We start from the raw sequence: 239,777 nt of genomic DNA on the forward strand, positions 1-239,777 counted from the left end.
TCCTTAGATCCCCACCACTAAGCTCAATAGCAGGTTATGATGGGTTAGACTTCTGTAAGTCTTTCAAAAATTAATTTTCATCTCAACTAAGAATAGTTAAACAAGTTGTTGGCTTATTTTACTCTGGCACACAGCAGAAACACTTGAGTTACTACCCTTACCTGTTCTTAGGCAACCACCAAGAAATTCTGAAAGGCCAGTTAAAATATGATATCTGGGTGGGCAATGGTGGCTCAGTGGCAGGGTTCTCGCCTGTCATGCCGGAGACCCGGGTTCGATTCCCAATGCCTGCTCATGCCAAAAAAAAAAAAAATATATATATATATATGATACCTTCTCTGAATTTAATAAACCTCACAGATGCCTTCAGTCAATTTTTAAAAATGACTGTGGGTGTCAAAAAGGACCAGGATTAATAAAGCTCAGTGAGGTCCAGCAAGGTTCAGGCTACAGCTCAATTGCACAGCACAAAAAGGACATACTATACTTATTTTTCTCAAAATTGTTATAAGGGAATGGAGTGTTTGGAAAGGAGAGGGAAAATGTGAGTGTATGTTTTCCAAAATGATAAAAAAAAAAAAAAAGGACTCAGTGTATTGTTACAGCTCTGTAGCAGTTCAAAGAAGACAGTGCAAAAGTCTGTTTGCTCTAGCAATCCATCAACCAGAAATCTTTATTAACTGACCCTCTCACGTGACTGCAATATGGCACTAATAGATGTTTGAAAATGGTGACCCTGAGATACTGCAAAATCCTAAACAACTTTGTGAAACAAGAGAAAAAAGATTAAACGAAGCATGATTCATTTTGTGACAAGTATATTTTGTGTATTCTAATTTTTTGAAAACTGACAATATTTTTGTCACCTGTGGCATGTGACGATTTATACGTGATTTAATAACTTTCTACCCATCATAATGTTAGAACAATACATCGCCCGATTACGTTGGTCTCGGAATTTAATAAATATTCCTTTCCTGTAAACATGCTGCCAGCCCGTTGCTTGGTTCCATTTCCCACATCCTATTTTTTATGGCTGAGCAGGATTTCACGTTAGGCCCAAACTTGACCCTTATGGTGTTCCACTATTTTTCTTCTTTCCTGAAAAAAAGGGGGTTTACTGGGCCTTAGGAAACACTTAACCAGCCTTGAAGAAGTTTCACTCTTTTGTTTCATACGCTGGCTAAGATGTTTGGGGTGGGTGCTCTCTTTGTCATAACAGAAAACAAGGAGGGACATGTGCCTGGGTAGAATTTTAAAAATAATCACATCTCTGGGGAGGCAAGGTCTTTAGAGAGCAGGGCAGGCTACAATTGAGTGGTGTGGAGCACTTGGGTTAACTAGAACAGAAACTGATACTGCCAGGACCGCCCCAGGGACGCCAGAGACACAAAGCAGAACTGATTGTGCCCACAGGGCCCTGGATCACTCACCCACATTGGAGTTTCTCCCGCCTTTTCTAATTACCTTCCCATTCCTTTCACTCCCCTTCTCAGCCGGGCTGCTCACGGTTCTGCATACCACAGGGGTCAGACACAAATAAAATCCATACATGGGCTCCATTCTCGGATCACAGAATTTTGTTAATAACTCAGACTGGAGATGGCCCCAGCTCCCACCTCCCTTCCCCACCAGGAAAGATTTTGCTTGTAAACACCAGTCACTTAGTAACACCCTCAATCCGTTGCCTTTGGGCTATTCTTCATTACCGACTAACCTTAAACTAAATTCATCTTCACAGGCCTCCCCTCAGAAGAGAGGAAATTCCACAGCTCTGATGTGATGTGAAACGTGATCTGCACACCCCAGCACTCTTTCTCACTCTCCCGAGCTAGTTCCCAAACTGGGTTTTCCTGGCCTTTCTAGGCGCTGCCTTCTCCAGCCCCCCTCGTTACCCCCCATTTCTTTGCCTCTCTATTTTATACACTGTAACCTGATAGGCTGGAAATGCAGCTTCTTTCATCTTCCATTTCCCACATCCTGAAAGTCTGGAGAGAAGGAGCCCACCCAGATAAAAGAATTCCAAATATGTGCATACCCCTCCCCCTTTAACTCCATTCACAAAGCAGATTACAAATGGTCGGAGGCTCCAGGGAGGCCTTCCTCCCACCCCCACCCCCACACCCCAAAGAGTTTACTCATTCCACGGCTTTACCCCACTTTGGCACAAAAACCTAAGTCCCGCATGCCGAGAACCAAAAATTAACTTTTCCCTGGACTCCGAACCTAAGATAGGTTTTCAAACTTTACCCTGACTGGGACTGCAATGGTTAGGAGAATCTGTTTAACATTCATCTTTCCCTTCTTTAGCATTTCTAGATAAGAGGGCTCGAGGAAAATATGTCATTGGATCAGGGGACAAAGATAAATGTACCGTTTTGTTTCAAGGAGACTCACTCATGACTTTGGGAAAGATCACAGACTGTTCAAACCCAGAGTAGTTTCTTTCCAAATAAATTGTTTCAAAGCCAGAGTAAAAGATGCTTTATTTGAGGGCGATGGGGAGAGAAAGGATATGGATGTGGATGGGAGTGTTTATGTGGTCAAAATAGTCACATCTATTTTATTCTTCACTACCTGGAAATTAGTGATTACAAACATTCCCCTGGGTGAGCTCTTAGTCTCCCTGGCCTGAGTTCTATCTCTGAAAGGGAAACAGAGGACAGGGATAGGCTCTTTGACCTCAATCTCAAAGGTTAGGAAGTATTCCCGAAGGAGCCGTTTTCATTAAGGATGATTAACTATCTTATCTGTCCTTCGAGGAGGGTGTGAAAGCTGTTTTGAATCTGTACCAGCTCTGGGATAATCGGCTCTGTGGGTTTACTAACCACTGTGTGAAACAATTTCTGAATCAAGGACTGCTTTCCAGTTCGGATATTAGGGAGTTTATTTAATAGATTATTAATCCATATTGTCTTTGCAACTCTGGACAGTTAACTGCCTTCCTCAATGCACTAGCATTTGACCAAAAATAGATAAAATTCTGGGCTCATGTTAGTGCATTGGGTCATGCATCCAGTAGGCCTAGTTATTGCCCAAGAAGTCTTATGGAATTCAAGAAGAATTCGAGAGGCCAGACCTGGAAGATGTAGTAATGACGATAAGAAATAACAGACTGTAGCAGAGCAGCCACATGGAACTTTTCAGATCAGTCCTATGCTGCTGAGGAGAAATCTGTACTGTAGCTCAGCTCCAAGATTGCTCCATGTTTTGTAACCACCATGTAAGTACAGCTTGTTGCTGGTATCCCAAGGCTAGCAGGCTCCTACATAGGTTCAGCATCATTAAACAACAGCAGCATAAAGTGATGTAATCAAAGCCTGCAAATACTGAGCAAGTATTAATTTCTCTGGGCCTCAGTTTCCTTTTGTGTAAAATAGTAAGCGTGTCCTAACCCTTGATATTCAAAGTGTGATCAACAGTCCAGCAGCGTGGGCATCACCTGGGAGATAGCTAGGAACACAGAATCTCAGCCCCACTCCAACATGCTAATCAGAATCTGTGTTTTAACAAGTTCCCCTGGTGATTCGTGTGCACATTACAATTTGAGAGGCTTAGGCCGAGAGTCAGGATCTAAAAGTTCCTCTTTATAGTTCTGAAATAGATCTCATACACTCATTTCCGAGGAAGTTTTTCTTCTCGGATGAATGGTTTTCCTTTCTCATGCCTCCAATCTTGGCACACACTGTTTCCTCTACCAAGAAGTCCAGATTTTAGTAGCCATTGGATTCAAGAGAGGAACTCGTTTAAAATGCAGATTCTCAAGTCCCATCAAGAAAAACATTGAGTAACACTGGAGTGGGCGGTGCACAGTCGCTTGAGGAGCAGAATGCTTCACCGCTCTCCCGGGTTCGATTCCTGGCCATACATGCCTCCTTCCTCAAAAAAAGAAGAATGGGGTGGGACCCGATCCCACAAACTCCCCCAGGAGAGCCTACACTACTATGGTTCCCAGTTTGTATTTTCTTCCTCAATTTTTTATTATGGAAAATTTCCAACATACAAAAAATAGACAAAATAGTAATAAAAAGCCCTCAAGTTTCAACACCCGACTTCAACAGCTATCAATTGAAGGCCAATTTATTCCACTCAGATTACATTTTTGACAAACTTTTGCTTCTAGACTCTCAGAATCTTCCTGGTTCCCTTCACCTAATTCCTTCTAGTCCTTAAGGCTGTTTGTTCTCCTTGAGGGCAAGGGTTGACTGTGTTTGAATCCCCAGCACCTAAAAACTATGCCTGATGCAAATGGGCACCCAGTAAATGTCTCATGAAATAATAAATTAACAAGAACATTAAAGTAAAACTAATTATCATCTGCCTGGATGGTTTAAGCTGGAGGTAGATGGAATTAGCTGATCTCTGGAGGTTATTTTTTAAATTCTTTGCCTGAGATTCCTTTTACAATTAGAGAAATGAAGGCATCAAATGCATCTTACTGAGTAGAAGAATTAGAAAAAAGGCTCCAGACGTCCCAATTTACACCGGCTTCCTTCTGGTCTTAACATCTTATAAATCTCATAAAAGATTTGGGGGATGAGTAGAAGAGTAAGTAAGAAAATATTTCTAGGGAATGGAGGGTATCATCTCGTGGCCTTCGTTTTATTCTTTAACCCGGTAATAGATCTCATAAAGCTTCTATGGTATTCAGAATATTCTGGTACATGGTAAGGTCTTCGCACAGTTGTGAAAGGAATTAAAGTTTTCTAAGTTGACAGAGTGCTGAAATCCCAAAGGCACAGTCCTGCCCTTTTCACCTATTTGCTAATTATAATAGCTAAATCTTAGTACACGATGGGTATGCTAAATAATACGAGGGAGAGTATGGGAAGGCAGAACTGAAGCTTAGAAAAGAACTCTGCAGTTCTAAAACTCAGCACAACAATCAGGGGATAAAGCGGTAATTAGGCCTGATTATTATGCAAGGCAGTCCTGGTTAAATTGGAATGTAGCCGGAGACGAAAGGCAGGATGGAGAGTTTGCTATGCTGGAGACATGCTTTGATGTCTGCAGGGAAGGTTGTGTTTCATTCAACTATCCAACCAACCAAAAAAATGTTGCCAGAGCAATAGGAAACCTTCTAAAATGCAGCATACAGCAAGCAGAATTGGAGAGCAAGCGGCTGGAACTGAGGTCTCCTTTTGAATGTGTGTGTGTGTGTGTGTGTGTGTACATGCACGTGTGTGCATGTTTATATGCCCCATTTCTCAGATTTACTGCCCCAGCCTCTTGGATCTGTCAGAAGACAGGAAAAGAGAGAAGAAAGAACACACCAACTATTAACTCACCATCCTTGGTTTAGCAGATTCTTAGACAAGGAAGAATGTGTCTAAGCTCGGACAGACTTTTTTTTTGCTATGTGAAGAAAGCAAAAGAAATAGAGGTGCATTACTCTGTGTGTCCCTGAAAGGCCCAGAACTACAATAACAGATGCTGATGGAGCCGTCTGCGGCTGCCAGGTACCACAGCTTTTATACCAACTGATATAGGATGAAGAAGAAAATGAGCCAAGAAAGTAGTTTAATATCCCAGAGAAACACAAAATAGGTAGCAAGTAGCATTTTTGCGCTTTTTATTGTTTAATTGCTTCAAACACATTATGGGAAACGCAAGGAATTTCTTTTGTGTGCTTACCTTAACTCTCAACCGTTTAGTGATGTTCCCTATTCTAATATTTTTTTTCTAATATTGTTTTTATATCAGAGGTAACTACTAGCTATTTGCACTCCTCAAACCAACCCAAAACTTTCATTTCTATGCAAGGGATTTTTCAGTGCAACTGGTTTTGGGAGACAATCATCTACCTCCTAAAATCAGTGTCAGAAAAACAATAGGTTTGTATTAAGATGCCATTTGTTATTTTACCTATTCAAAGGGTGTTTAGTACATACACCATAGGAAATGGGATCTGCAGTCCTTACTTAGCTGTTAAGAAAGTTCATGAAAACATATAAATCTTACATGGGATATCAAATGTCATTTCTATCCCTTAAGGATGACCAAAGACCCACTCTGCTATACCATCCAGGCAAATATTTTCTTTTCTTTCATTTCTTTTTTCTTTTTTTAAACAAAAGGATTGAAGTAAGGTCTTGATCAGATTATCCAGAAGGGCTTAAAAAAGTATTTATTATATATCCAACATACCATTCCTGGGTTTATTTCAACTTTTCCCCTCTGTATTTGCCATTGACCATCTACAGAATCTGCTATTTTTGCTGTGATTTCTTCTTGTTATCCTGATTTACTATTAAGACCTATATAAAATAATAATGGCATATATTTGCCATAAAGGAAAGAATCCATGGAATAACTGTAGATGCAAACCTTCTGTTCTATTGCATCTACCACTATTGACATTTCTACCATATTTCAGAAATTGTGAGAGTGAAGAATGATGCTTTTATGTAATAGGCTGTTCCTTTTTTCCCAGTGTCACTTGATTTAGGAGAAACTATACTTAATCCCTTCTGTAAAATTCCCTGAAATTACTCTTATAGTGTGTGACACGAATTTAGAATAAATAAATTGCACAAGACTTAAAATACCATTTTGGCTATCTTATTTGGTATAATCTTTGAAAATGAATTGTGGAGTTTTGTTTTTCCTGAGCTTTAAAAACAAGCGGAGATGAGGAAAAGAATCTTAGCAGCTGTGCATTTTTTAAATAATAAGAAAATAGCATTTCCCAGAATTTCCAGTAAAACCCGTAAGATTTAGGCAGTTCATTTCTAAACTATGTGTGGGATGCTGGGAGTTCCCTGGCTTTTCCAGGCAATCCCACCCCCTCCCCCCAAAAAAATCTCCCCACACACAAAAAAGAAAAAACAAAAGCAGATGGGCTGCATCTGAACGAATCAAACTCCCCAGGGGCCAGAGCTCTCTGCTCTAAATGCTAATAGAGTGAGTAATCAGAAACCTTCATTTGGTAAATTATTTATCTTATCTCTGGAACTCAGTAAAGCATCGAGGAGTGCAACTTCTGTAGAAGATGCTGTTGGTCAAGCACTCCAGCTGGAATTTGTACTTTTACTAGAAAAGGGAAAAGTTCAGAGACCAGTGCGTCTCATGAAGCAATCTTTTTTTTTTTTATTAATGACCAAAGGCAAAGCCAAGGAAAACTGACTTCACAGTTCCACAGAACAGGTCTGGTTCATGTTTTGTCTAATGGCCCTTACGTTCCAACAGTATTAGGGTAATGGCAAAGCAAACCAACAGACAATAAGGATCCCTGAAGAGTTGAGAATAGATTTCCGCACTCCCCATCTCCACACTTCCCTTGCAAAGGATTGCTGGAATAACTGGCAGCAGTGATTCTGCAGTTTGAGTGTCCTGCATCAGAATCACCAGGAGGTTTGTTAAAACAGAGATTGCTGTGGCACACCCCCAGAGTTTCTGTATCTATAGACTTCCTGGGGTGGGGCCTGATAATTTGCATTTTAAACAAATTCCTGATAAATGCTGATGTTCTTGTTCAGGGACCACACTTTAAGAACAATGGAGGATGGGGTCTTTCTACAAACTGGTTTGGTTTTTATAGGATTGGGACACCCACGCTGAGGATAGGGGACTGATATTTGAAAGTTTAAGGGCTTTGACTGAGATTTTTTTTTTTTTTATTAATTAAAAATTTTTTTAAATATGACAAGAAAGAAACACAAACATTCTTAACATATGATCATTCCATTCTACATATATAATCTGTACTTCACAATATCATCACATAGTTGCATATTCATTATTATGATCATTTCTTAGAACATTTGCATCAGTTCAGAAAAAGAAATAAAAAGACAACAGAAAAAAATTCATATGTACCATACCCCTTACCCCTCCCTTTCATTGATCACTAGCATTTTTGACTGGGATTTTGACGATGGAGTTAGTCCTAGTAGTTAATCATATCACTTTCACCTATTTTAAAAGATATATTTATTCAACAAGGCAGTTCCATAACTAACCTTATACTTATAAACTTACAGCACACGCACTTGTTTTCTGTCCCTCACAGTCCTAACACTTTTGAATTCAATAGAATTAAGCAAATTTTTTAAAAAGTCTTCATTTTAATAAAATATGGGTGTGTGAGTCGCATTCACATTTATATACTCAAACTAAAATTTTCATTTTGCCTCTGCACGTCTTCATCAGTTTGCCCACATTATGAACTTAACTTTGATTGAACTGTGAAATAAGAGGAACCAAAATGGTTTCTTTCCCTTTGCTGCTTCTTTCTTTCAACAACAAATATTTTTGGTGTGCATATAGTATATATGTACACCATTTTTAAAAAATCTAAGAGGAATTGGGACCAAATAACTACAAACCACATGAGTTCAAGGAATTCCCTACCAAGTGTGGCAATGAGGGAACACTTTTACAGACAGGGGCGTGGGAGTTGGACTTGTTTAAAATCCTTCCATGATGGTTGATGGAAAAGCTTTGGTAAATGGATGATTTTAGTGATAGTGATGCAATGTTCTGCTGAAATTCAACACCACTGAAATGTATGTTTGAAAGTGGTTAAAATGGCAAATTGAATGTTGTATATATGTTAACATAATAACAATTAAAAAATCCTTCCGTGGCTTCTATCACCTTTCAGAGTAAATTCACACTTCTCAGAATGGCACCCATAGCTCTTTATGATTGCCTAAAGTTACCAGCTCAGTTGGATTGCTCTTCCCTCCCTTTTCACTCCAGGGGCCACACAGCAACAAGCCAAAAACCGTGTGATAATATTAATTTCAGATGTAACAACAATTGGCAATTAGTCTTCCACCAAGCACCCACCGCGTTCTCAAATGGAGAGTCTTTTGGAGAGGGCTTTGCAGGGAGTCGGGCGGTAACAGGGCATGGTGACTGGGAAGCATCTGCCTCATGACCCTTTGGACTTTCTCAGTTCAGTGAGTGTTCTTTTGTGTACATAATAAATTTCACTATCTTTACTTTGTATGTTTTTTGTGATAGCAGAGACCCAACTGGAAAATGCTGTTTTTCTTCAACCTCACAACAAAGTAACACTTTCCGAAACTCTGTTTTGTGCTAACAGAATTTTTGGACCCTTACTCTGGTATGATGAGCTTTTTGCCTCTGGATCTCTGCACATGCTGTTCTTCCTTCCCGATATTTGAGTTTCTCTATACTGTCCTTGGACTGGTTGATTCCTCTATTCCTATTCATGTTTTGAGACACACAACAAGTGCTACCTCCTCTCTGAAACTTTCCCTGGCCTGGAGACCAGACTGAGAGGGTGACTTTTTGCATACTTTGTCCTATTTCTGTAGAATAAGGGTTAGATTGTGTGAGAGATATTCATTAAATGTTTGTGGAGAAATGAGCCAAAATGGAGAGGCAGCGTATAAGCAAAGAGAGGTGGGAAACGCCAGACTCACTCTGGGGACTGCAAGTTGTATCCTGCTCATATCCTCTCTTCACACTCAAAGGAAGAGAAAGACATGTCTTTAAGAGCAGAAGACAGAAGAAGAAGAGCTAGACAGTTTCCTTCTCTGTAAAAACTGGAATAATGACAGTACCTGCCTCATGGAGTAGTTGGGGATGGGAGAATGTGTTATAAGGCACTTAGCACTTTGCTTGACACAATAAGGACTCAATAAATGTTAGCTATGATTTTCTATTTTAGATTAATTCCATGCTTTTGTGAGTCAAATGGTTTTTGTGGGGGTCAAATCACCTGTGAAAAGGTCTCTAGATGGGATCAAACCTAATACTCAAATTTAGAACAAAATTCTCTGAAAGTGTAGGATGTACTTAATAAAATTGTATAGAGAAAGCTCTGGGGGGCAAACAGAGCCCAAAAAGAAAAGAAAAGAAAAAAATCCATGCCCTTTTAAATTTCTTCTTCATCTTTTGAAATTTAAACCCCCCACCAAGACAGTTGACCTAAGCAGGCAGTCAAGCCCCTAGTTCATTACCTTCGACCCAATATAAAATAAAGCCCTCCTGCTCTAAACCAGCCCCTATAAGATGGACATACCCTGGTCCAATCAGTAGAAGTCAAACTAATTTCCCTTCTACATCTATAAAAATCCTTTGCCATCACTGAAACCAAAAGCTATTTCAGCTTTGGTTTCTTTTGCTGCTGCAAAACTTTGGCATCTGGAATAAAATACCATAATCTGCATACTCAACTCTGATTTATCCTTCACATACTTGAGGGAATTTCCATGCTGTTGACCAGTCTAACAGTTGAGTAGTGTTGAATGAGATCTCCTGGGACTGAGGCCACCACAAAGATGGGGTGGTGGGGTGGTGAGGGTGTACAAGCTCTGACTTAATGCCAAAAGAGCTTCATGAAGAGCAGTAGCTTTGTTTTGCATTCTCCAGAGGGCACAATTAAGAACGAATGAAGACCCCAACCAAAACCATTCCAGCCAATCTGAAGAACACACAGGGAAATATATAGGATTCTACAAAGGTTCCATGCACTAGGGTAACTTTCCAGAAAGTTACAACCTGTGGATGGGTCCCTGGACCAGATAAGTCCTGAAACCTCAAGAGCCTAGACTCTCCAGTATATCAGATAGTTCCACCTCCGTACCCCATATTACTGACAGCCCCTTCTAATATGAAAAAGTTAGATTGGCCATAGCTCAAAAGAGTGGGCTACCCCTTAAGAGTGGGCTAGAAAGATCAAAGGTGATGATGGACTTATACAGAGAAGGTAGGGTTTAACAAACGAGTTTGATTGTTGAATCATTATATTGTTATTTCTTTTGGTCTCCAGTACCTTAGAGCAACTAGAAGTAAAAACCTAAAATTATAGAATTATAACCCATACCAAACTCTGAAATCTGTTCTACAAGCAGTGTGGCAAAATTTTGAAATTTATTGCTTTTTTGTATGTATGTTATTTTTCACAAAAAAAAAAAGAAGAAAAAAGTTGATTGTGATGATAAAAAAATATTTATTCCTTCTAGCTTCTTATGTTCCAGAGGAGCAGAAGGAAAACTCTGGAATCTGTCCTGGAATTATTTATTGAAGAGTGCTTTGAAAACTAGTGCTTTTTTTCTTTCTTGCTTTGTGTATATGTTATATTGTACAATAAAAAAAGTTAAAAAACAAAACAAAACAAATGAAGTGAAGAAACAGTGATAGAGATTGTAGTTTCAACATTAAAAAGATTCCTAACAAATACAACTGTTATGGAACAGGCTGTGAGGTAATAAACTCCTTTTTATTAGAGAAAATTGGGATCTGGACCATCAAAAAAGATGCTCTAAGATTCTCAGCTTTAAGATTCTCAATTTCGAAATATGAAAGGCTGATAGGCACCTGTTTCAACCATGACCTTGGGAGTTCAAAGAGTTGGCTTCTAATCCCAGATTTGCCATTTGACTGTAGAGCAAGTCACTTAATCTATTTCTGGCTCAGTTTCCTTGTCTGAAATGGGGATAACCCCTTCTTTTCTCAGTGTCAGAGGACTGGATCCTTTAATATATGTAAAGTACTTAACATGGTGTCTAATGCGTAGCTAACTCCTGACAAAAGGCAGCTATTTTTATTATCAGGTTCAATGTTCTGTTTATTCTGAATAAATTCTTATCCTTGTCTAGGATCTCATCACCTGTGAAGAAATGTGTGTTACCCGTCCCTTCTCACTGTTCGCAGCCCCAGCTCATTCATTTTAGTTCATCTAGGCACTAACCATTTGGCCACCCAGAGAGGTTTCGAAGTACCTAAAACTTTTGTATTGTTTTCAGAGTTCATTTTGCAGCAAATCATAGGGGCCTTAACTGATAGTTTTTTATTTGAATTGTATTTCATCTGTTCTACACAATTCTAAATAGAGAAGGGTCTCCCTTAAGCCTAGGGAATGTATGCTTATTGGGAGGGTTCCAGAGTAAATGCCCTTTTCCTTTAAGTGACATAAATAGCCTAGGCTCTGCTAGGAAGAGAACAGACCTGTTTCCTCTAGTGCCTCCTGAGTACTGATAACTAGATGCCAAGGAGCTGGCCAGATCATGTGAGATAGACAGCTGTCTACATAGTGTAATTTGAGGGGTTTGAGGAAATCCCCCTGCTTAAAATATCTTCCTCCAATGGCCCTGATAAATGCCTGAAAAGTATTACTTACTCTTCAGAGTAAGATGCTGCTAAAATGCAATTGTTATCCAGGAGACTCATATTCAGTCATTAGTATTTAATACCTCAGTTGAATTTATCAGATCAGTTGGCTGAGTAGACGGTCCCAAAGATAAGCAGGCACAAGACAAGTTTTAAAGAACAAAGCTGATCCTAAAGGGTCAGAAGAGTGGGGAACTGCACCACTCAGGTGAGGGGCTAAGAGGATGATCAGAACAGTTTAGGAGCAGCTAGGAGTGTCTGGCCAAAGGCAAGAGAAGGGAGATGTAGAATGTGGGTTGGAGAGATTCTGAAGACAATTGTAGGACTTCCCTATTTCTAATATTACACAAGGAAGACATTTTTTTTAAATAAGTTTTTTCCTTTGGGCTATTTACTTGGGTTATTTCCCCAAAATGGAATTCCAAGGCCAAAATTAAAGCTTTGGTTTCCTGTCAAGATGCTATGGAGAGGGGGCAGTGTGACGGTGGCTCAGTGGCAGAATTCTCACCTGCCATGCCAGAGTCCCAGGTTTAATTTCCGGCACCTGCCCATGCAAAAAAAAAATTGCTATGGAGCCATTGCTATGTGTGAATATACTTGGATTGAAATGTCCTCATATAATTTGTATAGCCATCCTTGAAGAAGGCCATTCTTCTTTCATTCAACCAAAAGTTCTTGAGCCCATTATTTCAGATGCCATATCAGGCTCTTTCCCAGACAAGCCAATTATTCCTACTTTTATACAATATAATTAGTAATCAATCTGAGATAAGTCAACTATTCTTGGGTGTTATACTATATCCCTGAAACACTTACTTTTATTTTTTGCCTGACATTCTTATCTTGATTTTTATTCCATTTGACCCTTCATTTCATTTCTCTGGGAAAATATGTAATTCATCTTTTATGTAGTCTTTTAAAAAGTTACTATATGTTTGTGGAACTAAATCAAGCATTACAGTAAAATTTCTCTGTAATCTCATCTCCCAGATAGAATCAATATAAATAATTTGGCTAATCATTTTTAAGTCACCATATATCGAGTGTCTATGATATACATGCCAATTATTGAAGTACATTTCAGAGGGAACTATTATTAGCCCAAATTACAGATGGGGAAACTGAGCCTTTAGATAAGTTAAGATTACACAACTCCTAAATTGTGAGTCAAGATTCAAATCCAACTCTGACTCCAAAACCTGTACTCATGTTTAGCATGAAAGAATAATTTCTTAAATAAACCTTTTAATCATAAGGCTTAGATGGGAGTTCTGGTACTTTGGAGCCAGAGTTTTGTAAAACTTCTTACAAAATGAACCTAGAAGTGATAAACATTACATGAAGAGTGTTGGATAAAAGGATGCCATAGTCATCTGCCTGATACTCCTATAGTTCAGTATCAGAAAATGTATTGAACATTCATGCTTAAGGCTTGGTCGCTGCCTTCAAGGAGCTCACAGTCTCTCTGGAGAGCCATTTAGATAGACCATGAAAATCTCAAACTAAAGCAAACATCAGAGTCACCTTAAGGACATAGTCAAACAGAGATCACTGTGCCCCACCCCCAGAGTTTCTAATTCAGATCTGAAGTGGGCCTAAGAATTTACATTTCTAACAAATTCCCAGGTGCTGCTGGGCTGGAACCACACACTTTCGGAACTACTGAGCTAGACATATTAAGATCAGGTGTGCAGTGTATGATTGAGGTGGCACAGGTGCACTGAGAGCACTGAGGAGGGGCCATTTTCTGTTTTCATGTTAAAGCAGCTGAGGAGACAACTGGGAAAGTCCCTTTGCATTTAAAATTCCCCAGGAACGTTATAGCATTTAAACCTTGACCTTGTAAACATATTACAGTAAGAAACATGCATTGCCTATACCATTAATTTGCCACTTGACAAATCCTACCTTTCATTATTAATTATATCCACATAACAGAATAGAAATGGTACAGCAACCTTGCTCTGAAAATGCTATGGCACTTTGGCATGTGGAACTTTCCCTTCTCTGATAATTCAGTTTTAGTCATCTTTAAATTGAAGAGATTAGATAAGATGATCTTTAAGTTTCCTTCCATCTCTAAATCTTTATGATTCTTTATCTCTTGTCAGGGTAAAAAGATCCTTGAGGAAGAACTAGGACCATGTCTTCTGCTTCTATGTATCTCTGTGGTACTTAGAACAGGACTTGGAACGTAGTAACTGTCCAGCAAATGCTTATTGATTCATAGGCTGAATCAGTCAATATCACTACAAGACACAGAGATTCCTGTTTCATGGCTATAAAGATTGCAGTTTCCCGTCACCTTAAGGCTAATCCTTACCCCACATGTTGAGAGCCATTCCTCTTTACTACCACTCACCCACACTGCTAACTTTTAACTTTGTTCTAATCCTCATTCATTTCTCTTGGGCACAATATTGAAGGAAATTATCCACTGACCCTATTGTCTTTCCATTCATTACCTTGCTTCCTGATTTTATTTAATCTGGCTCTTGGCCCTTCTGTGCTCTGAGTGTGACCTCTAACACACAAAGAGTGACCCCATACATTGTCCATCTTTAAAAATTAGCATATGCCCCATGAATTAGAGGCCTCTTATCTATGGATCTTGAGCAAGTTATTCAACTTCCTAACTATAATAATAATAAAGAAGATTAAAGAAAATGTATAAATATTTGTGCCATATAATATATACATATACAACATATTTTATATAAAAGTATATATGTCCTATATATGGCATATAAAATAATTAATTAGGGTGGTGCTTGGCCTATAGTAAATGCCCAACTAATATATATTTAAAATACTTTAAAACTATTTCTACCTCTCCAAGCCCTTGGCTTGGGAATTTGGCAATCTTAATTTATTAAAGTGCTTTTCTGAAAAAGGCAAAAATTTGCTTTGAAATCTGTATTTTTTTTAAAAAGTGCAAACAACCATCTGTCTCTTCATTATTATATATAATAAAAGTGACAGAGGTCGAGATTGAGGCAGGCGAAATTCACAGAATCACAGATGTGTTTTCATTTGGGTTTAATTTAATGCAATTTATAAAGTATCTGTTTAGCACTTTCCGAAGGAAGCTGTACGGTCTTTAAAAATTTACAGTATGGCCTCGGGGCTTGAAGAGCTTCTAGTCTCATGGGGGGGAATGTGGGGAATTAGGAAACTAGGGTCCTTTCTTGGTGGGCACTCAGTTAATGCTTGCTGTGGTTAAAGATGATGCTGTGGCAGGAAAACACTTAGATAACAAAAGAATATGATTGTATTAGATTACTAGCACAAATAATAATTGCTGTGAATTTAAATACTATTGGCTGTGATGGCCAGGGAAAGCTGCAAGTCCAAATGGCCTGGAGTTGGTCTGAAAGGACAGACTGAATTGGGGGATGTGTAAGTACTTTGGGGAAAGTATGCAATTTATGTTGTCTTTATGGTTCTGCACCAGAGGACTGGCTATTTGCCAGCACAACTCCTGTTTGTAAAAATGATATCAGAAATAACTCTGATGACTGCCAATGATAAATTTGACGCTTACATTTAGTAAGTGGGTTGTCTCGCTAATAAAGTAGAGTCACGGAACACAGAGGCAAGCTTAAGCTATCCAGAGAAAAGTAACATAATTTCTACAAAGTAAACCTCACAGCTCACGAGTTCTCCAGCATTTACTAAGAAGATAAATAAGCTTGTGGATAAGAGGACATCAGTGAACAAGACTGTACTTACATAATCAGAGTCTTTGACAAAGTTACACATTAAAGACTAGAAAAAATGATTCCATCCTGTAGTATGGATGGTCTAGATTTGACTGTAGTGAACTGTCATGTTTGTTTTAGCAGCACCAGAAAAGAGAACTAAGGCAGAGTTGGAAAAGAGGAAGTATATATAGAAAACATAAATTTCTTCAAATTACTGAGTAAATTTTATCCAGTTGTGTTAATTTATGTTGTCTGTGTTGTCATTTGGATCTTGAATACCCTATGTTCACCACAGTGTAATTTAATATCCCTAAAGTATCAGCTTCAAAAGATGATTCGAATAGAGAATCTTCTTAATTTCTTCTTCGATAAAGACTGAATTAAATACTATCATCTTTTTCATGTCTTTCTTTTGCCTTTTGAATCATATCAGGAGGTCCTACTGATTCTCCCTCTGGCTTTCTGCTTTTGAGTTATTTAAAGAATTTTCAAGTTATTCATTTCACATGTATTTGGGAAACCCAAAGAACATAACATAAAGCACCTTTTGCTTCAATTTCTGACTTTATTCACCCTATTCCCTCTTGCTCCTTTCTATCTATTCAAATCTTACTCATTCTTGAAGGTCCATCTTGAGCTCTACATCCTCCATGGAGCATCCCCTGACCTCTTCCACATCCTCTGAAGTCTGAGGCCCTTGTGGATGATACCTCAGTTAGCACTTCATCATAGAAGACCTTGTTAGAGCTCTTAGACTCCTCTTGTGTTCCTTGGAATAGCAGAATGGCAATGGCACGGTGGGTGGAAGGTGGCTGTGCCACTAATTAGCTATGTAGACTTAGGCAAGTTACTTCTTGTTTCTTCATCTCTAAACAGGTGAAGATAGTAAAATTGTCCATATTATAGGATTTATATAAGGATCCAGATAAAGTGCTTAGAATGATGCCTAGCACATCATTGGTACAGCGTATTTTGCCCTTTGCACCCAACCCATTTTCAGTACTCAGCCTTGTGTACAACAAAAAGATGATGGCTCCTGCCCTCAGTGTGTTTATAAACTAGTTGTAGAGACAAAAAAAAAACGCAGAAAAATTATAACAAGGCAGCTTATTATTAAATGACATATGAGTTATATAAAAAAAGGAATGTTTTCATGGCCATTTTTGAAGTTCCTAGCATACTGTTCCATGAAATCTTTTGGGGCTAAATTTTTTCTTTTACCTAGGTGCATTTGTGACCTTTTCAAATATCACATCAGCAATTTTATAGTACTTTTTAAAAGATGGCAGACAATCTCCTCACCAACTCCAGACATCTCTCTCTCTCATTTACACATACAAGATGGCCCCTTTTCTTTGTCAGGTAAGTACACAGGGTTTTTGTTCACGTGCCTGATCTTTTTTATCTGTGGCATAATTTTTCCAGTTTTCTAAAAAGGCATTTTAAAGCAGCATCCAGGCTTCCTGTAGCTTTTATGCTTTCTAAGCTACACCTTTTTTTATGTTTTTACCTATCTAGCAATTCTGAGAAACTATAAAACCTTTGTGTATATTGCCTTCAATAAATATTATTTATACTCATATTGTGAGCACTGAATGTGTAAAATTCCAAAAATAAATTTAGGTTGCTTACATTTCCTTAAAAAAACAAAACAAAAGATGAATTTAAACATACTTCACTAAAAAATTAAAACCCTTGCCTTCTCCAGTCTTGGTGAGGAAACGGAAAACTGGCCAAAGAGATTTACAAACTTGAAATAAATGTCACATCTTATCAAGGACAAGAGTCAATTCTATCTTGACTCCATGGATTCTCTGACAATCCTAAAGTTGGGGCACCCTGGATTTCCCTGCTGTCTATCACTACCACAATCGTTAAAACTTAAAAAAGAAGCTTTATGGCAGTCTTTTTTAGACTGTCTCACATTTTACAGTTTACAGTGGAAATTCACATGCATTTCACACATGAAATATATGTGATATTTTAATTTTCCTAAATAATTCTACAACTTCTGAGGTAACTAGATAAATCTTAAGGTATAGAAAAAAGTGGGTTGCAATTGACTTTCCACAATAAACACTGAGAGATTAAAAAATAATGAAAGTGAATTTTTCAAAGTTAAAATTTAAAACTTTAAAAAATATACTAATTCTTGTTTTTCTTTTAGGAGAGAAATAAGTAAAAGCAGACTCAAATTATTGCCACTGGATTCATTGCAAATAGAGAAAAACCTAGACAATTCTAATTCTGTAAGTACCTGGTCCAGACTCAGAGGAATTAAAAAAAAAAAGTGTATAGGCATCCCTTTCAAATTTACTTCTTTTAAACCTCTGTGTATTATAGAAATTGGTGAAGTCATTCCATTGACTTGAATAAATCCCTATCAGGTAAAATATGGAAACCTCCTAAGGATTAATTTAGACATTGTTAAAATTAACATTAACAAATTCTCCCCTTTCCTAAGAATTGTTAGCATAATTATGGCCTTCATCTTTCCCCAAACATTTATCATTAAATATTAGGGTGATTTTTCTGATTATTTGATGAATTATTTGAGACAGCACAGCTAACTGTTGTTTTTATTATTAAAACTATTTTGATGACTCAAAATATCAATTTCCTACCCACTTTTAAAAAATATTTTATATTGTGAAATATAACATACATACAAAAAAGCAATAAATTTTGAAGGATATTGTAACAAGTAGTTATAGAACAGATTTCAGAGTTTGGTAGGAGTTACTGTTCCATGATACCAAGTTTTTCCTTCTACCTACTCCAAGACACAGGAGACTAAAAGATATATCAATATGATTCAGCAATCATACTAATTTGTTAAATCCTGTCTTCTCTGTTATACATCTTCCTTCTCTTTTGATTCTTCTCCCAATCTTTAGGGGTCTTTCGCTATGTTCATTCTAACTTTTTCATGTTGGAAAGGGGTGTCAATAATATGGGATGGAGTGATGGAACTAGTTGATGTTCTTGGAGAGGCTGGCCCCTTTGGATTTCAGGACTTATCTGGCCTAGGAACCATCTTAGGATGGATGGAGGTTGTAGGTTTCTGGAAAGTAATCCTAGCATGTGAAACTTTTGCAGAATCTTGGATAGAGCCCTAGGTATTCTTTAGGGTTAACTGGAATAGTTTTGGTTGGGGGTTGACAAATTGTCCCCATTCACTGTTTTCTTTTTTTTTTTTACATGGGCAAGCACCGGGAATCGAACCCGGGTCCTCTGGCATCGCAGGCAAGCATTCCTGCCTGCCGAGACACCGTGGCCCGCCCCCCATCCACTTTTAATGTACAACATACCTGAATATTTAATAATTATCTGTAAAAGCAGTTTTAAGTAAATAAAAGCTCTTTGCCAAGCAAGGTCCATCTTTTGTAATTTCCAGCCGTGAAGTACCCACCATATAAAGCAGACATTAAATGTTAATCACTTTAACTCCAACTGATTAAATATTTAGCCCTACAAAGATCTAAAGTAAGTGAAAAAGTAAGGTTGAATTTGATTTACCGTGCACCACTATTTTGAATCACATGCTCTCCTAAGATGTTTAAAATCAAAATATTTATCCAGCATTTCACCTTTTAGCCCTTCAAGTTGCAAGACCACCCCCCAAGTTCTTCCTTTTCCAGCATCACTGTTATAATCATAATCCATATTGTTGTCACATGGATTGGATTTATTTGTTTACTCTGTGCTGGGCTATGTACTTTACACGCAGAATTTTATTTGCTACTTACAGCAGTCCTATGAGGTAGGTGTTATTACTATCACCATTCAGATTCTAAACCTTAGAAAGGATAAGTAACTTGACCAATGCCACATAATTAGTAGGTGACAGATCCCAGATTTGAAATCAGGCAAACAGTTTAATCCCCTTGTCCCTAACCTCTATTTTATTTTGTCTAAGCCTGTTTAAGGCACTTAAATTTGGCAAGTGGACTGTAATCAGGACATTTTTCCCTGGGACCCATTATGAATGAAAAGTTTTGTGGTTGGCTCCTTCCCTCAAGAAATGTCGTATAAAGAAGTATGCCTTCAAGGTCCTTACAAGGTAGGCTAACTGAAGGCATAAATAGTGGATGTTAATTAACAAAAACAGATCAGAAGAAAGGGGGAGAACTCAACTTCCCCAAGTGGAGAATTCTTGATATTGTCATAAGTAGTGGGGACAACCAAAGCAATAGGCGAAGCCTTCAGTCTGGGGGTTTGTTCATATGAAATTTAACCCTGCAAAGGATAGGCTAAGCCTACTTAAAATTAGGTCTAAGAGTCCCCCAAGATTATATGTAGAATGGAATGATATGTTAATGTTTTTGTTTGTTGTTAATTTTTTAATTAATAAAAAAATTATCATTTTGAAAAAAAAAAAAGTCACCCCCAAGACAACCTCTTTTGTTGCTCAGATGTGGCCTCTCTCTCTCAGTCAACACGACAAGCAAACTCACTGTCCCCCCCACCCCAACATGAGACGTGACTCCCAGGAGTGTGGACCTTCCTGGCAACATGGGAGAGAAATCCTAGAATGAGCTGGGACTCAGCACCAAGGGATTAAGAAAAGCTTCTTGACCAAAAGGGGGAAGAGAGAAATGAGACAAAATAAAGTGTCAATGGCTGAGAGATTCCATACAGAGGTTATCCTGGAGGTTATTCTTACGCATTATATAGATATCACCTTTTCAGTTAAGTTGTAATGGAGAGGCTGGAGGGAACTGCCTGAAAATGTAGACCTGTGTTCTAATAGCCATGTTTCTTGAAGATGATTGTATAATGTACAGTTTTCGCAATGTGACTGTGTGATTGTGAAAACCTTGTGTTTGATGCTCCTTTTATTTACCTAATTGATATATGAGTAAAACATATGGATTAAAAATAAATAAATAGGGGGAGCAAATGCTAGTGATCAATGAAAGGGAGGGATAAGGGGTGTGTATGAATTTTTTTCTGTTGTCTTTTATTTCTTTTTCTGAATTGATGCAAATGTTCTAAGAAATGATCATGATGATGAATATACAACTATGTGATGATATTGTGAGTTATTGATTATATATCAAGAATGGAATGATCATATGGTAAGAATGTTTGTCTTTGCATATTGTTATGCTGAATAAAAAAAAAACAGATCAGAAGAAAACAAAGGATTGTCAGTGAAGCTTGGAGTTTGTTCAATGGTCTGCAGTGGAACTACAACTGATTTGAATAGTGGAAAGTCTTTGAATAAAAAAGAGAAGAGCCAGGGTGCACGGGTGGTTCAGGGATAGAATGCTCGCCTTCCATGTGGGAGACCCGAGTTTGATTCCCAGATCATGCATCTAAAAAAAATGAGGGGAGTCAGAAACAAAAAAACACAATGGTATGGTCACCTTCAGAGAATGCTTATAAGAAAACAGGAGTCTAGATTGTAAGCTTTTAGAGCAGATACATTAAGTCCGGAGTGGTGATTATTATTTCTGGATTTTGAGAGGCTGTTTTATATATATCACCTGATATTTAGAGATAAGAATGAAGCCTAACAGGTTAAAGTAATTCATAACATAGGGGTAAGGAGGACTATCGATATTTTAGAACCACACATATTCTTTGTGGTAGTTAGGTTCAGGTGTCAACTTGGCCAGGTGAAGGTGCCTAGTTCTGTTGCTGTGAACATGAGCCAATGGCAATTGAACCTCATCAGTTGCTCATTACATCTGCAGTCAGCTAAGAGATTTGCCTGCTGTAATGAATGATGTTTGACTTAATTGGCTGGTGCTTAAATGAGAGAGCTCAACGTAGTATAGCCCAAGCAGAGTATAACATATCTCATCTCAGCACTCACAGCTCAGTCCAGGCCTTTGGAGATACAGAAAGAAATCACCCCAGGGAAGTTGTTGGAACCCAAAGGCCTGAAGAGAAGGCCAGGAGAGATTGCCCTGTGCCTTCCCATGAAAGAAAGAACCTCAGTCGAAAGTTAGCTGCCTTTCCTCTGAAGAACTATACATTAACTAAATAAATCCCCTTTTATTGAAAGCCAATTCATTTCTGGTATGTTGCATTCCAGTAGTTAGCAAACTACAACACTCTTTGAGACCCATGGAAGAAAGGTTTATTAGATCTGGAACTGAAATTCTGGAATTGAATTTTTTGTAGTGCATAATCTAATTCAACCTATCTATATAGCTCTTTTTTTTATTTTTAAATTTTTTTAAACATTTGTTCCCCCATTATTTATTTTTATTTCATATGTTCTACTCGTCTGTTGACAAGGTAGATAAAAGGAGCATCAGACACAAGGTTTTCACAATCACACAGTCACTTTGTGAAAGCAATATCATTATACAATCATCTTCAAGATACATGGCTACTGGAACACAGCTCTACATTTTCAGGCAGTTCCCTCCAGCCTCTCCATTACATCTTGATATATAGCTCTTTTGAACAACTGAAACGCAGGAAGCACAGAATAAGAAAGAGTTCCTTTAATTCTGTATAGATTATTGTAATGCCTGGGAACATCCTAATATATATCAAGCAGATAATCAAAAAGTATTGGCAAAGTCCCCTGAGGGATGGGAGAAAGAATATGGAACTATTAAACCTTACCATCAGTGAATCTCCTGATACTTTGTCAAATTTCAGGGAAACCCAAACCAATAGGCCAAGCCCTTGATCATGAGGCTTACTCTTGTGAAGCTTATGTAGGTAGGGGAGAAACTTAGACTATAAGCATGCCTAAGAGTTATTTCTGGAGCACCTCTGTTGTTGCTAAAATGTGGCCTCAGTCTCTGTAAGCCCAACTCTGCAAGTGAAATCATTGCCCTTTCCCTTACGTGGGACATAGGGATGAAAGTCTCCCTGGCAACATGGGAGATGAGTCCCAGGGATGAATCCAGACCTGGCACTGTGGGATCAACAATTCCTTCCTGACCAAAAGGGGGAAGAGAAGTGTAATTAATAAAGTTATCAGTGGCAGAGAGAGTTCAAGTAGAGTTGAGAGGCTACTCTGGAGGTTGCTATTACGCAAGCTTCCGGTAGACCTTATTAACTATCATAACCTGCCAACCCCCAACCAGGACCATTCCAGCCAATCCTAAAGAACATCTAGGGCAATATAAGATTCCACAAGGGTTCCATGCACTAGAATAACTTTCCAGAAACCTACAACCTCTAGATGGGTCCCTGGTCCAGCTAAGTCCTGACACCTAGCCCAGCCTCTCCAGAACATCAGCTAGTTCCATCGCCCTACCCCATATTAGTGACAGACTCTTCCAATATCAAAAATTTAGAATTGCCATAGCCCAAACACCCCTAAAGAGAGGGATGGAAAGATCAAAGGTGATGGTGGAGTTATACAGGGAAGATAGGATTTAACAAATGAATGTGAATGCTGAATCATTAAATTGATATCTCTTTTAGTCTCCAGGATTTTAGAGTAGCTAGAAGCAAACAATTAAAATTGTGAAATTGCAACCCATGTCAAAGTCTGAAATATGTTCTACAACTAATTGTGGTGCTGTGTTTTGAAATTTATAGTTTCTTTGTATATATGTTATTGATTACAAAAGAAGGGGAAAAAAGTCGAAAGTGATGATAAAAAAAGATATTTAAGCCCTCTAGCCTCCTATATTCTGGAGCAGCTAGAAGGAAAAATCTGAGAGGATCATATGGTAGCCCATGACAAACTCTGGAATCTGTCCTGTAACCACTTGTTGAAGAGTGCTTTGAAAACTATGGCTTTTTTATTTCTTTGCTTTGTATATATGTTATACTATACAATAAAAAAATTTAAAAGAGGGGAGGCACTCCGAGAAGAGGGTGATGACCTCAACAAAGGCAGAAAATGTGGAAAGTGGTAGAAAAGTGGGAATAACTGGGAATGGACATTTGGCTAGAAGGGAAGATTTGAGAAAGGAATCAGAGGGTAGAGGGGATGCGGGTGGAGAGCGCAAACATTTGCTGATTACCTACTCAGTGTCAAGGACAGTTTTAGACCCTGAAAGGAGAAAGCTTTGAATACTCAGGAGTCAAATGTGGGTCATTTCTGCTCCTCCCTTCACTATTGTATGACCCTGTGTCATCCTAGTTATGTACCATTTTCCGGTCTGTAAAAAAGGAATAATTCCTGTTCCCTTGGGTTTTCTGCTAGTCATCAAAAATGAATGAGTTAGGCCACAGTACACGAAAAGGAAAATACGTAATATTTTGTAAGATAAATTTATAACAGTTGTTAAATATCTGGCGTCTTTATAAAACAAGCACTGTAGAAAACTTTTAATGCGACATTTAAGTTATTAATACAACAGCTATTTAGATCTTCAAACATCCATTTTCCTTTAAATGGTATGAACTTGGAAAACATAAAAATGGAACATAGGTAGCTTTCAATTACGTAGTTCACTACAATTCAATCTATGGGTTACATGCATTTTAATTTATTCATGCCACACGTCGTTATTAACTCCACATGAAGTTTGAAAGGACAAAGTATGAATCGGTCAGCTTGCCGTGTTATTTCCACGGGGGGAATGCGTCAGGGGGATTTCCCTTGAGACAGCAAGACTGGAGTCAGCCAATAATTGCTGGTATTGCCTGAGTGTTAATAATAGGCTGATGAAAAGGTGAATTCGTCGTGAAAACGCTGATTAAGTCAAGCGCACCCTCCCACCCTCCTTGCGATCAGGCATTTTCGTCTTCCTCCCGCCCTCACAGAAGGGGCTGTGACCGCATCTGGCATCATAATACTAACATTCGTGTCGTGCTTTCCTATTTACTTTCACACACATCATCACTCCTCAGGAATCAGGATTCACTGGTACCTTTCCGCATTTTAAAAATAAAGGTCTGCTTGAGAAATACTGGCTGATCTTTTAACCGGCAGTAACAACCAAGATCTGTAAACCCCGCCGGAATTAGCAGCCTTCTCCCCCAGTTTAGTTCCAGGCCCGAGACACCTCCACTCCGAGAAACCGCCGTGACTCACATCTTGCAAATCTTCGCCCCCTCCGCGCCCCCCAACACACCCAACCCCCCCGAGGAGCCCCAACCCGAGCCACAGCATTGTCATCCCGCCCGACAGGAGTTGGAGGTCTCGGGTCTGAGTCACACAGAAAGACCACCCTCGTCGGCATCCCCACACAGTCCCTCGCCGCCTGGCGTGCCGGCTGCCCGGCCTCCCCGCTTGACACACCAACGCCCTTCATCTCCGCGCAACTTGTTATGCTCCAGCTAGAGCCCTTGACCCAAAAACCTCCGAGAATCGCAGAGCGGCAGAGCCGGCCTCGGGCGGCCTTTGATGGCTTTGTTATTGTTTGGGTTTGAATCGATACGCCCCTCCCCATCCTTCCTCCCCCGCGGCCCGGCACCCAGCTCCCGCCTCCCCTCACGCCTCGCGCCCCTCCCCCTCCATTTTGGCGCCTTTTCCTTCCCGCCACGTCGTGGCGGCGTAGAGACCATTCTGACCGTGCGAGTGGGGCGGGGCGGGGGCGGGGCGCGTCGTGTTATGCAGATCAGCTGGCCTCTGGTTGGCTGGAGATGCGCCGGCAGGGGCGGGGCCGGGGCGCGGCGACGGAGCGCGCGGGGCTGGGGCCGAGGGGCGTTACCGGGTCCCGCCACTTCCCCACCCCCTCTCCTCCCTCCGCCGGCCGGGCAGCCCTGCTCCCTGTCTCGGCCTCCCGGAGAGGCCCCGCCCCATCCCCGCCCGCCCGCGCGCCCCCCCGCCGGCGCGCTCCGCCCCTTTACTCCTGGCGGCGGGGCGAGCCGGGCGTCTGCTGCAGCGGCCGCGGTGGCTGAGGAGGCCCAAGAGGACTCGGCGGCAGCGGCGGTGGTGGCGGCGGGACCGGCAGCAGCAGCAGCAGCAGCAGCAGCAACGAGACCCCTGCCCCGCGGCGCAGAGAGCGCTGCCCCCCGAGCCTCCGGAGCCGCCCTCCGCGAAGCCTGACCCCGCCGACGCGCCCGCCTGCCGCCAGCCCCGGCAGCGCCCCCAGTCGTCCTCCGACTCGCCCTCGGCCTTCCGCGCCAGCCGCAGCCGCAACGACAGCCGCAGCCGCAGCCCCATCCCCAGCAGTAGGCACAACTACCGGTACAACCCCAGCCCCAGCTCCTCCTGCTGCGCCTCCAGGCACGGTCCCTACGCGGAAGCCCTGAAGGTTGGGATGCTCTTGTCCAAAATTAACTCGCTTGCCCACCTGCGCGCCGCGCCCTGCAACGACCTGCACGCCACCAAGCTGGCGCCCGGTGAGTGCCCCCCCGTCCCGGACCCGGGGATGGTAGGGTGGGGGTCTGAGGCGCGCGGGCCGACACTGAGTCCCCTGTGCTTTCCTCTCGTAGGCAAGGAGAAGGAACCCCTGGAGTCGCAATACCAGGTGGGCCCGCTACTGGGCAGCGGCGGCTTCGGCTCTGTCTACTCCGGCATTCGTGTCGCGGACAACTTGCCGGTGAGGGGGCGCCCCGCCGTGGGGGGTGGGGCGTGCGGGAGGCGCACCGGCTTTCTCCCTGGCGAGAAGACCTAATCGGGACTTTTCTTGGGGGCTTCCAGGTAGCCATCAAGCACGTGGAGAAGGACCGAATTTCCGACTGGGGAGAACTGGTAAGTGTCCAGGATGGTGCGACCCCCGGGAGGGGAGGGGTGGGATGGGGGGACGGCCCCCACTCATCCGCCCCTAACGGACCCCCATCTCCCCTGCAGCCCAATGGCACCCGAGTGCCCATGGAAGTGGTCCTGCTGAAGAAGGTGAGCTCAGGCTTCCCCGGCGTCATTAGGCTTCTGGACTGGTTCGAGAGGCCTGACAGTTTCGTCCTGGTCCTGGAGAGGCCCGAGCCGGTGCAAGACCTCTTCGACTTTATCACGGAAAGGGGGGCTCTGCAGGAGGAGCTGGCCCGCAGCTTCTTCTGGCAGGTGCTCGAGGCCGTGCGGCACTGCCACAACTGTGGGGTGCTCCACCGCGACATCAAGGACGAGAACATCCTCATCGACCTCAATCGCGGCGAGCTCAAGCTCATCGACTTCGGGTCGGGGGCGCTGCTCAAGGACACGGTCTACACGGACTTTGATGGTGAGCTGGGCCCCCGGGAGGGAGTGGCCCAGGTGACTCGGCCGAGCCTAGGGGCCTCCGCCAGCCTCCCCCCCTCCCGCTTGGGCTCTTTGTAAAGGTCATTGGGCAGTCTGGCTTGATGCTAGCAGGGGTGGGGCGGAGGAGAGCTTCCCAGCGTAGTAAGGCCGGGATTTCAAGCCAAGTGAACCTGTAATATTTCTGGCATGATTTTATTTTTTTTTTAAGTGGAGTTCACTGGCTTCCCAGCTTTCCCAATGAATACGAGGTTACGGGCAACCGGCTGTAGCCCAGATTTTTGAAGTATGACCTAGTTTCCCCGCCAGTAAAAGGATGGGAGGGGAGAGGGAGGGGAGAGCCGGAGAGAGGAAAATCGATGCCGGTTTTTGTTTTGTTTTGTTTTAAAAGGAAGTAAGTTTTCTGTATGGTAGTTTTTAGAGCTGCACTTCCCCCTCCCTCCCCCTTTCATCCAGGCTGGGATAAGGAATACAAACAGTAGTTCCACTAAATAATTAATTTTGTCGAATTTTTTTTCCGAAGGATGGGGTGGTTGTGGTATTAGGGAGTCGGTAATGAATGTTGTGAAATAAGATCTGTTGCTGGTTTGAAAATTAGTTGGGTGTCTCCGCAGAGAATGAAAACCTACCCTAGGGAGGGGCTTAGAGCGGGTTCTTTAAGAAAAGAAGGAATGAAGAGCTTTGAGATCAAAGCAAAGGAGGTTGGGTCATCCTCTGAGCAGCTTAACCTAACAAACGACGGCCTTTCAAAACTTGAGACTCGGGCTTGTGGCTTGTGTTTATTTGCCCTTGGAGGACGCTGGGTTGGGCTGCATTTTTTGTATTTAACAGTTATGGCTGGCTGGGTCCTCCCATGTTTTTTCTTGGAGTCTTCGCTGCCCCCTGGTGGGCACCAGCGGGATGGACCTTTTTTTTTTTTTTTTACAACCCAAAGTTTGTAAACAGGAATCACGTGGTCTGAAACCAGCCTTGCAGCTCGGCCTACCTTTCCAGTTTGGGGAAGAAAGGGTGTGGGTGTCTGCCTCTGCCTACTCAGAGGGTGGGGAAGAAGGCCTCCCAGAGGACACCCTGTGTTGTGCAAGTGTCCTCGCCTGGGTCACATCTGATAGGAGAACCTCTCCCAGGCTCCTGGGCAACATTTAATATAGTTTGAGGATAATCTGTGGCATGCTTACCTTGATTATGCAGACATTCATTCACTCACCCCTTTGTGGGTGGTCCGATCACATACAGCCTTCAGGATTTGGGTCTGCAGCAAGCCCTCTATGTTTCTTGGAGCAGCTTATAAAGAGTTTCAGTTTATGTTTGGGGCTGGGAGAAAGATGGGTAATGCTTTGGGTTGGAGAGGTGCCATAAGCCAGTCATCCACTCTCCATTTAGCCAAGGAAAGATAAAATGGAGCTTACCCAATTCCTGAGGAAAGGCTTTTTTTTTCATGGGCAAATGGTTGGTCTACAAAAAAGGGGCCAGTGCTTTTTTGTTAAAGAGTGGTTCAGCATACCATGCAGTTGCTTTGTGTTTATTTTTGCTAAAAGCATATTTTCCCTCCTTATTCCCCTGGCTTGCAGGGACCCGAGTGTATAGTCCTCCAGAGTGGATCCGCTATCACCGCTACCATGGCAGATCGGCAGCCGTCTGGTCCCTGGGGATCCTGCTGTACGATATGGTCTGTGGAGATATTCCTTTTGAGCATGATGAGGAGATCATCAGGGGACAAGTATTCTTCAGGCAGAGGGTCTCTTCAGGTAACTTCCAGGAGTCCCCCTTGTTGAGAAGCCCAGAGAATCACAAACTTGTGTACTCCCTGGGTACAGTCCTTCAGTTTCGGAGCGCTTCACTGGGTACACTGTGACCTTTGGGTTAGCAGAATCCTAGGCCAGTGATTTATACTTGAGCTGGCCCCAGAAATCATTTGGCTTGCTTCCAAGCTTTCCTCGGGAGACCAGAGGAAGAGCATGTGTGCAAATGCTTTCTCTGAGTTTATCGTCTTTTTAAGGTTCCAGCAGCAACCTAATTCCTTAATTCCCTGTTTTGGCCAGAAAGCTAAAAGTTGAGGGTGCTTTTCAGTTTTCTCCCTTAAGGCAGTACCTCTCTAAATATTGTGAGTCCAGTGACCTCATTGTGGGTGGTGTTTATGTTTGCAAGTTAGTAGGTGAGTTGAATCACCTCTTCATGCTTAGTGGTGTCTCATCAAAATCCTTGTCATCATCCTTCCTATTTCTGATGAGTGGGTGTTGTGGGAAAGGCCCCAGCTATTGAAGTTTGAAAACCACAGGTTTAAGAGGGGAGCCATGGTTTAGCTGAGAGCAGACTAGAAGATCCAAATGTTAGTTTAATACATTCCCATTGGAGAGCACCCAGCACATGGCTGATGTCCTGGAAAGTGTGTGACTTTCTTGGGGCCCCAGACTGGTGGGCCCCAGGAAGCAAATTGGGAATGCCTCTTCACTTCAAGACATAGTTGAGTCATTCATAACCTCTGCCTGTCCTGCTTTCTGCAGAGTGTCAGCATCTCATTAGATGGTGTTTGGCCCTGAGACCATCAGATCGGCCATCCTTCGAAGAAATCCAGAACCACCCATGGATGCAAGATGTCCTTCTGCCCCAAGAAACTGCTGAGATCCATCTCCACAGCCTGTCACCAGAGCCCAGCAAATAGCAGCTTTTTTCTGGCAGGTTCTCCTCTCCCTGTCAGTTGCTTGAAGGAGAGGAGGCTTCTGTCTCCAGCTTCCTAAGTACCAGTGATACTTCTCACCATGCAGGACAGTGCTTGATACAGGAACAACATTTACAACTCATTCCAGACCCCAGGCCCCTGGAGGCTACCTCCTGACACGGGGGTGGGGGGAAGGGGCTCCACTCCAGGCGTCCTAGGCCTCAACTCCCATAGATGCCCTCTCCTTCTCATAGGTGTCCAGCCTTGCTGGGTTTCTACAAAATCCCGGGGGTGGGGGGTGGGGGGGGGTCAGAGCCCTGTCATGGAACTGTTCCCTTTATCATGAGTTCTGCTGAATGCCGTGATGTGTCGGGTAGGGGGTAAACAGGTTGGGATGGGATAGGACTACGCACCATTAAGTCCCTGTCACCTCTTCCGACTCTTCTGAGTGCCTTCTGTGGGGACTCCGGCTGTGCTGGGAGAAATACTTGAACTTGCCTCTTTTACCTGCTGCTTCTCCAAAAATCTGCCTGGGTTTGGTTCCCTCTTTCTCTCCCCCGCCCTCACTCCCTTCCCCATTCCTTATATGAAAGGTGCCATGGAAGAGGCTACAGGGCCAAATGCTGAGCCACCTGCCCTTTTTCTGCCTCCTTTAGTAAAACTCCAAGTGAACTGGTCTTCCTTTTTGGTTTTTACTTAACTGTTTCAAAGCCAAGACCTCACACACAAATGCACAAACAATGCAAATCAACAGAAAAACTGTAAATGTGTGTACAGTTGGCATGGTAGTGTACAAAGAATTGTAGTTGATCTGATTTTTCTTCATTTTGCCTTTAAATTATTTTAACTTTTTGTTGTTGTTGTTGAAAGATGCGCATTCTAACCTGGAGGTCAATGTTATGTATTTATTTATTTATTTATTTGGTACCCTTCCTGCTCCAAGCTTCCACGGCTGCTGCCCTAGTTTTCTTTCCTCCTTTCCTCCTCTGATTTGGGGACCTTTTGGGGAGGGCTGCGGCGCTTGCTCTGTTCATGGGGTGACGGGACTCAGGCAGGACAGCAGCTGCAGCTGCCTGACTGCTGTGGGCCCCCTCGCCCACTTACCCAAGTGGGTCTGGGTTCTGTGGGTGATGGGGGAAGGGCGTTGCTGACTTGTGTATAGAGAGTAGAGATGAAAAGCAGTTCTGGGTGGTGTGCCTTCCAGATCCTCTCTGGGGCTGTTTTGAGCAGCATGTAGCCTGCTGGTTTTATGAGTGAAATACTGTACAGGGGAATAAAAGAGATCTTATTTTTTTTTTTATACTTGGCATTTTTTGAATAAAAACCTTTTGTCTTAAAATTGTGGCTTTTAAGTGTTGTCCATGCAGAGTTGTGCTAGCATGCATCTTTTGAACTTCTGGTAAATGCCCAAACCCCTGTGTTTGGAGGAGAAAGGGAATATTCTGCTCAAATCTGATTTCCTTCAACAGGGACCCTGGGAGGTTACCTTTCCAAAACGAGGGTATGGGGGGTTCGGCCAATATAGTGTGGATGAGATTTTTCGTGAGAGGCCCAATGAAATCTCCACTTCTATTCCTGACCAAATTCTAGAGCTTTGCTGTTTTAACATAGGGTTATTTAGTTTCTTAGTTGTACTAGCTACATTTCAAGTGTTCAATAACCTCTTGTGGCTAGTACCTCATCCAACAGTACAGATAGAACATTTCCATCATTGCAGAAAGTTCTATTGGGCAGTACTTCCCTTCAGATATCAAACATACTCTTACTAACCAAGTTTTTAAAAATTCTCACTAGTAAAATGTACCCTCGATTGAAAAACTTGCTGAAAAACTTACCTGTATTATTTTCATCAGCTCCTGATTCAAGTTATCTTCATTTTGTCATTTGTAATAGTAGAGGGATGGAAATGTGTTTTCATTTAAAAGTCAGGGCCGGGTGGGCCATGGTGGCTCAGCAGGCACAGTTCTCACCTGCCATGCTGGAGACCCAGGTTCAACTCCTGGTGCCTGCCCATGCAAAAAATAAGTAAAAGTCAGAGCTTTCCCCACTTCAGTGTGCTTGACAAAGTATACTGACAGTAAGTGAAATGTCATCTCTGCCATTTTCTTTTTTTTTTTTAACTTTTTTTATTTCTGCCATTTTCTTAAGCTTGTGCTTGGATAATTTGTTTTCAGTTTGCAATTTTGTAAGAATGGGTTTGATTTAAACTGGATGATAAAACTCATGAATCCACTTGACACATATGGTTTGAATATGTCCTGATATGCTGAAAACACAGGAGCATGTGCCACTGTTAATTTTGTGTATTAAGTATTAGTAAATCTTGGTATCTTGTATCTTTACAAACATCAACAGTTCAATATTCTTCCCTTCCTGTGCATTATCTTCTCTCTCCTTCGGTGCGTGCCCAGCCTTTTGTCACTAACCCAGATCCCCTTGTCAAGTTGCTTGAGGGTCCTGGCTACAATACTTTTCGTTTACTAGGTTGAGTTCTGAGGTTTGTCTACCCTTCGACTTGGACTAGATCCCACACCCTAGCTTAGCCCCATGTGGCTGTGGAGGAGGAAGGAAGGATTTCTTGGTTCTGTGGGGCTTTCTGAGGTTCCCCTTTTCTTTGTCACCTCCCCCCATTTCCATCCTCTTCAGTCTGAGGATTGCATGTCCTTTCCAGTAAATTGATACTGGAACAATTAAAAGTTGCTCCAAGCTAATAATGAAATCTGGCAAAGCCTCAACTTTCTCCCTTGAGGTGAATTTCTTGTAGTTTCCCCATCCTCTGTTGACACTCATAGGGTGCTGGAAGAATGTGCCTCTGAAGAAATATTTATTATACTCCTATTGGGTGCAAGGTATTAGGGAGTGTAGGGGAAGGGTGAAAAAAGTAAGCCTGTTTTCAAAGGCAATTTAAAATCTAGTGTGGAAGGGGAGTCAGATAACTAATAGGGCAGCATGAGATCAATGCCTTGGTCACGGGAATACAGAGGAGGGGGCGGGGAGCAGTGGTTAGGAGACTTGGGCATTAGATTCTACCCCTAAGTTATGCCTTCTGAGATAAGACTAATCTCTAAATAGGGATACTACTTGATAGCGTTGTCAGGAGGATTGAATTGAACAATGGATGTACATGCAAACAAACACTGTCTCTTTCCTTTGGAGGCATATATAGCTAAAGTTCAGCATGAGAAATTCTCAGCAATAGTCTTCGTTACCTCTGGGGAAGGAAGGAAGGTTTTGATTTGGGCTGCATATCTGCAAAAAATCCTTGATAAATAAACTTCATAAACTGGATGAGTAAGATATTAGTATTCTTTAGAGCTCTTGGTCTGTCAATATTTCGTGATAAGTTTTTTTTAAGTAATGAACTTTTATGGGCTTATATAGGAGGCAGCAGATGGAGTTATTACTGCCTTTGACAGAGGTAATCTGGAAGGCTTCAGAGAGGAGGCAGTGTTTCAGCTAGACTTTAAGGATAAATCTGTTTGTTCACCTGTAAAGTGAGACACTGAACAGGCAAGAAATCCAGAGGGGCTAATTTTTTTTTCTCCACTAGACCAGGAGTCAGTACACTATGGTCAGCTAATCAGATCTGGCCCACTGCCTGTTTTTGTACAGCCTGTGAGCTAAGACTGGATTTTACATTTTTCAATGGTTGAGAACAGATTAAATGAATAATATTTCATGACATATGAAGTTCAAATTTGAATGACCATAAATAAAGTTTATATGGCACATGGCCACGCTCATTCATTTATGTAGTGTCTAAGGCTGCTTCTGTGCCATAATGCAGAGTTGAATAGTACAACAGAGACTAGATGGCCAACAAAAGTTGAAAGTATCATCTGGCCCTTTATAGAAAAAGCTTACTAACACCTGATCTAGGCCGTGGTCTCATTGATTCATCCCCATTTTTTCAAACACTTAGCCTAGAGGCAGGCACACAGTAGGCCCTCAGTAGTAATAGCTAACATTTATTCAGCACCTATTAGGAGCCTAGCACCACTGCAGGCTTTGCATGGTTTAACTTATTTAACCTTACAGCTCTCTATAAGGTAGGCACTATTCCCATTTTATAGGTGGGGAAACTGAGGTGCAGAACAGTTCAGTGTCTCATCTCAAAGGTCACACACCAAAGGAGTGATTAGGTCAGGATTTGGACTCGGGCAGTCCATGCTCACTAGCACTCTGTTATGCAGCTGCTATTTGATAGACATTTGTGTGGCTTCATCATCTCAGGGTCCTTTTAGGGCCAGGGATCTGGAAGTGAGAGCAGTTTTCCAGACTCCAGAGAGAGTAAGGTAAGTGGTTGTTCTGGATTGTGGAAATATTCACTGTTGGGGTCCTGTGAGCTACTACTCTTCACTTGGTCCCGGAAGGGTTGGAGGCGGTAAAGGGAGGAGAAAGGGGAGGGGTGGGGAGGTTAGGGGTAGGGCGGGGCACATTTCTTGTAAATGTTGCTCAGCTCCTTCAACTGCTTCTCTGGTTCTTGGAAACCCTCACCACAGAAGACCTATCAAAAACAGTGTTCAAGCAGATATGGCCTCATCCCCCAGTTCATTTCCTGCCCAGCCTTGCGCTACTAACCCCGATTGCCAAGAACAAGGTTGCAATGACCCCTCAACATAGCTGTGGGAGGAAGTACAAAAATAAGCAGAACTAAGGTCAAGCTGAGATGACAGTCTTTATTTATTATTTTACTTATTATAACGGGACATCCGATATGCAGAACTGAATTAATCATAACCCTTGTTTCATGATATAGTCTCATCCTTGGTCCAAGCATGGTGTCCAGTTATTTTATTATATTGGACGGCAAATCTACCCCTGAACTTGAGAATCAGAACATTAACAAAGATGTCCATCTATATGATCCTCTCTTAGTCCGTCTCCTGCTTTCCCCCAGATGAAACCCACTATCTTAAATTTTGTGTTTAGCAATCTCTTAAAAAAAGTTTGCATTTTATATGCACGTGCCCCTAAATTATGTAGTGTTTAGTTTTAGTTCTTGAGCTTTAAAAAAGGTGTCCCGTGTGGAATTCCCATATGAACTGGCAATTCCACTCTGAGGTGTATACTCCTGTTCCACCAGGGGCTCAAACAGATGCTCACGCACCAATGCCCACAGGAGCATTATTTACGATAGCCCAAAGGCGGAAACAACCCAAGTGTCCATTGACAGATGAGTGCATAAAGTAAACGTGGTTTATATGTGCAATGGAATATTATACAGCCATAAAAAGGAATGAAGTGCTAATATATACTACAATGTGGATGAATCTTGAAAACATGCTAAGTGAAATAAGCCAGACACAAAGGACAAACACTGTATGGATTCACTTATATGAAGTATCTAGAATAAGCAAATTCACAGAAACAGAAAGTAGATTAAAGGATACCAGGAGCTGTGGGGGGGGGGGGATGGGGAGTTATTGCTTAAAGGTTACAGAGTTTCTGTTTCAGACAGCAAAAATGTTTTGATAATGGATACTGTGATGGTAGCACAACATTTTAAATGCCACTGAGTTGTACACTTAAAAATGATTAAAATGACAAATTTTATGTTATATATATCGTTACAAAAATTTTTAAGAATTTTAAAAAGGGGATCACATGTATATGTGATACAGAACTTCTTTTCACTCAATGTTATAAAGATGTGTGTGGTAGCACGTAGCTGTAGATCGTCTTCACTCTAGAATATTCCACAGGCTGGGCAGGCATTTGGTTTGTGGCCAGTGGAGCCCAGTCTTTAAGTGACCCCTGGCTTCAAATGCGTGGGAGATCAGCACACACAGGGCAGTTCCACAGGTAGCCCTGCCCAATACCCAAGGGTGAAAGCCAGGAGGCAATGACCATATAACCATTTCATTATCCACAGAGCACCTACTATGCACCCGGCTGGACACACTGAGAAATCCTCTTTCATATGTGAATAGACAATGGGGCTTTCCTCATCTGTCCCCTCCGGGGTTCAAAATGATACCAGAAAATAGACAGGTAAAGAGGTGATGTTGCCTGGGCTCCCAGAGAGATCTATAGATATGGCAGTGTCTGTGGTGTGAAGGCTGGAGCATGATAGAGTGAATATGTTTGTGAGTCTGTGTTTGGTGTGTGCCCCTGTACATATACACTCTTTCTTGGAGATACTAACTAGTTCAGCCCATCCGGATTAAACAGTCTGTATTTCTTCACTCCCTGGTCTGGCTGCCTCCTTTTTCTCCCTCAGCCCTGATTCTCTCCTTTGCCCATCCTCCAATGCAGACCCCTCGCGTCCCATAACCACCCACCCAATTCTCTTCATTCCTCTTCTCCTTCTCCAGATGGCCCATCCCAATGGAACTTTGAGATCTCCTTACTGACCTTCCTGAAAACTTCCTAAAACTGTTGACCCCTCCCTCCTCCTCCAAACTCCTTCCTGGTTTTATAACCCCTGATTTGCCTTGGACTTACTTCTCTGACACTTGGGCCCAGTTTCCTCTCCCTCTCTTTGCCCTCACAAGCTGGGTGTTTTATCCTTTCCTCACCCCCCAAACCCTGTGTCTATCCGGATTCAAAGTAGGGAACGTGAAGAAGCGTGAAAAAGCGTGAAAACAGAGCTACTGACAAAGGTGGGGGGTAAAGTTCCAGGACACCACAAGGGGGCAGTGCTGTGCCTGGGGCTAGCAACAACAGGAGCATGACCGCTCAGACCTGGAGGGCGAGAGGAGGGGGCCGGGAGTGGAACCGAGAGTCATCGAGGACTTCTGCTTGACAAGAACCGTGACCTTCACTAGAGAGAAGCAGCTGGCCTTGGTGGGGAAGGAGGGAGAGCCAGAGCAATAAATACCCTACGCCTCTCTTCCCACCCTTGGCTCTCCTACCAGCGCCTTCCATTGGCTGAACCCAACCGGAAGCCGAAGGCGGGGGAGTCTGCATTTGCGCCCGGGTAGGTGATCTTTTCCGGGTCAGAGCGGATGGTGAAGGCCGCGAGGTGGTGGGGGAGGCAAACGGAGGGCGTCTTGCAGAGTTTCTACGTTAAGACGCCGGCCTCTACATTAGGTGACCATCTTTTCCATGATGATTCCCCAAACTCCAGGGCAGACCTCTCTCCTGGCCTAGGGAGCCATTGCCTTCCAGATACCACCTCCCAGTGTCTCCCAGGAACTCAGGAGCTGAGTATCACTTGGGTGTCTGGCGGAAAAGGATTGAGACACCCCCAACTCCTGAATGCCATCTTGTCCCAGCTCACGTCTCAGACTCACTCACGAAGTTCCTGAGAAAAAGATGCCCATATATCTTCCATTTGAAAATAGTTTTCTTTCCCTTGCAATGGTTTTCGTTCCCCTGCTTATAGAAATGATACCTGCTATTTGGTCTGGAACTGAAATTTTCTGTAGGGCATAATCTAATTCAACCTATCTGTATAGCTCATTTGAACAACTGAAACATAGGGAGCACAGGATAAGAAACAGGTCCTTTAATCCTGTATAGATTATTGTAATGCCTGAAACACCCTAGAGTATATTAAGCAGAAAATCAAAAAGTATTGGCAAAGCCCCTTGAGGGAGGGGAGAAAGAATATGGAGCTATTAAACTTTACCATCTGGGAATCCCCTGATACTGTAATGATACCCAAATTAATAGGCCAAGTCCTCGATCACCAGCCTTGCTGTTGTGAAGTTTATGTAGGTAGGTGAGAAGCTTAGAGGCATTATAGGCATGCCTTAGAGTTACTTCAGGAGGACCTCTTTTGTTGCTCAGATGCAGCCTCAGTCTTTCTAAGCCTAACTCTGTAAGTGAAATCATTGCCCTCCCCATTAGGTGGGACGTGACATCCAGGGGTGAAAGTCTCCCTGGTGACATGGGAGATGACTCCCAGGGATGAATCCAGACCTGGCACTATAGGATCAACAACTCCTTCCTGACCAAAGGGGGAAGAGAAGTGTAATTAATAAAGTATCAGTGACAGAGAGAGAGTTCAAATAGAGTCGAGAGACTACTCTGGAGATTGCTCTTACACAAGCTTCAGGTAGACCTTGCTACCTATCATACCCTGCCAACTCCCAACCAAAACTATTCCAGCCAATCCTAAAAAACGCTTAAGGCAATATATAAGATTCCACAAGGGTTCCATGCACTAGAGTAACTTTCCAGAAACCTACAACCTCCAGATGGGTCCCTGATCCAGGTAAATCCTGACACCTAGCCCAGCCTTTCCAGAACATCAGCTAGTTCCATTGCCCTGCCCCATATTAGTGACAGACCCTTCCAATATCAAAAATTTAGAATTGCCATAGCCCAAACACCCCTAAAGAGAGGGATGGAAAGATCAAAGGTGATGGTGGAGTTATACAGGGAAGATAGGATTTAACAAATGAATGTGAATGCTGAATCATTAAATTGATATCTCTTTTAGTCTCCAGGATTTCAGAGCAGCTAGAAGTAAACACCTAAAATTGTGAAACTGTGACCCATGTCAAACTCTGAAGTATGTTGTACAACTAATTGTGGTGCTGTGCTTTGAAATTTATAGCTTTTTTGTATATATGTTATTTTTCACAAAAAAGAAGGAAAAAAGTCAATTGTGATGATAAAAAAAATATTTAAGCCTTCTAGCCTTCTATATTTTGGAGCAGCTAGAAGAAAAATATGAGAGGATCATATAGTAGCCCATGACAAACTCTGGGATCTGTGCTGTAACTGCTTTTCGAGAGTGCTTTGAAAGCTATTGCTTTTTATTTCTTTGCTTTGTATATATTTTATACTATACAATAAAAAAGTAAAGAAAAACCACAATAACAGCAAAAAAATGATGCATGAATTTTTGTAAAAATAAAGGTAAAAGTGAGTTAAAGTTATGTGATATACTATATACTTTTAGCATGTCTATAGTTTTTACATTATGTATGTATATAATTTTATTAAAAAGAGCCCATATCTTTGGCAACCTGTTTCCCCCCCCATTTAAAAAATGTGCTATTGAAATATTTCATTTCAAGAACTATGGATAAACAATCATTTTGATATGGCCATAACATGGATATACATAATTAATTTTGGCAATTTCCAATTTTCCACCATTATATATGAAATTCTGTTGCTAGATAGGACTTTTGGTGAGGATTAATTGTTGCCTATACCAAAACCTGCTATCCTTTTCTTCTTCACGAATAGAACCACTCATTTTTAACTAGTCACATGGTCTTCCTTAAGAATAAAGACTAAATTCCCTAGATTCTCTTACAGCTAACTGTGGTCACGTGATAAAGTTATAACCCATAAAGTGTAAGCAGAAATGTGGGGCAGATTCCAGGAAAATTCTTAAAAGACATCCGGTGTGCCCCCTTTACCTCTAAAGCTAATAAGGAGCTATTATGAGAAGGGAAATGGGGATTGGGGGTGGAAGGGGTGGCTTGGGGAAGATGCCAGATAGACAAAAAGAAAAATCTCCCTCAGGCCACTACATTCATCCAAGCCCTCATCACCATCACTTTGTGTTGTGACAAGCTTTTAATATTTCACCAGAAAAATGCTTTTTCCATTTAAATTAGTGATTAAAAAAATGAAAATGTGTATTATCTTTAAGTATACTTTCATAGTATCTTGATGATCTGGCTCTATTCCTCCATGACACATCTCTAATTTTATAATACAATTCAGGTAGAAAGTAAGTTTTGAGATTAAGCCAGTTTGCCTTTATCTACATCAATACATGGGAAAATTATACAGTAATAAGGATAATCTAAAGTGAGAGAGTTTAAAAAATAAATTTTGTGGCCAATAAGCATATGGAAAGATGATCAATACCATTAGCCATTAGGGAAATATAAATCAAAACCACAATGAGACATCACTTCATACCCACTAGAATGGCTATTATTAAAAAAAAGCCAAAAGGTGAAAATAACCCAAATGTTAGTCAGTAGATGAATGAGTGAACACACATTTGGTTTATACACACAGTGAAAAAGAGAAGTCTGACACATGCTACAACATGAATGAATCACAAAAGCATTATATTGAGTGAAATACTGCAGACACCAAAGGACAGATATTGTGTGATTTCACTGATATGAAATAACTATAATATGCAAATTCATAGAGCCAGAAGTAGATTACTGGTCAGCAGGAGCTTGGAGGTGGGGAATGAAGAGTTAATGCTTAATGGGAGCAGAGTTTTGGTTTGAGGTGATGGAAAAGTTTTGGTAATGGGATGATAGCACAACATTGTGAATGAATTAATACCACTGAATTGTATACTTAGGAAAAAAGTATATGTGGCTCTGGAATGTATTTCCTAATCTAATTTCACTGATGGGGAAAATAAGGGAATGGATATATATACACTTTTTTTTTTCAACTCAAGAAGCATTGGATTTAATAGCACATGGTCTAAAAGAAGAGTCTGGCTGCCAGAAAAATTACTGACACTTTCATATTGAACAGCAGTATATATATATGTGTATATACTTTTTTCTTTTATATATATATTTGTGTATATACTTTTATTCTTTTTAAATATAATTTTAAATCAACTTAAAAAATTTTTTTTTTTGCTGCAAAAAGCTTTATTGTTCACACTTGGTTCAAGGCTTGTTAGAGGGTGGCAGGGCAGCTGGTTAAAGAGACACTCCTGGCTGGAGGGAGGGGCTCAGGCAGAAGCCTGGATGCCAGGGGACTGCAGAGGGGCGCCCCATAAAGGCCTCTGGGCTCTGGAGGCTCCTAGTCGTCATGCTTGAGGGTGAGCCTTTCAAAGAGATATTTGCCCAGCCTGGCCTGCGGGCTGGCCAGCCTGCGGAGGTTGGTCAGGTGGTCGCCCATCTTCTTGATGAGTTTCACCTCCTCATCTAGGAAATGGTTCTCCAGGAAGTCACAGAGATGAGGGTCCGAGTTGGCAGAACCCAGGGCATGCAGTTCCAAAAGGGCCTGGTTCAGGCTCTTCTCGAGAACCAGGGCAGTTTCCATGGCATCCAGGGTCGTGCCCCACTCATCTTGGGACGGCTTCTGCACGTCCTGGAAAAGCGCTCGGCCGCTGCGCTGGTTTTGCATCTTCAAGAGATGCTCGGCCCCCTAGCGCTTTTCCTTAGCCAACTCGCGGAAGAAGTGGTCCACGCCCTTCAAGGCCACATCGTCACGGTTGAAATAGAAGCCCAGAGAGAGGTAGGTGTAGGAGGCCCGCAGATACCGGTTGACCAGGCGGTTTACAGAGGCCTCCACATCGGCGGTATAATTCTGGCGGATCTGGGAGCTCATGGTTGGTCGACAATGAGGAGCTAACCACAAAAAACCTGTTAGCTGGTCCCAGAGGCAGGGGCTGGCCCAGAAGTTGGTCCCAGAGGTTGCAGCGGGAGAGGCAGTTGGAGGGTGGTCGAGGCCAGAGAGGTGGGGGCAGAGTGCCCGGGTCTGTTCCGTTCAAACACTGTTGAAGCAAGAGACAGATCCGCGGGACCGCCAGGCGTGCTGCCTTAAATCAACTTTATTGAGGGATAATACACAAACAATAAATAGCCTCTATTTTGAGTGCATGGCTTGATGTGTTTTGACAAATACATGCACCCATGTAACCACTACCATAATAATCAAGATACAGAATATTTCCCACACCACCCTCCCCTAAAAACTCCCTTGACCCTTTCTAGCCAATCTCCCCAACCCACCCATACCAGCCCCAGGCAACCAGTGATCTATTTTATGTCACTGTAGATTAGTTTTGCCTTTTCTAGACTTTTATTTAAATGATGTCATACAACACATGTTCTTTTGTGGGAACGAGCATTTTATTGGATGCCTAGCATGTGACAATCACTTTACAAGTGTATAATCATTTCCCTGTTAGAGATGAGAAAACCACAACTCAGACATTTTATTTTACCAAGCTCATATAGCTAGTAAAATGGCTGAGTGGAATTCTAAGTGTTTCTGTCGCCAAACTTGGGGTCTTTCCTTGCACACTACCTTGCTGCTTGGTTTTATAGAGACACTAAAAGATAGATACTTTGGGGGCAGATGTAAGGTCAAGGCTTACAGCTTGTAAAAGGGCAAGAGTAAAGCATATGGAGCAACCTGAAGCCAGATAAGAGTGTACACAATTAAATGTTAAATAAAAATGTTACCAAGCACTGAGAACCTGTCGTCTGCCTCATACAGATACAAATAGCTACTGGAGGCTTCAGAAAAGGTCAGCTAAGGTGTCATGGTAGGCTTGTAACGGGACAGGATTTATCTATTGCCTCAGGCATTCATTTCAGACCAAATCGTGAAGCTGGGTTGGGAAAATTTGATTCAGAGAGGGGCAGGTCTCGGGTCTTCTTCCTTCCTGTCTGGTCAAACCGATGTTGGAATCTGAGATTTAGAAAATGGTAATTTAATAAGGTAAACACAGGCTTAGTCCTTAAAACTCCAAACCATAGCACTAGGGAGCACTAAGGAGTTTAAGGACAAGTACAAAGAAGAACAGACAGTTCTCCAATTTATAAGGGGCCATGTTTCAAAAGTTTGTTTGTGTATCAGTTGTTTGAAATTCAACACATCTCATAGAAGCCACATTGCAAATGGCGAATGGCGGTTGGGCTCTCAGATCCAACCTCAGATGCTGAGCTAACACATGGAATGGCTGAAGTACTATACAACTGCTCTGAAAACAATACTGTGGCAATTCTAGAACTCAGACAAAAGAATGAATTGTGGACTCATAGATATCTTGAGCTGTTGTCTAGACCTCTTTCCTACCCAGTGCAGGAAATCAGCTCCACCAATGTCCGTCAGCAGGCATTCTACCTTAGCCGAGTCCATTCTCTTTGATAGTTAGAAAATTCTTCCCTGTTGCAAGTTGAAGTTTGTCTTCTGCTCCCTTCTCTCTATTGGTTCTAGTTCCACTGTCTGAGTCTCCATGCATCTGACTTGCCATGTGACAAGCCTTCAGATAGTTAGGCCTCCTGCTTATTCTCCTGAAGTACCTTCACTCCCAACCAAAAGGTCTCCCTTCCCTGAACTATTTGATATGTGATCTGATTCCCAGACCCCCTCACTCAGGGGTGTGTCAGCGTCAGCTCACTCGCAAGCATCGACTGTTAAATATTCAGGAATTTTATGAGCTGCTTGACATCACATCGGCAGGGATATTTATACTATGGTAATCAGCAAAGGCTACAAATTAGGGTTTTCTCTTTTTTTCCCCCTGGAAACCCAGTTATTAAACACTTACCAGCATACCTCTTCCTTCACCATCAATTTTGAGGTAGTTTGTCTTTAAAACAGTGTACCCATAATCTACCCCAGTGTTCCAGACATAGTTTAAACAGAAGAGGTATAGTGGGTCTATAATCCCCCACTTACTTTTTAAAAAAAATTGTAGCAAAATATATATACAATGTAATTAAATTTCCCATTTTAACTACTTTCAAGCATAAAATTGAGCAGTTTTAATTACATTGACAATTTTATGCTACTGTCACCAACGTCTATTCCCAAAACTTTTCCATTACCTAAAATGGAAACTCTATACCCATTAAGCGTTGGCCTTAAATTCTCTCTCCATCTTACCCCTCACCTCACCCCTGAAACTGGTGATCTATTTTCTGTCTCTATGAATTTGCATATTCTAATGATTTCATATAAGCTAAATCATGCGACATCTATGCTTTTGTGTCTGTATTATTTCACTCCTCAACATGATGTCTTCTAGGCTCACCCGTGTGGTGGTATGTCCATTCCTTTTAATGACTGATTAATATTCCAATGTATGCATAGACCCATTCATCTGGCAATGAGCACTTGGGTTGGTTCCACCTTTTTGTTATTGTGAATAATGCTGCTATGAACATTGGTGTATATGTATCGGTTTGAGTCTCTGCTTTCAATACTTTGAGGTACATGTCTAACTAACAGTGGAATTGTCAGCTCATACAGTAATTGTGTTTAACCTTTTGAGAAACCTCCAAACTGTTTTCCACAACAGCTGCACTATTCATTTTACATGTAGTATATGAAAGTATGCTAGCAGGGTATGAGAGTTCCAATTTCTCCACATCCTCATCAACACTTTATTTACCATTTTTCTTTTGTTATCAGACATTCTAGTATTTGTGAAGTGGTATTTCACTGTTTTGACTTGCATTTCCCTAATGACTAATGATGTTGAGACTTTTTTCATGTGCTTATTGGCCTTTTGTGTATCATCTTTGGAAAAATATCTATTAAAAATGTTTTTGGCCCATTTTTCCAATTGGTTGTCTTTTTGTTGTTGAGTTGTAGGACTTCTTTACAGATTCTGGCTATTAAACCCTTATTAGATATATGATTTCCAAATATTGTCTCCCACACTATAGCTTGTCTTCTCACTTTCTTGATAATGTCCTTTGATGCACAAAAGTTTTAAATTTTGATGTGGTACGATTTTCTATTTTTTTTCCTTTTGTTCCTTGTGCTTTTACAGCTGTATCTAAGAATCTATCACCAAATCTAAGGTCCTGAAGATTTTCCCCTATGTTTTCTTCCATGTTTAGGTCACTGATCCCCTTACTGACCCATTCTTTTTTTTTTTAATATGGAAATTCTTTTTTTATTAATTAAAAATTTTTTTAAATACCAAAAAAACCAAAACAAACGTAAACATTCATAATTTTTAATCATTCTGTTCTACATATATAATCAGTAATTCACAATATCAACACATAGTTGCATATTCATCATCATGATTATTTCTTGGAACATTTGCATCTATTCAGAAAAAGAAATAAAAAGAAAACAGAAAAAAATTCATACATACCATACTGCCCCCCCACCGATCACCAGCATTTCACTCTAAATTTATTTTAACATTTGTTCCCGCTATTATTCATCTTTATTCCATGTGTTTTACCAGTCTGTTGATAAGGTAGATAAAAGGAGCATCAGACACAAGGTTTTCACAATCACACAGTCACACTGTGAAAGCTATATCGTTATACAATCATCTTCAAGAAACATGGCTACTGGAACACAGCTCTACATTTTCAGGCAGTTCCCTCCAGTCTCTCTATTACATCTTGAATAACAAGGTGATATCTACTTAATGGTAAGAATAACCTCCAGGATAACCTCTCAACTCTGTTTAGAATCTCTCAGTCATTGACACTTTGTCTCATTTCACTCTTCCCCCTTTTGGTCAAGAAGGTTTTCTCAATCCCTTGATGCTGAGTCTCAGCTCATTCTAGGATTTCTGTCCCACGTTGCCAGGAAGGTCCACACCCATGGGAGTCGTGTCCCATGTAGACAGGGGGAGGGTGGTGAGTTTGCTTATTGTGTTGGCTGGAGAGAGAGGCCACATCTGAGCAACAGAAGAGGTTCTCTTCGGGGTGACTCTTAGGCCTAATTTTAAGTACACTTGACCTATCCTTCGTGGGGTTAGGTTTCATATGAACAAACCCCAAGACTGGGGGCTCAGCCTATAGCCTTGGTTGTCTACACTGCCTGTGAGAATATCAAGAGTTCAACTTGGGAGGTTGAATTTTCCCCTTCTCACCATTTCCCGAAGGGGACTTTGCAAATACTTTTTTATTCACTGTTCAAATCACTCTGTACTTACTCATTCTTGACAGTCATTTCTATTGAGTTAATCAATCCAAATCCTCTGATCTTTTCTACATGAACTTTTCAGTGTATGCTTTTATAGTTGATTTTTTAAAATCTAAGAACAGTTTGGGGCTTGATATTTCTCTCATGATAGTCTCTCTTACTATTTAGACCTTGTCCTTCCGGCATATTTACTATTCAGGTACTGAATATTATTCCAACACATTTACATATTCAGATACTGAATTACCCAATACATAAGCTCTTCTTCCCACTTTAATGTCATCTGCAGACTCGACAAGCTTGTCTTCTATATTTCCTACTTATTTAGGGGTTCTTAATATGGGACCCAGTGAGTCAGGAGTCTCCTAAAATATATACAAAGTTTTGTATGTGCATTTGTTGGGATCAGTATACATAACTTTCATTAGATTCTTAAATGGGTGTGTAGCCCATAGAAGTGTAAGACCTTCTCGTCTGTGACATTGACAAAATGTGAACAGGACAGAACTAAGTAGAGACAATGATACCTAAATAATCAAATAATAATAAATAGTTTTCAATGTACTTTGAATACTAATGCTTAGTAGCAAAGCGAGTTTAATGAATAAGTAGGTGTGACACAGGTGGATGCTGCAGGGGGATTAGGATACTTTAAAGTTATTAGAAATGGAACCTCCAGATGCTTATTACATCTAATGATACCTTATCCAAAACCTTAAAGTTTGGATATATGGTTTTCCTCTTCCTTGACAAAGGCATATTGTAGCAGTGCTCTTGAGCAGGGTGTAATTAGGGTATCTTTTGGTTTACAAAAAGAATAAAAAGAAGAGGAAAGTAGTATTTAAGATCTGAAGTGGAATTAACTAAATGAGGACCTCAAAAAGGCTGAGGTAAAGGGAAAGCCTGGGGAAATTCCCATGTGTTCTATTAGGTAAGGAGAAGTTGAGCTCAGAACATTGCTGGACCCACAGGATGCAAACCTTGACCCAGGCCAGTGCACATGCTAACTGCAGGCATGGGAGACTCTGATGGGAGGGGAGGGGAAGCAGGGCGTAAACAGGTTCCCATGGAGACCACATGGGAGTCAAAGGGATCTTCTAGCTTATTGTTCCCATAAATCCATTATTTGACCATACACCCTGATTTTTTACTACTGTATATAGGATTATTCAGCTTCATGTGTCTGTCATTCTTGGGACAACAAGGAAAATATGAATATACACTGGATATTAGATGATATAATGGAATTATTGTTATTTTTCTTAGTCTATTTTTAGATGTGTGAAATATTTAAGGGTGAAATATCTTGATTCTAAAACTTTATTTCAAATGTAAGAAAAAGTATGTGTGTGTGTGTGTGTATATATATATATACAGAGACAGGTAAAGTAAATGTGACAAATTGTTAGCCATGCTTGAATCTGAGTGGAGGGTATATGGGTGTTCATTTTACTATTTTTCAACTTTTCTGTGTGCATGAAATTTTTCATAATAAAATGCCGCAGGAATTTTTGAAAAAAAATTCAAGTGCCTGTCCCTTCAATAAATATATTTCCCTTGAACTTGGCAAGGATTGGATTTAGTAATCAGGAAACATTATTGACACACTTGAGAAAAAAGGGGCCACAAACTAGCCACGTAACCAGACATCTGTCAGGGCTGAGAAAATGGCAGAAAAGCCAGCCAGCCAACTTCAGCACTTGAACAGCTGGCAGAAACCTATGCCAAATACTTTCTAGAACATGGTAAGGAATATCTGGGACCACATCAAAGAGAGAAGAGGGTGGATCAGGCACAGAAGGTGCCACTAAATATTATTATGATATGGATGAATTGGAGTCCTTGGTAACAAAGGAGCATTTTTAAAACTTTTTTTTTTTTTGCACTTAACCTTTCTTTGATTAAATGCTTTATTTCTTTGGGGAATCATGAGGTGGCAAGATATGCAGTCTTCTCCTCATTTGATAGATGTTGAAGATGACAAGGCTATTGACTGGAATAGACAAGACTAGAACCAGGACTTTAACTTCCCTTTCTAGGACTTGTCCACTGCAAGCGGGGCTTTAGTTTCAGTTACCACAAAGTGTAGCTATTCAAGCCTACCCAATAGCCACTGAGTTCTGAAACTTTCATATTTCTGGTCATCTAGATACTCAGGTAAGGAGGCCATAGTGTTCGTCCAATCATTCATTTATATCAGTATGGACTCATGAGTATTTATTTTATTCTATGGGGTTTAATCCAATTCTATTGCTATCTATTTTGTTGCTCAAAAATCCAGGGTTTGGCTATTGGGAGTTCTTTCAGGTTGGTTCTTTCAACAAGGCCCCGTTCTTTCTTTTTTTTTTGTATGCTGTATGGCGGAGTCACATTTCATTATTTTTCCATGTGAGTATCCTGTTATTGCAACACCACTTGTTGAATCTTTTTTGTTTGTTTTGCTTGTTTGCTTGTTTTTGGGGAAATGCATAGACCGGGAATCGAACCCGAATCTCTTGCATGGCAAGTGAGGATTCTACCACTGAACTACCCGTGCACCCCTTGCCCCCATTCGTTTTTACTGGCACCACATTTTCTGGCACCACAAGATGCTCTGGGCTCATCATGTGTTTTCCCTGTCCAGCCCTAGAACATATCACTTCTCCAAGGAAGCCTGATTCCTTTTATTGGAGAATGGTATTTAGAAACCAAGTCTGAGCTCTGGGTGTGCTCATTGCTACTAAGTGTCATTGCTTCTATGCCCTCTGTGTGGCTACAGCTGGGAAATATATGTATTATTTAATAACTCAGGCACACACGCAAATCTGCATGTATTTGTGTATCTGTTTTTAGCTTTTTATTTTTAAATACTTTCAAATTCACAGAATAGTTACAAAAATCGTACAAATCCCAAAAAGAAAACTCCATGTTTTACCCACCTCAAGATATCCAGATCCATCAATTTTAATATTTTTCCACATTTGCCATGTCATTCTATCTGTCTGTCTGTCTATCTATCTATCTATCTATGTCTCCATCTATCTGTGTCTCCATCTATTTTCTGAACACGTGTATGTAGGTTGTATATATCATGCTCTTTGAACCCTTAATCCTTTCAAATACATTTCCTAGAACAAGGATATTCACTTCTGTAACCACCTTAAGTGCAGTTATCAAGTTCAAGAAATCTAACATTGAAATAAAGCTTATAGTCTATAATCCAAAAATTTTTATAGGTCCCAATAATGTCCCTTGAACCTTTTCTCTTCCCTTGCTAGATCCTATCCAGGATTACGTATTGTCTTTAGTTGTCATTGTCTCTTAAGTTGCTCTTTTCTTTTGTTTTTGCAATTGTGGGTCTGTGTCTATTTTTTTTTTTTTTTTTTTTTTTTTTTTTTTTTAAAGGAAAGACAGAGAGAAGGAAGGAAGGGAGGAAGAAAGGGAAACATCTTTTAAACATTTTCTTGTTTTATTGTATTTTGTTTCTCCGTTTTTCGTTACATGGGCTAGGGCCGGGAATCGAACCGAGGTCCTCCGGCATAGCAGGCAAGCACTTTGCCCGCTGAGCCACCGCGGCCCTGTGTCTATTTTTGATACTGGTTATCAAGAAAGTAATTTCTATACCTTTATATCCTTGGATATAGTAGGTTTATAATAAATACTGCTGAATTGAATTGAATTAATTGGAAAGTTAGGAGAACAAAGGGATAGGTGAGAGCAAAGATGAATGAATCTTTGCCAACTGGTGACACTGAAGGGGTCCATTCTTGGATTTAGAGACCAGGGTTTCGGGACCAGCTTTTACATCTTACCAGCCCCAGAGCCTTGAATCAGTTACTTGCCCTCGATGGGCCTAAGATTCCTCATCTGTGACGTAAAGGGTTAAGTGATCCTTAATGTTCTTCCAGCTTGGGAACACAAAGCTGATTACATCTCAAACACCATTCACTTGCTTAAAACACCTTTAAAGGACAAGCAGTGTGATGGGTTGGGACCTAGAAAAGTATGTTCTTAAGGTAATCATTCATGTGGGTAGGACCTTTTGTTTGGATTATTTCAGTTGATGCACACCCCAGGGGGGCCTTAATCCTTTTACTGGAGTCCTTTATAAAGGGTGAAATGCAGAGAAAGCCCCACCGAAGTAAAGGCGACAGAATCTAAAAGAGAGAAACATACAGAAGCTCAGAAAGGTAGCTACTGAAGACAGAGGCTGGAAGCAATGAAACCTGGGAGAGAAGGGAGAGACAAGCAGACATGCCATGGGCCTTCCCGTGTGACAGAGGAGCTGAGGATGCCAGGGCCTGTCTGCAGAGTCCAAGTACCATCCTGCTGATGCCTTGATTTGGACATTCTCACTCAGAGCTGTAAACTTGTAAGTGAATAAATCCCCATTGTAAAAGCCAACCCATTTCTGGCATACTGCGTTTTGTCAGCTTAAGCAAACTAAAACAGGCAGTTTCCTAGTTTATTCTTATTATTTTTTTTACCACCATCCATATTGATAAAATGCAATTTACAGTATGGTCTCATGTATGTGTGTACACATATACATATGTGTATGTATACACACATATGTATATGTGTATTTAGGACTGGTTTGAGATAATGTAACAGCGATGCAACTGTGCCTTAAATAAGATAGAAGTTAACTTCTCTTTCACTTGAGTTTCACTTCTTTTTACAGTCTAGTGGTGGGCAAGTCTGTGCCCTAACCCTCTGTTCTAGTTTGCTAGCTGTGGAATGCAACACACCAGAGATGGCTGGCTTTCAATAAAAGGGGGTTTATTTAGTTAGCGGATACTTCTTCAGAGGAAAGGCAGCTAACTTTCAACAGAGGTTCTTTCTTATGTGGGAAGGCACAGGGCGATCTCTGCTGGTCTTCTCCCCAGGCCTCTGAATTCCAACAACTTTCCCCGGGGTGATTCCTTTCTGCATCTGCAAAGGCCTGGGTTGAGCTGTGAGTGCTGAGATGAGGTATGCTGAGCTGCTTGGGCTGTGCTACATTGCGCTCTCTCATTTAAGCACCTGCCAATTAAATCAAACATCATCATTGCAGCAGGCACGCCTCCTGGCTGACTGCAGATGTAATCAACAACAGATGAGGTTCACTTACCACTGGCTCATGTCCACAGCAATAGAACTAGGCACCTTCACCTAGCCAAGTTGACGACTGAATCTAACTACCACACCTTCTTAACACACAGCTTTTGACTCTGGGCCCAAGGTGACTGGTCCAGTTCCTACCATCACATCTTGCATCCTAGCTAGTGGGAAGAGGGAAAGGCACAAAGGAGTACATAACCATTCCTTTCAAGAGCATGACCCTGAAGTGGCACACACCACTTCTGCTCACATCCATAGCAAGAATTTTGTTATATGGCCATACCTGGCTTCAAAGGAGGCTGGAAAATGTAGTCTCGAGTTGGGCAGACATGTGCCAACACTCGAGGGGTCTGTTATTAAAATGAAGAAGTGGAGAATAGATTGAAGCTTACAGTCTGCCACAATACTTAAAATTGAAATAACTTTCCCACAAAATAGTACTTAACCTTAATACAAGAGATATACTTTGATATTTTCTATTTGACTCTAGTCTATTCCATTCTAATTCCTTTCCATTTTTTAAAAAAGTGCTGATCTTGACCTGCTAAACTGACTTCACAATGCTGCATTTTGAAACATACTTTTCCGGAACAAAGACTAAACCCCTCAGCACAGCACCAAAGTGTCTTCAAGATACGGCTGTCACTCCATATTACTGTCTTCCCTGGCTGCTGCCCACTAGCCCTACACATCATCCCTTTCACACCTCCTTGTCTTTCCACTTGATGTTCCCTCCATCTGGATGCCTCTGTCCCTCCCTCTGATGCTCACTTCAGCCACCCACCCATCAGACTGGCAAATCGTCTTGTCTCCCAAAGCCCAACCTGTGTGTCACCTCCTCTAAGAAGCCTCTTCTCACCTGCAAGTTTCCTGCAAAGACTTGACCCACCTCTTTGTGCCATCTCTGAATCCTTATTATGCCATATCATAGTGAATGTACTCAGCTGTTAGCTGCCCCTCTATCCCGTGAGCCCCTCAAGAGCAGCAAATCAGGTCTCATTCATCTTTGTGTCACCTGCACCTTTCTCAAAGCCCAGCACAAGGTGCAGCTCCAATGTCTGTTGCTGAATTGATCAGAAAATGGGAGATTCCTCTCAGAGGCGGGCGGCTTGCCCTGAATCCCATAGGCTGAAGTGCTTCCTCAGCTTAGCTCTCACAAGTCTTTCCTTGAGTCTTACATGCTGCCTGGATGTGCTGACCTGCAAGGGCTCTGAAACCAGGCTGCCTGGGTTCAAACCCCAGTGCTGCCGCTTCACGTGTGACTCTGGGAAAGTGACTTAATCTTCCCGTGCCTCAGTTTCCTTATCTGTAAAATGGAAGAAAACAATATGACTGACCTCAGAGCATTGCTGTGAGAATTAAATGAGTTCATTGATGTAAAGCATTTGGAGCAATAGCGAGTAAACGCTCAATCAGCATTAGTTATGGCGTGTCTACGTATTTCTTTCCACTAAACTATGAGCACCTTGGAGGAAAGCTTTACTGCTCTCAGTGCTTTTTTTATTAGACCTTTTTTTTTCAAACTTTTTTTATTAATTAAAAAAAATTAACAAACAAAACATTAAGATATCATTCCGTTCTACATATACAATCAGTAATTCTTAATATCATCACACAGTTGCATATTCATCATTTCTTAGAACATTTGCATTGATTTAGAAAAAGAAATAAAAAGACAACAGAAAAAGAAATAAAATGATAATAGAGAAAAAACAGATTATACATACCATACCCCTTACCCCTTGCTTTCATTTACCACTAGCATTTCAAACTAAATTTATTTTAACATTTGTTTCCCCTATTATTTATTTTTATTCCATATGTTCTACTCTTCTGTTGAATAGTAGCTAAAAGGAGCATCAGACACAAGGTTTTCACATTCACAGATAGACCTTTTTTTAAATTGTTAAATAGAACGTATATACAAAGCAAAGAAGGAAAAAAGCAATGATTTTCAAAGCACACTTCAACAGGTAGTTACAGAACAGATCCCAGAGTTTGTCATGGGTTGCCATTCCACCATCTCAGATTTTTTCCTTCTAGCTGCTCCAAAACACTGGAGGCTAGAAGGAATATTAATATAGTGATTCAGCAGCCATACACATTTGTTAAATCCCATTCCCTCTGTTATACCTCCTCCTTCTCCTTTCATCCTTCTCCCAGTCTATAAGGATCTTTGGTCAGTGCCCATCTGACTTTTTCATTTTCTCAGGACTTTTTGTGCAGGCTTTGCTCATAGTGGAGCTCAATAAAGGTTGACTTTAATTGGCAGGTCAGCAAAAGACTGTCCTTCTTAACCACAGCTACAAGAGGGACCCTAGAAATCAAGACCAGTATCACTTCCACACCTAGCTAGCCTGCAGGAACTATAATAAAGGGGGTCACCCAACAGCTAGCAATGTATAACCCACTTGAGAAAACCAAGCCTGCCACATCTACTCAAATCTGAGCAATTCAACAAGCATGGCAAACAAAGGGAAATTTGTGGACTTGCTTATTAAGACTGCTGTGTTGGCCAAGTTGAAGCACGCTGAGGTGAGGGGAAATGCTTTGTTATGAGTTGGGAGCTGGCTCTGCCCTGGGTAACAGAGGGTAGGGTGAAATGGAAAATTTTCTGGGTAATGGTGGGGTCTTCAGGGGTGAGAGCTGGAGCCACCCAGACCCCATAGAACTCAGGGACTGCTCCAGATATTTGAAGAAAAATGGGATTGAATTGGTTCCTCAAACCCTTTGGATGGACAGGAGAGGCCTTGTGCCCGGTGTTTGGGGAATGACCTCTGGAGTAACTCCGCTGAGCTGGCCACCAGGAGAGCTGCTGCCACTGCTCCCCTCAGGAAGGTGGGGATCAGGAAGCTGCCACAGGAGCTGCTGATTTCCAGAACACATCACCATAGCAGCAACCCAAGGGTCAGGAAGCCACAGCTGCATGCAAAGAAAGTGACTGGACACTGGGACACGGCTGCAGAGAAACAGGGTGTCTCCATGACCTTTTGCACCAGCAGCAAAGTCAAAGGCAGAGGGAAGATAGCCTCAGGCTCACTTCTGCCTCCCCAAGTTCACAGTCCATGTTCAGCCTCCAGGACTGTAGCTGCAAGGGATTCTGGAACATTTGGCTTTAGCTTTCCCTTTAGAGGCACAGGAAGGTACAGCGAGGAGATAAAATGGATGTTGGATCGGCGAACCTGCCATTTGGTCACAGCCTCACTCATGTGCTCCGGCCACTGGCCTGCTGACTGTTCTTTGAACACCAAATTTGTTCCACCTCAGGACCTTTGGACTTGCTGTTCCCTCGGCTTGGAATGCCCTTCCCACAGGTCTCAGTCCTGTCAAAGATCACCTCCATGGAGAGACATTCCTTGTCCAAAGGCTCCATGGAGAGACATTCCTTGTCCTGACTGACTCATTGGGTCTTAGGCCTGTTCCTGATCTAATCACTCACAAAGGGATGGAATTATTAAGACTGGCTTGTCTTACCTATTATATTTTCTTCAAAGCACTTATCACTAGCTGCAATTACATATATATTAATTTCATGATGGCAAGAATTTTATCTGTTTGTTTCACCCTTGTAGCTCTAAAATCTAGAATAGGGCCTGGTGTGGAGTATGTGCTCAATAAACATATATTGAATGAACCACTGAGAAATAGAGACAACATAACACTTTGGACTTAACTCTCTTACCTGGTGTGGTAGTTAGGTTCAGGTGTCAACTTAGCCAGGTGAAGGTGCCTAGTTCTGTTGCTGTGGACATGAGCTAATGGTACGTGAAGCTCATCTGTTGCTCATTTCATCTGCAGTCGGCTAGGAGGCGTGCCTGCTGCAATGAGTGATGTTTGATTTAATTGGCTGGTGCTTAAATGAGAGAGCGCAATGTAGCACAGCCCAAGCAACTCAGCATACCTCATCTCAGCACTATGCGCTCAGCCCAGGCCTTTGGAGATGCAGAAAGGAATCACCCTGGGGAAAGTTGCTGGAACCCAGAGGCCTGGCGAAAAGGCCAGCAGAGATCGCCCTGTGCCTTCCCGTGTAAGAAAGAACCTCACTTGAAAGTTAGCTGCCTTTCCTCTGAAGAACTATGCACTTTTAACTAAATAAATCCCCTTTTATTAAAAGCCAATCCATTTCTGGTGTGCTGCATTCTGGCAGCTAGCAAACTAGAACACCTGGTATATCATATAATATTGTGATTATTTCCTTACGTATCCCCTTCTTTTTTAAAATATTTTTATTGACAAACCTTAATAAACAAATATACAAACATTCTCTACATGGTATACAATCAATGGCTCACAATATCATCACATAGTTGTGTATTCATCATCATGAACATTTGCATCACTCCAGCAAAAGAAAGAAAAAAGAAAAAACTCATACATAGCATAACCTTTTCCCTCCCTCTCATTGACCACTAGTATTTCAATCTATTCAATTTATTTTAACCTTTGTTTCCCCTATTGTTTGTTTATTTTTTATCCTTTTTTTTTTTGCTCATCTGTCCATACCATAGGTAAAAAGAACATCAGAAACAATGTTTTTACAATCACACAGTCACATTGAAAAACCATATCATTATGCAATCATCTTCAAGAAACAAAGCTACTGGAACACAGCTCTACAGTTTCAGGTGCTTCCCTCTAGCCACTCTAATACACCATAAACTAAAAAGGGGATATCTATATAATGCATAAGAATAACCTCCAGGATAATCTCTCAACTCTATCTCTCAGCTACTGATACTTTATCTTGTCTCATTTCTCTCTTCCCTCTTTTGGTCAAGAAGGTTTTCTCAAGTCCTTCATGCCAAGTCCCATCTCATCCCAGGATTTCTGTCCCACGTTGCCAGGGAGGTTTACAATCCTGGGAGTCATGTCCCACATAGGAGGGAGGGCAGTGAATTCACTTGCCATGTCGGCGTAGAGAGAGGGGCCACATCTGAGTAACAAAAGAGGTTCTCTGGGAATGACTCCTAGGTCTAGTTTTAACTAGGTTTACCCTGTCCTTTGCAGGGATAAGTTTCATAGGGGCGAACCCCAAGATCTAGGGCTCAGCCTATTAATTTGCTTGTCCCTACTGCTTGCGAGAATATCAGAAATTCTTCAAATGGGAAAGTTGAATATTTCCCCCTTTCTTCCCATTTCCCCAAGGGGATTTCACAAATACTTCTTTATTCACTGTCTAAATCACTCTGGGATTACATGCCCCTTTCTTGATTCAGAGGCAAGGCTGCCGCCTGTTTTTGTTTTAATTTTTGCCTTGCTTCTTAGCCCATGCCTGGCGTGTGGCTGCCATGCATTTTGAGGAATGAATGTGTTCTAGGGTGGCTGACAGTGGGGAACGGTGTCAGTTATTGCATAAAAGTAATTAATTGCTAAATGAAATAAAATTAATCAAACCAGAAAATAGAAGAGATCCTCCTTGGAAGCTTGAGTCAGAGACAGGCAGGGTTGGACTGTGGTCAGGGGGCAGGCAGGCAGCTCGGCCTGTGCGGAGAGGAAGGTGCAGGGAGCTGGGAAAACCCTGGAATAAGAGCTGCAAATTATCTCTTTGCATGACTGATAGAACCTCTGGTCGCTGGGGCACTTTCTATAACTACTTTCTCCCAATCCCTGTGAAAAGGATCTTTTATTTCCCCTAAAACTGTTGGAGAAGCAGGCCAGCTTCAAGTTCCGTTCTCCATCACAACATCCATAAAATGCATCTTGTCCATATCACCTTGTTGGGGTGAGAGAAAATCCCCTTCAGACAGGAAGCATCTCTGATTTGTACTTCTGGGCCACATTTCTGAAGAGCAAAGCCTGCGCTAGTAGGAGGCCGAAGGAGATTTTGGAAGAACACAAAGAATGAAAACACCTTCGACCTTTTTATGGCTTTAACACATGTTATTTCTGACAGCCACCAAATAATTATTTAACTCCATCTCTTACACATATACACACACACACACAATACACACACGCACATGGAAACAAACAAGCACACACATACACAAACATGCACACATGAAGCCTGTTGTTTATGAAACAAAATGAATATGGTCAGAAGGCATTTTCCAAACTTACTTCCCAGGAAAGAAAAGCATTATTTACAGGAAAAAAAACGAAGTTAAGCATTTAAACAAGCACCTGTTTTACTACAAATGGTGAGAGAACAAAAGGGAAAGAAGCACTTCACTGTGTGAAGGTCTGTCTGGACAGGCAGGCGCTTGGCCTTCTCCACGGCAGCCTTGTCCAGGCCTGGACCTCGGGGGCCTTCATGACATTTGTTGGGTGGACAAATTGGTGGGAAAAAAGGCAGAGCATTAGGCCACGGGAAGAGACCAACAGCCAGAAGTTTCCAAAAAAAAGCAACTGGACAGCTTCAAAGGCCAACAATAATAGCTATTGATGTGGGGAGTGTCAGGGGAAAGGAAGCAAGGGGAATGGAGTTGAAAGGCCATGAGGAAAACAGAAGTAAAACCTATGAAGAATTTACAGATTTTGAAACCACTGGGGAGAAGCCAACATGGAGTGAAGTCTGTCTTCCATGGCTGTTAGAAGAAACCTGGGATTACAGGTGTGTAGCAGTTAGGTGGGCAAGATGCTCGGAAGGAGTCAGTAGCTGTACACCTAAGAGCAAGAGCCTTCCTGGAGAGGCCAGTAAAGTCTGCGAGAAGTCAGAGGCCCTCTTCTCTCTGGGGAAGTTCTGGGCTGGCTTGCTTCCTCTTGACACAATCATCCTCTGCACAGACCCCCTTCTTTCACCCTCAGACAGAAATGACTGATAGTAGCTGAACGCTTTACTCTCCCAGACGTATCTGCACCTCTACCGGTTCCCACCCTCGCATCTCCTCTCCTCCCTTCTCAGGGCTAAATCACATTCTTCTAGGATTTGGCTTAAATGTTTCCTCCTCCAGGAAGACTTCCCTGAATGGCTATTTTCTAAGAATGAGTCAGGGACTCCTCCTGTGGCCCCCAGTTCTTCCCCCAACACCTATCATTCCAGGAGCAAATGGCCCGAGTGACCCAGCCCTTCACCAGGCTGGGACTCCCTTGGCTGGCATATAGGCTGTGTCTTGCTTCCCGTGGTGTCCTCCAATTCCTAGCTCAGGGTCTATGACACAGTAGACATTCAATAAACACTGGGAAGGAAGGGAAGCCAGAGGATCATAAACTGGGGGTGTCTCAGGAAGGCTTGCTTCAGGCTTGGTGAGATGGAGCTGAGAGATGAGGTTGTATTTCTAGTATCAGCAACTGTTGCAAGGGAAAAGAATGGGGAAGGAAGAAAAGGACAAGAATGCTGAAATCTTATTTTTCTGTGGATATTTTCCCAGAAGTGAGTGAAAGAACAAATAATTAGGAAGAGGAGGCCAAGAGAGCTAGTCCAAGGCAGTAAGAATTTGGCCCTCAGCAGCCAGACACCTTGTCCACCAATTGGCAAACCAGGAACAATGAGCCATTCTATTCTTTTTTTTTTTCTACTTCTTTAAGTTCTCATTTTTTTTTGTTGTTTGTCTTTTTCATTCTTTTTTTAACTTTTTAATTGTGAAATATAACATACATACAAAAAAGCAATTAAATTTCCGAGTATATATTTTAAATTAATTAATGTATTTATTAATTTAAAAAATTAACAAATGAACTAAAACATTAACATATGATCCTTCCGTTGTACATATATAATCAGTAATTCACAATATCACCACATAGTTGCATATTCATCATTTCTTAGAACATTTGCATCAGTTCAGAAAAAAAAATAAAAAGACAACAGAAAAAGAAATAAAACGAAAACAGAAAAAAAAAAGATTACACATATCATACCCCTTATCCCTCACTTTCATTGATCACTAGCATTTCAAACTAAATTTATTTTAACATTTGTTCCCTCTATTATTTATTTTTATTCCATATGTTCTACTCGTCTGTTGACAAGGTAGATAAAAGGAGCATCAGACACAAGGTTTTCACAATCACACAGTCACATTGTGAAGCTATATCATTATTCAATCATCCTCAAGAAACATGGCTACTGGAACACAGCCCTACATTTTCAGGCACTTCCCTCCAGCCTCTCCATTACATCTAAATTTCCAAGTACATTTTAACAATTAGTTACAGAACAGATTTTAAAGTTTGGTGTGGGTTATAGTTCTGCAATTTTTAATTTTTTCTTCTATCTGCTCCAAGACACTGGAGACCAAGAGAAATATCAACATAATGATTCAGCAGTCATACTCATTTGTTAAATCCCATCTTCTCTGTTATACTCCTCCTTCTCTTTCAATAACATATACACATGAAAGCAATACATTTCAAGGTACATCACAACTATTAGTTGTAGAACAGATTTCAGAGTTTGGTATGGGTTACAATCCCATAACTTTAGGTTTTTATTTCTAGCTGCTTCTAAGGTCCTGGAGACTAAAAGAAATATCAGTATAATGATTCAGTAATCATACTCATTTCTTAAACCCAAACTTCTCTGTATAACTCCACTATCACCTTTGAACTTTCTCCCCCTCTTTAGGGGTATTTGGGCTGTGCCCATTCTAACTTTTTCATGTGGGAAGAGGTTATCAGTAATATTGGATGGGGGAAGGAACTAGTTGATGTTCTGGAAGGGTTGGCCTCTCTGCATTTCAGGACTTATCTGGTCCAGGGACCCATCGGGAGGTTGTAGATTTTGGAGAGTTACCCTAGTGCATGGAATCTTTGCAGAATCTTATATAATGCCCTAGATATTCTTTAGGATTGGCAGGAATAGTTTTGGTTGGTAGTTATGGTAAGTAGGAATGTCTAACTGAAGCTTGAGTAAGAGTGACCGCCAGTGTAGACTCTCGATTCTATTTGAACTCTTTCAGTCACTGATACCTTATTTTTTACACTTCTTTCCCCCCTTTTGAGCCATTCTATTCTACAGAAGGTCTGTGTCTATTCAATTCACAAATATCGATTGAGCACCTCCTATGTGCTGGGCATCATTCTAGGTGCTGGGAAAACAGCAATGAAGAAAACACATTTTGTGATTGGGGGAGGTAACTATATCTCTGATAAGCCAGATGATAATATGCATTATTGAAACAATAAAGCAGGGTAAGGGGCATACCGGGGAATGGAGAAGGGAGAGGCTGTTTTGCATGGGTTGGTAGAGAAGTCCTCTCTGGGAAGACCACTTCTGAGCAGAGACCAGTAGGAAGTAAGAGAGGAAATCAGTGGATATCTGGAGAAACAGCAAGTTACCCCAGAGTGGAGAAAGAGCAAGTGCAAAGGCCCTGAGGCCAAAGTGTATCTAATTGGAAACGCAAGGAGGCCGGTGTGGCTGGGCAAAGTAGTAAGAAAGGAAATCTGAGCAATGACAGGGAATGGGATCACCTAGTCCCTCGTGTGCTGTGATAAGGACTTGGGACCTTTGCTCTGAGTGTGGTGGGGAGCTCTGACAGGTTATGAGCAGAGCAGTGAAGAAGGGATATGACCTGATTTAGGTTTCAACAGATCCCTCTGGCTGTTGGGCGGAGTATAGGCAGTAGAGGGAAGGAGGGTGTCGTAGGAGAGACCAGTTAGGAGGCTGCTATTGAAGCAGATGGTGATGGCTCAGACCAGGCGGCAGAGGTGATGAGGAGCGATTGGATTCTGGCTCTATCTTGAAATTGGAGCTCATAGGCTTTGCTAATAGGATAAAGGGAAAGAGAGGACCCAAGGATGACTCCTGGGTTTCTGGCTTGAACAACTGGAAGGATGGAGGTGGGAAAGACTGGGGGTCAGGGCAGGACTTATGACATGGATGTAGAGATGTTAAGTGCAGTTGCTACCTTTTGCCGTGTAGCAAGGTACTCCAAACCTTAGCAGTTAAAAATGACACACATTTATCATCGCAGTTTCTGTGGGTCAGAAATCCAGGCACAGCTTACGTGGGTGCTTGGACTTGAGGCTGCAATCAAGGTGTGGCCTGGGCTGCAGCGGCCTTGCCTTGGGGAGATCTGCTTCCCAGCTCATTCAGGTGGCTGTTGGCACGAGTCAGGTCCTCGTGGGCTGTTGCCTGGAGACATTGGTTCCCTGCCATGTGAGCCCTCCACTGGGCAGCTGGCAGTGGCGGCGTCCCTTGGTGCGAGGGAGGGAGAGCCTGGGAGTGTGAGAATGTGCGAGCAGCACTGGCCAGAGCCTTTTTGCTAACCTAACCTTGGAAGTGACATCCCATCACTTTTGCCTTGTTCTGTTTGTCAGGTGAGGCACGCTAGGTTCTCCTGCATTCAAGGGCGTGAGGATCAGCAGGCGGATCTGGTGGAAACCAGGTTAGAGGCCGCCGACCACATCAAGTTAGCAATTAGAGGAACAAAGCCAGAGTTCGAGGGGGAAATCCAGGCTGGAGATACAAATACAGGGGTTAAAGCTGAGGGTCTGGATGAGATGGGATGGGAGTGGGTGGGAGAGAAGAGAAGGAGATCAAGGCCTGGGTCCAGGGGCACTCCAGTTTGGAGGCCATGAAGATGAGATGTAGGTGGGAAAGGGAGAGAGCCCTGGCTGGCTCTGGTGGCCCACAGAGCAGGAGAGAAACCTGTGTGTGGGAGAGGGAGGGGTCAGCTCATCAAAAGCTACTGACAGGTCAGTGAGAACCGACCCCTCCAACGCGCAGTGTGGAGGCCACTGGTGACCTTGACAAGTGACCTTGACAGGAGCAGTCACAGTGGAGCAGTGGGGGTGAAAGCCTGACCGCAATGGGCTCTAGAGAGAATGGGCGGTGAGGAGGCAGGCAATGCTTTGGGGAGTATACCTTGTATCTGAGTGTCTTAAGCTTTCCCTCACCAGGTAACTCTTAGGTGAGCTGATTCTTGGAAGCTGCTTCTCCCTTCACCTCTTTAGCTCGCAAGTCTCCTGTCCCCACAGCTTTCACCCCACCATCCTCCCCAGCATCCACACCGGCGTGTGACATCTACTACCCATTTCATTTGTTGTTTCTGGTGTGGAGTCACAACCAGACAAGGCACACCACGTGTGAGGAGCGTGGGTACACACCCTATGACTCCCCTATCACCAGCTTGAAGCTCTCTAGTCCCAAATCAGCCACCTCCAGAAGATCTGGCAGAGAAGGCAAACAGCGCTCATAAACAAAGCCTGTCCCTGGCTGCCATCTTGTGGTCATTCTGGGAACTGGCCAGGATCCAAATCTGTCCCTCCCAGGGTGGTGGAAAAATTTAGTGGGTTGTCAGACTAGATCCTGGCACTTCGTAAGTACTCGATTAAAAGTGAACTACTGTCATTATGCTCATGGTTTGGAGGGGTGTGGCCAAAGCAAAAAGTGTCCCTTTAACTTCACTTTCAACATTTTTGAGGAAAAAAGAACATCCTAAAAGGGGTTCCTCGTTTTATCTCGATAAAAGTTAAGAGAGCTTCAGGGAGCCAAGTAGTGCTTTCATGAATGAAGTCAGATGATCTATATTCAAGTCCTGCTCTTGGTACTAAGTGACCTCGATCACGTCACTTAACCCTCCCGAACCTCAGTTGCATCTAATGTACAATGGGAACATGAGGATTAAAACCACTGAAGGTAATGTGACTGTGTGGTTGTGAAAACCTTGTGTCTGATGCTCCTTTTATCCACCTTATGAACAGACGAGTAAAACATATGGATTAAAAATAAATAAATAAATGGAGGAACAAATGTTAAAATAAATTTAGTAGATTGAAATGCTAGTGATCAATGAAAGGGAGGGGTAGGGGTATGGTATGTACGAATTTTTTTCTGTTGTCTTTATTTCTTTTTTCTGAATGGATGCAAATGTTCTAATAAATGATCATGATGAATATACAACTATGTTATGATATTGTGAGTTATTTGATAATTGTGAGTTATTGATTATATAACAAGAATGGAATGATCATATGGTAAGAATGTTTGTGTTTGTATGTGGTTATATTTCATAAATAAAAAAACAAAACAAAACACAAAACAACCCACCCAAGGTGGTGAATGTAAAGAGCTCTCTGGGGGCTCCGTTAGTTAACAGTCATGGCACACAAGCTATCAATGTTAGGGTGTATTGATGTGAAATGGTGGTTCTCAATTGGGGACAATTCTGCCCCCCAGGGGCCACTTAGCAGACATTTTTGATTGTCGTAACTGGAGAAGAGGGCACATCTAGTGGAAAGTGGCCAGTCGATGCTGCTAATCACCCTGCAGCCCCCACGATAGCCCCCACACTACAGAGAGTTCTCCAGCTCAGGATCTCAATAGAGTTAAAAAGTCCTGAAATGGAAAACCTTTTTCGCCATTTCATTATGAAACAACACAAGGAATTGCTTTCTGAAAAGTATTAGGGAATGCATAGGCTTGGAAAGGGATTCTTTCTGTGGTTACCAGCAGGATGGAAATGAGACTCCAGATGACTGTGCTTTCCAAAATGCTAGCCAGGAGCCCAGATAACATGTGGCTGTTGAAACTGAAATTGAAATGAACTGATGTGGAATAAAATTTAAAATTTGGTTCCTGGGTCACAATAGCCATATTCCACATGCTCAACAGCCATATGTAGCTAGTGGAAGTGTAGACATAGAGCATTTCCATCAACATGGAAAGTTCTCTTGGACAGCACTGCTCCAAAAGGACTGAGTAGACTCTTTCATCTGTGGGGCCCTCCACAAGAGAAAAATTAGATACCGAGGGCTGTGCAGAGAGGAGGGGGACATGAGAGACAAAAACTGCACCAACCCGATTGATAAGTAAGCATATAGACAGTCTATCATTAGATGCTAAAACAAGTCACACGCATGCACAGTAATTTCTCCATGCAGTCCCCAGCCCAATCCCCACCCCCAGAAGCACTCAGTGCAGAAAACTCAAGAACTTGAAAAAACAAGCATCATCAACAGAAGGCTGGCAGGGAAAGGAGGTCTCCGTGGTTGGGGAGCGCTGTCCTCTCTCTCTCTCTCCTTCCTGGCGTGGTTCAGTTGCGCTTGCGGTACCATGTCCCCAGCCTGACGGGGGACCAGGAGTCGACTGTACTGATGGAGCTGCGTGTTTGGTGAGCTGGCTTGCCTGAGATCTTGCGATCTTTGTAAAGACAGTAGGCATGCTTAGTGACGGAGGGCAGGCCGCAGAAGTGCAGGAGCATGCGGGAGACCTGGAAGATCAAGTTCAGGTAACTCAGCTCCTTGAACTGCTCTTTGGTGGCCCTGCTGATGAGCAGGACCATGGTAAAGCTGATGACCTCATAGGTGAAGAGCCACATGGCGTAGATCACCAGCCCCAGGTAGATGTTCATGTGGATGCAATAGAGCAGGAAGCAGCTGACCGAGATGGTGGTAACAGAAAGGCAGCTGCTGAGCTCCTTCCTGTAGGCCATGAGCCAGAAGACCAGCCCGGGCTTTATGTCGCTGTAGATATTGAACCGGTCCTCCTCGTAGCCAAAGAACGTAATCTGGTTCAGGTCAAAGATGAGGAATTGGATGGTGTTGAGGACAGAGAAGATGCCCACCATGAAGGAGTACATTCTAGCATTCATCTCCTGCAGGGAAGAAAACCGTGAGGATACATGACAAGATGGCAGAGCTAGCCCTAGACAAAGAACTGGAGCTCTCATAGATGGCTGATGGGAATGTAAAATATTGCAGCCTCCCGGGGAAAGAGCTTGGCAGTATCTTAAAAAATTTTAAATGGTAATTGTCTACGATAAACGAAAGTGTGTGACCATACAAAGACTTAGAAGCCAATGTTTATGGTGTTCCTATCATATTCGCCAAAAACCACAGACCTCCCAGATGTCCTTCAGTGGGTGGATGGATAAACTGTGGCACGTCCATGCCGTGGAATGCTACTCACCAATAAAAAAGGACAAACTCAAATACTGTATGGTCTCACTGATATGAACTGACATTAGTGAATAAGCTTGAAATATTTCGTTGGTAACAGAGACCATCAGGAGATAGAAATAGGGTAAGATATTGGGTGACTGGAGCTGAAGGGATACAGACTGTGCAACAGGACTGGATACAAAAACTCAGAAATGGACAGCACAATACTACCTAACTGTAATGTAATTACGTTAAAACACTGAATGAAGCTTCATGTGAGAGTGATAGAGGGAGGAGGGCTGGGGACATACATGAAATCAGAAAGAAAGATAGATATTAAAGATTGAGATGGTATAATCTAGGAATGCCTAGAGTGTATAATGATAGTGACTAAATGTTCAAATTTTTAAAATGTTTTTGCATGAGGAAGAACAAAGGAATGCCATTAGTGCAGGGTGCTGAAAATAGATGGTAATTAATATTTTAAAATGTCACCTTATGTGTGAGACTAAAGCAAAAAATGCTTATTTGGTACAAAATTTATATTTTGACTGCTGCATTTCCTAATATAACATGTAGATAGTTTGATTGAACACCATATGTACTTGGAATCTCAGGGAAGACATGAGATTTTTTTTTTAACTTTTTTTATTAATTAAAACAAATCAACAAACAAAACATTTAGAAATCATTCCATTCTACATATATAATCAGTAATTCTTAATATCATCACATAGTTACATATTCATCATTTCTTAGTACATTTGCATTGATTTAGAAAGAGATAAAAAGACAACAGAAAAAGAAATAAAATGATAATAGAGAAAAAAAACTATACGTACCATACCCCTTACCCCTTGCTTTCATTTACCACTATTTCAAACTGAATTTATTTTAACATTTGTTCCCCCTATTATTTATTTTTATTCCATATGTTCTACTCTTCTGTTGATGTAGTAGCTAAAAGGAGCATCAGACATAAGGTTTTCACATTCACAGAGTCTCATTGTGAAAGCTACGTCATTGTTCAGTCATCATCAAGAAACATGGCTACTGGATCACAGCTCTACATTTTCAGGCAGTTCCCTCCAGCCTCTCCACTACATCTTGAACAACAAGATGATATCTACTTAATTCATAAGAATAACCTCCAGGATAACCTCTCAACTGTTTGGAATCTCTCAGCCATTGACACTTAAGACATGAGATTTTGTTGGTTTGTCCAGAGTGATCCCCGATGAATCCCAGAATGATTCCATCAGTGACTGGAAAAGTATTTGCAAAGCCCCCTTCAGGGAGTGGTGAGAACGGGGAGAAATTCAACTTCCCCAAGTTGAATTCTTGATATTCTCACAAGCAGTGTGGACAACCAAAGCTATAGGCTGAGCCCCTAGTCTTGGGGTTTGCTCAATGAAATTTAACCCCAAAAAGGATAGGTCAAGTCTACTTAAAATTTAGGCGGAAGAGTCACCCCCAAGAGACCCTCTTTTGTTCTCAGCTCCAGCCAACACAACAAGCAGTCTCACCGCCCTTCCCCTCTCTACGTGGGACATGACTCCCAGGGGTGTGGACATTCCTGGCAATGTGGACAGAGATCCTAGAGTGAGCTGAGACTCAGCATCAAGGGATTGAGAAAAATTCTCGACCAAAAGGGGAAAGAGTGAAATGAGACAAAGTGTCAATGGCTGAGAGATTCCAAACAGAGTCGAGAGGTTATCCTGGAGGTTATTCTTACGCATTAAGTAGATATCATCTTGTTTTTCAAGATGTAGTGGAGAGGCTGGAGGGAACTGCCTGAAAATGTAGAGCTGTGTTCCAGTAGCCATGTTTCTTGATGATGATTGAATAATGACATAGCTTTCACAATGTGACTGTGTGATTGTGAAAACCTTGTGTCTGATGCTCCTTTTATCTACCTTGTCAACAAATGAGTAGAACATATGGAATAAAAATAAATAATAGGGGGAACAAATGTTAAAATAAATTTAGTTTGAAATGCTAGTGATCAATGAAAGTGAGGGGTAAGGGGTATGGTAGGTATAATCTTTTATTTTCTTTTCTGTATTTGTTTTATTTCTTTTTCTGAATTAATCCAAATGTTCCAAGAAATGATGAATATGCAACTAAGTGATGATATTGTGAATTACTGATTATATATGTTGATGTTTTATTTGGTTTGTTAATTTTTTTAATTAATAAATAAATTTTTTTTAAAAAAGGACAAACTGAGAAAAGCTTCCTCCGAGAAGACTCTGGCCACCATCCTTGCCTCCTTTTCCCCCTCCCTCCGCCACACCACCAATGTAATAGCGCTTCCAGATTGCCGTAAAAAATGGCCTCCAATAAAATTACATGGCAAAAGAATGAGAAAGAAGCAGAAAGGAAGGAGTAGAAAAGTTGAAAAAGCAGAGCCTAAAGAATTTGTGGTACAAAAAGTACTGGATTACTGTGAAGTGGATGGGAAGGTGTTTCCTGAAGTGGAAAGGCATTATAGATACTGACAATACTTGGGAGCCTGAAGAAATTTTAGATTGCCCAGAGCTGACTGAAACATTTCTTAATTTCCCAAAAGCCCGTAAAGAAAAATGTGGTGCAAAAAGAAAGTACCTGACAGTGAATCTGTAGACAGCAAACCAAAGAAGAAAAGAGCGGCACTGTCAAACCAAGAGGCTTTGCTAGAGGTCTGGTTCCTGAATGCATATTTGTTGCTACAGAGAGCAGTGGAGAATTACTGTTCCCATGAAATGGAAAGATTCAGATGAGGTGGACTTAGTGTTGGCAAAAGAGGCAAAGAAGAAGTGTCCTCTAATTGTAATTAGTTTTTTTTTTAACTTGAATTATGTACTTTTTTTATTAATTAAAAAAAATTAACTAACACAACATTTAGAAATCATTCCATTCTACATATGCAATCAGTAATTCTTAATATCATCACATAGATGTATGATCATCATTTCTTAGTACATTTGCATCGATTTAGGAAAAGAACTAGCAAAACAACAGAAAAAGATATAGAATGATAATATAGAGAAAAAATTAAAAATAATAATAAAAATAAAAAATAGAAAAAATATATAAAAAAGAAAAAAAACAAAAAACCCAAACAAACAAACAAACAAACAAAAAAACTATAGCTCAGATGCAGTTTCATTCAGTGTTTTAACATAATTACATTACAATTAGGTAGTATTGTGCTGTCCATTTTTTAGTTTTTGTATCTAGTCCTGTTGCACAGTCTGTATCCCTTCAGCTCCAATTACCCATTATCTTACCCTGTTTCTAACTCCTGATGGTCTCTGTTACCAATGACATATTCCAAGTTTATTCTCGAATGTCCGTTCACATCAGTGGGACCATACAGTATTTGTCTTTTAGTTTTTGGCTAGACTCACTCAGCATAATGTTCTCTAGGTCCATCCATGTTATTACATGCTTCATAAGTTTATCCTGTCTTAAAGCTGCATAATATTCCATCGTATGTATATACCACAGTTTGTTTAGCCACTCGTCTGTTGATGGACATTTTGGCTGTTTCCATCTCTTTGCAATTGCAAATAATGCTGCTATAAACATTGGTGTGCAAATGTCCTTTTGTGTCTTTGCCCTTAAGTCCTTTGAGTAGATGCCTAGCAATGGTATTGCTGGGTCGTATGGCAGTTCTATATTCAGCTTTTTGAGGAACCACCAAACTGCCTTCCACAGTGGTTGCACCATTTGACATTCCCACCAACAGTGGATAAGTATGCCTCTTTCTCTGCATCCTCTCCAGCACTTGTCATTTTCTGTTTTGTTGATAATGGCCATTCTGGTGGGTGTGAGATGATATCTCATTGTGGTTTTGATTTGCATTTCTCTAATGGCCAGGGACATTGAGCATCTCTTCATGTGCCTTTTGGCCATTTGTATTTCCTCTTCTGAGAGGTGTCTGTTCAAGTCTTTTTCCCATTTTGTAATTGGGTTGGCTGTCTTTTTGTTGTTGAGTGTAATTAGTTTTTATGAAGAGAGACTACCTTGGCATTCTTGTCCAAAAGATGCCCAATAATTGCTTGCACTGCTTCTTATGTATAATTATATTAAATATATTTACACATATTATATAATTATATATAAAAATATACATTATATATATAATCTTGGTGTCTTGGTTTTTTTATTCATTAGTGTGCAGACTAACTATATTCTAATGGAATCAAGTTTGATGTATTTGTTAGGAAGATGCAGTATTGGGGGAGTTGTTAGGTTTTTTGGGGGGGGGGTTGTTTTTTGTTGTGTTTTTTCAATTTTTTTTGCATCAATATCACTGGTTACTTTGAACAAATAAAAAGCTTTCTGTAATTTCTTCGTTTATCAGGAAAAGAACATTTGATACCGTGTGTATTAGTTAGGGTTCTCTAGAGAAACAGAATCAACAGGAAACACTGGCAAGTATAAAATTTATAAAAGTGTCTCACATGACCACGGGAGCACAGAGTTCAAAGTCTGCAGGGCAGGCTGTGAAGTCGAAGATTCCGATGGAGGGTCTGGACGAACTCCACAGGAGAGGCTCACCAGCCGAAGAAGGAAGAGAGCCAGTCTCTTCTGAATCCTCCTTAAAAGGCTTCCAGTGATTAGATTAAGCATCGCTCATCGCCGAAGACATGCCCCTTGGCTGATTACAAATGGAATCAGCTGTGGATGCAGCTGACATGATCATGATCTAATTCTATGAAATGTCCTCATTGCAACAGACAGGCCAGCACTTGCCCAACCAGACAAACAGGTACCACCACTTGGCCAAGCTGACACATGAACCTGACCATGACACCATGGTTTATGATTTTCTCTGCATTAGAGAGCAACTTTTCCATATGTGGGGAAAATTTTCCATAATCATTACTGAATCAGAACTTGTATTTAACCTATATATTCCTAACAACCATTCTGACCATTCTGGGTTTTGTTTAATTGCGTGTATGTGTGTAGTTATAAATATATATGTGAGGTTTATTTTTTATTATTATTATTTTTTACATTCACCCAAAACAAAACAGCATTTCACAATCTTAGATAAGTCCATGGTGCTTCTGGGATGCCATATTTTGAGCAACCAAGAAATCACTTCAGGTTAAATTGAAATTTTTCCTGAAGTCATAGCCTTCAAATCAGATAGTTGATTCAGTAATTAATTGGGTTATTTAAATACAATTTAAATTACACAATTCAAAGATGCTAGATTAAAATCCATGTCTATATCTACAGTCATATAAATGCAAAATATTTGCAAAACTCTGAGAGGAAAATCTACCACAAACACTGATCTCCCCAACCGGATAAGAAATCAAGGTTGATGCTCTTTTGTCTTCATTAGCTAGGTAAGGCTGAGTTAAATGGGCATTTAAAGGTTCCTTCAAGAGAGCCATTCCTTCATGGAAAGTTGAAATCCCTGTGCTGTATTGACTAAAAGGTTATGATTCATGGGAACCTAATTAGATGGTTAGAGATGTTGCAGGTTAGGGCCTGTGGCACAAATGGATAAACAGAGGTTTGTAATCTAAACTATTAACCTGCGTGTTTTTTCTTTACCTCAACACATTTCTTATATGTAGGTTCAGTCTTCTCACTATTTAAGTTACTTGTTCAGCAGAAGCCAGGAAAAACAATAACTTCATAGCAATCAGAATGTTCTCCAACTGTATATTTTTACTTTATTGTAAACACTGATGAACAGTGATAAATAAACAGTTTTATTTTCCTTTTTTTAAAAAGTGAACTATTGAGAGAGCAAATGACATGGAGAAGTCTCAAAAAGCATTAAACTGAATTAAAGAAGCCAGATAAAAAATAGAGTATATGCTGTATGATTCCATTTATATAGAATTCTAGAAAATGCAAACTAAGTTATAGGGACACAAAGTAAATCAGTGCCTGGTGATGGGAGTGGGTGACTGGAGGGGCAGGTAACAGAAGTAATGAGGAAACTCTTAGGGGTGAGATGTATAGGTGCTCATTAACTTGATTGGGGTGATGGTTTCATGGGTATAGACATATGTCAAAACTTATCAAATTATACACTTTTAAAATGTGCAGTTCATGGGGGTGCGAGGATAGTTTAGTGGTAGAATTCTTGCCTGCCATGAGGAAGACCCAGGTTTGATTCCCGGCCCATGCACTTCCCAAAAACAAACAAACAAAAATTCAACAAATCGTGCTGCAATAATGGGATATTCATGTGGAAAAAGAATGAAATGTGACCCCCGCCATATGGCATACAAAAAAATGTGCAGTTCATTGTATGTCTGTTATATATTTCAATAAAGCTATTAAACAACAACAACAAAAAGCCCTCAACATAATGTCTAATGTTTGTAGTGGAAGTTTTCTCAGTTGTCTTCTGTCCCAACTTAAAGTGCTTCTGATAGTTTCAGGACCTAAACAAACAGGGAAGTTTGTTGATCTTTGATAGAGAGTAATCATGTGCTGTCTTATATGGTTTGCTTAGTGATTCACAAACAGTAATTCAGTTCCTACCATTAAACTATAAAATCCTTAAGGTCAAGCCTCACATCTTATGCTTTTCTTGTATTCTCCAACAGTATCCAGCCCAGTGAAAGAAAAGTTTAGCAAATACCTTTTGATAAATCAAGTGCCTTTTGTTTTCCTTGACAAACCAGGGGAAAGGAACTCAAGACAGAAATTGAAAAATGATTTTTCTGTATTTTTATTCTTTTTCTTATTTGGAATAAAGCACAGAGAATATAGGAGGAAAAATCATGGCATGAACCCACCCTAAAGCACAAACAGTATCCTTTGAGTTACTGAAATCTGAAATATAAATACAAATTTACCTATCCCAGGGTTAAATTAGAGAACTGAAGGTTGAATGCTACTGAGGACATACAAGATGAAGGATTGCCATATCGTGGTTCAGTTGCATTCCATTCTCTCACCCTCTTCATTTGCACAATAAGGAGGTATTGGCCAGAAAAGGAAGAAGGAATTCAAGGAAGGCTTGATAACTAACAATATCCTTTAACTTAAACACCCTAAACAAGCAAGCTGTTCTGTTGTGGTTAGAACCATAATTTCTCTGCACATTCCCCAGAAAGGGTGGCAGTAGGGTCTCTACCTATTGAACTGTTCAGGAAAAGTAAAAGAAAGAAATGGAAATGAAGCTACCATGAGACCCTGGAAGACCTACCTCTTGGGGGTGGGGTGGGGAGAACAAAGAAAAGGGCCGATGTTACTCATTATAGCGGTGGGAAAAGCTGGTTATCTTTGATTTCCGCCGCGGGAACTCTCCACTGCCCATAGAATTGCGTCTGTTGAAGGCAAGTAAATTGCTCTGGCTTTGATTTTTGTAGATCCTGTGAGCATAGGTGATGACAAAGAACAGCCAGAAACAGTGCACGAGAACACGGGTCACCAAGCCAAACCAGCGTATCACCCTGACCTCCACAATGGTGGAGTTGGTGTCAGTGAGGGCTTGGAAGATCATGCTTAAAATTTCAAAGAGAGGGATCCAGATGGCATAGAGCAACAGGCCCCTGTATTTCTGGGTGTACACTGAGTACAGGAGGGAGATGCTGACAATGATGGTGATTGTAGACGAAAAGATGAGAAGTTTCGAAATCCAGCAGCTGTTGTACAGAATCATCTTGTATTTTATGGTAGAGTTTTGGGGGCTGATCTTGGTGCAACTGCTATTCTTTATGTTCTTTTCCTCAAAGATGACGTACAGGTTGGTGGAAATGATGCTAAAGACCGCAGCCAATACGCTGCCCATCTTGGCGGTCAACCCACACCACTGCTGCTGTCTCATGCTGAGACCTCCTGTGGAGACAAACAGCATGAGGGGGCCTTAGGGCTCCTTGTGAGGTCAGGAATTAGTAAGGGTCAGGGAGACAAGAAAGAGAAAGATGGAAACCAGGAAACAACCTTGGGAAGACAGAAGACTGCTTAAAATTGATGGGGGGGGAGGGGACGAGGGCAGCTACGGTCTGGGGCTAATGGCTGTGAGTGGATACAATAGAGCAGTGGTTCTCAGATCTGGCCATCCCATTGGTATCACTGAAAGAACCTATACCCAGCCTCCACCTCAGACCAATTAGATTTTTCAGAACTTTCTAGTGATTTTAATACGTGGCTAGTTTTTGTTTGTTTGTTTTAATTTATTTATTAATTAAAAAATAAAGAAACAAAACAACATACATAATCAGTAATTCACAATATCATCACTTAGTTGCATATTCATCATTTCTTAGAACATTTGCATTAATTCAGAAGAAGAAATAAACAGACAATAGAAAAAGAAATAAAATGAACGCAGGAAAGAAAAAAAAAGATTATACGTATTCTACCTCTTACCCCTCGCTTTCATTGATCACCAGCATTTCAAACTAAATTTATTTTAGCATTTGTTCCCCCTATTATTTATTTTTATTCCATATGTTTTACTCCTCTGTTGATAAGGTAGATAAAAGGAGCATCAGACACAAGGTTTCACAATCACACAGTCACATTGTGAAAGCTATATCATTATACAATCATCCTCAAGAAACATAGCTACTGGAACACAGCTCTACATTTTCAGGCAGTTCCCTCCAGCCTCTCCATTACATTTTGAGTAACGAGATGATCGTGGCTAGTGTTTGAGAACACTGAGGTCATTTAAATGGTAGTTTAAATTCTGCTCTTACTCCTCCTAAATATTGCCTTGTGTAAACACAGCTGACTCCAAGTGGTGGAAATTGGCTGCACTTGCCCAGATCTTGAGTGCAGGTACCGCAAGGAGGTGGAGGAGGTGGGGGAGGGGGGGGGTGGAGCACAGAATTGCTTCCAGGTGGGAAATAGGAGACAGAGTCTACAGGAGTGCAGGAACCAGGAGAAGTCAGCAAGCTTGGAAGCCAGTTCTGCCCAGAGGGCATTTGCAGACCTTGGCAAACTTGATTTTCATGCTAACAACCCTGCAGGATTAGAAGGAATGAAATAACAGCCTGGGGATCACCAAGGTGATGAGTCAACTTTGAGGCCTTCTCTCTTTTAATTATGGCCCTCCAGAAGGCTATGATTTTAGGGCAAAGGTGAAACAGAAGGAAACCTGTCCCCACATCTTTTTTCCTATAGACTCTAAGGAAAGCTGACTTGGTACCATGCTGAGCAGATGGGAGAAAACTCCCCTTCAGACACTGAAATCATAGCTGGTCTTTTTGTGTATTTGTAGCCTAAGTCACAAGTATAAAAAATAAACTTTCCAGTCACGAGTCTAGCTTAAAGTGGGCCTGAACTGGAGTGTCCCTAAAAGCCTAGCAGAAGCAAATTCATATCTTCTCTGGAGGAGTGCACCTTTAAGCTGGTCGTCAGGGCATTACCCACAGTAATTTGTTTTCAGGAAAAATATCAAAGAAGGCATTGTGAGAAAAAGCAGAAAAAACAGATGGAAGAAACAGAACTGTAAAATCACCAGATTATAAAACAACTATGATTACTACATTTAAAGACATAAAAGATAGGATGAAAATATATGTAGAAATAGGAAAGCCTAGAAAATAACCCATTGAAATGTAATATGGTGCAGCTGCTGGGGAAGACAATTTGGCAGTTCTTCAGGAATCTAAATATAGAATTACCACATGACCTGACAAACCCACTACTAGGTATATACCAAAAAATAAAAAATTGAAAGGAGGGACTCAAACAAATATTTGCACATTGCACCTTCATAGTGACATTATTCACAATTGCCAAAAGGTGAAGCAGCCAAAGTGTCTATGAACTATTGAATGGATAAACAAAATGTGGTATATACATATGATTGAATATTATTCAGTTGTAAGAAGAAATGAAGTCCTGAAGCACGTGACAACATGGATGAAACTTGAGGACGTTACTGAATGAAATAAGCCAGATACAAAAGGACAAATATTGTATGATCTCACTGATAGGAACTAACTATAATAAGCAAACTCTCTGAGTAAGAATCTAGAATATAGGTTACCAGAGGACAGATTGGGGGTAGAAAATAGGGAGCTGATGCTTAATTTGTACAGAATTTCTATTTAAGTTGATTGTAAAGGTTCAGAAATGGATGGTGATGATGGCAGCACATTATCATGAGTGTAATTAACAGCAATAAATTATGTATGTGGACATGGTCGAAAGGGGAAGTTTTGGGTCATATATGTTGCTAGAATGAAAGTTAGATGATAAATCATGGGACTGTATAACACAGTGAACTCTGTTGTGGATGATGGGCTGGGATAAATAATACAAGTATAAGAATGTTCTTTCATGAATTATAGTAAATGTACAACACTAATACAAGGTGTTATTAACAGTATGATACTGGGGAAAATATACCTATTTAAATTATGGAATATAGTTAATAGTATTATTTTAATATTCTTTCATCAACTGTAACAAAGGTATCATGCAAATGCAAAGTATCAACAATAGAGGGTTATATGGGAATGCTGTATTTTTTGCATAACTTTTCTGCAAAACAATAACTTCTCTAATTAAAATAATAATAAAAATACGTACATACAACTGTTCACACAGAAAAAAAACGAATCTGCTTTGAGCCAGAAATTAATGGAATTGAAGAAAAATTTTCAAAATGGTCACATACAGAACAAAAAAAGGCTGACCTAAGGAGGAATGCTCAGAGGTGGCCTAATTACTGAGAATTGCAAAGGATGAGCTGCAAACTCTCTCAAACGTCTCCTCATGTTCCTCTTTCCTTGGGGTCAAAGTCTTTTGGACCCAGCAGTAATCAGATAATAGCAATCTGCCTCTCTGGAATTATAATAGAGATCCTTAGGTTAAGAAATCTGGTCACAAGTTTTGGTAATGGATGTGGTGATGGTAGTAGAACACTGAGAATGTATTTAACACCATGAATTGTAAATATTTGAAAGTGGTCAAAATGGGAGACTATATGTTGTATATATGTTACTACAATAAAAATAAAAACAAAACATAGAACCATATAACACAAATAGTGAACCCTAAAGTATACTATGCACGCCGGTTTAAAAGTATTGTGTACCTGAGAAAAGCCATGCTTTAATTCTGATTCAATCTCACGGAGGCAGAAACTTTTGATTGTATTATCTCCACAGAGATGTGACACACCCAGTTTTGGGTGTGACCTTTAGAGTAGATGGAGCTATGACTCCACCCATTCCAGGTGGGTCTTGATTAGTTTACTGGAATCCTTTAAAAGAGGAAAGATTTTGGAGTTGGAAACCACAGAGCCAACAGAAACTTCAGAGCAGAGCTGACACAGATGCCAACACTTGGAGAACAGAGACACAGATGTTTGGAGATGCTTGGAACCCAGTAGATGTTGCCATGCGGTTTCCCATGACATGTTAAGTAAGCCATGGAGAGAGCCAAGGGAAGCCAAGAGATGAAAGCCAGCCCTGGAGAAGCAAAGTGAGGAACACTCACAGGTACAGAGGCTGAAAGCAACAGAGCCCAGGAGCAAGGGACCAGCAGATGCCAGCCAAGTGACTTGATTTCCCAGCTGACAGAGGTGTTCCAGACACATCGGCCTTTCTTTGATCAAGGTTTTTTCTGGATGCCTTAGTTTGGACATTTTCATAGGCTTAGAACAGTAAATTTGTAACTTAATAAATTCACTTTAGAAAAGCTAACTCATTTCTGGTATACTGCATTCTGGCAGCATTTAGCAAACCAAAAACATCCCTCCTCTGTCCAGAATGGCTGCTTGTTTAACACTGAGTCAAAGTGCAAGTCTTTACAATGAACAATATGGACAAGAAATTAAAAAACATGAAGGATATAATAATATGGTCTGAATACACTTAATCAAAGCTCCTACATTAGAGAATGGGGCAGTATATTTGAAGAGATAAAAGCTGCGGGTAGGCACAACTGAAAAATGATACCAATCCACTAACTAATTTTTAATAGGATAAATAAAAGGAAATCTACACCTAGATGCATGATAGTGAAACTTTTGAATGCCAAATACTAAAAGAATCTCTTTCTTTAAAAAAAAATTTTATTTATTTATTAAATTAAAAAGAATTAACAACAAATGAACAAAAACACTCTAAACATATGATCATTCCATTCTAACATATATAATCAGTAATTCACAATATCATCACATAGTTGCATAAAAGAATATCTCTTTTTAAAAAACATTTTTAGTGTGCAATATAACATATATACAAAAAAGCAATAATTTTCAAAGTGCATTAAAAATTTTTTTAATTGTGAAATATAACATATGTCATGGTCAGGTTCATGTGTCAACTTGGCCAAGTGGTGGTACGTGTTTGTCTGGTTGGGCAAGTGCTGGCCTGTCTGTTGTGATGAGGACATTTCATAGAATTAGATCATGATCATGTCAACTGCATTCACAGCTGATTCCATTTGCAATCAGTCAAAGGGAGTGTCTTCTGCAATGAGTGATGTTTAATCTAATCACCGAAAGCCTTTTAAGGAGGATTCAGAAGAGACGGTCTCTCTTCCTGCTTCAGTTGGCAAGCCTCTCCTGTGGTGTTCATCCAGACCTACCATCAGAATCATCAGCTTCACAGCCTGCCCTGCTAATTTTGGACTCCAGGTTCCCACGGTCACATGAGACACTTTTATAAATTTTATATTTGTGAGTGTTTCCTGTCAAGTCTGTTTCTCCAGAGAACCCTAACTAATACAACTTATTTACAAAAAAGCAATGAATTTCCAAGTACATTTTAACAAGTAGTTATGGAACAGATTTCAAAGTTTGGTATGGGTTACCATTCCACATTTTCAGCTGCTCCAAAAGACTGGAAGCTAAAAGAAATATCATCATAAAAAAAAAAATAAAAATAAAGGGCAGGCCACAGTGGCTCAGCATGCAAGAATGCTTGCCTGCCATGCCAGAGGACCCGGGTTCGATTCCCAGTGCCTGCCCATATACATTAAAAAAAAAAAAAATTAAAAAATTAAAAAAAAAAGAAATATCATTACAATGATTCAGTAGTCATACCCATTTTTTAAATCCTATCTTCTCTGTTATAACTCCTTCTTCTTTGATCTTTCTCCCAATCTATAGGGGTCTTTGAGCTATGCCCATTCTAACTCTTTCACGTTGAAAAGGGGTGTCAACAATATAGAATAGATAGTTAGTTCAGTGGTAGAATGCTTGCCTGCCATGGGTTTGATTCCCGGCCCATGCACTAAAAATAAAGAAACAGTATAGAATAGAGGGATGGAATTAGTTGATATTCTTGCAGAGGCTGGACCCTCTGGGTTTCAGGACATATTTGGTCTAAGAACCCTCCAGAAGTTATAGGTTTCAGGAAAGTATAAACTTAGTACATGAAACTTTTTCAGAGTCTCAAGTTAGAGCCCTACGTGTTCTTTAGGGTTAATGGAAATGATGTCAGTTGGGGCATGGCAAACCATGACAATTAGCAATATCTAGCTGAAGCTTTCATAAGAGTAGTCTCTAGAATAGCTTCGACTCAATTTGAACTCTCTTGGCCATTAATACCTTATTTTGTTGCATTTCATTCCCCCCTTTTAGTCTGGCAGGAATTGTTGATCCCACAGTGTCAGGCCAGACTCAACCCTGGGAATCATGTCCCCCCTTGTTAGGGAGACTTTCACTAAAAGAATATTTTAAAAGCAGGCAAGGGAAAAAGATTACAGTCAAAAGAGTAACATTTAGACTTCTAAAGTGTGACAGTTAGGTTCATGTGTTAAATTGGTTAGGGCATCATGTCCAGTTGTTTGGTCAAGCAAGCAGTAGCCTGATTGTTATTGTGAGAGTATTTCATGAATTTATATCATTACTCAGTTGATTGCATTTATGGCTTATTACATCTACTATCAATAAAGGCCTTCAGCAATGAGAGAAATCTCATCCAATTAGTTGAAGGCCTTAATGGGAAAACTGACGATTTCACCAGTCAAAAAGAAGAATTTCTATGTCTACTTCAGCAAACTAGTTTCTCCAAGAGAATTCATCAAATATTCATTGGATTCCCAGCTTGTGGCCTGTCCATTAGAATTCAGATCTGCTATCGCCCCATTGCTCTAGAGTATGTGCCCCAGAGATCGCAGAGAGCCCAGGTTCTGCCTGAAGGTTTGGAGAGGGTAAAGCCAAGATAAAGGTGGTCTCCCCAATGTCCCTCAATGTTGCAACCAACACCCCAGCATTTGCAAAGAGCAGGGCCACTGCACAGGCCCTTGGAAGGGGTGGGACTGCCGTTTTCTAAAGGCCCAATGATAAATGACTCTCACGCTTTGAGAGTTTGAGAACCAATGGCGTTTGCCCTGCAGGTTTTTGGAACTGTTTGGGCCTGGTGACTTCTGTGTTCTTTCCAATTTCTCCCTATGGAAATGGAAACATGTTCTAGTTTGCAAGCTGCCAGAATTAGATACACCAGAAATGGATGGCTTTTAAAAAGGGAAATTTAATAAGTTGCAAGTTTACATGGTCTAAGGCCATGAAAATGTCCAAATTAAAGCAAGACTATAGAAATGTCCAATCGAAGGCATCCAAGAACAGATACCTTGGTTCAAGAAGACTGATGACGTTCAAGGTTTTTCTCTCAACTAGAAAGGCGCATGGCAAATATGGCAACATCTACTGGCTTTCTCTCCAAGCTTCTCATTTCATGAAGCTCCCCTGGGGATGTTTTCCTTCTCCATCTCTAAAGGTCTCTGGCTGCGTGGGCCCTAAAGCCTTTTCCATAATGGTTCCCTCTTAAAGGTCTCCAGTAAGCAACCCCACCTTGAATGGGTGGAGACACATCTCCATGGAAATGTGGAAATGAAATGAGGATTAAAGGACATGGCTTCTCTGGGGTATATAACAGATTCAAACTGGTGCAAATATATGGATATATGACTGTCCCTCCTTTGTATATTAGCAGCAGATAACTTGTCTGCATTTTACAGGTCCAGAGCCAGAGGAGAATTTTGCCTTAGGATAGACTATGCCTGTAGCTGACTTTGATGAGATTTTCTACTGTTTCTGACTTTGTATTGTTACTGAAATGGTTTAAGGCTTTGTGATGTTGTAATAGAATGAATGTATTTTGTATATGGAAAAAAATATGTCTTTTTCTTGGGGTCCAGAGGGTGGAATGTGCCAGTTTGAAACTGTTGTATACCCCAGAAAAGTTATGTTCTTTAATATTATTGGGTGGGATCTTTTTGACAAAGTTGTTTCCATGGAGATGTGACTCACCCAGTTGTGGGTGGGACCTTTTGATTAGGTGGTTTCCACAGAGAAGTGTCTCCACCCATTCAAAGTGGTTTACTTACTGGAGTCCTTTAAGAGGGAACCATTTTGGGAAAAAGCTTCCAAGCCCACACAGCCAGAGATCTTTGGAGATATGGAAGGAAAACTCCTCCGGAGAAGCCTTACGAAATGAGAAGCCAGGAGAGAAAGTTTTTAGCTGTCGCCATGTGCCTTCCCAGATGACAGAGGTGTCCAAAAGTGAAAGACTGTAGCAGATGCCAGCCATGTGCCTTCTCAGCTGACGAGGTGTTCCAGATGGCATCAGCCTTTCCTGAGTGAAGGTGACCTCTTGTTGGTACCTTAATTTGAACATTTTCACAGCCTTAGAACTTATTCCAACATAATAAATTCCTCTTTTAAAAGCTGTTTCATTTCTGGTATATTGCATTCTGGCAGCATTAGCAAAGTAATGCTGTCTACCTGTCTACCTATCATATTGGTTGTTGTCTCTGGAGAACCCTGACTAATACATAAAGGAAATCCAAATCCAGTGAAATTTTATTTGCAATGTGCTGAAAGAAAATAGCTGTCAATCAAGGACTCTATAACAGATAAAATATGTTTCAAAATTTAGAGCATACAGTATGATAATCTTGTCACAAAATTTAAAAACAATTAAAAGTAATTAATTTTATTGCTTGGCCATATATATACATGTATAATCAGATTGAACTTTATTTTAAAAATCAGGGAATTTGTAAACACAATATTTGGGATAGTGGGTACCTCTGAAGGGGAGGAGTCAGGGATAGGAAAGGGGCATAGAGATAAATGTGAGTTATTGTTCATCTTCAAAATACTGGGTTGAATGAGGGATTCAGAAGTGAATGAGGAATTCAGAAGTGTTTTGTAATATTAAACAAAAATGCCCCAATTAGCCAAAACCATCCTGAAAAGAATAAAAAGTTTAAGGACTCACACTTTCCTATTTCAACAATTATTACAGAACTACAATAATCAAAACAGTTGTGGTACTGGCACAAAGACACATATATACCAATGGAATAGAACTGAGAGTTCAAAAATGAGCCCATTCATCTATGGCCAACTGTTTTTTGACAAGAGTGCCAACTCTACTCTATGGGGAAAGAAGAATCTCTTCAACAATCATGCTGGGGAAACTGGATATCCACATACAAAAGAATGGATATAGACCCCTATCTCATACCATATACAAAAATGCATCAAGACCTAAATATAACAGCTAAAATCATAAAACTCCTAGAAGAAAACATAGGGGAATATCTTCAGGACCTTTGTATTAGACATTGGATTACTAGACTTTATATCAAAAGCACAAACAACAAAAGAAAAAAACAGATGAATTGTTCCTCATCAAAATTAAAAACTTTTGTGCATCAAAGGCCATTATGAAGAAAGTGAAAAGACAAGCTACATATAGAATGGGAGAAAATATTTGGAAACTATACACTTGAAAAGGGCTTAATATCAGAATCTCTAAAGAATTCCTGAGTCAACAACCAAAAGGCCAACAACCCAAATAAAATATGAGCCAGGAATTTGAGTAGACATTTCTCCAAAGAATATATATACAAATGGCCACTAACCACATGGAAAGATGCTCAACATCATAAGTCATTAAGGAAATTGTGGTAGTTAGATTCAGGTGTCAGCTTGGTTAGGTGAAGGTGCCTAGTTCTATCACTGTGGACATGAGTCAATGGCTCATCAATGGATTTCTGTCCCACGTTGCCAGGAAGGTCCACACCCCTGGGAGTCATGTCCCATGTAGAGAGGGGAAGGGCAGTGAGTTTGCTTGTCATATTGGCTGAGAGAGAGAGGCCACATCTGAGCAACAAAAGATGTTCTATGGTGGTGACTCTTGGGCCTAATTTTAAGTAAGCTTAGCCTATCCTTTGCAGGGTTAAGTTTCATATGAACAAACCCCAAGATTGGGGGCTCAGCCTATTGCTTTGGTTGTCCCCACTGCTTGTGAGAATATCAGGAATTCTCCACTTGGAGAAATTGAATTTTCCCCCTATCTCGCCATTCCCCCAAGAGGACTTTGCAAATACTTTTTTTATTCACTGTTCAAATCACTCTGGGATTTATCAGGACATCACCCTGGACAAACCTACAAGATCTCATGCCCTACTCAAGGTTCCGTATACTTGTGGTGTTCAATTAAACTGTCCATATAAGTTATATTAGGAGATGCACTAGTCAAAATAAAAATTTTTTACCAAATAAACATTTTTTGCTTTAGTCTCACACATAAGTTAAGGTTTTAAAATATGAATGACCATCTATTTTCAACACCCTGCAATATTAACATTCTTTTGTTCTTCCTCATGCACAAACATTTTTAAATTTGTGCATTTAGTCACTATCATTGTATACTCCAGGCATTCCTAGGTTATACCATCTCAATCTTTATTGTCTATCTTTCCTTCTGATTTCATTTGTGCCCCCAGCCTCCAGCCTTTATCCAAACCTCTCTCTTTATAAGGATATCATTCACTGGATTTAGGACCCACCCTAATCCATTTTAACTTGTTTACATCTGCAAAATCCCTATTTCCTAACAAGGTCACATTTACAGGTTCTGGGTAGACATGAATTTGTGGGGAGTGGGGAGGGGTGACACTATTCAAATCACTGCAACTCATAATAATCATCTTAATGGCCACCAGTGAGGACACAGAGAAATGTTAAGCAATTTTGCTTAAACTGTGCATTTCATTAGTGCATTTGAACTCGCATCTATTTGGTTCTAAACCAATCTCAACACTCAACCCACTTACACCTTATTTGCCCAAGAGATTTGTGAGCTCACTGAGCCCAGAAACTCCATTCATCCTAAAGCTCACAACAAAAGGCCTTGACTAGAGCAGATCCTTTATGAATATTGGCTACCCTTGCCACTGTTAGCTGGGCAGTCACGTGGCTGGCATCTTCTGGTCCTTTGCTCCTGGGCTCCATTGCTTTCAGCCTCTGTTCCTGTGGTGGTTCCTGACTTCAGTACTCTTAGGGCCGTCAAGTTCCTCTTGCTTTCCTTTTCTCCCTCTCCTAGCTTTTCTTCTTTCTCCTCTTCCTTCTCTTTTTTTTCCTATACTGCAAGTGTGTACTTTTGATTGTTCTAAGAGAAGACAATGATCTTTAACCTAGGAAAGCAGAACAGACCAGAAAATGGAGGGAGCAAAAGCTTTCAACATGGTCATTGTGCTGGTTTGAAATTATGTACCCAGAAAAGCCATGTTGTAATCCTGACTCAATCTTGTGGAGGCAGTTGTTTCTTTTAATCCTAATTCAATACTGTAGTGCATTAACCTTTGATTAAGTTATCTCCATGGAGCTGTGACACAACCAATTGTGGATATGACATTTTGATTACATGGAGATATTACTCTACCCATTCCAGGTTTGATTAGTTTAGTGGAATGCTTTAAAAGAGGAAATATTTTGGAGAAAGACAGAAATGACAGAAGCCTCAGAGCTGACAGAAACCTCATAGCAGAGATGAGACAGTTGCAGACATGTGGAGAACAGACACAGATATTTGAAGATGCTTGGAGCCCGGCAGACTTTGCCATGAGATGGTAAGCAAGCCAGAACGTGGAGAGAGCTAAAGGAAGCCAAGAGATGAAAGCCAGCCCTGGAGAAGCAAAGTCAGGAAACGCCACAGGAACAGAGGCTGAAAGCAATGGAGCCCAGGAGCAAGGGACCAGAAGATGCCAGCCACGTGACTGCCCAGCTAACAGAGGTGTTTCTGATCCATCAGCCTTTCTTGAATGAAGGTAACCTCTTGTTGGTGCCTTAATTTGGACACTTTTACTTCCTTAGAACTGTAAACTTGTAAGGTATTAAATTCCCCCTTTTTAAAGCCCTTCCAGTCTGGTATATCACATTCTGGCAGCTTGCAAACTAAGTCAGTAATTAAACTTATTTTGTTTGAACAAGACAATCTTTTAAAGGAATTTGAATTAAAATGTTCTCAGGCTACTTTCCTGTTAAAATAACTTTACAAATATACTACACACACATACACACACATGTACACTTTTGAGGATTATACTGAGATGCAATAAAACTATATAAAAAGGACTGTAAAGGAATGATGACCTCAGGATTCTGGATGATGGTCACCTTAAGTCAGGCAGGGGAGGCAGTGAAATGGGTTGGTGGACCATACAGTCAGATGTGAATTACTGACAAGTCTTAGTTTTTATTTTGGATGGAGGATTGAGTGTGTCTATTATCTTATTAAAAGTGACTGATATTTGAAAAGTAAGTAAAGAAAGCCATGCATGAACCAACAAGGAATATGTCATGAACCAAGGATTATGATTAATTTAATTGTAAGCATATGAGGTACAGTTTAAAATACTAAAATAAAACCAGGATAATAACAGCATTTACCTCATAAAGTTGCTGTGAGGATTAAATGAGTTAATATATTTCAAAACTCAGAACAGTAACTGGCACATAGTTAGCACTGTATTTGTAAGTATTTTTACTATAATAATTTTTACTTTCTGTCAAGGGTAACTTACTATTTATTATGAATGTAAAACAACTATTTATTTAGCTGTGTTGTAGCAGACACCATTAGCTTCTTCTCCAATATTCATTTCTTCCATTTTGGCTAACAAAAGTCTGCTTTCTTTTAGGATGGCAACAAACCTAGATCCAGGCAAAATATTTGCTCTCCTAGCACCTTTCTATCAAGGGTGTCCATGGGACACAGTTAGCAAATGAAATCAAGTCAAAAGTTCTAGAAGGGCTTCAGCTTTTCCTGATTAAAGAGGATGATATGGCTGTCACCTTTACTTCTTCCCTTTCTTTATCTTGAATGAGGTTGTGAAGCCTGGAGCCCAGGCAGCCATCTTATTACTGCAAAGGCATGAAGATAAAGGCAAATATGCTAGGATTTCAACAATGGAAGAGAGAAAGAGTCTTATTTTACTTTTTGCATTTCATTGCTTACCTATGAGGTTGAGCATTCCTCTAAGTACTGATATGTGATTTAAAAAACTATGCCTACTTTCTTCCACAGAGCCTTCCTTTTGGACACCTTCCCTGTTGACTGTGCTGGAGTCCACTTCACCCAATCTGGCATTGAGGAGTCTCAGCCCCATCTCAGAGATCCAGCCAGAGGGAGAGGAAGGGGTGCATCCTCCAGTAGGCACCCAAACTCACCTTCCCCACCCCATGATGACTCACATTGTCCGAGAAAAGTCTTGCAGTTCAGTTCCTAAGAGCCTGGTGCTTTCACACTGAAAATGGAGCTTTGTCCCCATAGGATCCACCAGGGAGGCCACTCAACTCTTGGATATCTTTTCCATTTGCAAGCATATTTATTTGGAGAAAACAAAAAATCCACAGCTCAAAGGATGGGGATTTTACATCTCAAGACATCTCCCGGGGGGAAGAGAGTAGAGAAATGGGAAAGAACAGTGTTGGATACAACTCTTTGGAAGAAGAGTAGACATAAAGAGGGCAAACTCTCTTACTGAGGGTTTGAACCATCAAACTGCCTTCCAGAGTAGTTGTACCATTTTACATTCCCACCAACTAGAAGTTCCTGGTTTCAAGAAGAAGCACACTTTTGCTGAGGTACATGGAATTTATCATGAAAGTAAAATGACTTCCTACATGATGAGAGAATTTTTTTTGGAAACCACATACCTGGTAATGGATTAACATCCAGAATATATAAAGAAATCCCTCAGCTTACAAGAAGAGGATAAACAACTCAAGTAAAAAGGGACAAAAGATTTTGACAGACATCTCTATAAAGAAAATACACTAATGGCCAGAGAACACATGTTAAGATGCTCAATATCACTTGCTGTCAAGAATATCCAGTCTTCAAATCAGATATGCTTTTCCCCTTGGAGTAAAGAGAGGAACTCTAGAGAAGGAATTGAATTTTTCCAATATTCCAATACTGGAAATTTGAATTTTTGTAATATCTCCAATATTAGAATTCAGGTCAACTCTAAGAATGTGTGCTTAATGACAAGGAGGAGCAAGAAAAGTGGTTTAAAATAGAAGAAATGCTATCTGTCAACATAACTGCAGGAAAGACACGTTGACCATCACATCATTGGTAATCTTCTTCCAAATAGAATCTGGTAATGGAAAAACTAGGAATTCTTTATAATCATTTAAATGTAACTAAGTTGGATTTCAGTGCTAATACAGAAAAGTTATGTAATGGTGTGAATTCAGGCACAAATTAACTGAATTCAGAAGTATAGCCTGTGATTTTATAAAAAGAAATTGCATAAACATGGCTCATATCCTCAATTTTGTAGCATCATAAAGTCTTCAAAATTGGTGACATACCTCTGTATTTGTGATGTTATAAAAAGAAGATCCCTGTGGATGCAGAATAACATCTTAAGTATCTAACAAGGATAAAATTTTAATTGGAAGCTGTCAATGAATTATTTGTCTAGAAGTAATAGTTATATGAATGCATTTTTATGGATAAACCTTTTGTGGTCTCTCCTCTACTTCAGAGGCAGAGTTCCTATATTAAGGAGACAGGCATTACATATAGTGAATTGCCAGATGATTTTACTCACACATCTAGAGTGAATCAACAGGTCTTAACACCTCGTAGAAAGAAACCATACCACAACAATCTCATTGGAAAAGCCTTCAGTGGCCATTCATCTGCTAGTAAACAAAAGCAAATATACACTAGAAATAAATCATCTGAATGTCATCAAATTAGTAAATCTTTTATTCAAAAATATGGCCTTACACATTACAATGAATCTGACACTGGAGAGAAACCATATGAATGCCGTGTATGTAGAAAGCCTTCACTCTGTATTCTTCCAAAAGACAACATGAGAGAACTCAAACTGGGGAGAAAAGATATGAATTCCACATATGTGAAAAAGCCATCATCCATTGTTCTATGTTTGGTCAATGTTTGAGAGGAGTCACACTGAAGAGAAACCATATGAATGCCATCTATGTGGGAAAGTCTTCCCTCATTTTTGTCAACTTTGAGCACATGAGATAACTCACACTGGAGAGAAACTGCATGAATGCCATCTTTGTAGGAAAACTTTCTCTTGACCTGACACAACATATAAGAACTCACACTGGAGAGAAACCATTATGAATGCCATCAATGTGTGAAAGCCTTCTTTCCTGAGTCATCATGAGAGAACTCACACAGGAGAGAAACGATACAAATGCCATATTTGTAGGAAAGCCTTTGCTCAATGTTCTGCCTTCAGACAACATGACAGAATTCACAGTGGAGAGTGACCCTTTGAATATCACCTTGGATAAAGCCTTCACTTATCCTTTTACCTTTAAAAGCATGAGAAAATTTACTCTGTAGAGATACCATAAGAATATCCTCTATGTGCAGAAACCTTAGTTTATTTATGTAATCTTAGACAACATGACAGAAACAAAACTGGAGAGTAACCCTCTGAATGCCATATTTATGGAAGCTTTCAGTCACCATTTTGAACTTAGATGACATGAAATAATGCAAAATAAAAATATTTTGTATTTGGAAGAGAAAAAAAATTATGACTAGCCTTTTTTACTTTCGGCACTTGGGGTGGACTACATGCGCTCCTTTTTCCCTCCGCTGCTGCAGTTCCCAGATAGAGCCGTCCCCACGGGTTTTGGAGACCTGAAAAGCACAGCTAGCCTCCAGGTGCTCAACGATTACTTGGTGGACAAGAGCTACATCAAGGGATATGTGCCATCACAAGCAGATGTGGCAGTATGTGAAGCAGTCTCCAGTCCCCCACCTGCTGCTGACTTGGATCAGGCCTTACATTGGTATAATCACATCAAGTCTTATGAAAAGGAAAAAGCCAGCCTGCCAGGAGCGAAAAAAGCTTTGGGTAAGTATGGGCCTGTGAATGTGGAAGACACCACTGGAAGTGTAAGTGCAGATAGTAAAGATGATAATGACATTGAACTTTTTGGGTCCGATGAGGAAGAGGAAAGTGAAGCTAAGCAGCTATGAGAAGAATGCCTTACCCGGTGTGAGTCAAAGAAAGCCAAAAAAACTTGCCCTTGTTGTCAAGTCTTCCATTTAACTAGATGTGAAACCAAGGGATGATGAGACAGATAATGGCCAAATTAGAGGAATGGATCAGAAGTATTCAAGCAGATGGCTTGGTCTGGGGCTCTTTTAATTCCATATCCCACTAGTGCCAGTGGGATATGGAATTTAAAAACTTCAGATTCAGTGTGTGGTTGAAGATGATAAAGTTGGAACAGATATGCTGGAGGAGCAGATAACTGCTTTTGAGGATCATGTGCAGTCCATGGATGCTACTGCTTTCAACAAGATCTAAGGTTCATCCTAGATCACTGCACTTAAATAAGAGTTTGAAAAACAAACAAATAAATTATGCCTAGATGTATCTTTTACTAAGCAGAAAATAAAAATTCAAAGTGATAAGAAAGCACCGAAGCATAATTTAATTAGTAGCATCTTTCTCTCAGTGGCACTTAAACTACTGATGCATTTTACAGTTGATGGCATCTTAGATTTACTCAATTATGGTAAGAAACTTCTATTTTCAGTTTTTCTCACAACTTGATTTATGAACCCAGCAGAGTTGCTGCCAGTTCCCTTCAGCTGAATGTATCCCATCTTTGGGTCAGGGGAGGAAAATAGCAATAGCAATGAATAGCACATTATAAGGTTTTACAGCCTAAGAAACCTATATTACTTAACGCATTTGACTTCATAGAACAGAGACTTAACAGTAGTTTAAATATATACATTTATTTTCTTTTTATAACAATAAGTCTGGCAGAGGCAGTCCAGCACTTGGGCGGTGGCCTCTGGGGAGTACATTTAGGTGCCTCTGAAGGCAGGAGACAGAAAACTGCTGTCTTTTTGTCTTTATTTTAAAATTTAAGCCTTTAAGTATATTTGACTTCCCCCCCAAACTATTATATTAGTTATCTGTAACTACAAAAAATTGCCTGAAACCTTAGCAGCTTATGTTAAACATTTATTATCTCACGTTTTCTGTAGAGTCAGGGATCAGGGAGTGGTGTAGCTGAGAGGTTCTAGCTTGGGGTGGCCCATGAAGTGCAGCTGCGCTGCTGTATGGGACTGCAGTCATCCGAGGCTCTGAGGGGGAAGGGGATGCTGTTCCAAGTTCATTCTCCAAGTGGCTGGAGGGAAGCCTTAGTTCCTTGCCCAATGTTGGCCAGAGACTTCAGTTCCTCACATTGTGTGTGTGCCCTTCCACAGGTTGCCCGAGTGTCCTCACAACATGCCACCTGGCTTCCCCCAGAGCAAGAGAGTCGAGCGAGAGGGCGAATGAGAGTGACCAAAACGAAAGCTATAGTGTCTTTTATAACCCTAATCTCAGAAGTGACATCCATAGCTTCAGCCATATTTGATAGGTCACATAGACCAACCCTCGTGCAACGTAGGAGGAGACTACGCAAGGGTGTAGATACCAGGAGGCAGGGATGCTTGAGGGCTAACTTGGAGATTGGCTAACACAATTTGTGTGTGTGTATGTGTGTGCACGTGCACACCTGTGCCTATATATTTACATATTGAATTAATAAGGTTAATTTAAGCAAGAAAATAACTTGAAAACACTAGATAAAACCAAAACATCAAATGGTTGTTACTAATTCAGTCTTCCACCAAAAATATATGTGCATACCTGTTTTAGCACATATTTGGGTATTATTTTAAAATTTCTTATTTCATTTACCTTTAACTTATATAGTAAGTGAAAAATGATATTTAAAATTTGTATTTTATTGATTGCTCCTGAGGTTGAATGTTTTTAAAGTATTTGTTTTATTTCCTTTGTTACAAGTTTTTTACAAATACATTCTTGTATTTGGTGTTTGTGACTTTTTTCTTCCAATTTGTATAAGCTTCTTATATATTATAAGGGTACACTCTTTTTTATTTACATTATTCAATGAACATTTTTTATTATGAAATATGGCATATATACAAAAAAGAAATACATTTTAAAGCCCATTGCAACAAGTAGTTATAGAACAGATTTCAGAATTTGGTTTGGGTTACAGTTCAACAATTTTAGGTTTTTCCTTCTAGCTACTCCAAGACACTCAAGAATAAAAGAAATATCCATATAATGATTCAGCAGTCATACTCATTTGTTAAATCCTATCTTCTCTTTTATAACTCCTCCTTCTCCTTTGTTCCTGCTCCCAATCTTTAGGGTATTTGGGCTCTGCCATTCGAACATTTTCATGTTGGAAAGGGGTGTTGATAATAAGGGTTAGTGGGGTGGAGCTAGTTGATGTTCTTGGAGAGGCTGGCCCCTCTGGGTTTCAGGACTTATCTGGCCTAGGAACCCATCTGGGGATTGTAGGTTTCTGGAAAGTAATTATAGTGCGTGAAACTTTTGTAGAATCTCAGACAGAGCCCTAGATGTTCTTTAGGATTAACAGGAATGGTTTTGGTTGGGGTTTAGCAAACCGTGATAATTAGCAATATCGAGCTAAAGCTTGTGTAACAGTAGCCTCCAGAATAGCCTCTCGACTCCATTTAAACTCTATTAGCCACTGAAACCTTACTTTGTTACATTTCTTTTCCCCCTTTTGGTCAGGAAGGCATTGTCAAACCCACTATGCCAGGGCCAGGCTCATCCCTGGGAGTCATCTTCCATTCCGCCAGGGAGACTGTCACCCCTGGATGTCATGTCCCACAAAGAGGGGGAGGGTATTGATTTTCCTTGCAGAGTTGGACTTAGAGAGAGGCAACATTTAAGCAACAAGAGAGGTTCTGGAAGTAACTCTTAGGCATAACTTAGGTCCTCCACCACAAAAACAAACCTCAAGATCAAGGGCTTGGCTTATTGACTTGGGAGTCCCTAATATTTAAGACAGTATCAGAGGTTTCTGCAGTGGTAAAGCTTAGTAGTTCTATATTTCTTCTCTTGTCCCTCAAGGACTTGGCCAATACTATTTTTTTTTAATTGAGAAATCCTCACTCACATTTTTCCAACCATATTATACACTCAGTGGCTCACAATATCATCACATAGTTGTGTATTTATCACCACGATCATTTATGGAACATTTGCATCACCCCAGAAAAAGAAATAAAGAGAGAGTGTGGCTGTCTAGGTGGTGGAAGTGTTGATACTTTGAACTCCCCAATGGCAGAGATCCTGAGAGGTGGCAGAACCTTAAAAAGGTGAACATATGTTGTACCTGGGGGTGGAGGCTGGACTCCAAATATTATGACCTCCTCTTACCCCCTTTCCCTTGACTTTGTGCACCACAATATGAATTTGCACAGAACCCAACATTCTCATGCAAGAAGTAGCTCTCTTCTTTATTTTTCTAAACAATATTGTGATGGTTAGGTTTATGTGGTTCAACTTGGCCAGGTGATGGTGCCCAGTTGTCTGGTCAAGCAAGCATTGGCCTAACCATTACTTGGAGGACATTTGATGGACCTACGTCATCAATCAGTTGATTGCATCTATGGCTGATTACATCTATGATCAACTAAGGGGAGTGTCTTCACAATGAGTGATGTTTAATCCAATCAGTTGAAGGATTTTAAGGGAAAAGTGACAACTTCCACAGTCAGAAGAAAGAACTTTTGCCTTTACTTCAGCCAGCCACCCTCTCCAGGGGAATTCATCAGAGATCTTTATCAGAATTGCCAGCTTGCAGCTTGCAGCCTGCCCTACAAAATTTGGACTCGTGTATCCCCACATTTGTGTGAGGGACTTTTATAAAATCCCACATATACAGATATCTCTTGTTGGTTCTGATTCTCTAGAGAACCCTGACTAATACAAATATAAAGTCTGACTCAGCCCCTATCTTCAAGAGGTTTTGGAGAAATTCTATTTCCATCAGTTTTTTTTTTTTCACTTTTTCTCCTTTCCCACTCTTGCCACGGTCACATAGAACCCCTGGGTCACCCAATCTTGGAACCATAGGTAAGGGCTCTGGACTTCAGACCAGTGTGGTCACTTTGAGGTACTCATGGTCACTTTGAGGTACTTGATGTCCAAGCCTCATATTCCCACTGCTCACAGTCTCAAAGGCTGGGGCTTAGAAATCATTCCCAGCCAGGGGTCGATGTAGCTGACCTATCAGATGCCCTGCTACCCCATGATGCTGGGAGAGCGTCCACACAGAATCTCCCACTTCTCCATTCCCCCAAGGGTAGAGAAATACTACTTCTTGTAGGCACCTGGGAACTTTCCCTTCTTCAGTTTTTCAAACCAATACCACCTACCAACCTACATAATTCTAGATTTCTGTCTTCAAGTACCTAGATTCTCCGAAACAAAAGTCTTTTTTACTCTTTGTATGGGGAAGGGACAGACCTCTTGAACCTATAAAGAGGAAATGCCGGTTATGCTTTGATGGTGAATTAGCGAACAAGCAGGGAAACTATCCCAGTTCTGACAATACAACACACCGCTGCTTACAAAGTCATCACAATCTGACTCCTATCCACCTTTCCAGGTGCATCTCAGAGCATTCCTTCTCATGTATATAATACTCTCACTTTCTAAACTATCTTTTCTGCCCTTTTCCACCTGGCTCATCCCTATCTATCTTTCAGGATCATTTAGCGCTTTAAAAAGTTGTTAGGGCTCTAGGTTAGCACCTGTAATTCTTTTGGTCTTTCTTTTGTGGCCATAAGCTGATTGCCACAATGTCTTGAACCAATATCCCAAACAGGGGTGTGTCACTGAGCTCTCTTCCTCTTTCAGAGGAAGCAAAACATTTCCCAGAACCCTCCAGAAGTCTTCCCTTAATGGTCAGTTCTGAGTAACATGGCCACCATATTGCAGGGGAGGTTGGGATAGGAAGTTTCTGGCAAAGCTGAATGGGATTGCCTTATTTGGTTTACAAAAATCATAATTTATACTAGGATTGGGAATATAGTTGCCACATCCCACCCAAAAAAAAGTCACCTTAGTAAAATGAATAAGGAAGGGAATGCATAATAAAGTCTACCACAGAGATTTCCTTCCATAAATTATTCCTTTTTCATTGACATGGCAGAGGCTACTATTATCTATTTGCTCCTTCTTGCATAGTGACAGAATATTCAGACATACACATTTGGCCAGAATAAAGTTAGCATTTCTCAGTCTCTCTTGGAGTTAGATTTGGCCATGTGACCAGTTTCTGAGAATGAGATGGAAGGAGCAGGTATTAAGAATGGTCATGTTCTCCCTTTCCACCATCCTAATGGCTGAAATGTGAATGTGGTGGTGAGCCATCTGGAACCAACTGGACAATGACAAGATGGAGCAGCAAGAGAGAAGGAGCCAAGGCCCCTGAAGATTTCACAGTGCAGAAATGCCACAGCAGTTTAGTCTTTCACATGAGACACTGTGACCTATATTTTGTTTAAAGCACTGTTTTGTGTTTCTTGCAGATACAGTTATATACAAACAAAATCAACTGCCTTCAATTTTCTGCCTATAGCCATGATAAAGTTTCTCCCGCCTCAAATAATCTCTTCTTAACCCTCTGTTTCTAATTTACATTCAGCCTTTCTCCATGTTTAGAGTAAGCAACAGATGCCAACAATTGGTTGATTTAAGCAGTTAAGGCATAGATCATGGACTTATGGAGAAGGCTGGAGAACATGTCTATCAGTTATCTATTGCCACAACGATACCACAAAACAAATAACCACAAAACCTCAGTAGCAGAGACTAAGGCGGCATGACAGCTAAATGAAATGTAGGCTTCTAAATTGGATCCTGGACTCAAAAAAGATTATTTGTAGGACAACTGGTAAAATTCAATCAAGGTCATTAGATCAATTAATAGTATTATATCAATGTTAACTCCTGGTTTGGATACTTATATTTTAGTTATATAAGATGTTATTAGGGAAACTTGGGTGAAGGATACAATTTTGGTAACTTCCTGGTAAGTCTAAAATTTCAAGATAAAAATTGAAATAAAAACACATACAAAAAAACCTCAGTGGCATAAAAGAATGAACATATATTTAGTGCAAAATCTGTGGGATTGGTTCAACTGTTCTGGGGCTGGCTTGGCCAAATTTAACTGGATTAATTAAAATGTCTGGGTCAACTGTGGGTTGGCCAGGCAGCTCTGAGGATTTTGGCTGAGCTGATTCATATGTCTAAGGCCTTACTGGCTGTTGGCTAATCTAGGATGGCCTCACCTGGAAAAACTCAAGGAGACTTGGCTTAGTTCCACATGGTTTTACTTTGTAAGCTGCCAGAATGCGATATATCAGAACTAGAACAGCTTTTAAAAAGGGAAATTTAGTAAGTTACAAGTTTACAGTTCTAAGCCTATAAAAATGTCCAAACTAAGACATCCAGTAAAAGATACCTTAATTCAAGAAAGGTTGATGGGACCAGAACAGCTCTGTCAGCTGGCAAGTCACATGCTGGTATCTGCAGTTTCCTTTCTCCTGGACTCTGTTGCTTTCAGCCTCTGTTTCTGTGGAGTTCCTCACTTTGCTTCTCCGGGGCTGGTCTTCATCTCATGGCTTCTTTTGGCTCTCTCCAGTTCTGGCTTGCTTAACACCTCATGGCAAAGTCTCCTGGGCTCCAAGCAACTCCAAATATCCATGTCTCTGTTCACCACATGTCCACAACTGTGTCAAGGAGAATGACTTGGCTTACTTCCTAGTCCCTGTCTCCCCCATTTGTGCACTCCTCAGGGCTCCAGGCTTCCATGTTAGGCTATTTGCACCAGGCGGATGATCTCTGGTTCTCCGGTTCTCAGTTCCTCAGCTTCTGCAAGCAGGGCCATCCTATGTGGTGCAGAAGACTCTCCCAGGTCACTTACACCCTGGAATCACCATCTCAGGTGATTCCCCATCTCTTCTCTAGCCGTTCCTTGGAGCAGGGTTGAACTCGATCTATCCTATTCCATTATCTTCCCAGAACTCCACTGCTGAGTTTCTTGAAAGAATTTGCCAGCTTGCTTTTCTCTTGTACTTCTCCACTTCCCTCCTGTAGTTGCCAGCTATTGCTACAATAATGATGTAAAATCGAGTGGCTTACAACCACAATAATTTCTTTTTCTTATCACGGGTCTGCAGTTGGCTGGGTGGCTTTATTTCAGGTTGACTTCAGGCTTCAGTCTGGCCTTTTGTCTGCTTGACTATCTCTTATCTTCCTTGGACAGGCTGCTCTCCAGTGCTGCAAGTTCTTCTCATGGTGAATGGCATGAGTGCAAGAGTGTAAATCTCTGATACATCTTAAGGCATACTGTATCTTTTACCCATATTCCATTAGCCAAAAGAAGTCTAGCAGGGAAATAAACTCCATTTGCTCTTGTATACTACAATGTCACATGGTAAGAGTGTCGGAGAACTGAGAACAAATAATTCAATCTACCAGAATCTTCATCTGGCTTTTGACCTTGCAGTGCCATTAGGGTCAACAATAGCCCCACAGTCGCCAACCCAACACATGTTTCTCAGAGGATGGAAAGGCGGGCAGGGGTCAGATCATGTAGGATCTTTTAGGCCATGCTTAGGAGTTTGGATTTCACTCTAAGTATAGCAGAGCCATTTAATGGTTTTAAGTGTAACTAAAGTTATCTTCTGCAAAGAAAATCTGGTCATTGCAGGTCCCTGATTAAACTTTCAATGACTGTCTGCGCTGGTTTGAAGCTGTTATGTACCTCAGAAAAGGCCATGTTCTTTTTTTTTAGTTTATTTTTTTAATTGTGAAATATAACATGTATACCAAAAAAAGCAATAAATTTCAAAGTACATTGTAACAAGCAATTATAAAACAGATTTCAGAGTTTGGTATGGGTTACAGTTCAACAATTTTAGATTTTTCCTTCTAGTTGCTCCCAAACACTGGAGACTAAAAGATATATCAGTATAATGATTCAGCAGTCATATTCATTTGTTAAATCCTGTCTTCTCTTTTATAACTCCTTCTCCTTTGATCCTACTCCCAATCTTTAGGGGTATTTGGGCTCTGCCATTCTAACTTTTTCATGTTGGAAATGGGTGCTGATACTATGGGATAGGTGGACAAAATTAGTTGATGTTCTTGGAGACGCTGGCCCCTCTGGGATTTAGGGTTTATCTGGCCTAGGAACCCATCTGGAGGCTGTAGTTTTTCTGGACAGTTTCATAGTGTGTGAAACTTTTGTAGAATCTCAGATAGAGCCCTAGGCCTTCTTTAGAGCTAAAAAGGGATTTATTTCATTAGTTCTTCAGAGGAAAGGCAGCTAACTTTCAACCGAAGTTCTTTCTTACATGGGAAAGCACAGGGTGATCTCTGCTGGCCTTCTCCCCAGGCCTCTGGGTTCCAACAACTTTCCCTGGGGTGATTCCTTTCTGCATCTCCAAAGGCCTGGGCTGAGCTGCGAGTGCTGAGATAAGGTATGCTGAGCTGCTTGGGCTGTACTACTTTAAGCTCTCTCATTTAAGCTTCCAGACAATTAAATCAAATGTCATTCATTGCAGCAGGCACACCTCCTTGCCAACTGCAGATGTAATCAGCAACAGATGAGGTTCACATGCTATTGGCTCATGTCCACAACAATAGAACTAGGCACCTTCACCTAGCCAAGTTGACACCTGAACCTAACTACCACGATCCTTTTTATTGGAGACCTTTATGAGGATAAAGGCAGAAAAAGCCCAGAGAGGTTATATAGAAAAGCCCTAGAGTAGATAAAAGATGACCTGCAGAAGCTCAAAGAGAAGGGCATTGGATCCAGAAGCTGAAAGCAATGAAACCCAGGAGTAAAGGGCCAGCAGACGCCTGGAACGTGCCTTACTATCTGACAGAGGAACCCCAGATATTGGTGGCCTTTCTCGGGTATGGTCCTGATGATGTCTTAATTTGGACATTTTCATGGTCTGAGAACTGTAAATTTATAAGCTAAGAAATCCCCATTGTAAAAGCCAACCCATATCTGGTGTATTATATTTTGGCAGCTTTAGCAAACAGAAATACTGTCCCATCGCTTGGAAAAAAAGTGCAATCCTCATATGGCATTAGAAGCCTTCCATGAGAAGGAAGGCTTGCCCCAATTTCTCCTGTCAGTGCACTCCACTATTTGCATACTTTGTTCCTACAATATATAGCTACTTATGATTTATTTTAGTTTGGGTTCTTTGAGAAGCTGTTGCTGAGACAAGGATTCGAGTTTATTTGGGAGTTGATAGAAACACCAGTGGGAAAAAGGTAGAAAAGATACAGGGAAGAAAAGTAGGATGTGCTATCAAGCCAATTACCACAGGAGCTTAAACCTGTAAAAAACAAAAAACCACAAAACTCTGGGATACCTACACCTCAGAACTATCCCACATCAGGGGTGAGGGTGCTGTTTTTTTTCTACACAAGCTCCAGAGTCATTGCTGAAGGGCTGCTCTAGAAGGTGTTAATTCCTAGGCACTTCCAGTATGCATGAATTTGTGCAGAAAGCAGTGCATATGGAGTTGGGGGGAAGAGCTTTCAAGCAAAGAGATGTACTGAACACAGTGAATGGTTGAGAGATCTGAGTGAAGCACCGCCAACATCTCCTACATGGTTTCTCAAATGTGAATTCACTTGAGGAAACTCCATAATTCCATATATGTTACTCATTCTGCCTAGGATGTTTTCCCTCCCTGTCTACCTGGTAAAATCCTACTCATTCTTCTAGAGCTTGTTCAGCTTCCCAAGCAGAGCAGACCATGCTACACCATGTGCTTTCTTAGGACATAGTACACATCTCTATCTTTATCACTTGTCACATTGCTTTACTTCCTAGCCTTTCTCCCCTGTGAGACTCTGCATTTGTAGAGGGCAGGGACTTGTACACAACTTTTAATATAGTTTTGTGCCTGATATATGGTAGATGGTCAATAAAAACTAGCTGGAAGAACAGATTAATTTCTATGTATAGAGTCTGGCAATAATCTGGTGCAGTGCTGCATCAAAATAAGGCCAACCATAGGCAAAATCATCCTTTTTCACCTCTACCGAAGTCCCTTCATTCATTCACTCAATACCCTCCTTTTTAAAAAATTTTTTTAAATTAATTTTTAAATTAAAAAAAAAATTACAGGAAAGAAACACAAACATTCTTAATATGTGATCATTCCATTCTACACATATAATCAGTAATTCACAATATCATCATATAGTTGCATATTCATCATCATGATCATTTCTTAGAACATTTGCATCAATTCAGAAAAAGAAATAAAAAGACAACAGAAAAATAAAACAAAAACAGAAAAAAAAATTATACATACCATACCCCTTACCCCTCCCTTTCATTGATCACTAGCATTTCAAAACTAAATTTATTTTAACATTTGTTCCCCCTGTTATTTATTTTTATTCCATATCTTCTACTCATCTGTTGACAAGGTAGATAAAAGGAACATCAGACACAAGATTTTCACAATCACACAGTCATATTGTGAAAGCTATATCATTATACAATCATCATCAAGCAATATGGCTACTGGAACACAGCTCTATATTTTCAGGCAGTTCCCTCCAGCCTCTCCACTTCCTCTTGGATAACAAGGTGATATCTACTTAATGCGTAAGAATAATGTTCTAGTTTGCTAGCTGCCGGAATGTAATACACTAGAAACGGAACGGCTTTTAAAAGGGGGAATTTAATGAGTTGCTAGTTTACAGTTCTAAGGCCGAGAAAATGTCCCAATTACAACAAGTCTATAGAAATGTCCAATCAAAGGGATCCAGGGAAAGATACCTTGGTTCAAGAAGGCCGATGAAGTTCAGGGTCTCTCTCTCAAGTGAGAAGGCACATGGCAAACACAGTCAGGGCTTCTCTCTTGGCTGGAAGGGCACATGGCGAATACGGCATCTTCTGCTAGCTTCCTCTCCTGGCTTCCGGTTTCATGAAGCTCCCCGGGAGGCGTTTTCCTTCTTCATCTCCAAAGGTCACTGGCTGGTGGACTCTTTGCTTCGTGGTGCTGCAGCATTCTCTGCTCTCTCTGAATCTCTCATTCTCCAAAATATTTCCTCTTTTATAGGACTCCAATAAACCAATCAAGACCCACCCAAATGGGTGGAGACATGTCATCCCCTAATCCAGTTTAACAACCATTCTTGACTAAATCACATCTCCAGTGAGATGATCTCATTACAGTTTCAAACATACAGTATTGAATAGAGATTATTCTACCTTTATGAAATGGGATTTATATTAAAACATGGCTTTTCTTAGGGGAGCATACTTCCTTTCAAACCAGCACAAATAACATCCAGGATAACCCCTCGACTCTGTTTGGAATCTCTCAGCCATTGACACTTTGTCCTCATTTCATCTTCCCCCTTTTGGTCGAGAGGGTTTTCTCAATCCCTTGATGCTGGGTCTCAGCTCATTCTAGAGTTTTTCTCAATCCCTTGATGCTAAGTCCCAGCTCATTCTAGGATTTCTGTGCCACGTTGCCAGGAAGGTTCACACCCCTGGGAGTCATGTCCCACGTAGACAGGGAGAGGGCGGTGAGTTTGCTTGTTGTGTTGCCATATCTGAGCAACAAAAGAGGTTCTCTTGGGGTGACTCTTAGGCCTAATTTTAAGTTGCTCTAGGGAAATTTTGCACACAATAATGTATAAAAGAATGTTAACTGCAGCACCGTTCAAAATAAATAACTGGCAATGACAATTGAGGGACATTCACGTAGTAGAACACTATGTAGCAGTTAAAGTGAATAAACTAGAGCTCCATGTATTAGCAAAGTGTTAAGTGAAAAAAGCCAGTTGCTGAAGCATACATACAGTGTGAAGCTATTTATAGTTTCAAATGTGAAAAACATGTTGTTTATGGAAACTTGCATATATAACATGTCTACCACATGCATGGGACTGCTAATATATAACTCAACAGAGTGTTTACTGGAGAGAGGGAAGGGAACGGGATCAGGAAGGGAAAAAATGGAGATTATAATTGTATCTTAACGTTTTTTGTTTTTCAGTCTGGATTATGGGTATATGTGTATATATTATTTGCCTTTTATTGTTTATTGCAGGGATTGGCAAATTGCCAGCTGTGGGTAAAATCTGGTGCACCATCTGTCTTTATATGGGCCATGAGCTAAGAATGGTCTTTACATTTTAAAATTGTTGAAAAAAAATGGACAGAAGAGCAATATTTTGTGATGTGAAAATTATATGAAATTCAAATTTCAATGTCCATAAATGCCATTTTATTGCAACACGGCCATGCTCATTCATTAACCTATTGTCTATGGTTGTTTTTATGCTACAATGGCAGAGTTAAGGACTTGCAACAGAGATTGCATATCCTGCAGAATCTAAAATATTTACTATCTGGCCCTTTATAAACAAGCTTGCCAACCCCTGGTTCATTGCATAACTGATATATTTCACAATAATAAAAACTATGGCAGTATTAAAGAAAATCTCCAGAAGAAAAAGATCTATAATTCTACCATCTAACAAAAATTGCTTAATTTCCCATGTTTCTTCCAGTCTTTGACCATACATTTCAATGTATTTTTATTGAAATCAAGCAATGGTATTTTGCATTCTGCAGTCTCCTCTCTTTACATCACACTATAATCCTTTTCCACGTGCTACGTAGCTTTCAACATTTTTAAATATAATTATTAGAGAAGTTGAAGGTTTGAAGAAAAAAATCATGCATAAAATAGAGTTCCCATATACACCTTGCATTAGTGTGCTCCATTTGTTACAATTCATTATTTCAACACTTTTTCATGGCACAATATGCTCATCAAATTTATAAACCACATACCATAATTTGTATAACCACAACCTCATGTTTAAATCTTAATATTATATTCCCCCCCCCACATACACACTATTTATTATTGGTTATAAGGTGCAGAACTTCTTTATGCACAGAGCTTTCCCCCCTCCTTTTGACTTAATATAATAAATTCCTAAGAACAAAGTACCTAATCTTTCTTTCACCCACATCCCAAGCTCTAATCACTCTGTCTTCCCTTCTTTATTTCAGTAAATTCTTGCTTCTTCAGATTTTCGTATATCCCTTTGCCTTCTCCAATATGACTGATTTCTTTCATTTGGCTTTTTCTAGTTGGTTAGATACCAAAAAAGCTCTCTTATCCTTAAATCCCAGCTTGATCTCACCATTCCTTTGTTGGTGCAACATTCTACAGTGCATTATGAGGGCTGTTTCTTGCCTAATTTCTTAACCCTTCCTGTCATCACAGTGTCTACATCCTTCCACTTCATTCTTTTACTGAGGTTAAAGTCCACCAGCACTCTTTGTTATTAAGTCTAAAGGCTTTTATTCTCTCTTATTATTTTCCTCACGGAGCATCTGCTCTGAAATGACCTCTCTACTGTTCTTCAGGCTGTTCTCTTTCTTTTCCTGCATGTCCCATCTCTTACATAAAACTTTCCCTAAGCGTTGGGAAATACGACCTCTTTTTAGTACAAACCCTGCACAGTTCATTCCCTTAACTCCACTTTGCTCCATTCTAAGTTGTTTAATTCTTATTATGAATGAAGATGAGGTTAAGGAGAGTCCTTGACTTGGTTTCAAAATAATTAAACACTTCAGACAAATTCAAAGATCACAGAGCTATTAAGAGAAGATCTACAAAGTGAGGGCCACAGTTCAGCAGCATGAGTGTCATCTGGGAATTCTGGAGAAATGCAGAATTGTAGGCTCCAGCCAAGACCTACTGAATTAGAACTAGACTTTTAATAAGGTCCCAGGTGATCTGTATGTACATTAAATTATGAGAAGCATTGGTCTAGTGAACATATATGTCTGCCACTAAGAACCTCCATCAAGGGAGTGCAAGTGTGGTTCAGTGGTAGAATTCTTGCCCGCCATGCGGGAGACCCAGATTTGATTTCTGGCTTATGCAGTGCTCCCCCACCCCCCACCCCCCCAAATCAACAAATGGTGCTGCAATAATGGGACATTCACACTGAAAAAGGAATGAAATGTGACCCCCACCACACAGCATACAAAAAAAAAAATCTTCCATCAAAAAGGCTCCAAGGACACCTTGGGAACATTAAACCAGTAATTTTCACCTCTAGCTGGGCAATGTTTGGTGTGAATTTGGCTGCAGGAGATGGAGACAGACAACAAACAAATAATCTTTGATATACAGTGTAGATTTGAGTCCTGGGTAGGTAGGTGGTCTCCTTCTTATATCACTCCAGTATATTCTTCTGAAGCTGCAAAAGAGTTTGAAGAAGATTGTGTTTCCCAAGAGAGGAAGATGGTTCTTCAACCAAAGGTTTACTCAAGCTTATAGGATCTTTGGTAAAATGGACACGTCCTATTAGGCGACATGCTTTCTCTAACAATTCCCAACCAAAAATGTGTACGGACAATGTGCTGCTTTGAAAGGATGTATGGCCCCTAGAAAAGCCATGTTTTAATCTAAATCCCATTTTGTAAAGGCAGAATAGTCCCTATTCAATACTGTATGTTTGAAACTGTAATCAGATCATCTCCCTGGAGATGTGATTAAATCAGGAGTGCTTGTTAAACTGGATTAGGTAACGACATGTCTCCACCCATTGGGTGGGTCTTGACTGGTTTACTGGAGTCCTATAATAGAGGAAATATTTCGGAGAATGAGAGATTTGGAGAGAGCAGAGAATGCTGCAGCACCACGAAGCAGAGAGTCAACAAGCCAGCAACCTTTGGAGATGAAGAAGGAAAATGTCTCCCGGGGAGCTTCATGTAAACGGAAGCCAGGAGAGAAAGTTAGCATGACGCCGTGTTTGCCATGTGCCCTTCCAGCTGAGAGAAAAACCTTGACTGTGTTCGTCATGTGCCTTCTCACTTGAGAGAGAAACCCTGAACTTCATCAGCCTTCTTGAACCAAGGTATCTCTCCCTGGATGCCTTAGATTGGACATTTCTATAGACTTATTTTAATTGGGACATTTTCCCGGCCTTAGAACTGTAAACCAGCAACTTATTAAATTCCCCTTTTAAAAGCCATTCCATTTCTGGTATATTGCATTCCGGCAGATAGCAAACTAGAACAGATGTAGAAAACAGAGTAAGAATAACAGAGCTTCTTTGTGTTGAACAATATTAATAGCATCCCTTGGGAATCAGTGTTATTTAACATTTCATAAATGATTAAGAAAAAGAAATACTTTGAGACATAGGCACACAAATTATATTCTGCTTTCTGCCTAGTGAAATGTCAAGTCAATAGGGACATCTTCTGGGACATTTCTAATGCAATGTGAGGATGCTGGAAAGTGGCAAGTGTCTTGCCATGTGGACAAGTGTAAGGCAGTGTACGTAAGAAAAGACAATTCAGATGATATATTTAATGTTATGAACTCTGAACTGCCAGGTACCACCAAGGAAAGGAATCTAGAAGTCGCCGTAGATTATTCCACCAGGACATTAACTCTTCTAAAGTCCAAAAATGCCAGCAAAGTTTCTGGATGTCCAGAATAAAGAGATAACATCAGCTTCAACAAAAATCCACCCATTTGGGGGCTCACTGTGCAGTGCTGGCCACGGCATCCTAAGAAAAAGAGCCATAGAAAGGCGGCTAAAGTGATTTAAAAGACAGAGGTGGTTTTGTTTAATGGATTTAAGGCCCATAAAGGTGCTAGTTGAGAGAAGATAAGATGAAAGTCTGTAAAAGCATGAACGATTCAGGAGACTAAAAATAGCCCTTTTCATACAAACCCATAATTCTAAAATTAGGGGTCAAAAGAAGCTTGGCATTGGGGATAAAGTCTATGTAGAAAGTGGCCATTGAAAACATATAAAAGAAGGTCCTTCTTTAGACAGGAGGTCGTTAAGTATACTCCAATACATACTCCAAAAACTACTCTGGACCTCCCTTCATCATGTAAATATTCCCATGGTATACAACCAGGGAAACTCAAAAAAAAGCAAAACCACCAAGAAGACATTCAAAAGATTCAAAATGATAATATTAAATCTTATTCTAAGTCAAAATCAGATTGAAAATAAATTCAAGGGTGAATGATTTATACTAGACTAAAAGGGAAATTAAGGATGTTTGGGGTTACATCCTTATTCTTTGTGATTTACACTATAGAGGGATACTATGTCCTCTTAAGAAATAGTATGTGGTAGTCTGAATTGGATGGATAAAATAAGAACATTCCCTAAACACTGTTTTTTAGTATCTAGATTCTCATAGTCAGAAAATCAGAATTATTGATTGAAACAGGGATTAAATCATTCGAATTTCATCTACAACAAATTCCTTTCACAGTGCAATTAACAGAGGCCAGGGTGACTGATAAAATAACCGTTACTCACGTGTAGAACAGTTAACTCAGTTATTGGATCCGTACTGACTCTACTTTACAGATAAATAAGCGGGATCCAAACAGAACCTGGAAGGGGAAGATAATAATCACAGTGTTACTGAGTCGGGAGATGTTAAAAATGGGCCATAATCAACACATGAGTCCTTGACTTTTAGGTCGAAGATTTTTTATATGTATACATACATACAGATCACGCTCTCTCTTAAAAACATATATATATATAAGACTCAGAAACACGAGAGACCTAATTTCTCCCTAAGAAAACGGAACCCTTCATCTTTCTCATAGGTCCCTTTCTTTACCTGCTTCTCCTCCCTTCCCGGAGGTAGCAACTTTCAGCCCCGCCTTCTTGCCTGTTCACGCTCCGCCTTCCCCGTCCACCTGTATGCCCGGCTCATGACGTGGCCGATCGCCTTCAGGGGCATGCAGGATTCGGGCTCCCGATTGGTCCGTGCGTCCACGGCCTCTGCAGCCCACCAATGGCAGCGGCGCTGGGTGGAGGGGCGCCCACATCCAAGATGGCGCTCCCTGGCGCTGGGTGCGGGTGACCGGCGGCGGGGAAGCGGCCTGGGTTGGCCCTCCGGTTGCCGGGTCTGGGGGCGTCTGGCCGGGTCCCCCAGCTAGGCCCGCCTACAGCGCTTTCCCCGGGCTGGAGCCATGGCCGCCGAGAACAGCAAGCAGTTTTGGAAGAGGAGCGCCAAGCTGCCGGGGAGGTGAGCCCAGGACCCTGAAACGGAGAGGGGATTGGATCAAACCTCTCCAGATGCTAAGCCCTAAATCCCGCGGGCCTGGGGCGCCCCCGAGCCGGGAAGGCTGGCTGGGGAAACCCGCTCTAGGGGGGCGGGGGCTGCCGGGGGGAGGCAGGTCTGCTGTCAGGCAGAGGAGTTGGGAAACGGCTGAGTGTGGGGGCAGACAGGGGTCTTGGGGCGGAGGTCTCCAAGGGGGTGCCTGCCCTCAGAGCAGACCGGGTGTAAGGGGAAGTGGAGTTTGATGAATAGCCAGTGTCGGCCCTGGGTTCGGATGACCATCCCAGGGCTGCTTCCCACTTTGAACAGAATTCCCTTCCGGGGGTCGTCACCTTGCACAGGTGGTTGCTTGCGTTGAGGATAGCCCCTTCCCTTATTCTCCCAGTTCCACACGTTTGAATCTTTCTCCTGGACTCGTAAAAGGTTCTGGTAGGAGCTCGGGCTGCCTGTAAGGGACAAAAAAAGTGAGGAAAATCCTCCAACCCGACCGTACTTTATCTCAAGTCGGCCCTTTTCCATTAGGAATTATTACAAGGTGACCCTAGAATCGGGGCTTTTTTTTTTTTCCCGGCATTTTTCAGGTTTTTGTCCATTGCCTACAGACCACCCTCCTCCCTGCGTGGTAATATTCGTGTGCAAACGTACTAATTCTGAATTCTTTCATTCCTCAGTTTAGTTGGAGAGCAGACCTTCTAAACTACTTTTTTTCGAATTTGTGCCTTTTTAACGAGAGAAATGAGGGCCAGTGATGACTATGTAGCAGTCTGATTTTATTAGGATCTTGTTAGACCTATAGCGAATAGGATGGGAATCAACTTTTAGTAATACATTATTAAAATAATGCAAAGATAACTTCGGATTGTAATGCTGTGGAATTACAGTGTTAATATTAGTGCTAAAGACTTTTGATGTTTTTAGATAAGCACCACTTCCTGCCAACTGATTCCTTTTCCTTCCTGATCTGGTGAGCTCTCCAGTTGTGCTAACTTCTGTTCTCTGGGGTTTTCCATAGTAAGATCATTAAAATTTGACATCCTCAGATAGTAATCAGAATTAAAGGGAAAACTGTTAAATCAGGAAGGAGTATATGAGCTTTGGACATGGCATGGTCTTTTGTGCCTACTGACTGCTGGTTGCTATTAATGATCTTTTGTTTTCCACACTTCCTCTTTTGGACTATAGGAACAGTCAACTTTTTGAAAGCACTGCTTTTGTGAGATAGAAAGAAGAGTCTTTATTAAATTTCTTCAAGTTTCTGACTTCTTTTTTCACTTTAAAGAGGAATGTAGAGGAATAGAGTAGACCATTTGATTTAAAAAAGACCTCGTCTCTTATTTACCTGTGCCACCAAGGACAAATACTTAATTTCTCTAGACCTCGGTTTTCTTATCTGTGACATGAGGATAACAGTAACTTCCTCAGAGTTATTGTGAAGACTAAATGAAATACTGTATTTGTAAAGAATCTAGGAGAGAGTTTATATAGCATATTACAGTTGCTTAATAAATAGTAATTATTAAAATTGCTGTTACTGTTAGAGCAAGTAAACTTAAAAGCTTGTTTCTCAAGTTCTTACCCTAGTATTAGGGTTTATTGTTTATTCTTAAGGTATTAAATTGTTGCCACACTTCATAAGATTTTTTGATGCCTTGTTTGTTGAAGAGAAACATTGTTCAGGTCTGAGCTTTTAGCAGGGAAGCCCCAGACACCCCTGTTTATGGTAGACAATTAAGGTTCTTTTAGATAGAAAGGTGCTTTGATTTAAGAACTTTACATCTGTACTCTTTCAGTTTTAGTGAAAAAAACCTTTCTCCTGTGTGGAGAAATGAAACAAATGGCTGTATGCTAAGATCATGACACTCTAGAAGTGAGACTAGTTTACTCTGCAGATTGAAAGGTAAAAAATCAAAGTGATGGCAGGGTACTTCAGAAAGTTTCAGAAACTTTCAGTTTCTTTGATCAGGATCTAGAGACCTTAATGACAACAATAGGAATTTTATTTAGTTAAAATAACCTAGGTTCAAAATTAATTAAATGCCTCGTTTTTTCATTGAGAAATATTTACACACATACAGTCTAACCATATTATACAATCAAGGGCTCACGATATCATATAATTGTGTATTCTTCACCATGATCATATTTAGAACATTTGCATCACTCCAGAAAAAGAAATAAAAAGGAGAAAAAAAGAACTCATCTCACAGCCCTTACTCCTCCGTCTCATTGACAACTAATATATTTTGATCTACCCAATTTTTACCCTTTATCCCCCCTATTATTTATATATTTTTTATCCTTATTCTTTTACTCATCTGTCCATATCCTGGATAAAGGGAGCATCAGACACAAAGTTTTCACAATCACATGGTCACGTTGTAAATGCTATATAGTTATACAGTCTTCAAGAAACAGGGCTACTGGAACACAGCTCAGCAGTTTCAGGTCCTTCTAGCCACTCCAGTTCACCATAAACTACAACAGAATATCTATATAATGTATAAGAATAACCTCCAGGATAACCTCCTGACTCTGTTTGAAATAAATGCTCTTTTATTAAAAAAAAAATAACAGTTTTAATAGGATGAAATTCACATACCATAAAACCCTTTTACAGTGTACAATTCATTGCTTTTTTAAGGGTATTCATAGTGCTGGGCATCCATCACCACTAATTTCAAAACATTTCCATCACCGCAGAAAGAAATGCATGCCTCTTAGCAGTCACTTCCCATTACTCCTTCCTTCCAGCACCTGGTAACCACTAATCTATTTTCTGTTTCTATGGATTTGCCTATTCTGTCCATTTTATATAAATTTAATAATTCAATATGTGGCCTTTGTGACTGGCTTCATTTCCTAAGCTTAATACTTTTAAGGTTCATCCATGTTTTAGCATGTATAATACTTCATTTCTTCTGTAGTTGAATAATATTTCGTTGTATGGATATACTACATTTTGTTTATCCATTCATCAGTTGATGGGCATTTGGATTATTTCCATTTTTTGGCTATTATGAATACATGAAATTCATGTACAGAATTTTTGTGGATATATTTTTTTCTACTTTTTAGTGTATATACCTTGGAGTAGAATTTGCTGGGTCATATCATAACTCTAAGGAATTAAATATTTTTTTAAGTTCTTAGTTATGTACAAGAGCCCAAGGTACTTATTATGTAAAATAGTCTTTGTATAGATGCCTAAGGAGATGGAAAGCATATATACCATCGTGGTTAAGAATTACATCTCCCAACTCTGACTGTATGGGTTCAGGTCCCAGCTCTGTCCCTTTCTAGCTGGTGTGACTTTGGGCAAGGTACTTAACCTCTTTGTGCTCAGTTTCCTTATCCATAAAATGGGGACAATCAGTATATTCCATAAGGCTGTTAGAAGGATAAAATGAGATAATGCATAGCAAATACTTAGGAGGTACTCAATACTATTGATTATTATTATGATAACAGTAATTATGATTTATTATTGTACTTCCAATTTTTATGTTATTTTCCCCCTTGCTTTGGTTTCTGAAACTGAAATTGGGTGGAAAAAAAACCACCACCCATTGTGTTAATTAGGCAGAGAGTTTATGGAGGCACTGTGAAGCCTAGTGCTGGGCAGAGGTGGCCATCAGGTGTTCATTAGTGATGAGGAGTATGATTCTGAACAGTGGTTCTCAAACGTTAGCGCTCATGAGTCACCTGGAGGACTTGTGAAAACATAGATTTCCAGATCTCACTCAAGAGTGTCTGATTCAGTAGGTCTGGGGTGTGGTTCAAGAAGTTGAGTTTCTAACAAGGTACCCAAATGGTGCTGGTGTTGCTAGCCTGGGGGCTGCACTTTGAGAATCACTGAAAAAAAAAAAATCCCTAACTTAGATGGAAGGAAACCTGGCTTCCAATGCTAGGGGCCTTTGTCATATGGATGTTGACCCGTTAATGCATCGCCATTTGGCTGTCTTATAGGCATCTCAAACTTATCATGTCCAAACAGAAGTCTTGGTATCCAAGTATGTCCACCCTGGCAAAGCTGCTCTTGTCATCTCTCACTTAATGGTCCCCCCATTCACCAAGTTCCTCAAGCCCCAAATCCTAATGTCTGATTGTTCTTATTTCCTTACTGTCACATCCAGTTCATCAGCAGGTCTTGTTGGCTTATCAAAACAAAATATATTCCAAATCTGAGTAGTTTCGCTTTCAGTTCTACCCCCTGGGGATCAAACTTGAGCCTTCTCTTGCCTGGACTACTCCTGTAGCTTTCTGAATGGCCTTCCTCTTTCTCTTCTTGCCCCTTTATGGGCCTCTTTTTTTTGTTAGAATAAAATCCAAAGTGACAGAGATTTCCAGGCCCTTCATAGTTAGAAATATCAGTCAAGTTAAGGGCATTCACCTTTATCCTAAGAGCAGTGGGATATTACTAGAAGGTTGATGATAGTAGTGGGGAGGGGGTGATCCAATCAGATTTGAGATTTGTATTTATAAACATATCATTACATTTGTCCTGAAGAGAATGGTTTGGAGGAGTATTTCTCAACAAAGATGGGGAATGGGATCAAATAGTTGGATTTGGGGCAGGCTAATTCTGGACTTTAACATCCCTGGCCCCTGCCCACTAAATGCTAGGAATGCCTACCACTTCAGGGACAAACAACTTCACTCCATTGCTCCCCCAGCCCCCAATTCCACATTTCCAAACATTCTAACCGTACCTCTCAACTTCCCAGTGGGGAGCACAGTGAGTGTAGGTGGCCAGTTAGGAGACTTCTGCAATCAGTAGTGGGAAATGTGATGATGTCTTAGACTGCGGCAGTGGCAGTGGAAATGGAGAGTAGTGGTCTAGTTTGAGAAGATCAACATGACTTGGTAAATCAAGGGAGAAAGTGCCATGGAGGTGTCACTCCCAGGTTTTTGGGTTAGGTGGTCAGGTAGTTGCGATGTATCTTGAGAGAAAAAGCCAAGTTTTAGGGCAAAGTAACTTAAACGCAATTGAAAGCTTCTCATTTTATGCACTTTCAAGTATAGAGTTCAGTGGTGTTAATTTCAGTCACAGATGATGTCTTCATCATCATCTCCCATTGCCAAAACTTTTCCATTACCCCAAACAGAAACTCCATACCAATTAAGCATTAACTCCCATTCTGCATCTCCAGCTTCAGGCAACCTGAATTCTAGTTCTGGCTTTATGAATTTGCATATTTTACTTACTTCATCTAAAAGAAATTATGCAATATTTATCCTTTTGTGTCCGGCTTATTACACCCAACATGATGTCTTCAAGTTTCACCCATTTTGAAACATGAATTGGAACTTTCTTTTTTATAACCAAATAATATTCCATTTTACGTATATACCACATGTCATTTATCCATTCATCTATTGATAGAAACGAGTTTCTCCCACCTTTTGACAATTGTGAATAATGCCACTGTGAATATTGGTATGCAGATATCTGTTTGAGTCCCTGCTTTCAGTTCTTTTGGGTATATACCTGGAAGTGGAATTGCTTGGTTGTATGGTCATTCTATATTTAACTTTCTGAGGAACTGTCAAACTGTTTTCCCCTACAGTTTTTTTCCCATTCCTTCTGGAAAGGGTCTCTGTCCTTTTGAAACAAAGAAGTTTATTATTAAAGTTAAGGAAATCTTACCTCCATTTAAATGTCTAATTGCTTGAATTACTTAAGAGTTCATTGATTTTTAACTAAAACTTTCTCTGTTATTTGGTCATTTTTCATAATATTAATGAATCTGATAGTAGACTTAGTGTACTGTTCCCAGGTATGTTACAACCTATTTATGGCTTAGAAATACTTTAGTAATAAAATAAGTGAGTATAAGATACTAAATTATCAGTAAGACAGCATAGATTCCCAGTTCTGGAGGACTTTCATTGATTGTATGAACCTAAATCAGTTGCCAACATGTTTGGCTTTGAGTTGGATAGCTCTATTCCTATATTTGCTTTAGCTTCTTTTTCAGCACTGAACAAACACCTGCTGATTTTTCCCTACTTTGGTAGTTTTTGCACTGTTCTAACTATGTAAGGCAGCTAAGCCAATACATTCTGTGATGTTGGTTTTATTAAGGAAAATTACTTGGAGGTTTACTGGGATTTACTCCCTTTGGTCTCAGTTGCAACACATCCTGTGGCATTTCTTTTCTGTTCATATATGTATATCTGAGTTGCAGTGTATTTGCCTTAAATTTTTAGGTCTAGCTAGAGAAGGGTTGGCTTAAGCAGAGGCATGGATTTTGTAGAGTTCCAATCCTCATTCAGTAAGTATTGTTAAGCACTTGCTGGTATGTTTTGAGTTCTGCCAGATGGTGAGGGAACCATAGGGAAAAGACATGGCAAGACCACTGCCTTCTAGAAGCTGAAAATCTTGTTGGCACCATGGCTTCTCCTGGGTGAGGAAGCTGTGTATTGTTGACTTTCCAGTTTTCCCACTAAACATATGTTACATTCTGCATCTTCTGTATATTCTATACAAGATGTAGAATGATATGTACAATATGCCATCTTTTATGTAATGTTTTAAAAAAAAGCCCTGTGTTTATGGATCCATGAATATATACTAAAAGTAAAAAGACAGAAGGAAGGAGTCATACTAACTTCAGGATAATGGTTATCTCTTTGGGAGGAAGAGGAATGGGACTGAGAGGCTGCAACTGGTAGTTCAATGGTCTTTCTAGCACTTTATTTTCTTAAAAGAGTGACAAATGTTAACATCTGTTGAGTCAGAGTGATGGGTTCATGGATGCTTGCTATATATATACATATATTTTATTTATTTATTAATTAAAAAATTAAGAAACAAAATAAAACATCAGTATACATATTAGTAATTCACAATATCATCACTTAGTTGCATATTCATCATTTCTTAGAACATTTGCATTAATTCAGAAAAAGAAATAAAAAGACAATAGAAAAAGTAATAAAACGAACACAGGAAAGAAAGAAAGAAAAAAAAAGATTATACCTACCATACCCCTTACCCCTCACTTTCATTGATCACTAGCATTTCAAACTAAATTTATTTTAGCATTTGTTCCCCCTATTATTTATTTTTATTCCATATGTTCTACTCCTTTGTTGACAAGGTAGATAAAAGGAGCATCAGACACAAAGTTTTCAGTCACACAGTCACATTGTGACAGCTGTATCATTATTCAGTCATCCTCAAGAAACATGGCTACTGGATGTTTCTTGATGATGATTGAACAATGATATAGCTTTCACAATGAGACTCTGTGAATGTGAAAACCTTGTGTCTGATGCTCCTTTTAGCTACTATATCAACAGAAGAGTAGAACATATGGAATAAAAATAAATAATAGGGGGAACAAATGCTAAAATAAATTTAGTTTGAAATGCTAGTGATCAATGAAAGTGAGGGGTAAGGGGTATGGTAGGTATAATCTTTTTTTTCTTTCTTTCTTTCCTGTGTTCGTTTTATTACTTTTTCTATTGTTTTTTTATTTCTTTTTCTAAATGAATGCAAATGTTCTAAGGAATGATGAATATGCAACTATGTGATGATATTAAGAATTACTGATTGTGTATGTAGAATGGAATGATATCTTAATGTTGTTTGTTAATTTTTTTTAATTAATAAAAAAAGTTTAAAAAAAAAAAGAAACATGGCTACTGGAACACAGCTCTACATTTTCAGGCAGTTCCCTCCAGCCTCTCCATTACATCTTGAATAACAAGATGATATCTACTTGATGCATAAGAGTAACCTCCAGGATAACCTTTCGACTCTGTTTGGAATCTCTCAGCCATTGATACTTTGTCTCATTTCCCTCTTCCCCCTTTTGGTGGAGAAGGTTTTCTCAATCCCTTGATGCTAAGTCTCAGCTTATTCTAGGGTTTTTCTCGATCCCTTGATGGTGAGTCTCAGCTTATTACAAGATCTCTGTCCCACGTTACCAGGAAGGTCCACATCCCTGGGAGTCATGCCCCATGTAGAGAGGGGAAGGGTGGTGAGACTGCTCGTTGTGTTGGCTGGAGAGAGAGGCCACATCTGAGCAACAAAAGAGGCTCTCTTGGGGGTGACTCTTAGGCCTAAATTTTAAGTAGACTTGACCTATCCTTTTTGGAGTTAAGTTTCAAATGGACAAACCCCAAGACTGGGGGCTCAGCCTATAGCTTTGGTTGTCCACGCTGCTTGTGAGAATATCAAGAATTCAACTGGGGGAAGTTGAATTTCTCCCCATTCTCACCATTCCCCAAAGGGGGCTTTGCAAATACTTTTCCACTCACTGATCGAATCACTCTGGGATTCATTGGGGCATCACTCTGGACAAACCAGCAAAATCTCATGTCCTACCTGAGATTCCAAGTGCTTATGACATTCAATCAAACTATCTACATAAGTCATATTAGGAAACGCACTAGTCAAAATATAAATTTTGTAACAAACATTTTTTGCTTTAGTCTCACACGTAAGGTGACATTTTAACGTATTAATTACCATCTATTTTCAGCACCCTGTAATAATGACATTCCTTTATTCTTCCTCATGATGCTTGCTATATTATTCTCTGTACTTTTGTGTTTGAAAATGTTAATAAAAATGCTTTTTATTTCCCAAATCCAAATATTACAAAGCTATAGTAATCAAAACAATATGTGTTCTAGTTTGCTGGCTGCCAGAATGCATTATACCAGAAACAAAATGGCTTTTAAAAAGGGGAATTTAATAAGTTACTAGTTTACAGTTCTAAGGCTGAGAAAATGTCCCAATTAAAACAAGTCTATAAAAACATTCAATTTAAGGCATCTGGGGAAAGATACCTTGGTTCAGGAAGGCCAGTGACATTCAATGTTTGTCTCTCAGCTGGAAGGACGTGGCGAACATGGCAGTGCCTTCTGGCTTTCTCGTGGCTCTATCAAAAAGGGACTCTCTCCAAAATGTTTCCTCTTTTAAAGGATTCCAGTAAGCAGCTCCATCTTCAATGGGTGGAGACACACCTCCATGGAAATCATCTAATCAAAAGTTACCACCCACAGTTGGGTGGGTCACATCTCCATGGAAACAATCAAATTCTCCCACCCAGCAATATTGAATGAGGGTTAAAGGACATGGCTTTTCTGGGGTCCGCCACAGATTCAAACTGGCACAGGATAGAAATATACACTAATGAAATAGAATTGAGATTTCAGAAATAAACCCGTCTATCTATAGGGCAATTGAATTTCAGCAAGGATGCCAGGTCAACTCAATGTGGAAAGAAGAGTCTTTTCAACAAGTGGTCCTGTGAAATGTGAATCTTCACATGCAAAAGAATGAAATTGGACCACTGCCTCAGACCATGTACAACCACCAACTCAGAATGCTTCAAGACCTAAATATAAGCACTAAAACCTTACAACTCCTAGAAGAAAACAAAGGGAAAATCTTCAGGACCTTGTGTTTGGCAACAGATTCTTAGATATTGCACCAAAAGCACAAGAAACAAAAGCAAAAATAGATAATTTGGACTTGAAAACTTTTGTGTGTCAAAGGCCGTTGTCAAGAAAGTAAAAAGACCGTTTACAGAATGGGAGAAAATGATTGCAAAACATAATCTGATAAGGATTTACTATCTAGAATGTATAAAGAAGTCCTGCAACTCAACATCAAAAAGAAAGACAATTCAATTAAGAAAATAGGCAAAGGGCTTTAATAGACATTTCTCCAAAGAAGTTATACAAATGGGCAATATGCACATGAAAAGATGGTTAACATCATTAGCCATTAGGGACATGCAAATCAAAACTCCAGTGATGTACCACTTCACACATACACACTAGAATGGCTGTTATTTAAAAAACGGAAAATAAATGTTGTGGAGAAAATACTGAAGTATGGAAAAATTGGAACTCTAGTGCCTTGTTGGCGAGAATGTAAAATGGTACAGCCACTATGGAAAACAGTTTGATGGTTCATCAGAAAATCAAAGATAGAACCACCGCATGACCCAGCCATCCTCTTGGTATATACCCAAACGAATTGAAAGCAGGAACTTGAACAGATATTTGTATGCCAGTAATCATAGTAGTATCATTCACAGTAGCCAAAAGTGGAAACAACACATGTCCATCAGCAGATGAATGAATAAACAAAATGTAATATATACAAATGATGGAATATTATTCAGCTATAGAAAAGAATTAAGTTCCTTTTAACATAGATGAACCTTGAAGGCATTGTGTGAGTATAATAAACCAGACACAAAAAGACAAATATTGCATGAACTCGCTTATATGAGATACCTAGAAAAGGCAAATTCATAGAGACATATAGTAGATTATAGGTTACCAAGGACCAGGAGATGAAGGAAATAGGGAGTTACCGCTGAATATGTGCAGAGTTGCTCTTTGGGGTGATGGAAAAGTTTGAGTAATGGATGTTGGTGATGATAGCATAATATTGGGAATGTAATTAATACCACCAAATTGTAGGCTTGAAAGTGGTTAAAATGGAGAATTTTGAGTGATGCATATTACCAAAAAAAAAAAAAAGTAATTTCCTGAAACGAAGGTTATATGCAAAATTATCGTATGTTTTGTTTCCTGGTTACTGAAACTAATACCACACGATGGGTTGGCTTAACAACAGGAATTTTTTGGCTTACGGTTTCAGAGGCTAGGTTTGCTTCCTCCTGAAGTTGGTATCTTCTGACAATCTTTGGGGTTCCTTGGCTTTTCTGTCACATGGCAATGTACATGATGGTATCTTCTTTCTCTTCTCTTCTGAGTTCCATTGCCTTCCAGCTTCTGGCTACTCCCTGTGGCTTTTTCTTTGTGTCCAATTTCCTTTGCTTATGTGGACTTAAGCCATATTGGATTAAGGCCTACTCATTTAGTTTGGGCATACGTTAACTAATATAACATTTATGAATGGGTTCCCACCCACAGGATCAGAGATTGAGACTTGAAATTGCTTTTGTCAGGGACATGATTCATTCCCAACAACCTGGCAGTCCCACTTACAGGTATGTACCCAAAATAATTGAAAGCAGTAACTTGAACAGATATTTGAACATCAGAGTTCATTGCAGCATTATTCACGATGACCAAAAGGTAGAAACAGCCCAGTGTCCAACAGGTGAATGCATAAACAAAATGTATATATATCCAATAGAATATTATTTGACCATAGATAGGAATGAGTTTTTTTTTTGTTTGTTTGTTTGTTTTTGCATGGGCAGGCACCAGGAATCGAACGTAGGTCTCCAGCATGGCAGGTGAGAATTCTGCCACTGAGCTGCCGTTGCCCGCCCAGGAATGAGTTTCTGATACATGCTACAACATGGATGAACCTTGAAGACATCTTGTTGAATTACATAAGCCAGACAGAAAAAGGACAAATATATGACTTCATATATGAAATTGCTAGAATATACATACGCAAGTTCTTAGAGACAGAAAGTAGATTACAGGGGTTGAGGTGTGGATATTGGGGTTTAATACTTAAAGGATACAGAATTTCTGTTTTGGGTGATGAAAAAGTATTAGTAACTAATGGTGGTGGTGATAGCAAATAGTGTAAATATAATTAATGCCACTGAATTGTACCCTTAAAATTGGCTTGAAGGGCAAATATTTTGTTATATATATGTTGCCACAATAAAAATAAAAAGCTTTTTACACTATGTGTGCCAGTTTGAAAGTATTATGTATCTCAGAAAAGCTGTGTTTTAATCTTGATCTAATTTTGTGGGAGCAGCTGTCTCTTTTAATCCTGATCCAAAGCTGTAGATTGGAAATTTTTTATTAGATAATCTCCAGGGAGATGTGACACAGCCACTTGTGGGTGTGACCTTTGATTAGGTGGAGATGTGACTTTACCCATTACAGGTGGGCCTTCATTAGCTTACAGGAGTCCTTTAAAAGAAGAAACATTTTGGAGAGAGCAGAGCCAATGGAGAGAGAGCTGACACAGATCCCGACACTTGGAGAACAGAGACACAGATGTTTGGAGATGCTTGGAGCCTAGCAGACGTTGACATGACATATTAAGCAAGCCAGAACTAGGAAAGAGCCAAGGGAAGTCAAGAGATGAAAGCTAGCTCCAGAGAAGCAAAGTGAGGAACTCCACAGGAATAGAGGCTGAGAGCAATGAAGCCCAGGAACAATGGACCGGCAAATGCCAGCACATACTTCCCAGCTGACGGAGCTGTTCTGTAACCATCAACCTTCCTCAAATTAAGATATCCTTCCCTGGATGCCTTAATTGGGGCATTTTTATAGGCTTGAAACTGTAAACTTGTAATTTATTAAATTCCCCTTTTTAAAAGCCATTTCAGTTTTAGTATATCACATTCTGGCAGCTTAACAAATTAAAACACTGTGTAAAAGCAATGTGTTTTTTACTTTGTGTTGGAGAAATCAGACATACAGCCATGAAATTAAAAAGTAATATTTAAAGTAACATTTATGGTTTGGAAGCAGAGCAAGAGCAAATATATACAGTATGACAACATTTAGGTAAAGTTTAAAAATATGAGCAGAACAAGGTTAGATATTGTTTAGGAATGCATACATAGAAAATAAAAACATAAAAACAAGAAGAATGCCAGAATTAATAGAGTGGTTTCCTAGAAAGGAGGGTGCAGTATCCTGGGGATTTTAATGCCATAATATATTATGCCTTAAACTGAATGGTGACCACCTATCTGTGTTTGCGTTATATTATGCTTTCCATTACATATCTAAAATATAAAAAAAGTAAGCCCTGATTATGTGTTTTAGGGCATCAGAGAGGGTAGGGGTTAGTGAATGCTTGGGGTAGGGTCAGGAAAAGTCTCTAAGAGAGTGTAAAATTTGATGAGAATGCTGAGGATGAATATGATTTTGAAATGAGATGTGGATGAGCCTTTGAAGTAGGGAAAAGAGTCCAATTTAGTAATGAGGGTATGTTTGGAGGGCAGAGTGGACACCAGCCTACCCCAGAGTTGGGTTTGGGTCCGGGCAGAGTACGAGTAGTGCAGGCTCGTAGGTGAATTATAAATGCCTGGAAATTGAGCACCTTCATCTTTGGGCTATTTGAGCCTATCTTTATTTAATCTCTGGGATTATTTTGGTTTTCCCTCCTTTTCTAACTTTTTGCCTGTGTTTAGTGAGGTACAGTAAACTGATTCATTATACAAAGCGTTCCTGGTACGGATACATCACAGTTTAGTTCAAGGATGTGTTAATACATTCAGTTTGGGCTCAGATAACGTTTACTGATAAAATTCATTGTTTATCTTTTTTTTTTTTATTAACGGAAAGAAAAAAAAGAAATTAACACAACATTTAGAAATCATACCATTCTACATATGCACTCAGTAATTCTTAACATCATCACATAGATGCATGATCATCGTTTCTTAGTACATTTGCATCGGTTTAGAGGAACTAGCAACACAACAGAAAAAGATATAGAATGTTAATATAGAGAAAAGAAATAAAAGTAGTAATAATAGTAAAAAAAAAAAAAAACCCTATAGCTCAGATGCAGCTTCATTCAGTGTTTTAACATGATTACTTTACAATTAGGTATTATTGTGCTGTCCATTTTTGAGCTTTTGTATCTAGTCCTGTTGCACAGTCTGTATCCCTTCAGCTTCAATTATCCATTATCTTACCCTGTTTCTAACTCCTGCTGGACTCTGTTACCAATGACATATTTCAAGTTTATTCTCGAATGTCCGTTCACATCAGTGGGACCATACAGTATTTGTCCTTTAGTTTTTGGCTGGACTCACTCAGCATAATATTCTCTAGGTCCATCCATGTTATTACATGCTTCATAAGTTTATCTTGTCTTAAAGCTGCATAATATTCCATCGTATGTATATACCACAGTTTGTTTAGCCACTTGTCTGTTGATGGACATTTTGGCTGTTTCCATCTCTTTGCAATTGTAAATAACGCTGCTATAAACATTGGTGTGCAAATGTCCATTTGTGTCTTTGCCCTTAAGTCCTTTGAGTAGATACCTAGCAATGGTATTGCTGGGTCATATGGCAATTCTATATTCAGCTTTTTGAGGAACCGCCAAACTGCCTTACACAGTGGTTGCACCATTTGACATTCCCACCAACAGTGGCTAAGTGTGCCTCTTTCTCCGCATCCTCTCCAGCACTTGTCATTTTTTGTTTTGTTGATAATGGCCATTCTGGTGGGTGTGAGATGATATCTCATTGTGGTTTTGATTTGCATTTCTCTAATGGCCAGGGACATTGAGCATCTCTTCATGTGCCTCTTGGCCATCCGTATTTCCTCTTCTGGTAGGTGTCTGTTCAAGTCTTTTTCCCATTTTGTAATTGGATTGGCTGTCTTTTTGTTGTTGAGTTGAACAATCTCTTTATAAATTCTGGATACTAGACCTTTATCTGATATGTCATTTCCAAATATTATCTCCCATTGTGTAGGCTGTCTTTCTACTTTCTTGATGAAGTTCTTTGATGCACAAAAGTGTTTAATTTTGAGGAGCTCCCATTTATTTCTTTCTTTCTTCAGTGCTCTTGCTTTAGGTTTAAGGTCCATAAAACCGCCTCCAGTTGTAAGATTCATAAGATATCTCCCTACATTTTCCTATAACTGTTTTATGGTCTTAGACCTAATGTTTAGATCTTTGATCCATTTTGAGTTAACTTTTGTATAAGGTGTGAGATACGGGTCTTCTTTCATTCTTTTACATATGGATATCCAGTTCTCTAGGCACCATTTATTGAAGAGACTGCTCTGTCCCAGGTGAGTTGGCTTGACTGCCTTATCAAAGATCAAATGTCCATAGATGAGAGGGTCTATATCTGAGCACTCTATTCGATTCCGTTGGTCGATATATCTATCTTTATGCCAATACCATGCTGTTTTGACCACTGTGGCTTCATAATATGCCTTAAAGTCCGACATCGCGAGACCTCCAGCTTCGTTTTTTTTCCTCAAGATGTTTTTAGCAATTTGGAGCAACCTGCCCTTCCAGATAAATTTGCTTATTGGTTTTTCTAATTCTGAAAAATAAGTTGTTGGGATTTTGATTGGTATTGCATTGAATCTGTAGATCAGTTTAGGTAGGATTGACATCTTAATTATATTTAGTCTTCCAATCCATGAACACGGTATGCCCTTCCATCTATTTAGGTCTTCTGTGATTTATTTTAGCAGTTTTTTGTAGTTTTCTTTATATAGGTTTTTTGTCTCTTTGGTTAAATTTATTCCTAGGTATTTTATTCTTTTAGTTGCAATTGTAAATGGGATTCGTTTCTTGATTTCCCCTCAACTTGTTCATTACTAGTGTATAGAAAAGCTACAGATTTTTGAATGTTGATCTTGTAGCCTGCTACTTTGCTGTACTCATTTATTAGCTCTAGTAATTTTGTTGTGGATTTTTCCGGGTTTTCGACGTATAGTATCATATCGTCTGCAAACAGTGATAGTTTTACTTCTTCCTTTCCCATTTTGATGCCTTGTATTTCTTTTTCTTGTCTAATTGCTTTGGCTAGAACGTCCAACACAATGTTGAATAATAGTGGTGATAGTGGACATCCTTGTCTTGTTCCTGATCTTAGGGGGAAAGTTTTCAATTTTTCCCCATTGAGGATGATATTAGCTGTGGGTTTTTCATATATTCCCTCTATCATTTTAAGGAAGTTCCCTTGTATTCCTATCTTTTGAAGTGTTTTCAACAGGAAAGGATGTTGAATCTTGTCAAATGCCTTCTCTGCATCAATTGAAATGATCATGTGATTTTTCTGCTTTGATTTGTTGATGTGGTGTATTACATTAATTGATTTTCTTATGTTGAACCATCCTTGCATGCCTGGGATGAATCCTACTTGGTCATGATGTATAATTCTTTTAATGTGTTGTTGGATACGATTTGCTAGAATTTTATTGAGGATTTTTGCATCTATATTCATTAGAGAGATTGGCCTGTAGTTTTCTTTTTTTGTAATATCTTTGCCTGGTTTTGGTATGAGGGTGATGTTGGCTTCATAGAATGAATTAGGTAGTTTTCCCTCCACTTCGATTATTTTGAAGAGTTTGAGGAGAGTTGGTACTAATTCTTTCTGGAATGTTTGATAGAATTCACATGTGAAGCCATCTGGTCCTGGACTTTTCTTTTTAGGGAGCTTTTGAATGACTAATTCAATCTCTTTACTTGTGATTGGTTTGTTGAGGTCATCTATTTCTTCTTGAGTCAAAGTTGGTTGTTCATGTCTTTCCAGGAACCCGTCCATTTCATCTAAATTGTTGTATTTATTAGCGTAAAGTTGTTCATAGTATCCTGTTATTACCTCCTTTATTTCTGTGAGATCAGTAGTTATGTCTCCTCTTCCATTTCTGATCTTATTTATTTGCATCCTCTCTCTTCTTCTTTTTGTCAGTCTTGCTAAGGGCCCATCAATCTTATTGATTTTCTCATAGAACCAACTTCTGGTCTTATTGATTTTCTCTATTGTTTTCATGTTTTCAATTTCATTTATTTCTGCTCTAATCTTTGTTATTTCTTTCCTTTTGCTTGCTTTGGGATTAGTTTGCTGTTTTTTCTCCAGTTCTTCCAAGTGGACAGTTAATTCCTGCATTTTTGCCTTTTCTTCTTTTCTGATAAAGGCATTTAGGGCAATAAATTTCCCTCTTAGCACTGCCTTTGCTGCGTCCCATAAGTTTTGATATGTTGTGTTTTCGTTTTCATTCACCTCGAGGTATTTACTAATTTCTCTTGCAATTTCTTCTTTGACCCACTTGTTGTTTAAGAGTGTGTTGTTGAGCCTCCATGTATTTGTGAATTTTCTGGCACTCCGCCTATTATTGATTTCCAACTTCATTCCTTTATGATCCGAGAAAGTTTTGTGTATGATTTCAATCTTTTTAAATTTGTTAAGACTTGCTTTGTGACCCAGCATATGGTCTATCTTTGAGAATGATCCATGAGCACTTGAGAAAAAGGTGTATCCTGCTGTTGTGGGATGTAATGTCCTATAAATGTCTGTTAAGTCTAGCTCATTTATAGTAATATTCAGATTCTCTATTTCTTTATTGATCCTCTGTCTAGATGTTCTGTCCATTGATGAGAGTGGTGAATTGAAGTCTCCAACTATTATGGTATATGTGTCTATTTCCCTTTTCAGTGTTTGCAGTGTATTCCTCACGTATTTTGGGGCATTCTGGTTCAGTGCATAAATATTTATGATTGTTATTTCTTCTTGTTTAATTGTTCCTTTTATTAGTATATAGTGTCCTTCTTTGTCTCTTTTAACTGTTTTACATTTGAAGTCTAATTTGTTGGATATTAGTATAGCCACTCCTGCTCTTTTCTGGTTGTTATTTGCATGAAATATCTTTTCCCAACCTTTCACTTTCAACCTATGTTTATCTTTGGGTCTAAGATGTGTTTCCTGTAGACAGCATATAGAAGGATCCTGTTTTTTAATCCATTCTTCCAATCTATGTCTTTTGATTGGGGAATTCAGTTCATTAACATTTAGAGTTATTACTGTTTGGATAATATTTTCCTCTACCATTTTGCCTTTTGTATTATATATATCATATCTGACTTTCCTTCTTTCTACACTCTTCTCCATGTCTCTCTCTTCGGTCTTTTTGTATCTGACTCTAGTGCTCCCTTTAGTATTTCTTGCAGAGCTGGTCTCTTGGTCACAAATTCTCTCAGTGACTTTTTGTCTGAGAATGTTTTAATTTCTCCCTCATTTTTGAAGGACAATTTTGCTGGATATAGGAGTCTTGGTTGGCAGTTTTTCTCTTTTAGTAACATAAATATATCATCCCACTGTCTTCTAGCTTCCATGGTTTCTGCTGAGAAATCTATACATAGTCTTATTGGGTTTCCCTTGTATGTGATGGATTGCTTCTCTCTCACTGCTTTCAAGATCCTCTCTTTCTCTTCGACCTCTGACATTCTAACTAGTAAGTGTCTTGGAGAACGCCTATTTGGGTCTAATCTCTTTGGCGTGCGCTGCCCTTCTTGGATCTGTAATTTTAGGTCTTTCATAAGAGTTGGGAAATTTTCAGTGATAATTTCTTCCATTAGTTTTTCTCCTCCTTTTCCCTTCTCTTCTCCTTCTGGGACACCCACAACACGTATATTTGTGCGATTCACATTGTCCTTGAGTTCCCTGATACCCTGTTCAAATTTTTCCATTCTTTTCCCTATAGTTTCTGTTTCTTTTTGGAATTCAGATGTTGCATCCTCCAAATCACTAATTCTATCTTCTGTCTCTTTAAATCTATCATTGTAGGTATCCATTGTTTTTTCCATCTTTTCTACTTTGTCCTTCACTCCCATAAGTTATGTGATTTGTTTTTTCAGTTTTTCTATTTCTTCTTTTTGATCAGCCCATGTCTTCTTCATGTGCTCCCTCAATTTATCGATTTCGTTTTTGAAGAGGTTTTCCATTTCTGTTCGTATATTCAGCATTAGTTGTTTCAGCTCCTGTATCTCATTTGAACTATTGGTTTGTTCCTTTGACTGGGCCATATTTTCAATTTTCTGAGCGTGATCTGTTATCTTCTGCTGGCGTCTGGGCATTTAGTCAGATTTCCCTGGGTGTTGGTCCCCACAGGTTGAAAGATTTTTCTGTGAGATCTCTGGGTTCTGTTTTTCTTATCCTGCCCAGTAGGTGACGCTCGTGGCACACGTTTGTCTACAGGTTCCACCAGTGAAAGTTGCTGGGGGTCCTTTAACTCTGGAAAACTCTCGCCGTAGGGGAGGTTCGGCAGCCGAAGCGTCTTGGAAGAGTGCCAGCCGGCCCGCGGGTCCGAACGTGGGGAGGGTTGCCGGCCGCCGCAGCACGGGAGAGCGCCCGACCGAATTTCCTAGTCGGCCCGGGGCGCCAAGTGTGGCGGGAGGGCGCCAGCTGTCTCAGCCCAGGAGAGTGCACTGTTCCCAGCCGGACCGGGGAGTCACGTGTTTGGAAGGGACCCCCTGGTCACTGTTCTCCGCAGTCTGTGGATTTCCGACCCAACTCTCTCAGTTGGTCCGGGGGGCCTCACGTGGTGGGGGTGCCAGCCGCCACGGCCCAAGGGGACCGCCTGCCCAATTCTGCCAGCTGGCCTGGGAAGGAGGAAGGGAGGGATTCCGGCCACTTGCCGTCCCGCCCGGGAAAGCCCGCGCCCCTCGGTGATCTCACCGGAGCTGCTTCTCCCAGACAGTCAGCCGTTCCAGGATGGGGTACGCCGTCCCTTTGATCTCCGTCGTGGCTCCGGGAGCTGCTCTGTATTGTCTCCACTCCCCCAGTAACTGTTCTGGAGGAGGAAAGGTGAGAGTGGCAAGGCTGTCGAGGCCGGTGGCGGAGGAGCCGGTGAAGGCGGAAGAGGGCACGGTGGTGGTTGGAGAGCCGCCGGAGCAGGAGGGGGAAGAGGGCTCATTGTTTATCTTGACCTTTCTGCTGTGCGTACACATTAGGCTGTCTTTAAAAAAATAGTCTAACAGCAATTTTTTTTTTTTGTATGCTGTGTGGTGGGGGTCACATTTCATTCTTTTTCCGTTATTGCAGCACCATTTGTTGAATTTTTTTGTTGGGGGGGTGGTGGAGGGGAGTGCAGGGGCCGGGGATCTAATCCTGGTCTCCTTCATGGTAGGTGGAATTCTACCACTGAACTGCTCTGCATCCTGACAGCGATTTTAAGATCCTTTTTCTGGATGGTAATTAATGGCCTCTGACCCTTGAACCTGCACAGTTAGGTGTGTTTTTTCTTGCAGGGAGTACTTTGTCCACTCTCATAGTTTTCTCTCAGTCACTTAACCAAGCCCAGTGAGATCTTCCTGCAGAGTTTATCACTCTGATCTTTATGTTTTACTAAGGAGAGTACTTACAGACTCGGAGAGTTCAAGTGTACTCATCTTAGAGTACTTACAAGCAATAAAATACAAACCAATAGCCCTTTTGGTTCTTTATTTTTGCATTTTAATTTTTGTTTTGTCTAAGCTCCTCCTCTCACTGAACCACTTTCCCTTTTCCCTTCAACTCTTCTTATTTTTTTCTCCCACTGCCTGGGAAAACCCTTTAAGCAAATTAAAGCAGTATTGTGTGCTTTCCAGAGTTTGTATTTCAGTGGCAGCCTATGTAATGGTTTGTTTATAGGTTGCTTCATAGTTTCTAGAGAAGTTTAGGGAATAACCAGCTAAAAACAGCTAAAAAGGTAGAAGCACTATCCAACTGAAGATCGTCTATGAGAATATTCACCCAGAAATCTCAGTAGAAATCATTGTGAAAATGAATTGACTGCATTTTTATTTAAAAGCATCATTAGGTTCACATCTGTTATGGCAAACAAAGTACTTGATAAACTTGTTCTCTTTTCCAAGCATTGGGTAAGGATTAAATTACAAAAATGAGAGGGAAGTTGAAAACTAACATTTCTTGAACTCTGTATGTGAGGTTGTGTTGTGTTTCCATATCTACCTAGCTACCTGCTTTTTACCATTAAATGCACATTACCGCCCACTAGAAATTGTGCTAAAGGGCTTTTTACACATTCTCCCTTTAAATCTCCTGACTGCCTTATGATTGTTTAATTTTTTAAAAAGTTGATATGTGTATATGGTACCAAATCCGAAAGGTACTAAAAGATGGCAGTGAAAACTGTCTCCCTGCCCCGCTTTCCTCCAGTCATCTGGTTGCTCTTCCTGGAGGCAAACCACTGCTACTGGTGTCGTGATGCTTTTTCAGAGGTATTCTATGAATATAGACTGCTAATTATATATAAATATGCTTATGTATTTTAAAGAGTTTTATAAAAATGTTGGTATTTTATGTATACAATTTGGTACATTTGTTCAATTAATGTCTTAGTGTTCAGTTCATCTCAGTGGATATACAATTGCTCCATTCTTTTGAACAGATTTACTATGATATATTTATCTAGTCTGCTGTTGATAGTAGTCCTTTTTCTTTTAATAGGTAAATTGAGCCCCATTTACTAAAGTAATTTACTAAATTTACTGATGTGTTTGATCTTTCACTCTTTCTTTTAAAATTTTATTTCACTATATAGCCTGTGTTTGCTTTGGGGAGGAGTATGTGTGTGTATATTCTGACAGTTTGGGAGATTTAAGTTTTTATTCCAGTGATCACATTTGTAAGTGTAACTTTTTTCTTCAGAGAATGTCTGTGGACTACCTGCAGTGAGCAATAATGAAATTAGTAGTTACATTTCCTGCCCCCTTTTATCCCACTTGATTTTAGGTGATTATATTATTTTTCTTAATTTTCCTTTATATCTTTAATCATACTTACCACTCTATTTCTTGAGTTTCAGCTTTAAATATCTTTTGACCTTTCTCAGTAAAAGGTGAGGGAATCATCATATTTCTTTTTTTCACTTTTTTATCCTTCACATTTCAATATTACCTGTTAGATCATTTTTATGTTCTCTTCTGCAAACAGAAATCCTCAAATTTGAGACTTAATCCTAACTTAAATCGGTTAAATCCTCTCACCAGTACTTTTCCATGGCTTCTCCATTTATCTCTTATTTGGTTGAAGTTTGTCCTCTAGTGGTTAGTTCAGGATGGAATCAAGAAACCATATTCCCCGAGTTCTTACATGTTAAAAATGTTTTTTCTATCACTTGAAAAGCAGTTTGGCTTGAAATATAATTACTGTCAGTTCACTTCTTTAAAATTGTGATATATTACATTTAAAAAAGTGTGTAGTAGTATGAATTGATGAATAATCATAAAGTGAACTCTTCTATAACTACCACCAAAGCCAACAGCACTCCAGAAACCTCAATCCCCTTGTGCCCCTTCTCTGTCATACCTCCCCCTCACCCAGGTGACACCATCCTTTTGTGTTAATCACTTCCTTCCTTTCTTTATAATGTTACACTAGATATGCATCCATAAATAATAGAAAACATTTTAGCTTGTTTTTGACATGTATATATAGAATCATTATTTACTCTTTATACTTTGCTTCTTTAGTGCAACATGACGTTTGTGAAATTCAGCCATACTTTTACTTGCAGCACCATTCACTTATTTATATTGCTCTGACATGTTGCATATATATATAATGCAAACATGATTTAGTTTATTTCTCTATTTGCTGTTGATGGACATTTTACATTGTTTCTAAACTGGGGCTAATAGAAATCATGATGCTAGGAATAATTTTTATACATGTCTCCTGAAAAATATTGGTATTTATTTCTCTTAAGATATATACTTGACAGTGAAAATATTGTGACTTAGGGTATGTATATTTCATTCTTCCTAGATATAGCCAAACTGTTTTCCAAAGTGATTACCCTTTTACCAGCAGTGTGTGAGAATTTCTTGGGTCACTCTTTCCTTGAGGATTTTGTATGTGTAGCTTCACTGTCTTCTAGCCCAATGATCATTTGAGATAGGTGATATTCCCATTTTACAGATAAGAAAACAGGCCCAAAGTGGTCAAGTAATTTGACGCAAGGTTTCAGTAGTATTGGATTCTAGAGCTGACATTTGAACTCTGTTCTTTCCATGATTTTTCCTTACTCCTTTATTCTAGATAGGACTTCCTGACAATCAGGTATGTAAGGCACTGAAACTTCACCAGGGAAATGAACATTCTCAAAGATTTTTTCTGTTTAAAGAATAGATTGGATATAGTTCTTTTTGCAGATGGATTGGATATAGTTCTTTTTGGAGGTAACCTACTTCTCATAGTCCCTAATTTTGTGATATTGGGGTGCTGTCCAAACATACTTAGTTTCCTGGCAATTTATTTCTTTTTTTTCCTCTTGCTTTTAGCATCCAGCCTGTGTATGGAGCACAGCACCCTCCTCTGGACCCTCAGCTCACCAAAAAGTAAGTCGACATTTTTCCCTTCATGTGTGTACTTCTTTCATTCTCCCCACTCCCTTCTCTGGTGTACATAAAGTTTGGTGCTGGGTTCTCTGTTCTGAGCGAAAGGTCTTTGTTAAATAAACATGGTTCCTGAAACTGGCTTATTGATAACCCTCTTTTAGAAGATCTGTTCTTTGTGGCTCATTTCTTCCGAATATAGGAAGATCTGCCACCTTCTTTCACAATGAGAACTAGGGCAAATAGAATATAAATGTAGGGCTGATATTCTTCATGTCTTCTTTCTCTTTGACATCCTCAAGGAAACCCAGGGATACTGGAGATTTAAAAGGTCCCTGGTGGCTGTTTCTCCAATAAAACTCAAATTATTTTCAAAATATGAGACCCTGGTTAAATCTCTAGATGTCTGGGTGTGCCTTCATACCCCAGTGTTTTGTTTATTGTTTCTTTATTTCACAGCCCATCACTCAGCCATATGAATTTAAATGAGTTAGAAAGTGGGTCTCCTTCTCAGATTCTCTAAGAATTTTGGCCTATTTCTTTGGGCACACTTAATCTTAGGATACTTGTTTTTAGGAAAGCTATAGTTTGTAGTGAATGATGAATGATTTGGAAGTCATAGGAGACATGTTTTTCCTCTTCCTGGGATCTGTATAATAGTATCCGTACTTTCTTCACAGTCAAAGAATTTAGAGTACCTAGAAAAATGCTGTGTTATATATGCGTTACTAATTTTAATGTTTCTTATAACTTAGATGATTCTGTGGCGAACTTATTGTAATTCTTCCAATTCTTTCTTTTTGTGATTTGGCTAGTATGTAGAAGGTACAGCCCTCTGAATTACTATGGAAGCACGACAGAAAAGTAATTCTTTTCTGTAAGATGCCCAATTTGTATGTTGGAAACTACTCAAGTACAAGCTCCTGAGGGTAGGAACTTTATTTTGCTCACCATTATACCCTTAGAACCTAGAAGAGTATGGCATTTTGGAGTGAAGGAATTAAACTATCTCATTTACTCAGACAATGGGCTTTTTTGTAAAAATGTTTCTCAGTTTCCACCCGTGTACCAGCTCTTCTATTTAAGGTGCAACATATTTTCTGTGATATTTATATGATCTTTCCATTAAATTTAATGAATTCTACCATTTCCTTGGTTTTATCAAGAACGGACTATCTGGTTTGTTGGCCAAATACTATTGATTACCATATAACAGTCTTTACTGTCCCTGCTTCTTCTTTGCTTAAGAACCATAATTTTATTCCAATATTAACCATGTAGCAGTGCACTTATGGCAAGTACCAAGATTGGTTTTAGCTTTTTATAATAATTTCTTGGTAATCCCAGTGACTGGTCTAGAGTAGATTCATGACCTGGTTCTAGCCAGTGGGATATAAAATAAAGTCTTCTGAGGGGGGTTTTCAGAAAGATTTCTTTTTTGATCAGAAAGAGATCACTTTGTGATGGAAGCCTCTTTTTGCCTTCACTCACATGTTTCCTGCTTTTGAATGTGTTTGTATGAAATGAGGTGCTAAAAGTGTAGCAGCTAACTCATAACCCTGCAGGAAAGGCCAAGAGAATTGCAGACACATCAGCCCATGCCCTGAAATCATGGTCTTCACCATTTAAACATCATAGTTGAGTATTTTCTTACTTGTAGCCAAAAGTATTCCTTTCATAACCAGGATCTGTTGATTGGCAGTAGAATCATTACAGCACAATTCATGATAGCCTTTCTTTGGGGGGGTGGGGAGATGCCTGGTCCAGGAATCGAACCTGGGTCTCCCACATGAAAGGCGAGCATTCTACCACTGAACCGCTCATGATAGCCTTTGATAAACACATGGCTAACTTACAAATCTGTCTATCAATCTGTTCATGTTGGTATGATCCATAGACACCAAGGTACCATTTTATATTTGGGTCAGGGTCGCCATGACTTTTCTGCACCTATCATCAACTGAGTTTTCCCTTATACTGTATTTAGGACAGGTTTTAGGGAATATGGCAATATCCCAAACTGCCTAAACAAACTTTATAGACTTTACTTTTCTTATCTATTAATGATATAAAGCCATCATCAATTTCACTGATCATTCAGCAGAATTGCAATCATACTTTCAATAGATTTAGGCACTTTGCTTTGTAATTTGGGAGAATATAATTATCACTGACATTAATTGCTTTCCTTTTTCATGTATCTGGTGGTTTAGCATTAATACTCTGCAACATGGGACAGCGTCTAGATCTGCACCAGTCTGTTTTACATTTCCTAATTGTCGCTATGAAACATTTATTGCCCTTATTTTAGTACCTTTGTTGGGACATTTTTATTACTTCCCCTGCTTCGTGATTACCGTTCTACTCAGACCATCATTAATTACTGTGTAGTTAATCTGTTTCACAGTGGAAGCCTTTACATAGGGTCTTCAATCGTCTAAACTGCATGAGCACAGTAAGTCATTCCCCATCCATGTATGTTGACTTCAATTTGCTAAATTATCACCATTAGTGATAATATTTCCTGCAGTAAATTTTATTGCTTGAGATAAAACTAGTCTTACTGTGCAATAGCCCCATTAGTCACTTGATGGTATAAGAAGCTTCTAAATTTATTGTTTTCTGAATTGATACCAAAGTATGATAAATCCTAATTCTGGTGGATTTATTTGAATGTTGCTAAATTTCTCCACTTGCTTCACAGCCCTTACCAGTGTCAAACATTTTTCTAAATAAATTTGCATCGTATTTGTATTAAGTGGAACTGATAGATCAGTAAAACAGTATATAGTAATATAGAATTATCAAATTGCGGGATAGTTACTCTTTTATGTTCCTAGCCAGTACAAAAAAGAGTAGCCAGTATTCTTTTTCAAAATATCCTCAGGTGTTTGTGTTGCCATTTTTACTGTTCACCAAACAACTAAAGTCCTTTCTCAGATGCGTCATTTATTATGTTTTTGAGAATTTTTAGTGTCACTTGCACTTCTTGAATCCCTTTTTCTTTGCCACTTACAACTTCATAATTCAGGGTATATTATTTAATCTCCCCAGCCCTTGGTATCCTCATCTATAAAATAGAGATAACAAGACTCACCTTTCAGAGTGGTTATTGTAAGGATTAATTGAGGTATCTGTGAAAGTGCTTTCTACACTATAATTTGGCATACAATTGTAAGGAGGTGTGGTGAGGATGTCTATCAGATGTCAGTTTTGCTATAACTTTGATATAGATCTGTTTAAAGGAGACTGGTTAAATTTCAAGCCACACTGTGGCATTCTTGTACCATGAATTAGGTATGAATTAGTTGGAACCATGTTGAAATGAGGCAGCCTACAAATTGAAGGCACCTTTGGCCAGAATTACCTAGATTAATTTTTGACTGTGATTACTGGAGTTAAAAAGAAGAGAGATATTTCTCTTCCAAGGACCACATCCCTAGATGTGGCTTCTTCCCATGATGGTTACCAAAATCTGACACACAAAGTGCATTGTGAGTAGACAGGAAGTTTTTCCTACAAGGTGAGAGAGCTTGGGGCTATCAGTCATGTATATTTGGGGAAAGTTATAGCTGTGTTTTCTTGTCATCTCCCCTCCCACGTTACAGATCCGTCTAGAGTCTTCTTTTTAACCAGTTTTATAGCTGTAGGGCACGCAGTCTCTAGAGTCTGGTAGACTTGGATTTAAGCCCTGACACAACCGCCTGCTCAGGGTTTGAACTTGGCCAAATGATCTAACCTCAGTAAGCCTCAATTTCCTCATCTCTAAGTGGGAATAATAACAGTACTTACTTTGTAGGCTTGTTAATCAGCATTACATGAGAAAATGTACATATATGTAAAAGTTAGCATGGGATCTGGCCCCTAGTAAGTAGTCAATAAATGTTAGCTATTACATAGTATGTATGAATTCATATATCTCATCTAGACAGCACGAAATTAACTAACATGGGAATGCTTTAAAGCCTTAAATCTTCCTGCCATTGTCCCTTGTCTATAGATTTTTATGCTTTCATTCAGCGATAATCCAAAGTACCTTTTCACTCATCCTCTCCTCTTCCATTTTTGTGGGTAGTCTCACTAACCTCATTCTGTCTTGAGACCCTCGTTCTCTTCTAGATGATGCCAACCTCTTCTTCCATGAAGGCCTCTTTCCTCAGGACAGAGCCAACTTTTTAAATTAGTTGGTGATGTTTTGAATTTTGTGGAGCAGGTGTCCGTAAAATAATTTCTGGCAGCTTCAAAATGGTCTGCATTGACTCTCATGTCTTTCTGTCACAGGGAATGACAGCCTTTCCTCCCTTCTTTCCTCTTCATTGTGTTGGAATGTGTCTCCATCCAATTTCTATTTGGCAAAAATCTCTTCATTTGAGTAAATTCCAAGTCTTAATCTACCTCAGTTCTGTTGAATCTTCCTTTGCTTCAAAAATGAAATATTTCAAATGCCTAAACAGGTATAAACAAAAATATAACAAACCTGGAATTTAGAGATAAGAATGAAGCCCATAAGGTGGGGTTAAAGTAATTCAGAACACAGGGCTAAGGAAGACAGTGTCTATATTTTAGAACTACACCTCCTCTTTGAGACCAAAGGAAGAAAGTTTTATTTTGTCTGGAACCTAAATTTTCTGTGTCACATAATCTGACTTGACCTGTCTGGATAGCTCATTTGAATAGTTGAAACACAAGGAGCCCAGAATAAGAATGAGGGTCTCTAATTCTGTATAGCTTAATGTAATGCCTAGATATATCCTCGAATATATTAAACAGATAATCAAAAAGTATTGGCAAAGTTCGTTGAGGGATGGGAGAAAAAATATGGAACTAGTAAACTTTACCATCAGAAAATCCCCTGATACTGTGTCAAACATTAGGGACACCCAAATCAATAGGACAAGCCCTTGACCTTGAGGCTTGTGTGAAGCTTATGTAGGTAGTAGAGAAGCTTAGCCTACCTATAGGCATACCTTAGAGCTACTTCTGGAGGCCCTCTTTTATTGCTCAGATGTAACTTCGCTTTCTCTAAGCCCAACTTTGTAAGTGAAATCATTGCCCTCCCCTCTACGTGGGACATGACACCTAGTGGTGAAAGTCTCCCTGGCGGAGTGGGAACTGACTCCTAGGGATGAGTTTGGCCCTGGCGCTGTGGGACCAACAATTCCACCCTGCCCAAAGGGAGGAAAGAAATGTAACTAATAAACTATCAGTGGCAGAAAGAATTCAAATATAGTTGAGAGACTACTTGGAAGGTCACTCTTACTAAAGTTTCAGTTAGACATTGCTACCTATCATAATTTGCCAAACCCCGACCAAAACCATTTCAGCCAACCCTAAAGAACACCTAGAGCAATATATAAGATTCTACAAAGATTCCATGCACTAAGGTAACTTTCCAGAAACCTAAAACCTCCAGATGGGTCCCTGGACCAGATAAGTCCTGAAACCTAGAGGGCCCAACCTCTCCAGAACATCAGCTAGTTCATCTCCCTACCCCATTTTATTGACAGCCCCTTCCAACATGAAAAAGTTAGATGACTATAACCCAAATACCCCTACAGAGTGTGATAGAAAGATCAAAGGGAATGGGGCAAAGGAGAAGGTCGAGTTTAACAAACGAATATAATTGCTAAGTCATTAAATTGATATTTCTTTTAGTCTCCAGTATCTTAGAGCAGCTAGAAGTAAAAACCTATAATTGGGGAATTGTAACTCATACCAAACTCTAAAATTTGTTCTACAACTAATTGTTGTGTTGTGCTTTGAAATTTATTGCTTTTTTGTACATGTCATTTTTCACAAAAAAGAAATAAAAAATCGATTGTGATGATTATATATATATATAAACAGACACCCATGTACCCACCACTCAATAGCTGCGCCTCCTTCATTTGAACGGAAACCTCAATGTCTGTTAGAACCTATGGCCCATCTTTTGCCTATAGTATTTTTATCCGGCTGGGATGTGCCAATACTTCACCAGTGTTTGACCGTCAGCATCCAGTCAACTGTTTGGCCTGAGTTAAAGTTCACCATCTCAATTTGATGGTTTATTTAAAGAATTCTGAAAACATCAAGGAGCTATTTAGAAACATCAACCAGTAAAAAACAAAAACAAAAAACAGTAGTTAACCTTGGAATCCAAAGAGTAAACTAACTACTTGATGTTGCTCCACTGGATTCATCATCTACAATCTTGAGTACCCGTGGCCTCCAAGGAGAAGAGAAAAAAAAATAGCCCCTTATTCCTGTGCAGTATTTTGTAGATGATAGATCTTTCTTATATATGTCTGCCCATTTGTTCTCAACAGCAAAACTTCTGAGGTGGATACTATATGGAGTAGGTCCCCGATCCCTTTTGGCAGAGGAGAAGCGGTCTTAGTGGATGAGTCCAGCACGTGCAGCATCTGCATGTCTGCAGATGAGTAATTTGCCTTCTATCCTGTAGATGGATGTTTGACATAGGCAGATATTTGTAGTGTGGCCACAGTTTTATTTTCTTTGATTTGGGCTGTTGTTCATTTCTGATTGTTCATTCAGTAGGTCTCTGAGTACACTCATTTTGGGGATTCACAAAGCCAACAAAACACTTTCAAAAACAACTTTTTCCACTGATTAATAAAATATGCTCATTGTAGAACATTTGAATAATTCAGAAACATAAAAATGAAATTAAATATCACCTATAATTCCAAAGTCCAGAGATAAGCTTTTTAATTTTGTTTTATTTCTTTTCTATATATATATACATTAAAAAAAATCATAAGTGTACAATATTGGGTCTTGTTTTCACTTATTTTACTGAGATTATTTTCTCATGTTATTAAATAGCCTTCAAAAGTATGGTTTTCTTTATCTTTCAAGTTTATTTTAATATTTAATCTTTCCAACAACCCTCTGAGTTTAAATTTGATGACAAATTTTTTAAAGCAGGAAAAGGAGAAATTAGATTTCTAGTAGGACCTTCTAGCTGGTAAAGGTGGGAGACTTTCACTTCCTTGTAAGCTGTTTTCTGGATCCAGGATGTTGGCTTAGCTTGTGGGGGCAGGGATGACTGTGCTTTCTAGCCCTAGACAAATTGGGAGATGAAGATATGCACCCATCTTCATGTGTTATTGACTAGGAGTAAGAAAATAGCACTCTGATATCTTTGAGAATGCTTCCGAGGTTTTAGGAACAATCATAGGATTGGGGATTACTTTAAATCTGCAAAGGTACCTTCAGAGGTCAGAATCAGCTGCCCTTTGTTTCCACTGACTACTGGCCCAACAACAGGATGGAAGGAAATCAGATATATAGAGGAACTTCCCTATTGTTTGGGGCTGATAGGAGAATCTTGCCTTCTGTAGGTGATTGTATAGTTAATGCATTCTTTCATCACCATGGTCAGCAGGAGAGGGAGGTGAATGGTAGTGGTGGTAGAGAGGAGGGGTGGTGGTGGTTATGGGGTAGTTCTAGTTAGAAGAGCTTGAGATTTTTGAGGGAGAGGAAGAAATTTGCCAAGTGGTCACTTGGGGGTGGGTCTATATTTGAGCTCCAGCCTGGGGTGAAGTTAGAGACATAAATCACACCTCCCAACTGCCCATTTCAGCTTTGAGTTCAGTTCCCAGCCAAAAAAACAGCTAGCCTACCAGACGAGTGAGTACAGGGCTGGGGGAGGGGACAAGGAGCAAGAAGCAGAATGCTGGGAATGGAAATCAGCTGGAATGAGAGTCTGGTCTCAGCAGGATCAGGGCAGGTAGAGCAAGGAGCCCAGGGATCTCAACAGAACTGGTCTGTGGATCTCTCATCACACTTGGGACACACCCACAGAAAAACATGATTTTTTTAATGGCAGAATAACGTTCCATCTGGTGGCTGAACCATAATTTATTGAATTATTTCCAATTTCTAGATATTTAGATTGCTTGCAGTTTTTTGTCTTTTTTTTTTTTTTTTTTACATGCCAGGCTCTGGGAATTGAACTTGGGCCTCTGGCATGGCAAGCGAGAATTCTACCACTGAGCCACTGTTGCATCGCCCCGCTTGTAGTTTTTAGCCAAAATAATAACACCATTATAAGCCATTTTAGATAGTCTTTGCCTGCATCTGTGAATATTTTCATGTGGTTAGAGATTATGAACCATTTTAAGGCTCACAATGTGTATGTTGTCTGATTATTTTTCAGAGGGGTTATACAGCATACAGCCCACCAGCAGTGTAAGACAGCTGGTCTTGCTATATAACCTGGTCAGCACTGAAGCCTATAAGTTTTTAAATATTTGCTAATTTAATGAGTGAAAAATGGCATCTCGTTTCCATCATATTTGAACTGCTACATCCTTGTAATCTAGTGTTTTCTTGTATTTTGTGTGATTTTTTCCCCCTAAACTCTGTGTGAGATTAGTGTTTCAAAATAATGCCTCAGTGATATCTTAACCCTTTTTTTGTTCGTAATAATAGGACATTCTGATGAGCTGTATGAATTATCAGACTGTATTTATCAATGTTAATAATAGCTATCTTAAAAGGTAACAATAACCGTCTCTTATATTACAATAAATATTGGACCTATCTACAGATTGGGGTCAGGTTAGCAGGCCAAGCACCTCTACCCAAGGGGTAGAAACATCTCCTGGAGACCGGGCCTTCAGCACTTCCTCTTGTCAGAGCCTTGTTTTCACTCTAGAGTTGCTGTGCCTTTTTGAGAGAAACAATGAGGCATTTTAATGATTTTTACCCCTTTGCATTTCAGTTCCCAAGTACTGTAAACTTACACAAGGCTATACTGTCTGCTTCCCTATTTGGGCTATGAGAAATGCTAGATAAGACTGAGTTAGAAATGCCCAAACCAGATAGTTCTCTGGAACCAGAATAAGGGTCCTCAGACCCTAAGTGTGAGTGGGGCTTGAGACAGTAAGAGAAAAAGTTCAGGGAAGTAGGAATAGCCTATGTGATACTTAGAGCTAGGCCCTCTGTCTTCAGTGGGTTAATCTAGGTTTCCCAAATTTCAATCATGTACCATTTTCATGATTTTTTTGCCGTATTATTTACTAATATTTACCAAATTTTATTTGCTCAAATTGATTTATCTTAAAAGTAATACAGCATATATCATGCTATAAAATGGAAAACCAAAATTTGCCATGAATAGAAAGTAACCTTAAAAATAAACACAGTTATAGTCAAGAGGCTACTCCGGAGGTCACTTTTACACAAGCTTCAGTTACACATTATTACCTGTCATAGCTTGCCAAACCCCAACCAAAACCATTCCAGACAATCCTGAAGAACACCTAGGGCAATGTATAAGATTCTACAAAGGTTCCATGTACTAGGGTAACTTTCCAAAATCTACAGCCTCCAGATGGGTCCCTGGACCAGATAAGACCTGGCCAGCCTCTCCAGAATATCAACTAGTTCTATCCCCCTATCCCATATTATCGATAGTCCCTTCTAACATGAAAAAGTTAGAATAGGCATAGCCCAAATACCCCTAAAGAGTGGGGGAAAAAGATCAAAGGTCATAGTGGAGTTATACTGAAAAGGTAGGGTTTAACAAACAAGTATGATTGCTAAATCATTATATTGATATTTCTTTTAGTCTCCAGTATCTTAGAGCAGCTAGAAGTAAAAACTCCAAATTATGGAACTTTAACCCATACCAAACTCCGAAATCTGTTCTACAACTAATTGTTGTGTTGTGTTTTGAAATTTATTGCTTTTTTGTATATGTTATTTTTCACAAAAAAAGAAAAAAGCACATACCAAAACAAAACAAAAACTTAAAAACCCACAGTGAGAAACAAAACAATCTTATTAAATTCTAAGCCATGGCCTACTGCTTCCAAATAAGTAGATCTTGAGGCCGATCTCACTTTGTTAAAAAAAAAATAGTCTTAACAACAGAGTAACATCAAACTCAATTTTTCCCTCTTTTCCTCAAAGCTAGCAGAAGGGATAGAATAACAGAATGAAAAGGCAAACACATTTTTCACTTTGGGACATAATATTTAGTTCTTCATATGTGGGCTACCTGAAATTATCTCCTGTCCTACCAACAGTGTATGTCCTACTCTAAGTCATAGATTAGGTTATGTTGCCATAACAAATTAACCCTGAAATCTTAGTGGATTCACAAGGGTTTGTTCTTGTTCATGCTACATGTCCAAAATAGGGTAGAGTGGGGTTAGAGGGCCAACTCTGCTTCACATAATCCCTAAGTGACCCAGGTTGAGGAAGTTTCCACCTCTGAACTTTGCCCGTAATCATGGCAAAAGAGAGTTTATAAATAAGTCATTCCTACTCTTTTATTACACTTTAACCTGGAAGTGGTTATTTCACTTCTCTTCTCAGCCCACTGGCCAAAACTGGTCATGCGGTCTTGCCTGACTACATAGGGAGCTGGGAAATATAGATGAACACATGGAATATTCAGTGAACATTGCTGTCTTTGCTAGGTAGGACTGGTCTAGATGCATGTAGTTGAGGAATAGATGTGGGTGTTTTTGTTGGAAGAAGGTAATGATTATGTATGGGGTTGTTTGTAATATTAATTACAAATTAATGTTTATATGTTAATTAATATTAGGCAAGTAAAGGTGGTCTATGTGTCAGACCATTCCTTGGTAATGGTGTCTCCTTTCTCAAAGCTTCATTAAAGAACGGTCAAAAGTCAATGCAGTTCCATTGAAGAATAAGAAGGCCTCCAGTTTTCATGAGTTTGCTCGGAATACCAGTGATGCTTGGGACATTGGTGATGATGAGGAAGAGGACTTTTCCTCACCTTCTTTTCAAACTCTGAACTCAAAGGTTGCTTTGGCAACCGCAGCCCAGGTCCTGGAAAACCACAGCAAGCTGAGAGTGAAACCAGAGCGGTCCCAGTCAACAACATCTGAAATTCCTGCCAGCTACAAGGTCATAAAGTCTAGCAGTGATGCCCAGCTGTCCAGAAACTCCAGTAAGTCTGTCCTACTTTCCTCTATAGCCTCGGCCTTCTTAGTAGAGAACATTGTAAATAAAAAAAGATTTTTCTTTGGGGAATAACTCAGATCTTCTGGGTGAAAAATAAGTAAGTTCAAGCCTGAGGTATGACCTTGGTGAGCCTAACCAGTCACAAGATGTAGTTGCCCCTTCCCACCTTAACCGCTGCTTAGCCCTGATATCTGGGTCTTCTCTTCCTGACACTCAAATGTTGCCTGCCATCCTCTTCCTTTTCTTCTCACAAAATGTTTGTGGTTTAATTGCTTCACATTGCATTAAGCCTGATCAGGTTTAAGAATTGAAAGTTAAGTAGTTAAAGTTGTTTGTGGCCGAATTTCACAAATGTTTGGCACTGTTAATTGGCTTCCTCTGCCCTGGGGAACAGCCACTAACATAAAGTTATCTTTTTCCTGCTCCTGAGAGTCTGACATGTAACAAGTGCCTGATCTGTGCCTGAAGGGTCTGGGTTATAGCTCCTTGACCTCCAGGTGTGCCTATCAGGTTGGGTGGGATGGGAAGAGATGCTGAGTCTGTTTCTTTTCAGGGAACTGTTCTCAGTATTTGGTTGGGGTGATGGTTTTATATGTTTGGAGATTCTTAGTATACTCTTTTAAGTATCCTTTGCTACATTTAATGATACCTTAAGGGGTTTTATGAAAGTCATTTATTCTGAACTGAGGAATGCCATCATTCTAATGAAAGTTTAAAAAGCTGACTGGTAAAGGGTGAAAAGAAGGTAAAAGAATGTCAGAGTCCTGGTGTGTGTCCTGACTCATGTTCTAAAGAGAACTTCTTTTACAGTTTCAGAGTAAGTATGAGGTCGTGCAATTAGGCTGTGAGTCATTTAGAATCATTGCATAGTCAACTTTACATTGCTGATTCCCCTAGCTTTTGAACCTTCATTGCCATTCCCAGACACATTCAATGTTGATTGACCAGGTGGCCACTGCTGAGGCTGTGGAAAGTGTCTAGGTACCTCACTGACGGTCTCCAGGTGTTTCCAATGTGAGGAAGTGCCCTCCATGATCCCTCATTAGTCAACCCTGTGCAACTAGGACCTCCCAGAAGATTCCTCTTATTTGGCTCTCTCTTCTGAGCCTGGCTCTGTTAATAACCGATATTGGAGATACACATCTGTCTCAGCTTTGCTGTGTGTGGTCTGTATTGTCTAGGCACCTTTTATACTAGGCAACCCAGCCAAGCACTTCATGGCAGTTGTTTCTGTAAACCTTCTAGTTGTGCTGGTTGATTAGTGTTCACTGTTTACTTCTTGTTGTGACTACTTTTTAAGGCCCAGATAACGTAAAAAATATGAAACAGTCATGAAAGGACAGACAAAATTGAAAAGTAAGTTTTGTTTGGAGTAATAGAATAAACAAGCATTTTAGAGTCAGACAAGTAAGACATACTCTCATTGCCATTTACTTAATCTTTCTGAGACAAAATTTCCTCATCTGTAAAATAGTAATAAATTCCTACCATGTGTTGTAAGGATCAAATGAAACAAGTGATGGCACAATGTCTTATAAATAGTAAGCACTCAATAAATGTTAGTCTTATACTGCTCATCTCTCTTACCCACCATTCGGTTTAGAAATGTCTGAATCCAGACAGAGAGAGATCAGCTTGAGTCTTTGTTTCTGTCATTTCAGTCAAATCCCGGTAGAATTAAAAGCTGCTTCATTTTTTGAAGAAACATAGGCACACAGAACAACTGCAGCCACCCAAAGTGGAATTGCCTTAGGTCAGAGTTTCACTCCCAGGGTGCAGTACACATTGGTGGGCCAAGAACAGGTTAGAAGTGAACCAGGAATATCGACCCTTTTAGCCCTTGGGTTAGCCGAGTGGGGCCTGGAACTACTGAAAAATGGTCATCTCCTTTTATTGCAGTTTAATTTACAGTGTTATCATTTTTTATGTGATCTTTGACATGGGAAGGGAGGCACTACCTTAGACTACATTGCCACTGACCTCACTATTAGATACCAGGAAAAGTTCTAGGTTGGGGTAGAAAAAAAGCATTTGATTTTCCTCAGCAGTTGCCAAAAAGGTTTTCAAAGCTTCTACAGCATGTGGGGTCTCTTAGCACATAAAGTGCCTTGGTATATGTGACAAAAAGGCAGCTTATCCTTTGGGCAGACAAGGGATGCGCAGGCTGGTTCTCACCCCTTGCCTCTCAGCTGGGCACCTTCACAATGTAAAATCCACACAGACCCAGCACTGAACAGTTACGTTTAAGGTGTCTCAGAATCTCTGCTCTTCATACACCCATGGTATGTCTTTCAATTATCTCAGGTGATACATGCCTGAGGAACCCTCTCCACAAACAGCAGTCACTCCCTCTCCGACCCATCATCCCCCTTGTTGCCCGAATCTCGGACCAGAATGCTTCTGGGGCTCCCCCGATGACTGTCCGGGAAAAAACCCGCCTAGAAAAATTCCGTCAGCTTCTCTCCAGCCACAACACTGACTTAGGTGAGTCCTTGTGAGCCTCACTCTTGGTGACTGTAATTCTTAGAGACCTGGAGGCTATTGCTCTTTATTCTTGCTTCTTTTACTTTTCCAGCATCTCCTGATCTGATGCCCATTGCAGTGACATGCAGGTATTAAGTCAGAAGTTTGTTACTAGAGATTAGGGACCAAATTAGGTGGGACTGATTTCTGTGGCCTGTAGACCATAATACAACTATTCTGGCTTTGGTCTCCTTCCCCTCAATGTAATTCTTACTGAAATCCACACCTCCTGGTGTTTATATTCCTATTTAACTTTAATCTCTAAGATGATGGGATCACTGCTGCAGAGCTGTGTCCTTGGCACTTTGCTGCTTAGGGCTGTTGTTTTGGCTTTTTCCCTGAGCTTGTCAGTAGCAGGGTGATGGTGATGGTGGTGGTGGTGGTGGTGGTTCTCTTGTCTTTCCTAAATGATGGGAGGCTTCAGGTGGTGCTATTGAGATTTATTTTAGGACTTTTTGTGGGAAAAGCTAATCCAGTGAGGTTGTAATCTGTTTGCAGATGAACTGAGGAAGTATAGCTGGCCAGGAGTTCCCAGGGAGGTTCGTCCTGTAACCTGGAGACTCCTGTCGGTGAGTTCTACCCACTGTGTAGAGAAGTGTGAGCCTCATACAACTCTTCTAGCCTGTTGAGGTCAGTCTGGTCACATTTGTCACACTCCATAGACTTCTCTGATCCTACTGAATGTGACAAAACTATGGACTGCCGTCCTAATTCTGTGCATAAAAAACATTCTTGAGAGTTTGTTCCCACACATACAGAATGAGAATATATTCTTATTCCCACACATGTAGAAGAGCACAAAGTTGGCTCCTATAATCACGATCTCACTTTCTCAATGTAGAGAAGGGAGAATATAGTGAGTCAGGGTGACCCCAACTCTTGGTCAGGCAAGCTCCTGCATTCCTGTGCTTCAGTTTTTTTCAGTAGGAATCACTAATGTAGTTGAAACTCATTTTGAAGCTGTGAAGAGTTGATAAATGGGACTGTAGTAGTCTCACATTCACTCAGTACAGAGCATTGTAATAGGGGCTCTTGGATTTCCTGAACCTATAAAATTCATCCATTTATTTATCTACTATTTATTAAGGGCCTGCTATTGGCTGGGCATGGTGCCAGGTGCTGTGAGGGTATAAAAAAAAATTACGCCACAATCCCTACTCTCCAGGCATCCCAGCATGGAATGTATTATGTAAATGTCAGCAAAAGGGAGGAAATCTTCTCCTGATTGCCTCCTCCACCCCTGATCTTGCAGCCATTTACTCTTTGCTTTTTGAAGTTGCTTTGGTAGGAACAGAAATGGAACAGTAAGAATTGAGAGTGTGATTTACACCAGGGATAAGAATGAAAGTTGACCGGGAGCTTTAGCTAGGAGGGAGTCTGCTGCCAGACATTCTCTGAGTGTTGTAACTACTATGTCGCAGATTCCTTTCAGCTTCGTAAACTGGTAATTCTGAATGTTACAGTGGCATAGTAACTGGCACCAATTTACTTGGCCCATCGCTGAACTGCACTGGAGAGGTTACGGGAATCCTGTGATTCTCAGAATTGTAGCCCTGCACACATGCAGCCGTTTGAGACTACAACTTGTCCAGCTCCCTCCTACTGACTTACATTCCCGGCTCAGCTGTGCCATCTCTGGGAGCTCGGGAGTGCTCACCAGCAGTACAAGCTCCCAGCACAGTGCACGGCCAAAGGTGTGTGTAAATGACCCTGGGAAAGCTGGCCTTTTTTCATCTGTCTGCATGTGGATCTCATTGAAGGAGAAGTAGGCAGACATTAGGTGGCCAAAACCAAAAACGGATTTACCCTTGTTCTCCTGGGAGTTTTCTTTCCATTCTTTTGATAGTTTCCAAGTCACTGCTAAGACTAAAATAAAAATTCATCCAACCAGTGTCTGTTCCCATCTGACTGGCAGTCCTGTCTATAGGGCTATCTCCCGGCAAACACTGAGAGGAGGAAGTTGACCCTGCAGCGGAAGCGGGAGGAATATTTTGGCTTCATTGAGCAGTATTATGACTCTCGAAATGAGGAGCATCATCAGGATACCTACAGACAGGTACAGTCATCACCTGCTGCCTCTTCTTTCTTTCCTTAGTAGTCATAATCTCCAGATACATATTCTGGTAATATTATCAATATACAGGTTTTCTAACTCTTTTGACCAAGGCATACTGGTTGGGAATTAAATTTTTTCCCTGACGTGCTTCTCCTCTTACCATTAAGCAGCTCCAGTTTTAGCCATTTTAAATAAATAGTTTTTTTTTTTTTTCCACTGGTCAAATGGCAGTGCTTCTCAAAATTTTATGTGCATGCAAATCACTTAGGATCTTGATAAAATCCCACCTAGGGATTATGTTAAAATGCAGATTCTGGTTCAGTAGGTCTGAGTGAGGCCTACACTCTGACAAGCTACCAGGTAATATCGATGCTGCTGGCTTACAGACCACACATGGAGTAATGAATATTGTAGGACATGGAGTGCTTTGAAAATTATTGCTTTTTTCTTTCTTTCCTTTGTATATATGTTATATTATACAATAAAAAAAGTTAAAAAAAATTGCAGGACATGAGATGAAAGATAAGATCACTCACGAATGGTCCATTTCCTTTAGATTGTGACACCCATGTGTCCTCTGGTAGCTGCAGTGCCTGTTCAGCAGGAGCTGTAGCCATCAGCAGCCTTGGCAGGGAGTTTTTCTTCATCATTCATAGTGGTCCCTACAGCCAGAGGAGAGATCTCTGGCAGCATTATACACTGAGGAAGGAGAAGAGTAAGTAGTCTGTGATTGCAGAAGGCGAAAAAGACTGGGGCATCAGCTGCAGCTGTCTGTAACTGGGGTATGTTATTTTCAGCCCCATGAACTGAAGTAGCCTCTGCTGCCACTGACACAGTCCTTATTAGACCAGGCATTGGGAAATCCCTGAAGGCCTCTCTCCTGAGGCCAAAACCAAGCATGCATAGTTCTAGTGGCAGTGACCTCTCTGATAACAGAAGAACTTTTGGCTCCAGTTATTGAACACCGATTCTGCTTTGCTCTCCCCCACTCCTTGCATGTCCTGACTCCAGAAGCAAGTCTTTCCCTGATATGCTATCCTGGCACATTTTTGTGGCTATCAGAGTTCTGTAGTTCTTGGGCGCTGTTAATAAGTAATATTCTAAAAGAAGGGTACACATTTTAACTGTACCTGTTAAATAAATGCCAGCCCAGAGTGAAACATAAATTCTAGAGCAATAAGAAAAACCAGTTGTTTTTTTACTTAAGGGGAATTTTACTTATTTAGGGGAATTTTTCTCACTGTTCTGTAAGCTGTGAAAACATATTCCAGATGGACAGGTAGGTTTAAGTAGACTACTTTTTGTGTCAGTTATTTCTTTCTACAGATATATTGTGCTCTAACTCTTGATCTACTCCCTTAATTCCCAGTGTTTTAAGAAAATAACTTCTCAAAATTACTTGTCAAAAGAACAAATTGGCATGTATGTTTCTGGACATGATTTCTCTTTTTCAGATTCACATTGACATTCCAAGGACAAATCCTCTTATTCCATTGTTCCAGCAACCACTTGTACAGGAGGTGAGGGACGTATTTCACATTCTCTGGCCCCTCTTCCCCCATATCTCTGTAGTACCTGGTCTCCATGGGTGAATGCTGTCATGGGCAGGTCTATAATTAATCATGATAGTACCTTATGTTCATGTAGAGATTTGACCTTTTTATAGCACTTTCTTGTGCATTCTCATTTGATCTTTATAACAAACCTGTATTCTGAGGAGGGCTTGAAGGGGTTAAGGGACTTGCCCAGAATCTTGAGGCTAGTTGGCAACAGAGTGAAGACTAGAACCCACATCTTAGAATTGCTCTTCTTCTGTTTGTTCTACTTTATCAAGTTGGAAGTAGTGATACTTTGAAACCTAAGGAGTTAGCAAAGCACAAGGAAGGTCTCAGTGAAACTAGCTCTTCTTCAGTGACAAACCTTTGTCAGGTTCAGAGGTCCTGGGAGGGTGGTAGAGGGAGAGCCAAAACCCACAGATGGCAGTTCTTCCCATTCCTATGGCAAAGCCTGTCAGCTTTTCTCTCACCTTCTTCCTGATGACCTTGGTGCACTGTTATACCCTGAGTTTGAGGGTTTGATTCTGTTGAGTATTGCTTTTTAATGGTTTATAATGTGTAAGTCTTGTGACTGGTAGAAGAGATACAGGAAAAACCTCCAGTAGTGGAACTTGGATGCAAATATTTCATAGTATAGCTAACTATACCATGATTTTGAGGATTTGATTCTGTTTGATATTGCTTTTTAATTGTTTATAATGTATAGGTCTTGTGATCAGAATTGAATCTATACACTCATTGAAATTAAGAATTTTCTTTGCAGCTTAACAGTAGAACAGTGGATACAAGAGTTCTTTGAATTGAGCTTTCAGTTATCCTCGTAATAGAGAGGGACAGTGGTAGAAATGATTAAAATGATTTTCAATTGACTTTGAATTATAGTTGTAATTTTGTTTAAATACAGGTATCTCTACAAGGGGGAATACCTCAAAGACTTACCAATAACATAAGGGAACTTTTTAGGGTGACTCCATTATTTTACCTACAAGATTCAGCTTGGAAGGAGCAAAAACCTGTTCAGGTCTCACTGTATCTCCCATCCAGTTTCTCCTGGCTCAGTTGTGCTTATTCTTCATTTTAACTTGGAGATGTTCAGATAGTTATCTTTTACCTATTGATATTTAATCTAAGTTTGGAGATGAGAAAAGTGGTTTGTTTAAAATACTCCTCTTAGAGTAGAACCTGAATGCAAAGAAGAAAACTCAAAATATATTCCTTCCAATTTTTCTTGAATCACCTTTCTATCTATCAGACTGTCGTCAGTTTACACAGAGTAAAAATGCTAGCCAAAGAGAAGAGAACAAAATAACTTTGAACATTGTTAGGCTGGCTCTGCAAACCTCAGACATATGAGAACTAACTGTATGAAATCAGAATTACCCACACCAGTAAAAGAGGTATAGGAAAAACCTCCAGGGATTATTCCATCCACACCTCTCTGCAAGACAGGATTATCCCAGATTTTCTATAGTGAATATTCTATGGTCGTCAGGCTTAGTACTCCTAAATTCCCATCTCTCTGGCATCTCCACTCATGCATTGTCCTACCCTTACTAGAGAGGGATTATTGCAGGGCTCCTGATTCTGAACAGCTGGCTTGAGATCTTCTTAAATAAGGCAAGTATGGCTTGAACTACAATTTTAAGGATGGGAAGAGGGGTAATTCAGCAATGAAGAGTATAGAGTATTGGGCCTGACACAAATGAGAATGTCATGCCCTTCCCTGAGCCACAGAACACAAGTGGGTAAGTCTAATGGAGGCAAAAAGGCAAGCCTCACTTCTAGATGGGGATTTCTTCTTAATGCCTACAAGGGCAGGAGTATTGATAGTGGAAGTGTTTGTTCAGTTTTGTGTGCCAGCTAGGAGGCAGATTCAGATACAGGGTCTGGGACACATCCTTTATGGTGTCACTAGGTTGTCTACTCCTCGCCATATTAGCTAACTAACTCCAAAACTATGTAACCATATCCTTTTTATTGGTCTCTCTGGGAGGTATTTTCCCCCTTTGAACTTGACCTCTGAGGGGACCTCCTCAGTCTGACCCTAGAGCTGTCTAGGTGGGACTGTGCAGAATCCATGTGCTTTAGAAGCTCTCTGATCTCCTATCCTCCCTGCATGTATTTGCCATTCCCTCTGCCATCCCTCTCGTGTGGTTCACAGAGATGTGAGGTATCCCAGCCAAAGCCAGTTTCAAGATTCTGTCTGTCCTAGGAGTTGTACTCATGAGGATGACGCCAAAGAACAAGTGTTTTCAGATTGAAAGAAGATATATTTTACCCCAGACACTTTCCCATGGGGGCCCTGGCTGATCTCTCTTTTCTCAAATTCTCAGCTGTAGGAGTCCACAGGATTCGGTTTATTTGATTTCCTATCCCCAGCCAGTGTCTGGGTTGCATCCTGATCAATGAAGTGACTCACTGTTCCTAGTCAAGAGAACTAAATCTCTCCCTTCATAGATGGTCCTTCTCAGCAGGGAGAGGCTGGAGGGTGGTAGAGAAGGCATTTCCTCTCTAAATCCTGCAGTGACCAAAAAAAATTTAAGAGGAGGTTATCAGAACTAAGATGTTTTGATATTTTACTCTTGAAAATAGAAAAATAGAATGCACAAAATGAGAGTGTGGTGGCCTGGATGAATGGCATCTATAGCAAATGTTTTCTCAGCCATTTGTGTTGCTGTCCTTTTCTTATCCCAATTTTATGTCAGAGTGGTCAGATACTGAAAAAAATAAATAAAGGGCAAGAATTATTTGCCCCTACTTGAAAACAGCTAGTGCCTTAGAAACTGTACATTTACAAACTTGATTTTTTTTTAAAGTGTCTAAAAATTTCTAAAAATTTTGCACCAACCCTGAGATAAATTATAAAGTGATTGAAGAGGAGTATAGCCCCATGATTTAACACGTCTTCTTTCTTTCTCATTTTTCTAGATCTTCGAAAGAATTCTATTTATTTGGGCCATCCGACACCCTGCCAGTGGGTATGTCCAGGGAATTAATGACCTGGTCACTCCGTTCTTTGTCGTCTTCCTCTCAGAATATGTGGGTAAGATGCATGAGTACCAAATTGAACAAGCTATTGCTCGTTCTTATCTGTGATATGTTTGTTTTCTTCTTCCAAGAGTGCAGCTAGTAGGCACCTTGCTGAAAAAGAGATAGTGGCTTTGGAACACACAGTTAAACCTGTTTTAACAGCATTAGCAGCCTGTAATTTCTCTCTTGAGATGGTCACAGGTCTCGCCTAAAGAGACCTGCTTTGTCATAAGAATGACCAAATTGACATTATTTATGTTCTGCTATTTTTTAAAAATTTTTATTAATAAAACCAATCAACATACATCAACACCTAATTGTATATTCATCATCATGAACTTTTCTTAGAACATTTGCATCAATTTAGAAAAAGAAATAAAAAGACCACAGAAAAAAATTAATACATACCATACCCCTTTCTCCTCCCTTTCATTGATCACTAGCATTTTAGTCTGCTAAAATTATTTTTCCCCTATTATTTATTTATTTTTAACCCATATGTTTTACTCATCTGTCCATAAGGTAGATAAAAGAGGCATCAGACACAAGGTTTTCACAGTCACACAGTCACATTGTGAAAACTGTATCATTATACAATCATCTTTAAGAAACATGGCTACTGGAACACAGCTCTACGTTTTCAAGCAGTTCCCTCCAGCCTCTCTGTTACGCCTTAACTAAAAAGGTGATATCTATTTAATGTGTAAGAATAACCTCCAGAATAACCTCTTGACTCTGTTTGAAATCTCTCAGCCATTGACACTTTATTTTGTCTCATTTCTCTCTTCCCCCTTTCAGTTGAGAAGATTTTCTCAACCCCTTGGTGCTGAGTTCCAGCTTATTCTAGTATTTCTGTCCCACGTTGCCAGGAAGGGCCACACCCCTGGGAGTCATGTCCCACGTAGAGAGGGGGGAGGGCAGTGAGTTTGCTTGTCATGTTGGCTGAGAGAGAGAGGCCACATCTGAGCAGCAAAAGAGGTTCTCTTGAGAGTGACTCTTAGGCCTAATTTTAAGTAGGCTTAGCCTATCCTTTGCAGGGTTAAATTTCACATGAACAAACCCCAAGATTGGGGGCTCAGCCAATTGCTTTGGTTGTCTCCACTACTTGTGAAATATCAAGAATTCTCTACTTGGAGAAGTTGAATTTTCCCCCTTTCTTACCATTCCCTAAGGGGACTTTGCAAATACTTTTTTATTCACTGTTCAAATCCTTCTGGGATTTATCGAGGCATCACTCTGGACAAACCTACAAAATCTCATGTCCTACTCAAGGTTCCATGTACTTATGGTGTTCAGTTAAGCTGTCCACATAAGTTATATTAGGAAATGCACTAGTCAGAATAAAAGTTTTGTACCAAATAAACATGTTTTGCTTTAGTCTCACACATAAGGTAAAGTTTTAAAATATTAATTACCGTCTATTTTCAACACCCTGCATTATTGACATTCCTTTGTTCTTCCTCATGCAGAACATTTTTTAATTTGTGCATTTAGTCACTCATTATACACTCCAGGCATTCCTAGATTATACCATCTCAGTCTTTATCGTATATCTTTCCTTCTGATTTCATTTGTGCCTCCAGCTCTCCTCTCTCTGTCATTCTCACATTCAGTTTCATTCAATGTTCTAACATTATTGTATTACAATTAGGTAGTATTGTACTATCCATTTCTGAATTTTTACAATCAGTCCCGTTGCACAGTCTGTATCCCTTCAGTTTCAATTACCCAATATCTACCCTAGTTCTATCTCCTGATAACTTCTGTTCTTAACTGAAGTTATCCAAGTTCATTCATTAATGTTAGTTCATATCAGTGAAACCATACGGTATTGGTCCTTTGTTTCTGGCTAATCTCACTCAGCATAATGTCTTTAATGTCTATCCATGTTGCTACATACTTCATAACTTTATTCTGTCTTACAGTTACATAATATTCCATCATGTGTATATACCACAGCTTGTTTAGCCACTTGTCTGTTGATGGACATTTGGGCTGTTTCCATCTCTTGGCAATTATAAATAATGCTGCTATAAACATTGGTGTGCAAATGTCTGTTTGTGACCTTGCCCTCATGTCCTCTGAGTAGATACCTAGCAATGGTATTGCCAGGTCACATGGCAATTCTATATTTAGCTTTTTGAGGAACCACCAAACTGCCTTCCACAGCAGTTGTACCATTTGACATTCCCACCAACAATGGATAAGTGTGCCTCTTTCTCCACATCTTCTCCAGCATTTGTCATTTTCTGTTTTATTGATAATGGCCATTCTGGAGGGTGTGAGATAATATCTTATTGTGGTTTTGATTTGCATTTCCCTAATGGCCAGGAAAGGTGGGCATCTCTTCGTGTGCCCTTTGGCCATTTGTGTTTCCTCTTCTGAGAAGTGTCTGTTCAAGTCTTTTTCCCACTTTGTAATTGGGTTGGCTGTCTTTTTGTTGTTGAGTTAAACAATCTCTTTATATATTCTGGATACTATAACTTTATCTGATATATCATTTCCAAATATTGTTTCCCATTGTGTAGGCTATCTTTTTACTTTCTTGACAAAGTTCTTTGATGCACAAAAGTGTTTAATTTTGAGGAGTTCCCATTTCTTTCCTTCTTCAGTGCTCTTGCTTTGGGTGGAAGGTCTAGGAAACCGCCTCCTAGTATAAGATTTATAAGATATTTCCCTACATTTTCTTCTAACAGTTTTATGGTCTTAGATCAGATCTAATGTGTAGGTCTTTGATCCATTTTATTTATTTATTTATTTATTTATAATGCACAACCAATATAAACACAAACATTCTTATCATATGATCATTGCATTCTTGTTATATAATGCAACTAACTCACACTGTCATCACATAGTTGTATATTCATCATCATGATCCTTTCTTAGAACATCTGCATCAATTCAGAAAAAGCAATAAAAAGAAAACAGGAAAAAATTCCTACATTCATGCTCCTTACCCCTCCCCTTCACCGATCACCAGCATTTCAATCTACTGAATTTATTTTAACATTTGTTCACCCTATTATTTATTTATTGTTAATCCATGTGTTTTACTTGTCTGTTAATAAGGTAGACAAAAGAAGCATCAGTCACAAGGCTCTCACAACCACACAGGCACACTGCAACAACATTTCATTGTACAATTATCTTCAAGAAACTTGGTCACTGGAGCACAGCTCCACATTTTCAGGCAATTCCCTCTAGCCTCTCCATTACACCTTAACTAAACAAGTGATACCTATTTAATGCGTAAGAATAACCTCCAGGATCCCCTCTCGACTGTTTGGAATCTCTCAGCCATTGATGCTTTATTTTGTCTCATTTCGCTCCCACCTCCTTTTTTTTTTTTTTTACTTCAGGGGTGCATGTCATCTATATATATTTTTGAGGATGTATTTATTTTTCTTTTTAATTAATTTATTATTTATTTATGATACATAACTACATATAAACACAAACATTCTTATCATATGATCATTCCGTTCTTGTTATGTAATCAGTAACTCACACTATCATCACATACTTGTATTTTTATCATCATGATCATTTCTTAGAACATCTGCATCAATTCAGAAAAATCAATAAAAAGAAAACAGAAAAAAATTCATACATACCATACCCCTTACCCCTCCCCTTTACTGATCACCAGCATTTCAATCTATTAAATTTATTTTAACATTTGTTCCCTCTATTATTTATTTATTTTCAATCCATATGTTTTATTTGTCCGTCTATAAGGTGGACAAAGGAGCATCAGACACAAGGCTCTCACAACCACACTGCAACAGCCGTATCATCATACGATTATCTTCAAGAAACATGTCCACCAGAGCACAGCTCCACATTTTCAGGCTGTTCCCTTCAGCCTCTCCATTACACCTTAACTAAACAGGTGATATCTATTTAATGCGTAAGAATAACCTCCAGGATAACCTCTCAACTCTGTTTGGAATCTCTCAGCCACTGGCACTTTCTTTTGTCTCATTTCGCTATTCCCCCTTTTGATCAAGAAGATTTTCTCAATCCTTTGATGCTGAGTTCCAGCTAATTTTAGGATTTCTGTCCCACGTTGCCAGGAAGGTCCACACCCCTGGGAGTCATTTGCCACATAGAGAGTGGGAGGGCAGTGAGTTTGCTCGCTGTGTTGGCCGAGAGAGAGAGGCCACATGTGAGCAACAAAAGAGGTTCTCTTGGGGGGTGATTCTTAGGCCTAATTTTAAGTAAGCTTAGCCTATCCTTTGCAGGATTTAGTTTCATATGAACAAATCCCAAGATTGGAGGCTCCGCATATTGCTTTGGCTGCCCCCACTGCTTGTGAGAATATCTCTTTGATCCGTTTTGAGTTAATTTTTATATAGTGTGTGGGATGTGGATCCTCTTTCATTCTTTTGCATGTGGATATCCAGTTCTCTAGGCACCATTTTTTGAAGAGACTGTTCTTTCCCACGTGAGTTGTCTTGACTGCCTTATCAAAGATCAATTGTCCATAGATGAGAGGGTCTGTATCTGAACACTTCATTCAATTCCATTGGTCAGTATAACTATCTTTATGCCAGTACAATCCTGTTTTGACCACTATAGCTTTGTAATACGCCTTAAAGTCAGGTAGCGTGAGACCTCTGACTTTATTTTTCTTTGTCAGGATACTTTTAGCTAATCAGGGCACCCTGCCCTTCCAGATAAATTTGGTTATTGGATTTCCTATTTCTGAAAAGTAAGTTTTTAGTGTTTTAATTGGTATTGCATTGAATCTGTAAATCAGTTTAGGTAGAATTGACATCTTAACTATATTTAGTCTTCCAATCCATGACATGGTAGTCCCTTCCATTTATTTAGGACTTCTGTGATTTCTTTTAATATTTTCTTACAGTTTTTTCTGTATAGGTTTTTTGTCTCTTTAGTTAAATTTATTCCTAAATATTTTATTCTTTTGGTTGCAGTTGTAAATGGAATCTTTTTCTTGATTTCCCCCTCAGATTGTTCATCACTAGTGTGTAGAAACACACAGATTTTTGAGTGTTGATCTTGTAACCAGCCACTTTGCTATACTCATTTATTCACTCTAGAAGTTTTGCTGTGGATTTTTCGGGGTTTTCAACATCATATCACGTGAATTTTGCATATCATATCATATACAAACAGTGAGTGTTTTACTTCTTCCTCTCCAGTTTTGATGCCTTGTATTTCTTTTTCTGTCTAATTGCTCTGGCTAGAACTTCCAACACATAACACATAACAATGGTGATAATGGACATCCTTGTCTTGTTCCTCATCTTAGGGGGAAAGTTTTCAGTTTTTCTCCATTGAGGATGATGTTAGCTGTGGATTTTTCATATATTCCCTTTATCCTGTTGAAGAAGTTCCCTTCTGTTCCTATCCTTTGAAGTGTTTTCAGCAGGAAAGGATGTTGAATTTTGTCAAATGCCTTTTCTGCATCAATCAAGATGATTATGTGGTTTTTCTGCTTTGATTTGTTGATATGGTGTATTACATTAATTACATCCTTGCATACCTGGGATGAATCCTACTTGGTCATGATGTATAATTCTTTTAATGTGTTGCTGGATTCGATTTGCTAGAATTTTGTTGAGGATTTTTGCATCTATATTCATTAGAGAGATTGGTCTGTAGTTTTCTTTTTTTGTAATATCTTTGTCTGTATGAGGGTGATGTTGGCTTCATAGAATGAGTTAGGTAGCTTTCCTCCTCTTCAGTTTTCTTGATGAGTATCAGCAGGATTGTTACTAATTCTTTCTTGAATGCGTGATAGAATTCAGATGTGAAGCCGTCTGATCCTGGTCTTCTCTTTTTGGGGAGCTATTTAATGACTGATTCAATTTCTTTACTTGTGATTGGTTTGTTGAGGTCGTCTGTTTCTTCTAGAGTCAATGTTGGTTGTTCATGCTTCTCTAGGAAGTTGTCCATTTCATCTACATTGTCTAGTTTATTAGCATAAAGTTGTTCATAGTATCCTCTCATTACTTCCTTCATTTCTAGGGTCAGTGGTTATGTCTCCTCTTCCATTTCTGATTTTATTCATTTGCATCCTCTCTCTTCTTCTATTTGTCAGTTTTGCTAAGGGTTTATCAATCTTATTGATTTTCTCTTAGAACCAACTTCTGGTTTTCTCGATTTTCTTGATTGTTTTCATGTTCTCAAGTTCATTTATTTATGCTCTAAACTTTGTTATTTCTTTGCTTTTGCTTGCTTTGGGGTTAGTTTGCTGTTCCTTGTCTAGTTCTTCCAAGTGGACAGTTAATTCCTTGATTTTTGTTTTCTTTTTTGATATAGGCATTTAGGGCAATAAATTTCCCTCTGAGTACTGCCTTTGCTGCATCCCATAAATTTTGATATGTCATATTTTCATTTTCATTTGCATCGAGATATTTACTGATTTCTGTTGTAATTTCTTCCTTGACCCACTGGTTATTTAAGAGTGTATTGTTGAGCCTCCACATATTTGTGAATTTTCTGGCACTCTGCCTATTATTGATTTCCAACTTCATTCCTTTATGATCTGAGAAAGTGTTTTGTATGATTTCAATCTTTTAAAATTTCTTGAGACTTGCTTTGTGACCCAGCATATGGTCTGTCCTTGAGAATGACCCATGAGCACTTGAAAAAAGGTGTATCCTGCTGTTGTGGGGTGTAATGTTCTATAAATGTCTGTTAAGTCTAGCTCATTTATTGTATTATTCAAATTCTCTGTTTCTTTATAGATCCTCTGTCTAGATGTTCTGTCCATTGACGAGAGTGGGGAATTGAAGTTTCCAAGTATTATGGTAGATGTGTCTATTTCTCTTTTCAGTGTTTGCCTCATGTATTTTGGAGCATTCTGGCTTGGTGCATAAATATTTATGATTGTTATGTCTTCTTCTTGAATTGTTCCTTTTATTAATACATAGTGTCCTTCTTTGTCTCTTTTAACTGTTTTACATTTAAAGTCTAATTTGTTGGATATTAGTATAGCTACTTGTGCTCTTTTTTGATTGTTATTTGCATGAGATATCTTTTTCCAACCTTTCACTTCCAACCTGTGTTTATCCTTGGGTCTAAGATGCGTTCGTGTAGGCAGCATATAGATAGGTCCTGTTTTCTAATCCATTCTGCCAGTCTGTGTCTTTTGTTTGGGGAGTTTAATCCATTAACATTTAGTGTTATTACTGTACAGGCAGTACTTCGTTTTGCCTTTTGGATTTTAGATGTTATATCTAATTTTCTTTCTTTTTGCCTTTACTGACAATCTTCATTTCTCGGCCTTAGAGCTGTAAACTAGCAACTTATTAAATTCCCCTTTTTAAAAGCCATTTGTTTCTGATATATTGCATTCTGGCAGCTAGCAAACTAGAACAGAAGCATAAAAATTAAGCTCTTCTTGAGGACTTTTTTCATTTCCCACCTCCCCACCCCTGTGCTAACAGGTCAGCTTTTTTTTTTCTTTTCTTTTGAAGTCAATTTATTTTTTTTAACTTTTTTTATTAATTAAAAAAATTAACAAACAAAACATTAAGATATCATTCCATTCTACATATACAATCAGTAATTCTTAATATCATCACATAGTTGCATATTCATCATTTCTTAGAACAGTTGCATCGCTTTAGAAAAAGAAATAAAAAGACAACAGAAAAAGAAATAAAACAATAATAGAGAAAAAAAGATTATACATAACTATACCCCTTACCCCTCGCTTTCATTTACCACTAGCATTTCAAACTAAATTTATTTTAACATTTGTTCCCCCTATTATATATTTTTATTCCATATGTTCTACTCTTATGTTGATATAGTAGCTAAAAGGGGCATCAGACACAAGGTTTTCACATTCACAGAGTCCCATTGTGAAAGCTATATCATTGTTCAATCATCATCAAGAAACATGGCTACTGGAACACAGCTCTACATTTTCAGGCAGTTCCCTCCAGCCTCTCCGCTACATCTTGAACAACAACGTGATATCTACTTAATGCATAAGAATAACCTCCAGGATAACCTCTCCACTCTGTTTGGAATCTCTCAGCCATTGACACTTAGTCTCATTTCACTCTTCCCCCTTTGGTTGAGAAGGTTCTCTCAATCCCTTGATGTTAATTCTCAGCTCATTCTAGGGTTTTTCTCAGTCCCTTGATGCTGAGTCTCAGCTCATTCCAGGATCTCTGTCCCACGTTGCCAGGAAGGCCCACACCCCTGGGAGTCATGTCCCATGCAGAGAGGGGAAGGGTGGTGAGACTGCTCGTTGTGTTGGCTGGAGAGAGAGGCCACATCTGAGCAACGAAAGAGGCTCTTTTGGGGTTGACTCTTATGCCTAAATTTTAAGTAGACTTGACCTACCCTTTGTGGGGTTAAGTTTCATATGAACAAACCCCAAGACTTGGGGCTCAGCCTATAGCTTTGGTTGTCCACACTGCTTGTGAGAATATCAAGAATTCAACTTGGGGAAGTTGAATTTCTCCCCACTCTCACCATTCCCCAAAGGGGGTTTGCAAATACTTTTCCAGTCACTGATCAAATCACTCTGGAATTTATCGGGGCATCACTCTGGACAAACCAACAAAATTTCATGTCCTACCTGAGATTCCAAGTGCTTATGACATTCAATCAAACTATCTACATGAGTTATATTAGGAAATGCTCTAACCAAAATATAAATTTGTAACAAATAAACATTTTTTGCTTTTGTCTCACACATAAGGTGACATTTTAAAGTATTAATTATCATCTATTTTCAGCACCCTGCAATAATGACATTCCTTTGTTCTTCCTCATGCAAAAAACATTTTTAAAATTTGTACGTTGTACATTTCACTATTATACACTCTAGGCATTCCTAGATTATACCATCTCGATCTTTAACACCTATCTTTCTTTCTGATTTCATTTATGTCCCCAGCCCTCCTCCCTCTATCATTCTCACATGTAGCTTCATTCAGTGTTTTAACATAATTACATTACAGTTAGGTAGTATTGTGCTGTCCATTTCTGAGTTTTTGTATCCTGTCCTGTTGCACAGTCTGTATCCCTTCAGCTCCAGTTACCCAATATCTTACCCTATTTCTATCTCCTGTTGGTCTCTGTTGCCAATGACATATTCCAAGTTTATTCACTAATGTCAGTTCATATCAGTGAGACCATACAGTATTTGTCCTTTAGTTTTTAGCTAGTCTCACTCAACATAATGTTCTCAAGGTCCATCCATGTTGTTACATACTTCATGAGTTTATTCTGTCTTAAAGCTGCATAATATTCCATCATATGTATACACCACAGTTTGTTTAGCTACTCATCTGTTGATGGACATTTTGGCTATTTCCATCTCCTTGCAATTGTAAATAATGCTGCTATAAACATTGGTGTGCAAATGTCCGTTTGTGTCTTTGCCCTTAAGTCCTTTGAGTAGATTCCCAGCAATGGTATTACTGGGTCATATGGCAATCCTATATTCAGCTTTTTGAGGAACCATCAAACTGCCTTCCACAGTGGTTGCACCATTTGACATTCCCACCAACAGTGAATAAGTGTGCCTCTTTCTCCACATCCTCTCCAGCACTTGTCATTTTCTGTTTTGTTGATAATGGCCATTCTGGTGGGTGTGAGATGATATCTCATTGTGGTTTTGATTTGCATTTCTCTAATGGCCAGGGACATTGAGCATCTCTTCATGTGCCTTTTGGCCATTTGTATTTCCTCTTCTGAGAAGTGTCTGTTCAAGTCTTTTCCCCATTTTGTAATTGGATTGACTGTCTTTTTGTTGTTGAGTTGAACAATCTCTTTATAAATTCTGGATACTAGACCTTTATCTGATGTGTCATTTCCAAATATTGTCTCCCATTGTGTAGGCTGTCTTTTCACTTTCTTGATGAAGTTCTTTGATGCACAGAAGTGTTTAATTTTGAGGAGCTCCCATTTATTTATTTCTTTCTTCAGTGCTCTTGCTTTAGGAGTAAGGTTCATAAAACCGCCTCCAGTTATAAGCTTCATAAGATATCTCCCTATATTTTCCTCTAACCATTTTATGGTCTTAGACCTAATGTTTAGATCTTTGATCCATTTTGAGTTAACTTTTGTATAGGGTGTGAGATACGGGTCCTCTTTCATTCTTTTGCATATGGATATCCAGTTCTCTAGGCACCTTTTATTGAAGAGACTGTTCTGTCCCAGGTGAGTTGGCTTGACTGCCTTATCAAAGATCAGATGTCCATAGATGAGAGGGTCTATATCTGAGCACTCTACTCGATTCCATTGGTCGATATATCTATCTTTATGCCAATACCATGCTGTTTTGACCACTGTGGCTTCATAATATGCCTTAAAGTCAGGCAGCGTGAGACCTCCAGCTTCATTTTTTTCCCTCAAGATACTTTTAGCAATTCGGGGCACCCTGCCTTCCAGATAAATTTGCTTATTGGTTTTTCTATTTCTGAAAAGTAAGTTGTTGGGATTTTGATTGGTATTGCGTTGAATCTGTAAATCAATTTATATGAACTGACATCTTAACTATATTTAGTCTTCCAATCTATGAACACTGTATGCCCTTCCATCTATTTAGGTTTTCTGTGATTTCTTTTAACAGTTTCTTGTAGTTTTCTTTGTATAGGTCTTTTGTCTCTTTAGTTAAATTTATTCCTAAGTACTTTATTCTTTTAGTTGCAGTTGTAAATGGAATTTGTTTCTTGAGTTCCCCCTCAGATTGTTCATTACTAGTGTATAGAAACACTACAGATTTTTGAATGTTGATCTTGTAACCTGCCACTTTGCTGTACTCGTTTATTAGCTCTAGTAGTTTTGCTGTGAATTTTTCAGGGTTTTCGATGCATAGTGTCATATCATCTGCAAACAGTGATAGTTTTACTTTTTCCTTTCCAATTTTGATGCCTTGTATTTCTTTTTCTTGTCTAATTGCTCTGGCTAGAACCTCCAACACAATGTTGAATAACAGTGGTGATAGTGGACATCCTTGTCTTGTTCCTGATCTTAGGGGGAAAGTTTTCAGCTTTTCCCCATTGAGGATGGTATTAGCTATGAGTTTTTCATATATTCCCTTTATCATTTTAAGGAAGTTCCCTTGTATTCCTATCCTTTGAAGTGTTTTCAACAGGAAAGGATGTTGAATCTTGTCAAATGCCTGCTCTGCATCAATTGAGATGATCATGTGATTTTTCTGCTTTGATTTGTTGATATGGTGTATTACATTAATTGATTTTCTTATGTTGAACCATCCTTGCATACCTGGGATGAATCCTACTTGGTCATGATGTATAATTCTTTTAATGTGTTGCTGGATTCGATTTGCTAGAATTTTGTTGATGATTTTTGCATCTATATTCATTAGAGAGATTGGTCTGTAGTTTTCTTTTTTTGTAATATCTTTGTCTGGTTTGGGTATGAGGGTGATGTTGACTTCATAGAATGAATTAGGTAGCTTTCCCTCCACTTCGATTTTTGAAGAGTTTGAGCAGAGTTGGTACTAATTCTTTCTGGAATGTTTAATAAAATTCACATGTGAAGCCATCTGGTCCTGGACTTTTCTTTTGGGGAAGCTTTTTAATGACTGATTCAATTTCTTTACTTGTGATGGGTTTTTTGAGGTCATCTATTTCTTCTTGAGTCAAAGTTGGTTGTTCATGCCTTTCTAGGAAGTTGTCCATTTCATCTACATCGTTGTATTTATTAGCATAAAGTTGTTCATAGTATCCTGTTATTACCTCCTTTATTTCTGTGAGGTCAGTGGTTATGTCTCCTCTTCCATTTCTGATCTTATTTATTTGCATCCTCTCTCTTCTTCTTTTTGTCAATCTTGCTAAGGGTCCATCAATCTTATTGATTTTCTCATAAAACCAACTTCTGGTTTTATTGATTTCCTCAATCGTTTTCATGTTCTCAATTTCATTTATTTCTGCTCTAATCTTTGTTATCTCTTTGCTTTTGCTTGCTTTGGGGTTAGTTTGCTGTTCTTTCTCCAGTTCTTCCAAGTGGACAGTTAATTCCTCCATGTTTTCCCTTTCTTCTTTTTGATATAGGCATTTAGGGCAATAAATTTCCCTCTTAGCACTGCCTTTGCTGCTTCCCATAAGTTTTGATATGTTGTGTTTTCATTTTCAGTTGCCTCGAGATATTTACCGATTTCTCTTGTAATTTCTTCCTTGACCCACTGGTTATTTAAGAGTGTGTTGTTGAGCCTCCACGTATTTGTGAATTTTCTGGCACTCTGCCTATTATTGATTTGTAACTTCATTCCCTTATGATCTGAGAAAGTGTTGTGTATGATTTCAATCTTTTTAAATTTGTTGAGACTTACTTTGTGACCCAGCATATGGTCTGTCTTTGAGAATGATCCATGAGCACTTGAGAATAAGGTGTATCCTGCTGTTGTGGGGTGTAATGTCCTATAAATGTCTGTTAAGTCTAGCTCATTTATTGTATTATTCAAATTCTCTGTTTCTTTATAGATCCTCTGTCTAGATGTTCTGTCCATTGATGAGAGTGGGGAATTGAAGTCTCCAACTATTATGGTAGATGTGTCTATTTCCCTTTTCAGTGTTTGCAGTGTTTGCCTCATGTATTTTGGGGCATTCTGGTTCAGTGCATAAATATTTATGATTGTTATGTCTTCATGTTGAATTGTTCCTTTTATTAATACATAGTATCCTTCTTTGTCTCTTTTAACTGTTTTACATTTAAAGTCTAATTTGTTGGATATTAGTATAGCTACTCATGCTCTTTTCTGGTTGTTATTTGCATGAAATCTCTTTTCCCAACCTTTCACTTTCAACCTATGTTTATCTTTGGGTCTAAGATGTGTTTCCTGTAGACAGCATATAGAAGGATCCTGTTTTTTAATCCATTCTTCCAGTCTATGTCTTTTGATTGGGGAGTTCAATCCATTAACATTTAGTGTTATTACTGTTTGGGTAGTACTTTCCTCTACCATTTTGCCTTTTTTATTTTATATGTCATATCTAATTTTTCTTCTTTCTACGCTCTTCTCCACACCTCTCTCTTCTGTATTTTCATATCTGTCTCTAGTGCTCCCTTTAGTATTTCTTGCAGAGCTGGTCTCTTGGTCACAAATTCTCTCAGTGACTTTTTGTCTGAAAATGTTTTAATTTCTCCCTCATTTTTGTAGGACAGTTTTGCTGGATATGGAATTCTTGGTTGGCAGTTTTTCTCTTTTAGTAATTTAAATATATCATCCCACTATCTTCTCTCCTCCATGGTTTCTACTGAGAAATCTACACATAGTTTTATTGGGTTTCCCTTGTATTTGATGGATTGCTTTTCTCTTGCTGCTTTCAAAATCCTCTCTTTCTCTTTGACCTCTGACATTCTGGCTAATAAGTGTCTTGGAGAACGTGTATTTGAATCTGTTCTCTTTGGGGTGCGCTGCACTTCTTCGATCTGTAATTTTAAGTCTTTCATAAGAGTTGGGAAATTTTCAGTGATAATTTCTTCCATTAGTTTTTCTCCTCCTTTTCCCTTCTCTTCTCCTTCCGGGACCCCCACAAAACGTATATTTGTGAGCTTCATATTATCATTCAATTCCTTGAGTCCCTGCTCATATTTTCCCATTCTTTTCCCTATAGTTTCTGTTTCTTTTTGGATTTCAGATGTTCCATCCTCCAGTTCACTAATCCTAACCTCTGTCTCTTGAAATCTACCATTGTAGATTTCCATTGTTTTTTCATCTCTTCTACTGTATCCTTCATTCCCATAAGTTCTGTACTTTGTTTTTTCAGACTTTCCATTTCTTCTTTTTGTTCATTCCTTGCCTTCTTCATGTCCTCCCTCAATTCATTGATTTGGTTTTTGATGAGGTTTTCCATTTCTGTTCATATATTCTGAATTAGTTGTTTCAGCTCCTGTATCTCATTTGAACTATTGGTTTGTTCCTTTGACTGGGCCATATCTTCAATTTTCCTGGTGTTATTTGTTATTTTTTGCTGGTGTCTAGACATTTAATTACCTTAATTAGTTTATTCTGGAGATTACTTTCACTTATCTTACCTAGGGTTTTCTTGCTAGATGAGTTTGTTGTCTATCTGTTCTTTGACCTTCAGTTCAGCTTTTTCTGGGCCTGTAGCTCAAGTTTTGTTCAACAGAGGGCAGTTTTTCAGTTCTTGTTTTCTTGTTTCTTGTCCTGCTTGTAAGGTGCCTTTTCCCTCCCCCGCCTTGGGAGGGTCTACAAAGGTATTACAGACTCCAGCCGGGTTTTCCCGGACTAAACTGGCCTCCTATCAGGGGGAAGGAGTCACCTGCATCAGTTTTCCCTGAGGGTGAGACCCAGCAGGTTGGAAGACTTTCCTGTGAAGTCTCTGGGCTCTGTTTTTCTTATCCTGCCCAGTATGTGGCACTTATCTGCCTGCGGGTCCCACCAGCAAAAGATGTTGTGACTTCTTTAACTTTGGAAGGCTCTCCCTGCTGGGGGTGTGGTGGAGACAGAGGAGAGGTTGTAGGCTGGTTTTAATGGCTTCAAATTGCCAAGCCCTGGGGTCTGAATTCCTTGAGAGAGGGATTCCACCTAAGTTGGACTTCACCCCTCCCCTGGCGAAGGCACAGGCTCCAGATAAGCCCTCAAATGAGCTTGTTCTGCCTATGCCTGGGGTAGTTGCAGCCTGAGAAGTCCCACCGCTGAATCCAGAGGCAGCCAAGCCTCCGTAGAAACAGCCACAAAAACCTGTGTTTTTTCCCCTTTCCTCTTTTTCAGTTAGCCCAATAAGCAACCTCCGCCTTGACCAGTTTCACCTGAGCTGGGGGCCTATTTTTAGTAGTCAGAATTTGTTTATTAATGCCACAATTGGTGTTTGGTTGGACTCAGTCCCTGCTACTGTTAGAGTCTCTTTCCTTTCCTTCCGGGAAGCTGCCTATGGGGGAGGGGCGCCGGGCGCCGGCCTCCGTGGCTTGTGGAACTCACGGTTCCGGAGACTCGCAGCCGGTCCAGCTGGTCCAGACTGGGGTACGCTGTGTGTCCGGTCACTATCATGGCTCCAGGAGCTGTTCTGTACTGTTTCTGGTTATTTAGTAGTTGTTCTGGAGGACGAACTAAAACACGCACATTGCTAAGCTGCCATCTTCTCTCTGATCAACAGGTCAGCTTTTGAAGGCAGCTAAATTCTACTTTATTTAATTTTATTTAGAGAGCCATAAATTGAGCTATTGGGATTTGGGGGTTGTTTCTTGCAATAGTAGCTTTCTAAAACAGTACTAAAGGATGAACCTATAAAATTATTAATCTGTTTGAGTTCTTGATGTTGGCATGAAGTCTTGGTAATAGTATCATGCCATTTAGAAATATTCCTCAGCAGCTGCACTTCTCTTTATATATTTAGTTAATTTGTTAGCTGCCAGTTTTCTACCAAGTTTTTCTTTGCTTTCTACTGGGGCCCAGCCTGATCAGTCCTGCAAATACTGTGCTTTTCTTTGATAATGACTTCATTCTAACTCTGACACTGGCTAATCAGACTCATTTTGCTGGCCAATGAAACTCTTACAGACTCAAGACTTCTCTGCCCTTCTTAGGGATTAGTCTTGACAAGGTTGTACTCAGTTTTACCTTGGCAACAAACTTCACATGGCTCTTTGGTTCCTCCTCCTAGAATAGGAAGGTTGGGCCCATTACTTTAACAAAGTTTTAATTGAGCAAAATTTCAAACATATGAAAAAGTAGAAAGAATAATATAGCACATCCCCGTATACCCATTTCCCAATTCTTAGCCAATCTCTTTTTTTTTTTTTTTTTTGTGGCGGGGTGCAGGGTCTGGGAATCATACCCAGGTCTCCTGCATGGAAGGCGAATATTCTACCACTGAACCATCTGTGCACCCCCAATCTCTTTTTTAACAACCTTATTGAGATAGAATTCACATTACCTAAAATTCACCCCTCCTTATTTTTTCCCCAAATAAACACTCCCCTTTCTGCCTCCCCCCATCCCCTCATAACCTCTAATCCACCTTTTTTTTGAACAGTTTTATTCCCATACCATGCAATCAATCCAAAGTGTACGATCCATGGCTCTTGGTATAATCACATAGTTACACATTCACTGCTACAGTCAATTTGAGAACATTCTCATTGCTCCGGGAAAAAATTCCATACCTCTAATACCCTCCCTATTACTGGTGCTTATCTTGAGTATAGTACCTTTGTTACAATTGATGAAAGAATATTATAGTGTTACTGTTAGCTATAGTTCTTAGTTTGCATTAATTGGATTTTTCCCAAATACCCTATTATCAACATACCTTATAATTGTCATGTACATATACTCTAATTATGTAAGAATTTTCTAGTATTTGTATAATTAACCGCAGTCATTGTCCACAACATATTTTGCTGTGTCATACATTCCCATGTTGCGTCCTCTGACTTTCCTTCTAGTGACATACAGGACCTTGGACTTCCCCTTTCAACCATACTCAAATTCACCATTATTAATTATACTTACAGTATCTAATCCATTTCTGTCTCTGTGAGCTTGCTTTCTAGTCATCTTTTATATCATACACTATTTGTCCTTATGTACCTTGCTTATTTCACTGGGTATAGTATTTTCAGGGCTCTTACCTATTGTAGCATGTCTCGTAACTTCATTCTTTCTTACATCTGAATAATATCCATTGTGTGTATGTACATTTTGTTTATCCATATGTTTGTTGATGGGCACCTGGTTGTTTCCACATTTTTGCTCTCGTTTTCATATATATATTTATATACATGTATTAATTTGTTAAGCTGCGTGTTCTAGTTTGCTAGCTGCCGGAATGCAATATACCAGAAACAGAATGGCTTTTAAAAGGGAGGATTTAATAAGTTGCTAGTTTACAGTTCTAAGGCTGAGAAAATGTCCCAGTTAAAACAAATCTATAGAAATGTCCAATCTAAGGCATCCAGGAAACAATACCTTGGTTCAAGAAGATTGATGAAGTTCAGGGTTTCTTGCTGACCTGAAAAGGCATGTGGTGAACACGGCATCATCTGTTAGTTTTCTCTCCTGGCTTCCTGTTTCATGAAGCTCCCCAGGAGGCGTTCTCCTTCTTCATTTCCAAAGGTCACTGGCTGGTAGACTCTCTGCTTCTCGTGGCTATCATTCTCTGCTCTCTTAGAAATCTTTTTCTCCAAAATGTTTCCTCTTTTATAGGATTCCAATACACTAATCAAGATGCACCCAATGGGTGGAGACAATTCTCTACCTAATCCATTTTAACAACTATTCTTGATCACTCAAGATCACATCAAGATGTGACTCCCTGTCATCCCCAAGAGAACCTCTTTCGTTGCTCAGATGTGGCCTCTCTCTCCAGCCAACACAACAGGCAAACTCACTGCCCTCCCCTGTCTATGTGAGACATGACTCCCAGGGGTGTGGACCTTCCCAGCAACGTTGGACAGAAATCCTAGAATGAGCTGAGACTCAGCAGCAAGGGATTGAGAAAACCGTCTCGACCAAAAGGGGGAAGAGTGAAATGAGACAAAATAAAGTGTCAATGGCTGAGAGATTCCAGAGTCGAGAAGGTATCCTGGAGGTTATTCTTATGCATTAAATAGACATTACCTTGTTAGTCAAGATGTAATGGAGAGGCTGGAGGGAACTGCCTGAAAATGTAGAACTATATTCCAGTAGCCGTGTTTCTTGAAGATGATTGTATAATGATATAGCTTTCACAATGTGACTGTATGATTGTGAAAACCTTATGTCTGATGCTCCTTTTATCTACCTTATCAACACATGAGTAAAACATATGGAATAAAAATAAATAATAGGGGAAACAAATGTTAAAATAAATTTAGATTGAAATGCTAGTGATCGATGAAAAGGAAGGGTTGAGGGGTATGGTATGTGTGAATTTTTTTCTTAGGTCTTTTTATTTCTTTTTCTGAATTAATGCAAATGTTCTAAGAAACTATCATGATGATGAATGTGCAACTATGTAATGATATTGTGAATTACTGCTTATATATGTAGAATGGAATGGTCATAAGTTAAGAATGTTTGTGTTTGTTGTTATTTTTTTAAAAAATTAATAAAAAAAGAAAAAAAAAAAGATGTGACTCCCTAAGTCACATCTCCAGGGAGATGATCTAATTACAGTTTCAAACATACAGTACTGAATAGGAATAAGAAGAAACGGCTGCCTTTACAAAATGGGATTAGGATTAAAACATGGCTTTTCTAGGGTACATACATTCTTTCAAACCAGCACACTGCCAGAAAGCAATATACCAGAAATGAAATGGCTTTTAAAAAGGTAATTTAATAAGTTGCACGTTTATAATTCTAGTGCTGAGAAAATGTCCAAACTAAGGCACCAACAACAGGTTACCTTCACTTAAGAAAGGCTGATGCCATCTGGAACACCCTTCTGTCTTCTGAAAAGGCTTATGGTGATTGCTAGCTTTCTGTCCTGGCTTCTTGTTTCATAAGGCTTCTCTGGGGGCCTTATCCTTCTGTATCTCCAAAGTTCTCTGGCTGTGTGGGCTCTGAACTTTCTTCAAAATGTTTCCTCTTTTAGAGCATTCCAGTAAACTAATCATGACACTACCTGAAATGGGTGGAGTCACATCTTCATCTAATCAAAAGGTCACACCCGCAATTGGGTGCCTCACATCTCCATGGAAATAATCTAGTCAAAAATTTCTGCCCTCAGTCTTGGAAGACTACAATCCTGGGTTGTAGGCATCTAGTTTGGAATACCGCGTGTACTTATGAGAAAATAGCTGGAAACTACTAAAAGATGAGATGAAAGGAGAACTAGATGAATATATCCAAAAACATCTCCCTGGAAGAACGAAAGTAATAAGAAATAAGAAGCATGAAGGATTGACTTGAGGAAGAATGATTGGAGCAGCACACACTACGGGAGAAATTCTTGTATTTCTAGTTAGCCACTGTGGAGTGAATGAGATGTGGTTGCAGCCGTTGTTGACTGCAATCCAGGAAGACTATAAAAGCATGGTGTGCCCAGTGATTGATATTGTCAGTGCTGATACACACACATACAGCTCATCTCCTATTGTACGAGGAGGATTCAGTTGGAGACTACACTTCACATGGGCTCTTCTTCCTCTTTCTGAGTTAGAAGGACTAGAAGGAGCTACTGCACCAATAAAGTCCCCTACAGTGGCCAGAGGATTGTTCACAACGAACAGACACTATTTTAATGACCTTGGACAGTATAACAGTGGCATGGATATCTGGGGAGGAGAAAATTTGGAAATACCATTTTGGATCTGGATGTGTGAAAGTAAGCTCTTCATCATCCCTTGCTGTAGAGTAGGACACATTTTCCGAAAGAGGCAACCATATGGCTCTCCTGAAGGTCAGGACACCATGACACACAATTCTTTGAGGCTAGCACCTGTATGGTTGGATGAATATAAGGAACAGTATTTTTTTCATAAGATCTGATCTGAAGACCAAAAGCTATGGAAATATTAGTGAGTATGTTGAATTGAGAAAGAAGTTAGGTTATAAGTCATTTAAATGGTATTTGGATAATATTTGCCCGCAGATGCAGAAATCTGGCCACAATGCCAGATTTTTATTACTAGAGGGCCCAAACGCCCAAGGCTCTGTCATCTCCAGACCAACAAATGTCTGGTGGCTCAAGGTTGCGCAATCAGAAGGGAGGCCTTGTAGTGCTTAAGGTGTGTAACTATAGTGACCCAAATCAGATCTGTATTTATAAGGAAGAGCATGAATTGGCTTTAAATAAACTCCTTTGCCTGGATATGTCAGAACCTTGCTCATCAGAACCACCACGACTCATGAGGTGGCACAGGTCAGGAAGATCTCAACAGTGGACCTTTGGGATCTACCAGATATCAGTTGGACAGTACCTGAAAGTTGTTGATCCACTGAGTGAAAAAGACTGTGTTGCTGTGGCAATTTGTGATGACTCCTCCTTACAACAGTGGCATTTGGAAGGTTAAGGTGGAGACCTCAGACTGGAATGGTACGATTCACTAGGCTCCGCCTCCTCTGTAAAATGTGGTGCTTTACAAAGAATATTGATGGTGCAAGAAAAACCTTAAGCTGATTTCCTATTTGGATAGAAACATCTTTGAGAGGATGAGCCTTATCTTGTCCTATGAAAATTCTTGTGAAGATTAGCAGAAGTGAGAAAGCAAATGCATTAGGGATTGGAGTATCATGTTATCATCAGTAGATGATGAAGTACATTTCACCAAGATTTCTGTATTGTTTCTGAGCTGCTGTTAAAGAATTTCTTGCTTACAGAATGTAATTGCACCTCTAAAGACTTGGTTTTGTGCAAAGAACCAAATGCAGGAGTTGGCATTTCTGTTCAGATTCATTTATTCTTCTTTTTAATCCCTTGTAATGATGGAATGGCATTTAGTAGGAAAATTGGCATGATATCCTTTCTTACAAGACTTCATAGGAGACAAACATTATATTTCCCCATTTGGAGAATTTCTAATACTCTCACAAGCAATGAGACAACCAAATCAGTAGGCTGAGCCCTTGATCCTGGGGTTCATCCCTATGAAACTTATTCCTGCTAAGCCTCCTGATAATTATGCCTAAGAGTCACCCCCAGAGAATCTCTTTTGTTGTTCAGATATGACCTCTCTCTAAGCCAACTCAGCAGGTGAGCTCATGGCCCTTCCCCCTATGCGGGACATGACTCCCAGGGGTGTAAATCTCCCTGGCAACATGGTACAGGACTTCTGGGATGAGCTAGGACCCAATATCGTGAGATTGAGAAAGCCTTCCAAAGAGAGAAATAAGATAAAATAAAGTTTCAGAGGTTGACAGATATCAGTCAAAGTTGAGAGGTTATCCTGGAGGTCATTCTTATGCACTGTATAAATATCCCTTTTTCGTTTATGGTGTATTGGAATGGCTAGAGGGAAGAACCTGATTCTAGTAGCCTTGATTCTTGAAGACAATTATATAACTATATAAATTTTACATATTTTGCAATATGACCATGTGTTTGTGAAAACCTTGTATCTGATGCTCCTTTTATTCAGGGTATTGAGAGATGAATAAAAAAGAAGGACAAAAATAAACAGTGGGGGTGGGGGAAGACTAAGGGGTAAAAAAATTTAGGGTAGATTGAACTACCCTATGGTCAATGAGAGGGAAGGGTAAAAGGTATGGGATGCATGAGTTTTTTTTTGTTTCTTTTTCTGCAAATGTTAGAAAATGATCATGGTGATGAATATACAACTATGTGATGATATTGTGAGTCATTGATTGTATACTTTGAGTGGACTGTACGTTTGTGACGATATCAGTAAAAATATTTAAAACAGAAACAAAAACAAAAAAAGAAGCCATTGATCAATTCATCTATAAAAAAAAAAGATCCCCTTCCTCTCCCCTGAGGCTCTCCTCCACCTACCCAAGTAGTACTTTTGCCAAATGACCTTGTGCATTTCTGTTTTCAGTATTTAACCATACCTAGTTACTGTTTATGTTTCCCTGCTCTCCTTTCTCTGTCAGACTGTATGAGTCTTTAAGGCCAGAAACTATTTTAAGTATCTTTATGTTCATATTGCCTTCATTTTAGCACCTAAAATACGCACTCCACACATGTCTAGAGGAACCAGAGGATGAAAATGTCAAGATAACTGCAAGTTACTCAAGAAATTGTTCTGCTATGCTGGACTTTGCCACTAGAGGGCAGTAAACTACAGTGTTCTAATATTGTACTGAATTGGCCAAAAGTTCAGGCTTCTTCTAAGGGATGGAATTGGAGTACCTCCATTCATTCAGTCAGCAAATTTATTGAATACTTATGCTGTGCTAGGCACAGCTCTAGGCACTAAGAATACAGTAGACAAGAATTCCTGCCTTCTACTTCTAAGTATTTATTTTTAAAAAATGAAAGCATATAGCAGCATGCAGAGAAGATGGCGACTTAATAATGTGCACGATTTAGTTCGTCTCCTAGAACAGCTACTAAATAACCAGAAATAGCACAGAACAGGTCCTGGGGCCACATCAGTGACCGGACACACAGTGTACCCCAGCCTGGACCAGCTGGACCGGCTGCGAGCCCCCCCAGAACTGTGAGTTCCCCAAGCCGTGGCAGCTGGTGCCCCTCCCCAACAGGCTACTTCCCAGAGGGGAAAGGAAAGAGACTTCACCAGCAGCAGGGGCTGAGCCCAACCAAACACCAATCGTGGAATTAATTCACAAATTCTGACTACTAAGAACAGGCCCCCAGCTCAGGTGAACCTGGTCAAAGCGAGGTTGCTCATTTTTGCCAAGAGGGCAGGGCTGATGGAAAAAGAAAAAAAAAAAGGAAGCAGGTTTTTGTGGCTGTGTTTCTACAAAGGCTTGACTGCCTTTGGATACAGCGGCAGGACTTCTCAGGCTGCAACTGCCCCAGACATAGCAGAAACAAGCTTGTTTGAGGGCTTGTCTGGAGCCTGTGCCTTCCCCAGGGGAGGGGTGAAGCCCAACTCAGGTGGAATCCCTGCCTTAAGGAATTCAGACACCAGGGCTTGGTAATTTGAAGTCATTAAAACCAGCGTACAACCTCTCCTCTGTCTCCACCATGCCCCCAGCAGGGAGAGTCTGCCAAAGTTAAAGGTACCACATCATCTTATGCTGGTGGGACCTGCAGGCAGACAAGCACCACATACTGGGCAGTATAAGAAAAACAGAGCCCAGAGACTTCACAGGAAAGTCTGTCAACCTCCTGGGTCTCACCCTTAGGGAAAACTGATGCAGGTGACTCTTTCCTCCTGATAAGAGGCCAGTTTCGTCTTGGAAAATCTGGCTGGGGTCTATAATACCTAAGTAGACTCTCCTAAGGGTGGGAGGGGGGAAAAGGCACCATACAGGCAGGGTAAGAAACAAGAAAACAAGAACTGAAAAATTACCCTCTGTTAAACAAAACCTAAGCTAGAGGTCCAGAAAAAGCTGAATTGAATGTCAAAGAACAGATAGACAACAAATTCATCCAGCAAGAAAACCTTAAGTAAAAGAAATGAAAGCAATCTCCAGAATAAACTAATTAAGGTAATTAAATGCCTAGACACCAGCAAAAAATAACATCACACTAGAAAAATTGAAGATATGGCCCAGTCAAAGGAACAAGCCAACAATTCAAATGAGATAAAGGAGTTGAAACAATTAGTTCAGAATATACGAACAGACATGGAAAACCTCATCAAAAATCAAATCATAATGGGTAATTGGAGCTGAAGGGATACAGACTGTGCAACAGGACTAGATACAAAAACTCAAAAATGGACAGCACAATACTACCTAATTGCAATGTAATTATGTCAAAACACTGAATGAAGCTGCATCTGAGCTATAGTTTTTTGTTTGTTTGTTTTTTCTGTTTTTTTATACATATTTTTTGTATTTTTTAATTTTTTCTCTATTATCATTTTATTTCTTTTTCTGTTGTCTTACTATTTCTTTTTCTAAATCGATGCAAATGTACTAAGAAATGATGATCATACATCTATGTGATGATATTAAGAATTACTGATTGCATATGTAGAATGGAATGATTTCTAAATGTTGTGTTAGTTAATTTTTTTTAATTAATAAAAAAATATCAAATCAATGAATTGAAGGAGGATATAAAGAAGGCAAGGAATGAACAAAGAGAAGAAATGGAAAGTCTGAAAAAACAAATCACAGAACTTATGGGAATGAAAGACACAGTAGAAGAGATGAAAAAAACAATGGAAAACACAATGGTAAATTTCGAGAGGCAGAACATAGGATTAGTGAACTGGAGGATGAAACATCTGAAATCCAACAAGAAAGCATATAGCCCTGCAAAATCTTGTACAAGACTATTTGTAGAATCTTTAGTCATATAGACAAAAGTTGGAAGCAACCCAAATATCCACTAACAGGAGAAAATATATTCATACAATGGAATAGTACTCAGCAGTAAAAAGGATTGAATTCTGATAACAATATGAAAAATTTTTAAAACATTTGTTGAATAAATAAGCCAGATTTTTTTTAAAGTACATATTGTATGATTCCATTTATATGAAGTTCAAAACTAAGCAAAACTCATCTTTGGCAATAGAAATCAGAACAGTGGTTGCCTCTGGTTGGGGACTGACTGGGTTGAGGTATAAGAAACTTCTGGGATAATAGAAAGTTCTCTGTTTGGACTGGAGTGTTTTTTTTATACAAGTGTATCCATGTGTCAGAACTCATAGATCTGTACATTTATGTGCAATTCACTGAATATAAATTATACCTTAGAAAAGTTTCTCAGAGAACTTAAATTTTGGTGGGCAGAAGTAGACAATAAATTGTAAAAGTAGATAAAGCATTTGTTGAACTGTGATAAGTGCTATGGAGAAAAGCAAAGCAGGAAAGGAGGACAGGTATGTGTCATGCTGGCAAGGAAGGGAAAGAGGAGGTGAGTTGCAATTTAAGCAGGGAATGAGCCAAGGTCACACTGAGATGACATGTGAGCAAAGGCCTATAGGCGGTGAGGTCGTGATCCATGTGGTTAATTTTTTTTTCCTTTAGATTTTTTTTTTTTTTACTTTTTTTATTGTATACTATAACGTATATACAAAGCAGAGAAAGAAAAAAGCGGTAATTTTCAAAGCACTCTGCAACAAGTAGTTACAGGACAGAGCCCAGAGTTTGTCATGGGCTACCATACCATCATCTCAGATTTTTCCTTCTAGCTGCTCCAGAATATAGGAGGCTAGAAGGAATAAATATTTTTTTTATCATCACAATCGACTTTTTTTTCTTTTTTGTGAAAGATAAGTAGGTACCAAAAAGCAATAAATTTCAAAGCACAGTACAACAATTAGTGGTAGAACAGATTTCAGAGTTTGGTATCAGTTACAATTCCACAATTTTAGGTTTTTCTTCTAGCTGCTTCTAGACTAAAAGAAATACCAATTTAATGACTCAGCAGTCATATTTGTTTGTTAAACCCTACCGTATCTATATAAATGCACCATCACCTTTGATCTTTCTATCATACTCTTTAAGGTTATTTGGTTTATGGTCATTCTAACTTTTTTATGTTGGAGGGGACTGTCAATAATATGGTTTCAGGGGATGGAACTGTCTGATGTTTTGGAGAAGCTGGGTCCTCTAGGTTTCAGGACTTATCTTGTCCAGGGACCATCTGGAGATTGTAGGTTTCTAGAAAGTTACCCTAGTGTATGGGACTTTTGTAGGACCTTATATATTGCCCCAGGTGTTCTTTAGGATTGGCTGGAATGGTTTTCATTGGGGTTTGGTAAGTTGTGATAGGTAGGAATGTCTAATTGAAGCTTGTGTAAGAGTGACCTCCAGAGTAGCCTCTCAACTCTATTGAACTCTCAGCCACTGATACTTTATTAGTTACACTTCTTTTTCCCCTTTTGGTCAGGATGTAATTGTTCCCATGGTACCAAGGCCAGAGTGATCCCTGGGAGTCATCTCCCACTCCCCCAGGGAGACTTTCACTCCTGGATGTCATGTCCCACATAGAGGGGAGGGCAATAATTTCACTTACAGAGTTGGGCTTAGAGAGAGTGAGGCCACCTCTGAGCAACAAAAGAGGCCCTCCAGAAGTAACACTTAGGCATACCTATAGGTAGGATAAACTTCTCCACTACCTACATAAGCTTCACACGAGTAATCCTCAAGATCCAGAGTTTGTCCTATTGGTTTGGGTATCCCTAATGTTTGACACATTATCAGGGGGTTCTCTGATGGTAAAGTTTAATAGTTCCATATTTTTTCTCCCATCCCTCAAGGGACTTTGCCAATGCATTTTGATTATCTGCTTAATATATTCTAGGATATATCCAGGTATTACATTAAGCTATACAGGATTAAAGGCCCTCATTCTTATTCTAGGCTCCCTGTATTTAAGTTGTTCAAATGAGTTATCATGTGGTTAAATGTTGATACTTAATGCTCAGATTTTTAGAGAATAGGAGTTACTATTTGTTTAGTAACCTCCCCCCATAACCAGGTATCCTAGATTGTCTTGCCATGGCTTGCTTCTGAGCTGTTGTATCTCCAAGCACATGCTCTTAGCTCCTGGGAGACATAGTTTTCCATCCCACATCTGATTCTTTGCACATGATAGTGCTTTGCCAATCTGGTCCTCCCTGTCTGGGCAGATGTTAAGACAGAAGATGAAACTGGACAAAGGTTCATAGTGATGGTGGGATTTCAGTATTGTCCCAAGAAGTCATTTAGTTTTTTTTTTTTTAAATGTAAACTTTATAGTAAAGTATAATATGCATTTAGAAAAGTGTATGTATCATATGTGTACAGCTCATATGTGTATAGCTGATGTTCTGAAGAAGCTGGGTCCTCTAGGTTTCAGGACTTATCTTATCCAGGGACCTATCTGGAGATTGTAGGTTTCTAGAAAGTTACCCTAGTGTATGGGACCTTTGTAGGATCTTATATATTGCCTCAAATATATCAATGAATGTCCCCAAAATGAACATACCTGTGTAACCAGTACCCAGATCAAGACATGGAACATATCCAGCACTCCAGAAGTCCCCTTGTCTTCCTTCCTTCCCAGTCCTTACCCACATCTCCCTAAACTTCCTCACCCCATCTAATAATGCTAGCTACTTTCCTAACTTCTAACACTTAGATAAGTTTTGTCTGTTTTAAACTTGATACAAATTGAATCTAGTAAAGATACTCCATTTTCCATTTTAATGCTGTTTGGTGTTGAGGGAATTGGAGAGTGGGACTGATGCTAAATTTTTTAGCTTCCTCTCTTTGTTGGAACTCTAATCCTTTTCTCAAGATGCCTCCTGGCTCTGTCTTCATAGATCAAGCAGCCTAATGTCTGATAGACAATTGAGGAATATTTGAGATTCTTCCCATCAGATAGATATGTGGTGACAGCCAAGTTAGAGTGCTGAGCTGAGCTCCTTTGAGCTGACTTGAGAGCAGTATGCATTTGGTGGGATATCCAGTGCTGGATTTCTCATCATTATAGGAGGTAAACTCTCAAAGGGCAAGTTTGTGTCTGTCATCTCTGGGACAATGACATCTAGCCTGTTCTGTCCCTGATGGTGAGTGGGTCAGCTCTCTTTCTCTCTCTTGTCTGATCTGGAGATTAGTGAGAACTTGTAACAGAGTAGAAGTTGAGTTGCCAATATGTTCAAGTTATTTGAGTCTGGATGAGAAGAAAGTCTGTGGGCAGCTGACATTGGCATTGGGTGCCCTGGACTTCCCAGAGCCTGTTCACATCCACAGTGCCATGGTTGCACACAGCTTGTCTCTATGTGTGGTCTTTGGGCAGGTCCTGAGGGTTAAATATATGTTGGACCTAGCCCTTCCTTTGTTCCCCTAGCCTGAAGACTCATAGTTTGGGCTTATATAATCTAGGGTCCTATAACCAAGAGGCTAGTTAATTATCAGCCACTATTGTTTGCTTAAATAAAAGTTAAAGTAATACGGTAACCTAAGGAACCTAAGGAGAATAGAGTAATAGCAGTGGTATGCATTTTAACCAGGGTATTGTGACATTTACACACTCGGGTACCCCCTGCTGAGCAGTGAGTTCATTTATTTATTTACCATAGTCACTGCTGTGATGGACAGGCACAGTGTCAGGAAGGGTTCTGTGGTTGGCTGTGTTTCTGCATCTTCAAATCAGCACATCTCTAACACAGTTTGAAACATGGTCCCCAAAAAACTGAACCACCTCCTTGTAGGTCTCTGTCACAACTTCAGCAATAAGTCTTTCCTCTGACCCTCTTCTAGAGTGACCATCCCCTCTTCAGAGAGAAGCTCTCCTCACTCTTCTTTCTCTGCTGCCAATTTGGCTGAGTGGTCTCTCCGCCCTCACTATGCCTCAGCTGCTGCCATCAAGTAATTACTTACCTGAAAATGCCAGATAACACCCAACAATATGTTTATATAGCACTTAAAAATCCTTACACGAGATAACTAAATGAATTCCTTCGGTTTTCTGAAGTTTTTAGACATATGGTCAGAAAGACTTCTCTGTTTACTTTTTATGATCAGCAAATATGCAAGGTGTTCTAATGGGTCCACTTTTTTTTTTTTAAAAAAGCATGAGTCTGGTAAGCCAGAAGCTTTGAAAAATGGAAAGATTGTCTGGTGCCTGGTGCCTTGAGTCCTCTCATTCTTGCTAGTCAGGTTGAATCTTCTGACCCAACAGGTGACAAAACCTAGAAATTGCCCTGGAAGCACAAATGGTTTCTGTGAAACTCCTAGAGCAGTGAATAGACAAGTTATTCTTGTCAGTTTAAGCAAAACCTGTTCTCCTGAAAGCTGTTGGGGAGTTTTTGAGGCTATATTAAGCTGATTTCAGGCCCAGAACTCAGTTCTCAGAAAAATAAACAGTTTACTGGAACCTCTGTTGAAGTACGTTTTATCAGGTAATAAATGGGCATGTTCTTGTCAAGTCCAGAGTGGGCAGTTTAATTTTTATAAAGAGCTTTTGATTTTCCTTTTTGGGATCGTTGCCTCTTAAAATAGCCATAAAATATCTCTTTAAATTTCATTCCCTCCAGTCTGAGTTCTGGTTGCTACATGCTCATAATGACAACCAAGGACTCTGTTCTCACTGGAGACTGCATTACTGGCATGGTTTCCCATTTCAGCTTCAATTATATGTTGAATTTCCTCAAATGGGACATTTAATGATCCTTCTAAACAGATTGTTTGTGCTGAATGAAGCCCTTCAGAGAGCATTTGGTCCTTTTCACTGCTGCTTTTTGCTGGTGCACTCAGCTCACAGTTTTTGACTGAATATGTTAATTTCATCTGCCCAGCAGGCAGAAAAATAGAAATAAACTCTCCCTCCTACCTCTAAAATGCGGGTGAGTCATCTCACTGTCTATGAAAGCAAAGGCCAATTGGCAGACGAAGTGTAAGAGTAGAATATGGGGAAATAACAGGCCCCAACTTGGGGCTCCAAATTAGGGTTCAGCGTCTTGTTTGTTGCTCCCTTTCCTCCCTGAACAGCTAAAGATATGGAATTAGTACACTTACCGACAATAGTATTTTACCAACTTATGACCTCATGTTTTTAATCAAATTTTTTCCTTTCTAAAAGATCTCCATACACTACAGGCACATTTTCCTCCTTCAAACCAAAATATGAGAATGGAAAGCTTTAAAAATTATCTTATTTTTAAGATATATTTTGGGATGGCAGGTATATCAGTTAGGATTAGGTTTGACTGCAAATAACAGAGACCCCAAATAACAGTGGCTTAAAAAAAAGATAGAAGTTTATTTGTTCCTTGTGTAATAACAATAACAATAACAACAATAATAATAGCTAGCGTTTACACTATGTTTATTTTATGTCAGATACTGTTGATGTCACTTTTCAAATATTATCTCACTTAATCCTTAAAATATCCTTTGACATTAGTTCTAATACTTCCATCTTAAAAGATGGAGGAATTGAGGCCAGAAGGTAAAGTCATTTGCCCAAAGTAACATAGCTAGTGAGTGGGGAGGCCAAGGTTTGAGCTGTACAATCTGGCCCCAGAGTCTTTGCTCTTAATTGCAAAGACAGAAGAAACCCCGCAGGTTGTAGGATGATATGGCAGCCATAGTCTACATTGTCCTCACAGATCTAGGCTGTTTCTACCTTTTTGCTCTACCATGTATTGTTTCCATTTCTAGTTTCATTCCCACTGCAATGTTGCGGAATTGAAGAATGCCTAAGTTGGAAAAGACCCTTCAAATTATTATGGAGAGCTGGATCTTTATTTAGGAAATTTGTGTGAGGAGTGGGTGTGGTTTTTATCTTAAGCTCCTTATGGGTTTCCCCCACCCCACCCCAAACCTATTTTTCCTATGAAGGAAATAGAACGGGTTAGTGTGAATAACCACGCTTATGCAGTGAGCATCTTCCGTGTGCACTGTTTTACGGTTGGTCCTGGGGTCCTGGAGAGCCATCTGGCGGTACTCCTGCGTTAGGTTGCCTGAACCTGTGATTCAGAGAAGTTCTCGCATTAGGTCAAAGGAGACAGTCCCCTGTAACATTGTTTGTAGGCAGCGGGAGTTAGAGGCAACCTGGGTATCCATCCCTGAGGAAAAGGATGAGTAAAATGTGGTGGAGGCACACTGTGGAGCAATGTGATTTTGCAATTGGACCTTTTTATGTTGTCTGAGCATTTAGTGTTGTTATATAAAATCTTCTTTATTCTTTTTTTGGTGATAGAAAGGCAGGTGTAGTCAATTGTGGCTTTTCTTTTTTTCTAAAATAATGTGCTTTTTTTCTGATTATAAAATTATGCTTACTGTAGAAATCTGGAAAAATAAAAATCCTTTATTCTACCACCTAAAGATAAGCACTGTAAACTTTATGATATATTTTCTTTCCTCTGTGCTTATATAGGCATATATAAATATTGTATGTATAGTAGTTGAGGTGATACCATAAATAATTTTGTGCTTTGCTTTTCCCTCTTAACACTGTGACCTACTCTCCATGTCGTTGCACATTCCTAATAAACATCATTTAAAATAACTATCTTATGCCTACCCTGTGCTACAGTCCATCATTAGCACTTGACATATATTAACTGTGGTGATACTCGACACAGGCTTCTAGGTTATTCCCAGAATCATAGCTTTTCTGAAAGACCACCCACGTCCCGTAAAAGATGTTTTTTTTCCTTTTTTTTTTTTACAGCTCTTGATGTCCATTAAAAAAAAATGACTCTTTAAACAGGATGAGAATCTAAGGATTGTTACATGTTGTTGCCAGGACGTTTGATTACAAGTCTTAGTAATAATTCTCATAAATGAAAAGGCTGGATTCTGTACACATTTTTGTTAGATATTTGTGTCTTTCTACAACACAAGGGACTGCAACAAACATCCTGTTTTCAAAATCGAGCTCATGGGTCTAAGTGGGAGAACTTCCTTTGGCACAGAACTCACGGGCCTGAACATTTCCTTATGTGGCCTCTGATATGCATACCTCAGGTTGGAGTGTTCTGCCTGACTTGTTGGGGAAGGAGAGCCTTTCTCACTGCTTCTACCTCTGTGTAAACTAAGGCAAAGAGAAAACATCCTATGATCTTTTTCCTTCAGGTTTCTTGAGGGCTACTTATGTTCTTCCTACCTGGATTTCGGACCGGACAACTTCAAACAAAGTAACAGGAAGTTACTTAGGAACAGGGATATCCTTGAGAAGCTAATAGTGAGTCCTCTTTAAAAGAGGTCCTTGGCTCTTAATAAGCAGATTTATTTAGTGCAGAATTTCTTATAACTTCAGAGCACATAAAATTCCCTTTGTGTGCTCTGCTCTTTGTGACTCTCCAAGATAAGAATATGTTATGAAAAAAATAAAAAAGTAAAAAAAAAAAAAATTAAGGCTATATTATGGCAACATTCCTCAACCATTTGTCTGTGGAAACCCTTTTCTCCAGTATCCTGTAGGATTGATATTTTGCACAATCCATCTTGGGATCTACCAGCTTGGTGGAATTAAATCTTAGAAGCATCCACAGGCTTGGCTCATCTTCCTTCACATGCATATTTTCACTTCTGAGTGGTAAGGCAGTAGATCTGCCTTATCAGAATTTGGGGATTTCTTCTTTAAAATGAACTGTGGAGGCTATCTGATCCCAGCTATTCCACTATATATAATAGTGCTAGACAGCTCACTGAATTTCAGAAATTAAAGAATTTTTCCAGACCATCTTCAGGGAGCTGAGTATTGCTTATTGAACATAAGGCCTGAAGTATCTTTTTCTAAAACTAAATGAACAAATGCATAGGAAAGAAAAGGTACCCTGGACCCAGTGGGGGATTGTGTGAAAAATGGCCTATTCAGAGCTTCCCTGGGATACATTAGCTCCCCTGATAGGAAAGAGAGGGGTGGGCCTTCATTCCTTGGCATCCGTTTAGCCCAGTTCCCCCTTGACCTTTAGGACCCCATTGAAGACACTAGACTCTGTCTTTCTCTCTCCATTTTTTAGATAAGACCTCTGGACTTTCTTCACCTTTTGTTTTACAGAAGAGGATGTAGAGAACTTTGATGTGACCAACTTGTCTCAGGACATGCTGCGAAGCATTGAAGCAGACAGCTTTTGGTGCATGAGCAAGCTGCTGGATGGAATCCAGGTGAGCTGGTTCTGACTTGTGGGGTTATCTGGGTCCCAGGGCTCCCTGTACGCCTTTGGTTTCCTTATAGCTCTTCTACATCAGACAGGGCCACCCACCTAGCATGGCTCCTTTTCTTTTCCTTTTTGATCTATCTATATTTCACTAAGCTTTACAGCTTTCAAAAAGCAATGGTCTAGTTTTCCCTGAAGTATAAGGAAATCTTCGTGCTGCTCTGGCTTTGTCATCAGAGTATGCTTTCTCCTTTTTGCTGTGTACCCCAAGCCATGTGGGTTTGCCTCTACAATGCAGAGCTCTATTAGGCTTTCCCCATGCTCTAGTATTCTGTAGATTCCTTTGTTTCCCAAACACTTTTATTGGCCATAGGCACCAGCTTTGGAAAAACAGCTTGTGGTTTTGAATGTATTTCAGTGAACTTGAGGGTGGAAGCACAAGTGTTTGGAGCCCTACCCCATCTCACCCTTTTTTTTTAGTTAATGCAAACTTTATTTATAAAAGACTCTTAAATTAGTTGTATCATGCCATGTATTCATACAGAAGACAGTGACCCTTCAGGAATATAGGGAGAAGAGCTATCAAATGCAAAGGAAAACTGTTAAAGAGTTTTGAATAGTTAAAAGCTAGGAAAGATTAGGACAACTTTATAGATGAGTAATTAAAAGTAAAACAAAAAGAAAAAAGATAGAAAACTAGTGTGAGCTAAGAGGAAAGCAGCTGTTTACAAGTCTGTATACTAAACTAACACACAGTCTTCTAGAGAGGCAGGATACTGACGGAGAGAGCAAAATATATACAAAAACTTGTACCACAGTCACACCTCCCCCAGATCCACAGTGTGATACATACAACCAGTGTGTGTACACTAGGCCTGCCAAGAACACTTTAAGCTATGAGGACTTCTAGTTTAGTAAAGCTGTGAGGTGCCAGGGGAATGGGGCAGCTTCATTTGCAATTGCTCTTTATTTTCTCCAGTCTTTTTTTTTTTTCCAAGTCATCAGTGTTAGTTGTGGAGGAGGAGGATGTGGTCATGGTTCCTGAAGAGTGAGTCTGATTAGAATCCAGGTCTGAATGGTGGTGCTGCTCCCGAGACTTGCAGAGCTGAGAAAGTTTGCTGTGCACCATGTCTGTGGAGGAGGTAATGGTAGGAACTATGGAGCCCCTTTTAATCGTGGGCTCTATCATTTGCAGGATAACTACACCTTTGCACAACCAGGGATCCAGAAGAAGGTCAAGGCACTAGAAGAGCTTGTCAGCCGGATTGATGGTAGGTTCAGAGAAAGAGGAATTCTGTAGCAATGGTACAGTATAATTCTGAGCCATCTATACTTGTGGGTTCTCTCTCAGCCCCCGCCTGGCCTTGACAACTTCCCAATTCACTCACCACTGTTGGCAGCACCAGCATCCTTCCACATCTGAAGACTAAACTCTGCCGTTATCTCAAATTCTTCTTTTCCCTTAGTGTTTTTTCAATTTTTCATACAGGATCTTGCCTCAAATTTACCCCTTCTTCTTCATTTCCCTAGCCACAGCTCTGATCCAACTGTTCCTACATTTTTGCAATTTCCTCCTAGAAGAACTTGCCTCTTCCATACTCTTTCTCTTCCAAGCCATCTATCACACAACTGCCAGGTTCATCTTTCTAAACTACTGTTCTGGCCACGTCCTTCTTCTGCTGCTCTCCATTGCGTTTAGTGTGCATTATATACTTAAGTAATGCATTGCATTACTTATGCATTCTAACTTCATGTGTTGATGTAACTCAGGACTCCGGGGTTTGTCTTTGCTTTCAAGACCTGGGCTTGACTTTGCTTAAGACCTTGCAGACCTGAGGCAGTCTGACTGATACTCCAGCGGGACTTTCCACAGTACCCTGTGATTTGTTGGGGCTGAGGGAATTGAGATGTGGCTTTTCCTGAAGCCGAAGGTCTTTGAGGAACAGGCGCCATCACAGTAATTCCTTGGCTTTGGCCTGAAATCATCAATTGCTAGAAATAAAAGGGAAGGTGAGAAGCTCTACTTTGACTAATGAAGAAACTGGGGTCCAAGGACAGAAATCAGAATTAAGTTTCATGAAGAATATGTAGAACCTAGCAGCAAAGTCTTTTGTGAAGTGAGATCTCTAGGAGCAGTAAAGTTGTGGACTCTACCAGTTACTATACCAACTAATAATTTCCTACTTTTCCCAATCATGGTTTATCTGCTTTGTCCAGGCCTGCCCCTCTCTTTTTCCATACAGAAGTTGCATACCTTCCTTCTTTCCAAGGTTCTCTTTCATAAAAACCATTACTGATTTATTACACTTACTCCAGCTTCCTTGTATGACTTAGGATTGCAATTTTCCCAGCTCATTTGCTTATTCATGGTTGTTTTGTATACATCATGTGTATCTTATCATCTTCACCCAGTTGTCAGCCCCATTGGGCCTGTGGTGGGGCCCACATCTGGGTCTCTTAACATCCCTCACGTGGAACCTGGCACAGGGCTAACAGAGGCCAGTAATCAGTTATGTCCCAGAGAAGAGAGGCTGTGGGGTTTGTCCCTTTCTACCTTCTAAATACCTGATAAATAAAGCAAAAGTTACAAAATTTTAAACAATTCAGAAAAACACAAAATAATAAAAATTCCCCCACTTCCTCAAATCCATGCCTCAGAAACAACCATTGTTAATAGTGCTTCTAAAAATACTTTAATATTTTGCCAGGTACTGTGGTAAACACTTATATTTTCTCATCTTGTCCTCCAAATGCTCTGAGGTATGATTACCCTCAGTTTATAGATTAGGAAACTGAGGAGGATAATGATTTAAAAAATCAAAAAACAAATCCTATTAAGCATTATTTGAAGGACTGTCTTGTAGAATAGGAAACAGGTTTGTTTTGGGTTACTCCAGTATAACCACACTAACACCAAGGGGTAGGAGTAAGAAGGTAGCTAGTTTCTATTTAAAACACTTTCTGGTGAATCACTTAATGCATCAGTGGAAGAAGCTGCCCTTGAGTGGAGTCTGAGCCTCCTTCATTGGCAGTGTTTAAAGACCTGCTGGATGACCATCTGTCAAGGATGCTGAAGAGGAATTCCTCACCAGTGGGAGTGTAGCCAAGGTGACCTCTAAGGTTCTTTTCCATGCTGGTTCTTTCTCTGATGAATAATGAGATCAAGCAGCCAAGAGAACCTTATGTCTCCTACTTTATGCCCACAGCAGCCCTGTGAAGAAGAGAGGCGTCCGGAACATCACAATGGGATGTTAAAATAGTTCTATTATGTGCTGGGCTGAGTTAAGGGCTGTGTGTATGTTTGCCATCAATCAGATGCCCATTTACTCCCTCTATGTCTGGCTTCCCCAGGGGAAAGGGATGATAAGAAATGGCAACTGCCTTTTTGGCTTCTGTGACACTTTCAAGGTCTAATCCCCTAGGTTGTGCCCCTGGGGCCAATGGTACTTCCTGTTTCAGAGCAGGTACATAATCACTTCAGGAGGTACGAGGTCGAATACCTACAGTTTGCCTTTCGTTGGATGAACAATTTACTTATGCGGGAGCTTCCCCTTCGCTGCACCATCCGCCTGTGGGACACGTACCAGGTATGAAGAGATCCCCATGCCCAGCGCCCTGCCCTGATATATAGTGTAGCTACTGAGAAGTCCCCCTACCTTCTTTCTATGTCTGTGTCTGCCTTAGCCTTATGGGCAGGTTACCCGCTAAAGGTTTTTCAGATCTCTGTTTGCCCAGCCATAAAATGAGTGTTGTGCTACTTTCCCACCTGTCAGGAGAATTGGAGTTGACAAGACCAAAGCCAGCCCCTGGTCGGGGCTCGGGGACCTAACTCTGTTATTTTCTTTCCCAGTCTGAACCAGAAGGGTTTTCCCACTTCCATCTCTACGTGTGTGCAGCCTTCTTGATCAAGTGGAGGAAAGAGATCTTGGATGAGGAGGACTTTCAGGTGAGTGGCCAGGTACTTAGTTAGCCTGGCCCGGGAATGAGCATCAGAATGGGAGTTAGTATATTAGTGGGGCTGCATAGAGGAAATGTCCCATGGCAGGTAACTGACCAAGAAGAGGAACTGGCTCCATGGGAGAAAGGGTGCTCAGAAAAGTATGCCCCTCCTAATTGGCAGAGAATCATCGAGATCCAGAGTTCTTACAGTATGAAAAGGGCTTTTGGGGCAGAAAGACTGCAGAGTGACTGGGCAGGCCTAGGAGACCGTTCATTGATTGACAAATGTTTAGTGGGCACCTGCCATGTGTCAGCACTCTTAAAGGTGTAGGACACCTCAAGAAATGAAACAAAGGTCTTTCTTCTCATAGAGCTTGCATCCTGGTTGGAAGGAGACATCCAATAAACAAAAGCATAGTAAATAAATAAAGAAGAATGGTAAGTGATAATAAGATATGAAAAAGAAAAGATAGAGCAGGATAAGTGAGATTATTAGGTGGCAGGGAAGAGACAAGTTGCAATTTTAAATTTCAGGGTAGGCTTACCAAGAAGGTGATGTTTGAGCAAAGTGTTAGGAAGGTGAGAGAGTGAACCATGTGGACATCTGGGGGAAGAATGTCTGGGCAGACAGATTAGCCAGCGTAGAGGCCTTAAGGCAGCAGTGTTCCTGCACTGTTCAAGCAACCATGATGGAGGCCAGTGTGGCTGGAAGTAGAACAACCCAAGGGAAGGGTAGGAAGAGGTGAGAGTGGAGAAGTCACGAGGGAGCCAGATTCCAGAGGACCTTGTGGGTCACTTTAAGGACTTAGGACTTCGGCTTTCCAAAGTCCTCACAGTGAGTGGGTGTTAAGCAGAGGAATGATGTGATCTGACATATTTCAAAAGGACCATTCTGGCTTCTGTGGAGACTGTAGGTATAAGAAAGGATAGAAGTAGGGATCCCATCCAGGAGGCTACTGTAGTCTTCCAGGTAAGAGATGAGGGTGGTTTGGACCAGGGTGATAGCAGCAGAAATGTGAGAAGTGGTCAGCTTTTGGATATAGTTTGAAAGTAGAGCCCACCGGATTTCCTGATAAATTCAATGTAGAGTATGACAGAGGGATGAGTCAGGATAACCATGCATTTTATGGAGAAGGCTGTAGAAGAACAGGTTTATAGCGAAAGATCAGGAGTTCAGTTTTTGGTATGTTGTGTGTACAATGCCATTAGATATCCAAATAGAGATGCCAAGTAGGCAATTAAATCTTATGAGTCTGTAGTTCAAAGGGAGAGATCTGGACTGGATTTATATATTTAGGAGCCTTTGACTAGATGGTACTTAAAGTTGGGACACTGGGTGAGATATTTAGGAGCCTTTGACTAGATGGTACTTAAAGTTGGGACACTGGGTGAGATGCTGAGGAAGTAAGTATGGTCAGAGAAGAAAGAGAAGAGGGCCAGAATCTGAACCCTAGCACACTCCTTCATGAAGAGGTTAGGGAGAAGAGGTGGTTGAAGCAAAGGAGGCTGAGGAGGAATGACCACTGAGAGTGCCGGGTCCTGGAAGCTCTGGGTGGGGATGCTTTAAAGAATCCCTGTGAAGGAGATTTAAGAAGGGCAGATGTTTGGTGGAGGAATGCCAGGCAGCTGTTCCAGGAGGCCCAAGAATTGGGGGAAAATGGGGATTAAGAAGAAAGATTGCCAGACATTGCAATCTGCAGGGAGAAGGCCTGAACATTGTTTGTGGTCCCTACTTTTGAGGAAAGGGGAGAACTTTTGTTTTTCTGCTTTGTACATTTCTTAACTGGCTGTTTGGTTGGTTTTGTTTGTTTTTTAATGGGCATGTATTTCTCCTTAAAGCAGAGAAAAAAAGCAAGAGAAGGCTGAATATTTTTCTAAGCCCTAATAATGCAGGTCATTTTCAAGAGTGACAGCATCTGTGTGTGATGCCCACATAGCACCATTCTGTAATTGAAATTAGGTGGTTATAGAACAGAAGCCCAAGCGGTAGAGATGGAAAGACAGGGCCCAACTTGGCCAAGTAAGGGCTTTGGAAGGAAAAGAAAAGAATAGATGAGGTGACTTCTATGAGTAGATGTGAACTGTAGTGCTGAGGCTGCAGGCTGCTGATTCAGAGCCACAGCTTCTGGCCGCGAGCAACATATGTGATGTTCTAAGATAAACAAGGACACAGGGCTGGAATGGCTGCATTCCGGGGTGAGCTATCAATTTTGATAATGTGGTTGAGGTGGAGCAGGATATCGAAAGCATGACGTCTAATTGAGTTATCATGAGCAGGCTCAGAGAACCTTGTCATCTGTGATAAAAGTGCTTCCCAGATTAGCTCAAGTCGCTGGAGGTAATTCTGGGAAGGGCTTTTAGCAATTCACAATATTGACAGCATATAGGACAATCCTCTATGACTCTAAAACTATGTTAGACATAGAGATGTTCTTCATTAGTGGGTAGTATATTTGATTATCTGATGGATTTGAGATTTTTCTGCAATAATTCACAGAATAACATTGGGAATTCTTGTCTGCTGCCATGTGAACACTTCAGTTATTCCTGCTCATGGGGGAGTCTCACCTCTTTCTTCAAGATAAATAGAATGGGTGGTAAGACTAGATAATCTACAAAGTTCTTCCCACCTCCACAGTTCTATAATTCTATGAATAATAAAAGAAAAAAACGTGCCTGACTGTTTTAGGATGGATAGGCAGTATCCTTTAGGAGACAGAAACTTGACACAGGTGTAAGGAACAAGGCCACAAAAGAACTGTGTAAAATGAGATATTGGACATGACTTTTTCAGGGAAGGAAGGCCTGTACAGCTTAACTGTTAAAGGGCTATTTGTAATTGAATCACTGCAAAGGAAGTTCTGTAAATGAATACAGGTATTTTAGACAGCCAAATAGGCCCAGCCTGCAAGAGGAAAGTCTTGGGGCTAAAAGATGCAGTCAGCAGCTCAAAGACAAACCATGTGAAGTAGCTGCAGAAGCGGAAGTGTGAGTTGTGGCACTTTCAGCAGACCAGCCATTTGTCACCCTCCTTAAGGATGCATGGAAGAAGAGCCATGTTAAGGGGAGCCAGTGGAAGGGTGTTCAGAGGGAAAGTAGCCACCTTTCTATAGCTCAGTGGTTATGCCACAGTCTCTGGAGCTGGCCGGCCTGGGGTCCAGTCCCAGGGCTGGAATTTTTTTAACTGTGCAACCTTGAGTAAGTAACTTGGCCTTCTGTGCTGTGCTTTTCTCCTCTGTAAAATGGGGATAAGAATACCCACCTCCTAGGGCTATTATGAAGGTTAAACAAATTAATACATGTGGAGCAGTTCCAATGGTATACCTGGCATAGAGCCCTCAAAACAGTGAGCTTTTGATCATTATTAATATTATTACTACTTGCAATGTAGTCCTGAATCTGGGAATCAATAAAGTGAAGACAGAGCTTTAGGAACCCAAGCCTCTAATTTTGTGGCTTTTAACTTACCTGAGTAAACCATGCTGGACTGATCCTGGGTAAAACTGCAGAACTGGATGAACAGTCTGGGCTGGAGTGGAGGTGACAGAGTTTGCAGGGGCATAGGGCAGTGCCTTCCCAGAAGGAAGGGCACCCACTTTTCTTTGGCCAGGCAGCCTTCTAGGGTCAATGCCTGGGAGAGCTCACCGAATACCAACAAATAAGAGTCACATTAAGAGGTTCCCTTTCTGAGACCTCTGAGAAGGGGCACTTGAGGGCACATCTGTGCATGGATATTTGGGGACGGGGGGCTGGCTCCCCCAAAGGTGTTCATAAACTGTTCAAATGAGAGCTTCTAGCAGAGCTGTGCCAATACTTTCATGATAGAAGGGCCCTTGGCAATAGCAGCCTTCAGTCTATGCAGATTAAATAATAATGATAATAATCTGAGGTTGAAACGAGAAATTTTTGTTTTTTATAGGTCGTATGGTCAAATATTTCATAAGCTTCAATCTAATAATATCTACTTCTTAGCATTTTCACATGCTCAGTTTCCCTATAGTCACAGTGTGATTCAGTAACTTAGCCAGGGTCCCACAGGGAGACCCACTCTCCATGCGCTGAACCACTGTGCTCAGTCCTCTCTACCTCAGGGCCCAGGCAGGATGGAGTACTTGAGCCAAACGCAGGCTGTAGCTGCTCACTGGCAAGGACCTGCTCACTCTTCCTCTCAGCACTGCCCCTTCCCTGCCCCTCCAGCCCCTCTCCTGTCTATTGCTAGCAGGTTTTCTTAGCAAGCATTGTTTGTTTTAAAACTGAGAAAGAATTATTCCAAGGTCCTTCTTTCAGACTTCTATGACTGTGGCCCCTGGGGTTTTTCCTTCCACTGCCAGAAGGACTTCCCTCACAGGTGGCTAGAAACCATACCCCACATGTCTCTATAGGAAGGAGAGGTGCTAATGATCACTCTGACTGCAGCTTGAGTGCTGGAGACTCATGCAAATTGCTGGAGCAAAGGTGGGGTCTGGGACTCTATCTGTGAAAGGCTAGAAGCCCCGCCTCTGGCCCTCAGAGAGATGTCAGGCTTCAAAGTGTGCACAGAGGGTACACAAAGGGCAAGAGTTAAGACTTAGGAGAGGCTTGAGAAAGAAGGGAGTCTGTTCCAATCAGGTAATTAAAAAACTTTTGTCCCTCTTTCTCTCTCTCTCTCTCTTTTTTTTTTTTTTTTGACTTTTTAGTCTTGAAGTAATTTTACAGTTGCAGAAATATTAGATTTCCCGAATATCCATCCCCACCCATATTCGCTTAATGCTACATCTTCGTAACCATGGCACAATTAACCAAACCAAGAAATTTTCATTAATATAGCAATTAATTTACAGACCTTATTTGAATTTTACTAATTTTCCCATTAATGTCCTTTTTCTTGGCCAGGATCCAATCTAGAATACCAGTGTGGGACAGTTCCTCAATCTTTCTTTGTCTTTCATGGCAGAAAATCTTCAGAACTGTTTAAGAGCACTGTTCAGTTATTTTGTAGGCTGTCCCTTAATTTGGGATTGTCTGAAATTTTCTCATGATTGGATTGAGGTCATGCATTTAGGGGAAGAATGCCATAGAAGTGATGTGCCTGTCTCAGTGCATCCTATCAGGAGGTACATGACCCAGTGTGTCTTACTAATGACCTTGATCGCTTAGTTAAGTTGGGATTTACCAGTGTTCTAGTTTGCAAGCTGCCAGAATGCAATGTACCAGAAACAGAATGGCTTTTAAAAAGGGGAATTTATTAAGTTGCTAATTTATAGTTCTAAGCCCGCAAAAATGTCCAAATTAAAGCAAGGCTATGGAAATGTCTGATACAGGAAAAGATACCTTGGTTCAAAGAGGCTGATGACGTTCAGGGTTTCTCCCTCAACTGGAAAAGCACATGGTGAACATGGTGACGTCTGCTAGCTTTCTCTCCAGCCTTCATGAAGCTCCCTCAGGGGCATTTTCCTTCTTCATCTCCAAAGATCTCTGGCTGTGTGGGCTCTGTGGCTCTCCTGATTCTTGTGGATCTTGTGCCTCTAATGCTTTTTCCAAAATGTTTCCTCTTTTAAAGGATTCTAGTAAACTAATCAAGACCCACCTGAAATGGGTGGAGTCACATCTCCCTCTAATCAAAGGTTAATACCCATATTTGGGTTTGCCATAGCTCTGTAGAGATAATCTAATCAAGTTTCCAACCTACAGTGTTAAATAAGGATTAAAAGAAATGGCTGCCTCCACAAAATGGATCAGGATTAAAACATGACTTTTCTAGGATACATCATCTTTTCAAACTGGCACAACCAGGTTTCTCCACTATAATGTTACTATTTTCCCCTGGGTAATTAATAAGTATTTAATCAGGGAATACTTTGATACTGGGCAAGTAACCTGTTTCTCACTTTTGCCTACTAATTTTAGCATCCACTAATGTTAAACTGTCATTACTGTGGTATTTAACCAAATGGTGATTTTCTATTTTCATCATTCCTTCTACATTTATTAATTGGCTTTCTGCTGTAAGAAAGAACTGTCCCTTCTCCGCTGCTTTTTTTTTTTACTTATTCAATCACTTATTTATATCAATGTAGATTCATGTGTGTTTATTTTATTTTACAGGTTATCAAATACTATAATTATTTATTTATTTACTTATTTTATTTCACAATCACACAGTCATATTGCGAAAGCTGTATCAGTATGCAATCATCTTCAAGAAACATGGCTACTGGAACACAGCTCTACATTTTCAGGCAGTTCCCTCCAGCCTCTCCATTACACCTTAACTAAAAAGGTGATATCTATATAATATGTAAGAATAACCTCCAGGATAACCTCTCGACTCTGGAATCTCTCAGCCATTGACACTTTATTTTGTCTCATTTTGGTCTTCCCCCTTTTGGTCAAGAAAGTTTTCTCAATCCCTTGATGCTGAATCCCAGCTCATTCTAGGATTTCTGTCCCACGTTGACAGGAATGTCCACACCCCAGGGAGTCATGTCCCACGTAGAGAGGGGGAGGGCAGTGAGTTTGCTTGTCGTGTTGGCTGAGAGAGAGAGGCCACATCTGAACAACAAAAGAGATTTTCTTGAGAGTGACTCTTAGGCCTAATTTTAAGTAGGCTTAGCCTATCCTTTGCAGGGTTAAGTATAATCATTTATTTTGCTGCTCAAATTGTCCCAGCTTTGGACCTTAGAAGCTCCTTCAAGTTGATTTCTGTCTTTTTTGTTTTTTTTCCTTGACTTCTGTGCCTCTCTAAAAAAAAGACATTTTTTTAATGGTGAAATATAACATATATGCAAAAAGGCAATACATTTCAAAGTACGTTGTAACAAGTAGTTATAGAACAGATTTCAGAATTTGGTCTGGGTTATAGTTCTACAATTTTAGATTTTTCCTTCTAGCTGCTCCAAGACACTGGAGACTAAAAGAAATAGCAGGATAATAATTCGGCAGTTATACTCATTTGTTAAATCCTGTCTTCTTTGTTATAACTCCTCCTTCTCCTTTGGTCCTTCTCCTAATCTTTAGGAGTATTTGGGCTCTGCCCTTTTAACTTTTTCATGTTGGGAAAGGGTGTCAATAACATGGGGTAGGGGGATGGAACTAGTTGATGTTCTTGGAGAGGCTGGCCCCTCTGGATTTCAGGATGTACCTGGCCTAGGAACCCATCGGAGGCTGTAGGTTTCTAGAAAGTAACCTTAGTGCATGAAATTTTTGTAAAATCTCAGCTAGAGCCCTAAGTGTTCTTTAGGGTTAACAGGAAGATTTTGGTTGGGTTTGGCAAACCATGGTAATTAGCAATATCTAGGTGAAGCTTGCATAAGAGTAGTCTCCAGAATAGCCTCTCTACTCTGTTTGAATTCTCTCAGCCACTGATACCTTATTTTGTTACATTTCTTTCCCCCTTTTGGTCAAGAAGATGTCGATCCCATGGTGCCAGGGCTGGGCTCATTCCTGGGCATTGTGTCCCATGTTGCCAGGGAGACTTTCACCTCTGGATGTCATATCCCATGTAGGAGGGAGGGTAATGATTTTCCTTGCACAGTTGGGCTTAGAGAGAAAGAGGCCACATCTGAGCAACAAAAGAGGTTTTCTGAAAGTAATTCTCAGACATTATTTTGGTAGGCTTAGCTTCTCTGCTAAAGAAATAAGCTTCAGAAGAGCACACCTCAAGATCAAGGGTTTGCTATTGACTTGAGAGTCCCTAATGTTTTTCTGTGTGTTTTTGAATTGCTCCCCAACCCCAACATCTATTAAGCACTTCCTTACTTTCTGGCACTATGAGGTATTCCAGGCTTATCTTTTATTTTTGTTGTTCCATCCCTGGTTAAGCCAGGGTTGTTTTTTTCCCCCGAAGATTATTTTCTTGACTGTGTGCTTGTTTTTTAATGCAATTTTATTGAGATATATAATCACATACCATAAAATCATCCAAATTGTACAATCAGTGTTTCACAGGATCATCATATACCTGTGCATTTGTCATCACAATAGATTTTTGAACATTTTTCATTACTCAGAAAAAAGAAAAATAACAGTGAATGTAAAAATAAAAGTAAAAAGAACACCCAAAATATCCCATACCCCCCTCCCCCTATTTATTTATCTTTTGTCTTTTTTTTTTCCTTACTCATTTGTCCATACACTGGATAAGGGGAGTGTCATAAGGTTTTCACAGTCACATGGTCACACCTTAAAAGCTCCATAGTTGTTCAGTCATCTTCACAAATCAAGGTTATTGGATTATAGTTCAACAATTTCAGGTATTTCCCTCTAGCAACTCCAGTACCCCCAAAACTGAAAAGTGATAAAGGAATATCTGTATACTTCATAAGAATAACTACCAGAATGACCTCTTGACTCTACTTGAAATCTCTCAGTCACTGAAACTTTATTTTGTTTCGTTTCTCTTCTCCCTTTTAGTAAGGATGCTTTCTCCATCCCATGATGGCAGGGCCAGGCTCATCCTGGGGTGGGGAAGGGGGATCGTGTCCCACAGGGCCAGGGAGATTTACACCCTGGGAGTCATGTCCCACATTGGGGAAGTGCATTGAGTTCATCTGCAGAGCTGGTAAACCAGGTTTTGCCACTAAAAATACACAAAAATGTCCTAATAACTTTAGGAATAAGATTGTAAAAAAGTGTTTATCTGAAGTTCAAGAATTGGCAGAACTAATTGATGATGATGGAAGTTATGCAGATCAGTGGTGTGGGGGTGAGGCAGTACTGATTGGGGAAGAGCATAAGCCTTCTTAGGCGCAGGAAGTATTCTCTGTTGTTTACATAGAGTGTACATACATAAAAAGTCACCAAACTCTGCTCTTAAGATTTATGTACTGTACTGTATGCCAGTTATGCTGGATTTAAAAAGTTAAAAAAATTACAGGAGAGCTTTTGGTAGGAAAAGGACACATCAGTTTGCCATGAAGTCACCATAGAAAGGTTGGGAGGAAAGCAAGTGGTTGAAGAAAATGAAACAACGTGAAAATCCACCTACGAAAAAGAAGTTGACTATGTGAAGCTATCTAAATCAAATCAGATAGATACTTTTTTTTTTTCCACATGGAAAGGCTGAAGAGTAAAAGGATGTATTTAAATCTTGGCACCAAGTGAGGATCTTGACATTATTGTTACCTTGGAGCTTGAAGGTGACTGCCGAGTCACAGAACCAATTGGATATAAGAGGCAGTGGCTGTGTAAAGATTGTATAGCAGTGAGTATGTTAGGAGGAAGGGGAATAAAGGTGGGAAATCATGCTGTAAAAGGTAAACTTTAGTTATGGTCAAATAGAAGTGTGTCTACCCTGAACTTAAACACCTTAATGCATAACCAGCAGAGCCACCTGTAGAGTTGTGCACTGCCAAGGGAGTACGTGGGGGCTTCTTTGATCATGCTGGGAGCCTGAATAGGGCTGTATCTGCCCAGAGGCCAGGGCTGTCTGCAGTAGCAGTAGGAGACCTGCTGAGGCCTCGTGCTGTCACCATGGATCCTAGAAGAAGAAGGTAAACAAAATGGACTCTGGGCAACTAGGCTGGAACAAATGAGAGCTGAGATGTCTGTTGTCCACACTCTGTAAGGTTCTTACCAAGAGAGGCCCTTCTCAGTGCTTGCCCCTGGCCCATGCTTTGCTGGGTGTTATCTCCCTGATGGCAAGGTAGAGAAGAGGACACTGTAGCCATGGCCAGCCATGCAAAAATCTGTGGGAGAGTTTTCCTGGCAGAGGAAACAGAGCGAAGGCCCTGCATGGGTATGGGATTGAGGTATTGGGGGAGGTAAGAGGCAGATAGAAGGCAATATATCTGGAGTGTCATGAGGTGAAGGGGTAGTGTGGCGAGAGCTGATTTTTGAGATCAATGGCAAGAAATCGGATTTTATTCTAAAACAGAGTGAAACTATTATCCTTGTTCCTTGTTACATCAACACCCCCAGCCTTAAAGCCTGGTCTGGTAATGTCAAGGACTTGACCTGAACTGTTAGCTCTTTGGGGATGGAATGAGGAGGGATGCTTTGGTCCTGCTCTGGAAGGCCAGCAGAGTGAACTAGGGAATCTCAGGCATATAGATTCCATTGTTAAATAACAAAATCATAGCAGCCAGAATAGGCTTCCACCTCCCACTTTCTGGCCAAGGCTAAAGTTGGAATGGTAAATGAGACTAGAAGAGCGACAGAATTTAGTCACTGGAAAACATTTTTCATTTCTGCAGAGCATACCATCAAGGCAGGTTGTGGGTGTCAGAGAAATAACTGCTTTCCAGAGTAGGTTAATATAAGACCCAGCAGAACAGGAAATAGTTCATGAATTATGTGAGTGAAGAACTGCATGGCAGGGCTTCTCAGTCATCGTAGCCCCACTGCACTGGTTATAGCCAAAACACAGATCAGTTGCCGGGAGGGAGAAGTGAAACTCTCCAAAAATCAAAACTTCACCATGCATTTAGAAGAGCATGAGCTATGTCAAATTGTGGACACCCAGAAAATGATAATAAAATAATTCACAGAAGGCCCAAAAACTTTTTTTTAATTAATTAAAAAAAATTTTTTAAATACCAAAAAAACACCAAACAAACCCAGACATTCTTAACTTTTGATCATTCCGTTCTACATATATAATCAGTAATTCACAATATCATCATATAGTTGCATATTCATCATCATGATCATTGGAACATTTGCATCTATTCAGAAAAAGAAATAAAAAGAAAACAGAAAAAAATCATACATACCATACCCCTTACCCCTCCCGTTCATTGATCACTAGCATTTCAATCTAAATTTATTTTAACATTTGTTCCCGCTATTATTCATCTTTATTCCATGTGTTTTACTTATCTGTTGGTAAGATAGATAAAAGGAGCATCAGACACAAGGTTTTCACAGTCACACAGTCACACTGTGAAAGCGATATCATTATACAATCATCTTTAAGAAACATGGCTACTGGAACACAGCTCTACATTTTCAGGCAGTTCCCTCCAGCCTCTCCATTACACCTTAACTAAAAATGAGATATCTATATAATGCATAAGAATAACCTCCAGGATAACCTCTTGACTCTGTTTGGAATCTCTCAGCCATTGACACTTCATTTTGTCTCATTTCGCTCTTCCCTCTTTTGGTCGAGAAGGTTTTCTCAATCCCTTGATGCTGAGTCTCAGCTCATTCTATGATTTCTGTCCACGTTGCCAGGAAGGTCCACACCTCTGGGAGTCATGTGCCATGTAGACAGGGGGAGGGCAGTGAGTTTGCTTGTTGAGTTGGCTGGAGAGAGAGAGGCCACATCTGAGCAACAGAAGAGGCTCTCTTGAGGGTGACTCTTAGGCCTAATTTATATAGGCTTGACCTATCCTTTGTGAGGTTAAGTTTCATATGAACAAACCCCAAGATTGGGGGCTCAGCCTATAGCTTTGGTTGTCCACACTGCTTATGAGAATTTTAAGAATTCAACTTGGGGAAGTTGAATTTTCCCCCATTCTCACCATTCCCCGAAGGGGACTTTGCAAATACTTTTTTATTCACTTCCCAAATCACTCTGGAATTTATCGAGGCATCACTGTGGACAAACCAACAAAATCTCATGTCCTACCCAAGGTTCCATGTACTTATGGTGTTCAATTAAGCTGTCTACATAAGTTATATTAGGAAATGCACTAGTCTAAATATAAATTTTGTACAAAATAAACATTTTTTGCTTTAGTCTCACACATAAGTTAAAATTTTAAAATATTAATTACCATCTATTTTCAGCACCCTGCAGTAATGACATTCCTTTGTTCTTCCTCATGCAAAATCATTTTTTAAATTTGTACATTTAGTCACTATCATTATACACTCTAGGCATTCTAGATTATACCATATCAGTCTTTCTTGTCTATCTCTCTTTCTGATTTCATTTGTGCCCCCAGCCCTCCTCCCTCTATCATTCTCACATTCAGCTTCATTCAGTGTTTTAACATAATTGTATTACAGTTAGGTAGTATTGTGCTATCCATTTCTGGGTTTTTACATTCAGTCCTGTTGCACAAACTGTATCCCTTCAGCTCCAGTTACCCGATGTCTTACCCTATTTCTACTCCTGATGGTCCCTGTTACCAATGAAATTCTCCAAGTTTATTCACTAATGTCAGTTCATATCAATGAGACCATACAGTATTTGTTCTTTTGTTTCTGGCTAATCTTACTCAGCATAATGTCCTTAAGGTCCATCCATGCTGTTACACACTTCATAACTTTATTCTGTCTTACAGCTGCATAATATTCCATTGTATGTATATACCATAGTTTGGGCCCCAAAACTTTTAACTATGACAGTCAATCTAGGAAAAGTGTGCAAAAGTGTGTGCCTCAAGGCAGAGAGACCCTAAGCAAATGCCTGGTCACCCTATAGTCTAAAAAGTAATAGCAGGAAAATTGGCGTCTGTGAGAGAGCTCAAAAGAACATGGGACTCCACAACAAGGTCTTAGATGGTGTTCTGGTTTGCTAGCTGCCGGAATGCAATATACCAGAAATGGAATGGCTTTTAAAAGGGGGATTTAATGAGTTGCTAGTTTACAGTTCTAAGGCCGAGAAAATGTCCCGATTAAAACAAGTCTATAGAAATGTCCAATCAAAGGCATCTAGGGAAAGATACCTTGGTTCAAGAAGGCCGATGAAGTTCAGGGTTTCTCTCTCAAGTGAGAAGGCACGTGGTGAACACAGTCAGGGCTTCTCTCTCAGCTGGAAGGGCACATGGCGAACACGGCGTCATCTGCTAGCTTTCTCTCCTGGCTTCCTGTTTCATGAAGCTCCCCGGGAGGCATCTTCCTTCTTCATCTCCAAAGATCGCTGGCTGAAGGACTCTCTGCTTCGTAGTGTCACTCTCTCTGGATCTCTCCAAATCTCCAAAATATTTCCTCCTTATAGGACTCCAATAAACCAATCAAGACCCACTCAAATGGGTGGAGACATGTTATCCCCTAATCCAGTTTAACAACCATTCTTAACTAAATCACATCAACCAGGGAGATGATCTCATTACAGTTTCAAATATACAGTATTGAATAGGGATGATTCTACCTTTATGAAATGGGATTTATATTAAAGCATGGCTTTTCTTAGGGGGCATACTTCCTTTCAAACCAGCACAGATGGCTCAGAACTGATTTTGAGAAGTGCCATAGGGGTACTCCAAAGACCAATAATCTAATTTCCTTTAAATACAAAGAAGAGGGAAAGCACAAGGGAGTTTTTAAATACAAAGAAGAGGAAAAGCACAAGGGAGTCATGGGGCTAGCTTATGACTCTAAACCAAGGTATCAGGTTTTCTCAGATAATTCTTTTAAAAATATTATTTATTGTAAAAACTTAACAGAAAACATACAAACATTTTTGACAAACATACATTCCATACATAGTGTACAATCAATGCCTCACAATACCATCACATAATTGTGTATTCCTCACTGTGGTCATTATTTTTTTGAACATTTGTGTCACTCCAGCAACAGAAATAAAGAAAAAAGGAAAAACCCATATATGCCATGCCCCTTACCCTTCCCTTTCATTGACCACTAGTATTTCAATCTGCTCAATTTATTTTAACCTTTGTTCCCCCTATTGTTTATTTTTTTAACCGTATTTTTTATTCATTTGTCCATACCCTATTAAAAGAAGCATCAGACACAAGGTTTTCACAATCACACAGTCACAATGTAAAAGCTGTATCAGATAATTTTTTGTTTCTACCTTTACAGAAGAAAACCTTGCAGAGATTCCCACCCTGAAAGTGTCTTTTGTAGAAGACGGGTCAGAGTTGTTAAATACAATGGTGCTAAGCCCGTAGGCTATTGCAGGCCTAAATAACAAACTCCATGTAAATAAATCCCTTGAGTCAGATGGTATCCACCCACCACTTCTGCAGAAACTCAAGGAGAACTGTGGGATGTTGCCTGACTTCACAGACAGTTAGTGAATTGTCAAATTTGAATCCTGCTGTAAGGATTTGCAGAGAGCCCTAGGGGCGGAAAATTCTACCCAAAGTTGGTATGAGAAAGGGCGTGATAACTATATGTGTAAACAAAAAACAAGCCATGAAGGGGAATTTGACATAGTTTCCTCTGGGGGGAAAAGCTTTCCTATGCACTAAAGTGCTTCGAAGCAGGGAAAATCAATGAATATAAGTTTGATTTTCACTAAAGTTTATATCCAAGGACATGTTATTGAACAGTTATGTTGGGACTAGGGGAAAAATTGTGCTGGCTCACAGATTCTCAAAATGAGGGAAATTTTTAAAGTACTTATTTGATTAAGGAAGTATTTGTACATGCCTGAATGCACCACATTTGAAAAGAATGTTCCAATGTTGCAAAGTGATTGTACACACAGTACCTTATTTAATTATATATGGTCTTCTAAGTACTTTTACTGTTAATTATTGCATGTCCTATCTTTGGTTGTACTTGGCGCATATTGCTGAGTAAAAGTATTCAGCCCTCCAAGATTTCTTTCAAATAGTCTCATCTATGACCTCTTTTCTATTTTGTTCTTTCTGCTTTCTGCTCACCCCAGGAAAAACTGTATAGAGTACAGTAGTTATGAGGACAGGCTCTTGAGTCAGATTGTCTGGGTTCAGATCCCAGTCTGGCCCTGCTCTGTGATCTTGGGTAAGTTCCTGAACCTCTGTGCCTCAAAGTGCCTTGATGTCCTCATCTGTAAAATGAAGGTAATAGCTTCCATCTCATAGCGTTGATGTGAGGATTAAATGAGTTAATACAGAGCATGTGGAAAGCATTTAGAGCCCCACCTGGTGTGTAATAATCACTAAATAAATGATAGCTGACATTACAATTACTATCCTCCATGTTCTCCTCTTCCTCCTCAGTTCTTCCACCTGCTGTACATTATATAATAGGTTTCTCAGGTACCTTTCCTGGATCCAAGTCTCTTTCTTTATTACTTTCTACCCCTTCTCTGTTGGCCCTATTCTTTAATTGTTTTTACCCTTCACATATGCCTCACATTTCTTCTCCTTTTCGGTTTGTGGATTCTCAGGAGGGACCTGGCCACGCCCCTTTCTGCCATTGAAGCCAATTTCAAATTTTCTTCCATTGTCCCCTTTTCGTTCGTTGGGAACCACTCTTTGGTCAATACTTGCTTTCTGCTGCTTGCACTACAAACTGTCTTCTCCCGACTGTAGTGTTTCATCTGCCTGCATGTCATGCTTAAGGTTCTCATGAGCTGCTTTGTCACAAATCTTTAGTCTTTCCCTGCCCCAGCAATGTCTTTTCTCTACCGCTAGATAAAAACACCTGATTTGTGATTAGCACCTTTCTCCCCACCCATGTTTATTTATTTTCTACTTTATTCATATCCCAAATTTATCAATGCATTGGGCAAGGTTTCCCTTTATTGCAGTACTGCTGTGGGGTTGCAGTTCCTTAGTATAGCCACAAGGGGGAAGAGTGGTTCTTCACCATGAGACCTCAATACCCATCGGGGAGCGGGGAGGATAACTTGGCCAGAAGTAGAATTGTTTGGAGGTTTCTGGTAAGGCTAGAAGAAGAATTTGTAGCTATATTCCATCCCAGCAAAAGACATTCTCTTCTGAAGAGATAACACCTTTATTGGTTGCTTTTGTCTGTTTTCAATTACACAAGTATATGTAAAAATTAGAAAATTATAGGAAAATGAGAAATTGCTGGTAAGCAAAAGGGAAAAAAAAAATCAGGCTCCAGAACTGTTACCACACAGAGGTAAACACCATGATTGTGTTGATATATTTTCTTTCAGACATTTCGCCACGGAAATCTACATGAGAAAATATATATTATATGTATATAACCATTAATGGAACCTTTTTTGTTTTGTACATCTTGTTTTGTAGCCCGCTTTTTTTTTTAACTTTTTTATTGTAATATATATATATATATACGCACACAGAGCAAAGAAAGAAAAAATAATAGTTTCAAAGCACTCTTCAACAAGTAGTTACAGGACAGATCCCAGCGTTTGTCATGGACTGCCATACCATCATTTCAGAGTTTTCCTTCTAGCTACTCCAGAATATAGGAGGCTAGAAGAAATAAATATTTTCATCACAATTGACTTTTTTTTTTCTTTTTTTGTGAAAAATAACGAAGACAAAAGAAGCAATAAATTTCAAAGCACAGCACAACAATTAGTTGTAGTACAGATTTCAGAGTTTGGTATGGGTTATAATTCCACAATTTTAGGTTTTTACTTCTAGCTGCTCTAAAATACTGGAAACTAAAAGATATCAATTTAATGATTCAGCAATCATATTCATTTGTTAAATCCTACCTTCTCTGTATAATTCCATTATCCCCTTTGATTTTTTTATCCCACTCTTTAGGGATGTTTGGGCTATGGTCATTCTAACTTTTCATGTTGGAAGGAGCTTTCAGTAATATGGGGTAGGGAAATGAATTAGTTGATGTTCTGGAGAGGATGGGCCGTCTAAGTTTCAGGACTTACCTGGTCCAGGAATCCATATGGAGCTTGTAGGTTTCTGGAAAGTTACATTAGTGCATGGAACCTTTGCAGAATCTTACATATTGCCCTAGGTTTTCTTTAGGACTGGCTGGAATGTGTAGCCTGCTTTTTTTCACTTTATAAAATATACTGAACGTTCAATATTATAAAAAAGTATACCTCTAGATGTGACATGAGGCAGGAATACCAGTCTAGGAACCCCAGGGATTGCCAGCAGCCAGCACCAGAATGGTACAGACTTTGGCAGAAAGCATTGCTTTGCTAACTCCTTGATTTTGAACTTCTCCTAGCCTCAAAACTACTACAAGAAAACTGAAGAAAATCATCAGAATCAACTTTTCCGGAATGCTGTAAATTAAACAAAGTCTGACAAGAATCTGATGAGTGTTTATATGAGAGACACATCTAAATCTTAAGACTGGAGATCAGCCAGATCGGTAGTATGCAGAGTTGCTTCAGAACTGAATCTTTTACATGAGAGTGGCAAAAAAAAAAAAAAGCATTATATCAAGGTTAAAGGTTTATCCCACTCTGATTTTCTGGTCAGGACAAAGGGAAAACACTTGCTACTCTGGCTGGGTGGCTAAGAGTGAGTGCCTGTGTTTATCAGGTTTTCTCTGGAACGGGGTAGTAGTAATGTGCAGCAGCTTACCACCGTAAAGGTTTAGGAACCCGATGCACTTTGGCCTTTGGGTTTAGTTGCAGAGCTTTCTAACTACTCTTACCTCCTCTCCTTTTAAAACTAGGACAAGCTAGAAAAAATAATTCTGGGTGTTGTTTATTTCCCAGAAGAATTAGGTTCCCTTACATTCTTATGACCAAGGTTTAACACAATCCTCTGAAATAACGTCTGTTATTTTAAAAATGGGCCAAACAAGCTGGACCTGTCCTGATCAGGATGGCAGAGTGGGTGCTTTGGCGCTCTTTCCCCTGACAGAAGCTTTGAGCAACCAGCCAGAACTGGCAGAAACATCTTCTTAAAGCTCCAGAAAACAGTGAAAGGACTGCAGTAACAGGGCAAGAGCTGAATCAAGAAAAGGCTAATTAAAATTGGTAGAATTTCATGAAGTCCTGGTTGGCCCTTCCCTCACCCCTCCCTGGCCTGGTGTGGAGCTGGCCTGTGCTTCTAGTGCAGATTCCTGGTCCTGATTCCGGAGGGAGCAGAATACCTTCATGCACATACTGGGAGCATATATATCCGGCCCATTCTGTCTGGTGATGTCCTGAGGGACTTGCCATCCCAGAACTTTCCCTGTGTGTAGAAAACAGCCCACAGAGTACTAGTATAGAGCACTGTGGGAGAGAGTCAAGTCATGCTACCTGGGGCAGAACATTGCTGGCTGTTGGACTGGGAGGAATGTCTTCCTAGGAAAGAGGGGACATTCAGAATCAGGTAAACAAATTCCTAGGGCCACATGTGCAGAAATGATCAGGGCCACTCCTGTCCTTTCGTTTGAAACTATTTTTCAAACTCATTGTATGAATGAACTCTGAAAGAGAGCATTCTCATAGGTCAATCTGCAAAGACTGGGAAAGTTGTATTCTTTTATTCCTTTTCTTATCTCCCCTCCCCACCCCCCTCCTCTTCCATCTTTTGTTAGTTCCTGATATTCAAGGAAAGCTCTGTCCTAACCCTATCTGGATATAATCTTAACATACTCCTCAGAGTTTAAATTCTAGCAATAATACATTAAAATACCAAAATGTCCAGGTTTCAACAGAAGGTCACAAAACATATAAAGAAGCGATGGCCTAGGCAAAGGAGCAGATTAAACCATTAAAAACCATTAATGAGGAGGACCAGACCTGCGGCATACCAGAAGACTTTTGAAAAATGGTCCTAACTATGCTCAAAGAGCTAAAGGAAAATATGGACAAAAAAACTAAAGGAAAACAATAGATGAACACAAAGAGAATAGAGAAATTTTAAAACAGAAACCAAACAGAACTTAAGACCACAGAAATTAAAATCTCTCTACACAAGGGTTTAACAGCAGATTGGAACTGGCAGAAGAAATGGTCAGATAACTTGAAGGGAAGACCATTGTAATCATTCAGTCTGAGGAGCAGAAAGGAGAGAGAATGAAGAAAAGTGAATAAAGCCTGAGAAACCTGTGGGATACCACCAAGAGTACCTGCTGACTCATTGTGGGAGCCCCAGAAGAAGAAGAAGGAGAGGGACAGAGAATATCAAAGAAATAATGCCTGAAAACCCCCCAAATTTAACAAGAATATACTCTTCCAAGATGCTCAACAAACTCCAAACAGAATAAACCCAAATAGACCCACATGGTAGCATATTTTAATCAACTGTCAAATGACAAAGAGACAGAATTGTGAAAGCCTCAAGAGAGAAACATTGTGTCACATATGGGGAGCCTCAATAAGGTTAATGCTGATTTTTTCATTAGAACCATGAAGGTAAGAAGCAGTGGAAGACAAATGTAAAGGGCTGAAAGAAAAAATTGCTAATAAGTATCATATCTGGCAAAACTGTCTTTCAAAAATGAGGGAGATAAAATAAGGCATCAGTGACTAAAAGAGATCAAATAGAGTCAAGAGGCTATTCTGGAGGCTACTCTTATGCAAGCTTCACTTAGATAGTGGTGATTGCCATGGTTTGCTAAGCTCCAACCAATATCATTCCTGTTAACTCTTAAGAACACCTAGGGCTCAAACAGAGACTCTTTAAAAAAAGTTTCATGCATTAAGCTTGCTTTCCTGGAACCTATAATTTCCAGAGGGTTTCTAGGCCAGATAAATTCTGAAATCCTGAAGGACCAGCCTCTCCAAGATTATCAACTGATAACATCCCCCTATCCTTTAGTGTTGACATCCTTTCTCAACATGAAAAAGTCAGAACAGGCATTGCATAAAAGATCCCTTTAGATTGGGAGAAGGATCAAAGGAGGAGGAGTTATAACAGAGAAAATAGGATGTAACGAAGAGTATGGCTGCTGAATCACTATATTGATATTTCTTTAAGCCTGTAGAGAGGGGTAGGGTGGTGAGACTGCTCGTTGTGTTGGCTGGAGAGAGGGGCCACATCTGAGCAACAAAGAGGCTCTCTTGGGGGTGACTCTTAGGCCTAAATTTTATGTAGGCTTCACCTATCCTTTGTGGGGTTAAGTTTCATATGAACAAACCCCAAGACTGGGGGCTCTGCCTATAGCTTTGGTTGTCCACACTGCTTGTGAGAATATCAAGAATTCAACTTGGGGAAGTTGAATTTCTCCCCATTCTCACCACTCCCCGAAGGGGACTTTGCAGATGCTTTTCCACTCACTGATCAAATCACTCTGGGATTCATCGGGGCATCACTCTGGACAAACCAACAAAATCTCATGTCCTACCTGAGATTCCAAATACTTATGGCGTTCAATCAAACTATCTACATAAGTTATATTAGGAAATGTACTAGTCAAAATATTAATTTTCTACCAAATAAGCATTTTTTGCTTTAGTCTCATACAGAAGGTGAGATTTTAAAATATTAATTACCATCTATTTTCAGTACCCTGCAGTAATGACATTCCTTTGTTCTTCCTCATGCAAAAACATTTTTAAAATTTGTATATTGTACATTTCACTATTGTTATACACTCTAGGCATTCCTAGATTATACCATCTCAATCTTTAACATCTATCTTTCTTTCTGATTTCAATATGTCCCCCAGCCCTCCTCCCTCTATCATTCTCACATGTAGCTTCATTCAGTGTTTTAACATAATTATATTACAGGTAGGTAGTATTGTGCTGTCCATTTCTGAGTTTTTATATTCAGTCCTGTTGCACAGTCTGCATCCCTTCAGCTCCAATTACCCAATATCTTATCCTATTTCTATCTCCTGATGGTCTCTGTTACAAACAAAATATTCCAAGTTTATTCACTAATGTCAGTTCATATCAGTGAGACCATACAGTATTTGTCCTTTAGTTTTTGGCTAGTCTCAACTCAGCATAATATTCTCGAGGTCGATCCATGTTGTTACATACTTCATAAGTTCATTCTGTCTTAAAGCTGCATAATATTCCATCGTATGTATATACCATAGTTTGTTTAGCCACTCGTCTGTTGATGGACATTTTGGCTGTTTCCATCTCCTTGCAATTGTAAATAATGCTGCTATAAACACTGGTGTGCAAATTTCCGTTTGTGTCTTTGCCCTTATGTCCTCTGAGTAGATACCTAGCAATGGTATTGCTGGGTCATATGGCAATTCTATATTCAGCTTTTTGAGGAACCGTCAAATTGCCTTCCACAGTGGTTGCACCATTTGACATTCCCACCAACAGTGAATAAGTGTGCCTCTTTCTCCACATCCTCTCCAGCACTTATCATTTTCTGTTTTGTTGATAATGGCCATTCTGGTGGGTGTGAGATGATATCTCATTGTGGTTTTGATTTGCATTTCTCTAATGGCCAGGGACGTTGAGCGTCTCTTCATGTGCCTTTTGGCCATTTGTATTTCCTCTTCTGAGAAGTGTCTGTTCAAGTCTTTTTCCCATTTTGTAATTGGATTGGCTGTCTTTTTGTTGTTGAGTTGAACAATCTCTTTATAAATTCTGGATACTAGACCTTTATCTGATATGTCGTTTCCAAATCTTGTCTCCCATTGTGTAGGCTGTCTTTTTACTTTCTTGATGAAGTTCTTTGATGCACAAAAGTGTTTGATTTTGAGGAGTTCCCATTTACTTATTTCTTTCTTCAGTGCTCTTGCTTTAGGTGTAAGCTCTATAAAACCACCTCCAATTATAAGATATATAAGATATTTCCCTACATTTTCCTCTAACTGTTTTATGGTCTTAGACCTGATGTTTAGATCTTTCATCCATTTTGAGTTAACTTTTGTATAGGGTGTGAGATACGGGTCCTCTTTCATTCTTTTGCATATGGATATCCAGTTCTCTAGGCACCGTTTATTGAAGAGACTGTTCTGTCCCAGGTGAGTTGGCTTGACTGCCTTATCAAAGATCAAATGTCCATAGATGAGAGGGTCTATATCTGAACACTCTATTCGATTCCATTGGTCAATATATCTATCTTTACGCCAGTACCATGCTGTTTTGACCACTGTGGCTTCGTAATATGCCTTAAAGTCAGGCAGCGTGAGACCTCCAGCTTCATTTTTTTTCCTCAAGATACTTTTAGAAATTCAGGGCACCCTGCCTTCCAGATAAATTTGCTTATTGGTTTTTCTATTTCTGAAAAGTAAGTTGTAGGGATTTTGATTGGTATTGCGTTGAATCTGTAAATCAACTTAGGTAGAATTGACATCTTAACTATATTTAGTCTTCCAATCCATGAACACGGTATGCCCTTCCATCTATTTAGGTCTTCTGTGATTTCTTTTAACAGTTTTTTGTAGTTTTCTTTGTATAGGTCTTTTGTCTCTTTAGTTAAATTTATTCCTAAGTTTATTCTTTTAGTTGCAATTGTAAATGGAATTTGTTTCTTGATTTCCCCCTCAGATTGTTCATTACTAGTGTATAGAAACACTACAGATTTTTGAATGTTGATCTTGTAACCTGCCACTTTGCTGTACTTGTTTATTAGCTCTAGTAGTTTTGCTGTGGATTTTTCAGGGTTTTCGACATATAGTATCATATCATCTGCAAACAGTGATAGTTTTACTTCTTCCTTTCCAATTTTGATGCCTTGTATTTCTTTTTCTTGTCTGATTGCTCTGGCTAGAACTTCCAACACGATGTTGAATAACAGTGGTGATAGTGGACATCCTTGTCTTGTTCCTGATCTTAGGGGGAAAGTTTTCAGCTTTTCCCCATTGAGGACAATATTAGCTGTGGGTTTTTCATATATTCCCTTTATCATTTTAAGGAAATTCCCTTGTATTCCTATCCTTTGAAGTGTTTTCAACAGGAAAGGATGTTGAATTTTGTCAAATGCCTACTCTGCATCAATTGAGATGATCATGTGATTTTTCTGCTTTGATTTGTTGATATGGTGTATTACATTAATTGATTTTCTTATGTTGAACCATCATTGCTTACCTGGGATGAATCCTACTTGGTCATGATGTATAATTCTTTTAATGTGTTGTTGGATTTGATTTGCTAGAATTTTGTTGATGATTTTTGCATCTATATTCATTCATTAGAGAGATTGGTCTGTAGTTTTCTTTTTTTGTAATATCTTTGCCTGGTTTTGGTATGAGGGTGATGTTGGCTTCATAGAATGAATTAGGTAGCTTTCCCTCCACTTCAATTTTTTTGAAGAGTTTGAGCAGGGTTGGTACTAATTCTTTCTGGAACGTTTGGTAGAATTCACATGTGAAGCCGTCTGGTCCTGGACTTTTCTTTTTGGGAAGCTTTTGAATGACTGATTCAATTTCTTTACTTGTGATTGGTTTGTTGAGGTCATCTATCTCTTCTTGAGTCAAAGTTGGTTGTTCATGCCTTTCTAGGAACTTGTCCATTTCATCTAAATTGTTGTATTTATTAGCATAAAGTTGTTCATAGTATCCTGTTATTACCTCCTTTATTTCTGTGGGGTCAGTGGTTATGTCTCCTCTTCCATTTCTGATCTTATTTATTTGCATCCTCTCTCTTCTTCTTTTTGTCAATCTTTTTTGTTTATTTGTTTTGTTTTAATTTTTTATTAATTAAAAAAAATTACAAAAACAAACATTCCCAACACATACACTCAGCAATTCACAATATCATCACATAGTTGCATATTCGTCATCATGATCATTTCCCAGAACATTAGCATCAATTCAGAAAAAGAAATAAAAAGACAACAGAAAAATATAACAAACAGAAAAAAAAATTTTACAGGCCATACCCCTTACTGATCCCTTTCATTGATCACTAGCATTTCAAACTAAATTTATTTTAACATTTCTTCCCCCTATTATTTTTTTATTCCGTATGTTCCTCTCATATGTTGACAAGGTAGATAAAAGGAGCATCAGACACAAGGTTTTCACAATCACACAGTCACACTGTGAAAGCTATATCATTATATAATCATCATCAAGAAACATGGCTACTGGAACACAGCTCTACATTTTCAGGCAGTTCCCTCCAGTCTCTCCATTACATCTTGGATAACAAGGTGATATCTACTTAATGCATAAGAATAACCTCCAGGATAACCTCTCAGCTCTGTTTGGAATCTCTCAGCCATTGACACTTTGTCTCATTTCCCTCTTCCCCCTTTTGGTCTAGAAGGTTTTCTCAATCCCTTGATGCTGGGTCTCAGTTCATTCTAGAGTTTTTCTCAATCTCTTGATGCTGAATCTCAGCTCATTCTGGGATTTCTGTCCCACGCTGCCAGGAAGATCCACACCCATGGTAGTCATGTGCCACATAGACAGGGGGAGGGTGGTGAGTCTGCTTGCTGTGTTGGCTGGAGAGAGAGGCCACATTGAGCAACAAAAGAGGTTCTCTTGGGGGTGACTCTTAGGCTTAATTTTAAGTAGGTTTGACCTATCCCCTGTGGGGTTAAGTTTCATATGAACAAACCCCAAGACTGGGGGCTCAGCCTATAGCATTAGTTGTACACACTGCTTGTGAGAATATCAAAAATTCAGCTTGGGGAAGTTGAGTTTTCCCCTATTCTCACCATTCCCTGAAGGAGACTTTGCAAATACTTTTCCACTCACTGATCAAATCACTCTGGGATTCATCAGGGCATCACCTGGACAAACCATCAAAATCTCATGTCCTATACAAAATTCCATGTACTTAAGGTATTCAATCAACTATCTACATAAGTTATATTAGGAGATGCACTAGTCAAAGTATAGAATTGTACCAAATAAACATTTTTTTGCTTTAGTCTCACACATTAGTTGAAATTTTAAAATATTAAGTACCATCTATTTTCAGCACACTGCAGTAATGACTTCTTTTGATCTTCCTCATGCAAAAACGTTTTTTAAATTTGTACATTTAGTCACTATCATTATACACTCTAGGCATTCCTAGATTACACCATCTCAATCTTTATCATCTATTTTTCGTTGTGATTTCATTTATGCCCCAGCCCTCCTCGCTCTATCATTCTCGTATGCAGCTTCATTCAGTGTTTTAACATAATTGTATTACAGTTAGGTAATATTGTGCTGTCCATTTCTGAGTTTTTATATTCAGTCCTGTTGCACAATCTGTATCCCTTCAGCTCCAATTACCCAGTATCTTACCATATTTCTATCTCCTGATGGTCTCTGTTAACAAGGAAATATTCCAAGATTATTCAGTAATGTCAGTTCATAGCAGTGAGACCATGCAGTATTTGTCCTTTTGTTTCCAGCTAATTACACTCAGCATAATGTCCTTAAGGTCCATTCATGTTGTTACATACTTCATAACTTTACTCTGTCTTACAGCTGCATAATATTCCATCTTATGTAAATGTCACAGTTTGTTTAGCCAACTGTCTGTTGATGGACATTTTGGCTGTTTCTATCTCTTGGTAATTGTTGATAATGCTGCTATAAACACTGGTGTGTAAATGTCCATTCGTGTCCTTGGCCTCGTGTCCTTTGAGTAGAGACAGCTTATAGATGGGTCCTGTTTTTTAATCCATTCTGCCAGACTATGTCTTTTGATTGGAGAGTTTAATCCATTAACATTCAGTGTTATTACTGCATGGGTAGTACTTTCTTCTACTATTTTGCCTTCTGGATTTTATATGTCATATCTAATTTTCCTTCTTTTTACCTTTACTCATAGTCTTCCTTTCTACACTCTTCTCCACACCTCTCTCTTCTGTCTTCGTATCTGTCTCTAGTGCTCCTTTTAGTATTTCTTGCAGAGCTAGTCTCTTGGTCACAAATTCTCTCAGTGACTTTTTGTCTGAAAATGTTGTAATTTCTCCCTCGTTTTTGAAGGGCAATTTTGCTGGATATAGAATTCTTGGTTGACAGTTTTTCTCTTTTAGTAATTTAAATAAATCATCCCACTGTCTTCTCGCTTCCATAGTTTCTGCTGAGAGATCTATGCATAGTCTTATTGGGTTTCCCTTGTATGTGATGAATTGCTTTTCTCTTGCTACTTTCAAGATCCTCTCTTTCTCTTTGACCTCTGACATTCTGATTATTAAATGTCTTGGAGTATGTCTATTTGGATCTATTCTCTTTGGGGTATGCTGCACTTCTTGCATCTGTAATTTTAAGTCTTTCATAAGAGTTGGGAAATTTTCAGTGATAATATCTCCCATTAGTTTTTCTCCTCCTTTTCCCTTCTCTTCTCCTTCCGGGACACCCACAACACGTATATTCGTGCGCTTCATATTATCATTCAATTCCCTGAGTCCCTGCTCATATTTTTCCATTTTTTTCCCTATAGTTTCTATTTCTAGTCGGATTTCAGATGTTCCATCCTCCAGTTCAGAAATCCTATGTTCTATCTCTTGAAATCTACCATTGTAGGTCTCATTGTTTTTTTTCATCTCTTCTACTGTGTCTTTCATTCCCATAAGTTCTGTGATTTGTTTTTTCAGACTTTCAGTTTCTTCTTTTTGTTCTTTCCTTGCCTTCTTCATATCCTCCCTCAATTCATTGATTTGGTTTTTGATGAGGTTTTCCATGTCTGTTCGTACATTCTGAATTAATTGTTTCAGCTCTTCTATCTCATTTGAACTGTTGGTTTGTTCCTTTGACTGGGCCATATCTTCAATTTTCCTGGTGTGATTAGTTATTTTTTGCTGGGGTCTAGACATTTAATTACCTTAATTAGTTTGTTCTGGTGATTACTTTCACTTCTCTTACCTAGGGTTTTCTTGCTCAATGAATTTGTTGTTTGTCTGTTCTTTGACCTTCCATTCAGCTTTTTCTGGACCTCTAGCTTAGGTTTTGTTTAACAGAGGATACTTTTTCAGTTCTTGTTTTCTTGTTTCTTGTCCTGCTTGTGTGGTGCCTTTTCCCTCCCCACCCTTAGGAGGGTCTACGTAGGTATTATAGACTCCAGCCAGGTTTTCCCAGACTAAACTGGCCTCCTATCAGCGGCAAGCAGTCACCTGCTTCAGTTTTCCCTTAGGGTGAGACCCAGCAGGTTAAAAGACTTTCCTGTGAAGTCTCTGGGCTCTGTTTTTCTTATCCTGCCCAGTATGTGGTGCATCTGCCTGCAGATCGCACCAGCAAAAGATGTTGCAGCACTTTTAACTTTGGAAGACTCTCCCTGCTGGGGGCGTGGTGGAGACGGAGGAGAGGTTTTAGGCTGGTTTTAATGGCTTCAAATTGTCAAGCCCTGGGGTCTGAATTCCTTGAGGGAGGGATTCCACCTGAGTTGGGCTTCACCTCTCTCCTGGGGAAGGCACAGGCAGGAGACAGCCCTGAAAGCAGCCTGTTTCTGCCTATGCCTGGGGCAGTTGCAGCCTGAGAAGTCCCGCTGCTGAATCCAGAGGCTGCCAAGTCTCCGTAGAGACACAGCCACTAAAGCCTCCGTTTCTTCCCCTTTCCTCTTTTTCCATGAGCCCAATGAGCAACCTCTGCCTTGACCAGATTTAGAGTCTCTTTCCTTTCCCTCTGGGAAGCCGCCTGTGGGGGAGGGCCGCTGCAGCTTGTGCAACTCACGGTTTTGGGAGGGCTTGCAGCCGGTCCAGCTGGTCCTGACTGGGGTACGCTGTGTGTCTGGTACTGACATGGCTCTGGGAGCTGTTCTGTACTGTTTCTGCTTATTTAGTAGTTGTTCTGGAGGACGAACTAAAACGCGCACATTGCTAAGCCGCCATCTTGGCCCCTCCCCTGCATGTATGTTTTATATCACAATAAAAAAAAGTTTTTAAAAAAATGAGGGAGAGATTAAGTCATTCCCAGATAGACAAAAGCTGAAGAAGTTTGCCACATCTAGACCAGCCCTTAGAGAAGTGCTGAAGGGAGCTCTGCAGCTTGAAAGGAAAGAATGATGGACAATAGATTAAAGCCACATGAAGAAATGAAGATCTCAGGTAGGGTAACAGTATGGGTAAATATAAATGCCAGTACCATAGTATTTTCTGTTTCTAACTCCACTTCTTACTTCCTACAGAATCTAAAAGGGAAATTCATAAAATGTATCATATTATTGCTCTGCCACTGTCAGCACACTACTTTAATCTTATGGTATAAGGTAACTGCCTCCATACCTCCATTCAGGTCTGTTTTGGAGTCAGTGGGAAGGGGAGAAGGAGAAGGTTAAGAAAGAACCCAAATTTTGTTACCTATCATTTCTGCTCATTTCCCATTGACTAGAACATGCATACCACTAATGGGCCATCGGCAGCTTTGTACCCAGCTAAACTTCTGATAGTATAAGAAGAAATCATATAAAATATGTGTAAGAGTTCTATAGTGGAAACTACAAAATATTGCTAGAGCACTCAGATCAGCTAAGAACAGGTTTAAAAAGTAATCTTATGAAGTGGATAATGGTGGCTCAGTGACAGAGTTTTCACCTGCCATGCTGGAGACTCAGGTTCGATTCCTGGAGCCTGCCCATGCGAAAAAAAATGGTAATCATATGGCAAACAATGGTATATACATATGATCAAATATTGTGCTGCTACAAAATGAAATGAAGTTGTGAGGCATGCAACGATGTGAATGAACCTGTGGGGCATTCGGTGAGGCAAAATAAGAACATTTATTGTATGGTCTCCTTTAGAAAATGCTTATAAGAAAGCAGGGACCTATATTGTAAGCTCTTATAGTAAACACAGTTAGTCCGGAATGGTAATTATAATTCCTGGATTTTGAGGCTGTTTTATATACGTATAACCTGGTATCTAGAGATAAGAACGAAGCTGATTACGTGAGGATTAAGGTAATTCAGAACACAAGGCTAAAAAAACCTTGTCTATATTTTAGAGCCACACCTACTCTTTGAGACCAAAGGAAAAAAAGTTTATTTTGTCTAGAACCTAAATTTTCTGTAGCGCATAATCTGACTCAACCTGTCTGGATAGCTCATTTGAACAATTGAAACATAGGGATTCCAGAATAAGAATGAGGGCCTTTAATCCTGTATCGTTTAATGTAATGCCTGGATACATCCTAGAATATATTAAGCAGATAATCAAAAAGTATTAGCAACATTCCTTGAGGGATGGGAGAAACAATACAAAACTAGTAAACTTTACCATCAGGGAATCCCCTGGTACTGTGTCAAACATTAGGGACACCCAAATAAATAGGCCAGGCCTTTGATCTTGAGGCTTACTCTTGTGAAGCTTATGTAGGTAGTGGAGAAGCTTAACCTACCTATAGGTATGCCTAAGAGTTACTTCTGGAGGACATCTGTTGTTGCTCAGATGTGGCTTCATTCTCTCTAAGCCCAACTCTGTAAGTGAAATCATTGCCCTTCCCCCTATATAGGACATGACATCCAGGGGTGAAAGTCTCCTTGGTAGCATCAAAGATGGCTCCCAGGGGTGAGTCCAGCCCTGGCATCATAGGATCTACAATTCCATCCCAACCAAAAAGGGGGAAAAGAAGTATAGTTAATAAAGTATCAGTGACAGAGAGAGTTCAAATAGAGTTGAGAGGCTACTCTGGAGGTCACTCTTCCACAAGCTTCAGTTAGACATTGCTACCTATCATAACTTGCCAACCCCCAACCAAAACCATTCCAGCCAATCCTAAAGAACACCTAGGACAATATATAAAAGCCTACAAAGGTTCCATACACTAGGGTAACTTTCCAGAAATCTGTGGCCTCCAGATGGGTCCCTGGACAAAATAAGTCCTGAAACCTAGAGGGTCCAGCCTTTCCAGAACATCAGTTAGTGCCATCTCCCTACCCCATATTATTGACAGCAATTCCAACATGAAAAAGTTAGAATGGGCATAGCCCAAATATCCCATAAAGAGTGGGATAGAAAGATCAAAGGTGGTGGTGGAGTTATACAGAGAAGATAGGATTTAACGAATGAATATGATTGCTGAATCGTTAAGTTGATATTTCTTTTAACCTCTAGTATCTTAGAGCAGCTAGAAGTAAAAACCTAAAATTGTAGAATTGTAACCCACACCAAACTCTGAAATCTGTTCTACAACTAATTGTTGTGCTGTGCTTTGAAATTTATTGCTTTTTTTGTATATATCTTATTTGTCACCAAAAAAAAAAAGTCGATTGTGATGTGTTCTAGTTTGCTAGCTGCCAGAATGCAATATACAGGAACAGAATGGCTTTTAAAAAGGGAGATTTAATAAGTTGCTAGTTTACAGATCTAAGGCTGAGAAAATGTCCCAATTAAAGCAAGTCTATAAAAATGTCCAACCTAAGACATCCAGGGAAAGATGCCTTGGTTCAAGAAGGCCAGTGGCATTCAGTGTTTCTCTCCCAGCTGGAAGGGCACATGGTGTACATGGCAATGTCTGCTGGCTTTCTCTTCAGGCCTTTTGTTTCTTGAAGCTCCCCAGGAGGCGTTTTCCTCCTTCATCTCCAAAAGTCGCTGGTTGGTGGACTCTCTGCTTTGCGGTTCTGCAGCGTTCTCCTCATTCCTCTGTCACTCTCCTCCTTCCCCTGTCATTCTCCTCATTCTCCTCGTCCTCCTGTCATTCTCCTCATTCTCCCATTATTCTCTTAGAATCTCCAAATTTCACTAGCTGGTGGACTCTGTGGTTCTCTCAGCCTCGTGGCTCTGCTCAGCTGTGCTGTTGCTTTCTTGCCATTCTCAAAAGGTATTCTCTCCAAAAAACGTCTCCTTTTTTATAGGATCCCCGTAAAGTAATCAAGACCCACCTGGAATGGGTGGAGACATGTCTCCGCCTAATCAAGTTTAATACCCACACTTGATTGAGTCAAATTTCCATAGAGATAAAATTTCTAACATACAGTACTGAATAGGGATTAGAAGAAAGGGCTGGTTTTGCAAAGTGGGATTAGGATTAAAACATGACTTTCCTAGGATATATAAATCCTTTCAAACCAGCACATGATGATAAAAAAATATTTATTCCTTCTAGCCTCCTATATTCTGGGCAGCCTGAAGGAAAAATCTGAGATGATGTTGTGGTAGCCCATGACAAACCCTGGGATCTGTCCTGTAACTACTTGCTGAAGAGTGCTTTGAAAATTATTGCTTTTTTCTTTCTTTGCTTTGATTATATGTTATATTATACAATAAAAAAGTTTTTAAAAAAGTATAGGATAACCATTTCATAGCATTCAGATATTAATATTTCTTCAACTGTGAGATAGTCAGTTATATGTGTCAATTTAAATAACAATGTAAATCAAGTCTTCCCCTCAAAGATAAAGAAATAATCACACACAAAAATGTGCATAAATGAGGAAAAGGAGTGCAACACCTTAAATAATTGAGAGTGGCTTCAGGCATGACTAGATCCAGCCACTCAAACAGTAGTTATCAGGACTTGGTCTACTCTCCATCTCTTAGTTCTGCCTTCCTCTGTTTTGGCTTCTTTCTCAGGTAGGGTCTGGCAAAGTTGGCTGAAGTCCCAGGGAGTGTTCTCATGGCTCAGCATGGGTTACATCACCCCTCACTGAGACCAGGATGATGTGGTGCTCTGACTCACATGTCTGAGTATATGTACCCTTTTATTTTTTCGCATGGGCAGGCACCAGGAATAGAACTTGGGTCTCCGGCATGGCAGACAAGAAGTCTGCCTGCTGAGCCACCGTGGCCTGCCCTATATGTACCCTTTTGGGAGGGGGTAACTATAGGAATACAAGTTGAAGAGGACAAGGTCCTCAAATGAGAATGAAGGTGTTGTCATGTGAAGGAGAAATGAGTGCCAGGCTAGCAAAAATTAGCCTCCATTCTTGCTACCCTTACAGCCTTGTTCAAAGCTGTTCCTCTATATTTTCATCCAAACAACCCCTATTCAGCCCTGGACTTCAGTTCAAATGGCATTTCCTGCAGGAAACCTCCCTGGACCATCTCAGCTGGTTTGGGATCCTCTGAGATGTGTGCTCTTGGCAGAGCTTGTCACTGTGCATTTATGGGATCATTTGATGAAGGCCTGTCTCCCCCGCGAAGCTGAAACCACCTTGAGGTCTGTCTTGTCGACCAGTGTGTCCCAGAGCCTGGGGCAATTCCTGGCACATACAAGGAGCTCAATAGATATTTATTTGAAGGAAAAAAAAGATAATCATAGCATATGGGCAGACCGCTGGCATTCTGTTCATTATCTATTCACGTCATTCACTCCTTTTCCTATGTGGTTGTTTGCCTTTTTTCTCGCGGAGTTATAGGTACTCCTTGCTGATTATGGATGCTAACCTTTGGTTTTTTATGGTTGTTACAAGTAGTTCCTCAGTTTCTTGTATTTTAACTTTGCTTTTGGTGTTTCTTGGCAGACTGAGGTTTCAAAATTGCATATAATCAAACCTGTCAATCTTTTACGGCTTCTGGGTTTTGTGTCTTGCTCCTCTTACTTTCATAGTCAGGAAAATAGAAATAATACCCAGTTCAGAAAAAGAGACAGAGAAAGGACATGAAGCAGCAGCAGCTAAATTACAGAGATAACCTAACTGCTCCCATTCATATTTTATTCTGATATCCTCTTTAATCAGCTATCCCCATGGAGCTGTTTGAGGGAACAAAGTCAGGTAGACTTGGGCTTTGAAAACTGAATAGGATTTAGATGGGTGGGAGAGAAAAAATAAAAAGGTGTTCCTGGTAAAAGAAATAGCATGTATTAAGCCATGGAAACAATAAATTTGGCTGAAATGGACCTGGCTGGATGAGGCATGTACTTTGGAAGCAGTGGGAAATAAGGGACAGGCAGGTTGAGCGCAGTGTTTGGAGAGCCAAGGCAAAGAATAAATACAGTGATTACAAGTGAAATTTGGGATTAGAAGAAGTCAAAAGTAAAATGATATATCCTGTAGTCTTACCAATAAAGGTAAAAAAAAGGGGGGGATGGTACAAATTAAGTAATAGCCATATGATGGAGTACTAACATTGAGGATTATCATTTTTGAAAGCTGTGTGGAAAAATACATATAAACATATGTATTTTATGTTTATATAAAATACAAAAAACATATAAAATCATAATTATTATTACTATTTAAAGAAATATGCATGTGAAAAAAAAGCTTGGAAAGAATTCTTCAAAATTAAGAGAGGTGTATTTAGATGATGAGTGATAATTTTTCTTTGAAAAATCTTTGTTTATTGTTTTCGTTCTCTACTTACTGTATTTTCTAAGAGGCGGATGTTAGTGGATCAGAGAGTCAGCAGAGACTTTCAAGGCTTCCTGAAGGTGAACTGGAAGGTGAGGGCTGTGCGCTGCTAGGGAAGAAGGGGGGCTGGGTTGGCCCTTGAGGATGTAGCCCAGGAAGAAGTGGTCCTGTTCCAGACCTTGAAAGGGAAGGACTGCTGGTCCCATGGTCTGCAGTCTGGGAATGATAAAAGTCTTTTCTTTCCAGGGTCTCCTCATGCTGCTACAGAACCTACCTACGATACACTGGGGCAATGAAGAGATCGGGCTGCTTCTCGCCGAGGCATACAGACTCAAGTACATGTTTGCCGACGCCCCCAATCACTACCGCCGATAGGTGCTGTCTCCCCATGGGGACCCAGACTGCCCCATCTCTGATGGCAATCTGATCACTGTGGCCACTGTGCAAGCCGTGGACCCCGGCCAGGAAACACTCCTGCTGTAAAAAGCTCACACACGCCACCCAGGTCTTAACTTTTGGGGTGCCTGTCCACCACTCCATGTCTCTGGGTGTGTCTCTTGGACCACTGTCAGTATTTTCCATGCCATATGGATGGGCCCAGCTCTGGGAGAGGACAGAAAAGGAGGTACAGGGTTGTCTGCCCCTTTAAAAGAAACTGGACAAAAGAAGGGGAAGGCTCAGGGTCTCAACTCACATTGTCCCTACGTGGACTGGCCATCTCACCTCCGCACCCTAACTGATAACTGTTGCTCTTCATGACATAGTTTGATTTGATCACAGGTCAAATGCCTTATGTTTAAGACTCCTGACCCCTCCCTCTCTCCTGTTTCCTAGCCCTTCTTCTGCCCTAGACTGAGCCATGAGGAGCAGCTTTTCGAAATCATTGCTCTCAGATGGAGGAGGCACTGATGCTTTTAACTCTGGAAAGAGACTTATACCTAAGGGCTAGGAATTTCATTTTTCCTTTTCTTACCAGATATTTTTATGTGTGTATGTGAGAGAGAGTCTGTATGCATACATGCCCCTCAGCATTTAGGTACATGTCTAACTTTCTGTCTCCAGACTGGCCCCACCAGAATCATCCAGGAAGGGCCTCAGTGACCAGGTATACAAGTGTTTATTGAGAAGGATCAGGGCAGGAGTTGGGGGAGAGGCTTTTTACCTCTCCAAACCCTTTTTCCATGTTGACCCACTCCAAGATATTATGTGTAAATTGTGTTATTATGTATATGGGTAAGGATGTACAAATATATGTCCTCTTTGTAGCAGATGTGATTTTATATTTATAATGTGCATCACCATGTGAAAGCAATCTAGGTCACTGGCACAAATGAAGTTGCCAGGCAGGCAGCTTCAATGATCCAGGTTGATTTTGGGTGCCCTCCTATGAGGGAAATGGGATGGTCGTCTGCTAGAGTGAGTAGCTGAGCAGATGGAACTGCTTTTAAATCAGTGGCAGCTATCCCAAGCATAAATGTCCCAGAGTTTTTTTCTCCTCCCCTTTCTTCCCACCCCTCCCTTGGCCTTTCTGGCGCATCTTCCCTCCTCCCTCCCCCTCTTTTACAGAAAGGGGTGTGAAGAAAATCTGTCGACCTTTCATCCCTAGTAGTCTCCCAAAGAGGGGACTGCAGAGACAAAAACCCTTTCTGTGTGATTTAGTCCTTGTCTTTTCCTCAGAATCTGGGGAGGACTTTTTTTTTTATGCTTTTAAATTAGCAGTTTATTCAGGACAGAAGCTGGGACCGACTAGTCAGTGCCAAGGAAAGAAAAGGGTTTCCAGTGTGTCCCTGGTATTTTGGGCTCTTCTCAGTATCCCCACTGTCACCATCATACCCACACAGCTTGTGAGACTTTGTGATCCATGTCAGATTTGTGGTATTTTGTAGTGAGAGGTGGTGGGGTGGTGGGGGGTGGTGGTGGCAAGCAGCTGTCATCCTCTTGGGAAGCTAAGCAGTGTCCCCAATGGATGACACCTTGAGCCTCATTGCCAACTAAGCCCCGCCATGCCAGTGTATGTTAAATTTCTCATCTGAAGCTGTTTCTCAGGCATTTTTCCTAATCCTTTTCCTTTTCCCCCTTCGGTGTGCCTCAATAGTTTCCTTCACAGAGTGAGAGGGCTTGTGACCCTCCCTCAACTGGACTGATTAAAGAAAGACACTTGTGTTCCCAAGTGGTGGTTTTATTTTTTTAGTTTTTATGTTTGTATGGGAAATTGTGGATAAAGTGAAAGAATTGTAAATAAATAGTGTGTTTCCTCCTCTGTCTGCTCATTTTTCTCCCATGGATTTGTGTAACCTGGAATCAAAAGAGTCTCCTTGTTTTTCCCTTGCTGATTCTGGTTAGTATGAGACACAAGCCTTCTGTAGAACAAGCAGGAAATCATCAGATCAAAAGGCTTTCTCAGAGGAAGGATGTCAGCAAACATTCACTGAGCACCTACTCTCTGAAAGATACCATGGAAACTACAAAAATGGATAACTTGGTTCCTAACAGCTGACATTTATAGCTAGGCACTATGATCCACACTTAACATGTATTGCTAGAATACAGACCTCCTGGCTTGTCTGTTCAGTGTTTTTCCTATAAAACATATAGAACTGAAAGGTGTTCAGAGACTGGCCCTGCATCTAGGGTCTTTGTTAAGGTTTTTGTTTGTTGGTTTGTTTGTTATTGGTGAATTTCCTCTTGGCAGCCTTACTGTGAAATGTGTCAAGAAAGGTTGTTGACTGTACTTTTCATCTGCAAAGGATTCATTGGAATGGTTTCTCCATCTAGTAACTCCTTTCTTGGATTCATCTTAAAGTGTTTCTTGGTTTCAATCATTAGTAACTATATAAACTGCAAGTAACAGAAAACAAAAATAACACTGGCTTACACAAGATAAAAATTTACACCTCCCTCACATAAAAGTCTAAAAGTAGGCAACCCAGGGCCAGTTTAATGGCTTTGTTCACAAATTCCTTGGGAACCAGGATTCCTTCCCTGAACCTTCATGGCACAAGATGGCACCTAGCACTCCAGCTATTACTTCCACTTCCCAAACAACATTCTCCAGCTGTCACAGGTCACTTCCTAAGGAAGGGACAAAGAAAAGATTGACAGAACATGCCAGTAGTCTGAAGGAAGTTTCCAGGAAGCTGTCCCACAATTCTTACACTTACGACTCACAGGCCAGGACTTAGTCCCATGGTTTTGGTCACACTTAGTTGCAAAGGAGACTGGGGATATAGTCTATTCCAGGTAACCATATGCCTGGCTAAAAATCAGGATTCTTTTAGAATAGAAAAAGAGGAGAGAAGATATTAGGACTCAGGTAACAATCTCTACCATAAGAATTTATGAAAATAAAGACCAGACTTTCCATAGGCCTTTAGGGAAATCTGACTTCGAAATTCAAATGATTGCTCACAATTAACTTTAGAAATTAACCTTTGTTAAATTGATATTATTTGAACTGAGGCCATTGATTGTTTCTGGCCTCAGAATTCAAAAATTCATCTTTTCATTTATACCAGAAACCAGGCATTTCCTGAAACATGTTTGCTGATGTCTGAAGAATTGATGAAACCTTTCAAACTAATCCTCGCATACTCTGACCTGTAGATTACCCAATATTTCTGCAGTCTAAAGTTCTACAGTTCTAATTAAATCAGCCCCACCGTTGTTTTTATTTATTTGTGCAGAAATCGTGGGACAGATTCCCGAAATAGTGACCTTATTTACTTCCAGAGGCAAGAGCCTCTTGTTGACGGCATTTGGCTTGTCATGGAATGGACTTTCCATGTCAAGTGGCTTTGGAAAGTCTTGGGGATTGGAGATAGAAACTAAGCCTCAGTAACTGAGTCCTTCATATCTCTCCACTGGACTTCCCCCACCCACTTCCTGGTCAGAGACAGTTTTGGAGGCTGCCTTGGATACCAAAGAAGTGATTTGGGACTGATGATCTGAAAAATGAGATTCACACAGAATCAGAATATAAAAGCATATTCTCAGAATCTTCTGAGCCTATGCCAGCATCTGTGGGTAATTGCAGCACATCCACAGCTAAGGCAAATAAAGCATCCCCTGGGAAAGAACATCCCCTTATTTTGGTAAAAGTAAGAAGCAAGGAGCAAGAAACAAGGAGAATCCATGTTCAGTTTGGTTGTGCAGGTGGTTTGTGAGCTATGACTTTTGGTTGGGGAGTGTGACAGCCCCTGCCTGAAGTAATAGCTGTGGTGGGGAATCTAGGAGCCAGGACCTGAGGACTCCCTAGTTTTGTTGCAGAGACGATGAGCTTATCGCAACAGTGACCCCGCTATACCTAGCCCACCCACCTAGCTATCGGAGAGAAAAAACCAGTCCTCTCTTCAAGTCACTGTTCCCCAAACTTTTTTTCCATCCTTTTATTTTTAGCCTATGTATGTCTTTATTTAATGTGAATTTCTTATAGACAGGATATAGTTAGGTTTTCTAATCCAATCTGACTATATGTTTTTTAATTGATTTGTTTTGACCATTTGCAATTAATGCTATTATTTATATGGTTGGATTTAGGTTTACCATTTTATCTGTTTTCTGTTTGTTCCCTCTGTTTTGTTCCTTTCTCCCCTCTTTCCTGCCTTCTTTTAGATTATGTGAATGTCTTCTAGAATTCCATTTTAATTTATCTGTTGACTTTGGCTCTCTCTGTATTTTCTTTTTAGCGGTTTCTCTGCGGATTACAATATACATGTGTCACTGCTCACAGTCTACTCACAGTTAATGTTTTATGAAAATGTTGATGCTTTTTGTTATAATTGCCATATGAATTACATCTACATACAATGAAAACCCCCATCAGACACTGTTATAACTTTTACTCTCAAGCGTCATAACATTTTTTAAAGAATTTAAGTAGACATTTACCATTCATGCTCTTCTTTCACGCCTTAAAAACCAAATTTCGCTTTCTCCGCCGGCCCGCCCTCCTTCTCCCCTCTCTTTCTCCGCCGGCCTGCCGCAGCGCCCACGCCCCGCAGCAGCCGACCCGCCCGCCCTCCTTCTCCCCTCTCTTCCCCCTCCTGCTCCGGCAGCTCTCCAACCACCACGGTGCCCTCTTCCCCCGCCTTCACCGGCTCCTCTGCTACCAGCCTCGACAGCCTTGCCGCCCTCACCTTTCCTCCTCTAGAACAGCTACTGGGGGAGTGGAGACAATACAGAGCAGCTCCTGGAGCCACGACGGAGATCAAAGGGACAGCGTACCCCATCCTGGAACGGCTGACTGTCTGGGAGAACCAGCTCCGGTGAGGACACCAAGGGACGCGGGCTTTCCTGGGCGGGACGGCAAGCGACCGGAGTCCCTCCCTTCCTCCTTCCCAGGCCAGCTGGCAGAATTGGGCAGGCGGTCCCCTCAGGCCGCGGCAGCTGGCGTCCCCACCACGCGAGGCCCCCCCGGACCAACTGAAAGAGTTGGGTCAGAAATCCCCAGCCTGCGGAGAACGGTGACCAGGGGGTCCCTTCCAAACACGTGACTCCCCGGTCCGCCTGGGAACAGTGCACTCTCCCGGGCTGCGACAGCTGGCGCCCTTCCGCCACGCTTGGCACCCCGGGCCGACTAGGAAATTTGGTCGGGTGCTCTCACGTGCTGCGGCAGCCGGCGACCCTCCCCACATTTGGACCCCCGGGCTGGCTGGCACTCTTCCAAGACGCTTCGGCTGCCAAACCTCCCCTACGGCGAGAGTTTTCCAGAGTTAAAGGACCCACAGCAACTTTTACTGGTGGATCCCGTAGACAAATGTGTGCCACGAGCGCCACCTACTGGGCAGGATAAGAAAAACAAAACCCAGAGATTTCACAGAAAAATCTTTCAACCTGTGGGGTCCAACACTCAGGGAAATCTGACTAAATGCCCAGACGCCAGCAGAAGATAACGGATCACGCTCAGAAAATTGAAAATATGGCCCAGTCAAAGGAACAAACCAATAGTTCAAATGAGATACAGGAGCTGAAACAACTAATGCTGAATATACGAACAGAAATGGAAAACCTCTTCCAAAACGAAATCGATAAATTGAGGGAGGACATGAAGAAGACATGGGCTGAACATAAAGAAGAAATAGAAAAACTGAAAAAACAAATCACAGAGCTTATGGAAGTGAAGGATAAAGTAGAAAAGATGGAAAAAACAATGGATACCTACAATGATAGATTTAAAGAGAAAGAAGATAGAATTAGTGATTTGGAGGATACAACATCTGAATTCCAAAAAGAAACAGAAACTATCCGGAAAAGAATGGAAAAATTTGAACAGGGTATCAGGGAACTCAAGGACAATATGAACCGCACAAATATACGTGTTGTGGGTGTCCCAGAAGGAGAAGAGAAGGGAAAAGGAGGAGAAAAACTAATGGAAGAAATTATCACTGAAAATTTCCCAACTGTTATGAAAGACCTAAAATTACAGATCCAAGAAGTGCAGCGCACCCCAAAGAGATTAGACCCAAATAGGCGTTCCCCAAGACACTTATTAGTTAGAATGTCAGAGGTCAAAGAAAAAGAGAGGATCTTGAAAGCAGCGAGAGAGAAGCAATCCATCACATACAAGGGAAACCCAATAAGACTATGTGTAGATTTCTCAGCAGAAACCATGGAAGCTAGAAGACAGTGGGATGATATATTTAAGTTACTAAAAGAGAAAAACTGCCAACCAAGGCTCCTATATCCAGCAAAATTGTCCTTCAAAAATGAGGGAGAAATTAAAACATTCTCAGACAAAAAGTCACTGAAAGAATTTGTGACCAAGAGATCAGCTCTGCAAGAAATACTAAAGGGAGCACTAGAGTCAGATACAAAAAGACAGAAGAGAGAGATATGAGGAAGAGTGTAGAAAGAAGGAAAGTCAGATATGATATATATAATACAAAAGACAAAATGGTAGAGGAAAATATTATCCAAACAGTAATAACTCTAAATGTTAATGGACTGAATTCCCCAATCCAAAGACATAGACTGGCAGAATGGATTAAAAAACAGGATCCTTCTATATGCTGTCTACAGGAAACACATCTTAGACCCAAAGATAAACATAGGTTGAAAGTGAAAGGTTGGGAAAAGATATTTCATGCAAACAACAACCAGAAAAGAGCAGGAGTGGCTATACTAATATCCAACAAATTAGACTTCAAATGTAAAACAGTTAAAAGAGACAAAGAAGGACACTATCTACTAATAAAAGGAACAATTAAACAAGAAGACATTAACAATCATAAATATTTATGCACCGAACCAGAATGCCCCAAAATACGTGAGGAATACACTGCAAACACTGAAAAGGGAAATAGACACATATGCCATAATAGTTGGAGACTTCAATTCACCACTCTCATCAATGGACAGAACATCTAGACAGAGGATCAATAAAGAAATAGAGAATCTGAATATTACTATAAATGAGTTAGACTTAACAGACATCTATAGGACATTACATCCCACAACAGCAGGATACACCTTTTTTTCAAGTGCTCATGGATCATTCTCAAAGATAGACCATATGCTGGGTCACAAAACAAGTCTTAACAAATTTAAAAAGATTGAAATCATACACAACACTTTCTCGGATCATAAAGGAATGAAGTTGGAAATCAATAATAGGCGGAGTGCCAGAAAATTCACAAATATGTGGAGGCTCAACAACACACTCTTAAACAACAAGTGGGTCAAAGAAGAAATTGCAAGAGAAATTAGTAAATTCCTAGAGACGAATGAAAATGAAAACACAACATTTCAAAACTTATGGGACGCAGCAAAGGCAGTGCTAAGAGGGGAATTTTTTGCCCTAAATGCCTTTATCAGAAAAGAAGAAAAGGCAAAAATGCAGGAATTAACTGTCCACTTGGAAGAACTGGAGAAAGAACAGCAAACTAATCCCAAAGCAAGCAAAAGGAAAGAAATAACAAAGATTAGAGCAGAAATAAATGAAATTGAAAACATGAAAACAATAGAGAAAATCAGTAAGACCAGAAGTTGGTTCTATGAGAAAATTAATAAGATTGATGGGCCCTTAGCAAGATTGACAAAAAGAAGAAGAGAGAAGATGCAAATAAATAAGATCAGAAATGGAAGAGGAAACATAACTACTGACCTCACAGAAATAAAGGAGGTAATAACAGGATACTATGAACAACTTTACGCTAATAAATACAACAATTTAGATGAAATGGACGGGTTCCTGGAAAGACATGAACAACCAACTTTGACTCAAGAAGAAATAGATGACCTCAACAAACCAATCACAAGTAAAGAGATTGAATTAGTCATTCAAAAGCTCCCTAAAAAGAAAAGTCCAGGACCAGACGGCTTCACATGTGAATTCTATCAAACATTCCAGAAGGAATTAGTACCAACTCTCCTCAAACTCTTCAAAATAATTGAAGTGGAGGGAAAACTACCTAATTCATTCTATGAAGCCAACATCACCCTCATACCAAAACCAGGCAAAGATATTACAAAAAAAGAAAACTACAGACCAATCTCTCTAATGAATATAGATGCAAAAATCCTCAATAAAATTCTAGCAAATTGTATCCAACAGCACATTAAAAGAATTATACATCATGACCAAGTAGGATTCATCCCAGGTGTGCAAGGATGGTTCAACATAAGAAAATCAATTAATGTATTACACCACATCAATAAATCAAAGCAGAAAAATCACATGATCATCTCAATTGATGCAGAGAAGGCATTTGACAAGATTCAACATCCTTTCCTGTTGAAAACACTTCAAAAGATAGGAATACAAGGGAACTTCCTTAAAATGATAGAGGGAATATATGAAAAACCCACAGCTAATATCATCCTCAATGGGGAAAAATTGAAAACTTTCCCCTTAAGATCAGGAACAAGACAAGGATGTCCACTATCACCACTATTATTCAACATTGTGTTAGAAGTTCTAGCCAAAGCAATTAGACAAGAAAAAGAAATACAAGGCATCAAAATTGGAAAGGAAGAAGTAAAACTATCACTGTTTGCAGACGATATGATACTATACGTCGAAAACCCGGAAAAATCCACAACAAAACTACTAGAGCTAATAAATGAGTACAGCAAAGTAGCAGGTTACAAGATCAACATTCAAAAATCTGTAGCTTTTCTATACACTAGTAATGAACAAGCTGAGGGGGAAATCAAGAAACGAATCCCATTTACAATCGCAACTAAAAGAATAAAATACCTAGGAATAAATTTAACCAAAGAGACAAAAAACCTATATAATGAAAACTACAAAAAACTGTTAAAAGAAATCACAGAAGACCTAAATAGATGGAAGGGCATACCGTGTTCATGGATTGGAAGACTAAATATAATTAAGATGTCAATCCTACCTAAACTCATCTACAGATTCAATGCAATACCAATCAAAATCCCAACAACTTATTTTTCAGAATTAGAAAAACCAATAAGCAAATTTATCTGGAAGGGCAGGGTGCCCCGAATTGCTAAAAACATCTTGAGGAAAAAAAACGAAGCTGGAGGTCTCGCGATGCCGGACTTTAAGGCATATTATGAAGCCACAGTGGTCAAAACAGCATGGTATTGGCATAAAGATAGATATATCGACCAATGGAATCGAATAGAGTGCTCAGATATAGACCCTCTCATCTATGGACATTTGATCTTTGATAAGGCAGTCAAGCCAACTCACCTGGGACAGAACAGTCTCTTCAATAAACGGTGCCTAGAGAACTGGATATCCATATGTAAAAGAATGAAAGAAGACCCGCATCTCACACCTTATACAAAAGTTAACTCAAAATGGATTAAAGATCTAAACATTAGGTCTAAGACCATAAAACAGTTAGAGGAAAATGTAGGGAGATATCTTATGAATCTTACAACTGGAGGCGGTTTTATGAACCTTAAACCTAAAGCAAGAGCACTGAAGAAAGAAATAAATAAATGGGAGCTCCTCAAAATTAAACACTTTTGTGCATCAAAGAACTTCATCAAGAAAGTAGAAAGACAGCCTACACAATGGGAGATAATATTTGGAAATGACATATCAGATAAAGGTCTAGTATCCAGAATTTATAAAGAGATTGTTCAACTCAACAACAAAAAGACAGCCCAATTACAAAATGGGAAAAAGACTTGAACAGACACCTACCAGAAGAGGAAATACGGATGGCCAAGAGGCACATGAAGAAATGCTCAATGTCCCTGCCATTAGAGAAATGCAAATCAAAACCACAATGAGATATCATCTCACACCCACCAGAATGGCCATTATCAACAAAACAGAAAATGACAAGTGCTGGAGAGGATGCGGAGAAAGAGGCACACTTATCCACTGTTGGTGGGAATGTCAAAGGGTGCAACCACTGTGGAAGGCAGTTTGGCGGTTCCTCAAAAAGCTGAATATAGAATTGCCATACGACCCAGCAATACCATTGCTAGGTATCTACTCAAAGGACTTAAGGGCAAAGACACAAACGGACATTTGCACACCAATGTTTATAGCAGCGTTATTTACAACTGCAAAGAGATGGAAACAGCCAAAATGTCCATCAACAGAAGAATGGCTAAATAAACTGTGGTATATACGTACGATGGAATATTATGCAGCTTTAAGACAAGATAAACTTATGAGGCATGTAATAACATGGATGGACCTAGAGAATATTATGCTGAGTGAGTCCAGCCAAAAACTAAAGGACAAATACTGTATGGTCCCACTGATGTGAACCGACATTGGAGAATAAACTTGAAATATGTCATTGGTAACAGAGTCCAGCAGGAGTTAGAAACAGGGTAAGATAATGGGTAATTGGAGCGGAAGGGATACAGACTGTGCAACAGGACTAGATACAAAAACTCAAAAATGGACAGCACAATAATACCTAATTGTAAAGTAATCATGTTAAAACACTGAATGAAGCTGCATCTGAGCTATAGGGTTTTTTTGTTGTTGTTTTTTACTATCATTACTACTTTTATTTCTTTTTTCTATATTAACATTTTATATCTTTTTCTGTTGTGTTGCTAGTTCCTCTAAACCGATGCAAATGTACTAAGAAACGATGATCATGCATCTATGTGATGATGTTAAGAATTACTGAGTGCATATGTAGAACGGTATGATTTCTAAAAAAAAAAAAAACAAACAAAAAAAAACCCAAATTTCCCTCTAGTATTATTAATTCCAACCTGAAAAACTTCCTCTAGTAGTTCTTGTAATACAGGTCTGCTACCAGTGATTTTCTTAGTTTTTCTTCATCTGGAATGTCCTTATTTTGCCTTCATTACTGAAGATGTTTTCTCTGATTATAGTTATTTCATCACCTTAAAGATGTAACACTGTCTTCTTGTTTCCATGGTTTCTGATGAGAAACAGCAGTCATTGAAATCATTATTCTGTATTTAATTCATCATTTTTCTCGGGCTACTTTTAAGATTTTTTCAGAAACTTGTGTATCTGTGTGTGTGTGTGATGTTTATTTTTTAAATTTGGTTTGTGTTTATCCTGTTTAGGATTTGCTGAGCTTCTTGAATCTGCAATTTTATGTCTTTCACCAAATTTGAGAAGCTTTCAGCTATTATTTATTCAAACACATTTTTTTGCACCAATCTCTTTCACCTCTTCTGTGCTCTAGTAAGAAGGAAACACCTGTAGACACTGAGGCTTTTTTCGATCTTTTATTTTTCTTTTTGTTCTTCAGACTGATTATTCTTTTTGATGTACAAGTGTATTGTCTGTTTCTGTCATCTCCATTCTGCTGTTAAACCCATTCTGTGAAGTTTTATTCCAGATACTCTGCTTTTTAGTTCTGAAACTTGCATCAGATACTTTCTATAGTTTCTATTTCTCTACCAGGAATGTCCATCTTTCCCTCCATTTCAAGTGTGTTTACCTTTCCCTCATGGAGCATAGTTATAATACTTGTTTTTAAGTCTTTGATAATTCTAGCAAATGCATCATCTTGGGATTGGCATCTTTTGATTATCCTTCTCATGAAAATTGGTCACATTTTCCCACTTCTCTGTATGTCGAGTAATTTTGGATTATATACTGGACATTTTGAATATTATGCTGTGAGACTCTGCATCTTATTCAGCCTTTTAGAGAAGGGCTCAGCAAGCTACAACCTGCAAGCCAAATCCAGCCTTCTCTCTGTTTTTGTAAGTAAAAGTTTTATTGGTACACAGCCATGCCTATTCATTTACATACAGTCTATGGCTGCTTTGACATTTTCATGACAGAGTTGAATAGTTGTGATAGAGACTGCATGCCCTGCAAAGCCTAAAATATTAGCTGTTTGGTCCTTTACAGAAAAGTTTTGCCGATCTCTGTTTAGAAAATGTTTATTTAATTTAATTCAGTTTTATTTTGACAGGCAATTAGATTCAGACTGCAAGATCTGTTTCATCTTCTGTGAACTGTGGCTCCAATGTCAGTTCAGTTTTTCAGAGGCCTTAGAAAACATGTGCTCATTCATGCACAAAATTAGGAGACCCCCTTCTCCAGCTCTCTCTTCTCCTGGATTCCTTCTACCCTTGCTTGTTCTCAGGGGCTCCTTTTCCTAGTCTGTTAGCCAGAATGACAGAGTTTCTCTTGAAATTTTAGCCACCATGCTACTGCTGCCTCTGCTCCACAAGTGAGGCATTGCATTGTAGGACAGGTCCAAGACAGAGAGAAAAAAAAATTTTTTTAATGTCCATAGTTAAAAATTTAATGGTTTATTTTTTATTTATTTAGAAAATATAACCACATATGAACACAAACATTCTTACCATATATTCATTCATTCTTGTTATATAATCAATAACTCATAATATCTCATAGTTGTATATTCATCATCATGATCATTTCTTAGAACATTTGCATCAATTCAGAAAAAGAAAGCAGAAAAAAATTCATACATACCATACCCCTTACCCCTCCCTGTCATTGATCATTAGCATTTCAATCAACTAAATTTATTTTAACATTTGTTCCCCTATTATTTATTTATTTTTAATCCATATGTTTTACTCATCTGTTGACAAGGTAGACAAAAGCGGCATCAGACACAAGGTTTTCACAACCACACAGTCACATTGTGTGACTTCAAGAATCATGGCTACTGGAGCACAGCTCTACAGAGAAAAAAAATTTTAAGGGGATTCTCCCCACACTCTATGGCTTTGGAAGGACCTTTTCTCCAGTCCCCTAGTCAGAAAGTTGGGGTTTATCTCAGCATCTTTATTGCCTGTCCTACCATGCAGCTCCCCAACTTGGGCCTACTCTCAGGTCAAAACTTTGAGAGAAAAAGAGAAAAAAATTAAAGGAAACTCATTACTCATGTATTGCTTCTTCACACTTTGACTCCCCTCCCCAATTCGCCTGCTTGTTTACGTTTTAGAGTACTCAGGTATTTTGTTCAACAGTTTTTAGTTATAATCAGTGAGACAGAAAGATGCTTCAGTGGGCTTACTTCATCTTGTCTGGCACCAGAAGTTCTCCAAACTTTTGACTATAGGCTACAGTAAAAAAAAAAAGTACATTCTATGTTGATGCCCAATATACACACATGTAAATATGATAAGCGTTTCACAGACAATTACTGTGAGTGATGGCCTCTGAGCTGTACTATTGTAAACTGTTTTTTTAAATGCTCATCAGTACTCATTGCTGAGTGTTAGCTTGAGTTTCAAAAACACTGCCCTAAACATTATTACTGAAATAGTAGAGGCAAGGCTGCTACTACCTAAAACAAACTTAATCACATTTCAACAAGTCCTGAGTAGTATATATCAGAAATGATGGTGCTATAAATTTGTGAGTCAAAAAATATGATGAGATTCAGTTCCCCGTGCCTGCCCATGCAAAAAAAAAAAAAAGAAAGAAAATAAAAAATATGATGAGAATGCATTATAACCTTGGATTGTAGAACTCAAGTTTCTCCATATGAGAAACACTCCCACTCTTCTCCCCTACCCCAACCCTAGACAGAGGTGAATTGAGTTAGAGATCTATTTTATTTTTGTAGTTCAAAAATAGCCAACACAGCTTAGAGTGAAATTATTCAATTCTAAGTGACCGCAACCCTAAATTTATATAAGACACTTGATACCATGTATTACTTGTAACATTAGCAGCTTGTAGCCAACTTTTCAGCTTCAGAAAAGAGAGAGAGGAACACAAGGTGGTAATTACTGATGCCTTCCCACTTACCTCCCTCCTTTTTACCTCCCATCCTTTCCCTCCTTAATAAAATCAGATGGGTAATAAATATCTGAACTAGACTCTGATCCTTGGCAATATTTGGATACTTAAAAGAACAGCCAGGGTTCCAATGAAAAAGTATGAAGTGGTTGCCTACCATACTAATTTTAAGGACCTCCAAAACATCCCCCTTGATTACTGATTACAGATACTTCCAGAAAATAATAAACTTGATTAAAGGTATTGGAAACACTTACGACTTTATACCTAAAACCCTATGTTTACATAAAATAGCACGTAGTACATGAGCTGTCCAAAGTAGTTGATCTTTTTCTCCCTCTTCAACTATGTCTGGTTTTCTAAAACATTTCCCTTTCAAAAATAAAAGACATCTTTTCCTGATTCCTTCAGCATGGGCTCTGTTTTGTTTTTGTTTTTTTTTGATAAATCTTAACATACAAACATTCCATACATGGTATACAATCAGTGTTGCACAATATCATCATATAGTTGTGTATTCATCACCGTGATCATTTTTTGAACATTTGCATCACTCCAGAAAAAGAAATTTTAAAAAAAGGAAAAAAATTCATGCATAGCATATCCCTTACCCCTCCCTCTCATTGACCGCTAGTATTTCCATCTACCTAAGTTACTTTAACCTTTGTCCCCCCATTATTTGTTTATTTTTTTATCATTTTTTACCCATCTGTCCATACCTTAGATAAAAGGAGTATCAGATACAAGGTTTTCATAATCACACAGTCACATTGTAAAACCATATCATTATACACTCATCTTCTAGAAACAAGGCTACTGGAACACAGCTCTACAGTTTCAGGTACTTCCTTCCAGCCTCTCCAATACACCATAAACTAAAACTATAATCAGCATGGACTCTTATCCTTCAGGGAGGAGGGGGGTAGGAGAAGAGTGACATGAAACCAACCGCATCGCAGAAGGGGTATAAATGAGTAAAAGGGTAGAATGAATGAAAATAGAGTACTAAGGGAGAAACGTAGGACTTCACTTGAGGTGTTACATCATGGCCTCTTTCTTCTCTGCTCAGTCTTTCAGAATTTTGTTGAAAACATCCTGTATCACCCTTACTGGACCTCACACAGAGGATCTGCCATTCAAATCAACTGGAATAGCTGGGCTTCTAAAGTGGCACAACCCTTGCTCACAGAGGGAACTATTTGGCTTAGACATTTTAAAAAAAAACTGTCTTGCTGACTGTCCATTCTCCCATAATAGTCACTAACAATTATTGAGTACTTACTATGTACCAGTCCCAATTATCTTATAGGAATTAACCAAATTAATCCTCATAACAACTCTATAAGTTAGGTGCTATCATTATCATCACTCTCATCTTACATATGGAGAAAATGAGGTTTAGAGAAGTGAACTAAATTGTCCAAGGTCTCATATCTTGTAAGTAGCAAGTTGAACCCAGGCAACATGGCTCCAGAGCCTAATAACCATGCTACAGTAGCCTCAGTTTTCACCACTGAGCTGAGTAATGGCTGGCCTCACATAAAAGTCATGGAGTGGGTCAAATGTGATCATTCATATGCCACCCTTTCAACCCACTTCCATTCCAGGAGTTAAGAAGAAAGGGAATGAGAGAGGCAACTAACTGTCCACCAAAATTCATACCCTCCTTTCCTCAGTATAGAGTTGTTTGGGGGAAGTGGCTTACCAACCAGGTAATATATTTCCCAACCCCCTTTGGATCTAAGTGGGATCGTTCCAATAAAATGTAAGCAGAGAGATATGTGTCAATTTGGGGATAAGGGGTTAAGCAGTTATGTCTTCTCCATTCTCTTCCTCTTTGATTTCTGGATGCAGAAGACTGTAAGTAATAGAGAAGCCACAGGATGAAAGTAGCCAGAGTTCCTGAATGACTTAATGGAGGGCTGCCTATTGACCAAGAGAGCCGCACTAGACAATTACGTGAGTAAGAAATAAACGTCTGCTCTGTTAAGTCACTGAAATTTGGGGTTTGTGTGTTATAGCAGCTAACATTGCCCTAACTACCATATAAAGCTACTCTCATACTCTTCCAGTTCCAGTTCATTATCGATGCATAACGAACCGTGCAACAGCTAAGTGGCTTAAAATAACCACTGAATTATGTACACAGACTCTATGGGTCAGGAACTCAGGGCATGACAGGGATGGCATGGATATACTCCATGATATCTGGGGCCTCAACTGGAAAGACTCAAAGGCTGGGGGTAACTCATTGGCAGGGAGCTGGTTTCTGGGGACAATTTCACTCCCATGTCCGGCAGCTGATGCTGAGTTCAGTTGAGACTGTCAGCCAGAATATCTATGTGTGGCCTATTCATGTGCTCTCTCTGTATATACTTCCTCATGGCACAGTGATTGGCTTCCAAGAGTGGGCATCCCCAAATGATCAGGTGGAAGTTTTATCACCTCTATGATATAGGATCACTTCTGCTGGAGTCACAGGCCCACCTAGATTCAAGGGGAGGGTTTATGGAGTCCATTTCACAATATGTTGTCACATTGTAAGAGTATGTGGGATGGGATGCCTTGTAATCATCTTGGGCAACATAATCTGCAACACTCCCTTTCCATATTTCTTTTTACCCCTTTTCCTTTCTTCTTCTTATCCTGTACTTCCACCCCTTCCTGCCTTTTCCTTTCTCCACTTCCCCAGCATCTCCCACAGCCAGTTCTTTCTAGTATTCCTTAATTCTGTTCAGTTAACTTTAATGAGCACACATATAATGTGACAGGTGTCAGAACACACATATAAGTAACACCCTACTTCCCCTTCTGCATCCCACTCTCCCTTTCCCCTCCATGTCTCCCTCTTGATATGGATATAAGGTATGGTTTCTCAATGTCAGCACTATTGGGATTTGGGCTGGATATGTCTAATGGTGGGATGTCTAATGGTGGGGGTTGCCTTGTGATTTGTAGGATGTTTAGCAGCACCCCTAGCCTCTGCTCACTAGATGTGAGTAGCACCACCCCACCCAGTCATGACAGTAAAAAAATGACCTTAGACATTGCCAAATGGGGAGGGGCAAAATCATCCCCAGTTCAGAACCACTTATACAAGGGAAAACATATGGGGAGTTAGATTTAATAAAATCCAAAAATCTTGGAAGATATTTGTCTCCATCATGCACTCTTTTTTTAAAAATTTTTTTAATACCAAAAAAAAAAAAACCACCAAATGCAAACATTCTTATTTTGATCATTCTGTTCTACATATATAATCAGTAATTCACAATATCATCACATAGTTGCATATTCATCATCATGATCATTTCTTGGAACTTTGGCATCTATTCAGAAAAAGAAATAAAATGAAAACAGAAAAAAATTTATACATACCATATCCCTTACCCTCCCTTTCATTGATCACTAGCATTTCAAACTAAATTTATTTTAACATTTGTTCCCCCTATTATTTATTTTTATTCCATATGTTCCTCTCATATGTTGACAAGGTAGATAAAAGGAGCATCAGACACAAGGTTTTCACAATCACAGTCACATTGTGAAAGCTGTATCATTATACAATCATCTTCAAGAAACATGGCTACTGGAACACAGCTCTACATTTTCAGGCAGTTCCCTCCAGCCTCTCCATTACATCTTGAATAACAAGGTGATATCTACTTAATGCGTAAGAATAACCTCCAGGATAATCTCTTGACTCTGTTTGGAATCTCTCAGCCATTGATACTTTGTCTCATTTCACTCTTCCCCCTTTTGGTCGACAAGGTTTTTTCAATCCCTTGATGCTGAGTCCCAGCTCATTCTAGGATTTCTGTCCCACGTTGCCAGGAAGGTCCACACCCCTGGGAGTCATGGCCCACATAGACGGGGGGCGGGGGGGGTGAGTTTGCTTGTTGTGTTGACTGGAGAGAGAGGCCACATCTGAGTAACAAAAGAGGTTCTGTTGGGGGTGACTCTTAGGCCTAATTTTAAGTAGGCTTGACCTATCCTTTGTGGGGTTAAGTTTCATATGAACAACCCCCAAGACTGGGGGCTCAGCCTATAGCTTTGGTTGTCCACACTGCTTGTGAGAATATCAAGAATTCAACTTGGGGAAGTTGAATTTTCCCCCTTTCTCACCATTCCCTGAAGGGGACTTTGCAAATACTTTCCCACTCACTAATCAAATCACTCTGGGATTCATCAGGGCATCACTCTGGACAAACCAACAAAATCTCATGTCCTACCCAAGGTTCCATGTACTTATGGTGTTCAACCAAGCTATCTACATAAGTTATATTAGGAAATGCACTAGTCAAAATATAAATTTTGTAACAAATAAACATTTTTTGCTTTAGTCTCACACATAAGTTGAAATTTTTAAATATTAATTACCATCTATTTTCAGCACCCTGCAGTAATGACATTCCTTTGTTCTTCCTCATGCAAAATCATTTTTTAAATTTGTGCATTTAATCACTATCATTACACACTCTAGGCATTCCTAGATTATACCATCTCAATCTTTATTGTCTATCTTTCTTTCTGAATTCGTTTGTGCCCCCAGCCCTCCTCCCTCCATCATTCTCACATTCCGCTTCATTCAGTGTTTTAACATAATTGTATTACAGTTAGGTAGTATTGTGCTGTCCATTTCTGAGTTTTTACATTCAGCCCTGTTGCACAATCTGTATTCCTTCAACTTCAATTACCCAATATCTTACCCTGTTTCTATCTCCTGATGGTCTCTGTTACCAACAAAATTATCCAAGTTTATTCACTATTGTCAGTTCATATCCCATCATGCACTCTTAACAACAAAACAATCTTTGAGCATACATCCCATATATATATATTATATATAACATATATATAAAGTCTTTACATGTCTCCTATGTTGTTCTTTTATGTAATTATAAAATATTCACAAAAGTGGGCATTTTTTAAAGAACAGAATAAAAACATTAGACAGCTGATATTTTCTTTTCACAAGCAAATAGATCATCTTCTACATTTGCTGATGTCTAGTCATTCCCTCTAGAGACTAGACGGTAATGCACATAAACTTTGCAGCTAGATAAACTCAAGTTCGCAGTCCTGACTTCATTTTCCTGCACTGCTATTCACCAGTTGAGTTACATTCATTCATTCAATAAAATACCAAGAATACAATGGAAAACAAGACTCAACTCTCAAGGAGTTCATGGTAATGAGACTTCAGACAACCCAGTGGTCTCATGTTCCTCATAGGTAAAAATGGGGATAATTGTATCTTGCAGGATGGTAGTGAAGGTTAATTAATATTTTGAAGCATATAATATACTCAAAAGTGGTACCTACTAATTCATTTCAGGGCTGTTTGTAACAGCAAAAGATAGAAAAGAACCTAATTGTGTATCAGTAAGGGACTGGTTGAATAAACAATGGTATATCCACACAATGTAGTAGTAAACAGCTGGAAAGAGGAAAGAGGATGGGGGACTATAAGTGTATACTGCTATGGAGTGACCTCCAGGATATATTGTTAAATAAAAGAAAAAAAGGTATAGGGAGTGGGGAAATTTTGAATGGTGAAACACAGGGGTCTTTTTAGGGCAATGAAATTATTCTGTTTGATGCTATAATGATTGATACATGATACCATGCATTTGTCAAAACCCAAAGGGCTTTACACCAGAAAGCATGAACCTTAATATATGCAAGTAAAAAATAATTTTAGAAGTTGAGGGAATTCCAGATAGAATGTAGATGGTGACAAAAGAATCTATCTTACAAATGTATGAAACAACGTCACTAAAAGAGGTAGGGGGAACGGGTGCTGACCTAACTAACTCTGGAAATCAATAGTCTGTAAGACTAAAGGCAAAAGTTCATAACAATTGTATTCTAGTTGATAAAGTTGGTTTTTCAAGGGGGTATGGATTAACACCTCTGAAATTACTATACATATATACTGGAAATGCTCACTTTTGTAGTAAAAGTTACAGATAAGTAAGGGGGTTGACTGGAATGATCCATGTGGTGGTAATGGATTAGAATTGAAGACAACAGTATGCATTCATGTTTATCTCACAGATTGGTATATACATATATACATATATGCATCCATCTGAAAATATATATGTACATTATAGGATTATATATTCATAGATATGTATATATAGATGAATTAATATACACATATATTTCCTTGTTCAGTTAGGTTGGAGAGTCTAGAAGCCATGGTAGCTCAATAGGAATGAGGAATAAATAGAGGAAAGACAAATGTCCTGTGCCAAAGAATTCCAAATAATTTATGTAAATACTCCTCAAGGAACGCTTCCACAGTGTGGGCTGTGCAGAGTGGCGTTCTTCTAAAGATTATAGTATAGAAGAGGGGGGAAAGAGTAAATTTATGGTAGAGAAACATGATAAACACTGTCTTAGAAAGATGATGAAGAGTAACACTAGCAGTGATGATTCATGTTAAGAGCATGTACCCTTGATATGATGTGATGAGAATGACACTTTACCTTTGTGGTCTTCCTCCCCAAACCCATAACCCTAGTCTAATCATGACTAAAACCTCAGACAAATCCCAACTGAGGGTTATTCTACATAATACTTGGCCAGGCTGGAGTTATAACAATCGTTAGGAAATTAGGTTCTGGAAACAGACCTGAGTGTTACCTGCCATTTCATTTGTTACTTTGGGAATTTCTCTATGCCTCTTTCCTCATCATCCCTAAAGTGGGGATTATAATAGTAACTGTTGCTTTCTGTAGAAACAGAGCTGGAAGGATATTAAGGAATGATGAGAAAAAAAGAAAGGAAGAAAGAAAGAAAGACACAGATGGGCTCAGGGGGTCTGAAGCTTGAGTTTACTTCAGACAGACTTCAGACCCCCTGAGCCCGTCTGTGTCTTTCTTTCTTTCTTCCTTTCTTTTTTTCTCATCATTCCTTAATATCCTTCGAGCTCTGTTTCTACAGAAAGCAACATTTGGCGCCCAACGTGGGGCTCGAAGAAGACTCCAAATCAATATTAAGGAACCAAGGAAAAGTCTCATAGAGGCACGTGTGTCCAGCCGATAGAAGAGGACTCGAGTCATATTGGTAAAGTAAGCATTTTCCTTGGATCATCAGGGTAACGGGTAATCATAATAGGCGGCTGGAGGAGTATGTGTGTGTGTTAAAGCTACTGGGGTGCCTGTTAAAACATCTGAATTAGTAAGCTTATTTGATCTCATTCAAAAACATTGTTGTTGGTTTCAGCCTTAAGGCCATAATGTTTTAAATCTTAAGTAATGGAAATTCGTTATGAAGGCTTTGCAGTGAATATAAGACGGGGAAAATATTCCTGTTTCTATTTGGTTATTGTGTTCAGTCAGGCAATGAACTACCTGGCTCATGCTTTGTCTTAAACTCTAAGTTGTGTTTCTTCTCAATCTCCCACTACCACTTCTTACCCTGTTTCGACAGTTGCTTGAGCCGGACTCGGCAACTGGTGCCCAAACAGGGATCTAATAAGGGAACTCTTAAAGCATAAAGTGAGGAGATGCTCCAGGGACATCCACTACAAATACTACAGGCGGGCCTTTTTGGGTTGAGCAGTGGCCCTTATCTGTAGAGAGGTTTGAGGCTCTGACTCGGTTGATTTGGGAACAGTTTGGAGCAGGACGTTTACAGGAGTCTCGTGGTTCTTGGAATTCTCCAATATTTATTGCAGGAGGGAGGTCAGGAAAATGGAGAATGTTGACTGATTTGATAAAAGTTGATACTGTGATTCAGCCTATGGAGTCATTGCAGCCTGGCTTGCCCACACCAGTTGTAATTTCTAAGAACTGATTTATTATGATAGATTTTAAAAATTGCTTCTTTGCTGTGCCTTTGGCAGAGCAGGATAAAGAAAGATTGGTTTCTGGGCTTGTTCTTGATGGGCTGCCTTTATATAGGGATTCATGTACACCTGAGTCAGAAAGTATTCAGTGAGAAAGGTGCCATACCAAATGGGGGTCAGTGCTCATTGATGGTTCCTGTGGCAGGTTGGTCCCCAACGGGGTGTGCAGTTCGGGATTGTAGTTCTGACTCAAGGTATTCTGTTAGGTTACCTTTGTTTAGTCTGAATGATTATTCTATGAGATTTATACCAATACTACAGGTAAAGTCCTATGACTCAGAATGGGAACGGCAACCCCATCTCCTTTTGTTAACTTAAATCCTCAATAAACAGCAATTTGGAAACTGGCCATGAGTTTAGCTCCTATTCATGTTTGAAAAGAGAAATATATTTTAAGAACTTTAAAACTAAAAATTCTTGTTAAAAACTATATATTGATAGTTAATGCATATTTGAAACATTAAAGTATTTTAAATATTTAACATTATTCTAACAAATTTAATTTTGATGGTAATTACATATGTGGTAAAATATTTGTTCAAAGTAATGATTTAAGTATGAAAAATATGAAAGATGTATTTTTATTAATAGGAAAACAGAATAGTTTTATCCTAAAATGAATAACTGTTACTAAGCGAGAAAAATATAGGACAAAGCCTAAACTAATATAATAAGTGCTGAGGGTTTATAAAAATAGAAATTATGGTTAAAATCAAGAAAGATTTAATGAGTCTAAAATGACAATGTTTTCTTGGACTTTTAGCCTGTTCTAATGAAAGGATATAAAAAAAATTCTAAATAATTAGTTAGAAAGCAAAGAGTCTGTGTTTTATCAAAATAACTTGTGTTAACTTTTATCATGTTATTATCTGTATAAAAAATACTGATTTTCTCCTGGGTATCATCATACTGGCAAAAACTGCTTCTTGCTCTAAACCAGATGGCTTAATCTATTAATCTAAGTACTATTACTATAAATGAATCTATTACTGACTAAATAATATTCAAATCATTTAAATACCTAAATTCCTTTAAGCCAAAATACTTTAATGCTTTGTCCAGTGTTTATATAAACTATATATGTATAAACTAAATTTATCCCAAGATAACCATGGCTTATATTGGAAGCAGATCAGATTTGAGGGTTGAATGCAAGGAAAAAATATACTTGTGGAGTCTTTTTTGTTCACCTGATGTTGCCATTACATGCAACTGATATTGCTGGGAAGACCTTGGTAAGAAATAGTTAAAATGTACACTTTAGCTGGGAGGACTGCCTATCCCCCCAGAAGGCGGTGTACTTTAATAAAGATATCTAGGTCCCAGGAAGCTCCTCTTGGTCCCTAGCCAGTTCCCAGAGGACCCAACTGGGCCCAGTCATGTAAGCAAATCAGAATTTGGCCACTATTGTGAGAAAATATCATAAAAACTGCATGAAATAAATTTAAAATTAGCAAAAATGCACAACCAATTATAAAGAATCCACATTCTTGCATTCCTTTTTAATCAATCCAATGAATTCAATTTTAAAAATCTGGTCATTTACTATGGGTACACGTCACTATTGACACTCTGCTTTCATTTTTGCTATCTGCCACTTTAGGGATTCCTAATTATATGTTACAAAACTTGTTTGATATTTTACAAGGAGATTCTGATTTATTAAGCAAAAGGCAGTTAACAGCTGCAGCTGAATGAGAGTTACAATTAATTGAACAACGCATTCAAAAAGGACAGCTTGTTCAAATAGATCTAAAAAATCCTGTTGATTTTATTATTTTCTTTACCTTGCAATCTCCCACAGGCCTATTTTAGCCAGACGGTGTTTTAAAATGGATTTTTTTACCAAACAATTGACAAAAATGTTTAAATACATATTTGCAAAAGATTATTTCTTTAATAGTCAAAGGTCACCAAAGATATTATCAATTAAGAGGTCATGATCCCTAATTGCATAGTGTGTGATCTCACAAAGGAAGCAACAAGTAACCACCGTGATCACATTGTTTGTGAGGAGCAAATAAAGCACTTGGCCTAGTGCCCAGCACCCAGCTCTCAATAAATGTTAGCTGTTTACTGGTATGCTTTATAGATTTAATTTAGTATACATATTTTCTCCTGATATAATTTAATATAAGAAAATTGTTAAGCAGGTATTGGAAAAC

The 239,777-nt window shown here is 39.8% G+C and overlaps 3 protein-coding genes and 3 pseudogenes across 8 annotated transcripts; 4 read left to right on the top strand and 2 right to left on the bottom strand.

The window, feature by feature from the left end:
- The first annotated feature begins 25,755 nt into the window (after window positions 1–25,755).
- On the top strand, window positions 25,756–30,322 carry PIM1 (Pim-1 proto-oncogene, serine/threonine kinase). The gene is made up of 6 exons (XM_077161650.1): window positions 25,756–26,009; window positions 26,103–26,209; window positions 26,311–26,361; window positions 26,461–26,827; window positions 28,410–28,586; window positions 29,343–30,322. Exons 1-6 carry the CDS (start codon window positions 25,928–25,930, stop codon window positions 29,498–29,500), a joined length of 942 nt encoding a protein of 313 aa, XP_077017765.1. The 5' UTR covers window positions 25,756–25,927; the 3' UTR covers window positions 29,501–30,322.
- Window positions 30,323–40,162: 9,840 nt separating this feature from the next.
- On the bottom strand, window positions 40,163–40,830 carry LOC143682633 (ferritin light chain pseudogene; annotated as a pseudogene).
- Window positions 40,831–61,930: 21,100 nt separating this feature from the next.
- On the bottom strand, window positions 61,931–103,785 carry LOC143684578 (transmembrane protein 217B-like). 3 transcript variants are annotated; one of them, XM_077161652.1, is made up of 4 exons: window positions 103,674–103,785; window positions 103,361–103,437; window positions 101,120–101,266; window positions 70,603–71,683 (listed from the first exon to the last, which is right to left on the bottom strand). In XM_077161652.1, exon 4 carries the CDS (start codon window positions 71,670–71,672, stop codon window positions 71,094–71,096), a length of 579 nt encoding a protein of 192 aa, XP_077017767.1. In that variant the 5' UTR covers window positions 71,673–71,683; window positions 101,120–101,266; window positions 103,361–103,437; window positions 103,674–103,785; the 3' UTR covers window positions 70,603–71,093. The 3 variants fall into 3 exon arrangements, with proteins under 3 accessions (XP_077017768.1, XP_077017767.1, XP_077017766.1); XM_077161653.1 differs by lacking the exons at window positions 70,603–71,683; window positions 101,120–101,266 and adding an exon at window positions 61,931–63,588; XM_077161651.1 differs by lacking the exon at window positions 101,120–101,266.
- LOC143682634 (elongation factor 1-beta pseudogene) lies at window positions 85,638–87,487 on the top strand (annotated as a pseudogene).
- A 92-nt stretch (window positions 103,786–103,877) lies between the features above and the next one.
- TBC1D22B (TBC1 domain family member 22B) lies at window positions 103,878–217,844 on the top strand. 4 transcript variants are annotated; one of them, XM_077161654.1, is made up of 14 exons: window positions 103,878–104,084; window positions 126,859–126,915; window positions 137,541–137,848; window positions 140,167–140,346; window positions 140,884–140,954; window positions 142,313–142,441; window positions 143,896–143,961; window positions 146,926–147,040; window positions 178,989–179,095; window positions 180,284–180,359; window positions 182,548–182,675; window positions 182,939–183,034; window positions 215,611–215,676; window positions 215,831–217,844. In XM_077161654.1, the coding sequence occupies exons 1-14, from the start codon at window positions 104,029–104,031 to the stop codon at window positions 215,957–215,959; spliced, it is 1,584 nt and encodes a 527-aa protein (XP_077017769.1). In that variant the 5' UTR covers window positions 103,878–104,028; the 3' UTR covers window positions 215,960–217,844. The 4 variants fall into 4 exon arrangements, with proteins under 4 accessions (XP_077017769.1, XP_077017771.1, XP_077017773.1 ...); XM_077161656.1 differs by lacking the exon at window positions 215,611–215,676; XM_077161658.1 differs by lacking the exon at window positions 140,167–140,346.
- Window positions 164,708–168,845, top strand: LOC143684580 (polypeptide N-acetylgalactosaminyltransferase 11 pseudogene; annotated as a pseudogene).
- Window positions 217,845–239,777: the final 21,933 nt, after the last annotated feature.

This window comes from Tamandua tetradactyla, chromosome 5, assembly GCF_023851605.1.
Source record: "Tamandua tetradactyla isolate mTamTet1 chromosome 5, mTamTet1.pri, whole genome shotgun sequence".
Taxonomy (NCBI): domain Eukaryota; kingdom Metazoa; phylum Chordata; class Mammalia; order Pilosa; family Myrmecophagidae; genus Tamandua; species Tamandua tetradactyla.

Excerpts from the sequence above, each read along its gene's own strand:
- PIM1 (XM_077161650.1), top strand. The coding sequence starts at position 25,928 with ATGCTCTTGTCCAAAATTAACTCGCTTGCCCACCTGCGCGCCGCGCCC. Across the intron at positions 26,362-26,460 it reads TTTCCGACTGGGGAGAACTG|CCCAATGGCACCCGAGTGCC; the intron begins GTAAGTGTCCAG and ends TCTCCCCTGCAG. Across the intron at positions 26,828-28,409 it reads GGTCTACACGGACTTTGATG|GGACCCGAGTGTATAGTCCT; the intron begins GTGAGCTGGGCC and ends CCTGGCTTGCAG.
- LOC143684578 (XM_077161651.1), bottom strand. The coding sequence starts at position 71,672 with ATGAGACAGCAGCAGTGGTGTGGGTTGACCGCCAAGATGGGCAGCGTA.
- TBC1D22B (XM_077161654.1), top strand. The coding sequence starts at position 104,029 with ATGGCCGCCGAGAACAGCAAGCAGTTTTGGAAGAGGAGCGCCAAGCTG. Across the intron at positions 140,347-140,883 it reads CAGCCACAACACTGACTTAG|ATGAACTGAGGAAGTATAGC; the intron begins GTGAGTCCTTGT and ends ATCTGTTTGCAG. Across the intron at positions 140,955-142,312 it reads TAACCTGGAGACTCCTGTCG|GGCTATCTCCCGGCAAACAC; the intron begins GTGAGTTCTACC and ends TCCTGTCTATAG.